Below are 283,866 nucleotides of genomic sequence, written 5' to 3'. Positions count from 1 at the left end.
AGTGCTGGGATTACAGGCGTGAGGCACCGCGCCCAGCCTCAGACAATTATACTTTATTTCCTTAGTTCATTCTCTCCCTTCCCAAGACAACTAGGAGATGAGGGCAGAGAAGTAATGAGAGCATGAACCTTCTAATCCTTTTACCCTCATCCTGACTCCCAGTTTCCTTATTGATAAAATAGAAGCCATCTGAAGAATATTTCTATGCACTTCCATAATGACATTTACCACCTGCCTATATCTATATCCTACTCTATCTTTTCTATTACTATGGATGAATTAACTGTGCTTCTAGCAAAGGACAATTCCTCTGCTAGAACCCATCTCTTCTCACCGACTTAAGGACATCACCACAGCAATTCTCCCCTTTTCCCTTCCTGCTTTAACAAAATTCCCTCTTTACTGGATCTTTCCCATCAAGTTACAAACATGTTTTTATTTCTATCATCTAATAAACAAAACGAAATGTTCTTGAGCCCACTTCTCTCTCTAGCTACTGCCCCATTTTCCTGTTGTTTACAGAAAAATTATTTCTTTCCTCCGACTATTTTGACCCATTGAAACACTCAATCCTCAACTTAACTGATCTATCAGCAACATTTGATATCGTCAATCCCTTCCTTTTAGAAACATGTCTTCAGTCATCTTCTCAGACAGCACACTCTTCTAATTTTCGTCCCACAGAGTGGTCATTCCTTAATTCCTTTGCTGGTTCATTCTCATCATCCCTACCTTTTAACACCAGATTGCTCCAGGGCTCAGTTCTTAAAGCGTTTCTCTTTTCTTTTTATTTTCATTCCAGTGATGAACTCATCTAGCCTCATGAATTTAAATACCATCTCCAGGACTATGATTTTCAGATTTTTATCTCTAGTCCCACTTAACCACTACACTCCATTCTTTATCCAGCTGCCTCAAGACTTCCACATTTGATTGTCTAATCAATAGCTCGTATTTAATTGGTCCAAACCTGACCTTCTAATCTTCCCCCAAATCTGTTTTTCCCACAGTAGTCCTCAGCTCAGTAAATTTCAACTCTATCATTCCAGTTACTCAGGCCAAAACTCTCTGAGTTCTCCTTTTTCTCAGCACCCCACATCCAGTCTGTCTGTCATCATATGCTCCTGGTTCTCCAATAACATGTACTCATAACCAGCTGCGTGACTGTCGCTACCCTTGTCCAGATCACCACCATCATCTCTCATCTAAATGATCACAATAGACTCCTAATCTGGTTGCCCTCATTTCTATTTTGCTCTTTTCGATCTATATTCAACACAGAGTGATCCTTTTAAAACTTCAGTCAGAGTATATTACTTCTTTGCTGAAACCCCACAGTGGCTTTTCATCTCACTCCTCATCGAAGTTATGATCGTATAAGGCATATAAGGCCTTCCACGATTTGACTTTCACTCTCCCATTGCTTCTCTTACTTCATTTTCTAATAATTTTTCCTATACTCTCTCAGCTCCAGCCACGCTGGCTTCCTTGCTGTTCTTTGAACATGATGAAGACACTCCTACCTCAGGGACTTTGCATGTGCTATTTCCATTCCCTGAAATGTTCTTCCAAATATTTATGTGATTCATCCCTCTACCTCTTTCAGGTCTTAATGAAAGATATGGTTGAAGCTAGAGATACAGACTTGGGAAGAATTTTTGTTTGGGTGGCAGCTGAAGCCATGGTATAGGTAAGATCTTGCAAGGAGTATATGTTTAATGAAAAGAAAAGATGATCACACACAGAGCCCTGGGCAATGCTACTGATGATAAGAATCCAAACAGAAGTAAAAAAAAAAATGATAGAGAGGGGAACAAAAAATTCCTAGTATCACAAAATTTAAGGAAGAAGAGAGTTACAAGAAAAAGGAAATGTGTAACTAATTCTACAGAAAACTTAAGTAACATATGAGTTTTGTGAGTAGGAAATCATCAGGGACCTTCCATTCACATGGTAGAGCTGAAGCCAGTAAACAATGAGTTGAGAAATGACTAGAAGAAATGGAAGTAGAGACTGAAAATGAAAACAATTATTTTGAGAGTTTGGTTTGGTACAGAAAGAGAAAAATCAGCTGTTAGCTAGGAGGTGAATATAAGTACATGAGAAGGAAGATTTTTGTTCATTTGTGATTCTTTTTGACTTTCAGGGTGAAAAAAACAGTTTGAATGTATTTACAGACTGAAAGATAGGAAGTACAAGAGGGAGAAGCAAAAGATTCAGGAGAGGAAAGGAATAATTCATGCAGCAAGGTTCTGCAAGGAGGCTTCAATACGCATTCAACAAATATTTATGGTGTGCCTACTACCACACGATGACGAATGTTGGCAAACAATAATGAGTGAATAAACATCAGGTGATTTGTAGCAGGATGAATGTGGGTGAGGTTAAGACCACAACTGTAGATTCTAGTCTAAAAACTGAAAGGAAACAAAAGGAAAAGGCTGATTAGAGGAAATTGAGAAACTTTGTATGTGATCGTCTCAATTTTCTTAGAAAAGCAAGGGACTGCAATCTGTTGAGCGTTAAGAGGATATAAGAAGCGGACTTAAGAAAGGTACAGTGTGTTAAAGTTTTGCAATAACAAAGGGAATAGGAGAGGCGGCTCATGAAAACAAAATAAAAAGAACTAACAGTTCTGACCATCTTAGTGCCATTAATTTGTAAAAGTTCCATTATTTACAATTTTGCGGGTTCTATCCAATAACACTCAGAATTCAAATACGGAATGATCTGTAAAGCTAGCAGGTAGTTAGTTGTTTGCAGGGCAGGTGAAAAAGTAAGATATACTACTGGAATATAGAGAAAATCCAGGTTTTCAACTTGAGTTTGTCCATTTCCAACTCTTCTTTCCTTTGCCTACTTCTAATACAGAGACAATAAAGGCTAAACACTGAATGTCCCAGCTCCCCTGCAGCTGCGTAAGCCTTGGGACACCCTTCCAGCCAGTGAAACAGAAAGAGAAGTCTGCAAATATGGCCTCTTCGCTTCTTCTTTCCTTCTGCCTAGGGCACCTAGAGAAGCAGCAGCCACTTGGCAGCAAGTAGGACAAAATCCACGTATGAAGTGATAGAGCAGAAACACAGAAAGCACTTGGATTCCTGACGGTACTGCTGAGCTGCTGCATTCGCTCTGGACTGCCCTACTTCAGACTTTACCACGTGGAGCAAATAAACTCTTATTTACGTAAGACATGGTTTTTGTGTTTTCTGGTGATTTGCAACCAAATGCATTCATAACTGAAATGGAGGTCCAGGCTAAGAGTGTCAGTCACAATGCTTTTGGTTGTTAAAAAACAAAAATTTTATAAAGTAGTATAAGAAAAAAAGCAGAGAAAGAATATATTGGCTTTATAGCTGGAAAGTCTAAAGGGTAGAACTGGCTTCAAGCCCAGCAGGATCTGTGGTTCAAATAATATTGTAAGAATGTTGTCTCTTTTCATCTCTCAGCTCTGCTTGCCTTTGCTTGACTTCATTCTCTTTAAAATATCTCCAGCAGTTCTAGTCTTACACCTTCCTTAGAAAACATAATCCCTTAGGCAGATTCCAACCTTTTCTTTCGCAATGTACACATCAATGCCCAGTAGGGATTGCTTGGTCAGCTTAGGTCAGGAGCCCACAGCTGTGTTAAGAATGGTTAGGTCATATGAGTAACAGCTTCACCAACATCACACGGAGTGGGAGAAAAGCAGTTCCCAAAAGACATAGGTATTCAACATACAGAAAAGCAATAGGTTGACCACAGTAAAAGAATTAAGTAAGGCCAGAAAGGAAGCAAATAAACTGGGAATAAATGAGTGGGTCATTGATAAGCCTTATCATTCGTATGGAGAAAAGACACAAGATATAGAAGGATATAAAGCTGTAGTCAAAGGTAGGATGCAGAGTCTAATATTTCAGAAGAGTGGAGGAGTTTTAGATAACTGGCGAGGTCTAGTGTATGGATGTATAGAAAAGAATGGTTTAAAAAAGATCAGCCAAAAAGATAAAGGTATAGATAAAAAATATCAGCACTAGATTTATATCTTTAAGGTCTTAAGCTAGTCAAACAATTATGGTGCCTGTATTAGTTATCTGTCGCTACGTAACAAATGACCCCAAAATTAAACAGCTTGAAAAAAGTGACATTTATTATCTTTCATAGTTGCCAAGCTTCAGAAATTCAGGAATGGCTTAGCTGGGTGGTTCTGGTTCAGGGTTTCTCATGAGGTTGCAGTCAAGATGCTGGCCAGCACTGCATCCATCTGAAGGCTGAAGGATCTACTTCCAAGCTCACTCACATGGCTGTTAGCAAGCCTCAGGGCCTCATTGGCTATTTGTCATGCCTGACCCCTATTGAGTCCAACAGGGATAGCACCATGTCCAGGAGGCCAAAGAAGAGACCCAGAACCGGCAAAGCAGACATAGGGTGTACTGAAGACGTACATATGGAGTGCCACAGGAATGACAGCCTGGACAGGAAAAATTGCTACTGTTTACAAAAGGCACGCAGTCTACATAGGAATTTTCACTCAGCAGTCTTCACCTAGCAACCTCCAGCTAGCTCAAAACAAAGAATCTCAGTTCCTTGTACAATCTGCACTCCAAGTAAGGGGCCAAGGGCTCAGATGTTCTTTGTATAGGTTGGTACAAAAAGAATTGCACCAACAATTACTTTCGCACCAACCTAATAACGGGTAAACTTCTGGGTTGGCCACCACTGGATTCCTTAGCTTGGAACTTTGAATCAACATTCTTCTTAGACCAAAAGGTCATCCTCAGGGATGCGTAAGTTATTGCTGTCAGATGCATCCACCATACACTATAGACCAGAGACGTCATTTTCTGGTGACGTGGGCCTCTCCATTAGCTCCCTGAGTTAATGACATGGCAGCTGGCTTCCCACAGAGAAAATGGGCATAAAGAGAGTAATCAAACCCCTGATTCTTTAAAACTAAACCTTGAAAGTGACACACCATCCCTTCTGTCATATGCTATTGGTCATATAGAGCAACTGTGGCATGATGTAGAAGGGGATTCCACAAAGATGTGAATACCAGGAAAAAGGGAGGTCATCTTGAAAGCTACCTACTCAGTACTTCACCCATATAGAATTCAAAATAAAGGCAAGGCTAAAGTGAACCCACGGTCTTGAACCTCAATAGGTACAAGAAATGAGGCCTTTCGAGGTGGCAATATGAAACAGAAAACTAGCCCACATAAAGATAGGACAATGTAATAGCTGCACTATCTGATAGATTAGGGGAAACAGTTATCCATCTGAATTGGGAGTTGACTAAGAAACTTGTCTGTCTGCCTGAGCTCTGAGTGGAAGAAACAAAAGTCTCCTCTAAGAATCTGAGAATTCAAAACCATGGCTCTCCATCTTCTACTGGGTTTAGGGTTCAAATTTATGCTACCCACATAGCCTTGGAATCCTCGAACCAAGAATTAACATGAACTTGGTCTTAATCTGTGATATCCCTCTAGGGCTTACTCAGAAGGGATAGGTCCAAAACCTACACCACTAGGGATTCTCGTAGGAAAAGAAAAACAAAAACTTGTGAAACATGAGCACACAAGAAAAAATCCAAAGCACACAAGAAAACAATTCATTATGAGAGAAAGCAAATTTAAAAAGGAAAACTAAAGCTCTCAAGCACTTAAAATAGTAGGTTGACAGTATGAACCAGAATATAAAATATTTATATTTAAAATTGCTAAAAACATAAAGAAAACAAAAAGCAACATTTTAGAAAACAATTTTTTTGTATATTAAGCATATAATTACTAAAATTAGAAACTCAATAAATACTTTGTCCTAATAGAGGAAATTCTGTCACATGCTACAAAATGGATGAACCTTGATACCATCATGCTGAGTGAAATAAGCAAATCACAAAAGGAAAAATACTGTATGATTCCACTTAAATAAAATATCTAGAGTAGTTAAAATCACAGAAACAGAAAGTAGAATGGTAGTTGCCAGGAACTGGGAAAGGGAGAAATGGGAAGTTGTTTGATAGATTCAGAGTTTCAATTTTTGCAAGATGAAAGAGTTGTGGTGATCTGTTACACAAGGATATGATTGTGGTTAACACTATTGAACTGTGCACTTCATGGCTAAGAGGGTAACTTTATATTACATATTTTTTAATTAAAAAAAAACCTCAGGAGGCACTGCCACCAAGATAGAGTTGACATATTTTTTGTATTCTTCCTACTAAGTAAAAAAAAAAAAAAAATCTCTAGACATTATATATCACTATATATATAATATGTATAATTATATATAATTTATATATACACAGAAGAAGAAAGGTGGGCCTAAGAAGACAGACAGGCTAGGGACCTGAGGACCAAAGGGATGACTAGGTGGTAAGTTTCCTGAGTTTTCTTCTTGCTTCATATACCCCAAACTTGAAGCTGAAGAAGCCAGCAACCCAAAAATGCCAGTGGAAATAGATAACTTACACCTTAAAATTACCTGCATATACGTGATATTTAAAGGCACAAGACTAAATGAGACCATCTACGTGTGAGCATAGACTGAAAAGGGAAGAGTTAACGCAGACTGCTGTCCCCAAATAGGATATGAAAAAGAAGTCTGACCAGGAGCGGTGACGAGATGGGGGAAGCCGCTATGTGCCGAGCAGCATGCTAAGACTGCATATACATCACCTCATGTCGGAAGCCCTGGCCAGAGCATTTAAGAAGAAAATAAAAGGCATCCAAATCAGAAAGAAGTCAAATTGTTCCTCTTTGCAGATGACATGGTTTTATTTAAAATAGCTACCAAAATTTTAAAACTAGGAATAAATTTAACCAAGGAGGTAAAAGGCCTCTACAAAGAAAACTGCAAAACACTGATGACTGCCCAGGGCCATGGCTCACACCTGTAATTACAGCACTTTGGGAGGCAGGGATGGGAGGATCAATTGAACCCAGGTGTTTGAGACTAGCCTGGGCAATATGGCAAAACCCCATCTCTACCGAAAAAGTACAAAAATTAGCTAAGTGTGTTGGTGCATGCTTGTAGTCTCAGCTACTCAGGAGGCTGTGGTTGGAGGATTGATTGAGCCTGGGAAGCCAAGCCTGCAATGAACTGAGATTGCACCACTGTACTCCAACCTGGGCAACAGAGCAAAACCCTGTCAAAAAAAAAAAATTGCTCAGTCGCCGCTGCCAGGTCGCGTACGGTGTTCTCTTGCTGCTCCGCTCCCCTGCTCCTCTGCTGGTCGCAATGGAAGAAGAAATTGCTGCGCTCGTCATCGACAATGGTTCCGGCATGTGCAAAGCTGGCTTTGCTGGGGACGACGCCCCCCGAGCCGTGTTTCCCTCCATTGTCGGGCGCCCTCGGCACCAGGGCGTGATGGTCGGCATGGGCCAGAAGGACTCCTACGTGGGCGACGAGGCCCAGAGCAAGCGCGGCATCCTGACCCTGAAGTACCCCATCGAGCACGGCATCGTCACCAATTGGGATGATATGGAGAAAATCTGGCACCACACTTTTTACAATGAGTTGCGTGTGGCCCCGGAGGAGCACCCCGTGCTGCTGACCGAGGCCCCCCTGAACCCCAAGGCCAACAGAGAGAAGATGACTCAGATCATGTTTGAGACCTTCAACACCCCAGCCATGTACGTGGCTATCCAGGCCGTGCTGTCCCTCTACGCCTCTGGGCGCACCACTGGTATTGTCATGGACTCTGGAGACGGGGTAACCCACACGGTGCCCATTTATGAGGGCTATGCCCTTCCACACGCTATCCTGCGTCTGGACCTGGCTGGCCGGGACCTGACCGACTACCTCATGAAGATCCTCACGGAGCGCGGCTACAGCTTCACCACCACGGCCCAGCGGGAGATCATACGCGACATCAAGGAGAAGCTGTGCTATGTCGCCCTGGACTTCGAGCAGGAGATGGCCACAGCTGCATCCTCCTCCTCTCTGGAGAAGAGCTATGAGCTGCCTGACGGCCAGGTCATCACCATTGGTAACGAGCGGTTCCGGTGTCCGGAGGCGCTGTTCCAGCCTTCTTTTCTTGGCATGGAATCTTGTGGCATCCATGAGACCACCTTCAACTCCATCATGAAGTGTGACGTGGACATCCGCAAAGACCTGTACGCCAACACTGTGCTGTCTGGCGGCACCACCATGTACCCAGGCATCGCCGACAGGATGCAGAAGGAGATCACTGCTCTTGCGCCCAGCACCATGAAGATCAAGATCATTGCACCCCCAGAGCGTAAGTACTCCATGTGGATCGGCGGCTCCATCCTGGCCTCACTGTCCACCTTCCAACAGATGTGGATTAGCAAGCAGGAGTACGATGAGTCTGGCCCCTCCATCGTCCACCGCAAATGCTTCTAAATGGACTGCGAGCAGATGCGTAGCATTTGCTGCATGGGTTAATTCGGAAGTATAAATTTGCCCCTGGCAAATGCATACACCTCATGCTAGCCTCATGAAACTGGAATAAGCCTTTGAAAAGAAATTGTCCTTGAAGCTTGTATCTGATATCAGCACTGGATTGTAGAACTTGTTGCTGATTTTGACCTTGTATTCAAGTTAATTGTTCCCCTTATTTGTTTAATACCCTGTACATATCAGATTTCAACTTTTAGTACATGTGGCTTGGTCACTTCGTGGCTGAGGTAAAAATGTGCTTGGGAGCAGACAAGTCTGCCTTGGTGAGTGCATGGCCAGCAGTCTCTTAGTTGAGCAGGGTATTCATGTGTCAGAGCTTAGTGTTCTGGGATTGCTCTAGAGGCTGGCAAGGGCTGCCAGTCTGTCAGGGTGGGAAAGTCCAAGCCATAGGACCCGGTTTCCTTTCTTACCTGATGTTTTCCTGCCAGAGCACCATGGGCTGTTACTTGCCTTGAGTTGGAAGCGGTTTTCATTTACACCTGTAAATGTATTCATCCTTTTAATTTATGTAAGGTTTTTTTTTTATTGTACACAATTGTCAAATCTTGAAAGAGATGACAACAAATTTCGAAAGAGATGACAACAAATTTCGGTTTTCTACTGTTATGTGAGAACATTAGGCCCCAGCAACACGTCATTGTGTGAAGAAAAATAAAAGTGCTGCCGTAAAAAAAAAAAAAAAAATTGAAGAAAATACAAACAAATGGAAAGACATCCTATGCTCATGTATCAGAAGAATTAACATTGTTAAAACAACTAGACTACCCAAAGCAATCTACAGATTCAATGCAATTCTTAACACAATACCAAGGACACTCTTCACAGAAACTTAAAAATCTCTTAAAGTTTATATGGAAGCACAAAAATCCTGAATAGCCAAAGCAATCCTGAGAAAGGGAGAGAAATGCAAAGCTGTAGTTATCATACTACCAGACTTCAAAATACACTACAAAGCTATAGAGAGCAAAACAGCATGGTGCTGTCATTTAAAAAAAAAGAGAGAGAGACATGGATCAATGGAACAAGATAAAGAGCCCAGAAATTAATCTGCATACCATAGTTAACTGAGTTTTTACAAAGCCTCCGAGAATACTCAATGGGTAAAGTACAGTCTCTTCAATAAATGGTGCTAGAAAGACTGGATATCCTTATGCAAAAGAATAAAATTAGAACCCCTTCTTTCAACCTATAAAAAATTAACTCAAAATGAATCAAAGACCTAAACGCAATACCTGAAACCATAAAACTGCTAGAAAAAAAATAGAGGAAATACTTACAGACATTGGTTTGAGAAAAGATTGTATGAATAAGACCTCAAAAGCACAGGCAACAAAAGCAAAACTTTAAAAATGGGATGATAATAAACTAAAAAGTTTCTTCACAGCAAAGGAAACAATCAACAGAGTGAAAAGACTATATAGAATGGGAAAAAATATTTGTAAACCATTCATCTGACAGGGGATTAATATCCAGAATATATAAGGCACTCAAACATCTCAACAGCAAAAATCCCTAAAATTTGAACAATTTGATTAAAATGGGCAAATGATTCAAACAGTCATTTCTTCAAAGAAGGCATACATATGACCAACAAATTGTGCGTGTGTGTGTGTGTGTGTGTGTGTGTGTGTGTGTTTGAAATGGAGTCTTTCAAACACACCAGGCTGAAGTGCAATGGTGCCATCTCGGCTCACTGCAACCTCCGCCTCCTGGGTTCAAGCCATTCTCCTGCCTCGGTCTCCCAAGTAGCTGAGACTACAGGCATGCACCACCACACCAGGCTAATTTTTGTATTTTTAGTAGAGACCAGTGTCACCATGTTGGCCAGGATGGTCTTCATGTCCTGACCTCATGATCTGCCCTTCTTGGCCTCCCAAAGTGCTGGGATTACAGACATGACACTACAGTGAGGTATCATCTCACTCCACTTAGCATAGCTATTATGAAAAAGACAAAAATAAATGCCGGTGAGGGTGTAGAGAAAGAGCAACTCTCATATACTGTTGGTGGGGATGCAAATTACTACAACCACTGTGGATAACAGTAGGGAGGCTCCTAAAGAACATACAAATAGAAAAGCCCAGGCACCGTGACTCATGCCTGAAATCCTAGCAATTTGGAAGGCAAAGGCAGGAGGATTGCTTGAGGACAGGAGTTTAAGACCAACCTGGGCAACAAAGCAAGACATTCTCTCTACAAAAAGCTTTTAAAAATTAGCTGGCACTGTAGCCCTCGCTACTTGGGAGGCTGAGATGGAAGGATTGCTTAAGCCCAGGAGTTCAAGGCTGTAGTGAGCTATGATCACACCGCTGCACTCCAGCTTGGGTAACAGAGTGAGATATCATTCCTAAAAATAAATAAATAAAACAAATAAAAGCTACAGATAGAACTGGCTTATAATCCTGAAATCCTCTACCAGTCATTTATCCAAAAGAAAGTAAATCAGTACATCAAAGAGACATTTGTGGCCCACGTTTATTGCAGCACTATTCGCAATAGCCAAGATATGAAATCAAACTAGGTATTCAATAACAGATAAGTGGATAGAGAAAATGTGGTATGTATACACAATGGAACATTATTCAGTCATAAAAAAGAATAAAGTCTTGTCATTCATAGCAAAATAGATAGAACTGCAGATCATTATTTTAAGTGAAATAAGCCAGGAACAGAAAGTTAAACACTACATGCTCTAATTCAGATGAGGAAGCTAAAAAAAGTTGATCTCATAGAAGTAAAAAGTAGAACAGAGGACACTAGAGGCCAGGAAGGGTAAGGCAAGGAAAGAAGAGGAGAGATTTGTTAAAGAAAGCACAGTTACAGCTAGACTAAATTCTAGTGTTCTATACCACAGTAGGATGACTACAGTTAACCATTATATATTATATAGTTTCAAATTGCTAGAATGAGGACGTTGAATGTTCCCAAAACAAATAAATTATAAATGTCTAAGATGATGGATATTCTAATTATCCTGATCTGTTCATTATGCATCACTATGTACCCTGTAAATATTTTTATTTATATTTTTAAAGTAACACATCATTATGAAAAAGAATTTGGGAAATATAGAAGAATATAAGAAGAAATTAAATCATATCATATATCAAAAAAATCACTTCATTTTATCCTCACAACAACTTTGTGGTCTAGATGCTATTATTATCTCCATTTTACAGCTGAAGAAATTGAGGCTTAGAAGCCAAGTTACTTGCCCAAATTTCCACAAGAGAAAGAGGTAGAGCTGGAATAAAATCCAGGTCTAAAAGCAAACATCACTCTTTCAGTCAGCACACACACCATAGAAAGAATTGGGTTTCCAAAGCCTATGTAATGGAAGTGTGTTTATAAGATGGTCTGGAGAAAGAGCCCAGGAAGCTGGAGACCATTACAATTAGAGAGCTTTGGGATAACTGTGGGCGTAAGGTAACAAGAGCTTAATCAGGAGAATAAAAATGGAGGGACAGAGCAAGCAAAGAAGCATTGACAAAACATTGAAACTGATTGCACATGGGAAATAAGAAGGTTGTTCAAAGATGAATCCAAAACTTCAGGCTTGGTGACTGTGGTGCAAAAATAGAAACTTGGTAGTCTGGATAGGAAGTTAGTTTGGGTGAATTTATGAGTTTGGTTATAAATAAGTTGAGAATGAGATGAAAACAGAACAGTAAGTGGAAAAGTGTAGCCAGAGGTATAATTTAAGCTTCCTGTTAATATTCAGACAACTCTGATAATTTAGGAAAGTGGTTACAGATGGCTTTCTAAAACTCAAATGTAAAAATTAGAGTAAAACTGCATGTATCCAGCATCCTTAGGGAACAAAATGATTTGCATTAATGCATTTTTTTAAGATAACTAAAGTTTACTTCTTCAAGTAACATCTTTTTGTTGTGAACCTTTTTATGAAACTATGTCTAGACTATTAACATCTCCCTTCTTAAATAGATGACAATAACTATTATTTCACCATTTCTTGATGAATTGTGTTTGTATTTTATTTGGTTGTTCCTATCAAGACAGCAATAGTTATTTCTTTTGTCATAGAGTCTCTTTTAATCCCAGTACTTTGTAGCCTGCTGTTTCCTTTCTTCTGTCTGAGGTCTGAGAATACAATAAAACCTGGATTCTATATGAATAAGTTGGTGTATTCTGAAAGACTACCCAAAGACCTCTCCTACAGGGTTTTAGGACAAAGGAATGGTGGTAGCCACCCGGGCAGATTAGCTCTTATTTGCTTACTGTTCCTCCTGGTCAAGGAATTTGAATGCCTAAAATTTCTGGAAGTCTGGGGCAATTTCTGCAGTAATTTTACAGGCACAACGTTTGGGACTGGCTTTTTGTACATATTGCCATGCCAGCCCTATTACCAAGGGAGGAATGGGGGCAACTGACTAGAACCACTCTTGTCCAATATCCAAATCAAATCATCAAACCTTATTTCTTAGGGTCATTCCTAGTCATTTAAACCATTTTTAATATTAAACATTTATACCAAATTTTTCTAAGTCTTCTAGCCTTCTGAGATCACCCTTTCCTTCAACACTTAAATAAAATACCTCCCACACCTTCCCATACCCAGTTGGAGACCTCCATCTATGAGGATTGCTGGATGGGTGGGAAGGAGGCAGTGCTTATATTCTGCCGGTAGCCTCTCATCCACATTCCTGCTCCCACAGAATTTCCAGTTTCTGTTGTCACCTCACCTTCTAGAACTGTGTTTCTCTCCATGCTGCTTCATCAGAAGTGTTGGATACAATGAATTCTAAATTCCTCTTCAAAAAATGAGTATGTCTGTATTTTCAGTTCTTTGTCCTCCATTTTAAAGCTTAACTTCCTTGTAGTTCAGTAAACAACCTTCTCCACCAGTTCTAATCAGTAGTTCACATCTGTTCCCCTAGTCCCCTGCTCTGTCCTGACTCATTTCAGTCACCTGCTCCAGTCACCTGCTCTGGCCACCTGTTTTGACATAGGTCACTCCTGGTTACCTGCTCTAACCTGTCTGTAACTGCCCTTCCCACCAAACTACCCACCCCACCACTCTGGCTTGTACCTCTGCTCTCCTTAAAATAGCCAGTTGGAATTAGTCTAGACTATGTGGTCTAACCCTACCAACAGGAGAATGACACAGCAGTAGGGGTGACCTCCACCAGGAATAAGTATCCCTTCCCCTCCTTTGTCCAGGTGTGTGCTCACCATTGTTCCATCTGTGAGCTGCACCCTTCTATAGAAGTAAATTGCCTTGCTGAGGAAATTTATATTCAAGTGCTACTTCTTTTGCAGCACTGAAAATTTACATATAACAAGAAGAATGGACCCAGCTGTCAAAGGAGCACCAATACAAGCCTATGTGTCTCTCCTACTTTCACCTGACAATTTGAGGATCAGGGCAGGACACTATAGCAGAGCACAGACTAGGAAACAGATTAAAAATGCCTGTAATCCCAGCACTTTAGGAGGCCGAGGCAGGTGGATCACCTGAGGTCAGGTATTCAAGACCAGCCTGGCCAACACGGTGAAACCTCATCTCTACTAAAATACAAAACTTAACTGGGCGTGGTAGCAGGTGCCTGTAATCCCAGCTACTGAGTAGGCTGAGGCAGGAGAATTGCTTGAATCCAGCAGGGAGAGTCTGCAGCGATCCAAGATAGTGCCGTTGCACTCCAGCCTGGGTAACAGAGTGAGAGTCCGTCTCAAAATAAAGAAATAATAAACAAATACAAAATAAAAGTTCTTTAAATCACTGTCCTTCCTTGGCCATCCCTGCACAGGAACTTTCTCTTTGGTTACCACTTTTCTCAGGCCCTAGAATGTACCCTTCCTGGGAGCCTGCTGTGTCTCACTCTTCTCCTCTCCAGGTTCTAGACCCCCACACCTAGTCACGTGAGTCAGTCGCTAAAATTTCAGGATTTCTGCAAGTTGGTTGTTAAGCATCCCATCATTAAAAACTAAATGCTGATATTTAAATAAATTATATATATTTTAAAAGGTAGCAAGTACTCAAATGCATCACTTCTTAATTATTTGCCTATCTTTTGCTATTCTGTGCTCTTAGGAAGATTTACATCTACTGTACTTACATAGAGGAAGCACTGTATAATATGCACATCCTTTCCTAACTCACTGGCTTGATGGAAATGCTGCCACAGCAATGGGCAAGTGCTACAAATCAGAGGTTTAGGGCGTTCTGTTTTGTTTGGTTGTTGTTATTGGAGAGGTGATTGTTCAGTGTTTACCAGCACAATATTCCCCCACTCCCCCAGGAAAAAACTGAAACACACCTGTAACTCCATTATACAGACCAATTTAAACTCTTTTTAGTCACAGTATCTCCCTTTTCAGCACGTGCTATGGGGCCTAGAGCTGAACCAAAGTGGCCTGTTGAGTCTGTCTAAACCCAAGAGGCTTCTACTTCTCAGATGAATTCTCAACAACCCTAAAATTGGAAACTGCTGCCGTGGTTCTTTTCAAATAATCCATTTACAAATCTTTGAATTTTTCTTCTGTTTTCTTCAAAAGCAAATACTGAACACAACACTCAGTGTTAAGATGCCTCCTGAGAAGTTGGGGTGAAAGAAGAGGGCAGACAAATGTGTTGCAGCTTTGGAAAAACTGAGTCTCCCTCAAAGAAGGGGGTTAGAAGGGTTAGAGTTAGAGTTGTTGTTGAAGAAAACCTCCAAAAACAAAGCTAGTGGAAACTCTCTATCTCCGTGAGGGGAACAATGAAAGTGAGAAGAGCACCCCTTCCATTGTTCATGAGTCATTTCCTGTTTTAATTCTTCCTGTTTGTCCTTGGTTTTTCCACAAGTAACTGTCAACTCCACCTTTCACTCCTACCTCCCCTCCTGGGCCATGATGACCACAGCCTGGTACTGGGTGATGACGCTGGTGGCCTGAAAGCGCTTTGAGGATAAAACTGTTAGGAAGCCAGAAATGACTTCTAAACCTACCAACTGGTCGGAACTGTTTTTTCCTTCTTTGATTTTTATTTCGCTTTCTTTCCTTCTTTTTTCCTTCGTTCCTCATGATCTTCCCCTTCCCTTTCTATCCTTTCTCTCTTTTGAGTGTTGCTTTCAGTGCTTTAAATGTTTCTTGATCAGGAAGTGCTACCACAACGACAGGAAGTCAGGTTTTGAGCACAAAATTTTGACACTGGTCCACCCGCGGCATGAGAAAAAGACAGAGAAGAGAAAGGAGCAAAAACGGTGTTCCTTTGAAAGTGGAACCCTAAAAATGAAACTTCTTAGCCTTGTTTACTCTTGTCCAAATAACTTCAGAGTAACTACCTCTAAGAACAATAGTAGCTAGCCTTGATGTGGCTGCTTTCTTCTGAAGTGTTCAAATAACTCGGAAGAGCAGGAACTTCTCCATGGGCAGCTCTGAGAGTCACCCTGGCCGCTTCTTGCTGGCTGGCCCTGTGCGCCTTGCTCCCGCCTCCTCTAGCAATCTCCCTGGCACAGTTTGATGGTCAGTAGCCAGCATCACTGTGATTGGTCAGCAACTGTGCTGGCCCAGTTGCTAAATTTAGTCAACTTTGGTTAAATTCAATAGTGTCTGTAAAAAAGCCTATCACAGAGGCTGCCTTGCATATAGTAGTGGGTGTTTAAACGTTTCTAGTTCTAACAAATTTTTCCTACCCACCCACCCCAAACCTCATTATCAACACAGTTCTGTTGGGAAGCACTTAGGGAAAAAAAATATTATTATTATTAATAATATGTGACACAGCTTACATAAAGGAAAATTGAGGTGCAGAGGTGAATAGACTAAGAACACAGTCGTGAGTCAGAGGTACCAGCGCTTAGGACTCCCCATGCCAACTTGGAGCATTAATCACAAGACTCAGGACTCTCTGGTAATCAATTAACAGTTTCAAAGTGGAACGAGCACAAACTTTGGAGTGAGAAAAGTCTGGGTTTAGATTTTTCTGCCACTTACTATCAGACCTTGAACAAATCACTTGACCTCTCTAAGCCTCAGTTTCCCCATGTGTAAGAGGGGCCCAATATACCTAAAAGATTAAGTGAGATAGTCCATGTGTAAAAGGAGTTTAAAATGAGATTCTTGTTTCATTTGAACCCAAGCTCCAAAAATCACAGTTAGCCTTGGTGTGGATGCTTTCAAACCAAAACAAAGCAGTAGATGCTAAGCTCTTCCCACGTTAGAAAGCTTCCCACTTTTTCAGGGATTGACAAAGGAGATGACCAAAAGCTGGCTTTGTGGCTCTTGGCACGTCACCCATATCAGGAGTTAAGGTTGAAGAGAAGGAGGAAGAGGATTTCTCAATAAAGAGTCATTGAAATGCTGTGCTACTCCTCTTTGTCCATGGGAAAGTGGGACTTTCCCTGCACCTCAAGCCAGTTGAATGAGCTTCAATAGGACCATAAGTGGGAGATCACTCAGAGTCACACGTGTCCTCTGGAGTTTGGCATATATAAGGAACGTGAAGAGAAGCTGTTGATAGATGTGCCTGGGGCCACACAGCAGAGAAAGAATGAGGACTGACCATCTGCAGATGGTAGGACAGGAATGCAGAAGTGTTTCCTAAGACCACACACAGACTTTCCAAGTTGGAATTGGCCGGGAGTGTATTTGAAAGCTCATTATAGAGCGATAACCATAACCAACTCTGGGAAACTCAGCCCCAGAACTTGAAGTGAAAACCAGCCAGTCACATAAGAAGCACCACCTACCTCACAGGAATTACAGTTAAAAGTTCCCAGCAGAGGAATCTTTGAAGAACCTAAAACATACCCCATGGGAAAACTAGCCAGCAACTATCCATCTGCTCCATGCCCAGTCGCAGAGGCACATAAAGTGCACTGAAGCCTCTATTCCATATCCTTTCCTCTATTCCACGGCTCCCATGGTCACTCCTGGCTCTAAATTCCTGATTCTGTTCAATTCGTTCAGATTACAGGTCATTTGGCCCCTGTGTGTGTTTCCTTATTTCATTACCACCTTAAATCTAGGCAAGGCCCAGGTTCCTTGCCATAATTTTCACCTAAACAGCCCCATTTACACAAGGCTGCTGCACGGATAGAACATTCTGGTTACACTGAATGTTTCTGAAAGAGGCATTGGTTTACACTGAAGCAACACAAGTTAGCAACTATTATTTTGTCTTCCCATCAAGAATTTCCACCTCTTTTCTTCTCATAAAAGACCCCCAGGCAAAACAGAGGCACATGACCTGTGTGGGATGATCATAGTGCCCTATCTCCCTGCAATTGACAAGGGATGGATGTGTAATCCAAGCAGGGACAATTATAGCACATCCTTGAAATTGTGATATGGATTATTAGAAAAAAAAGCTCTCTGTGGTTGCTGATCTGAGTCTGGCTGCAACCATGTCTCCTGCCACGTGGCACAGTCCCTTCTGTCATAGGAAAACGGGAGGTCAAGATAGAGAGACAGAGTCAAGCAGAGATGAGAAAGATAGGAAAAGAAAGGAGGGCGGGAGGGAGGAAGGGAAAGAAAGAGCGATTTGGCAGCGTTAATTCAAGTTTCTGTACAGTTTCTGCAGCTCTAGTTTCTATAATTCTTCCTTGGATGCCACAGACCATCCTGGAATCTTTCCAAACGCTGTGAGCCACTAAGATCCCTTTTTTGTATAAGCTTCTTGGAACGGGTTTATGTTACTTTCAAACACCAGAAATGTCAATAATACAGCAGAAAGTTTCCAGTTAAATGTTGGGTATCTCTAACCTTTAAAAGCCCCTTTTCCGCCAGGTGCAGTGGCTCATGCCTGTATGCCCAGCACTTTGGGAGACTGAGGTGGGTGGATTGCCTGAGGTTGGGAGTTCAAAACCAGCCTGGTATGGTGAAACTCCATCTCTACTAAAAACAAAAAATTACAAAAATTAGCCAGGCGTGGTGGCAGGCACCTGCAATCCCAGCTACTCAGGAAGCTGAGACAGGAGAATCTCTTGAACCCAGGAGGCAGAGGTTGCAGTGAGCTGAGATTGCGCGACTGCACTCCAGCCTGGGCAATAGAGCAAGACTTGGTCTAAAAAAAAAAAAAAAAAAAAAACCTTTTCCATTCTAGCCCCAGGGATTTTCACTCCATGTAGCTCTCTAGTTGTATACCCTCTTAAGGCTTTGCTCCTTGATCTTTCTCTTCCCCTTCCTTCTTCCCTTTCCTGTTCCCTCCTAGGATCAAAACCAAATTCCTTCCTTCCTTTGCTTATGCAGAATAATTCAGCCACTTTTTAAAAACTCTATTGGTTCCTGAAATCCATGGCCACATCTTTTGCCATGAGTGGTTTTTCAGGGTATTTTCCCAAAGACTGTTCAATACAAGAAAAAGTTTTGAGCATTTTGTTGGTTATTAGAGAAAAAATCCAGTCCATACAGTCTTTTTCTAACAAGTTCTTGGATGGTGGGTCAGGTAAATTACTTAAGTTTTCTCACCTATAAAGTTACATTTTCAAGTTAAAAAGTCTATACAGATGAGCTAACCCAAGCCCTTTAATAAGCTTAGAGAAGAAAAGTAGTTTGTCATGTACTAAAAAGAAGTTAGTAGTAATGTTGTGATTAGAATATTGGTCCTGAATTTTGCTCCACAGTCTCAAGACCCCAGAAAAAAGAACCATCCTTTATGACTTGACATTGCCATAATTTAGGTTGATTTCAGTTTATAAACTCAGGATTCAAAACAGACCTCCAAGCTTCAGTCCCTCAACTATAACATGGTAAAAAAAAAAAATAGATTGCCAGTTCTCCAACACTTTTAAATATGGAAACTTTTATTTAAGTGAAATATTATATTGATGGGAAATAAAAATAAAATAATGTTAATAATAAATGTGTTAGCCCAGATCCTCCAGGAAGCAGATGCCAGGGACTCACTGGGAGAGATGGCTACGAAGGAAAAAGGAGATGGAGATGCAGAAGGTAGGGAGACTCCTTAGATGTGATTAGATGTGATCCCTGGGAAAAAGCGAGGAAAGGAAGAAGGATTAAGTAAGAATAGTCTCAGTCTTCTGCACTGTTCTAAGATAGTTTCAGGCCAGGTGCAGTGACGCACGCCTGTAAGTAATCACAGCACTTTGGGAGGCCAAGACAGGAGGATCACTTGAGCTCAGGAGTTCCAGACCAGCCTGGGTTACATAGTGAGACCTTGTTTCTACTAAAATTCAAAACAATATTAGCAGGGCATGGTGGCACTTGCCTATAGTGCCAACTATTCAAGGGGTGCCTGGGCAGGGTGAGGGGGCAGGTGTGGCAATGCTGAGGTGAGAGGATTGCTTGAGCCTGGAAGGTCAAGGCTGTAGTGAACCCTAATCGTGCCACTGCACTCCGGCATGGGTGACAGAGACCCTGACTTAAACAAATAAAAGAAAAAGAATACCAGATGCAGTGGCTCATGCCTGTAATCCCAATACTTTGGGAGGCTGAGGTGGGGGGATCAAGAGGTCAGGAGCTCGAGATCGGACTGGCCAACTTGGTAAAATCCTGTCTCTACTAAAAATACAAAAATCAGCTGGGTGTGGTGGTGCTGGGCGTGGTGGTGTAATCCCAGCTACTCAGAAGGCTGAGACAGGAGAATTACTTGAACCCATAAGGTGGAGGTTGCAGTGAGCTGATATCGTGCCATTGCACTCCATCCTGGGTGACAGAACAAGACTCTGTCTCAGGAAAAAAAAAAAAAGAAAAAAGAAAAGTGTCAGCCAGGCTGATGGTGAGTCCTCAAGCCAAAGGCACCCATCAAAAGAGTCTACCTCTTGCAGGAAAAGGCCTGCATTTGCATCTGTACCATATTCAATCATTGTTTAGGAGCAGCCCGTTAAAAGTCTGGCTTCAGAGTCAGAGAACAGCTGCTGGAGCCGTCAATCAATCGAGCTGTCTACAACAAAAGTTCTGACGGGTACTTTCATGGCTATTTCCACTTAAAACTTCTCTTAATTTTTTTAAGTAGAAGGAGGGGAGGCAAAAAAATTGAAATAATAACCGAATATTTCAAATTTGATGAAACTATAAATTCTTATATTCAAAAAGCTCCCTAAATCCCAACTACAAGAAATTTAAGAAAAGTATGCCAAAATACATCATAATCAAATTTCTTAAAACTGGTAATAAAAACAAAAACTTATAAGCAGACAGAGAAAAAAGATAGAGTATGTACATAGGAAGAAAGGTAAAAATGAAAGCAGACTTCTTGGCCTGGCGCAGTGGCTTACACCTGTAATCCCAGCACTTTGGGAGGCTGAAGTGGGTGAATCACCTGAGGTCAGGAGTTCGAGCCCAGTTTGGGCAACATGGCAAAACCCATTTCTACTAAAAATACAAAGATTAGCCAGTTGTGGTGGCAGGCACTAGTAATCCCAGCTACTTGGGAGGCTTAGGCAGGCGAATCATTTGAACCAAGGAGATAGAGGTTGCAGTGAGCCGAGATCATGCCATTGCACACCAGCCTGGGCAACAAGAGCAAAACTCCATCTCTGGGGGAAAAAAACAAAAGCAAAAACAGACTTCTCAATGCAAGTGAGAAAACGCTGGAGCAGCATATTGAAAGCAAGGAAGGAAAACACACACACACACACACACACACACACACACACACAACCTGTCAACATAAAATCCTATGCTCAGTGAAAACAGCCTTAAAAAACAAAGGTAAAATAAAGACTTTTGCAGATATACAGAAACTGAAAGAATTCACCACAGTATATCAGCACTATAAGAAATGTTAGAGGAAGCCCTTCAGGAAGAATGAAAGTGATCACAAATGATTTTTGTCAGAGGAGATGGCACAACTACCACTGAGCCTTTTCCTTAAGCGTCTCCTTAGGTGCTCCCAATGGGGACGTCGAGATGTCTAAGGATGCCTAAAAACCACCTCAAGTTATCTCTAATGGTCTTTCCAGTTCTTGCCTTTTAAGATGACTTAATTCTGGATTGTGTATTTTCTCTTGAGCATTTTGCCTATAAGCAGAATGCACACCCATCCAATAACTAGTGTGAATGAGTTATGGTCTCGTGATGCAAAGAGTCAGTAATAATAACTTACCGAGATGATAGTTCAGAAATTGTCCTTTTTTCCAATGCTAGTGATATATATCAAGTATTGTTTTTATCATTTCAATCAGGGATGTGGCAGAGGAATTACAAAGGGGAAGACTTTGTGCTAGAACTCAGAGGCAGGCAAAACTGATAGGACGAATCAGGGCATGTAGTTGAAAGCATAGTTGACCATCTGGAAATTGAGGGCTAGGCCAGCTCTACAACTAGTTGTGCATGTCCGAGACCCTCTCTTTCCTCTGGACCTGTTTCTTCATATCAGGATGTTAGCTAAGTGACTCCAAAAACTCTTCCAGGTCTAACCACCAGTGATTCTACAAGTGTGACTGAATTCAAGCTAGTCTTATCCTGCCTCTGCCTACTTCACTCCTCTTCATCTGACTAGTTACCAGCAGGGAAATTCCTCCAACCCCAAAATAACCATTATTTTCATAATTCAACTATTAAAATGAATACATTTTAAGTTGCAAATTTCTTCAAAATGTGTAGGTTATATAATGTCATCGAAAAGGCAAAACTATAATGACAGAGGACTCATCACAGGTTGCCAGAGTTGCAGGTGGGGAGAGAGGCTGACTACAAATTAGTAGCACAGGGAATTTTTGAGGGTGATGAAACTGTTCTGTATCTTGATTGTGAGGGTGGTTACATGGCTATATGCATTTGCAAAAATCCATGAAACTATATACCACAAAGAATAAATTTTACTGGATGTAAATTTAAAGCTAACTAAACAAATAATTTTTAAAAATAGGGCAACAGCTTTGGTAGTGAATTACATCCATGTGTAAGTTTGCATCATTTTAATGTATTCTAGATAATTTTCCAGGTTTAAATTTAACTTCTTATTTGAATATCTAGCCTCTAAAAAATGTCTAAATTATTAGCATACACTTTAAACATATATGATGTATGCTTTAAAATAAATACATTCTTTTCAAAATATGGCAGTTATAGTCTTAAGAGACTTTCTAAAAACAGATTTATTGAGGCATAATTTAGATACCATGAAATTATAGGTGTGAAGTGTTCAGTTCAATGATATTTAGTAAATTTACGGAGTTGGGCAACCATCACCACAATGTTATATAAGAACATTCCACCATTCCAAAAAGATCCCTCATGCCCATTTTTAGTTTAATAGACTCGTAAACGTAGAAGAGCAGTCAATCTGCTAATACATTTGCTAACACAGAATCACGACATTTTTAGTGTTGGAAAGCTCTTAAGACCACCTTAAACTCCCTTCCCCTGTTGAAACGCATCTGTAACACGGCTGATGGGTAGTTACCCAGCCCAGCTAGACAACATTCAGTGATAAGTGACTGTCTTGTGTAACAGTCATTTCATCCTTGGCCAGATCTATTTATTACACAGTTACTCCTCACTTTGAAGCACTGAGGCTTTATATGAGTAATCCCCCATACTAACTGAGAACTACATTGGTATCCAAGAAAGGTGGCAGGCGATATTTAAAGGGAATTATTCTTGAGCATTTGAGGTTCAAATAGAAAGCTGATATAAGTAAAAGAAGCCTGCCAGCTTTAAAGCAGAAGCAAAGGCCAAGGGAATTGAGTACAACATTCAAAGATGGGCTGGCACCGATGGATGGCTATGGAGCATGTTCTGGCTAAGGGCAAAGAGCAACAGAGTAAAAAGTTAGGAGACACTAATGGGAGAGTCCAAGGGACTGCTTAAAACCATTCAGGGCAGCACTTTGGTATCAACCACGTCAAGAGGCCCTATCAGTAAAGTAGACCAAAATCACCAAAACTAAGATACTTACATTTTGGTATATAATTATCTTATTCTGACCGGGCATGGTGGTTTATACCTGTAATCCCAGTACTTTGGGAGGCTAAGGTGGGTGGATCACTTGTGGTCAGGAGTTGAAGACCAGCCTAGCCAACACGGTAAAACCCCATTTCTACTAAAAATACAAAACTTAGCTGGGCATGGTGGCACATGCCTGTAGTCCCAGCTACTCGGGAGGCTGAGGCATGAGGATCGCTTGAAGCTCAGTGGCGGAGGTTGAAGTGAGCCAAGATCGCGCCACTGCAATCCAGCCTGGGTGACAGAGTGAGAGGCTGTTTCAAAAACGTATCTTATTAAATGAATGTCATCACTTTTTACTAAGCTGGTAATAAATTGCATGATTGATCCTTGTGTGTTGCATTGGTTGAGTGAAAAGACAGAAGAAGTCATAATCCTGTAAACCACCAAGAAATGGAAGGACAAGCTGGACTCAGTGGCTCATGCCTATAATCCCAGCACTTTGAGAGGCTGAGGCAGGTGAGTCACTTGAGGTCAGGAGTTTGAGACCAGCCTAGTCAACATAGTGAAACCCTGTCTCTACTACAAATACAAAAATTAGCCGGGTATGGTAGCACGTGCCTGTAATCCCAGCTCCTTGAGAGGCCGAGGCAGGAAAATCACTTGAACCTGGGAGGCAGAGATTGCAGTGAGCTGAGATCGGGCCACTGAACTCCAGCCTGGGCAACAGAGCAAGATCTGTCAAAAAGAAAGAAAAAGAAATGCAAGGATAGCAAACATGCGAGGTGCCTGGAAAATTACAATCCAGAAACAAAATTACCAAGGCTGGATTCGTGGGCTTGTGAACTGCATCATCAATCAAGGTCCCACATTTGAGTTAATGATCTCCTCTTGCTGTTTTGAAATTCTAAATACTTTTTTTAACAGAGGACTCTCTTCATCTTGCAATAGGCAACAGATCTTGCTTTGATCTTGCAGTAGGCTCCACACATTAGGTAGCCTGTTTTGCAATCCATTCAAACCTGCAGGAAGAGCGCGGGGGCGACAGTAATAACTACGACTCATTTGCATAGCTTCTTAAGGTTTCAAAGTCCTTTCACACACGGCTTACTTGACTCTTACAGCCTGTCTACTAAGGAGGCAAAAATGACAAGGAATCGTTGTGTTTGTCCAGGGCCACAGAATCAGAATTTTAAAACAGATGTTATCAGTTGTCCGGTTCATCTTTCCTATCCCTCATTGTACAAATTAAAAAGCTCAGGTTGAGGGAAGTTAGAAGACTTGGCCAAGGTCACACACAAGTACACTATCAGGAAACAAGGCCTCTTGCATCTACTCCAGTATTCTTGCCATGGTCTCTAAAGAAGTTCTGGACTGTGAGATCCTTGAAGACTGGGATCATATCTTACCCGTTTTGGCAAGACTAGAGTGGATGCCTAGTGAATGTCTATACAGTTGTTTCCATTTTAAAAATGCTTTATTATTTGCATTTATGATATCTGATGTGATCTTCCCAACAAGTTTATAAAGCGAGGTAGCTATTGTGGTCCTCATTTGCTAGTGAAGGAAACAGGCTTAAAGAAGGAGGTTATCGTTTTAAGCTTCATAGTGACCCCAGGGGCAGACTGGATGGGTCTTCACCCTTTCTCTACTCATCAACTTCTCATCAACTAAGAGTCCTCTTTTCCATTTCCTCCTTATACATCAGCACTTGTTCCACCCAAAGAAGAAAGAAATCGAATATTTACTTAGTACTCATTCGAAATAGTCTCTGTAAGAGAAATTGGAGCTATGGAAATGGAAACCAAAAAATGTTTAGATACATATAGTCACAGGAAAGATAGCGACAGAGTCTCCTTTGACTTTTAAAAGTGAAAGAGATAGTGTAGGTCATGTAGCCCAGCAAATAAGAAAACTGAGAATAGGGTCACACACAAAATAGTTAGAGAAAGGATGGGGACCCCCTAGCTTCTGGGTTAGTCCACAACTTCTGCAGACACTACTCCTTTTGTTCACCATCCAAATCATTTGCTTAGTGACTTGAATTTTCTCCTTCTTCTCCCCAAGTATCAAAGCCTGAGAGTCAGCTATTTACAACAGTTACCAAACATGCAGCTCTGATTTGCATGACTTGGGACGAGGCCACCGATGGGGACACAGCATCCAAGGGGACTTACAGGTCATAAATGGGTAGTGTGACTAGAGCTCACTCAAGGAAGTTAAGAGATAATACTGATTCACTGTAATGTTTTCATGATACTACATCTGTAAAATTACCACGTAGAAACAATAAATGGAGAAGAAGAGAGAACAAGTACAGAAAGTTAATCATTCAATTGTTCTCAAATGTGAACAGGGGACAGTGATTACCCTACTGAAAAAAATCCATGGAAAACTGATATATAAAAAGATTGCAATGCATATCAGTAGGAAAACAATGGTTTTAAAAGATCGCAATGCATATCAGTAGAAAAACAATTAGAAGGAAATAAATCACCTGGAACAACTAGACCTTCTCCTGCTACCTGACACGGTACATAAAACTTAATTCTAGGCCGGGCACGGTGGCTCACGCCTATAATCCCAGCACTTTGGGAGGCAGAGGCGGGTGGATCACGAGGTCAAGAGATCGAGACCATCCTGGTCAACAAGGTGAAACCCCGTCTCTACTAAAGATACAAAAATTAGCTGAGCATGGTGGTGCGCGCCTGTAGTCCCAGCTACTCAGGAGGCTGAGGCAGGAGAATTGCTTGAACCCAGAAGGTGGAGGTTGCAGTGAGCCGAGATCATGCCATTGCACTCCAGTCTGGGTAACAACAGCGAAACTCTGTCTCAAAAAAAAAAACCTCAATTCTAAGAGTATGAAAGACCTCAATGTAAGAGACAAAAATATAAAAATTTTAAAACGCAATATAGGAGAATGTCTTCATGATCTTGGCATAGGAAAGGATTTCTTAAAGAAGACATAAAAAGCACTAATCATACCCATACATTAAATTTTTTAAAATCCTTTTACTTAAAGAAATCATAAAGAAAGTAAAAACCAAGCCACAACTGGGAGCAGATATTTACAACATATGTAACTGACAAAGGACTAATATCCAGAAACACGTAATGAATTCCTGTGAACACAACACAGAGAGAGAGAGAGAGAGAGAGAGAGAGATGAACAGCATTTCCCAAAGGGCAAAGAGGAAATCCAAATGATCCCTGAAGATGTAAAAAATTGTTCACCTTTTTTAATAATCAGGGAAATGTACATTAAAATCACAGTGAAGGATCACTACACACCCCTAGATGACAAACACATTAAAATCTAATAACACCAAGTGTAAGAGAGGACGTGGAGCGATGGAAACTTGGTACCTGCAGGGTGCAGGGTCATTTAGTGTAGGTGGTTTAGCTTTTACTTCCACTCAGTAAATCTACCCATAAATATGTACACTAGACTTGGAGACATTTCTGCCGTATAAACCTGGAGACACATGGAGGAATGTTCGCAGGAGTGTTGTGCTAATTAGCTAAAACCCAGAGACAACCAAAATGCTTTCCAACAGTGGAATAAATAAGTACACTGTGATTTATTCACAGAACAGAACATCGTATAACAACAATAAACACTATAAATGCATATCCATAGCTTAGCTCCCACTTATAAGTGAGAACATGCAGTATTTGGTTTTCTGTTCCTGAGTTACCTCGCTTAGGATAGTGGCTTCCAATTCCATCCAAGTTTTTACAAAGGGCATTACTTCGTTCTTTTTTATGGCTGAGTAGTATTGGGTGGTATATATATGAAAATATATATATATATATAGAGAGAGAGAGAGAGAGAGAGAGAGATGTCATTTTCTTTTTCCACCCTTTGGTCGATGAGCACTTGGGTTGATTTCCTATCTTTGCAATTGCGAATTGTGCCGCAGTAAACATGTGTGTAGGTGTCTTTTTAAATATGACTTCTTTCCTTCCTACTGGGTAGACACCTAGTAGTGGGATTGCTGGATCCAAGTGTAGATTTACTTTCAGTTGTTTAAAAAATCTCTAGATTTGATAAATGAATGCAATAAAGTCTTCACGCGACAAAAATCAATGTACACAGATCAATAACATTGCTGTACACCGACATGACCAATCTAGAAGAAATGGATAAATTAACTTCTTCCTGGTTTAGTCTTGGGAGTATCAACACTTACACCCTCCCAAGACTAAACCAGGAAGAAGTTGAATCCTTGAATAGACCAGTACAAGTTCTGAAACTGAGGCAGTAATTAATAGCCTGCCAACCAAAAAAAGCCTAGGACCAGATGGATTCATGGCCGAATTCTACCAGAAGCACAAAGAGGAGCTGGTACCATTCCTTCTGAAACTATTCCAAGAAATAGAAAAAGAGGGACTCCTCCCTAACTCACTTTAAGAGACCAGCATTATCCTGATACCAAAACCTGGCAAAGACACAACAAAAAAAGAAAATGTCAGGCCAATATCCCTAATGAACATTGAAGCAAAAATCCTCAATAAAATACTAGCAAACCAAATCCAGCAGCACATTCAAAAAGCTTGTCCATCATGATCAAGTCGGCTTCATCCCTGGGATGCAAGACTGGTTCAACATATGCAAATCAGTAAACGTAATCTATCACATAAACAGAACCAATGGCAAAAACCACATGATTATCTCAATAGATGCAGAAAACGCCTTTGATAAAATTCAGCACCCTTTCATGCTAAAAATTATCAATATACTAGTTATTGATGGAACATATGCCAAAATAATAAGAGCTATTTATGACAAACCAACAGTCAATATTATACTGAATGGACAAAAGCTGGAAGCATTCCCTTTAAAAACCAGCACAACACAAGGATGCCCTCTCTCACCACTCCTATTCATCACAGTATTGGAAGTTCTGACCAGGGCAATCGGGCAAGAGAAAGAAATAAAGAGTATTCAAAGAGGAAGAGATGCAAAACAAACCACAATGAGGTATCATCTCACACCAGTTAGAATGGCAATCATTAAAAAGTCAGTAAACAACAGATGCTGAAGAGGATGTGGAGAAATAGGAACACTTTTACACTGCTGGCGGGAGTGTAAATTAGTTCAACCATTGTGGAAGACAGTGTGGCAATTCCTAAGGATCTAGAACTAGAAATACCATTTGACTCAGCAATCCCATTACTGGGTATACATCCAAGGGATTACAAATCATTCTATTATAAAGACACATGCACACATATGTTTACTGAGGCACTGTGCACAATAGCAAAGACTTGGAACCAACCCAAATGCCTATCAATAATAGGCTGTATAAAGAAAATATGGCACATGTACACCATGGAATACTATGCAGACATAAAAAAGGATGAGTTCATGTTCTTTGCAGGAACATGGATAAAGCTGGAAACCATCATTCTCAGCAAACTGACACAAGAACAGAAAACCAAACACCACATGCTCTCACTCATAAGTGGCTGTTGAACAATGAGAACACATGGACAAAGGGAGGGGACCATCACACACTGGGGCCTGTCAGCGGTTGGGGGACTAGGGGAGGGATAGCAAGGGGTAGGGGCATAGGAGAGGGATAGCATTAGGAGAAATAACTAATATAGATGACAGGGTAATGGATGCAGCAAACCACCATGGCACATGTATACCTATGTAACAAACCTGCACGCTCAGCACATGTACCCTAGAACTTAAAGTATAATAATAATAATAATAATAGAAAAAAAATAAGTGGTGCTGGGAAAATTGGATTGCCCCATGTAGAAGAATGCAACTGCATCCCTATCTCTCACCATATACAAAAATTAGCTCAAGATGGATCAAAGACTTAAATCTAGAAGATAACCTAGGAAAAACTCTTCTTGACATTGACCTAGGTAAAGAATTTATGACAAAACCCCAAAAGCAAATGCAACAAAACAAAAATAAATAGATAAATGAGGCCTAATTAAACTAAAAATCTTCGGCACAGCAAAAGAAATAATCATCAGAGTAAACCTGCATATTAGGAGAAAACATTTGCAAACTATGCATCCAACAAAGGTCTAACATTCAGAATCTACAAGGAACTCAAACAAACCAGCAAGAAAAAGAATAATCCCATTAAACAGTGGGCAAATGACCCAAATAGACATTTGTCAAAAGAAGATATATAAATTGTTAACAAACATACAAAAAAAAAAAAAAAAAAAAAGCCCAACGTTGTTAATCATCAGGGAAATGCAAATTAAAACAGATTCTCGCTCTGTTGCCCAGGCTGGAGTGCAGTGGTGCAATTTCGGCTCACTGCCTCCCAGGTTCAAGCGATTCTCCTGCCTCAGCCTCCCGAGTAGCTAGGATTACAGGTGCCCACTATCACGCCTAGCTAATTTCTGTATTTTTTGGTAGAGACTGCATGTCACTATGCTGGCCAGGCTGGTCTCAAACTTCTGACCTCAAATGATCTACTCGCTTCAGCCTCCCAAAGTTCTGGGATTACAAGAGTGAACCACTGAGCCCAGCCAGGAATAGCCATTATTAAAAAGTCAAAAAACGATGGATGTTGAGGTGGATGTGGTGAAAAGGGAACACTTATTCCCTCCTGGTGGGAATGTAAATGAGTTCAACCACTATGGAAAACTATGGAGATTTATCAAAGAACTGAAAGGGGATCTACCATTCACTTTGGCAGTCTCACGACTGGTTACCTACCCAAAGGAAAAGGAAAAGAAGTCAGTATATCGAAAAGACACGTGGACACGTATGTTTATGGCAGCCCAATTCACAACTGCAAAGATATGGAACCAACCCAGGTGCCCATCAAGCAATGAGAGGATTTTTTAAATGTGAGATATATATATCTCTCACATTAAATATATATATCTCACATTAAAAATATAGTATTCCATATATATGGAATACTATATACAGAATATACATATGGAATACTGCTCAGCCATAAAAAAGAATGAAATAATGTCTTTTGCAGCAACTTGGAGCTGGAGGCCATTATTCTAAGTGACATAACATAGGAATGGAAAACCAAATACCACACGTCCTCACTTATAAGCTGTGAGTACGCAAAAGCATACAGAGTAGCCTAATGGACACTGGAGACTCAGAAGCAGGGAGGGTGAAGCAGGTGAGGAATAAAAAGCCACATATTAGGTATCACATACACTATTCAGGTGACAGGTGCACTAAATCCTCAGACTTCAGCACTGTACAATTCATCTATGTAACTAAAAACCACTTATACCCCAAAAAGTATTGAAATTAAAAATATATATTACTTTTAAAAGAAATTTTAAATAGGTGAATTTTTGTTCATCCCAATGTCTAAGGAAAAACAGAGACTAATAGCAAATGGATGCTTAAATGGGTGGTAAATGGGTGGGGGCAATATTTCCTTATTATAAGAGACATATATCTTAAACAGAGGCCTTATTAATAGCTTAACAGGATTAGACCCCTCTCAGTAAAGTTCAAACAAAATCTTTTTGGAATGAAACTTAATTTGAATCCATTAAGTAAGGGCTTCTTGAACTTCCAAATGAATTGCCCTTAATGCTTTGTAATAATTTAACACATTATCCATCACATGGGTGTCTCACCAGTGATGGCCATTAGTAACCAGACATCTCATGAACCTATTCATTCATATTCCATTTGAGAATAGTACTAGCCTTACATTTGTTATAACAGTCAGGCTCATTCTACTTATGGACAGAACATCTGGTCACTGTACTTTGAATGAATAAACTGGCATAACTCTTGGCTAGTTTTTAAGTTCCATTAGTGTTTTATTGCTCTCCTTTAATTCTGTAAGAAATTGAAGGCAGTGAAAACATTGATAAATCTTAAGGTTTTCAAATTTTATAGCCTGTTCCGTAAAGTGGGGTCCCTGATTACTATTAATAGACAAGGATACTGCAAACTGAGAGATAGTGTGTTTTAGAAATCACTTTCAGACCATCAATCAAATGAACCCTTACTCATGAACACGCTAGATGGGCATCCTACAAAGGTATAAAGGTATACACACTCACTAAAGAATGTGTAGGTGAGCAACACTTTGCTTTCATAATTCAATTCAAGTATTTACCAATGCCTCCCACAACGGTATTGTTGCCTTCCACAACAATACCGTTGAATAACTCTGGGCACATGGAGCAAATCAGCCATGCCTAATAATCCCTGTTATCCTTTCTTTGTTCACGTGTGCCATATGAGAGACTACACAAGTTTGCTGCTACCAAGAATCTATCTAATGAGCCCTAAAGTCTATAGGTGCAAAAAAAAAAAAGGCAAAACAAAAAAAAAATCATTCCAATAGTCTCCAAAAATTCTGAATATGAGTTCCAATTTTGAAGAGAAACATTTGATAGAATTCCCAGGGGAATATAGTCAATCGATAATGATCATAACAAAGATACTGAGCAAAATGTCCAGAGTTATTAACCAAAACAACCGTTTTATTATAACCACAACAAGGTAAGAAAATAACCTTGAGAAATATTTGTTCTTTCAGAAATAAGACACCCTTGTTTTTACAATCAATGAAATATCCAAAAGCATAAAACCAGAGTCAACTTAATTGTTAATTTTTTTTTAATGAGACAGTGTCTCCCTCTGTCACCCAGGCTGGAGTGCAGTGCTCTGATCTCAGCCAACTGTAGCCTTGAGCCCCGCCCCAGGCTCACGTGATCCTCCCACCTTAGCCTCCCAAGTAGCTGCGGCTACAGGCACTCGCCACCAGGCCAGGCTAATTTTTGCATTTTTTTTTTGTAGAGACAGGGTTTCATCACGTTGCCCAGGATGATCTCAAACTTCTGGGCTCAAATGATTTGCCTGCCTCAGCCTCCTAAAGTGGTGGGATTACAGGAATAAGCCACTACGCCTAGCCTTAAATGTTAATTTTGAGAAGAGGACCCACTCTGGCAGAGCAATGTTTTGCTAACTGAACAGAATACATGGAAACAACAACAACAAAAAGACTTTTTGTACCTCACAAGAGGCACAGACTCATAACTAAAGGCAAATTTTCACTTCTTTTCAGCTACTAGTCCTAGTGTGATTTTACATTGTTTGATAGTCAAAGCAGTATTTTAAATGACAATATTTATTTAAATCTTTAAAATTCTCATTTATAAAACATAATATTGGCCAGGTGCAGTGGCTCACACCTATAATCCCAGCACTTTGGGAAGCCAAGGCAGGCGGGGTCACGAGGTCAAGAAATCGAGACCATCCTGGCCAACATGGTGAAACCCGTCTCTACTAAAAAATACAAAAATTAGCTGGGTGTGGTGGCGCACACCTGTAGTCCCAGCTACTCGGGAGGCTGAGGCAGGAGAATTGCTTGAACCCAGGAGGTGGAGGTTGCAGTGAGCCGAAATCGCACCACTGCACTCCAACCTGGTGCCTGGTGACAGAGCAAGACTCTGTCTAAAAAAAAAAAAGCATACTATTATCAAGTATTTTATTTTAAATGTCTATAATGTATTGACTTTATTATCTTAATGTGATTAACTGCAGAAGAAATAGAAAAATATAGAGGTTAAAAACACATGAGCACTATGCGGTGGCTACATGCTATACATTTTACATCTTGATTTTAAGTTTTTAAAAAGTTGCCAAATATTTATTAATTCAATATTATAATAGACATTTATTGAGTATTAATTTAATATTTGATTACATTCAAAGTTCATTAAGAAACTTCTAAAATATATTTAAGTTAATATTCATATGCAATACACTAACTATTGAGAAATGGGATTGGGTGCAGTGGTTCACGCCTATAATCCCTTTGGGAGACTGAGGTGGGAGGATTGCTTGAGACCAGGAGTTCAAGACTAGTCTGGGCAATGTAGCAAGACCTTGTCTCTACAAAGAAAGAAAAAGAAAAAATTAGCTGGACTCCTGATTAAGCCCAGAAGTTGAGATTGCAGTGAATCAGAATCCTGCCACTGCACTCCAGTCCGGGCAACACAGTGAGACCTTGAAAAAAGAAAGAAAGAAAAAAGAAAGGAAGGAAGGGAGGGAGGGAGGGGAAAGAAAAAGAAAGAAGGAAAGAAAGAAAGACTTTTCAAGATGGCACTATAGGAGCAGCTCAGGATTGCAGCTACCAGTGAAAGCACAGAGGGTGAGTGGATGCCGTATTTCCAGATGGATCTTTATTGCCCACAGACCAGGAGATTCCCAGGTGGAGGAGCCCCATGGGTTGCCAGAGCAGCTGTTTTGGCCGGCGCGGCTGTTTTGGCTGGCGCAGCTGTTTCAGCCAGCACCACAGCGCAGTGGCTCTCCACACAAAATACACTGGTCTGGTTGCCTTGTTAAACTGGCAATTTGAGATCCAGGAAGGCAGATTAGCCCATTCATCTGATTAAACAGGACTGAAACATAAAGCAGCCCCGGAGATTCCCGGACAGCCACGTTGTTTCAGCCGGTGCAGTGGGTCGCCGCACGGGAAATCACACAGATCTCAGCGCCCTTTCAGCAGGTGACTGGAACACCTGGGAGAGAGTCAACCGTTCAACTTAAAAAAAAAAGGGCTCTGAGGCAGGGAGCCAGGTGATCAGGCTCAGCGGGTCCCACGCCCACAAAAACAAACAAACAACAATTGGAAATGCTCGGGGTTGAGAGTTTCACAGCAAGCACAGCTAAAACCAGGACAGCCCAGCTCTGTGAGGGAGTGGCGTCCACCATTACCGAGGCACTCCACCCTACAGAGGTAGTCTGACATTGCTGACACAGCCTGCCGTTGCCAAGGCAACCCGCCATTGCCGAGGCAACCTGTCATAACAGAGAGAGTCCGCCATTACAGAGGTGGGCCAACATTGCTGTGGCAGTTCTAACCATACCCATATAAACAGGACTGCAGGGAAATACACAGGGCAGCAGGGCGGAGCCAGCAGCAGGGCAGAACCCACAGAAGAGGCTCAGCAAAACCTCTACAGGCAGTGACTAGGCTGCCCCCTTGCTGTGCAGGACAGCCCGAAAAAAAAAAAAAAAGGCAGCAATGCAACGGATACCATAAATAAAGCCCTAAACCCATGGGACAGAGCACCTGGGGAGAAAAAGGGGGTTTATGAGTTCTGCTGCAGCAGACTTAAACGTACCTTCCTAGCAGCTCTGAATGAACAATGGAACTCACAGCTCAGCACTTGAGCTCCTATAAAGAACAGACTGGCTCCTCAAGCAGCTCCCTGACCCCCGTATAGCCAAAGAGTCACCTCACAAAGGACTGATCAGAATGACATTTGGCAGGCATCATTCTGGGACAAAGATAGCAGAAGAAGAATCTGGTAGCAGCCCTCACGGTTCTGCAGCTGCTACAGGAGTTCCCCAGGCAAGCAGGGCCTGGAGTGGACCTCAGCAGTCCTACAGCAGAGGGTCCAGTCTGTTAGAAGGTAAACTAAGAAACAGAAATAATTTCATCATCAACAATCAGGACATCCACTCAGAGACCCAATCTGAAAATCAGCAACTACACAGATGACAGGTAGATAAACCCAGATAGATGGGAAGAAACCAGTGCAAAAAGGAGGAAAACACCCGAAACCAGAACACCTCGCCTCCTACAAGGGATGACAACTTCTCACCAGCAAGGGAACAAAGCTGGATGGAGAATGAGTGTGATGAAATGATGGAATCAGAGTTTAGAAGGTGGATAATGAGAAACTTCTGTGAGCTAAAAGAACATGTTCTAAGTCAACGCAAAGAAACTAAGAACCTTGAAAAAAGATTTGATGAAATGTTAACAAGAATGGAAAACTTAGAGAGGAATATGAGTGAATTGATGGAGCTGAAAAACACAACATGAGAACTTCGCGAAGCATGCACAAGTTTCAACAACTGAATTGACCAAGCAGAAGAAAGGATATCAGAGGTCGAAGATCAACTCAACAAAATAAAAGGAGAAGGCAAGATTAGAGAAAAAAAGTGCAGAAAGGAATGAACAAAGTCTCCAAGAAATGTGGGACTATGTGAAGAGACCTAATCTACATTTGATAGGTGTACCTGAATGTGATGAAGAGAATGAATCCCAGCTGGAAAACACTCTTCAGGATATTATTCAGGAAAACTTCCCCAACATAGGAAGGCAGGCCAATATTCAAACCCAGGAAATACAGAGAACACCACAAAGATATTCCTCAAGAAGAGCAACCCCAAGGCACATAATCCTCAGATTCACCAGGGTTGAAATGAAGGAGAAAATGCTATGGGCAGCCAGAGAGAAAGGTCGGGTTACCCACAAAGGGAAGCCCATCAGACTCACAGCAGATCTCTCGGCAGAAACCCTACAAACCAAAAGAGAATAGGGGCCAATATTCAACATCCTTAAAAAAAAAGAACTTTCAACCCAGAATTTCATATCCAGCCAAACTGAGCTTCAGAAGTGAAGGAAAAATAAAATCCTTTGTGAACAAGCAAGTATTCAGAGATTTTGTCACCACCAGGCCTGCTTTACAAGAGCTCCTGAAAGAGGCACTACACATAGAAAGGAACAACCAGTACCAGCCACTCCAAAAACATACCAAATGCTAAAGAGCATCAACAAAATGAAGAATCTGCATCAACTAATGAGCAAAATAGCCAGCTAGAATCAAAACGGCAGTATCAAATTCACACATAAAAATATTAACCCTAAATGTAAATGGGCTAAATGCACCAATCAAAAGACACAGACTGGCAAATTGGATAAAAAGCCAAAACCCATTGGTGTGCTGTATCCAGGAAACCCATCTCACAAGCAAGGATACACAAAGGCTCAAAATAAAGGGATGGAGGAAGATTTACCAAGCAAATGGAGAGCAAAAAAAAGCAGGAGTTGCAATTCTCATCTCTGATAAAATAGACTTTAAAGCAACAAAGATCAAAAGAGACAAAGAAGGACATTACATAATGGTAAAAGGATCGATACAACAAGAAGAGCTAACGATCCTAAATATATATGGACCCAATACAGGAGCACCCAGATATATAAGGCAAGTTCTTAATGACTTACAAAGAGACTTAGACTCCCACACAATAATAGTGGGAGACTTTAACACTCCACTGTCAATATTAGACAGATCAACCAGACAGAAAATTAGCAAGGATATCCAGGACTTGAACTCAGACCTGGAACAAGCAAACCTGAGAGACATTTACAGAACTCTCCATCCCAAATCCACAGGACATACATTCTTCTCAGCACCTCATCACACCTACTCTAAAATTGACCACATAATTGGAAGTAAAGCACTCCTCAGCAAATGCAAAACAACTGAAATCATAACAAACAGTCTCTCAGACCACAGTGCAATCAAGTTAGAACTCAGAATTCAGAAACTAACTCAGAACTGCACAGCTTCATGGAAACTGAACAACTGGCTCTTGAATGTTGACTGGATAAACAATGAAATAAAGGCAGAAATAAAGAAGTTCTTCGAAACCAACAAGAATGAAGACACAACATACCAGAATCTCTGGGACACATTTAAAGCAGTCTCTAGAGGAAAATATATAGCAATAAGTACCCACATGAGAAGAATGGAGAGATCCAAAATTGACACCCTATCATCAAAATTGAAAGAGCTAGAGGAGCAAGATCAAAAAAACTCAAAACCTAGCAGAAGACAAGAAATAACTAAGATCAGAGCAGAACTGAAGGAGATAGAGACACAAAAAACCATTCAAAAAATCAATAAATCCAAGAGCTGGTTTTTTAAAAAGATCAACAAAATAGACCACTAGCCAGATTAATAAAAAAAAAGAGAGAGAATAACTAAATAGATGCAATAAAAATGATAAAGGGGAAATCACCACAGATTCCACAGAAATTCAAACCATCATCAGAGAATATTACAAACAACTCTATGCACATAAACTAGTAAACCTGGAAGAAATGTATAAATTCCGGGACACTTGTGTCCTCCCAAGCCTAGACCAGGAAGAAGTCGAAACTATGAATTGACCAATAACAAGATCTGAAGTTGAGGCAGGAATTAAGAGCCTACCACACAAAAAAAGCCCAGGTCCAGATGGGTTCACAGCCAAATTCTACCAGACACACAAAGAGGAACTGTTACCATTCCTCCTGAAACTATTCCAAATAATCCAAAAAGAGGGAATCCTTCCCAAATCATTTTACAAGACCAACATCATCCTGGTATCAAAACCTGGCAGAGACTCAACAAGAAAAGAAAACTTCAGGCCAATATCCATGATGAACAGAGACACAAAAATCTTCAATAAAATACTGGCAAGCCGATTGCAACAGCACATCAAAAAGCTTATCCACCATGATCAAGTAGGATTCATCCCGGGGCTGCAAGGCTGGTTCAACATACGCAAGGCTATAAACGTAATTCACCACATAAACAGAACCAAAAACAAAAAACACATGATTATCTCAATTGATGCAGAGAAGGCCTTTGACAAAATTCAACAGCCCTGTATGCTAAAAACCCTCAATAAACTCGGTATTGATGGAACATATCTCAAAATAATAAAAGCTATTTACGACAAATCAACAGCCATATCATACTGAATGGGCAAAAACTGGAAGCATTCCGTTTGAAATCTGGCACTAGACAAGGATGCCCTCTCTCACCACTCCTATTCAATATAGTACTGGAAGTTCTAGCCAGAACAATCAGGCAAGAAAAAGAAATAAAGGGTATTCAAATAGGAAAGGAGGAAGCCAAATCGTCTCTATTTTCAGATGACATGATAGTATAACTAGAAGACCCCATCGTCTCAGCCCAAAAACTCCTGAAACTGATAAGCAACTTCAGCAAAGTCTCAGGATACAAAATCAATGTGCAAAAATCACAAGCATTCCTATACACCAATAGCAGACTTAAAGAGAGCCAACTCAAGAACGAACTGCCATTCACAAGTGCTACAAAGAGAATAAAATACCTAGGAATACAACTAACAAGGAACATAAAGGACCTCTTCAAGGAGAACTACAAACCACTGCTCAACGAAATAAGAGAGGACACAAAAAGATGGAGAAATATTCCATGTTCATGGTTGGGAAGAATCAGTATCATGAAAATGGCCATACTGCCCAAAGTAATTTACAGATTCAGTGCTATCCCCATCAAGCTACCAACAACCTCCTTCACAGAACTGGAAAAAACCACCTTAAACTTCATATGGAACCAAAAGAGAGCCCGCATGGCCAAGTCAATTCTAAGCAAAAAGAACACAGCAGGAGGCATCACATTACTGGACTTCAAACTATACTACAAGGCTACAGTAATCAAAACAGCATGGTACTGGTACCAAAACAGAGATATAGACCAATGAACAGAACAGAGGCATTGGAGGCAACACAACATATCTACAACCATATAATCTTGGATAAACCTGACAAAAACAAGCAATGGGGAAAGGATTCCCTGTTTAATAAATGGTGTTGGGAAAACTGGCTAGCCATGTGCAGAAAGCAGAAACTGGACCCCTTTCTAATGCCTTACACCAAAATTAACTCCAGATGGATTAAAGACTTAAACATAAGACCCAGCACCATAAAAACCCTAGAAGAAAATCTAGGCAAAACCATTTAGGACATAGGAGTAGGCAAGGACTTCATGACCAAAACACCTAAAGCATTGGCAACAAAAGCCAAAATAGACAAATGGGACCTAACCAAACTCCACAGCTTCTGCACGGCAAAAGAAACAGTCACTAGAGTGAATCGGCAACCAACAGAATGGGAAGAGATTTTTGCAGTTTACCCATCTGACAAAGGGCTGATACCCAGAATTTACGAAGAACTCAAACAGATTTACAAGAAAAAAACAAACAAGCCCATTCAAAAATGGGCAAAGGATATGAACAGACACTTTACAAAAGAAGACATACATGAGGCCAACAAACATATGAAAAAATGCTCATAATCACTGGCCATTAGAGAAATGCAAATCAAAACTACATTGAGATACCACCTCACGCCAGTTAGAATGGTGATCATTAAAAAATCTGGAGACAGCAGATGCTGGAGAGGATGTGGAGAAACAGGAACACTTTTACACTGCTGGTGGGAGTGTAAATTAGTCCAACCATTGTGGAAGACAGTGTAACGATTGCTCCAGGACCTAGAAATAGAAATTCCATTTGACCCAGTAATCTCATTACTGGGTATATATCCAAAGGACTATAAATCGTTCTACTATAAGGACACATGCACACGAATGTTCATTGCAGCACTGTTTACAATAGCAAAGACCTGGAACCAACCCAAATGCCCATCGATTATAGACTGGACTGGGAAAATGTGGCACATATACACCATGGAATATTATGCAGCAATCAGAAACGATGAGTTCGTGTCCTTTGTAGGGACATGGATGAACCTGGAGAACATCATTCTCAGCAAACTGACACAAGAACAGAAAATGAAATACTGCATATTCTCACTCATAGGCGGGTGTTGAACAATGAGAACACATGGACACAGGGAGGAGAGCACTACACACTGGGGTCTGTTGGGGGGAATAAGGAGGGACAGTGGGGGGGGAGTTGGGGAGGGATAGCCTGGGGAGAAATGCCAGATGCAGGCGAAGGGAAGGAAGGCAGCAAATCACACTGCCACATGTGTACCTATGCAACTATCTTGCATGTTCTGCACATGTACCCCAAAACCTAAAATGTAATAAAAAAAAAAAGAAAGAAAGAGAGAGAAAGAAAGAAAGAAAAAAAAAGAAGAGAGAAAGAAAGGAGAAAGAAAAGAAAGAAGGAAAGAGAAAGAGAGAAAGAAAGGAAGGAAAAGAAAGGGTCAGAAAACAACAACGCCTTAAAACTGTGCACATATAGTATAAATGGATAAGCTCTGTAGGTCTATATAATGTGCAAAAATGACTAAGATTTCTATAAAAGGACCAGTTATACAGATATACCACTTATTTAAATTATAACTCAATGTAGTTGCATATATCTATGTTTATATTTACATATTTTTAAATAATGGTGATCATTATTTCACTTATAGGACAATTATTAATTAGATAGTTCTAGTTAACTATCTTAATTCAACTGAAATTCAGATAGTTCCACATAATTTAGTTTTTTGTTAAAACAGAAATACAAATTCTTGAATTAATTAATATGCCATTCTTGCATTTTTATTTCATGCTGTGGAAAAAACAGCAAAAAAGGTAGATGTAATTTAACTCTAAGTTCACAAAATAATTTATTACATGGTTTGTTTTTATTAGGAGTGTAAGTAAAATTTAATTAACATTTAGTTCTCTTATTATTCAAATTATTCTAAAACTTGATACAAAAGAGCTTCTTTCAGCCTTTTAAAATAATTAAACTGTAAAATTAAACTTATAATTCAAATTATAATAAATCTACCATTTTTACCTTTATACAAAACAAAGAAATTTAGGCCTGGAGTCTCTTGCATTTCTTTGTAATCAAACTTAGATTGATTTTTTTTTCCTCCTTGAAAGTCTTTGAGATCCCCCCAGAGGTTTGCAGTAAGCTGAGGTTCACTTGTGCTGACAGCCTTTCCCCATTTGAAAAGCAATTCCTGATTTGCTTCTGAGAACTGGTAGAAATTGAATGTCTGCCTCGGGACACCAAATTATCATGCAGCACAAACTGTCCATCATGAACTGGATGTTATCTGAACCACCAAATATAAAACTGAATTGCCTCGCAGGGATTCATTATAAAACAGAAACAGAATATACAAACTGGGTCTGAACAGGTCCAGAATATACAAGTATGCTCCCTAAGCAGGGAACTTTGTAATTCTGACTACTCTTCTACCTCTCCCTCACCCTACACTGATGGCCTCCTGGGGAATTCCCTATGAACAGTTAATGGGGGAAGAAAAAGCATGGGCCTGAATTTGCATGCTATGTCAGCCGATGAATGAGAATGGCCTCTCCACCACAAAGAACCTCACTCAGTGGAGGCTTCAAAGTCAGTAATTATATATTTTACTTAATATAGTGTCCTCCAGTTCCATCATGTTGTTGAAAATAACAGAATTCTCTTGCATATATGTATCACATTTTCTTTATGGGAAGAAGGGCATTCCTCTATTGATGGACATTTAGGTTGCTTCTATATCTTGGCTATTATAAATGCTGTAAACATGGGAATGCAGATATCTCTTCAATATACTGATTTCCTTTCTCGTGCGCATGTACTCAGCAGTGGGATTGTTGGATCATACGGTAGTTCTGTTTTTCAGTTATTTGAGGAACCTCCACACTGTCCTCCATAGTGGCTATACTAATTGACATTGCCACCAACAATGTACAAGCATTCCCCCTGCTCCACATCCTTGCCAGATTTCTCAGGAAATCTTTTGACAACTTCCAGGTTCTGGTTATTTTGACACTCAATTTTTGGACAGCAATTACTTGGATAGAGTTTGCTTATTGAAGAGAATGAGGAATCTCTTCCTAGTCAAAAAGATTTTGCGGCCCATCCTTTATTTCAAGGAAACCTTTCCTGACAGCCCCTACTTGGTCAGGTTCCTACTGTAAGATCCCATAGGCCCCTATACTCATCGTTACATTCATCACCTTTGAAATTAGGTGATCACTATCTGAGAACAAAGACTACATATGTATCATTCATTGCCATGCCACCAATACCAAGCACAGCTCCTGGCACATAGACGGTGCTCAGCAAATATTGGTTAAAGGAGAGAATGAGTGAGAAACACTGAACACTGATAAGACAGCTTCCAGCAACATTTAACTACAAGATCATTAAGATCTTGAAGTTTGTACAGTAACCACTACTTGGCCAAAGAAACTCGAGATGTTTCTAAATTATTGATATATGATGCTACCTACAATTATTGAAATATGATGTTCCCTTTGTAAATGGAAAATAATCTTGGGGCCCCAAAATTACTAAGCCAAAGGGAAAAGTCAAGCTGGAAACTTCTTAGGGCAAACCTGACCCCCATTCTATTCAAAGTCACCCCTCTGCTCACTGAGATAAATGCATATATGATTGCCTCCTTTGGAGAGGCTAATCAAAAATTCAAAAGAATACAACCATTTGTCTCCTATCTACCTGTGACCTGGAGGCCCCCTCCTTGCTTCGAGCTGTCCTGCCTTTGCTTCAAGTTGTCCTGCCTTTTCCAGACCAAACCAATGTTCATCTTACAATGTTGATTGATGTCTCATGTCTCCCTAAAATGTATATAACCAAATTATGTTCTCACCACCTTGGGCACACATACTCAGGACCTCCTGAGGCTATGTCATGGGTGTGCATCCTCAACCTTGGCAAAATAAACTTTCCAAATTAACTGAGACCTATCTTAGATATTCAGGGTTCACATTTTCATTCCATACCCATAGCAATTAATGCAAATATAGAAGTACATTAAGTCACCTTATCAGAAACTCTCTAAACATGGTAAAATTCACAAATTTCCTCTGTTATACTGGTCATTGATATGGTTTGGCTGTGTCCCCACACAAATCTCATCTTAAATTGTAGTTCCCATAATCCCTACATGTCACGGGAGTGACCAGGTGGAGATCATTGAATCATGGGGGTGGTTACCCTCATGCTGTTCTCATGATAGTGAGTTCTCACAATATCTGATGGTTTGATAAGGGGCTTCTCCCTTCACTTGGCACTCACTTCTCTCATTTGCCACCATGTAAAACATGCCTGTTTCACCTTCTGCCATGATTGTAATTTTCCTGAGGCTTCCCTAGTCACAAGGAATTGTGAGTCAATTAAACATTTTTATTTATAAATTATCCAATCTTGAGTATATCTTCATAGCAGCATGAAAACAAAGTAACACAGTAAATTGATACCACAGAGATTGGGTGCTGCTATAAGGATACCCAGTAATGTGGAAATGACTTTGGAACTGGGTGATAGGCAGAAGTTAAAACAGTTTGGGGGGCTCAGAAGAAAACAGGAAAATGTAGGAAAGTTTGGAACTTTGTAGAGACTTGAAGGGCTCAGAAGACAGGAAAATGTGGGAAAGGTTGGAACTTCCTAGAGACTTGGAGGGCTCAGAAGACAGGAAAATGTGGGAAAGGTTGGAACTTCCTGGAGACTTGTTGAATGGCTTTGACCAAAATGCTAATAGTGATATGGACAACAAAGTCCAGGCTGAGGTGGTCTCAAATGAAGATGAGGAACTTGAATGTCACTCTCGCTATGCAAAGAGACTAGCAGCATTTTGGCTCTCATTCTCTCTCCTGCTCCCATGTGAAGAAGGATGTTTGCTTCCCCTTTCACTAGAACTGTAAGTTTCCCGAGGCCTCGCCACCCATGAGAAACTGTGAGTCAACTAAAGCTAGTTTCAGGTATGTCTTCAAAGCAGCATGAGAATGGACTAATACAGTCGTGTCGGCATAAAATTTCTAGCTAAAGATAATTTATGTTGTGAACTGCGCCTGTGGCCTTTAGTGATAAGATCTCATCTGGGCTCTTTTTTGTGTCATTATGAACATCTCAGTGAATCAGTTACGTCGCCTACTGAACTGCTTTTGTATAAACTCCACACATAAGGCCATCTCACAACATATCATTTAAGATACTCATAAAATCACAACTTGATACAGGTGGTGCAATTTTATAACATGAGCAACAATGACTTTACCAAACTATTTATTACATTCACAAAATTTAGACCTCTTAACAATTTTGATCTCTTTTTATATATATACCTTAAGTTCTGGGGTACATGTGCAGATCTTGCAAGATTGTTACATAGGTATATACATTCCATGCTGCTTTGCTGCCTCCATCCCCCCATCACCTACATTAGGTACTTCTCCTAATGTTATCCCTCCCCAATCTCCCCATCCCCTGCTATCCCTCTGCTAGCTCCCCAGCCCCCAACAGATCCCAGTGTGTGATGATCCCCTCCCTGTGTCTATGTGTTCTCATTGAGTGAGAACATGTGGTGTTTGGTTTTCTGTTCCTGTGTCATTTTGCTGAGAATGATGGTTTCCAGATTCATCCATGTCCCTGCAAAGAACATGAGTTCATCCTTTTTTATGTCTGCATAGTATTCCATGGTGTATATGTGCCACATTTTCTTTATCTAGTCTATTATTGATGAGCATTTCAGTTGGTTCCAAGTCTTTGCTATTGTAAACAGTGCCACAATGAACATATGTGTGCATGTGTCTTTATAATAGAATGATTTATAATCCTTTGGGTATATGCCCAGTAATGGGATTGCTGGGTCAAATGGTATTTCCAGTTCTAGATCCTTGAGGAATTGCCACACTGTTTTCCACAGTAGTTGAACTAATTTATACTCCCACCAACAGTGTAAAAGCATTCCTGTTTCTCCGCATCTTCTCTAGCATCTTTTGTCTCCAGATTTTGTAATGATCGCCATTCTAACAGGTGTGAGATGGTATCTCAATGTGGTTTTGATCTGCATTCCTCTAATGACCAGTGATGATGAGCATTTTTTCATGTTTGTTGGCTGCATAAATTTCTTCTTTTGAAAAGTGTCTGTTCATATCATTTGCCCACTTTTTGATGAGGTTGTTTGTTTTTTTCTTTTAAATTTGTTTTAGTTCTTTATGGATTCTGGATATTAGCCCTTTGTCAGATGGATAGCTTGCAGAAACTTTTTCCCGTTCTCTTGGTTGGCAGTTCACTCTAATGATTGTTTCTTTTGCTGTGCAGAAGCTCTTAAGTTTAATTTGATCCCATTTGTCTGTTTTGGCTTTGTTGCCATTGCTTTTGGTGTTTTAATTATGAAGTCTTTGCCTATGCCTATGCCATGAATGGTTTTTGCCTAGGTTTTCTTCTAGGGTTTTTATGGTGTTAGGTCTTATGTTCAAATCTTTAATCCAGCTGGAGTTAATTTTTGTATAAGGTGTAAGGAAGGGGTCCAGTTTCAGCTTTCTGCACATGGCTACCCAGTTTTCTCACCACCATTTATTAAACAGGAAATTCTTTCCCCATTGCTTGTTTTTGTCAGGTTTATCAAAGATCAGATGGTTGTAGATGTGCAGTGTTACTTCCAAGGCCTCTGCTCTGTTCCATTGGTCTGTATCTTTGTTTTGGTACTAGTACCATGCTGTTTTGATAACTGTAGCCTTGTAGTATAATTTGAAGTCAGGTAGCATGATGCCTCCAGCTTTGTTCTTTTTGCTTAGGATTGACTTGGCTATATGGGCTTTTTTTTTTTTTTTGGTTCCATATGAAGTTTAAGGTGGTTTTTTCCAGTTCTGTGAAGGTCAATGGTAGCTTGATGGGAATAGTATTGAATCTATAAGTTACTTTGGGCAGTATGACCATTTTCATTATATTGATTCTTCCTAATCATGAGCATGGAATTTTTTCCATCTGTTTGTGTCCTTTCTTATTTCGTTGAGCAGTGATTTGTAGTTCTCCTTGAAGAGGTCCTTCACGTCCTTTGTTAGTTGTATTCCCAGGTATTTTATTCTCTTTGTAGCAATTGTGAATGGGAGTTTGCTCATGATTTGGCTCTCTGTTTGTTATTAGTGTATAGGAAAGCTTGTGATTTTCACACATTGATTTTGTATCCTGAGACTTTGCTGAAGTTGCTTATCATCTTAAGGAGATTTTGGGCTGAGACAATGGGGTCTTCTAAATATACAATCATGTAATCTGCAAATAGAGACAATTTGACTTCCTCTTTTCCTAATCAAAATACCCCTTATTTCTTTTTCTTGCCTGATTGCTCTGGCTAGAACTTCCAATACAATGCTGAATAGGAATGGCGGGAGAGGGTACCCTTGTCTAGTGCCAGTTTTCAAAGAGAATGCCTCCAGTTTTTGCCCATTCAGTATGATATTGGCTGTGGATTTGTTGTAAATAGCTTTTATTAAATTGAGATATGTTCCATCAATACCTAGTTTATTGAGAATTTTTAGCATAAAGGGCTGTTGAATTTTGTCAAAGGCCTTCTCTGCATCTGTTGAGATAACCATGTGTTTTTTGTCTTTGGTTCTGTTTATGTGATGAATTGCATTTATAGTTTACTGAATGACTACTGAATAAATAATGAAATGAAGGCAGAAATAAAGATGTTCTTTGAAACCAATGAGAATGAACACACAATGTACCAGAATCTCTGGGACATATTTAAAGCAGTGTCTAGAGAGAAATTTATAGCACTAAATATCCACATGAGAAGTGAGGAAAGATTTAAAATCAAAACCCGATGGTCACAATTAAAAGAATTGGAGAAGCAAGATCAAATTCAAAAGCTAGCAGAAGACAATTTTGATCTCTTGCATCAATTATCTTAGAGTTAAGTAAGGCATGTTTAGAACCTGGAATTGTCAGGGGTATATTAGGCTTCTTTTGGGCCTGGCTACTCAAAATAAGATCTGTAGAACAGCAGCAGCAGCATCTGGTGCTTTAGACTGTATTGTGTTCCCCCAGAATGCATATGTTGAAGCCTAACCCCTAATTTGATGTTATTTGGAGATTCGGCCTTTGGAAAGTAATTAGATTTAGATGAGGTTATGAGAATAGGGCCCTCATGATGAAATTAGTGCCCTTATAAGAAGAGACATGAGAAACCTGGCTCTCTTGCGCTCTCTCTCTCTCTCTCTGCCATGTGAGGACACAGCAAGAAGACAGCATCCTATAAGCCAGGAAGAGATCCCTCATTAGACCCCAACCATACTGGCACCCTGTTCTCAGACTACCACCCTCCAGAACTATGAGGAATACATTTCCGGATTTTAAGCCACTCTGTTTTGTTATGGCAGCCTGAGCTGACTAAGACACCTGGGCACCTGTTCGAAATAAGGAATCTCAGACCTTACCCCGGACCTGTTGAATCAGGATCTGTATTTCACAAGATCCTCAAGTGATTTGTACACTTGCTATACACACCACTAAAGTCTGAGAAATTCTATTTTGGGGACCTATTTCAAGACAGAGTAAAAAAAACCCATAAACATTTCAATTCCAGGAAAAAGGTTGCCCAGCGTCAAATTCTTCAATATACTCCAAACCAGAAGTACACAGTGTCATACCAGTCGCTGAAAATGCAATCTACAAGGTCTGCTTTCCCTGCTGATATGGTTTGGCTCTGTCTGATTTTTAACTGGATTCCATCTTTGAGGCCAGGTACTGTGTTAAGATATAAGCAAACCAACAGAAGCCAAGAAGTCCTTCAACAAGTGTTCTTTATTACAGTAAAAACTGCCCCAGCCAACGCCACCCTCCAATCACACATTTGTATGTCAAAGAGAACTAACATGAACATGAACTTAAAAGGAGAGAAAATCTTCACTAAGTTAAATCACATGTTTCCTGACTCATTTAAGTCTCCTCATGCAAATTTCTGATTGTCACAGTATGGGGGGGAACACCAGAGCTTCCACTTCCTCTTCAGTAGTCTTCCTCAGATTTCCAAGCTCCGTAGTGACACTGTTAGGGGATTCAAGGGAAAGAGCACACACTTGTGCTTCCCCCCCGAAACACAAGTACGTGTAATACTATCACTCATTATTAGAGTGGGGTCTAGAACTAGGTAAGGTTGTGCTTGGTGTCATCTTACTCAGGTTTCTAAACCAGACTATTTATTTATTTATTTATTTATTTATTGAGATAGAGTTTTGCTCTGTCACCTGGGCTGGAGTGCAGTGGCGCGATCTCAGCTCACTGTAGCCTCCACCTCCCAGGTTCAAGCAATTCTCATGCCTCAACCTCCAAAGTTGCTGGAATTACAGGCATGTGCTACCAAAATAATTTTTGTATTTTTAGTAGAGATAGGGTTTCACCACGTTGGCCAGGCTGGTCTCAAACTCCCGACGTCAAGTGTAAATAGACTTTTTAGAGTAGTTTTAGTTTCACAGAAAAATTGAGTGGAAGGTACAGGGATTTTTTTTTATAAATCCTCTGCCCCCACAGTTGCATGGGCGCTCCCATTATCAACATTCCACACCAGAGTGGTACATTTGTTACAATTAATCACCCAAAGCTCATAATTTACATCAGGCTTCACCCTGGTACTGTCTATCCTATGGGTTTGCAAAAATTTATAATGACAAGTACCCACATTTATAGCATTTATAGCACCGTACGCAGTAGTCCCACTGCCCCAAAAATCCTAAAAATCCACAGTTTTACTTTTAACCACATACTTACCCTAAGTGAAGCAGCAGCATGACCTACTTGTGCCCAAAAGCAAGAAGGGACAAGACTAAACCGAAGATCTCATACTTCTAATTTTTATAACTAGTCATTCCTCTTACAGAATACCAGAGTACAGATGGCTATTTCTGAGAAGTGGCATCAAAATAGTTTACATATCAGGCTCAATAATACACTCACACAGTGTTGGCTTCAGTACGCCTTTTGCAGATGGTATTTACCACCTCCAGAAAAAATAGTGTATTTCCTCAGATTGCCTACAAAATGCACAAAATGAAACTCCCAATTTATCTAGCAAAAGTCCCATGAGCTCCAAGGAAAGGGGGGCAATGTTTTATTTTCCTTTGTATCACAATGCCTATCACACAGCAAGTGTGCCCCCAAACCTTGATGAGAAGAGAGAAGCCAATGCCTTGCCCAGGTTTCCCAGCTCCAAACCAGTACCTTCTCCCACTATTCCACATACTTAAATCTGGCATTCACTGTTATGAGCAGCTAGGATATCATGTTTGCCCTGCCCTTTGTAACAAGGGAAATGGACCCCATTCTCAGCCTAAAAAGAAACTGGGGAGCTGGACAGGGGTGACTATTCTCCAGGATTTACTATGTAGGTGGTCCTTTATTATAAATACTAATGCAGTGGTTTTCCAAAGGCTGACTTGCCCCTACCCCAGCCTTCCTGGCAATTGGAAGAGAATTTCTATCATATGCTTAAAGTAACAAAAAAGCCAATGGTTACTTTAAGCAAGCTGACTTTCAGTCTTTAGAAGCCATTAAACTATCCCAAACAAAACAAAAAAAAAAATGAGTAACAAAAAAAAAATTAAATTAAAAAATAAAAAATGAATAACAAATCACTAAGACCTGGGTCTAAAGATCTTGATGTCTCCTCTTCCAGAGCCCCAGCCCCCAGCTCCCCGTTATGGCTGCATTTCAAAGGCAAAGGCTGAAAAAAAAAGTCATACATGGGCAGCATATGTGATCACATATAATCCCACGTAATGTCATGAAGTCCCAGGAATGATCCTGATAATCCACCAAGCTGAGTCTCTATCTTCAGGGCTATGTGAATTACTTCCATGGAAAACACATCCTTTCAGACAAAAGTTGCAAATACCTTTTGCCTCATGACAAACGGTCAGGATTATCACTTTTGCTTGCAGCAAACCTCTAGAGAAAATATGATTTTATCAGTCCAATATTGAGGTCTGGCTTTAAATCTAGGAACTCCTGAGCTGGTGTTAGAGGAGGAGGTCTCCGAGGTTAACTAGGCTCCTCAAGGGTCCACCAAGGTAAGCTCAGCAAGGGCAGGACCATATCCAACATCTTCACCAGTCAAAGCACTTTAGTATCAGGCTGGGAACATCATAGCCACTAAATAAAGACTAAACTTAAAAGGGGTTTATTATACTTGGCTATTCAGATCAAGAATAATTTCAGAGGCAGGCTAAGTAGAAATTTGGTCATAGAATAAGTCACCAGTTGACTCTAAGATGAACTGTAAACAGCAAGTAAAACTAGTCTGCAAGCCTGGTTACAAAAAGAACAAAGTCGTGAAAATGGGAGATGTGGTTTCAAGGGAAGTGTTTTCGTTTGTTTTCCCATGAGAAAGAGTTGAGTGCAATTTTAAAGGGAGAAGCGAGTATATGATCCCGTTCATGAGCCCCTATTGTACTGTTATTTATTAAATTCATTATTCATTCAATAAGTTTTTATTGAGCACCAACTACATGCGAGGAACTGGTTTCAATTACAGAAATACTTAGATGAACAAAACCTAATCTCAAGGTGAGTGTGTTCCCCCATCTGAGTCTTAAACAAACTTCCTAGATTTCCTGAAGAAGGAAATTCCCCAAGGGTTCGTCTGCGCTCTGCCTGAAAACATGCCATGAAGTCTTGCACTGGGTCACCCGGCCTGTCACCCCTGTAAACTGGGTCATCCTCCAGGATGGAGCCTCTCTTGCCTTTGCATCTCCAGAGCCTGGCAGAGTATAAGGCAGGTGAGAGGAGGAGGAAATCTAGTGAATAGGCCACCTCCACATAGGAATGCTTGTTTGTTTTTAACCTTAGAAGGCTGTTTACATGCTAAGCATCTTGCGAAAAGTCACAGAGAAGGTCAGGTCCAGGTAAGGCTGGGAGCAGGGCCCCGATCTCTTGAGGATGATTCTAGAGCCTGATGACATGCATTACAGTGACAACAGAGCAATGAACTCTACATATCTAGAACTAACACACACACTTCAGAAACTTGTCTCAATGAAATGTGATGAGCTGTCACCATGGACTGAAATCTCACCTATCCCCTGAAATTCCTATGGCACTTTCTGTTTTAGAAACCCACTCCTGCCCTAGAGGCCATCCAGCACAAGCTTACTCGGGAGGACGGACCTAGGAAGTAATCTTGCTTTTTTTATCCTGACAACTACACTGGGAAGGTGCTGAGTCCCCACATCCTTGTTTCTCTCTCTTTAGAATCAGGATTCGGAATAAGCAATTTCCTTTTTCATTTTCCAATTTCTCTCCAACATACCCTGAAGGCCTACAGAGCAATGACGAGCTCACACTGCCCCCTCCTGCCCATTCACTCTCTAGCAAGAAGTATATATTCATTCTTCCCTGGCCCTCTTTCGCTCCCATTCCTGTAAAAAAAAAAAAAAAAAAAAGAAAGAAAGAAAAGCAACAGAATGCCCCCACAAAAGTCAAATGTCTTTATTTTATATAAAAAAAATTTGTACAGTTTTAGTTCCTATGTTTAAGAAAAAAAACCCTAAAATTGCCATAATGTTTAGATCCACTGCAAACTGTAGAAACAAGCTTTTTATATATTAAAAAAAATTTACATTTTACAATTTTCTACATGCATGCACAAGGTCTCAGCTCTGTAACCCCCCCCAAAAACAGAAAAAAAAATCTAGATCCAACAGTGGAAAATTCTACATTTACAGTCTCACTTGGAAGGGACTCCAAAAGCCCCCTCCCTTTTGCGCACAGAAGAACAATACAACAATCACACACCAGGACTGCATCCATCAGCAGATACTGCCCCGTGGGAAGGGCAGAGGAGGGAGAAGACAGACAGATTGACAGACACCACAGAGGAGCAGGGGAGTTCACCTGGGACCAATGGAGGAGAAGCGAAGCACGAACCCTGGGAAAAAGACTGTCAGCTGAGAAAGTTCTGGAGAGCCCGATGTCTCACCACAGGTGTTGGATCAGGGTTTGCCATTGGGATACCGAGTGGAGATGGGGAAGAGAAAAAGTTAAGGGCTGAAATGGAAGGGGAATGGGATGAAAAGATGAGAGACAAGAGGGAAACGAATGAGAAAAAACAAAGAGAGCACGAAGACTAGTTTAGGAGAAAGGGACCAATGGGGACAGCGGCAGAGTGGCGAGGTAGGTGAAGGACTGAGGCACAGTGACCTGGTGTGGAGCGAGGGAGGGCAAGCATTCCGAGGTGGTGAAGAGGAAGGCCTGCTAGGCACGGTGGGGATGAGCGAGGGTGCCATGAGGCACACAAAAGAGACTGCTGGACAGGCCCAGCCAGAGCAGCCCTGTGGTGACAAGGGGGCAAGAGGTGGGCACATCCCACAGCAGGAGAATGAGCACATCCAGGGCATGGTGGGACAGACAGAGTGGGGAGACTGCTCAGGCGGACTGGGTCAGCTGCACGCCCCACGGCAGTTCACAGCATGGAGACGACTTCCCACAGAGGAGAAGCAGAGGACAAACACGCGGCCATACATTTGACGATTCATCCTGACATTTAAAAAACAATAATAATAATAATAATAATCAAAGAAGACGAAGATACCACAGTTCTGATGCAAAGGACCCAAATGCTACCATTCTCAGTCACAGCCCTTAGTGCTTAGAGAGAGAGTTGGAGGAAAAATTTCTTATTATTATTTAGAAAACGGGAATGAAAAAAATCACAGTGATTAAAAACACGGCAGGATCTTAAAATAAACACTCCCCAGCCCCTAACCTAACAGCAGCAACTAAGATCCCAAATCCTTTCCCTCACCCCAAACCCAACCTGCTCCTCAGACCACACCACACTCCATCCTGCCCACAAAGGCAATGACCCCAGTCACCATCCAGGCCCTGTTTTCCAGGATAGTGAGGTATTTATGTGACTCAGAAGGGACTCCTCTGACACCAGGTTTTTGAAGAGAAGAAAAGACAGACCTCCAGAACAGGACATATTTCACACAGGCCTAACCCATAACCCCGGCCCCAGCCAGAGGCCCTGCCTAAATGAGCTCCACAACCCACCCCTTTGGGAACAAAGTAGCATTTGCCGATGAGCCCCTCTCTAGCATGTGGTGGGTGAACAGGTAAACTTTTGCAGAAAGGACAGCAGGAGAAACCCCGATCACTAGGCTCCATCATTTCCAGGGCTGCCACTACACAGAGTCCCCGGGGATCTTATGCCAGGATGTGCTCTGCAAGGTAAGTAACAACGAGTCTTCCAGGGGAAAGAAGGGCCTATAAAGGGGCACTGACTTACTCGGAGGCCTGGCCCAGTCATTCCGGCCATCAGAACGGTCCTCCATGTGGATCCCGGCTGGATGTATATGGGTGCTCCCTAATTCTATTCTCTTGGCAACAATGTTTGGGTCAAAGGCTCTGATTTATATTGAAAATATTTATTAAAGGGCCAGCAAATTTGGCTCAAACTGAGATCTAAAATATCAAGAATTTGGATTTGGTGCAAAGACTATGGAAGCTAAAATAGGGTAAGGGGGGGAAGTACCTACAAAAGGCAGTAATCCTGGTCCCTCACCGCAATACAGAGGGAGCCCAGAGCCCAGAGAATCAGACAGGGAGAGAAGGAGCGGGGACACTGGAAGGCCAAGGAAAGGAGACCCCTGAGGCAAAGAACTGGACTTAAGGCAGGGGACGAGGAGGAGCTGCGGCTCTTCCCCAAGAGATGAGGCAACAGGTCTCTGGAGTTGAGAGAAGAGAGCAGGACGGGGGTGGCTGGTGACAAAAATAAAAACATTTGTCTAAGACCACAGGGGCTGGGTCAGGGTACAGGAGTCTACAGACCATCCTCCACTGGGAAGAGCGGGGACGAAGGCGAGGCTAGGGTCAGGGAGCAGGTCAGTGATGGGGTCCCTCCAAAACCTCAGGGATCTGTTCAGCCCTCCTCCCCAGGAGCTGCCTAGGAAAGACACACTGGAAGAAAGGTACCTTCCCTGGTGAAAGTGATCACAGCGGGTTTCCACCTGTTTGCCTATGGTCAAGTGACCATACAAATCAAAAACAGGAGGCGGAGATTTCTGGGAAAAGGATGGGATCCTTCTTTGCTTTCAATATGTGTGGAAGCAAATGCTCCTGGCAAGGAGATTCCTAACTGGAGCTGTGTGATAGGAGTATCCCTGGCTCACAAGCCAGAGTTTGTTGTGGCTGGGGTGAGGGACAGGAGGGCCAGCTGCTGCCCTGGAGGAGTTTGGCACTGTGGCTCTCTGGAGTCGTGTCCATGTGCCCCAGAGAAACCCTGTTAGGGTCACTGGAGAGAAATGCTACAAGAGCTTGGGTTTGTGAGTAGGAGCTCGGGAGGGGAAGGTCCAATCACAGGGCCCTGCACCCTTTCACGAGAGAGTGTAGTCTGGGGAAAGACTAGGGAAAGAAGAGGGAGAGAGGCACTGATTCCCGCAGGCCTAGAGTAATACAAAAGTTGTTGGGGGCTCCTTCCCAGGTGCTGTTGACAGCAGGATGGTCTCTCCAGGTTCACGTGGGTTAAAATAAGGAAGAGGCAAGGAGAGAAGGTGGGGGTAAGTTAATTCAAGTAAAAAAAAAAAACAAAAAACAAAAACAAGAGCAAGAAGAAGGGTGGCAGGAATGTGGCTGGGCCTGAGAACCAAGCCCCCCCACCCCCTCAGGAGCCCCCCAGAGTCTCCCACTCCCCCTGCTGTTGCACAGTCACACTGAGGTCTCAGACTGCAGCCTCATGACAAACTTGTGCGACTTGGGATCCACAAATTCCTCAGAGAGTTTGAAGAACGGGACCTTCTTGGTGCTGACCACCAGGCTAAAGTCCTGGCGTTTTAAGAGGAAGACAATGCCATCCTTGAGCCCGTTGGTCACCGGCTCCTCGCTCACCAGTGTCCACTGTTTGGCCAGCCAGCGTTCCTTGTGGTACTGGATGGTAGGCCCAGCCGCCAAGTATCGCTCCAAGAAGGCCTGAAGAGGAAAGAAGGGGCTGCATAAGAATCTCCGTCACCCACCCGCTATCCGTCAGCCTGTGGGCATAGTCTCCAAAAGCAACAGGGACATCCCTGAGCTCACTCTATGTATATGAACTAGAATGTCACAATGTTACAGTAGGAAGGGGCCTGAGATCATCTGCTTCAGACCCTCATTTTATAAACGAGGGCGCTGGAGTGCACGGGGGTGGGGTGTGCTCATCAGGTAGGACTCAACTTGGCTCCCAGGACCGCCACCTTCTGCTCTTCTCCCTGCACCAGGCTGTGACCTGGGCAAGCCCTCCCTCATTGTTCCTTCCTTCCCACACAGCTTGTATGATTTGTGCCAAGCAGGTCTGCACCAGGAGGGGGCCAGAGGTGTTAAAGTGTAACATCTTTAGTTACCTGTTCACTAAGGGTAGCTCAGGGAAAGCAATTCTAGGAAGCTGGCAACAGAGCTGGGGGTGGGCAATGGCTCAAAATGAGCACAGAGCCAAGACCAGCTAGTGGAGGTGAAGAGGGTAATGGGGGTAAAGATGGGCCTTTGGCTCTGGTAATTCCAGAGCCCTCATAGAGATGAGAACTAAGTCTCAGCCATCCCCAAAATGGTCCTGAAGACCCCCCTTCTCCTCATCCACCTAAGGACTTCACCCCACACAGATGGGGCAAATAGAATAGGAACGAGGGAGAGGATTACAAAAAGGAGGTGGAGAGGAGAGAGAAATGGGGTGGGCAGTGAGGAAGGAAGTGAGAGAATAAGGGAAAACAGGTGGGAGAGAAGAGCTGGGAAGGACGAAGGATGCTGGCAGCGGGGCAGGCCCACCTTGGGCGTCATGTCGTGCGTGATGCAGAATTCAAGGTGCTGCAGGATGCTCTCCATGGTGTGGTAGGGCTGCTGCTTGGTGGTCCGAAGGTACTTCTGCATGGCACGGGCCATGGATGCAAAGATGGCTTGGGCTGCCTCCCGGGGGTCCATCACCTCCCTGGGGTTCTTCTGCTCCTCTTCCTGCAGCCGCTTAATGTGAGTAAAGGCCTCCTCCACTGCCACTACAAGCCTAGGGGACAGGAGGGGTCTGGGCCAGATGCCCACCTCTCTTTTCCCTCACCCCTCCTGCTCCCCTAGCTCCAACACTCCAGCAGCCTGAATGAAGTCAGGCCTTTGTGCTCACCCAAAGCAATACAAAGCCAGAGCAATAGTACCTTTCTCCCTCTGGGAACAGGACACAGCCACAGAGCTCAGTGGGCCCAGCCCAGGGACTCAGAGGGCAAAGCTAGTGTCAAACCCAGAGAGACAACTAGGAACTATGCTATGGGAAAGACCAAGCATTCCATCAAACTGTAAGGAAAACTTCCTTCAATAAGACCCCCAAATCGTACTTCATTGAGTCAATAATTCATAGACGTGATTACATCAAAATGACAGATTTCTATTCAACCATGATAGCATGAACAACATTAACTGACATCTGATGAAGTTGGGGGAAATATACATATCTAGAACCCACAAGGGATTCATAGCTAGAACACGCAAAGAATGTGCTACAATTTCTGTCAAGAAGAAAAAGGTAGGAAACCTAGAGAAAATAGGGCAAGGAAGGTGAACAGAAAATTCACAAGAGGACTGAAAGGCTAAAAAATATACAAAGTAGTTACTGCTTAGCAATTAGAGAGATGCAAACGAAAATATTAATAAGATCCTACTTGGCCGGGCACGGTGGCTCACGCCTGTAATCCCAGCACTTTGGGAGGCCAAGGCGGGTGGATCACAAGGTCAAGAGATCGAGACCATCCTGGCCAACAAGGTGAAACCCCGTCTCTACTAAAAATACAAAAATTAGCTGCGTGTGGTGGCGCATGCCTGTAGTCCCAGCTACTCGGGAGTCTGAGGCAGGAGAATTGCTTGAACACGGGAGGCGGAGGTTGCAGTGAGCCGAGATCATGCCACTGCATTCCAGCCTGGCACCTGGCAACAGAGCGAGACTCTGTCTCAAAAAAAAAAAAAAAGATCCTACTTATCCATCAAAATGGAAAAAAGAAGATAACTATAATCCAAATATTGGATAGGATGTTGGGAGTATTCCATGAACTACCGTGCATCAAAAAGAGGCAACAAACTAGACATACAGACAATATGGATGAATCTCAAAAACACGGTGTTAAGGAGGAAGCAGGAAAAAGAGGTCTGTTTACATTAAAAGCATACAGATGGCCAGGCGTGGTGGCTCATGCCTGTAATCCCAGCACTTCAGGAGGGCGAGATGGGCAGATCACCTGAGGTTAGGAGTTCAAAACCAGTCTGGCCAACATGGTGAAACTCCACTTCTACTAAAAATGCAAAAAATTAGCCGGGCATGGTGGCGCGTGCCTGTAATCCCAGCTACTCAGGAGGCTGAGGCAGGAGAATTGCCTCAACTCAGGAGGCGGAGGTTGCAGTGAGCGGAGATCGTGCCATTGCACTCCAGCCTGGGTAACAAGAGCGAAACTCTGTCTCAAAAAAAAAAAAATGCAAAAATTAGCTGGGCATGATGGTACCCATCTGTAATCCCAGCTACTGGAGAGGTTGAGGCAGGAGAATCACTTGAACCCAGAAGGCGGAGGTTGCAGTGAGCTGAGATCGCGCCACTGCACTCCAGCCTGGGCAACAGAGCGAGGCTCTATCTCAACAAAATAAACAAAAAGCATACCGATACACACACCAACACCAACAAAGATGACTACACTAACGTTAACTTTGCACAAGGATACATATAGGTTTTAAGGAAATCAAACACACTCAACTGGATGCCTAAAATGTGGGGCTGGAGTGAAAGAAGAAACGGGAGGAAAAGAGAAACAGAATAAAGAACCACAAGGAACCCTATAATGACAACATGTTAGAAGCTGAAAAGAGCAACTAATGCAATTCTCTGCACTTCAAGTCCAAAAACCAAACCGAAACCCCCCTGGCCTAAGAGCAGGAGCAGCCTGAACTGACAGGAGGAAGAAAGTGAGGTCTGCAGCCTCATATGCAGGAACCCAGGAGACGGGGAACGTCAGTCATTTCAAACGGGACTCCGGGGACGCAGGTGTGGATCTGTGTATGTCTGGCATTTCTTTATTCTCTTGCTTCCCCTACATTTCTCAGTAAGTGCCTTTTGGAAAGATCCTTTTATCTCAGGTAACCAAAGGAGAAAGTTTGCTCCTGGTTACAAGCAAGGGAATGGGGAAAGAGTTCTCTATGTGCCAAAAATGGTGGTGGCAGCACAGAAGATTCAATGACCCTGGTCGGGGCACAAGGTAAAGGGGCAGGGGCATCGCTTGTTTCCTTTCCGTGAGGGCCATTTCCAAGACAACTAGAGATAGGCTGGAATGCTGCAGAAATGGAGTTGGTGATCCTTGTTCTACTACAGGGGATGCCAGCCTCCTATGAGAACAGGGTAAGGGCTACCTCTTGCCCTTGAAGCCTGGAGATTATGTGGAAGATGGGGCAGAGGGCAGGGGCATGGTCAAGTCCCGAGGCACTCTGCTCCTCCCTCAGGGAACTCCTGACAGACCGAGACGGGACCCAGCAGAGTCGGCATCAGGTAAGATTCTTCAGGGTTGACCTCAGCCACATGATAATATGAACAGGGAAAGGAAGAAGTGAGGACGGCATTTAAGAATTTACCAGCTGAGGTGGGTGGATCATGAGGTCAAGAGATTGAGACCATCCTGGTCAATATGGTGAAACCCCGTCTCTACTAAAAATACAAAAAATTAGCTGGGCATGGTGGCACGTGCCTGTAATCCCAGCTACCCGGGAGGCTGAGGCAGGAAAATTGCCTGAACCCAGGAGGCGGAGGTTGCAGTGAGCTGAGATCGCGCCATTGCACTCCAGCCTGGGTAACAAGAGCGAAACTCCGTCTCAAAAAAAAAAAAAAAAAAGAATTTACCAACATGTAGGCACTAGAACCTCATGTTTTGAAGGCAACAAAAGCAGCATCTGGTGAGTGCCCTCAAGATCTACTGGCAGGAAGGCTAGTCCAGCCTGAGTCCCTGCTGTTGCAGGTAAAGCTCACATCCCTTTGTTGGGTCCCTACCCCATGATGGTAGGCAGAATTCAAAGATACCTCCCACTCCTACCAGACTCCCATCCCTCATTAGACAACAATCTTAGTACGTTTTGCAAATGTAATTAATGTGCCAAGTCAGTGGCCTCCCAACAAGACTGTCCTGTTGGGCCTGATCTAACCTGAGCTCTTTAAAATCAGAGTTATCTCCAGCTGGTGGCAGAAGTCAGAGACCTGTTTCTGCTGGGAAAAAAAGTGCACTGCCATCATGTAAACTGCCTATGGGGCCATGTGACAAGGAACTGAATATCTCCCACAATAATGAGCTTCAAAGAGAAAGCATAGGCTCAGATGAGAGTCCTCTTGATTTCAGCCTCAGCCAGCCTGCACCTGACCCATGGAACTGGGAGATAATAAATGTGTGCTATTTCACAGCTGCTAAGTTTGTGTTAATCTGTTAGGGCAGCAATGGAAAACAAATACACACCCCCACTCATGTCATCGTTGCTCTATATTTCCAGCAGCTACAGAAGTTCCATAGTCTTCCTCTCCCAGTTCACCCCACAAGCACCTCTCCTCCTCACCTTCTCCCCCTGGGACCCACCTGGCCCTCCTCTTGCGCACCCTTCGCTCATGCTCCGCCTCCTCATAGTAGTACTCATTGTGACTGTTGTCCCGCCTCCGAGCTGCCGCTGCGATCACAGCCCGAGACTGGCCAGTGGAGTTGTTGGTGCTGTTTTCTGCACAGGAACAGGATAGAAGGGATGGTCACATCAGAGTGTGGCCTTTCTTCCCACTCCAGGAGCTCTGGAGACAGCAGCCTGGCATGTCCAGAAGAAGCTGTTCCCACCACCCAGCAACACCTCCCAGTCCCAACCCTCCTGGCCACCTCTGGGAGAGGCCACAGGAAAGCAACAGTGAAGGCACTGGGAGCGCAGGAGTCCTGCGGGTGTTCCTCCCCAGTGCGTGAGGTTCTGCAGCTCCGAGAGCCGAAAGGCTCAGACCAGGGCTGATGAGAGACACAGAGGAGCCAGATTGGGGACACGCCATAGCATAAAGCAACAGCAAGTAGGATGAGCAGCTGAGATCAGCCCCCTAGAGTCAAGGGAAGTGACTGAACAGAAGCGGCTGGAACATAGGCTAAGGAAAGGAAAAAGCAAGGGACAAAGAGAGAGGTGGTAACTTGGAGTCCTGCTTGGGAAGAGACAGGGAAGGGCAGAGGAGCAGGGCTGCTCACCCTCTCCGAGGGAATACACCTTGAAGCCAGACACTTTCTTGGCCAAGACGGACTTGGGCAGGTTGAGGAGGGCAGGGTTGTAGACAGGGAAGTCATGGTAATACTTCTCCAGGATCCACACTGCCACGCGCTGGATGCTGTGGGGGAGACGGCAGGAGGGGGCAGGAGAAGGGACAGACAAGGGGCACAGGGGAAGGGACACATTAGGGCAGGTTGGCGGGGCAGGAGAGGACGCAGGACAGGGACAAGTTGCTTCCAAGAAGGCTGGCTCCAGGCCTGAGGTCTACTTACCAGGCTCCCAAGCCTTTCCCAGGACTGGGCCTCCTAGTCCCTCCCTGCTGTGCCGAAGCCCAGCAGAGAAAGGGCATTGGGTCTGGGTCCCCAGCCATAGGTCCCCTCATTCCCATCCAGCATTCCCCCAAGATTCTCTACAGGACCCAGGACGTGCCGCTGATACTCTGCACGGCCTCAAGGGGTAGCTTGTGTACTGGGAGCTGAAGAATTCTCCTTATCTCTTTCTCTGGGGTTCCCTCCTCTGGCCAGGTCACTTCACAGGCCACTCTCTAAGTGCTCACAAGAAGCTGTGCCTCCCGGAAAGGACTAGAAAAGGGATTCCAAAAAGCCCCTGTTTGTGACCCCCCCCATATCTCTTCCCTTTGGTCCATCCCCCTCTAATATTCCCTACCTCTAAATGCCTGCTCATTCCCAACTCCTAACTCCCAGCTGATCTTGCCCCACCACTGTGAATCTGCCCATGAAGGAGCAAACGCTGGTGAAAACCTACTTGGTGCAAAGTACGCAACTCCCTCCCACATAGCCCACCAAGCCCATCACCTCCAGCCCACCATCACACCCTCCCACCCTAGCAGTCACTCCACTTCCTCCCCTGTCTTTTCCCTCCCAACCCTTCTCCAGCCGTGGGCTAGTACCTGAGGTGGCCAACGTTGTAGAAGCGGCTGGCGCCATCGGTGGAGCGCACGACCTTAAGCGTGAACTGAGGCTGGAGCTGGCGCAGCTCCAGCAGGACCACGGCCAGGTAGTGCACGAAAAGGAGGGCGTCCACCAGCGACACGGCGAACTGCACCACGCCCTGGTAGCTGCGCTCCCGGGCATCCAGGATGCGCACACCATAGAAGAGCCAGTAGGAGACCACGAGCAGGAAGACCAGCACCATGAGCAGGGCACGCAGCACAAAGACGCGGGGCAGCGAGGCCTTGGGCCGGCGGAAGAACAGAGCCCAGCTGCCCAGCAGCAGGATGAGCAGCTTGAAGGCCACGGAGATGAAGAGGCCCTCGCAGGCCGTCCCGCAGGGCTCCAGCTCCTCCCGCCACAGCAGTGGGGGCAGCAGCAGGAAGGCCAGCGGTGTGAGGAAAGAGAGCAGCGCCAGGGTGGCCCCCACCGCCACACCCAGGTGACGGGAGCAGTCCAGCGGGACACTGTCCTCCATGTCCTTGGCGATGCGTGTGAGGTCATCATGGGAGATGCTGTGCTCTGAGGTGCCCGTTACTACTGTCGTTGTTTCCCCCCAGTTGTCATCCTACAGGCAGAAGGGGGCCGGCCACACAATAAGGAGGAAAGGATAAGAAGAGGAAGAGGCAGGGAACAGGAGAGAGGGTGAGGGGAAAGGAGACAGAGAGGAACACATGAGAAAGGAGAAGGCAGAAAGAAGAGAGTAATCAACAAATATGCAACCATCGAAGTATGTACTGAGCTCCACTGCGTGTCAGTCTGGCTTCTGCAGATAGCCAAGTCCAAGACCCGAGCCCTTGGGGAGCTGGACACTGGTCAGTGAGCGAGGAAAAACCATGCATGCAGCAATGACCCTCAGAGCAGACAGCACAGCACATCTGGAGGAGCTGCTCAGGCAGTGTCTAGGATTCAAGGGCAAACTCGCCAAGCAAAGCAGGCAGGCTTCCAGAAACGGGGAGACCTGAGCTGATCCTTGGGGCAGGGAATAGGAAGAGGTTCCCAATCCCAGATGCACACATTAGAATAACTTAGGGAGGCTGGAAAATAATGGTAATTATTGGAGAGTGTGATCTGCTTTAAAAAAAAAAAAAGCTCCCCAGATGATTCTAGTGGTCATCCAAGATTGAGAATTGCTGAACCTAATTCTCTCTGAGGACTGGCTACTCAAAATGTGATCTATGGACTAACAGTGTGGCCGTCAACCGGAAGCTTGTCAGAAAGGCGGAACCTCAGGCCCACCGCACATTTACTGAATCAGAATCTGCATTTTAACAAGATCCACATGAATCACTCACACATTAACATTAATTCTAGAAGTCCTGTCTAAGTTCCTTCCAGCATGCCATGATTTCGGCAGAAGCTAGAGGAGGAGCCTTTGGGGCAGGAATGGCATGAACTGAGGCAGCCAAGCGCTGTGAGAGCAGAGGATCCACGTGCAGCGGCACAGCAAGGTGCACCCAGGAAGGTGAGGCAGAGAGCGGCCAGGCGGGGCTTGTGCAGGTCATGCTTGCAGTGCAGGGCTAAGCAATAAGCACCTATTCTCCAGGCACGGAGAGCCGCCGCAGGTTTCCAGCTAAGGTAGCAACCTGACCAAAGTGGCACAGAGAAGACCCCAGGGGGAAAGGGGTGAAGGTGAAGGACACTGTGCAGACTAAGGGCCACTCTGGGTCTCTGGGCTGCAAGGCCACCTCTGCAGAGCCATCTAAATGTCCACAGCACAGAGGCTGCCTGTCCCTGGAGGCAAGAAGGTGGCCAGGCCAAGGTCCCCAGGTGCCCCTGTAAGTGTGTTCTGTTCAAGCTGTTTCTCTGCAGTAGCCGGAGGCCATCCCACAGAGGAGTCACAAGACCACCCGTGGCCTTCAGCGCCCACACCCTTCACTCCTGGGACAGCCTGGGGATACGGAGTCACATCTTGACACCCAGGAAGTTCAGGCTACAGGACTGAGGCAGCCCGGCAGGACCAGTGATTAGGGAGGTTGAGGAACCTCCTCTCCACAGGATGGGTAATGGGTCTGATGTGAAGCTAGAAGGTGGATGCACTGACTGTTTTCAGCTCAAGGCCCTGGGTCTGCTCCCCACCCTCTGACCCCCAGACATACTGCCCACCCCCTCCAAGGACCAAGGGCTTGGATCTCCTCCCCAGTAACAGGTGAGCTGGCCACGTCTCAGGGTCACTTCAAGAACTCAGGAGGCCAGGCCAGGCCCCAGGGAGAAGGGATCGGGAGAGAGGGAAAAAGGACGTTTCCTTCAGGTATTGACCTGCTCCCAAGGCCCAGGAACTCCCAATGTCAGCCACAGAGCTTTCTTCTGAGGAAAAAGGATCTGGGAGTCTCCAGCCCCAAAGATGCTCCCAAGAGGAATGAGACTTGGGCAACCTCAGTGTCATCACCTCAAATCCTGCCTCTGCCCTATTCCAGGACCGTGCTCTGCCCACGGTCCTCCCTACCAGGTGAACACAGCAGGTGACGGGTTAGAACAGAAAACCTTCTCATCCCTGTCCTGGAGAACTCTCTCCCGGGGTCCCTGCTCCATCCCTCAGCCTCACCTCTTCTCCCTCCAGCTTTCTCCATTTACTCTTCCCATACACCTTCCCCAAGACCCAGGTAATGCCATTCTACAGGCTAACACCAGAGGGCACAGAGTGCCCACACCTCGAGGCTCCAGGAAAGGTCGGCTTTGCCCACATACACCTCAGGCCTAGCCACCATCACCGCTCTCCTGCTCCAGACTCCCAGCGGGCCTGACTGGCTGGCCGCAGCTCCAGAGACGCTGGGCAGCCCAGGTCACCCCTGACCCTCTGGAGATAAGGAGAGGCTGCTGTTTCCAGAGGGATCTCTATACTGAAATTCCTGAAGGTCCTACCTTAAGACACTAAACCAAGCTAAATATAACACAAGTCACACTCCCCAATCTGGCGGCTGTCTGAGACCAGGTTTCCAAGCCCTTCCCTGCTCCATGGAGCCTCCAGCTCCTCAGGAGCACCCTGAAAATGCCTGGTCTGGACCACCTCATCCCCAGTGCTCACCCGCTCATCCCCTCGTGTGGATTCATTGTCCAGCAGGGGCTCCCCAGGAGCCTGGATTGTCACCGACTTGTCCCCTCGACTCCCATCTCGACTCTTAGAGCGGTGTCGGTCCCGGCGGTCCCTGTGGCGGGAAGCCAGAAGAGGCACAGAAAGTCCAGTGCTGGACCAGGGTCTTCTGGGCAGCCACCCCACTCCGCCACCCCTGCACATGCCCACCTCTTAACGGCCCCCCGACCCTCCCTCTGCCACCCACATCACCCTACATGCCTGCCCACCTGTGCTTGCGGGAGCTGCGGGAGTGGCCCGACTTGTAGGAGTATCCCGAGTACTGGGACTCGGTGTCCATGGCGTCTGAACGCCGCGCCTTGTAGCGCTCCAGGGCCGCAGGCTGGGGCCTCTTGGGGGGCCCCACAGCCACCTCCTTCAGCACAGGCTTCTTCAGGCCAAGAGGCACTTTCAGGAAGTCAACTGTCACCCTGAGGGACTCTATTTTGCTGGACGGGTGGGCTTGTCTCGGAGAAAATCCAGCGACGCTCCTGGTGGGAGGAAGAAGCTGGTTAGAGGTGGCTCGAGCTCCCTATGGGATCAGGGCAGAGGAAGACAGTCCCCACACGACAGCCACAGGAGGCTCAGATGAGCCCCGCCATGGCCTAAGAATATCTCCACCCAGGCTCCTGCTGTCCACTGGGCCCAGTTCCTCCTGCCTGCTCTAGAAAGAGCCCTGTCGGGCTGTGCCAAGGACTCAGGTGTGGGAGGAAGATGGCCAGCAAAGGCTCCCAGGGCAGTAAGGCCCACCCAAAACGACCCAAACCTGAGCCCTCTGGAAGGGAGGGGCAGGACGTTGCTTCCCTATTCACAGCCAGGAAAACGGAGGTATGAAGAGGGCAGGCTCTGGCCAGGCCAACAGGTTACAACAGTGGAGACCTCAGAGAGCAGAAAGGAGCTGGCTTCTGTCCAGAGGCTATCCAAGACCTCTCCTCCACATGCCACACCTCCTCCCCTCACTCATACTTTCTGAGTGTGCCACAGTGGGCTGCTTCCCTTGGCACCATGTCCCCAGCATCTACTTCAAACACACCCAGAGTTACAGGTAAGATCAGGTTGGCAGCTTCCTTAAGAAGGAAGCGCGTGTGTGCATGTGTGTGTGTGTACAAGCACCCATACATATGCATACCCCCAGGTGGGGGAGAAGGGTGAAAACTGTGGATAATATGGTGGGAGGTGGGAGGAGAACACAAGTTTCTACTTGCCTAAGTTCTGAAATAGACAAGGCACAAGTTTATCTGCCTACTTGTTGGCTTATCTTTCAACCATACCTTCAGATTCTGCGGAAGAGAATGACCTCTCTCCTCTCTAACTCCCACCCAAATCCTGCTCTTTCTTCAGAGCCCAGTTCCACCCCTCACAGGAGCACCACCTACTCTACAACCCAATGTTATCTTCCCCTCTGAGCCAGACTCCACTAACAGTCCTCCCCAGGCACTGCGCCACCGACAGTCCTCCCCAGGCACTGAGCCACCGACAGTCCTCGCCAGGCACTGAGCCGCCGACAGTCCTCCCCAGGCACTGCGCCGCCGACAGTCCTCCCCAGGCACTGAGCCGCCGACAGTCCTCCCCAGGCACTGCGCCGCCGACAGTCCTCCCCAGGCACTGAGCCGCCGACAGTCCTCCCCAGGCACTGCGCCGCCGACAGTCCTCCCCAGGCACTGAGCCGCCGACAGTCCTCGCCAGGCACTGCGCCGCCGACAGTCCTCCCCAGGCACTGAGCCGCCGACAGTCCTCCCCAGGCACTGCGCCGCCGACAGTCCTCCCCAGGCACTGAGCCGCCGACAGTCCTCGCCAGGCACTGAGCCGCCGACAGTCCTCCCCAGGCACTGAGCCGCCGACAGTCCTCCCCAGGCACTGAGCCGCCGACAGTCCTCCCCAGGCACTGAGCCGCCGACAGTCCTCGCCAGGCACTGAGCCGCCGACAGTCCTCCCCAGGCACTGCGCCGCCGACAGTCCTCCCCAGGCACTGAGCCGCCGACAGTCCTCGCCAGGCACTGCGCCGCCGACAGTCCTCCCCAGGCACTGAGCCGCCGACAGTCCTCCCCAGGCACTGAGCCGCCGACAGTCCTCGCCAGGCACTGCGCCGCCGACAGTCCTCCCCAGGCACTGAGCCGCCGACAGTCCTCGCCAGGCACGGAGCCGCCGACAGTCCTCCCCAGGCACTGCGCCGCCGACAGTCCTCGCCAGGCACTGAGCACTTACTTGCTACTGTGAGTCATTATCTCACCAAATCTTGTTTGCGCACCTTCTATGCACCATGCATTCTCCTGGGTGTAAAGTGGTGTAACAGACCCTGAGTTCACAGTCTAGCAGGGAAGGGCCACACCAAACAAGCAAGCAGATAAATATAAATGACCAGTTGCAGACATGATGGAAGGGAGAACAGGAAACTCAGAGACACCACGTGGAGTAAGAGCTACTTTAAATTGAGCGGTTCTAGAAAGTGCCTGAGAAAATGACGCCTCAGCCCGGGCCTGAAGAAACAGGAATTAACTCCGCAAAGAGTGCAGGAAAAAGCCCATGGAGCGCAAGAATCCCATGTGCGAAGGCCAAAGGCAGCAAAGAGCTTGTTGTATTTAAAGAACCAAAAAAGGCCAGCAGGCCCAGAGTTGAGGAAGAGTGTGGGCACTAGAAGGTGGCTCTACAGAGACTGCCAGGGACCTGGTGAAGAGCCTGAGCTTTATTTTATTCTAAGGCCACAGGAAATCTTGGAAGGATTTTAGTTATGCAGATGTGGATTGAAAAGAGGGAAAAGCAGAAACAGGGAGAACAGTAAGGAGGCGACTGCAATGGTGCAGGCTTGACTAAAGGTAGAGCCACAGAAGAATGAGTAATAGCCACGTCTGAGACTTACATGGTGGTCAAATCAACAGGACCTAATGAGCGGGAAGGGAGTGTCAAGAATCCCTGGCCTGAGCGAGGCAGCAGATGGTAGCGCCATCAGTAGAATAGGGAAGACTGGGGAAGCAGCAGCCTTGTGAGGGAAGACAGTTCAGTTTCCAGCCTGCTAAGTTCATGGCCATGCGATAGTAGGCAGCCGGGTGTCAGAGGAGCCAGACTTGGAGGAGAGTCTGAGCTGTAGGTACTGGGGGTGTGAAAAGCCATGGGGATGGATGGGATCACCTAGGGAGAGGACTACATAAGGACATAAAGAACCCAATATGTACACACGTCCAGAGGAAAAGGAGCAGGCAAAGGGGATGAGAAGGCCAGAGGAGGAGGGCAGCCAGAACAGTGGGGTCTCAAGGCAGCCTGGAATTTAAGAGTGTTTTGAGGTCAGAATTAAGTCAAGCAGGTCCGATGCTGCTGAGAGGCTGATTACATTAAAAACTAAAATGGGGTCGGACACGGTGGCTCATGCCTGTAATCCCAGCACTTTGGGAGGCTGAGGTGGGTGGATCACAAGATCAGGAGTTCAAGACCAGCCTGGCCAAGATGGTGAAACCCTGTCTCTACTAAAAATACAAAAATTAGCCAGGTCTGGTGGCAGGCGCCTGTAATCCCTGCTACTTGGGAGGCTGAAGCAGAGAATTGATTGAACCTGGGAGGCAGAGGTTGGAGTGAGCAGAGATCACGCCACTGTACTCCAGCCTGGATGACAGAGCAAGACTTCATCTAAAAAAAAAGAACGGCCAGGCGCGGTGACTCACGCCTGTAATCCCAGCACTGTGGGAGGTCGAGGCACGAGGTCAAGAGATCAAGACCATCCTGGTCAACAAGGTTAAATCCAGTCTCTACTAAAAATACAAAAAATTAGCTGGGCATGGTGGTGCGTGCCTGTAATCCTAGCTACTCAGGAGGCTGAGGCAGGAGAATTGCCTGAACCCAGGAGGTGGAGGTTGCGGTGAGCCGAGATCACGCCATTGCACTCCAGCCTGGATAACAAGAGCGAAACTCCGTCCCAAAAAAAAAAGAACTAAAATGGATTTTGCTTTGTATAGTTACCTTTATTCCAACTACTCTAAAACATTAGTAATTTGAGAATAAGCAATATGATTGATACATATTTATATCCATCTCACCTCTCATGGGCGCAGAGCAAGGAACTGATAGCAACCTAGTAAAGGAACACAGCCATGCCTCGCTTAGCTACAGGGATACTCTCTGAGAACTGTGTCATTAGGCAACTGCATGCTGGGAACACCTGCACAAGCCTTGACGGTGTTGCCTACTACATACATATCCTATACGGTATAGCCTATTGCTCCCAGGCTACAAATCTGTACAGCATATTACTGTATTGAACACTGTAGCCAACTGTAACACACCAGTAAGTACCTGTGTATCTAAGCATAGAAAAAGTACAGCAAAAATACAATAGTATAATTTTATGGGACCACCGTCATATATGCAGTCCATCATTGACCAAAACAACCACGACTGTATGCCTCTCTGGCTCTCAGGGAAACTATGACTGTAGGGAGATGAAATCAATATGAAATCTATTCATTCATCCTCTTAACAGAGTTCTATAGAGGCAATTCTCCATAGGATTATATTTGTCAGTATCCCCATGTCAAAGCACATGTGTAATAAGGAAACACTTAGATGACAGAGACCTAATACCTTAACCCAACCATGAGCCTTTCCACAAACCTTTGCAACAAAAACGACCCTTATTTATCCCCCTACCTGAAAAGCACATGTTGGGTTCATCTACCGGCTCCCCTGAGGGCCTATTCTACTGGCATATTAGCCACATAGTTAGACATTTCACCTGCACTTCTCTCGATGTGGTTCCAGACTATTCTTTCTAGTCCTCCTCTTAAAAACTAAATTTTGTAAGGAGGCTCAAAGACAACAAGTGGGTCCCAGGGTGACCTGGTGGTAGAGAAGTGGGTGCAGAAGTAAACAACTGCCACAGACCAGCGTCTAGATGCACACACTGAATCCCAGGCTGTCCATCTCCTCATCCTCCTGAATACCCACCATCTGCCAAAGCCAACAGCCGGAAGAGCCAAGATCTGGGTTCGAAACCTAACTGTTCCGCAGACTAGCTGTGTGACCATGTGCCAGTTACTAACGCATCTGTGCTTATAGCCTGGTAAGCGCATTAGTAAAACAGGGAAGACGAATGCCTTTTTCGTGGGGTAGCTGTAAGGATCACGAAGGTGAAAGAAGTGTTTTTATAAATGGTTTCGTTAGTAATTAGTTAAGCAATTAATAAGTTTTAGCTCCAGGATCACTCATACTCCAGTCCCCAGACACTTCCTCTGAGACTAGGGAGGAGGTGGTATAAATAAACCCTGCTATTCGTACGACTAAATAAAGAAGTCTCACACACATTCGCGCACACGCGGACACACACACACACCAACCACAACCACCACTTCAAACACACCCAGGAGGTAAACTGATGCCACTGCCTTTCCCCTATAGATAAATTTCAAACCAGTCGAGGGTGCCCCCATCTTCCTCTCCTGCTACTTATTAAAGACTCAACATAAACCCTGCTCCCCTGGCCTGCCAACCCAAGTCAGAGTGCCCAAAAAGCACCAAAACACACTTCTCTCCTCCCTACCAAACACAGGGGCCAAAAATGAACCCAATTTCTCAGACCCTTGCCTGCTGTGTCTTCAAGTACCCCAGGGAACGAATCCAAGCACTGCTGCTGGGGGGCCTGGGAGGAGAAAGAGGAGGGAGTAAAGAGAAGGGAAGAGGTTCCCCTCATTTAATCAGTATCAGGAATCAGGAGTTTGGAGGGTCTCCCGGGTGGGCAGCGTTCCCAGGGAAGAGATGGGGGGAGGGGGTCACTGGATGAGATCAACAAGTGGAAACGTCAAGAGGGATGACGAGGCGGGGGGTGGGGGGGAGTCCGGACTCGGTGCAGGACAGGCAGCTGCCCCAGTCTGGGGAAGGGGGAGGCTGTTTTAAAGGAATGTGCCCCATTGCCTTTCACCTTGCCCCTCACTTCCCAAGACACAAATACATGCACTCAGCCCCCCGCTCAAACTAACCATGGATTATCTGGGGTTAAAAGGAGGCCAGGGAGGAGAGAGGGAGAGAAGACAGAGCCCGTTACAAAAAGGAGACCCTTTTCCCCTCCAAAGGCCTTTCAGAAATAAAATTAATGGAATGTGTCTCAGTATCATCCCAAGGGGATTGGGGGGAGCTTGTGGGGGGGGGAGGTGCAATGTGGGGGCTTTTGTCCTGGCTGCCCAGCTTCTCCCACATTGATCACCATGGCAACAAAAGCCCCCTGTTGCCTAGGTGATGGCAGCCTGGTCCTGGAACCCATACCCAGCATCCAAAGGGAGGGAGGTTATGGAGGTGGGGGCGATAGGGACAGAGGGGGAGAGAAGGAGGTTTCTCCTCTGGCGGCCCCAGCTTTTGTCTGAGCTCCAGGATCAGGTTTCTCAAGGAAACAATTGGAGGCCTCTGGAAAAAATACACTCAGAACCTGGCAACAGGCAGAGGGAGCAGAGCTCTAGAGTAGTGTGTGTGTGTGAGAGAGAGAGAGAGAGAGAGTGTGTGTGTGTGTGTGTGTGTGTGTGTAAGGGGGGTGGGTGTTGGCCAAAACACAGACCAGGACGGACCAACCCTTTCCTATTTCTCACTCAAAGGAGGCAGCCCAAGTGGACAAGGTGTTGAACACAGACGCCAGCACCCCCATGTGTGGCGCGTGCTGAGGACCGATGACCAGATGCAGGCGGCTGCAGGTGCCACCTCCTGCCACTGCTCTGGCCTGGGCCCACCCAGCAGCCCAGTCCCAGCTACTTTACACCTGGGGTGGGGTAATGAGACAGGGCACAGATGAAGAGGGGGCTGGGAGAAAGAGCTGGGACTCGGCCACGGGAGAAAAGGGGGGCGGGGACAGAGCACAAACACTCACCTAAAAAGGGCACCTTTTGTTTCTCCTCTCCACTGAGGACAGGGCTGGAAGCACCCGGCCAGCCGAGCTGCGGAGGGCACTTGGGTTTGTTTTTTAAAAGACTTCCAGCCAGATGGGAAGATGATGGGAAAGAGGACGAGAAACCTCAGGTTCTCCTCACAGGAGCAGAGATCTCTGATAGGACAATTTTCCTCTCCACAGTCAGGGACTAGGGAAGGGCCTGAGTACCACATCAGACCCCGCCTGAAGAGTCCTCTGTGGGCCCCCACCCACTAAAGGTCTCTGATTCCTACAGAGGAGCCTGGGTCTTACTGCATCTGCTCTACACCCGCTTCCCACTGCAGCCCGTGGGCAGGGGTGTACATGTAGGCAACCCCAGCCGCCTGGCTCCCTAATCGTTGCCAACCGTAGTGCCAAGATCCAAGGATATCAAGTTGGTTCCACTCAAAGTGCTGGACGGCCACCTTCGGCCGTGGAGGTGGCAAGAACTAAGCCCAGGGCCCAACCTCCCAGCTCAGGATCCCAGGAGCTAGCCGTCTATGCAGCCAGAGCATCCCGCCAAGGCCCATGGCCAGTGCAGGGCAGAGCAGAGGCTGGAGACAGCTGTCCCACTTCAGAGCCTTGCTTGGTTTTCCTCCTTGTCACACTCCTCTCCTGAGTTTCACAGATGTGCTTAACCCAGGCATCGCTGTCAGGCCCTGGTACAGGGCTGAAACTGACGAGTGTGGGTTGAAAATGCAGACACCCAACACCGCTTCCAAAGGGGAGAGGAAGGTACCGAACCTCTGACTATGCCCTTGTTATCCCCCCGATGCCCCTGACCCTTTCCCCTTCAGGGGGACACAGCCGACCGAACCATCCTCTTCTCAGCAGGTTTCAGCACCAAGCTGAAAGGGGCCTTAAAGGGACAACCCCAAATTTTACAGATAAAAAAGCGGGACCCAGAGAAAAACGGTGACTAGCCCATGGCCGGTACTTCCACAGCAGCCCACTTCCGGCCTCCTCTCCTTGTTGGAAAATCGTACTAACACTGACTCTGAGGGGTGCTCCTCCTGGAGTAGGACCAGGTTTCTCCAGGAGACTGCTCTGGATGCTGGTTCTTTGAGTAGCCACAACTTCGAGAAGACCACGACAGGAGAGATTTGCTGGCTCCGCCCTGCCCCCTTTTCTCACCAGAGACCCTCTACCTCCGAAAGCGGTGGTTCGCACACCCACCCTTCTGCCACTCCTAAGAAGCCTGATGTTCCTTCATCTCCATACGGCCTCGGGCTATGGGCGAGCCACCCATCGGAGAGGCTGGGCTTTCACTATCACCAAAAGGACTAAGGTACAGAGTGGGCAAGGACCAGCTCCAGCCCTGGACCAGAAATGGGATGGAGATTTTGTCACGCCCCTCATTCCTATACTGTGAAAAAGGGTGTCCTTGGGTGACAGTGCTGCTCAGGAGGCCAGAGAGAACAGCTGGATCTCAGTGGGCCGAGGGGTGGGAGGGGCAGACCAGGGAGCCCAGGAGCTGGCACCAGGTGCCCCACCCCCGCCCTGTTAAGCAGGCATTCTCCCAGGACAGCCCCAGACATGAGCTCACCATCTCATAGCCCCAGGGTGGGAGCAGGATTCTTCTCCTCTCTAGGCTGAGAGGCAGAGGAGGGGTGGGACCCTGACCATGCTTGGGTCATCCAGGCATCTAGGCTTCCAGAGCAGCTTCTCACCCGCAGACACCCCACACCGCCCCCCCCCCCACCGCCGTGCAGGGCGCGCCGCAGGGGAAGGACCCACAGACTGGGCTCCTGGCTGGGATACCTGAGCTTGCATTCTAATTCAAAAGCCGTTGGGGAAGCCAGAGCCAAGCCCCTCTCCACCCACTTCCTTAATTTCCTTTCGTCTAAGGCTGGGGGTGAGGCTGGGGACCTCTAAATCCACAGATGCACGGGAAACACCAACACACACACACACACACACACACACACACACTCTGTTCCCCCTCTGAAACCTGGAATTGCTCCTGCCTGCCCCACCCAGCTCCACCCACCCTGGCTAGGCAGGTTCTGTAGAGACCTGCTCTGCTGTCTCTCCAGCACCCCCACCCCCATCGCAGCTCCTAGAAGGTCCCTGCCCCCCGACACAGCACACAAAAGCACAACCGTGTGCACATACATGTCCCATAGCACCCCATTCTGTAGCCTTCCCCACACCCACTCCTAGTCAGTCTTAAAGAGAACACTGGGGGTGGAAAGGCTGCAGGAGAAGGGGTGAGTAATCCCCCTGGCATCTGTCCCAGGTAGGGGCCGGTAGGGAGACAGGACACTAAGCTGGTGGGAAGGTAACCGGGGCTTCTGGATGCTCCATTTAATTTTTACCAACGGGCAGGCCCCACAATTTCCACCACCAGGCTTTTAGCTGCTCCCTCCCTTGGCCTAGGCAGAGAACTGGCCCTTACCTGCCCACCAGATGAGCTGTGGAAGAACCAAGAAGGAAAGCAGGCAGCTTGAGGTGTCTTCAGAGAGAGGGTGGACCATGGGAGGTAGGTGAACTGTGCTGACCCATAAACCAGCTTCCTGTGCACTACAAAAACAAATGCCCCGCTTAGGCCAGGCATAGGGGCTCATGCCTGTAATCCCAGCACTTTGGGAGGCCGAGGCAGGTGGATCATGAGGTCAGGAGATCGAGACCATCCTGGCCAACATGGTGAAACCCCATCTCTACTAAAATATAAAATATTAGCTGAGAGCGGTGGCACATGCCTGTAGTCCCAGCTACTCAGGAGGCTGAGGCAGGGGAATAGCTTGAACCTAGGAGATCGGAGGTTGCAGTGAGCTGAGATCTCGCCACTGCACTCCAGCCTGGCGACAGAGCAAGACTCCTTCTCAAAAAAACAAAACAAAACAAAAAAACAAATGCCCCCCTCTTCACAGCCTGCTGCCAGAGGTAGGCCCCAACTGTCCCTGGCCCCAAAAGACCTTCAAAGCCTGCTCGCCCAGCCCCTGCCCTGGGGTGTAAAGAGGTGGAGAGCAGCTAGTTGGGAAGGGAAAGTTAGCCAACCTTGGGCTTGCTGTGGATGGGGAGAGCTGAGTTCTGAGGATGGAGTGTGGAGGAAGAACATATGGGGACACTGTCAGCGAAGGCTGGATTGTGGGAAAGCAGTAGAGTGGGCCTCAGGGTGTGAGATGCAATGTGACTGGGGGTGAGGGTGGCAGGGTTGGGTATCCCCATCCTGAGAGCCTCCTCTTGCCTCAGCCCAGGGCTGTGGACCTGGCAACTTGGCTGGTTCTTATCTAGAAAAGCAGAGCCAACTGAAAGGCCCAAGTACCCGCCAGCCTCCACCATCTTGACCACCGCCCCACCAGAGTCTCACTCTTTTCTGAGAATTCTCAACTCCCCCATCCCCTGTATCTGCCACCTCCATTCCTGAAGTAAAGCAGGAGACAAAAATGCATGTTTTTGTTCACACTCTGTTGTTTTTTAAGTGACTGCATTCACACCCCAGGCTCAGCACCTGTTCCTATCTAAACCCTATTTACCCTAAGAAACCATAGCCCCTGGGCCAGGCATAGTGGCTTATACCTGTAATCCCAGCACTTTGGGAGACCCAGGCAGGTGGCTCACCTGAGGTCAGGAGTTCAAGACCAGCCTGACCAACATGGTGAAACCCCGTCTCTACTAAAAATACAAAAACTTAGCTGGGCATGGTGGTGCGTGCCTGTAATCCCAGCTACTCGGGAGGCTGAGGCAGGAGAATTGCCTGATCCCAGGAGGCGGAGGTTTCGGTGCGCCGAGATCGCGCCACTGCACTCCAGCCTGGGTAACAAGAGCGAAACTCCGTCTCAAAAAAAAAAATACAAACTTAGCCAGGCATGGTGGCTCATGTCTGTAATCCCAGCTACTTGGGAGGCTGAGGCAGGCGAATCACTTGAACCAGGGAGGTAGAGGTTGTAGTGAGCCAAGATCGTGCCATTGCATCTAGCCTGGGCAACAAGCGAAACTCTGTCTCAAAAAAAAAAACAACAAAACAAAAACCCCCTTGCCAGATCCACACATAAACACACCCTCTCTCTCTGACAAGGCTGAAGGAGCCAAGAACACTCTGGTAAAACAGGAGTCTGAAGGACATTGTTAGGGGCTGTGAGAAAACCCTACAGACAATAAGGACCAGGCTCCTCCCAAGACCCCACGGGCCATGGTGGCCAGAGCCTACAGTCACTCCCTTCCCCCAGCCCCCACCCAAAATCATGGTCCAGCAAGGAGAAAGAGACCCGCCCCAGGAGAGGTTTCTGCTCAGATGCCAGCCCCGCCCGAGGCTCATGACACCAAGGTGCTCCTCCTGGAGATGAGCTTGTTCTCTGACTCCCACCTCGAGGGTAGGCTCCTCTACTCCTCAGGCTGACATTGGACTCATGTCTGCTTTTCAGAAAACACGGGGGAATTACTCAAGCTCAAGATTAAAGGCAATAATGAGCAATCAGACCTAACTGAAATGAGAGTAGGGGAAGGTGAAGAGACTTTGGGAAAAGGAAGAGTGTTTAAGTCACAGAGACCTGGCAGAGCCTTTTACGAGCTATGTAATCTCAGGGGGGCTGCTCCCCTTTTCCAAACCTCAGTTTTCTTAACTATAAAATGGAGATAAGAGTGCCTACTTCAGAAGTTTTCAGCAAAATAATGTATACAGAATATTACAGACTGGCACATAATAGATGCTCAAAAAAAGGTTCCCACCTTTTCTCCTTCAGTGGGTGCACAGCCAATCCCCCCCACTTCGGGCTCCCATAGCCTCACTGTAAGGAGAAAGACTCCAGAATAAGGTGGAACCATCTTTAGGTGCAGGGTTGGCCCTATTCGAAATTAGACCACATCCAGGTAATCCAGGTACTGCCTGAGAGAGCAACCAAAATGCCTCTTCCTCCTCTCTGCTGCTTTCTTCAGAGGCCCGTGGATCCCCCACCTTTCCTCCTCTCCTTCCTCCCTTACAGTGAGGGTTCCAATCACCTCCCATTCTCCTCTAGGCTCTAGGCCCAGCTGTGCGTGGAGTGGCAGGGGAAGGGGGTCCCAAGCCTCCTACTCTACCCAGCCCCCAGTTTCTTCCCACTCTCCCCTCTCCCTGCCCCACCCTGATTACCAGATATCCACAGCTCTGCTGATTCCAAGCCTGCTTCTCCCAAACCAGTTCCCAGCTGTCATGTCTGTAATTACCAACCTTGCCAGGGGCATCCGACAAAGCACAGCAAAACCTCATTTCCAAAGGCCCTACCATAGAGGCCCCTGCCTCCTACTCTGTACCAAGCAGGGTAGAAGCAAGGAATGCAAAAACTCTCCCTGGCCCACCGAATTTTATCCAGATCACGACAGAGAAGGTGAGAGAAGGCTGCCTCAGCCACATCACTGAGAGACAGGATAAAGAAGGGGTGGGCCGCCGCAGGGTACAGTGTCAGTCAGACTTACTCCCAGGCCTTCACCTCTGCTGCCAAAATCTCATCATGCACAGGGTTGCCCATCTGTAGAGGGTAAAAGGGGCAATTTCAGGTCAATTCAGAGAGAGGGGAAGCTGATGCCAAGTGAACAGAGAGATGGCTTCCCCCGGGGATGAGAGTTGATGCATACAGGAGGGAGCTGCCCAGGAAAGAGCAAGTTTTAAAAGCCCTCTCCGCAGCCCAGACCTGAGAAGAGGCAGCAATACCCTAGCCTCTCCTTTCCCCTGATACCTCCAACCCTACCAACCCCACAGGAAAAGCAGGAAAGGGATGATAAGCTTTGTTTTACAGACGGAGAAACTGAGGCCGAATCCCCACTTCACACTTCAAGGTGCAGGAACACCAAACACCCTGTGCACCTTTTGCTCACGCGCAGCCTCCACCAGCAGCGCCCTCCTCAGACCCTCACTGTTGGCCTCACTCATCCTTTAACCAGCTAGTTAGCCACACAGAGAAGAATACTCGGCTATAAAAGGGAATGAAGTACTAATACGTGCTACATGCTACCATGTGAATTAACCTGGAAAACGTTATGCTAAGTGAAGAAAGCCAGATTCAGAAGGTCACACCTTCTATGATTCCATTTGCATGAAATATCTAGAATAGGCACCTCCATAGAGACAGATGCAACCTGGTGGTTGCCAGGGGCTGGGATTAGGGGAAATGGGGAGCAACTGGCTTCGTGTGTATGGGCTTTCTTTCGGGACGGTGCAGATGTTTTGGGACTAGACAGAGGTGGTTGTTGCACAGCACTGTCAATGTACTAAATCCACTGTTCACTTTTAAATGGTTTATTTCCTATTATGTGAATTTCACCTTAATTTTTTTAAAATCCAGCTAAGGGGGCATCTCCTCCAGGAACCTTCCCTGGCACCTCAGGCCAGGGCCAAGTACCCTTCCTCTATGCTCCAGTGGCCTCCTGAACACACCTCCACACAGCACTCACTGGGCTTCAGTGAATCAACACGTTTTCACATGTCTCCCCTGGAAAAACGTCTTATTCCCCCCTCCATCCCCTGTGCTTCACACAGCGCTTGACAGACAGGAGAGAGTGCCTAATGTGGTTGGCCAGAGGAAGAACAGAACCAAAGCCTAGTCCTCCTGTCCCGACCCTGACCTGTCTCCCTTAACAGTCATCATCCCTGGCTGGGCGCGGTGGCTCACGCCTGTAATCCTAACACTTTGGGAGGCAGAGGCAGGTGGATCACAAGGTCAGGAGTTTGAGACCAGCCTGGCCAATGTGGTGAAACCCCGTCTCTACTAAAAATACAAAAATTAACGGCATGGTGGCAGGTACCTGTAATCCCAGCTACCTGGGAGGCTGAGGCAGGATAATTGCTTGAACCCAGGAGGTGGAGGTTGCAGTGAGGCGAGCTCATGCCAGTGCACTCCAGCCTGGGCAACAAAGTGAGACTCTGTCTCAAAAAAACAAACAAACAGACAATAATCATCCCTCAGAATCCAAACCATCCAGCTAACATTTACTACATGCCAGCCACTGTGCAACATGCTCTATTATTTCACTCAATCCACATAAACTCAAGAGATAGGGCCACCAGCTTTGTCTGATGTCACAGAATTAGAAAGTGGCAAAGCCAGAATTTAAAAGCAAACCAGGGAAGAAAGCTATTTGCGGGGGGGACCAGGTATTCCATGTGGAAGGGTTCAGTCTGGGCTTGGAGGATGTGCCTGGTAAGAGGCGCCTAAGAAGCTAGGGAAAGGGGCTTATTACTTGCTGAGATCTCACCACTGTTAAGCACTAATTCCAACCAACTCTGACTCCTTTCTCTGGCCTCACCATGTGAGGAACACTCAAGGGAAAGAGTAAGACTGGAGTCCCTAAAACTCAGAGGGAATCAGCAGATCTCTTCCTTTTCCCCACCAAAGCTTCTATTAGCCAGGTTCCCTCCCTGCTAACTGGAAGGACCTAGAAACCAGAGGAGCAGATAAGGCTGTCCTGCTCTAGGCCCAGGGAAGGGGGATCAGACCTAAAAGGATCAGGGGAAGAGGCAAACACACCAGAGAGGCCTGCCCCGGAAGAACTAAAGGAAACAGAAGCCAAGAGCAAGACAATGGGTGAGGAGGGGCCAACGTGGCCACTGACTCCCAATCTGGAAGTACTTTTAGAAATGGCATTTCCTATTATCTGACCGCAATTCCTCCTCTTTGGAAGACAGTCCCCACCAGTGTAATATATCATGAATGTGATGAGTGTACACAGAGCAAACAAGGTACCCCAGAGGGCCAGGGCACACCATCTTGGATGCAAGAACCTTGCTAGCCCTGGGAGCCCGATCAGACAGGTGTTGGGTTTGGGGGAATGATCCATTAAAAAAAAAAAGGATCTTTTCCTACTGTGCCCCGTTCCTGGTCCAAACATTCCCTAACCTCCCACTACTCTTATCTCCAGGCCTTAGGGAAGGTAGGGAGCCCTGGGGACTAAAGAGGGAACATTTCAACTACGCATGCCCATTAGAGGCTCTAACATTCCAACTGCAATTGCCCAGGGACCGTAATCGGCGTGTACAATCTCACCTCAGTTCTTAAAACTAGGTGCCTCAACCCAGGAATTGGCAGCAAAAAGACAACTGAAGAGTGTGCAATGGGGGAAGGCTAGTATCCTAAAGAAGGAGGTGAGCAAGCCCTTCCCTGCACCCCAAAAGAGAAAGGATGAGAGAAGACAGGGAAAGAAGGGAGCTGTGGCTTCTTGGTGGAGAGAGACATTCGCTTCCTGGATAGTCACTGACTTCCCACTACACTACGGTGATGATGAGTATAGCCTGAGATTAGCAGTATAGCCGGCGATGGGGACCTGCCTGTCTCCCCACACACAGACACTCAGCCCTGGCGCCACACCCACAGCTCCATCTCAGTCATGCTGCTCACCAGGGAAGAGGGAAACTATGTGATAAACCACACAGCCTCACTTGCAGAAACTCCTGAAAAACACCCTATGCCACCTTCTCAACCCCATGGACAGGGAACCCAAGCTGTTCCCCACCAGGTCTCACCCTTCCAGACATGCTTCCTCCTCTTGTTTCCATCCCACACCAAAATCCCAAGACTCCTCAGGAACTTTAGGATCTGGAGTCAGCGCAGAGTCAGAAGGCACTGAAACACCAAACTCTGAGCTGGCTTTCCAAGAGAACTGTGGCCTGAGGCTTTTAACTAAGGCTGGGAATCCAAGAACTTAGCTTCTCCAAGTGCTGGAACCCAGCCTAGGATGATGGGGGAGGAAGTTCCTCTTATTCTTCTCCCTGACCCTGCCAATCTTCCAAATTCCTCTAGGACTACAAGCAGACCCCTTGTTCCCTATTCCCCACAACACATGCCCTCTTCCTGAAAACCCCATCCCCCCAAAACAGGCACTTCATAAGACAACCCATTCCCTCCCACCCATAGGTCTGAGATATTTAAGGCACTACCCCGGAACCCAGGCCAGGCCATCCAAGAAGTCTCAAAATCCTCCAGACAGCCTTCCTTTTGGGATTTTTGCCAGGAAAATCTGCCTGCAGAGACAAGAGGTACCCCGACACACACTCAGAAGCACACATATCAGCTAAGGCAGGCACACACACACTGATACCTACCCAACAACACAGGTTTACATACAAGAGAGCACAGATTCACTCACACATTTTCCCAGGACACAGGTGCACACACACCTATCCACATACACTCCATTCTGCTCTTACACACCCACCTTCCTCAGTACCTACACACCTCTTTCCCATAAATCCCTCTCCCAGTACACACATAGACATACACACCTTCCCCTAAGTGTACATACAAACACATATCCAAACACACAGCCGATGCATGGCCAGCCTCTTCCTGGCTGCACACACACTCAAGCACAGAAACACACCTACACATCTAAGCCAGGGGCCCACCTGCAGGAACCTGCAGCGCGTCAAGGCGTGCACACACACCAAAACAAAGAATCATCCACACGATCCTCTACCAACGCTTCAAAACTCACTAACGCAGAGCCCACAGTCCCCTAAATGGGTAAATATGAGTGGGGAGAGGGATGCCACCGCCTGTCGCCTCGGCCCCTATACACAGTCTACCACCGCCAGCCCCATCCTCGAGCTGTACACACACCCTATCTACTCTGCGCAGCCCGCCCCCCTGACTCCACTCTACACCCTAAACTCATACCTGCCTCCGTCCCTCCCCACGGTCCTGAGGGGTGTACGCACCCCAAAACACCCTTGGCTTCCAATACCTCCAAACTCCGATCCTTCCACGCCTCTCCCCCCACCTCCAACACAAGCTCCCAGTCTCAGGCTTCAACCGGCTCCCCTGGGGATCATTAAGGCCCCTGCCCGGGCCCAGGAAAGTCCCCGGCTCTCCAGGCCTGGGCTCCGCCCCCTCTCCACGAGCCCCTTCCCCTCCCCAAAGTTGGGGGTACACTCCGCTGCGCCGTGGGGAAGCGGACCGGAAGGGGGTTGCCCGGAGCCCAGCCCCCCTCCCCCATAAGCCACCCTGCTCGCTCTGGGGTCGGGCACCCCCTGGCCCTTTGCATGATTTTCCTCCTTTTCCTCTCTTTCCTCCTTTTTTTCTCTCTCTTTCTTTCCTTTTTTTTTTTTTTTCAAACTTTGCCCGCGCCCCCGCGGCCCGGCACTCACCCGCCGCTGCGAACTGCAGGGTGGGCTCCGCGGCCGCCCCGTTGGGCCCGTCGCCTTTGTATCCGCAGCGCTCCGGGTCGCTCCGAACTCGGCGCTCCCGGACAGGCGGCGCGGGCGATGAGAGGTGTTGGGGGGGGCTCTTGAGTCTGGTCACCCCCGGCTCCGTCCCAGACCGCTGCCTCTTCCCCCTCAAGGCCCCGGGGGCTGGGGGCCAGGGGGGAATAGGGGCGCTCAGGCTCCCATGGCGGGACCAAGGATCAAGGAATCAGGGATCAGGAATCAGATCGGGAGCCGGCGGCGGAGGGGGGAGGGGGCGGTGGGGGAGGGGACGAGGGTGGGGGGTGCAGGGGGCGGGGGAGCGCGAGCTCCCGGGTGCCGCCTCCCGGCTGTTCCCTCAGCCGCCGCCCCTCCTACCGCCGCGTCCATTGTCTGCGGCCCCGCTCTTCCCGGAGTCGCCGCTCCCCCGGCCCTGCGCCTCCAGATGCCCGGCGGCCCTCTCCGGTCCTGGGAATCCGCGGCGGGGCTGCCACCCGGGTCCCGAACGGTGGACAGGGGAATGCCTCGATTCTTGGCCTTGGTCCAGCCCGCAGTCCCTTCTGGGGCTGTCTTTCGACCCCTCCTGTCGGAGACGAAGCCCCGCAGACCCCCGGGGCTGGCCATATTCTCTTCTTTGGGGCCACAGACCCGGCTACACGAAATCCAGAGGAATCTGGGACGTGGGAAGATTGATTTTTTTCCCCCTAGGGGTGCGAGAAGGGAGGGTCATTCTTGATTTTAATTAGTAGCGAGGGACGCACGCTTCTTCCCATGCATACGGGGATTTCCCTGACACCATCACCACCATATCCCCTCCTTCCAAAAATAATTTAATTACTTGAAGTTCTAGCTGCGAGCAGCGACCGCCCCAGTCAGTCTGGGACGCTCCCTCATTAACACGTTTTTCCTCCCCTCTGGTTTGAGTGTTGGGATTAATTACAAAGGGAACCCTGCCCTGGGGGAGAAGGGGAGGAGGAGACGCGGGCGCCTGGGAGTTTGGATGGCGGAGGAGAGGGGGCCTTCTCCCAGGAAACCTTCAAGAGGAAAAATGCCTTGGCCGGTTGGATCCCCAACCCCAGGCAGGCAGGCTCTCCATCCCAGGAGTTTCAGATACTTTCGAGCTGAAGGTGCCACACAGAGATTGTAGGGTCTCACAAAATACCCGACAGGTTTGGGGCATTGCTTCCTCCCAGCATGCCAAGAAACCAGTTAGAGTTGCTGTATATCTGACCCCACGAGAGTGACCTCGCACTGTAAAAGCCTGGGCTGTGGGAAGTCCATGCTCGCCCTGAAGTAAATGAAAGCAGCATTCAATGATCATCAGTGTTACTGCCGTGCAACCCTCCACTTAGAGTAGTATCACTTCAAAAGCATCTTCACATACTTCTTCCTAAGCAGGCCAAGGCCTTTTCAACATCTCAGCCTCCGTCAGTTTCCAGTCCTGGCACCTGCTCTCACCCTGTGATTTAGGAATCCCAGAGAAGGAGACTCCCAGCCTCTGTTCCTCACTTCTTTGGGAATTTTTGCTCCTCCCTGATGAAAATTTTTTTCCTGAGACCTAATCTCACCCCTTTTGATGGTTCATTCCAACCTGTCCAAAGATGAGGACAGAGCCACCTTTGCTGCGTTGTTCAAAGACGCAGAACAGTAAAACACACTTTCTTTCTCCTCTGCCCAAACTGCCTTTCCTCATCCCCTCCTCCAGTAGTATGGGCAAGCAAGTGACTCAGCACCAAGACACCATGAAAAATGCAGAATCATCATTTCAGGTACCCAAGTCCCTGCATGCGTCCAGGTAATCATTCACCTTGTGCCTATCATGTGCGGCACCTGGCTGCACTGGGGCTCCTGACAATGATCACGGTCAGGTGTATGAGAAAGTGGCAGGAGAGCTGGGGAAAGGTTAAGCAGAGAGGACATGGGTGTCCCCAGCCCTGCCCTAAAGTACACCCCAGTGCTGAGCAGCTAGTGTGTAATTTGACGCAGTGTCGGGCCTGCCATGGCACCGTCTGACTCCCAGGCAGATTTAGTGTGAGTTATGTTCACATGCTCCTAGCCTGTCTCACAGACCTCAAAGGGGCCCAAAGGACTGGAAAAAGTGGGGCCAGTTTACTGATAATTCCATAAACTGGCCCCACTGAAAGCTTGAAACCTAAGTCAGGATGTTAGCAGACGAGGATTCCGGGTTAACAGGCATCAGGCATCAGGCTGGAATATGCTTGGTCCCTCCTTTCTCCTCTCTCAGGATGAGGTTGGGGGCTGTCAGTTACATCTCTGCAATGAAAACACTGGATTACAGAGCTCAACAATAAATTTTATTGGTGTGGTCTGTCCCATTCAGTAATTCTCTTTACTTCCTTCTGCTTTCACCCCAGGATAGAATCTCATCTGGATTTCACATGTCAAGGCACTGAGTGAGGAAACAGAAACCCAACTACAAGGCTCATGTGCCCTTTGGTCTAAGAGACCTAGCTTAATTCTTTAGAAGGAAGGAGAGCACTTGAAATGACATTCAACTGTGATTTTCCCAAAGGGGCCAACCTACAATAACAGAGGGAGCCAGGAGCCTGAGGGACAATAGAATGGAACAGATTGGACTTTGTACAGCTCCTGTCCTTGAGGAAGGACATAGTCGAGTTTCTTAATTTCTTCAAGCCTCAATTCCTGTTTATATAAAAAGGATCTAATGAGGTAACAGAAGGAAAACCCTCCACATACCCACAGTTCCACAGTCAATCCCCAGTGGAGCTTCCCCTCTCTGTTCTGTGCCTACAACACTTCTCATTCTTTCAGGACCCTTGCTCGGGGGAAGAAGGTCTGTAGCTAAAAGCCAGAGCCCTCTGTTAAAGTCTTTCAACTCCTCACCAGCTCAGTAGGTGGAGGTGGGGGTGGGAGGGTCAGATCGGAGGTTTCCCAGGAGCCCTGGGAGTTGGGCTTTCCTGGCGAAGATTCCAGGAGCTCAAGAAGTAACAGTACACTCTCCCTGAGGGAAGGTCCATGCTATAGAGAAGCACCTACGTACTTCCTGTGTGGATGAAACTGTCCCGGGAGGTAAGGCCCAGACCACAGTAGCAAAGGTTTTCTGCTCTGATGAAAAGTAGGGCCTTTTCTTTTCTCTCTTTCTTTTTTCTTGAGGTGGATTTTTTTCTTGAGGTGCAATGATGTGAACTTGGCTCACTGCAACCTCCGCCTCCCAGGTTCAAGTGATTCTCCTGCCTCAGCCTCCCGAGTAGCTGCGATTATAAGGCATGTGCCACCATGCCTGGCTACTTTCTGTATTTATACTAGAGATGGGATTTCTCGAGGTTGGTCAGGCTCGTCTCAAACTCCCGACCTCAGGTGATCCTCCTGCCTAGCCTCCCAAAGTGCTGGGATTACAGGCATGAGCCACTGTGCCTGGCCAAGTAGGGCTTTTTTATAACGCTGCTCAAAGAAGGGAATCCTTGGCACCTTACTCACAGAAGCTTAACACACTAGTAGGATGGCTGTCAAAGCGTTTCCAGGTGAGCAGTTAGCAATTTCAGCCACCTCCCTCCCAGGTACAGGTGACTGCAGTAATGAACCCACATGCAGGGCCACAATCACCATCTTCTTCCAGCCCTGCTAATGAGCCTGGGGACAAGTTCATCTCCCAGAATAGTTAGAGATCTTTCCCAGCCCCCACCTTCCCAGAAAGGCTACTCTTGATGCTTACAAAAGGATTTCCAGACCCAGTCTATATTGTGAAATAGCTGGGTTTTGGGGGTGGAGGGTTACCCCCCTCACTTTTAGTAAAAAAAAAACATATAATAATAATAATAGCTCACACACACACACACACACACACAAACTTTGCTATGTCATAGGCTTGTGGTGAGGTGTCTCTCATGTAAGATCCTGATCTCTAAGAACAAGGACCATGGCTCATCATTTCTATATCTCTGGTACATAAAAGTCACTAAGTTAGCATTTGCTGCCTTCCCTTCTTGCTTCCTCCTTTTTCTCCCTTCCTCATCTGTGAAATCTTGACCACGCCCTATTCATCCAACCTTTATTAAGTGTGAGTTTCCTCAGATCCAGTCCCATTATCATGAATCTAAAATGTTACCTACAATTAAACCAGTGGTTGTGAACTTTGACTGCAGATTTTAATCACCTGGGAAGCTTTGACAACACATCAGTGCCCAGGACCATCCCAGACTAATTAATCCAGAAACATCTGAGGTGTGACCCAGCTATTGGCATTTTTTTTAAAGTTACCTCAGTGATTCTAATGTGAGAAGCACTGAACTAAACTCTTTCTGATTTCCTTCGTCCTTTTTGGAAGAATAAGGGCTCTCTACCTCCCTTGCCTAGGACTAGTCCCTGCCGGTGTGCACTGTATCCTGTCCTTTCCCACCTCCATCCATTATTCCCAGTCTCTCCTGTAACTAACTTTGACCTCTTCACTGATCTTCGCCCAGCAGACATAATAAAATGAAACATCTTCTTCCACTCAGCAGCCTCCTCGTGCTCTACCCTTCGCTTATTTTTCTTTCCCATCCAACCTTCTTAAATGAGTAGATTCTTCACCAGTGTCTCTCTTCACTCCTCAGCTCTTTGCACCTCAGCTGTCCTTTCAATGTGTGTGGGTTTTTCCGTTTGTTTTGTTTTTGAGACGGAGTCTTGCTCTGTCGCTGAGGCTAGAGAGTGCAATGGCATGATCTCGGCTCACCGCAACTTTCGCTGCCCAGGTTCAAGCGATTTTCCTGCCTCAACCTCCCTTGTAGTTGAGATTATAGGTGCCCACCACCATGCCCAGCTAATTTTTTGTATTTTTTTTAGTAGAGATGGGATTTCACCATGTTTTCCAGGCTAGTCTTGAACTCCTGACTTCAAGTGATCCGCCCGCCTCGGCCTTCCAAAGTGTTGGGATTACAGGCATGAACCACCGCATCCAGCCCTTCCAATGTGTTTTCTACTCTTGACTTCAAATACTGTTATTTCCCAGAATTCAGCCTTTGGTCCCCTTACTCCCCACTCCACATGCTTTTCCAAAGCAATGTCATTCACTCCTGTGGCTTCAGTCAGTGCTCACTTATGAATGCTGCTAAATCCAGGTCTATCTTGTGAGCATCAGACTCAAATTTCTAACTTCCTGTAATATATTTTAACTTGGATATTCCTTGGGTATCTTATATGTAACAGGTTTAAAAGGAATAAGATTATCTTCCTTCCACCGCTATCCCCTTGGCTTATTCAGACGTTTATCATTTCCAAACATGTCTCATTCCCTTCCAATCCATCTTCCTCCCTGTGCCAAGGTGATTTTCTTTTTTGAGACGGAGTATTGCTTTGTCACGCAGGCTGGAGTGCCGTGGCACGATCTCAGCTCACTGCAACCTCCGCCTCCTGGTTCAAACAATTCTCCTGTCTCAGTCTCCCAAGTACTAGTAGGGAGGTGCACGCCATCATGCCTGGCTAATTTTCATATTTTTAGTAAAGACGGAGTTTCACCATATTGGTCAGGTTGGTCTCAAACTCCTGACCTCAGGTGATCCACCTGCCTCGGCCTCCCAAAGTGCTAGGATTACAGGTGTGAGCCACCGCTCCCAGCGGCCAATGTGATTTTTATGAAAGGGAAATCAGCCTGTCACTCTCTTACCTAAAACAATCCATGGCTTCCCACTGTCTGCAAGATGAAGTGAAAACTTTTTGGCACCATATATAAGAACCTTCAGACTCCGGCTCGCTCCCCTTCTCCAGGCTTATCTCCTAGTGCTCCCTGTGCATTTAAAGCCCACACTTTCAAGACACATACATCCAAACGATACCCATCTACTCATTGTTCTGCCAACTTGCGGCTCTATTACTTCTCTGCCTTCTCACAAAGTTTCCTTTGCCTAAAATACCTTCCTCCTTCTTCCTGCCTGGAAAGTTATGTTCATCCTTCAAGACTCAAGTGTGGCCTCCTCTGCAACTCCTTACCAACTTTCCCAGGCAAAGCTAGATGACCCCACACCCGGTGAACCTCCTTTGTGCTCTCAAAGCTCTGCATACCTTTGTTTTAGTATCTATGACTCTATATGGTAATTTCTTAATAAGAATTGTATGGTAATTTCTCAATAATAGCATTTTGAGGTTGGAAGAGACTTTCTGAATTTTACAGATGAGGAAACAGGTGCAGAGTAGGTGCCTCGTGGCCCGAAATCAGACAGCTAATTAGTGGCAGCACCAGAACTATAACCCAGGTGTCCCGACTTACTGTTCAGCAGTCCGTCAACTGCACCACATTAACTGAGCATGGTTTCATCTGAAATGAAGATACAGGGTAGTGACTCCTAGCCTTTTGTGGACTTTTGAGACTTCGATGAAAGCGACAAGCTCTCCCCAGGAAAATGTACATATGTACACACAGAGCTTCACATCCATTCTCAACACATATAGAGGGCTATGTGTGGCATGGTTTAAAAGGAAAAGAATCCGGAAGTAGCAAAATCAGGAAGAAGGCTAACGAAATAGTTTAGAGGGCAGGGGAGGGGAAAGGAGTTGAGGCTGGCTCCAAGACTATGGGGATAAATAAGGATAGAAAAGAAAGTTCGTTGCCAGGCATGGTGACTGACGCCTGTAATCCCAGCACTTTGGGAGGCCGAGGCGGGTGGATCACCCAAGGTCAGAAGTTCGAAACCAGCCAGCCTGGCTAACATAGTAAAACCCTGTCTCTACTAAAAATACAAAATTAGCCAGATGTGGTAGTGCATGCCTATAATCCCAGCTACTTGGGAAGCTGAGGCAGGAGAATCACTTGAACCTGGGAGGCGGAGGTTGCAGTGAGCCAAGATTGCGCCATTGCTCTCCAGCCTGGGCAACAAGAGCAAAACTCTATTTAAAAAAAAAAAAGAGCCTGGCGCCGCGGCTCACGCCTGCAATCCCAACACTTTGGGAGGCCGAGGCGGGTGGATCACAAGGTCAAAAGATTGAGACCATCCTGGTCAACATGGTGAAACCCCCGTCTCTACTAAAAATACAAAAAATTAGCTGGGCACGGTGGCGCGTGCCTGTAATCCCAGCTACTCAGGAGGCTGAGGCAGGAGATCGCGCCATTGCACTCCAGACTGGGTAACGAGCGAAACTCCGTCTCAAAAAAAAAAAAAAAAAGAAAGAAACAAACAAAGCTCAAATTTGAAAGATGACCTGCAGGTGGAATGGATAGGGTTGAGGAACAAAGAGGCATTTAAAATGACTCAGAGGTTTCTGGTATGGATATTAAGGAAGATGGTGATGCCACACATAAAATTAGAGGCTACTGAGAGAGCAGGTTTAAAGGGTAGATAATACGCTGGGTTTGAGAGCTATCTCGGGTATCTGTGGGCTATCAGGGTAGGGACATCCACAGGAAGCTGTTAAGAACATAAGTGCTTCCCACATCTCTCCTGCCACTCTTTCTCAGGCCATCTGGACCATCTATTATTCTGTAGCCCAAACACATGCTTTACTGCCCCCAATCCCATTGTTCATCCTATTCCCTCTATATGGAGCACCTTCCTTGCCCCATCACTCATATCTAAAATATTTCAAGGTTCAATTCAAATATTTTCTTAAGTCGTTCCTGATATCATCAGTTTGACTTAATCTCTTTTCTTTAAAATCCCAAATATTTCTCCAAATCTCTCCCACCATATTCACCATTTTGTCTCTTTTTTTGGGGGGGGGGTGGACAGGGTCTTGCTCTGTTGCCCAGGCTGGAGTGCAGTGGAATGATCTCAGCTCACTGCAGCCTCAGCCTCCCCAGGCTCAGGTGGTCCTCCCACCTCAGCCTCCCGAGTAGTTGGGACCTGCCACCATGCCCAGCTAACTTTTGTATTTTTTGAAAGGTTTCGCCATGTTGCCCAGGCTGATCAACTCCTGACCTCAACTGATTCACTTGCCTTAGCCTCCCAAAGTGTTAGTATTACAGGTATGAACCACCATGACTGGCCATATTCACTATTTTGAATTTCAGTTATTTATGCTCCTGAGAAAGAGAGGCAAGAAGAAACAAAAGATAGATGGTACAAATAGATAACAAATAACAAGACAAAAATTTAAACCAGGTTATATCAATAATTCCATTAAATATAAATGGTTTAAATACTCCAATTAAAAGTCAGGCACAGTGGCTCATGCCTGTAATCCCAGCACTTTAGGAAGCCAAGGAGGACAGATCAGTTGAGATCGGGAGTTCAAGACCAGCCTGGCCAACATGGTGAAACTCTGTCTCTACTAAAAATACAAAAATTAGTCAGGCATAGTGGGGTGTACCTGTAATCCCAGCTACTCAGGACACTGAGCAGGAGACTCACTTGAACTTGGGAGGCGGAGGTTGCAGTAAGCCAAGATTGCACCACTGCACTCCAGCCTGAGTAACAGAGTAAGACTCTCTCATTATCTCTGCCTCTGTCTCTGTCTTCGTCTCTCTCTGTCTTCGTGTGTGTGTGTGTGTGTGTGTGTGTGTGTGTGTACCATGAAGCAAAAACCAATAGAACTAGAAGGAGAACTTGGCAAACTGACAATGATAATCAGTAATATCAATACCCATCCTTAATAATAGATAGAACAAACAGAAAATCAATAAAGATATAAAATATTTGATCAACGAGGTATTAACTAATTTGACTCAATTGGCTATAGAACATTCCCTCCAACCGCAGAATTTTTTCCAAGAACATTGCTCATGGATAATTTACCAAGATAGACCATATCTTAAGCCGTAAAATAAGGAGTGATCAATTTAAAAGGAATCAGATTATATAAAATATATTCCCTGACTATCATGGTATTAAATTAAATATCAGTGAGAGGGAGATATCTACAAAATCTCCAAATAAAATGCCAAAGACTAGAAAGCATGGAGGGGAAGGAAAGGATAAAGACAGGTTGCTTACGGTACAAACATACAGATAGAGAGAAGTAAGGTTTTGTTTTTTTTTTTTTTGAGACAGAGTTTCGCTCTTGTTACCCAGGCTGGAGTGCAATGGCACGATCTCGGCTCACCACAACCTCTGCCTTCTGGGTTCAGGCAATTCTCCTGCCTCAGCCTCCTGAGTAGCTGGGATTACAGGCACACGCCACCATGCGCAGCTAATTTTTTGTATTTTTAGTAGAGACGGGGTTTCACCATGTTGACCAGGATGGTCTCGATCTCTTGACCTCGTGATCCACCCACCTCGGCCTCCCAAAGTGCTGGATTACAGGCTTGAGCCACCGTGCCCGGCCCATGAGAAGAAGTACGTTCTAATGTTCGATAGCAGACTAGGGTGACTACACTTAGAAACAATATTATGCATATTTCAAAGTAACTAGAGAAGATGACTTGAAATGATACCAGAATTTGAAAATTATAAACACTCTTTACCGAGGTGATGGGGGCTAGAAATCTGACATCAAGGTGTTGGTAGGGCCATGGTTTCTCTGAATGATTAGGGGAGAGTCCTTCCTTGCTTCTTCCAGCTCCTGGTGTTTTCTGACAATCCACGGCATTCCTTGGTTTGTAAATTAATCACCCTGTTCTCTGCCTCTATTGTCATTTGGCTGGATTCTCTCTCTGGGAATCTGTACCATCTTTCCTCCCTGTGTGTCTATGTCCAAATTTCCCTCTTCTCAAAGGCAGAGGTTGCAGCGAGCTGAGATTGTGCCATTGCACTCCAGCCTGGTGACAGTGAGAGACTCCATCTCAGAAAAAAATTGACAATTTGGTCTAAACATCATACGGAAATGCCAAAGACCTAGAATAGCCAAAACAACTTTGAAAAAAAGAATACATTCAAAAAACTTATATTATAGAGTTCAAGGTTTATTATAAAGCTACAGTAATCAAGGCAGTATAGTATAGGCATCAAGACAGAGAAATAAATCCATTGAACACACTGAGAAATTCATCAACAGACTCACATACATATGGTCAACTGATTTTTCACAAAGGTACAAGAGCAATGCAGTAGAGAAAGGATAGTCTTTTCAATAAAGAACGGTTGAATACCTACATGCAAATTTTAAAAAAAGAACTTTAATTCATACTTCGCATTATACACAAAACGTAACTCAAAACTGATCATAAAACGAAATATAAAACCTAAAACTATAAAACTTCTGACAAAAACATGGAGAAAATCCTTGTGACTTTGGGTGAGACAAAGATTTCTAACACCAAGAACATGATCCATAGAAGAAGTAAAATGATAAATGGGACTTCACCAAAAATTAAAAACGTTCTCTTTCAAAAGACACTTTTTTTTTTTTTGAGACGGAGTTTTGCTCTTGTTACCCAGGCCGGAGTTCAATGGCACGATCTTGGCTCACCACAACCTCCGCCTCCTGGGTTCAGGCAATTCTCCTGCCTCAGCCTCCTGAGTAGCTGGGATTACAGGCACGCGCCACTCTGCCCAGCTAATTTTTTTGTATTTTTAGTAGAGACGGGGTTTCACCACATTGACCAGGATGGTCTCGATCTCTTGACCTCGTGATCCACCCGCCTCGGACTCCCAAAGTGCTGGGATTATAGGCTTGAGCCACCGCGCCTGGCCAAAAGTCACTTTTAAGAGGTGAAAACACAAGTAATGGATTAGAGGAAAACATTTGCAAATCACATATTTGATTTTCTAAAAACTTGTATTCAAATTACATAAGTAACTCTGAAAACCAAAGAAAGAAAAAGAATAATGCATAAAAGTATCACAAAGGGAGAAATAAAACTATTCTTTCAGTAAAGAAAAGATGGATTGTTCAATAAATTATACTGGGACAATTGGATAGCTATTTGAAAAAAGTAAAGTTGAATTCCTACCTCATTTCTTAATCTAATAACATGCAGATACATTAAAGTGTTAAAGGTAAAATACTACCCACAAAAAATTAATAATATCAATATGAAAAGAGAACAAACAAAAATTTTGGAGCAGGGAAAGCCAAGGCCCAAAATACGGAAGTCATGGAAGACAAGATTATATATTAGACTAAATGAAAATTTTCTGCATGTTTACAAACCTATGGATCCTGCAGTTTTGTAATTCTAGAGATCCTAGAATCAATTACAATTCCAAATAATCAAGCAGAAAATGGAAAAATAATAGCTATCACTTTACATCACTTTACCCAAGCAGCAAGAGTTACAATTTGGATAATATCAAGTGTTAGTAGCCGGGTGCGCTGGCTCATGCCTGTAATCCCAGCACTTTGGGAGGCCAAGACGTGTGGATCACCTGAGGTCAGGAGTTCGAAACCAGCCTGACCAACATGATGAAACCCTGTTTCTACTAAAAGTACAAAAATTAGCTGGGTGTGGTGGTGGGTACCTGTAATCCCAGCTACTTGGGAGGCAAAGGCAGGAGAATGGATTGAACCTGGGAGGCGGGGGTTGCAGTGAGCTGAGATCGTGCCATTGCACTCCAGCCTGGGTGACAAGAGCAAAAACTCTGTCTCAAAAAAGAATCAAGTGCTAGTCAAGTGGTAGGAAATGAAGAGCATCACGAGCTGCTGGTGTGAGTACTTTTTGTAGGGCGATTTAGAAGTGTCTAGTGAAATTGAATACCTGTGTAACCTAGGATCTAGTTTCAATACCTGGGAATATATTACAAAAATAATTCTGCAAAGGATATGTAAAATGACATATTCAAGGCTATTCATTGCAGCAAAAAATTAGGAAAAATATCTTCTATGATAAATACATTGTGAAATGTACATATAGTAAATGTAGATAAAAAGAATGAACTAAGTCACCATATGTTGTTTTAAATTCCAACTCATATATAAAAGCAGAATAGAATTTACTAACACAATGTTTGGTGAGAAGAAGCGAGGGAAGCAGAGTGAGATGTACACTACAATACTGTTCTGAAATGCAAAATATGCAAAATGTTCTAATGTATTGATCATGGATACATAAAGAAAGAGAAAAAGGAATGAAAGGTGGATTCAAAGACACGCACTAAATAAATGAGTAGACGCCTAATGGGGGGTGATAAGGAGAATTAGGTGGCTGTGCGTATGGTTCACACCTGTAATCCCAGCACTTTGGGAGGCTGAGGTGGGTGAATCACTTGAGGTCAGGAGTTCAAGACCAGCCTGGCCAACATGGTATAACCATGTCTCTAACTAAAAATTCAAAAATTGCCCAGCCATGGTGGCACACACCTATAATCTCAGCTGCCAGGGAGGTTGAGGCAGAAGACTCTCTTGAACCTGGAAGGCAGAGCTTGCAGTGAGCTGAGATGGCGCCACTGCACTCCAGCCTGGGTGACAGAGTGAGACTCCATCTAAAAAATAAATAAATAAAACTAAGGAATATAATTGATTATAGTAGTTCTGTCTTATAAAGAGTAAAGGCATTTTTGGCCAGATGCAGGGGCTCATGCCTGCCATCCATCCAATCATTTTGAAAGGCTGAGGTGGAAGGATTGCTTGAGGCCAGAAGTTCAAGACCAGCCTGGGCAACGAAGGAGACCTCATCTACACACACACACACACACACACATACTTAGCTGGGTGTGGTGGCTCTCATCTGTAGCTCCAGCTACTCAGGAGGCTGTAGCAGAAAAATCTCTTGAGCCCAGGAGTTTGAGACTGCAGTGAGCTAGAAGAGCACCACTGCATCCCAGCCTGGACAACAGAGTGAGATCCCATCTCTGAAAACAAATGGGGGAAAAAAAATTTATTTTACCTAAAAAAAAATTGTAATTTTTAAAAAACATATATTGCTTAAATTTTTAAAAGGATTAAAACAAATGTTAAATAGGCCCAGGATAGAAACAGAAAATTCACAGAAGAAATACAAATATCTAATAAGTACATGAAATTATCGTCCACCTAAAATAATAGGAAAATTCTAATTAAAGAAAAATGTGTTATTTCTTTTTGCCCATCAAACCGGCAAAAAAAAAAAAAAAAAAAAAAATGATGATATTCGTTGTTATAAAGGGTAGGGAGAGGCTGGACGCGGTGGTTCAAGCCTGTAATTCCAGTACTTTAGGAGGCCGAGGTGGGCAGATCACAAGGTCAGGACTTAGAGACCAGCCTGACCAACATGGTCTCTATTAAAAATACAAAAATTAGCTGGGCGTGGTGGCGCGCACCTGTAATCCCAGCTACTTGGGTGGCTGAGGCAGAAAAATGGCTTGAATCCAGGAGGCGGAGGGTTGCCATGAGCTGAGTTGTGCCATCGCACTGAGCAAAAGAGCGAGACTCCATCTCAAAAATAAATAAATAAATAACGGGTGGGGAGAAATGTAGACTCTTACATGTGATTGGAAATAGTGTGGATTGATAAAGCCTTACTGAAGGGCAATTGGAAGTATCTATCAAAATGTAAAATGTACATTCGCTTTAATCTAGCAGTTTTATTTCTAGGAATCTACCTTCAAAACATGCACATAAAGGCCGGGAGCAGTGGCTCAGGCCTGTAATCCCAGCACTTTGGGAGGCTAAGGTCAGGAATTTGAGACCAGCCTAGCCAACATGGTGAAACCACACCTCTGCTAAAAATACAAAAATTGGCTGGGTGTTGTGGTATGCTCCTGTAATCCCAGCTGCTTGGAAGACTGAGGCAGGAGAATCGCTTGAACCTGGGAGGTGGAGGTTTCAGTGAGCCGAGATCACAGCACTGCACTCCAGCCTGGGTGACAGAGTAAAACCTTGTCTCAAAAAAAAAAAAAAAAAAAGAATGCAGGCCAGGCGCAGTGGCTCACGCCTATAATCCCAGCACTTTGGAAGGCTGAGGCAGGTGGATCACGAGGTCAAGAGATCGAGACCATCCTGGTCAACCTGGTGAAACCCCATCTCCACTAAAAATACAAAAATTAGCTGGGCATGGTGGTGCATGCTTGTAATCCCAGCTACTAGGGAGGCTGAGGCGGGAGAATTGGCTGAACTCAGGAGGTGGAAGTTGTGGTGAGCCGAGATTGCGCCATTGAACTCCAGCCTGGGTAACAAGAGCGAAACTCCGTCTCAAAAAAAAAAAATGCTCACATAAATGCACAAATATAAGCATGGATGATGTGCACTGCAGCATTGTTAATAATGAAAGATTGAAGCCATCAGTGGGAGGAAAGCTCAATGAATTATATACATATATCCTATGCAGAAGTTTCAAAAGTAAAGTTAGGGCCGGGCGTGGTGGCAGCTCATTCCTGTAATCCCAGCACTTTGAGAGGCTGAGGCGGGTGTATCATGAGGTCAGGAGTTCAAGACCAGCCTGGGCAAGATGGTGAAACCCCATCTCTACTAAAATACAAAAATTAGCCAGGTGTGGTGGTGAGTGCCTCTAATCCCAGCTACTCAGGAAGCCGAGGCAGGAGAATCGTTTGAGCCCAGGAGGCGGAAGTTGCAGTGAGCCAAGATCGTGCCATTGCACTCCAACCTGGGTGACAGAGGGCAGGTGTCTAGGCACACATCCAGCCCAGGCATGATGGTATCCACCTGTAAACCCGGCTACTCAGGAGACTGAGGCACGAGAACTGCTTGAACCAAGGAGGCAAAGATTGCAGTAAACTGAGATTTGGGCACTGCACTCCAGCCTGGGTGACAGAGGGAGACTCTCTCAAAACAAAACAACAAAAAAAATGAACTAGTCTATAAGTGCAGATATAGAAAGGTGTTTATAATGTATCGTTAAAGGGAAATAAGTAGCAGCACATATTAAGCTAAAAAGAAACCTAACAGTACACGTACAATGTAATTTTAAATTCATGCACCTATATGTTTATATATATTTGTAAGCAGAAAAGTCTGGAAAGATCCAGACTAGTTAATGGAGTGAATAGGGATGACTGAGGGAGGGAGGTATGATTGTCACGCAGCGGTCGTACAGTTTTGAACACCACATACTGTGATACTTGAATTTGTTACAAGAGGCATATATTACCTTGGTAATTTTTAAAACATCTTTTAAAAATGAGTAGTCCTGTGGCTTCCAGTGAAGTGAAAAGATAAGGGACAGCTTCTGGAGAGAAATAACGTATAGGAACTTCATCTGAAACGTCAAATGGAGTGGAATAGACCCGTATTGTCGAGGTGGATGGTAAGTAACAAGCAGACGTTGAGATAACTCAGCAATTTGCACTGGGAGCTAAAGCGTTGCTTAATGCAGCCAGCGCTTACTGAGCTTTGTTATGCACTCACACTTGGCTAAGAGCTTTAATGATACCTCTAACTAGAAAACATGTTGAGAGGAGCCGAGCAGTGACTCAAGCCTGTAATCCCAGCACTTTGGGAGGCCAAGGTGGGTGGATCACTTGAGGTCAGGCATTTGAGACCAGCCTTGCCAACATGGCAAAACCCCACCTCTACTAAAAATACAAAAATTAGCCAGGCATCATGTTGTGCCCCTGTAATCCCAGCTACTTGGGAGGCTGAGGCACAAGAATTGCTTAAAAACGGGGAGGCAAAGATTGCAGTAAGCTGGGATTGGGTCACTGAGCTTCAGCCTGGGTGATAGAAGGAGACTCTGTCTCAAAACAGAAAAACAAACAGAGAAAACATGTTCAGAGACTTGAAGTAACTCACTCCAGGTCACACTGAAACTCATGTACTAGCAGATAGATGATTTCAGTAAAATTTAGTGTGGTGAGTGCCATAATAGAGATATGAATAGAAAGACCAGAGAGCACTCAAGGAGCCAGGCTGGGGCTATAGGAGAGACAAACCAAGTTTGGGCACTTTTCTGAAGGTGAGGACTTGTGCATTGTCTTTAAGGATGTATAGGAAGTATATTCATCCTTAGGTGAAGTACAGGAGGAGGAACCATGGGAGCAAAGGCACAGCGTGGGGAATAATAGACTGTGCCAGAGAGCTTTGAATGCCTTCAATTTGTTAGAGCAAAAAATACAAAGGACAGAATGACCGATGGGGCCGGGCAGACTGGCAGGTGCTGCGCTGTCAAGGGACTTTCATACCATGTTGAAGAACTTGAGTTTTATCCTGGAAATAATGGGGAATTATTAAAAGGATAGTATAGAAGTGTCCTGGTGGCCAGTTGCGGTGGCTCATGCCTGTAATCCCAGCACTTTGGGAGGCTGAGGCAGGTGGATCACGAGGTCAGGAGATCAAGACCATCCTGGCCAACATGGTGAAATCCTGTCTCTACTAAAATACAAAAAATTAGCTGGGTGTGGTGGTGCATGCCTGTAGTCCCAAATTCTCAGGAGTCTGAGGCAGGGAAATCAATTGCCTGAGATTCTATTTCAGAATCCAGAACAGTGCCTGCAGGCAGAGATTGCAGTGAGCCGAGATCTCACCACCGCACTCCAGTCTGGCAACAGAGCGAGACTCCGTCCCCCCCAAAAAAACCAAAAAACAAAAATTAGCTGGGCATGGTGGTGCACACCTATAATCTCAGTTACTCTGGAGGCTGAGGCAGGAGAATCACTTGAACCCAGAGGTGGAGGTTACAGTGAGCTGAGATCGTGTCACTGCACTCTAGCCTGGGTGACAGAGTGAGACTCCATCTTTAAAAAGAAAAAATGTTTTAAAAGTGATATTTCTAAAAGGTACATCTGATGATGGTGTTTACCCCACTAGAGAACATTCTTTGGTTTCCCATCGCTGTGTGGCAAAGCACACTCTCCCTAGCACACCAGACATGGCTTCTCCTGACCTTGCCCCTGTTTGCCTCTCCAGATCCAGACCATTCTCTTCACTCCCCTGTCCCACCAGCTCCTTGCACTTTATGTCCCAACAATACCACACTGCTTGTAGTGTGCCCTTGCTCACCAGGGCCTCTCAGGGCTCCATGCCTTCATACCTACAGTACCTTTACATCTTAGGTGGGGTTCCCTGAGAAGCGGATTCCTAAACTCTGAGACTGTATACAGGAGCGCGTCAAGAGGAGTGTTCTTGGGAACACCTGTGAGGTGTGAGGGAAGCTGCATTAAGCAGAGAGAGAAACTGAACAGGCGTCTGTCCAACCCATGAGGGCTCTCAAGTTGGGATAACTTTGTAACCCCACATCAACCAGATACTGCCTGCCCTAGGGAGAGAGCAGCACCTCAAGCAAGGTGGCTTTCTTCCTCCAAAGGCAATTTCTGAAGAGGGACTCAGCTGTGAGTCAACACTTCCACAGCTGGAGACGTGAGTGGCTTGTCCAGTGAAAGAGGAAATCTGTAAGGGGGGTCTTGGCAGCACACCACAGAATTCACTGTACACATCTCATAGTCTTCAAAACCCAGCTAGGATTTTATCGGCTGCCTTCCTCACCAACACCCTCTTTGAGGTCATCACTCGCTTCCTTGCACTATTATTCCTTGGGAAATTGATACGTTTACATGTCTGTCTCCCACACTCCCTTCCAAGTAGATGGTGGGGAAGGCCTGAGCCTATATTTCAGAATCAGAACAGTGTCTGGTACACATTGGCTATTCCATAAATGCATGTTGCACTGAATGAATCGGAATCAACCAATGAAAGAGGCAGCTACAAGCTTATAAACCAAGGAGACTGGAGTTTTGCCAGAAAGGATAAAAGGGAGGTAGACAGCGGAGATTCTCACCTGGGAACCACACTGGAGGCCCTTCTTGGAAAGCCTGAGAGTCTGAGGTTAGAGCAAATCAAGGCTCTGAGCTTGGGATGTCCAAAGAGGGGCAGGAGCCAGAAAAAAACCTGTGACCTATAAATAGCCATAGATTATAGCTCATGGAGCCGGGAGATAAAAGGTAAAACTTCAAGGGGAGAAAGGGCTTCTAGGAGAGAAGAAATTAGACAGCTTCCTATCCTTGCTCCGTACCTGGGAGCTGTCACTCAGACTCCTACATTAAAAAGAGCGCAAAAAAACAAGCAAACAGATATAGGTGTGTTCAAAAACCACAGAATTAGGTAACATCCCAGATACAGAACATGTAAAAAGCGCAGACACACAATAAATGAGACAGGCACAGACCAGAAAAAAATCAATCTGCAAATTGTAGACCATAATGTATGTAAATGAGGCCGGGCGAGGTGGCTCACACCTGTCATCCCAGCACTTTGGGAGGTGGAAGTGGGCGGATCACCGGAGGTCGGGAGTTGGAGACCAGCCTGACCAACATGGAGAAACCCCATCTCTACTAAAAATACGAAATTAGCTGGGCATGGTGGTGCATGCCTGTAATCCCAGCTACTCAGGAGGTTGAGGCAGGAGAACCACTTGAACCTGGGAGGCGGAGGTTACAGTGAGCAGAGATTGCACCACTGCACTCCAGCCTGGGCATCAAGAGCGAAACTCCTCAAAAAATAAACACCCCCCCCCCCCACACACACATATGTAAATGAACCACCTACGAATTCTAAATTCTATTTATCTGTGGTCAACCCTCAAGCCTCCTTCACCTTCCAGAAATCTCAAGTAGAGAATTCCAGATTGCAGAATTGTAATTCCTTAGTCCTTTGTCCCCAGTCGGGTCATTTTTTTCTCTTTTCCGGGTTCTCAGCAGCTCCTAGCTGGGGATAGGAAGAGGGAAAACATTTCTGCTAGTAGCCACCAGAGGGCAGTGTTCAACAAGCAATAACCAAATCGGACTTCCAACTTGCTGAAGGGAGGGAATGGAGGAGGGAACCAGAGAAGGGTCCTCAGACCAACACATTGCTCTGATCACACCCCTGACCCATTCTCCATTTTGTTTCTGCTTCTTCAGCCCCCTTCTCCTCAGCTGCAGTTTCTCCATTCTTCATTTAGTAGATTTCATACATTGCCTATTTGCTCAGAGAAGACTGAGCTCAGGATTTCCCCCTCAGGGCGAGGTATCCCCCATCGCCTCTTGTCCCTTTCCATTCTGTCCTGGTTCCCAAGTGGGTAAGGACTCCGGAGTTTTCATCTGGACCCCTGATCAATGCTCAGGAGCACACACGAGGGGCTTGATTCCAGGGACTGCTCTCAGGGCATGCATGCATTCTGCTGCGCAGCTGCTCTGGTACTAGTGGAGTTGGTTGTCAGGCCCCAACACTGCCCTTAGCCTGGCACCTTGTACCATGCACAAACTGTACGACAGCAAAGTTGCCCCTGCTACTTACTGCCCCTGAGACAGCGTCTAATGAGCATTTATGGTGCTGAACACCTTCACAAGGATCTCATTTAATCCTCATCAAACCCCGTGGGTCTTGCTGACTTTCCTGCCTTCTGTGAAAAAGCTGCCACTCAGGGAGGGCTTGCGTGAGGCGGGCTCTGGCTGCCGGGAGCGGGCTTCCTCCCCTCTAGCACGGTGTGGCTGCACTGCCGCCACTGCCTCCCTTCTTCCACTCCCTGCCAGCCTTACAGGAGCATCTCTGCTTCCTCCCTTCTCCCTGCGCTGACATCCCAGCGCTGAGCCTCTTTCTTCTGCCCATAATCCTCACCCAGTGAGAAATCAAAACCTCAGGAAAGAACACAAGAAAAAAGCAGAAAGATAAAGGAAGTGGGTGGTGGAAAGGGCTTTCCAGACAGAGGAAGGCGCAGCAAAGGCAAAGAAGGCAGGCCCTGCACTGGGGTGGAGAGGGAGGGAGGTGGTGGAGTGAGTGAGCGGAGCGCCCCTACACTGTGCCCGGACTTGGGAAGGGACACAGACAGGGCTGCAATTGTGTGGGGCACAAAGGAGCCATATGCCTGGCAGCCAATGACAATGCGTGTGTGTGGGGGGAGTGTATGCATGTGTGTATGTATGGGTGTGGGTGTGTGTATGCGTGTGTGGGTGTGTGTGTGCACGTGCGTGCATAGGTGTGTGTGATGTTTTAGGTGCCCCTCGCCAGCCCCTGGGCCTTGCCTTCTGCTCTGTCACTGGTGGTAGGGTTTGCTGAGTTACAAGGCAGATGGGGACATTGATGAAGACAGGATGGGAGGGTCAGGCACCTGTGGTCACTAGGGCTGGAAGAGGACATGGACAGCTGGGGTAGCTATGGCCATGCATGGGATACTTGGCAAGGGGCTACAGGAGGAAAGCAGGGGTGAGGTGCAATAGTCCCATCCTCCTGGGTCCCCCAAACTGCACCTCCTCCACCCCACCGCCCGCTAGTTGGGTTTAGAGGGATGTGGAATTAGGGACACAGAGCAGATCCTCTTCTAACAATCCCTTTTCTCCAGCCTCCCTATCTGCTAGCCCCAAAGCTTTCACTTTGCCCTCAGCCCAAGGACTTCCATCTCCCTGTCCTCTCCCTCCTCCCCCAGTGCCTGCTCCCCTGCTCCCTCCTCCTCCCACTCTCCGCCTCCTCCTGTCCTGCCCAGACGAGAAGAGCACGAAGAGCTAAGAGCGGCAGCGGCAGCGAGGCCAATTGATTATTTGAAGAAATTCGGAGCTAGCACTAGAACAGCTGCAGCTTCCCCCTCTTGCCACCCCCAGGCCCTCAGGGATCCCTGAGGGGAAGGGCCCCCTAACCCCTTCTGCTCTGCAGCCCAGGCAAAGAGACAAGAGAGGGAGGCAGGGCACCAGAGGACTGTGGCTGCTGAGCACAGACAGGAGCAAAGCTCTCAGCGCCAGGAATGGAAGACTTGGCTTCGAAACCCAGGCCATCGTCATGGGTGAGTCACATTACCTGTCTGGACAGTAGTTTACCTGCCCTTGAAGTAAAGTTGTTGAATTCCAAGATTTTTGTGTTCCCGTCCAACTCTCGCCCTTTGGAATCGTGAAATTCTCCCTGATCTGAGTTCAGCCCTCCCTTTTGCCAGGCTCTGGGCAGAGCACATTTTATTTAACTCACATGGGGAGGGGAAGATGTGAAGACTGACCTGTATGGAAGCTCCTCCCTAAGTCTAACTCAAGCCCCTCTTGCTGCTTATATCATTCTTTGTTCATCAAAGGTGAAGATCCATAGCTGGGCATGGCGGCTCATGCCTGTAATCCCAGCATTTTGGGGGGCCAAAGCGGGAGGATCACTTCAGGCCAGGAATTCAAGACTAGTCTGACCAGCATGGTGAAACCCCATCTCTACTAAAAATACAAAAATTAGCCGGGCTTGGTGGCAGGTGCCCATAGTTCCAGCTACTTGGGAGGCTGAGCCACGAGAATGGCTTGAATCGGGAGGTGGAGGCTGCAGTGAGCCAAGATCCCGCCACTGCACTCCAGCCTGGGCAACAGAGCAAGACTCTGTCTCAAAAAAAATAAAAAGAAAAAAGAAAACCCTCACAGACTGAAAGGTGTCTCTGCGTTTCCTGCCTGCTGTTTGCCTTCAGCCTTCTCGTATGACCTTAAGTTTGGAAAGGATCTTCTAATGAACCTAGCCAGTGTTCCACCTGAGGCGGGAACGTGCTCTGTGATTTCTCTGCATGTGGTTGATTCTCCAGCTTCTCTATGTGAGTTCTCCTCTTGAGGCAGTCAGTGCCGTTGCTGGACAGCTCCAGGTGCTGTAAAATTTTTCTTGCAATTAAAATTTGCTTTCATCTAAGTTCTACTCACTGGTTTGGTTCTGCCTCTTAGGGCCCCACAGAATATCCATTTTTTTTCTTCTTTCAACATTTAAAGATGGGTATCGTATTACCCCATAAGTCTACTCCTACCAAGACACACATCCTCCATTTTTCTTTCTTTTTTTTTTTTTTTCCGAGACAGAGTTTCGCTGTTGTTACCCAGACTGGAGTGCAATGGCACGATCTCAGCTCACCACAACCTCCACCTTCTGGGTTCAAGCAATTCTCCTGCCTCCGCCTCCCGAGTAGCTGGGACTACAGGTGCGCACCACTATGCCCAGCTAATTTTTGTATTTTTAGTAGAGACGGGGTTTCACCTTGTTGACCAGGATGGTCTCGATCTCTTGACCTCGTGATCCACCTGCATCGGCCTCCCAAAGTGCTGGGATTATAGGCGTGAGCCACCGCGCCCAGCCTATCCTCCGTTTTTCAACTATTCCTCCTAAAAAGTGGTCTCCAGACCTTCTGGTTTCTTTGCCACACAACCTTAAATCCTCTCTAGTTTATCGATGCACCTGTGAAAATATGGGTTCCAAAAAATGACCATCAGGCTGGGTCGTTTTAGGAGGCAGAGGGGAGTTGGCAGCAAATGGTACGAAGAACCTGAGTTTGGACCTTAGTTGTGCCCCCAATTAGCTGTGTGACCTTGGGTAAGACCCTGACCTTCTCTGAGCTTTAGTGTCCCCATCTATAACTTCTTTTGAGGGTCCCTTCAGAACTCTTATCCCTGTCCATATTCTTTCAGTCCCAGGCCTGCCATCTGTTTTTCTCAGTATCCTGAGGCTGGGGAACACAAAACAGGCCAAGAACTGCGATTGCGAAGAATTCTGTCCCAGCCTGGAGACAACAAAGGGGGAGGCAATGCCTCAGTTTCACACCATAGCTTTTCCCAGCAGCATGAACCCACAGACACATGTTTAACTTGGGTTCTCCTGGAATATTCAGCTCCTTCTCAGGCCACAGGGAGCAGGAGCCAAAGCACAACATCAGAGAAGTCGGGCTCACTAAAGGAGTGCCAAGATGGGGGTACCTCGCACCCAGATTTTGGTGGGGACATCTTGGACCTGTATGTTATGCTCTCCCCTGCACCTCTCTTCCCTGTGGCCTCTTCTTCTCTCTGTCTTCATTTGTTCCCCAAACTGAGTTCTCATGACCCCTTCAGAAGAGTCTAGAAAGTGTAGGACCCTCAACACCCACCCTACCATAACCTGCAGGCCACTTCTTAACCCAATGGAATGAACCACAACCATACCTGGTGCTAGAACGAGGTCACTTTAATTTCTCTTTCTGTATGAAATTGGGAATGAAACTGGAAGGAATCACACATGGACACAGGACACAGACCCCTGGGGCCTGCTCTTGGGAGTATCAGGAAGAAGCAAGGGTCACAGGGCAGGCCGGGGAGAGAAAAGAGGCAGATGGGACCGGGTGGGATTGTCTGGGGGTGGAGGCAGTAGAGGAAGGACATCCAGGAGCCCCAGAGCTGGGGGAGGAGCACTATTCCGGAGGGACAGGTGAATCTGGGGAAAAGATACGGTGTGGCAAGCAAAGGGCACGCTCACACATACCAGGAGCTGAAGACGAGGAAGAAAAGGGGAGAAGGAAGCAGGGAGGAAGCAAGAGAGACCCAGCTAGAGCTGCTGGGAGCCCCTCACTCTACCCCAAAGTGCACAACTCAGCAATAAATAGCAATATTTATAAATAAATAAATAAATAAGTAAGTAAGTAAGTAAATAAATAAATAGATGAATAAATAAATAAATATACTTGTAGAACTAAGAGTTTGGTTCGAGGGAGGAGGTTGCACAGAAATTCAGTGAGTTCATTTCTTCTACGCAGGTTCTAAGGCCCTTCATGCTACTGCCGACCCTGGGCTATGGTGTGCAGGTGGGGGATCAGCAATATGGAGTGGGAGCACAGAGTTGGGGGATCTCTTCCCTTGACAAAGGCAGTTCAAGGAAAGAGAAAAATATATATAATAAGTAGGTCCTAGGGCCAGGAGAACTGAGCATTCCCAGAGGGCAACAACTGGGCACGCTCCTTGCATCTGGGGGAGGAACACTGAGGCTGCTGCACGTTTCCAGGGTGGGCTGAGACGGAGGAAGTAGAAATGAGACGTGGCCCACTCGCTGCCTGGGCTGTGTGGGATGTCATCCCCTAATCCAGGATCTAGGTTTTCCGTTCTCTAGTGACACACAGGAAGGGAGAAGATTGGGACAGTAGGAGTCAGTGGGCAGGGAAGTGAGGGCAAATAGCTCAGAGAGGGCAAGGCACTCACTACCAAGTAAGATCTGAGGTCTGTATGTGCTAAGCCACAGGAACACGACGGACAGCCACAGGAAGAGCTTTTCCGTCATTCCCAGCGACTGAGATGCCCCTCACAGGAGTCCGGGCACCAACCCTGCTTCCCCAGGGCCCCATCCCTCTGCCAAGCACTGAGAGACTGAGATCTTGGAGAAAGAAGCCCACTCCCCACTCTAACCCCAACCTTCCTCCCTTGCAGTTCTGACAGCCCATCCCCACCAGGGGCAGGAGAAGGTAGAACTGATGGGATTACACAGCTGGGGTCTGCGGTCGCTGAAAATCTGGACATAGGGGTAGAAGGGGCAGCATTCCGTGAGAGAGCTTGGGGGCAGACTCCAAGGGCGGCGGACTTAGTAAAACCAGCAAGGATTCCATACCAACCACACTAGCGAACAATTCTGCACAGCTGGGCCCCAGCAATAAACCCGGGAAGGAACCCAGAATAGCCCTCGAGGTGCCTGGGTCAGTGAAAGAAAGATGCCCTCTCGACCAGCCGCTGGGCTCTCTGCCTGGGCCCAGGGCCTTTGGGACTCCATGCCAAGGTGTAAGGGCTCGGGGAGGAGGCGGCCATTCTAAGCAGTGAGCGGTGAGAAGGGCTCCAGAGAGGCCCGGGAAGGTGGGAGACAGGCCAAGCTCAGACGTCCAGCACGTGGTTCAGGTAGGAGATGTAGCAGATGGCAAGGCGCAGGATCTCAATCTTGGAGAGCTTCTTGTCGGGGGGCAGCGTGGGCAGCAGCTTGCGCAGCTCGGCAAAGGCCAGGTTGAAGGCTTCCACGCGGATGCGCTCCCGCGTGGCGTGGGCCGTGCGGTACTTGGCTGTGGCGCGGCGCCGGCGCCGGCGCTCCTCCCGGCTCAGATGCTGCAGGTCTTTCCGGCCAGGCTCTCCCGGCTCTGGGCCTCGGGTCTGGCCCCCTCCCGGACCCCCAGGCCCGGCCCCGTCAGGGCCCGCCCCGCCCCCACAGTCGCTGAAGCCCGACTCAGTCTCCGAGTGAGTGGGCGGCAGGTCCAGCTCCATGGTGTCTGAGTTGAGCATCATGATGGAAGCCTCCTGCCCGGTGAGATCAGGATCCCCTCCCCACCCCTCCCTCTGGGAGCTTGAAAGCTTGTTGTGGGAGGGGGAGGAAGGGCCTGGGGTCGCGGGGTCTGCCACTGAGCTTTAGAAGTCACTGCCACTTCAGGGTTCCATGGTCAGGGTTCCAGTCTGAAGCCTGAAAAAGAGAAGACAGAACTGGTAGCAGCAGAAGGAGGAGGAGAGGGAGCAGAGGGAGCAGCAGAGGGAGCAGCAGAGTGCACAGCTTAGAAATAGGAAAGGGTTTTGAGATGGGCTGGGAGAGTAAGGAACTGTGAGTGTGGGGAAGAACAGCAGAAACGGGTGGGGGCCGGGGGTGGGGAGAGGCCGGGAGACAGAGAGGCAGGTGGACAGGGTGAAAGAAGGGGAGGAGCAAAGGTAGCAAGAAGGGAAGAGAAAACGAGTAACAGAAGTGATGAGGACACACTAGGCAGGTTAAAACTGAGCAAAGGACTGAAGATCTAAACCATAAAACTCCTAGAAGAAAACATGGATGGAAAGCTTCATGACGTTGGACTCAGCAGTGACGTCTTGGATATGACACCAAAAGCACAGGCAACAAAAAGCAAAAGTAGAAAAAATGGACCATATCAGACATTTATTTATGACAGAACATAATCAATAGAGTGAAAAGGCAATCTATGGAATGGGAGAAAATATTTGCAAATTATACATCAGATAAGGGGTTGATATCCAGAACATATAAATAAATCCTATAACACAACAACAACACAAATCAAATAACCCAATTTAAAGATGGCCAAAGGAGGGATTGCGAGGGAGGCGAAAGATGAGAAATTACAGAATGGGTACCATGTACGGTGTTCAGGTAATGGACATCCTAGGAGCCCTGACTTGACAATTATGCAATCTATGCATGTAACAAAATTGCAGTTGTACCCCATACGTTTATATAAATAAAAATGTTTTAAAGGAAAAATATGGGCGAAGGACCAGAATACACATTTCTCCAAAGATGATATACAAATGATCAACAAGCGTATGAAAAAATGTTCAACATCACTAATCATTCAAGTGCAAATCAAAACCATGATGAAATATCACTTCATATCCATCAGGATGGCTATTACAAAAACACACCAAACCAAAAAATAAATAAATCTTGGCGAGGATGTGGAGAAATTGGAACCCTCATGCCTTATTGGGATTGCAAAGTGATGCAACCACTATGGAAAACACTATAAATTCTCCTCAAAAAATAAAAAAATTGAACTAGTGTATGCTCCAGGAATCCTACCTCTAGGTATATAGACAAACAAAGTAGGGTGTCAAAGAGATATTTGCACACTCGTGTTCATAGCAGCACTATCCACGATAGCCAAGAGGTAGAGGTAACCCAAATGGCCATCAATGGACCACAGATAAACAAAATGTAGTATATCCATACCGGGGAATATTATTCAGCCCTAAAAATGAAGTTCTGTCACATGCTACGGCATGAATGAACCTTGAGGATACGATGACAAGTGAAATAAACCAGTAACGACAACACAAATACTGTATAACTCCACTTACGTGAGGTATTTAAAGTCATCTAATTCGTAGAAACAGAAAGTAGAATGCTGGTTGCCGGGGGCTGGAGGGAGAGGGTAAAGGGGGGTTGTTTAGTGGGTATAGAATTTTACGTTCGCAAGATGAAAAAGTGCTGGATATCTGCTTCACAGCAATGTGAATATACCGAACACTACTGAAGTGTACATGTAAAAATGGTTAAGATTATAAATTTCATATTGTTTTTTTACCTAAATAAATAAATAAAAGGAGGAAAAAATCTGGGCAAGACAGCAGCCACAGCTCCAAGAGAAGTTAGCGATGACTCTTTCGCTTCCTAGTTGTGAGGGGAAAATACAAGCCTTGAGCATGTGGTCCCCTCCCTCTCAGGGCCCCTCTCCACCCTTGCCGCCTGGGGTGGAGGAGTGGATAAACACACAGATTGCCCATTGTAGAGTAGACTAGGACATATGGAGCTCTGCACAGCTGCCCCAGCTCTGCACAGCTCCCCTCCCAGTCCCCCAAACCTCCCCAGCAGAACGATTGTAGGTGTCAGATCCTGTCCACTAGAACCAGAGGAAGATATCTCTTCCCACCACCACCGCCCTGTGCATGACCAGCCCCTTCCTCCACCTCTGTCTTCAAAATTTCCAGCCCTTGCCATTCCCTGGCCCTTTTGGAGGCTCTGCAAGGAAGACTGGGGAAAGGAAACGTAAATTTCTTCCCCATACTCTCCCATAGCCCAAGGTAGGTTCAGACATGGCCAGCAGAGGAGGACACAGACAGATTTTTGGGGCTACCCTTATGGGACTTAGCTAAGGTTTGCTTGTCCTAGGACCAGAGGAGATCAGGGTGAGGCAGCACAAACATGGCCTGGGCAAAGCTGGGGAAAGGGATTTGCTTGGGTGGGGTGTTAAAGGGGAAGAGTGGGCCACTCACCATCAGCTCAACTTACTAATGATTAGAAACAGAAGCGCTGAGGTGCCTGCACAGTCATCATCCCCCTTTCTCCCCAGCCCTGGCTTTCCTGCTTGATAGATACTCTTACAGGGGTCAGGATCCTCCCCAGCTTTGCCCCACCCCACACCACACAGAAGGCAGGTTCAAGTCAAGCCAACGAACAGCTATGAAGCGCTGGAGGGATGCAAAGTCATCCACATCTGATGACAAGTACACACACAATCTTAACACGAAACAGAAGCTGGTGAGCGCTGAACATTCCATATTCTGGGGTTCAAAGGAAGTAAGGGGGGGATGGCAATAGTATGGGAGGCCCCCAAGTCAGTACCTCCCAGTACATGTTTAGTGCCTCCAACTCCCCACCCCAATTCTGGGATTGGAAGCAGGAGTTCAGCTTCGGGGTTCGCAGCACATTTATCACATTTATCACAGGCTACTTCTCTCTGCCTGGTCCCTGTGTTCCTTCATCCTTGATCACTTTGCCATGCCCTTCCTTCCCCTCTCTGTGCTTCCCAGCTGGACCCAGTCTCATCTCCACCTGGCCCCACTGTCCTCCCCAGTTCCAGTCCCAGCAGCAGCTTCTATTTACCCATAAAGTCCTCAGCCCCAAATCCACTTCTGGTCTCAAAGTTCTAGGGTCCAGGGAGCAGGGGAGCAGCAATTCCGAGCATCTAGGACAGAACTTCCCACCCCACTTCTGCCAGCCCTAACCCGACTGAGGATAGACAGGCACAAAGAGTCGAAGGGGAGGAGTGGAGAAGAGGGGCATGCAGAGATGAAGAGAGACACAGCACAGGAGAGAGAGAGAACTAGAGGGAGGCTCTAGGAAGGGGCTTGAGCCAGAGAATGGGAGGGACACGCCCATCCCTCCCCACCCGTGCTTTCCCCTTTACCTAGAAGGACCCTGTCAGGGCATCCAAGCCGGCAGGACAAGGGGCAGCATTGACAGCCCCAGTCTCCTCTGGGTGTTCAGGGCTCATCCGTCTGCAAAGTTAGTGACCAGCTTTCTAGAGCTCTCAGGGGCAGCGTGGCATAGCTGTATAGGCTCCAGGGTAGATAACAGGGGCACACATGGTGGGGGTGTAGGGCCCAGGTGGAGGTGGTGGGCTTGGCCAGGTACTGGGAACAGCCACACTCACACACACACCCACAGACACATACACACCTGAGCTGGCCCAGCCCTATGTATATATATGGAGATACACACACACACCCCCAGCTCTCCATTGGCTGGCCCAGGCCCACCCCCCCTCATCAATATTAAACAGCCAGGCCAGGCAGCCACTGGCAGAGGGATCTGGGAACCCCCCGGGAGCTGGGGGCGGGGGCTGGCCCTGGGGGGGGCAGGGAGTGGGGGAGCAGGGACATCTGTTCTCCATGCATATTTCATAAGCAAGAAATGGAGAGCTGGGGAAGGGGTGGGGCTGGGGAGAGAGCCAGGGTAGGACCACAGATGAACCCCCTCAGTCTCCCACACTAGAGGCAGCAGGGCAGAGGCTCCCAGCAAGCCATGGTTAAGTGCCATGGCCCCATCCTGAGTCTCAGCGTGACTTGAACAGCCCCTTCCCTGTGTCTTCTTTTTTTCTGGAAGACTCTTGAAAATATTAACGGGGAAACCAAGAAAAGAGCAAGCGGACAGCACTAAAATGCAGAAGAGGACCCTAGGGCCTTGGCCCTCAAGCTCTTACCCTTCATGAAGCTGGTACCCACTGCTTGCCAGTCTGTCCATAGCAACTGTTCAGGCCCCTACCCTCATCACCCTGGGACTCAATCACCCCCACACCCTCTTACCACATCCCCTGTCTATCTTCCTACCTAACCCATCACCAAGGGGAGGAGCAGGATCAGATTTGGAACACAGACCCCACAGGGAGTTTTTCTAGGCTGGCCAGCCCAACCTGCCCCACTGGGAATTAGCAGGCTTTTAGGAAAAAAGAGGTAAAGGCTAAAAGGGGAGGAGTGGAGGAGTGCCTAGACAGGAAGAACACTGGGAGAGGAGGGCCGGGCAGCCTACGCAGCTCTGAGTGTAGAGGGCATCAAATCAGCGATAAGAAAACCAGATACAAAATCACATGCAAATGGACACTGATTAAGTTCCCATCAATAGCTCAGCAGCCTCCGTGTGTGTGTGTGTGTGTGTGTGTGTGTGTGTGTGTGTGTGTTGCCTAGTGGCAGGAATGAGGAGGGGCAACACAGGGACCAGGGTGCATAGACAGGAAGTGCACAGAGGGTTCAGTATCTGAAGTTCTCTCCCTACTCAGCTGTTGGATGTCTTCACTGAGCCTTTGTGAGTCTCCAAATGAACCACAGCTAGAGAGGACTCCAGAGGTAGTGCGATACAGTGAAAAAGGCTCTGTCAGCTGTGCGACCTTGGACAAGAAACATCCTCTTGGGCCTTGACCTCTTTTTCTGTAAAATGGGGGTGATTATACCTGCTTCTTAGGTTGCCATGGAAATAAGGGAGATTATATATATATATATATATATATGTATATCAGGCCTAAATCTTAGTAGGAGCCCATCCCACCTTCAGGCTGGAGGGATTTGCCATTTCCCTGTTGCTGGTCAACCTTTTCTGGGCTTTCTCCAGGGGGAAACATTCCCCAAGGGGAGTCCCATAATTCCTCCCCAAGCTCCCCCACCTGCCCCCATCCCTGAGTCTGGGAGGTGCCAACTCCCACCTGGGCAGGCCCAGACAGGTGCCCAGGCGCCAGCAGATGGGCTGAGCTGGAGGGGAAAGGAGGCTTGAGGAGGGGGGCTGTGGCGGGGGCAGGGGATCAGGTGGCATCTCAGTTCTTGCATCATCATTGCCATGGTGCTGATTAAAAACCAATCTCCACCTAATGAGCCCCCAGCAACAACAATTCTACCTCCTCTACTCTCCTGCCCTCCACTTCATCCAAGAAACTGGGAGACCAAGAGACTCAGGAGAGAATGCCATGGGAGAGATGAGAGATACAGAAAGAAAAGGAGATGAACAGAGACAGGGGAAGCAGAGGGAAATGACGAGAAAGACACGGGAAGATACTGAGACTCAGAGAGAAAAAAATGAGAAAACAGTCATTGGGTAACAGACATGGGGAAGACATAGGGAAATCAGAAGACACAGTCTCACTGGGAGATCGAGACAGAGGAGGCAGAAAGATTTTTTTTAAAAAAAGGGAGAATGGAAACAGAATTGCCAGGTTGCCAAGGCTTTGTGGAAGACTTGGAGATCCAAGCTATGGGAGAGATAGAGACTTGAGGAGAGGCTTAAAAAGAGGATGCTGCGGCCAGGCTCAGTGGCTCACACCTGTTATCTCAGCACTTTGGGAGGCCAAGGCGGGTGAATCACCTAAGGTCAGGAGTTCGAGACCAGCCTGGCCAACATAGTGAAACCCCATCTCTACTAAAAATATAAAAATTAGCTGGGAGTGGTGGCACGTGCCTGTAATCCCAGCTTCTTGGGAGGCTGAGGCAGGAGAATCACTTGAACCCAAGAGGCAGAGGTTGCAATGAGCCAAAATCACACCATTACTCTCCAGCCTGCGTGACAATAGCAAGACTCCATCTTAAAAAAAAAAAATAGAGGAGGCTGCTAGGGAGACACAGACTTTGATGAATACAGATATGGAGGAAACACAGCTATTTAGAGACAGAGAAATACTGACACCATGAGACACAGTCCTGAGGGAGGTCCCAAGGCAGGGTGGGTCCACATAGGCATGAGGAAAGCAGAGAATAGACAGTTGGAAGGAAACAAAAAAATACCAGAGACAAAGAGACAAGGGGGGGAAAGGTGATAAACTGAAGGATGGAAATGAAGGACTATGACTGAAACAGGGATGCCAGAACCCAAAAAGTAAGACATTGAGGAAAACAAAAGCAGAGCCTGGAGAGACCCTCGAAGCAGAAAGGAACCTTGGAGGTGGCATAGAGAATGCAGGAAGGAGCCAAACTCCTGTTGTGGGGTTCCCCGCTTTCAGGCCCTTTTGCTCAGTTACTTAAACCCTGCACCCTCCATCCCTGAAGCACCCCCACTGAACCTGTCCCAGTTCAAGCTGAGGTTCCATAGGAGAGGAGGGTGAAAGGGGGACCGCTCTGGGGACCGCTCCTCCTCCTCTGCATCTGGCATCCCAGGATCCTGGACTCTGGGGCCCCCTGACCCAGTTTTCACTTAGGATTTCAGCTTTTGCTCCTTAGGGGAGTAGCTAAAAAAGAACACAGTTGTGACAGAGAGGACATAAAGGCACGAATTGGTGGGAAGAACTACCTCTACTAAATCTGGGGGCCGTTGGACGTGGGTCTAAGTCCTGGTGACCTTGGATAAGTCATGTAACCTTGACCGAGTCTTATTTTGTCAGAATAGTGGTGACACCCAGGTGAACTCATGCATGGGAAAGGGCTGGGTAAACTGGAAAGTGCACATCCCAACTTCCTATGGTGGTTTAAAGGTGGCAAGAAGTTCCATACACACATATATCTGAGGCATTATGATTATGGATGCTGGGGAGAGTTTTGAGGCAACGTACGTTGTCTGGCCTCAGGCCCCAGGGGAAGGGAGAACTCTCAGAGTTTTGTGGGGGTCTTTGCTACAAGGAGAGCAAAAAGAGCAAGGCCCAAGGATGAAGAGGATGATTATAGCTTTAGAGTTTGCTGTGATTTTACTTTATTTTTGTTGTTTAAAACTCTCCACTGGCTTTTATTTGAGATAATCCAGTAATGAGGCAACACCTGATACAATAGAATGAGGGTTCAGCTATTTTACATTTTATAGGCATTCAGTTTTTCAGATGTGATTCACAAATCTCTCCCCATAGCCTGAGAGGTCGATGGTTGGGGGAGGGGAGGGAGGTTGGTGTGTAAGGAAGACACAGGGGCCTGCGCCTTGTCCTTGAGGGTGGGGGGAGGGCCTGGAGGAGCTGGGAAGCGGTGGGTTTGGCAGGAGAGGGGGTGACATATGTGGGGAGCCCTGGGGACCCAACCAGGCAAGCGGCTGGCAGGGAGAGCAGACGGCATTAACCCTCACTGTGCCACACTGCCTGACCCTTCCCGGGAGTGGCCTGTGGCTAGGGTGTTATTTTGTAACAGTGGCAGTGTTTTGGGTTACAGGAGCAGAGCGTGCCCCTCCCGGGCAGAGCTGTTGTTTCCAGGAAGGGGCGGCTGGTCTTGGTCTTGGATGTCTTCCTTCGTCTTAGCTTCTCTCCCTGCGTTTTCCACATGGTCTCTGTCAGTCTGTCTTTCTCTGTCTCCACCTCTCTGTGCCTCTGGAAGGTGACAGCGGGTCTCCACTCTGGCTCACTACACAATCTGTCACTCTCTCTGCTGCCAGCCCGGCTGGAAGCCCCCCTTCTCAGCGCCCAGCCAAGGCCTCTCATCCCAGGCCCTCTAGGCCGCACTGCCTTTGTCTCCTAAGACGGCCTCCCCTTTCTTCTTTCCTCTCCGCTCACCTCTCCTCAGCTCATAGCCCATCTCCAATCTCATTATGGCCTCCAACCACTGGGCTCCCTCCAACCCCCCAACCTCTTCTCTTCCCTCCCCCATCCATCTGTCTTCCCTGAAGCTCTCTTCTTTGTGTCCACCCATCTGTCACCACCAGCTCTGGGCTTACTCCCCTCCTGGCCACGCCCGCCTGGCCTTTCTCCCCTAGGCTCTGTTCCCTCTCAGCACAGCTTCCAGCCTCCCTTTCCACCTTCAGCCCTTCCAGAAACCCCCTACTTCCTTCATTTCCTTTCGCTAGCTTATCCTTTTCTGGATGCCCTCTCATTTCATCTTTTTCTTTCTTTTCTCAGTTTCTCTAACTCCTTCTCAGTTCTGAGCTCGGGAGATAGCAGGGACTCTAGGGTCCTAGCCCCCAGACCCTGAGCATCCAACCAGCCTGAGCCAGAGGCTGTAACACTTACTCACAGTTGCATCATCTCAGACTAATGGCTTCTCCTTAGGCCTCCTGAGATGACCCCTCCACTCCTGCTCCAAGTTTCGCCTGGTTGGGGACAGGGGCAACAGCTGCCCTACTCCATAACAGGAGTGGGAGAGGTCTTCTAGCTTTGGAGTTTGAATTCAGGAAGGAATAAAAATCCAACCTGAGGCCCATTGGGACCCCAATCTTCCAGGGGTCTCTGCTTCCCAAGTTTAACTTCAATTCCTGCCAAGCTTTTACGGGGATTGGGATGGTGAGTGACAGGGTCTTTTCTATGGTGTTATGCCACAATCTCCCCATATTCCTGCTGTCCCTGGGTTAGAGGGCAATAGTGCCCCTCAGTCCTTTCTTCCTAGATTTGATTCTCCTGCTACATTTCAGAGTTCAGGAATTGATCAGCCTCTCAAATGTTCCCTGCTCCGAGTTTTCAGAAGACGGGGAGAAGGAAGAGACTTCAGCTCCAGCTCTCTCTTCAAAAAACAAGACTGACAGAGCCAGGGGGTACCTGAGAGCAGCCCCTTGTCTAACTCCACATTTTACAGAGGGAGGAAATGCCCCTTCCAAGGTCACAAAGAGCATTAGTGGCAGGTCAGAATCCTGGTTCTGAGCCCTTCCCACGACGTAAAGTTCCTCCATATTGGTCTCTCGTGGCTGAAACAAACCCTTCCTCCTCCGAACTTCTCAGTAGAACCTGTTTATAGCATTGATTTTGCGTGGGGCCTATGCTGCCTTGCCTGTTATTTATCATATGTCTCGCCCTGCCATCTAGACTCTGGGTCCTAAGTCTCCAAGGCAAGGTGCTCTATTTCTTCCCCTTTGTCCATGCTGGGGCACGGTGCCCTGCCCAGACCATGCTCAATAAATGCTTATTACTGCTGTGGCTGCCCCTGCAGATGTACAGAAGGTTCTAATCCCAGTTCTGTCTCTCATTTGCTATGTGACCTTGGGCAAACCACATCACTCCTCTGGGCTCGTTCCCTCTTCAATCAAGTGAGTTAAGACTGTGCAGATGATTTCTAAGGTCCCTTGAAGAAATAGAAGTCCTACTGAATAAGGGTGACACAGAGTGCAGAACACCACACATCCCAGGCTGGGCCTTTGAGAGCAGTGACCCAGAGGTGGGAAAGACAAAGATAGAAAACCCCTTTACTCAAATAAGCTGGGCAAGAAACACCAGCTGGTAGGAAAGTCTTCATCTTGAGGGACAAGGTATCAATAGGCAGAGGCAGGCTGGGTCCTGGGGCAGGAGTGGTCAGTTACTCAACTGTTGGCATGGGCTGGAAGGAAGAGAAGGTGCAGTGTCAGCTAGCAACCGGCAGGGGCAGGGAGGGAGGAAATCCCTCAGGGAGAGGAAAGGGGCTGGAAAATGATACATTTCAGAAGGCACAGGGTAAGCAAGGCCTAGATCAAGGGAGAGGCAGAGGCTAAGAACTGAGAACTACATGGCCCATTAGATACTGCCAACCAGTCACACATGTCTTCAGGACATAGGAGATACCTGGTAAGAAGCCAGAACCATGGTATTCTTAGCCAGAAAGGGAGGGTGTGCAAAAGCCCAATGCTATGGAGCCTGGCCTCTCCATGAGCCATGGAAAAAGCCAAGTTGGTTTGTTAGGAGGCTGGAAGTAAGGGAGCATGGAAGGCAGCAGACAAGCTTGTGTTCAGGATGCTTCCCTAGGCCGAGATTGAAGTGGTGACCGTCCTACATCTTGTAACTTCTTACTTACCCCTTGATCTCTTCATTCTGCACAACCCTGTTTCCCTGTTCAGCCCCCTCACTTGTACCCAGCCACTTCTCTGCTTCCTGAAGCTGCCAGCAGGATGAGAGAGTTTACTGCTCTGTCCGCTGGGAGACCTGTTGGCCGAGGGAGGTGTGGAGCCCGGCCCAGTCGATGGTGGCAGCTGTGCTAGACTCCCGCCAGCACCACACAGCCTCTCCAGCTCAAACTGGGAGGGTTGGGGTGGGGGAGAAGTAGCAGGGTATATTTCATCTCTCAGAAGCCCAAACATCCCTCTCTTTCCCTCAAGGGGCCTTGGAGAGAAACCTGGAGAAAAATCACCTCTTCTCAGCATGATTTGAAGAGGTAAATGGTCTAGTCAGGGAACTAAGAGGAGTGCTTGAGACCCTGTGAATATTGCCAGCCAGTCTCTTTCCATCACTGCTGGTATTCAGGCATGGGTCCGGGGCAGCCTCTTGGCCAGCAGTGGAGAAGGCTGGGTTTAGGCTTCTACTCCTGGTTCTCTTTCCCCCTCGGCTGACTTAGCCACTGCCCAGTCATTTAGCAGTGCTGTTATACTCCAGAATTTTGCCTCTGTGAAGACTCCGAGAATTTGAGCATCTCTACAGAGGTCAGGTTCGTTCTGTAAAGCAGTCCAAACTTGTTTTGGTCTACAAAGGGCCCACCATTAACAGAAAGCCCAAACTCCTTAGCAGCCCAGCCTCGCCTCCTGCTGATCCTTATGGCTCAGCACACTGAACTTACCATCTCCCAAACGTGACTCACGCCTATTCTTGATTCTGTGCTTCCACACCTGGTGAACGCTTTACATCATCACTTGAATGTCACCCCCTGATATGGTCCTGAATTGCTACCAGAGCACTTGGGATATATTGCGATTATTCCACTTATGACACTGGATTACATTTTACAGAGGGAGGAAATGTCTCTGTGTTTGTGAGAATGTAGTTGTGAGAATGTCTGTCTCTTCTCTCACCCCAACTGTGAGCTACTCAAGGGTTAGGGTTATATTCTCTTCATCTCTGTACCCCAGCCAGTGTCTCAGAGTGAATAAAGAAATGCCTGTTCATTACAAAGTGAGAAGAAACTATGTTAACATTGTTCTTACAAGAGGGGAACCAGGGCTCTCCAATTTGAAAGGACTTCAACTGTTTTTGACAGAGCCTTACTCCTCTGGAGCCCAAGACGATGTAAGACAACAGCATCAAAGATAACTTCATGACTTCCAGTCCAGGCTCACTGAACAAGGTGGCCTGGGAAGAATAAAGGTAGCAGTACAAGGTATGTGGGATCATCTATTTTAATGAAACTCATTATATATATATATTTACAAAAAAGAATAAAAGAAAAAGACAGAAACAAAAATAGATATTACAGCTTAATAAAAAGTACAACTGAGCACTGTGGGCTGGAGGTGGGATACCCACCCGCAGCACGCCCACCCTAATGTGCCATCTGAGGGCCTGAAGAAAGGACGGTGGGAAGGAGACAGCAGGCTCAGCCCAGAGATGCCCCTGTCATCCTCTTCAAGGGTTCCATGTCGTTTGATCCTGACATTCAACCTTTTATGTCCTTCCTTGTCAGGAAGGTGGCTGGGTTCAGGGGTGGGGGTGAGGAGCAGAAAGAGGCACAGGGCAGGATGGGAAAAGTAGAAGAAGGATCCTGAAGGGCAAATTAGGGTGGGTGACTAGGGAGTTAAACAGGAGCAAGAAGCTTCTATTTGTAATCCCCAATATCTGGCACGAGTAGGGAAGAGGAGGAAATGGAGGAGAGATGGGAAAGGCGAGCGGAGGAAGGGAGGCAACTTATTTATCTTTCCCAGTGTCTTTTGGATAGTTCCACTCTTTTATGTTAATCCCAGTCTGAGACAGGCCCAGGGAGGCTCCAGTGACAAATTAGTGGTTGTGTCCCAGTGGGACAGATGCTCTAGGAAGTGGACTGCTGAGCTGGCAGGAAAAGCTGGGGTCCTCTCAGTATGACACGGCTCCTGGCTCCCGGGGAGCAATGAAAAGGACATCAGCTTTGGCATTGATGCAGTAGGTGACGATGAGAGAGAAGATGAGGATGCCGAAGCCCACTATCAGGGTGATAAACTGCAGGGGAGGGAGGGCAAGAAAGGAGGAAGGCATTTTCAGAACTCAGTGCAGTTTTCTGGGTAACTGTTTGGGGTTGGGAGCCATGGGAATTCGGATGCTGGCTCTGAGCACCAAGAATGGAACAATCATGGGCACTATCTCTCCAGCCTACAGACTTTGTCTCCCCATTTGAAAAGAGAAGTAAAGTTCTTGCTTCTATCTTGTATTACTTAGATTCTGGGCATTTGTAAAGCAGGGCCCATGGCTTTGGTTCTCTTGTGGCACTTACATTACTGACTGATGACAAGAGCTCAGTACCTCACACTGACTCATCCCAGCTGTGCCAGACAGGGAATACCAGATGGGAGTGGAAACTGTGTAGGAGTTCTGGGATTCACAGGGGCTTTCCAGAATAAACACATCTTCACACTCTCTGTGAAGAAAGGCCTCCTGGTCGGGTGTGGCGGCTCACGCCTGTAAGCCCAGCACTTACTTTGGGAGGCTAAGGTGGGTGGATCACCTGAGGTCAGGAGTTTGAGACCAGCCTGACCAACACGGTGAAACCCATCTCTACTAAAAATAAAAAAAGTTAGCCAGGCATAGCGAAACATGTATGTAATCCCAGCTACTCGGAGACTGAGGCAAGAGAATTGCATGAACTGGGGAGGCGGAGGTTGCAGTGAGCCAAGATTGCGCCATTGCACTCCAGCTTGGGCAACAAGAGTAAAACTCTGTCTCACAAAAAAAAAAAAAAAAAAAAAAAAGGCCTCCTAAGGGAACATGCTGGCTGACCAGGGACAGATTTGCAGTAGGCTTTTGCTACAAACCTAGGGCAAATGGGAATTGGAAGGGGGCACATGAGACAAGAAACCAGATAAAGAAGTCAGACAGATCCCTGCCACCTCCCCTCCTGCCCCATCTCACCTCAAGCTCTTTGCTGGCAATGAGAAATATTCGGGCACGGATATCTTTCCAGCGGCTCTCAGTCCATGTAGAGTATTCAGTAGAGCTCCACTGACTCAGTTCAAAGGCAGGAGACAAGGCCCTGGCTAATCGTGCAGTGGAACGCACGCACCGGGGGAGTCGGTCCGTCTCATTGGAATTCAACGGGCCCTGGACCCATGAGTACTCATACAGCTGCACAGGAAGATGGGCCACAACACAGGGCTAGGGTGATCCGCTTCTCACTCGATCCCTTTACTCTCTATCAGTGCCATGCTCTAACCAAGTGAGCTAACTGCCTGCTGTCCCTGTACCCATCAGGTGGTCCATTTTCACCAAGCTCTTCAACACTCAATTTCTCGGGACTGCATCTCTCCATCTCTCCATCCCAATCCCCTGGATCCAACTGGGCCTAGAAGAACCTCCAACTTTCCCAAGAGAAAGGGGCCCCAGGGTAATTCCGACACCCACCACCACTCACATCCTTGTTTTCACTTGGGACTTTACTTGGATCCTGGCACTGCTCTCGGGTGAGGTTGACCACCGTGCCAGTCAAATTTGCCAAGGCATACTGTACAACGTAAGTGGTGTTGGTAGGGCTAGAGACAGCGATGTAATGTTGAAGAGGCCCGTCACCTGATCGCAGACCAAAGGGATGGGAAGATTTGGTGTGGGCGGTGGGTGAAACAGGAAAAGCCCAAGATTGGCAGCAGCCAGAAAGGAGGGCAAGGGAAAAGGATCCATCAAATATGAGAAGAGAGAAAGGAAAAAAGAGAGAAAAAAAGAAAAAAAATAAGAGTTAAACCAAAATGACTTTTTCTCTATCCCTTTCCTCAGCTAAAAGTCCCATTCCCACAGCAGATGCTTACCCAAGTAGGACCTTAGGTCCTGCCTTAGGATAGACTGGAACCACGAGTTGTTGGCTCTAATCAGAAACCCATAGAGCAGGCGGGTAACCTAGGATCGGAACAGTGAAACGAGAAAACCCTGTGACTTGAAGTGAGCCCAGGGAAAGAATTATCAGTGGAGACCCAGTCATAGGGCAGGAACCAGACTGGCTAGATAGACTGGAGTTGGGAGACAGTGGCTGGCCCATAAAATGCAGATAAGCCCCACCCAAAAGCTCTCTGGGGCATCAGGCATTCTCACTGGCATCAACAGGCATGTGGAATTCCAAGGTTTGGGACACTAGACAAGGGACATAAAGGATAGGGGCAGCTTGCCGTGTAAACAGACAGAAGGAGCCAGGGCCCATCTGCTTACCGTTTGGGGATCAGCCTGAACTGTGTCGCTGAAGTTGGTTCCTCCTGCAAGCTCATACAGAGCACGTCCCAGCACTGTGGCCACGTCCGCCAGGGCCTGTGGTAGGTGAGGAGGGGGCTGAATGGCCCACCTCTCCTATCCTCAAACGCTAGCATCTTCACTGTGTGCCCCAGGCTCCCACCCAGCCTGGTTCAGTGCTACCTTGGCAGTGTCTGTTACAAAGTTCAGGTCCTCTTCAGGGCTCAGCCATTCAGGATAGCTCACATTAATGTTCTCAGCAGTGTCGTAAATACTCTGGTAGTATCTGCCAGGAAAGCCAGCATGAGCCTTGGCTACATTTAGCCAGGGCTCTGCCCTTTTCCTCCCTCAAATGCCTCTTATGCAGGAACTCGGTATCTCATTTATCATCACCCAGAAAAAAGGGGTGAGAGAAAATCAGGATTCCATATTGAAGGTGTGGAGAACAGGGAGGTAGGAGTGAGGGTGAGGTGACTAGTGAAAATTAAAGCACTTTGGGAGGCCGAGGTGGGTGGATCACTAGGTCAAGAGATCGAGACCATCCTGGTCAACATGGTGAAACCCTGTCTCTACTAAAAATACAAAAAAATCAGCTGGGCATGGTGGCGCGTGCCTGTAATCCCAGCTACTCAGGAGGCTGAGGCAGGAGAATTGCCTGAACCCAAGAGGCGGAGGTTGTGGTGAGCCGAGATTGCGCCATTGCACTCCAGCCTGGGCAACAAGAGTGAAACTCCGTCTCAAAAAAAAAAAAAGAAAATTAAAGACTTTCCTGACAGACAAGTAGAAAAGGTGAATGAGCTCAGATCTTTAAGAACAGGAGAGACTCTTCTATATCACTGGGGCTGAAGACATGGGGGATGGTTAAGATGACTTTCAGAGAACTCTGCCATATATCATCAGATCAATTATATAACTGTTCCAATGAACACTTCTATTTAGGGTGCCTGGGAGCAGGGGGTGATTAGCAGGTCTTAGCATGAGGTCTGCTCATAGATACATAAGAATACATTGATAAAATCACCACGATGATCCTTATGGAGCCCCAAGGAGACAGATCTTAAAAGAGGGAATAACAGAGCTCCAGTCTTTACCATCAATAAATCCCTGTCCCACACAAAGTCAAGTCAGCCACATGATCAAATCAAAATGTGTTCAAATGAGGAATGCTCACTCATCCCAAAGTGATACAAAGAAAGCTTTGGAGAAGATGGCTGACTCTAAGTGCTAGGACTATCACTCCCCTAAATGAAGGGGAAAGTACTACTTGGGTGGGGCCAGAAACAGAGCTCAAGCATTTTTACTCCGAAACTCATTTGACCCCAGGGAAGCTTGGCAACGCAGCCTGAGTAAGAAGTCCCCTGTAACCCAAGGCTTCAGGTTAGAAGCAGTTTAAGGATAAACTGGAGGTGACTAACAGGGCCTTACTTTGTATATCTGGAGCCCCATCACCTATAGGAGACTCTTTTACTGTCACGCTGAACCATGGACACCTATCACCTGGCAAGAACATGGTACATTTCCTGGAGTATGAATACTGTTTCTGGCAGCTCTGAGGGGCTCCAGAGGACTGCTATCTCTACTCCAGCCAAAGAGCCCCCACCACCCTTCCCATGCTTGGTTTGAGATGATGCCCTCTGCTGGCAGCCCTGAGGAACTCAGGACCCTGGAGAGCTTGGGAGCAGTGGAACCCCTAACTGAGTATTGTGACAGGAAAGGATTAAGGGTGAGGATGAGTTTCTAAGATGAATATCCAGTCAAACAAATAATGGTTTCGGGCCCGATGTGAAAAGGCCACTGAGCAAAGACTAGAGATGGACTTGAGGTTTTGGAGGAGGTAGGGTGGGAAAGCGGACAGTGACCTTCCTCCCAGACTGCAGAACAGACTCTTCCAGAATGAAGAGGGTGCAGGGCCAAGTGATTCTTACTTGTTTTGGAAGGCACGAGAGTGGTCTGCCAGAACAACACCAGAGATGTTTCGAGCTCGAAGAAATCGCTGCAGGGAAGATGGTGGGAGAGGCTGGGACTGATTTGGCCTCCTGAGGATGACAGCAGGGACGCCAGCACCACTCTTCTCCAATGTGTCCAGGAGATCCTCCACCTGGGGGGAACGAGGCAGATTAACTGATGGGAGGCTGGGGGATGGGAAGCAGGAGGTCCCTTTTAGGCCTGAAATGCTCTATACTTCAAGTCCCCAGCTTGGGGAGCTACCCTATCTCTAATAGACTTTTATCCCTCAAGCCTTTTGGGACCAAGGTTCTCTGAATTTCCTGTAGCTTCCACCATTCGTTTTAGAGTTAGAAAACGGAGGCATAAAGAAGACGGCTTCTTTTTCATATTTATAGGTAAATTGTACTGTCTTGAAGACTCTGCTTTATCCTTGGTGGATGCTTCACTTATTATTTATTGTGTAGAACTGAAGGGGGCAAATAATAATAGAAAACTGTGTGCTGAATGCCAAGCAGATAACCAATTCTTTAAATGCTACAGGAATCCAGAGCAGGGATGATGCTGAAGGCTGGAATTGCAGAAAGAGGACCACCTGGAGAAAAGCAGACCTAACGGTGGACCTAGAGGGAAGGGAAGATTTTGAACAAGCAGTGAGGAAAGTGGAGGACAAAGTTAGGTAGGGACTGTGACACAGCCAGGACTTGGGCAGAGCAGCCTTGACAATTGGATCCATGGGGCAGCAAGGCAAGAAGGGAGCTAGTCACTCACCTATCCTTAATGGGCAGTGGTAGTCTGCTAGGCAACAAATGATCAAAGAAATACCCAGTCCAGGGAACCAATGGGATGCCACTGAGCTCCTGATTCTTCCCAGCAGCAACAACAGCTGTGGTGTTCATCCTTTGGCCAACACCCAATCCAATCCTGTCTCTTACCCTGTCTCACAGGCCCTGGGGGTTAGTGGAAACAGGGCAGGGGTTGGTGGAAACATGGCAGGGGTTGGGGTCTGGATTCTGAGCTGTAGGAACAGGAAATGAGGAGAGATGCTCAGGTTACCTGGCTCCGAACAGACTCATTTTTCTGAGACATGGGATCTGTGTGCATCCAAAGCTCTAGTGAAGGTCTTAAGGCCACCTGGGGGGAGGATGAAGAAACAACACTTAGAATCAGTTTCCTGTTCTGGCCCATACCTACGAGATAGAAGTCGAGGGAAAAGGCAGTGGTTTCTGCAGCTGAGACCACAGAACAATAAAGGAGGAAGCTGTAAGTAAAAAGGAAGGGTCAGGGTATATGCTGCATACCTGTCCCAGCTCCACAAATGAGTCAATGTTCTCTAACTGCACAGGAAACTTGCCCTTCTCCATATCGTAGACCATCCTTGAGCTGCCAATGTAGTCAAAAGTTTCCTGAGAGATGGAGGTAGGTGGGAGGGGAATAGAGATTCCAAAGGGTTAAGAAAGCCTTGAAGAAGGCTAGATCATCAAAGCTGTAGGCAGGAAGACTACTGTCTCAGTTCACCTCAACTGCTAGTCCGCTTACAGTCATGCGACTTCCTCTTCCTCTTGGTCCCACCTCCCAGCTGGGGTGATCCCTAATATGTACATATCACAAGATTTCTCAAGCCCAGAAATGGGGAAAGTAGTCTTAGTAAAGGCCTAAGACAAACATCAGCTATTATGTGTCTGCTTCTTAACTGTCCCCCACCTCCAGTGACTCAGCCACAGATGCTGTTCCCCAATTTTAGGGGTCAGAGTGAGAAGAGTCAGTAGCCTCAGGGCTCCTGGATGGAGACAGCAGTAAAGGAGTCCAGATAATTAAAGTAAAAGGCCACTCAATAGATCTTATCAGTGGGGGAAACAAGGGGCTGCTTACACACCAATTCAGGATGTAAAAGCTTCCTAAAATGGAGGAATCTAAAGGGGAGACGCATGTAGACACATCCAGAAGCTCTGTGCTGATTAACAACCTAGGTCAAGTACTGAGGTCTTCTCCAACCAGTAACTGCCCTCATCTTTACCATCCTCTTTCTTTCCTGCCATTGCGCCCCAGCCAAAAAGCCCTTACCCCTTGAAAGAAGACAAACATGACATTGCGGGGCAGGGTGGTCACATCAGGTGCCTTTTGCAAAGCTTCAGCTGCAGCCAGCTGGGTGACGAAGGAAGCCACCGTGCTTTCGGCCCCTGGGGCCACATTCCAGAAGAAGGAACGACTATCCAGCTAGGTACCAAAGAAGAAAAGTCAGGGGATATGTACTTTAAAACTGGCCCCAAACCTCCTTTCCTGCTCCAGTCAAGAGAATTTACCTGTCCTGCGGCAAGGCAGACAACCCAGGAGTCCCACAGCCCAGATTCCTCCCCATCTGATGCTTCCCAATTTAGCAACTTTGAAATCTGATACGCCAGAGAGGGGCCTGCCAGTTCTTTTTGTGCCAGCCCTGCCCATCCTGATCAGAAGCCAGTACTCACCCGGGTGGCAGCAACCACAATCCTGTCATCAGGCTTTAATGTCCCAGTTGTATTGATAGGCTTTAGCATGCTCCACACATTGTAATCAGACAGAGGGTCACAGACGATTTCTAAGCAGGACACAAACACTGAGATCAACAAGGCTAAGGGAGAGGGTAGCTATAAAGGCAACACTGAAAAACGTCTCCGACCAGTGCCCCATCGACTCTAAGTCATTTTCTCCACTTCCAACAGTCCCAGGTTGGCTTCTCTGCCACCATCCACTTTAGAGACAAGCTGCCTATGTTTTTCAGAATTGTTTCTAGTTCTCCCAAGCAGAGCTCCTTCATGGTGTCTACTCCTTTCCTATTACAGTCTCTACAACATTCCCTGGCCTGGTTCCACTTTCCCTCTGCCCTTCATTCCAATACCCTCACGGTTTGGATCTGCCCTACCTGGGTTGATGCTGAAGGTGCTTTGGATGGAGCTGCGTCGCATGCAGGTGGCAGTGCTGATGACAGCGTGCATGTGTGAGAAGAGCTGCATGGCACACAGCGGGAAGGTTGGTGCGGAGCCATTCTGACTCAGGTTGTGATCTTGGTAGCACTGAAAGGAGAGATGGACCCCATGGAGACAGCTAGCTGTGGAGGCCCTCCCTAACATCCCAGAAACAGGAGGGTCCAGTTCCATCCTTTTAGGATGGAGCCACACCCTTTTTGGGGACATCTGTCCCTGAGCTATGGTTACCCCGGTACAACCATAGGATCTATAAGGTCAAAGAGGAAAAACTCATCAAGAGGTACAAAGGGTTGCAGACTCTATGGTTTAGTTGAAGCAGATGAAATTATCCCACTCCAGATGGCCTGGCCCAGTTTGAAGCTTCAGCCACTGAAAAGATTCAGTGTGATCTGATACAGAGAGCACCAAACTAGAGCTAGGAAATCAGATATGACACAGCTTGGACATCAGCTCACCATGCAACTTTGTACAAATCTAACTACTCTGTGAATCAAAGTGGAAATACTAGACCAGAATTAGGGCACATTAGAGCTAAAAAGAACATCAGAAATCACTAAATTGAATCTCTCAACTGCTAGTCCAATGCTCTTTTTAAGATACTAGTGGCTCTTCACCTGGGCTGTGTATCTTGTTTCATATGATTCTTTCAGATATTCTTTATATTTTCTTCTAGTCTAAAAGGCTTTAATGCTGTGATATCAGGTAAGAGTGAAATGTGGGGAGAGAATGTGAGAAAAATCAATGTCTGGGTTCTCTTTGGAGTAACCGTCTTTCAGCAGGTGCACTAGCAGAATGAGCCTCCCTCTCAACAGGAGAGCCTAGAAAATCATCCCCTTTCTTCCTTTTCTTTTCTTTCCCTTCCTTCCCACCCTCCCTTCCCTCCCCTCCCCTCCACCCACCTGCCTGCCTGCCTGCCTTCCCTTCCCTCCTTCCCTCCCTCCCTCCCTCTCTCTTCTGTCTTTCTCTCTTTTGAGACAGGGTCTCGCACTGTCACCCAGGCTGGTGTGCAGTGGTGCCACCTCAGCTCACTAAAATCTCTGCCTCTTGGGCTCAAGCGATCCTCCTTTCTCAGCCGCCAGAGTCGCTGGAACTACATGTGCACACCACCACACCTGGCTAGAAAAATAATCTTCGGCCGGGCGCGGTGGCTCAAGCCTGTAATCCCAGCACTTTGGGAGGCCGAGGCGGATGGATCACGAGGTCAACAGATCGAGACCATCTTGGTCAACATGGTGAAACCCCGTCTCTACTAAAATTACAAAAAATTAGCTGGGCACGGTGGTGCGTGCCTGTAATCCCAGCTGCTCGGGAAGCTGAGGCAGGAGAATTGCCTGAACCCAGGAGGCGGAGATTGCGGTGAGCCGAGATTGCGCCATTGCACTCCAGCCTGGGTAGCAAAAGCGAAACTCCGTCTCAAAAAAAAAAAAAAAAAAAACCAAGAAAAATAATCTTCTTTCTAACTGGAATTACTAGGAGCTGGCATAGTCATTACCTGCTTGATGACCTTGGTTTCATTTTCATCTTCAAGAAGAAAGATGGGGAAACTAAAGTCTTCATAAGCCAAACCATTGCCCAGTAAGTTCCACTGTACTGCTTTGCAGTGAGCAAACTCTGGCCCATAGGAGTTGGAGTAAACACCTGAAGGGAAGGATGGGGGATTGGGAGACTTGTTACTGGGACACCAAATACTCAGGAACCAGGTGTGCGAGGAAGGTTAGGATATCTTAGAGCTGGGACTAAAGGTTCAAAAGGAGGTGGTGACTCAAAAAAGCAGGCGTGAAGTCTATCACCATCCACACTAAAATACAGAGGCAATGGTAACAGGGAGTCTTAGGCTGTCAGTTTAGGGATGTGAACATGTGACAAAAAGGGACGATGCCAGGTAAGGCAAAGGAAGGGGAAGCAGGAGAGGGAAGAGATGAGCAGCAAGACAAATAAACACTACCTCCTGTTAGCAAGTCAGCTACTGACACTACACACAGACACAGACACACACACACACACACACATCCCTCACAAAGACCTAAGACCAAAGCAACAATGAGCCTTAGGTGACAGCAAGCTCCCCTGACCCTTTGGGACACTTACCAAACCCATCGTTTGGGCACTGCACACTAGGAGAGAAGCCTACAGCAGGACTGGGCTTGGTCAAGGACACTGCAAGACCAGCAATTCGACTGGTTCTCCCCTTCAGCCTCTCCATTAAATCCCTGGAATATGAAAGGAATTCCATGAAGGAACTCAGGAAGGTATCAGACAGCCTGACATCTTGCCCTCCAGGATGGAAACAAATGGGGAACTAGGGGACCTAGACTGTTTCCCTAGTTCTTATTATTCCCTTTCAGTCACTAACTTCTGAGTTTGGACTATGGTCTGTTCTAAAAGTAGAGCTCTGGTGAGTAAGGACCCCAGGGAGGAAAAAGGGGGGTGCCCAGAATTACTCAGAAACAAGGTAGATGAAACTAAGCCCTGAGCTCAAGATCATTTTTGACAGTACAACTTTCCTTCTGAAGACCATCCCACCCTCGCCCCTGACCAGACCAGGGCAGCCAAGGGACGTTTTAATAAGTGGGAAGACTGTTCACTGAACTTTGCCCTCTCTGGATGTTTTCCCAGCAGATACGTCTAGTTCTTACCTGGTAAAAAGCTTGCTCTCCAGCAGAAGCATGTAAGGGGGGTTGGGGCCATCAGTCAATACCCACTGCAGGTCCTCTTCTTTCTCTACAACGTGGATAACCCCTGTGTCTCCACTAATTGAAGCTGCCAGGACAGAATGAGTCAAATTAAAGCTCCCATGGTTGACAATTCTGACTTTGCCTCACTGATTCTGCGTATCTTTTTTCCTTAAAGATGTCACAACATATTCGGGGGAATACAGGCACCCCTAGATTTGAACTGAAAAGCTGTTGCCCCGGCTCCATCTGAAGGTTATCAGGAGGAAATGGAATATAAAAGAGCACAAGAGGACTCATTATATGCCAGAAAGTTTCTGTGAACCTCATTTTCTTGCTCTCTGCCCTCAACCTTATTTAGCCATATACATAAGATAGACACCAAAGTTTTCAAACCTCTATTTTCCCCAGAAAATGCCACCAAATCCCTAGCTCAGAGATACTCTAAATCTATAGCTCGGGGTTTTAGCTTTGAATCTTCCTTTGAAAAACGCATGCGTAGATGCCCTTGGGCCTCAGGACCCTTCCTCAATTGTTAATCCTTTTGCCCTTTGTGGGAATGACTTACTTGCTTCTGGCCGGTTTTAGATGAGGTTAATCAAGAACTCTGAGGTCTCTAAAACAGAGCTTCCCAACTGATAGGCCTTGAATGGATTAGAGATGTGCTGACATTGGTTGTCCTCATTCCTGGAAACCCAGGGTTTCCAAAGTCACCTGCAGCCAGGGGTATACATATCATTTACCCCAGGATGCCCTGAAAATATCACCCATTTCTCTATGTGCCAGGATGCCATATAAATAACATTTTCTATGTGTCTCATACATGATAAAGATTGGGAAGCACTGTATTAGAGGACGGATGACCCAGAGTCCAGAATACTTTGAATTCTATGTAATTCAAGGCATTAGGTAACACCCCTTAAGTCCCTAGTCATCTGTATAGGGATATCCTAGGATCTCCCTGTGCGTCTTCTCCCGACAGAAAACTGGATGTGTTAATTCATAGATTATTTTAGACCAGTAGTTCTCAGCCCTGGCTGTGTATCAGAATCACTTTAGAGTTTTAAATGCCCGCCACGGCCTCCCAGAGTGCTGGGATTACAGGAGTGAGCCACCACGCCTGGTCCTTGCCATAGCATTTAAAATATGGGAAAAGGAACAGGTAGTGTGGCAACTAAAAAATATATAACTTCGGCCAGGTGCGGTGGCTCATGCCTATAATCCCAGTACTTTGGGAGGCTGAAGTGGGTGGATCACTTGAGGTCAGGAGTTCGAGACCAGCCTGACCAACATAGTGAAACCCCGTCTACTAAAAATACAAAAATTAGCCAGGTGTGATGGCATGCGCTGCCAGGTACTTGGGAGGCTGAGGCAGGAGAATTGCTTGAACCTGGGAGGTGGAGGCTGCAGTGAGCTGAGATCATGCCACTGCACTCCATCCTGGGTGACGCTGTGAGACTCTGTCACAAAAAAACAAAACAAAACAAAACAAAGAACTTCAACTCCAGGGAGGACAGGAAGAAGACAAATTATGATCTGGACTGAAAAAAACCTGGATTCAAATCTGGGTTCCAACTAGTGACAGTGTAGTCTTAAGTAACTTGCTTATTTTCTCTGGGCCTTCAACGAGGAGATTTTCTACCTCTATTCATCTCATACTGTGGGGACAGATGAAAGAAGGAAGAAAGGAAAGGAGGAGGGAGGTAGGGAAAAGAAACCTATTTATAGCTCCCTTTGAGAGCTTTAAAGGGTCCCAGAGAAGCAGAGCATTATAATCAGAAATCAAATCTGGGTATCACTTTTTCTCCTTAGTTTTATCCTGTTAGCTACCCTAATTAAAAAGGGCGTAGCCTGCTCAGGAAAGACAGATATGATGAAGTAAGACTTAGAAATAAGTAGGTTGAAAAGAAAACAAGAGCTTAATGAGGAAGTGGCCAGAGTCCAGCCCCTCCCCTCTTGTTTCTCAGTTCTGGCACTTGGCTTTACCTCTAGAGGCTTTGCTTCCCACAGAGCTGTTTTAAGAACATAAAGCAGAATGAGTCATTCCCGAAGGAGTTTTCTTAGGGCCCAGTTACAAGAGGATGGGGTTCTGGCCTTTTGTACTTACAGTGAGGTTCCAGCAAGACCAGCAGTCTGATCTCAGCCCACCCTGGACCTAGTTCTCTTCTACCTACAAACCAGTTCAGAAACTAAGTCCAGGGGGCTGGGCACGGTGGCTCACACTTGTAATCCTGGCACTTTGAGAGGCCAAAGCGGGTGGGTCACGAGGTCAGGAGTTCGAGACTGCCCTGGCCAACATGGTGAAACCCCATCTCTACGAAAGATACAAAAAATTAGCCAGGCGTGGTAGTGCGCACCTGTAACCCCAGCTACTCAGGATGCTGAGGCAGGAGAATCGCTCGAACCCAGGAGGCAGAGGTTGCAGTGAGCTAATATTGCACCACTGTACTCCAGCCTAAGCGACATGGCAAGACTCCATCTCAAAAAAAAAAAGAGAGAGAGAAAAAGAGAAAGAAAGAAATCAACTCCAACAAAAACTTTATTTGGGGCTGTTTGGAACCAGTGCTTTGCATAGCAGGGACATGGAATAATTATACTATAGCTCAGGGAAAGATGGCTAAAAAAGCAGTAACTGCTACTATGAGCAAGTCCTTTACTTCTCAGTGTCTCAGTTTTCCCTTACCAAAGTGGAAGAAGGTTTCAGGAAATTATACAGCACTTCTGAGACCACACTATTTACTTAGCACCATCCATAAACATCTATTAAGAGGTTATTTGACTTTCAGCTTTATGCAAGTATTCCAACCACTATTCCAGGCGTAAACTGAAATTCAGAGGTGATCAATTTGAAGATGAAGAAGCCAACATCAGGCCCCGTTTCCTGCTTATCTGCAAAACTACATTCTGACAGAGCCACTGTCCACGGGAAACAAAATCTGAAGCCAGCAGGGTTAGCCTTTAGATGACTACTTTTCCTGCCCTATGGTTCTCATAGTTTTTAGAGCCACAGTGTCATGGCACCCTCTTTTGGAACACACTTACAAAGCATAAAAATAAATGGTCTGTCAGCTGAATTTAAGGAAAAAAAAGTTTTAAAAAAAGATAAATAGAACGCTTCACTAATTCCTCTTGCAATTATTTGGCATTTTCTTTTTCTCTTTCTTTTTTTTTTTTTGAGACAGTGTCTTACTCTGTCACCCAAGTGGCACAATCTTGGCTCATTGCAATCACTGCCTCCTGGGCTCAAGCGATTCTCCTGCCTCCGCCCCCCAAGAAGCTGGGACTACGCAGGCACTCTACTGCAGCTGGCTACTTGTTGTATTTTTAGTGGAAACAAGGGGGTTTCACCATACTGGGCAGGCTGGTCTTGAACTCCTGACCTCAAGTGATCCATCGCCTTGGCCTCCCAAAGTGCTAGGATTACAGGCATGAGCCATTGCACCCAGCTTATTTGGCATTTTCAGTACTTTCTCTTCAAATAGTTCATTGCCTTTAAGAAGCCCATTTTGGTTCCAAAAAGTTCAGAGTGCAAGTAATCACTAGCTACCATAGAATATAAGACTTTTTCCTCCTTAAAAAATAGCATAATAGGGTGGTTAAGAGTCCCGACTTGGCCAAGCATGGTGGCTCATGCCTGTAATCCCAGCACTTTGGGTGGCCAAGGTGGGTGGATCATTTGAGGTCAGGAATTCAAGACCATCCTGGCCAACATGGTAAAACCCAATCTCCACTAAAAACACAAAAATTAGCTGGGTGTGGTGGTAGGTGCATGTAATCCCAGCTACTTGGGAGGCTAAGGCAGGAGAATCATTTGAATCTGGAAGGCAGAGGTCGCAGTGAACTGAGATCGCACCATTGCACTCCAGCATGGGGGACAAGAGTGAAACTCCGTCTCAAAAAAAAAAAAAGCTGGTGGTCCCAGCTTCGTGCTTGGGCCACCAGGTCCTGGCTTCATCACTTATTACCAGTATGATCTTGGGAAAGTTACTTGACGTAAGTCTTAGTTTCATCATTTGCAAAGTGACAATAACAGTCAGACCTACTTTATGGGGTTGTGGTGGGGGTTACATGAGATACACATGTAAAAAGTTTGGTATGCAGTATTTACTAAATGTTAGATCTTATTAATTACCTTGCCTAGCTTGACAGGTGGTTCTCTATCACTGCCTACTCACACAGTCCAATTTGAGTGTCAAAACTCCTAAGCAGGACACGGATGTTACTTAGTATCTAGGGCACAGACAAATATCAATGTCCACAAACATGAGTCCCGGTCTCAACTCACACTGGCAGCCAATCTGATGAGTGGCGTTAAGCAGGCGAACACAGGGAGCTGTTTTATTTAAGGGGATATATATCTTCCTCTCCACTGAGTTTCCCCTGCACAAACCTGATTGGAAGATAAAAAGTGTTAGAAAAAATTGAGAGACACAGGTACTAGCTTCTATCACGTCATTAGCCAGATGTATGTCTTGAGTAAATCATTCAATATCATACTTTCCAAAATGAGACTAATGTCGATTCTTCTTACTTTTGGGAAAATTATTGTAACAGATATATGCTCTACATGGCACCCAGCTATGTGTCTCAAGGGTTATTACAAAGTCCACGTAGTGCCATTGACAGTGACACTAAAAGAGAAAACTTGGTCAAAGCAAAGATGTTTGACGTTATAGTTGCCAGATTCTGGTTGCATGGTTGATAACACTTCTGCTTGTATATCCTGTATGTGTATTACTAATCGGTTAATACAAAGGTGCTGGGCTAAGAAAACTTTCTGAGACATTTTTCCAAGAGTGTGAACAGAATTGGGAGAAACCTTATGACATACACCTGTCAGTTAATTTAACATCAGTAGGTCATTTGTTTGCCCACAGTGTGGGGCAGCTATAGTTTCTGCTTTGAGGATCTTTAAAAACAGTGTGAATTTGGGAAGCATAGTCATAGTTTTATACAGGCATTTTGCATTTTTAGGGCGTGACCCACCAGAAAGCCATATATTAGTAAATAAACGCACATAAACAAACATTTAAGAATATTATAAATGCCAAAAGTTCCTTGAATCTTTACTTCACGGTCTTGACAGTTAAGAGTAGCCATATTCTACCTTACTTTCACTTTACTGATTAAAAAAAAAAAGACAAGGCAGAGGGACACAGATTTACGGTGTAATCAGTAGAGGAAGAAATAAGGAATCTACCTTTTAAGCGCCGCACAGCAGTCACAGAACAAGACTGCTTTCATCTCAAAAAGTCTAAACGAGGGGAAGAAAGCTAACTTTCACACCTGTTCCTTTCGACTGTAGGTCGGGTGGCTGGGGGAAAACAAGGAATCTGGACAAAGTGGGAGAGGGTCGGGCTGGAAGTCCAGGAAGAGGCCTGGAAAAGGGCGTGAAGCGACATAACGTGCTGTAGGGAAGAAGGGACCTTCAGGTCCAGGCAAAGGGGGAACTTCTGTCGTGGGAACCAAAGAAGAAGAGAATTTACAGGGTCTGGGGACAGAGGGGCAGCGGGAACCAGAAGGGAGACAGTGGCGCTCGCGGCGGGGCCGATCCGGAGAATTCCCCTTAGAGAACGGAGCCCACGGGCGGGGAGGCCTCACCTGCTAGTAGGACGCAGAAAGACAGAAGGCGAAGGAGACCCCGACTTCCCGGGTCAGCCCCAGAGACACCCACTGCCGTGGCCATCTTGCCTCTCAGCTGAGCGGAAGCCCCCGTTCGGCTCCTGTAGGGTAGCGGCCTCTCTAGGCTACCACTGACACCGTCTCTGTGGTCCGGAGCCCCAGAGACCGGATATTCGCGTTTCCAAGAGCTTCCGGAAACCGTAGCAGAGGGTCGCTGACGTGGAGGCGACCGAAGGGCAGCAGGGTGTGTCTGGGTTCGGATTAAGACATCGGAGTCGGAGACCTGAGAGATGCTAACCAAATTCGAGACCAAGAGCGCGCGGGTCAAAGGTAGCGGAGAAGAAAAGGGGGAACATGGAGGCTGGATGTCAGGGGCGGCGCTGACACAGGGAAAGAGAAAATGGGTAGACATGCTGGGTGAATTGGGCCCATCCGACGGACCCGGAGGAAGACGGAGGGTGGCAGAGAGGTTAGGCCTGTCGAGCGGTTCTCCAGTCCTCTCTTCTTTGGTGTGTCCTTGGGCTTCGATTTACCTAAAACTTGGCTCCCACACTGCAGGGGATTCCTTAAGCCCCCTCCCTATTACTTCTTCTCTCTGTCTTGGCTTTGCTCCCGACTTGTATTTTTCTGCTCCAAAGGCTCTGTGACCTGTTGGCTTTTTAATGACTGTGTTACATGGAGTGGCCCTGGGGATTGAGTTTCGATCTCTGTTACTCGTACCCCAGTCAGTAGCTTTTCTGGAGACGAGTGGTGGCTACCTCACTTAAGGAGGCCTTGGCTGCACCATCTCAACGTCAGTGCCTCCATTCGGCTTTATTTCCCACCTGGAAATAGTACCTTGAGGCTTATAAACCCAGTAAAGTCCCAACTTAATAGGGTTGCCAGATAAAATGCAGGATGCCAAGTTAAATTTGAATTTCAGGGAAACAATGAATAGTTTTTTAGTCTGTCATTGTTTACCAGAAGTTCAGATTTATCTGGGCATCTCGTATTTTTATTTGCTAAGTATGGCAACTCTAGAGCTCGAGTATGGGTCGTTGTGGGTGGAGGGCAAATGACTTCGAGATAGCAGTATTAGCCTCAGAGTGTTAGAATGGGAAAAGCAAAGAAGTAAGGTCTCCTGATACCTGGAAAAAATAGGTTAGAATATTTAGTAAGATGCAGCATAACAAAGTGGTTGGGAACTTGGTCTTTGAAATCAGATGGGCTTGCTTTGGAATCCTGAGACATCCACAAACAAGTTGTATGACTTGAGTGACTTATTTAAGGTCTCTAAGTCTCTATTTCCTCATCTGTAAAATAGTCTTTTATAGAGAGAATTAAAATGAGAAAGTATGGAATGTATTTATTATGGTGCCTGGTGTAGACTCAGTAGCTCAAAAACTGGAGGCTGTCATGAATGTGTCAATATATTCTGAGCAATTTCTGCGTCTCTTGGGAAACTTGATCTTGAAAGGTGGGTACCACTAAGAATTTCTGAGGCCTGGATAGTTGATATTGGTCTTTGTAATCTTTCCGTTTTCTTTCCTGCTCCTAATTTCTTGCCGGGCACGAGACAAGGAAAAACAAAGATGTCATATTTGAGGGCAAACATCCATTGTTGAGTGTACCTATATATCATAATGAAAAAAAGAAAAAGGAACAACCTAATGGAAAAATAGACTATTTAGAAGAAAAACTGTAAATGTTCAATAAATAATGAAAACAGTCCCACCTCACTAGTAATGAAAGAAATGCAAAAAAAAAAAAGTGAGGTTACTTTTTTGGGGGGAGGGTCTTAGATTTATAAAACAGACAAAACAACAAATAACTGATACTATCCTGTGTTTAAAATGGGCACCTCCATAAACTTAAGGAGACTGCATATTGACACAGTGTTTTTACATTTAAACTACATGTACTAAAATGTTCAGTGCACATCTTCCATTCCTGAGCAATTTCACTTACAGGTCTTTAGCCTAGAGCAATAATAATGCAAATAGGCTAGATTATGTGTAGAATTATCTTCAGTAGGCTCTTCTGATAGCCAAAAATTGGGGGGGAAAAGTTCAATGCTGTTAGAATAAATGTAGTACGTTTGTCCATTGTAGTTAAAAAGAGTGAGGTTGTGTTTATATGTACTTTAAAGAGATCCGCATTATATAGTTAAGTGAGAAAGAAGTTTGCAGAACAACATCATAATGTGATCTCCACTTTCATTAAATACTAAGGCCTTTGTTTATGAGTAACTGCATTACAAATCTGAAAGCATATGCTCCAAACCGTTAGTAGTTGTTACCCCTGGGGACTTCCATTTCCAGTCATGATAGAAGAACAAGGACCAGATTTACCTTCCCACCTTAACTATATAACTGAACAAAATGTATGAAAGAAAGGTTCATACATTCCCTACAGACATTGGGCAACAGGCAGTGCAGGAAAATGATTCTTGAGAGAAGGGAAATAAACAAGGGGAGTCCTATGATTGTCTTAGATTACTGCGTAGAAAGTTTTCAGGCTTCAATAAAGAGGGGAATCCCTTGGTCTTTTTATTTTTTTAATGATATATTGGTACACTAGGTCTTTTGAGGAGACAAAAGTTTAGAGTGTGGGGAAGCAAAGATGGCTAGATTTTGCTGGGCAAAATACCGGAGTAGAGGGGTCTGCCCAGAGAGAGCACTGGAGATCTGCAGGATGTCCTCTCAGGTCTTTGTCTGAGTACTGATCTGCATATGAGAAAACTATTCAAAACCTGAAAAAGAACCACTGGCAAGGAGAAGGCAGAGCAATCCCCAGAGCTCACACGGGTCTGGGACTAGTTTTGGTTCCTACTGACCAGAATGGAAAGACTTCCTAAAATTACAGGGCTTTGAATAGATACCTCAGATGGGTATTGCTTTAACAGTGGTTCCAGATTAGGCCTAGAATAAAGGCTGCTGTAGCCCCCCTGTAATAAAACCTAAAAGTGAGCCTTGAAATGATTAACTGATTCCAGTTAACTTAATTGCATCCTAGAGCAAAGCCCAACAATATTTAAAGGAACATAACAAAAACCTAGCACCAAACAGAAAATTCATGATGTCTGGCATCCAGTAAAAAATCATCAGGCATGTTGAATGAATGAATGAACGAACCTAGGATTAACCTTGCTCTTTCTTTGTCTTACCAGAATTGACAGAAGATGACATCGTGGGCTTAGTTAGCTTATTGTATCATTTTCTGTTTTTTTCAGGGCTCAGCTTTCACCCCAAAAGACCTTGGATCCTGACTAGTTTACATAATGGGGTCATCCAGTTATGGGACTATCGGATGTGTACTCTCATTGACAAGTTTGATGAACATGATGGTAAGCTATTTCTAGGAGGAAGTTAAGAGTATAAGTATTTATCATATCCTGGGGTATTTTAAGCCTTGTTTAACATGTATTCCTCTATGATTAAAGAATGTGGAAGTGACAGAACTGAAAAATCCTGTATAGGAATCACCTTAGAGATTAGAAAGGATAGCTTTCTCTAACACACATTGCCTTCCTTTTCTACCAGGTCCAGTGCGAGGCATTGACTTCCATAAGCAGCAGCCACTGTTCGTCTCCGGAGGAGATGACTATAAGATTAAGGTACAGAGGGTCTGTCATGACTGAGAATAAAGGACAGAGGATGTGGGAAGGTTTGGGAATTATGGAAGGGACTGAAAGACGGGAAAGTTCATTCATATAGAGCTCAGGCTTTTGAAAACATTATCCAGAGAACTTACCGAGCAAACATATTGAATGGTTACTGTGTACTAGACACTGTTTTCTTTTTTTGGAATTCAAAAATAAATAAGAAATAGTATCTGTTTTCAAGGAGCTTTTCTTCTAATAGAGGAGATAAACATATATCCAAGTAATAGCATGTATAGTTTGATGAGTGATAAAATAGAGAGATATTCAAAGTGAAATAGGAAAGAACAGTCCAGGTGCAAAGACAAAAGGCATGGCACAGCTAGATACAGGGCAACTCTTTCTAGTTTTGTATGGAGAAAACCTGGAGAAATGATACGAGACGGGGCAGAAGATGAGAGTGGCCAGATCATGGAGTACCTGTTTGCAGTGCTCAGGAGTTTAGATGTTATCATGCAGATAAGAAGGAGCCATTTAAGGAACTTAAATACAGGAGTGATATCAGATGTATATGTTTTTAAAACGATTACTTGGTGGTAATTAAAGAAAAGATAGGATGATTTGGGCAAGACTGGAGGAAAAGATACCAGTTAGAAAACCTGGGCTTAGGTAGTAGCATTTGAAATGGAGAGAAGGAGATGGATGCGAGAATTTAAGGAAATGAATCAATAAGTCTGTTGGACGATGTTGGAGGGCGAATAAGGAGAAATAAATGAGATGAGTGTCAGGCTTCTAGTTTAGGTCACTGGGTAAAGGGGTGTCATTAACTAGGGAAGGAAAACCAGGAGGGGTTAGTTTTCTGGAATGGAAGAGAATGGGTAATGAATTCCATCTTGTCTCTGATGAGTGTGAGGGACCTATGGGACAGTGTAGTTGAGGTGTCTGTCCTAGAAATATATTTGGGAGTTGGCATGATGAAGGGAAGAGCCAAAGGAGAAGCAGTAGAAGATACTGCTCAAGGAGTAGGTTGAATAAGGAGACAAACCATTATTTAAGAGAGAGAGGAAGTACTGTTACTATGGGAAACAGTGATTTGAGGGGTTGGAGATGAACCAAGAGGGAGAAGAAGCCTCTTGGATGTCAAAGAAGAGAATTTTGGGAAGGAGAAAGCATTTAGAATAAGATGAAGACTGAGAAATAACCTTTGAATCGCTTAATTTGGAAGGCATTAGTGTGAAAGCAGACAGAATGTAGGCAATTCTTTGAAGATGACTGACTGTGATAATGGCAAAAGTTAGGGCTAGAGACTAGCAACCTGTAAAGATAAAGCAGGATTTCCTCTGTTTACTCCTTTAGCTGTCTTCATTAAGTCTATGTATCAAACCAAACCAATGAAATTTACTTCATAAAAAGGTAGTCTTTTTCATAAGCTACCTCAAGAAGTTATATACTGTGGCTATACTGCAGAACTTAGGTGACAGGAGTGAAGTGTGTGACAGCTGCCTGCAGAGAAAAGAGCTATTAGAATGATAGGAAGGATATTTCTTTCTGTTTTCTAGTTTTTAGGCACTGCATTCTGGGGCAGTCACAACTCAAACCACCCGATAGATCTCAAAAGCCCATAAGGACATCACCTTGTTATGATATTTTAGTATTTGTTATTTATAGTGATGAACATTGAGTATCAAGAGCAGTTAACTTGGGTTTCTTGTAATCTGTTTAAAAAGGAAAATGGGGTATTATTAAAAAAAAGTTTTCCCAAAATAACTAACATTTTGGAAAAGAAATTATCTTCCACTTTTGAAATGTCCAGAATAGGCAAATCTATAGAAACAGAAGTAGATTAGTGATTGTCTAGGGTTGGAGGGGTTGGGAGGAAATGAAGAGTGATGGCTAATGGGTATGAGTTTCTTAAGGGAGTGAATAAAAATGTTCTAAAACTGATGATTGCACAATTGTGAATATGGAAAAATCTATTGAATTGTATACTTTAGATGAGTAAATTGTATGGTATTTGAGCTGTATCTCAATAAAGCTGTTAGTAAAACAAAGGGCTTCTTTATTAGCTGGTAGGTGTGTAGTGCTACCATTCGGTGGTTTTAATTTCTGTTTCTCTGATGACTAATAAACTTGAACTTTTTTTCATAAAAGGGGGGATTATCTAGAAAAGTCATAATCTGTGGACCATCATATTGCTTGATATATCCAGATAAATGTAACATTAATATAATCCTCATTTACAAAGGGTAAGACAGGGAGCCCAGCAAATGGTCAGAGTATTGGTCTGAAACCCCTTTAAGTCTTCAAGGATTTACAGTTGGAGTTTGACATAGGCCATTAAAGGAGTGAAGACATTTTGAAGCCAGAAATGTCAAAGTTTAAAACACTGAACTCCATAAGGGGAAAGAAGTCAGTTAAAGAGTAGTGTTTATGGTATGATCTAATTTTTGTGTGAAACTCCACTGTGTACATGTATATTTACATGTAGCTGACTGAATAGAGGTAAGGTCTGGGAAGAATTTGACTTTCCGTGTTCTCGTTGCCATGCGTAACGCTTACTGAGCACTTCCCTCGAATCAGGCCCTGAGTTGGGTGGTAAGGGTATAGTGTTGAGCACGATGGACATGAACCCTGCCTTTAAGGAACTCGGCATTCTTGTTTGAAAGATCATACTTTTGGATTTTCTGAATTTGTTAGAAGAAATAATATTTTTATGCTTTACTAAAGAAAAGTTAAAAATTAGAGTAGTAACAAGCTGGCCCAGATTGACTATAAACAAATATTAAAAAGAAATTAAAAAAAATTAAAATTAAAAATGTATCTGGTCTCTTATTTTTGTACTTTCTAGGGGATTTTCTGAATGAGGAAGATAAGCTATTTTATATTTATGATCCTGGTTTTCTTGTCTTCAGTTGTGTCCATTGATGCCTAGCACTTTGGTAGTTAACTCAGCTTCACATCTGAATATGATATTGTCTCTCTGCTTAGCTCAGCCTTACTGAGCAATGTAGTATTTTCCATGTAATAAGTTAAAGTCTGTTTGCTTGACAGGTAAGTACAGACCACAAATGTATGGGCATCATTTGCTGTCAAGTTAGGAGTCTAAGATGCTGATGCCCTACTATTATTGTTTCCCTTAGAGTCATGGTATCTATCTGTCCTACTTTTTTGGGGGGGCTCGGAGGGGCACTGAGTCTTGCTCTGTCACCCAAGCTGGAGTGCAGTGGTATAATCCCTGCTCACTGCAACCTCTGCCACCCAGGTTCAAGTGATCCTGTTGCCTCAGCTTCCCAAGTAGCTGGGATCATGCCTGGCTAATTTTTTTTTTTTTTTTTTGGGGGGTTGCAGTCTCACTCTGTTGCCCAAGCTTGAGTGCAATGGCACTATCTCGGCTCATTGCAATCTCCACTTCCTGGGTTCAAGCAAATTCTCCTGCCTCAGCCTCCTGAGTAGCTGGGACTACAGACACACACCACCATATACCGGCTAATTTTTTTATTTTTAGTAGATATGGGGTTTCACTATGTTGGTCAGGCTGGTCTTGAACTCCTGACCTTGTGATCCACCCACCTCAGCGTCCAAAAGTGCTGGGATTACAGGCATGAGCCATCATGACCAGCCTTCCCTACTTTTTAAAAGTGTTGGGTAAAGCACTTAAGGGGTCTGTATTGAAGCCGAGAGCACAATTAGGCAATAGGAAAAAGAGTTTTAAATCAAACCCTGGATAAATTTCTCCTGTTACTAAATACAGATGGTTTCTTCCCAAATAAATAAAAACTTTTCAATATTATCTTTAGCTTTTCCCTAATCCTACCCCAACCGCACGTTGTTTATCTGACCTGTATTTTCATTCTTGTTCTTTTTCCCTCAGATCTTAAACAAGGCTTCCTACCAAGGTTCCTACCTATTTAGAAAGCCAAAATACAAATATATTTATAAACCCATATATATATTTCTGTAAATATATTAAGCCTCTGAAAGGCTCAGTAACTTTATATATCTGTTTCTTAGTTTGATTTCTGTCTTTGCAGGTTTGGAATTACAAGCTTCGGCGCTGTCTTTTCACATTGCTTGGGCACTTAGATTATATTCGCACCACATTTTTTCATCATGTAAGTAGCCACGGTGGTGCTAGTTTTGGAGTATTCTTAATTTCCCCATAGTAATCTTTATTTGATCCTTGAGAACCCATGTTTTGATAACAGAGTTATGTTTTTGGAGTGGCTCTTTTAGGATCTGTGTAGTATTGACCTTTCTGCTTTGTTTCTTTTTTCTTTGAGACAGAGTCTCACTCTGTTGCCCAGGCTGGTGTGCAGTGGTACAATCTCAGCTCACTGCAACCTTTGCCGCCCAGGTTCAGGCAATTCTCCTGCCTCAGCCTCCCAAGTAGCTGGGTTTATAGGTGTCTGCCACCACGCCTGGCTAATTTTTGTAGTTTTAGTAGAGACGGGTTTCACCATCTTGGCCAGGCTGGTCTTGAACTCCTGACCTCGTGATCTACCCCACCCTAAGTCTCCCAAAGTGCTGGGATTACAGGTGTGAGCCACCACACCCGGCCTCTGCTTTGTTTCTTTCTGCAAAAGGAAGCACTTGAGATTATACTGAATTTAATTTTAGTGGATGCAATAGTTTCTATGGGAAGTCATTGTTTCTGTGTAAGGAAAAGTAGGGATTTGATTTCAGGTCTGCTGTACCAGAAAACAAAAGTTTGCAGGCTAATTTCATGTAGGGTATTATTAGTAAGTAGTGAGTGTGTTTGGATGAAGGTCAAACTAAGATTTTGATGCGCCAGCAAATGTTTCCAAGTATTAACACTCTTGCCCCTCTATCCTACGATTTTTGGGGCTGGTGCAGGCTGTTCCCTTAGCCAGACTTACCAGGTATCATAATAAATTTAGATAGTGAGATACAAATTACAGACTCTCAACCTCTGAGTCCAGTCGCAACCGGGCAGGATCTCCCTATAATTTTGTGCTATTAGCATTAAGTTGCACTATTCTTTGATTGCCAATAAGTTAAGTCTCTTGAATTAAGTTAGAAAGAATATGATAAAATAAACAATAATTTACTGGTTGACTCTATTTTTTTTTTTTAATTAAAAAATTTTAGGATAGGAGAGAATGAGAATTAGGAAATTACAACTTAAACATTTGAGAATGATAACCACTCAGTAAGGTAATCTATTAGGAGTTATTTGTCATTGCTTAAAGGACTTCCTGAAGACCCTTGCCCTAGAACAAGTTGCCGTCTACCTGGAAGGTTATGAAAAACCTTATTTTTTTTATTTTACCAGCTCAATAAATATGTGTGTGCCTTGTACTTGCTAAGCTTTGTGCTAAATACTGAAGGTAGAGATACCGTCTATTCCAGTGTTTAACGCAAAGCTTAGCAAGTGTAGTAAGAAGGAAGTGTAGGTAAGAAATACTTTCTTTCCTCGGCCATCTTATAGACTCCAAAACGGCTAAATTGTCTTTACATGTTACTTTCTGCCTTGGTTGCTGAGACTTGGGAATTTTTTGAAACTGAACAGAAAGAAGTCAGACAATAAAATAATATTCCCATCCTAGAGTTAAGGACAGAAGAGCCTTTCACAGGGTCTTAATTTACATTATTAACTACACACATACACACATATACAGAAGTAAATGTAAATGTATATTTTACTGTCTGCCTCTGAGAATCTATTGTGCCTCTGACTGGCGTCCATTCTTAAGTCTTACAGGTGAAAGTGCCCAAGCAGAGAAAAGCTGTTAGGGGAGTGGAGAAAAGGAGACAGCTAACCTGATAGCAGAAGCAGCAGCCCCTTGCTAATGTAGCTGAGCCATTAAGCAATAGAATTCTTTAGAGAAAAATGATTACAAGAGCCTGATAGAATGAATTTGTTTAATGTTTAAAGCATTTGTCTGGAATATCTTTCAGGAATATCCCTGGATTCTGAGTGCCTCAGATGATCAGACCATCCGAGTGTGGAACTGGCAATCTAGAACCTGTGTTTGGTAAAGCAGGAGGCAGAGGGCTCAAAAAGAGTCTTCATTTTTCCGAGTTTTTCATAATCAGCTTCTCTTAGAACAACCGTCTCCCTTCCCAAATGGCCTGTGTCTGCTGATTAATTACTTACTGTATTTATAAATTGCTTTTAAGTGCAAAATAATCAGTATAGAGACAATCCCATATATGAATCTGGATCTTCCAATAATTTCTTACCAGGAAGAGAAATTATATAGCCTTTTAGAACACAAACTTTTAGCTGGTTTTCAGTAATTTTCCCATAAAACCTGAGTCATGTTCTAAACCTTTGTTTTGTGTTTGGGGCTGGAGCTTTACGTAGAACTTTCCACGAAGAAGTAGAGACCATTTAAAGTGATGGCCTTGGCCTGGCGTGATGGCTCACGCCTGTAATCCCAGCACTTTGGGAGGCTGAGGCAGACAAATCACCTGAAGTCAGGAGTTCGAGACGAGCCTGGCCAAAATGGTGAAACCCCATCTCTACTAAAAATACAAAAATTAGCCGGACGCGGTGGTGTGCGCCTGTAGTCCCAACTACTAGGGAGGCTGAGGCTGGAGAATCGCTTAAACCTGGGAGGTGGAAGTTTCTGTGACCTGAGATCGCATCACTGTATTCTAGACTGGGCAACAGAGCGAAACTCCATCTCAAAAAATAAAATGAATAAATAAAGTGATGGCCTTTTAGAGAGATACCCTACTAAAAACTCACAGATAATTTACTGTATGGATTACTGACATTCCATTTGTTTTGATATTTTTAAATCTTTTTGAGAGGAGAACTATACAATCTCAGTTCTCCTGAAATTAGTAATATTTAAATACCAAAGCATTAGAGGCAAGAAGAGAACTATTGTTAAACTAGCTGACTGGGTTTGTTATTATTAGTTCAGAATTGGGAGGATGACCTACCTTTGTCTCCATAAAAGTATAATTGGATAAGCATTTATTGAATATGGAGAAAGGTATTTTAGGAATCTGTTGACTTCCACCTCTAATTTGGTATTGTCTTTTTTTTTCTTGCAGTGTGTTAACAGGGCACAACCATTATGTAATGTGTGCTCAGTTCCACCCGTCAGAAGACTTGGTTGTATCAGCCAGCCTGGACCAGACTGTGCGCGTTTGGGATATTTCTGGTGAGCTGCCCAAGTTCAGGGGACTACCTAGTCATGTCTGGTGCAAAACTGCAATTGCTTAAAACAGTGAGGAGAGTTGGCTTAGAACTGGAAAATTTAGAATATTCTGTTTTATAATAGCATCTTTGTTTCTGAGGGTGTTGAATCTGCTTTGATGGTTCTTCATATTGGAAGTCTTCTCTAAGAAAAGGTAACTCTAGAAAATTCATTTGATTTGAAGAAATCTTAACTTTCTGTTTAGATCAGCTTCTGGTTAAAATCGGTATACTGTTGGGACATTTGATTAAGAATCAGGCTTTCCACTACAATAAGAAAAAAATACATCTATGACAAAAAGAAATTTTGATAATAGATTAATACTGGGAAACAGGACTCTTGGACCCTGTGGTTTTATTTAAAAATAGTAAAATCTCTCTACTAGATTTCTTCTAGTGCAGGGAGCATGGTTGGGTTCTAGGAGCTGGTGATTTTTATGTCCAGAATACCTTTTTTTTTTTTTTTTTTTTTTTTTTTTGAGATGGAGTCTCACTCTGTCGCCCAGGCTAAAGTGCAGTGGCACGATTGGCTCATTATAACCTCTCCCTCCCAGGTTCAAGCGATTCTTGTGCCTTGGCCTCCTGAGTAACTAGGATTACAGGTGTGCACCACCACACACAGCTAATTTGTATATTTTCAGTAGAGACAGGGTTTCACCATGTTGGCCAGGCTGGTCTCAAACTCCTGACCGCAAGTGATTCACCCACCTTGGCTTCCCAAAGGGCTGGGATTACAGGCATGAGCCACTGCCTGGCCCAGAATACCTTTTAATAGACAGATTTAGGACTAGCATTTAAATAATTTGTAGGTTATGGATAGTTGGGATAATTCCTCCTTTTACAGTTTACATATCTTGATTTTGAGACAAGGATTTAAATGTTTAGTCTTATTTAGAGGAGATCTCAGAAAGTGCTGCCTAGAGAATTTAAATGCAGAAAATGGACTGTACCTGTGATGCTGGTGGAAGCGCTTTGTGTTGGAATAGGGAAATCAAACACTAAATGTTGTAGTTCTCTGACCAATTAGTATTTGTTGTTTGTTTCTTTTTCTTTTTTTTTTTAATTTTCTTTTCTTGAGACAGTCTCATTCTGTCACCTGGGCTGGAGTGCAGTGGCACGATCTCAGCATACAACCTCTGCCTCCTGCATTCAAGTGATTCTCATGTCTCTGCCTCTCGTGTAGTTGGGATTACAGGCATGTGCCACCATGCCCAGCTAATTTTATATTTTTATTAGAGACAGCGTTTCACCATGTTGGCCAGGCTGACCTTGAACTCCTGACCTTAGGTGATCCGCCTACCCCTGCCTCGAAAAGTGCTGAGACTACAGGCATGAGCCACCACCCCAGACTGTTGTTTCTTTCTGTTCATTTCCTTTGAAATTCTTGGAGATTTGAGTTCTCTGAAATGTCAGTGACTGGACTACAAAACATTCATCGTTGTACAAAAGGAAGGCCCCCTCATAGATCTTTGTCTGGTTCTTTGTAATAAAGGAGTCATCCTCTGTGTTGTACAGCTGAGGTGATAACTGTTCCCAACTCCTCTGTGGCCTGGGGGCTGGGGCAATACTGGCACTTGTTCTTATAGACCGTTAATGAGCAACAACCTGAAAATAGGATTCTGGGATACGGCATTTTAAATGTTGCAGTAGCGGTTGTTTAGGTTAATGTCGCATAGAAACAAGGGGAGATGGGGACAGTGGTAGAGTTGAATCTCTAGATCATGCTGTCTTTGTGGTTTTCAAAGGTTTAGAATGAAAGGGAGTAGTGTAAACAAGACCTACTTGAGATAAGGCAGTTTTGCTCTCTTTCCGTAGGGCTTTGCCATTGCAGTTTTTCATCAGACTGACAAGGTTTTTTGAAGTACACTCAGTTGTGACCAGCCATGCCAACAGGAGGAGCTAGACACAGGCACTATGAACCTGTGTCCTCTCCTTACTGCCAGTACCAGGGAGCTTTGCATCTGCTCTCCCAGTAACCTCACAGTGGCTTTCCATGGTTTCTCACTGTGCACACATTCAAAGCACTCTCTCTGTCTCAGGATATAGGACCCTGATGGGGTTGGATCCCAATTCATGCTGTTCCAGCTAATCAGGGGCAATTTTTTTTTTTTTTTAAGACAGAATCTCACCTTCACCCAGACTGGAGTGTAGTGGTATGATCTCGGCTCACTGCAACCTCTACTTCCTGGGTTCAAACAATTTTCCTGCCTCAGCCTCCCAAGTAGCTGGACTACAAGCACATGCCACCACAACCAGCTAATTTTTTTGGTTTTTAGTAAAGACGGGGTTTCACCATGTTGGCCAGGCTAGTCTCAAACTCATGACCTCAAGTGATCCGGCTGCCTCTGTCTCACAAAGCGCTGGGATTACAAGCATGAGCCACTGCCTCCAGCCAGCAATTATTTAGAATAGCCTTTGTCAACCTGGATTCTGTGAGAGAATTAAGTGCTATAGAAAGTACTTTCAGTGACTGTTTTCATAGTTCTTCTAAGAATGGTATACAGCTAATGCTATTCTAGATCATAGAGAATTTGTTACATACCTAAACTGATGCTTTCAGGCATTAAGACTTAATTCTTTTCCAGAACACCGGATTGAGAAGGACTGTGCTCCAAGAGTAATGTTTGTGCCACCTGATGCCAGCTGAGCATGTTCCCTGTGGTCTAGCTAAGCAGTTTGGGGGCAATCAGGTGGTTGGACTCTTGGTGATTATGAAATGCCCAAAGCACGAAATACTTTGCCTTTTGCAGACAGAGAACATTTTTACATCAAAATTAAGGGCCCTAGATCAGAGAAGAGAGGGAGAGAGTGTGACCCCATGGGGTTTATACTTGCTCTTGAATGTGTAAAGTGCATGGATTACTATATAATAACCTTGCAATTGCTGTACTTTATTTATGTGATAGGGAGAATTTTGTGCTAACTTGCTGTACTAATGTTAATGCTCTCTTTACCATTTCTAAGTGTTCTTTACCCACAACTTTTGACTTCCAGTAACCCCTTAACCAGAGTGGAAGGAGATACTTTGGTATTTAACAAAGTATGAGAAGTTTTTGGGTTAGACTTTCATACTTTCCTTCTCTAGAAATCAGCATATTCTTTTCAGCAGAGTTCTTTTTTACTATTGGGTTCAAATAAGTCTGAAAACAGGAAGAGGAATTCGCCTTCTAATCTGTTAAAGACCAGTGCTAATATTTCCGAAACGGAGAAGCCAGTTCTGAGTAAGAGTATGAATACCCCCAAATTTAGAGGACTAGTTCTAATTTTTTTTTACTATCTTTTTTTGAACTGGACACTCTTTGAGTTAGATAAGCAATCAGAGAATACGGAGAATAGAGTTTTTAAAGGAAAACCTATTTCTTGATACCTCTCCCATGAGAATTGAGCCCTGCAGGGATTAGCTTAACCTGAATCTTTTGTCTTGGCCTGGCATAAACTATTTGTTTAAAAGGGAATATATTAACAAGCCTATATATAAAAGGTTACCTTTTTAGCTTGAGCTTCCAAGTAAACTGACAGTTAAATTATTTTAATATGCTTATACCTTTGCATGTCAAGCCCATGTAATTCAAGCTCAGTCTTTGAAATGCCTACTAAAAAAGTGTTAATTTGCTGCCAAATCCTGTTATCATCCCTCTCTTTTTACTGCTTTCCCTGGTCCGCACTGGGAGGTGTGCATCAAACTGGTCCATTCTGAGAGTGTCCTCTCTTCCCTCTGGATTTGGGTAGCTGCTGTAGAAATTTTCCATCTGTCGTTCAGTCCTAGTGAGTGGCTTGTTGAAGGCTGAAATATTTCTTCTCTAAGTATCTTTTCACTGCCTGTCACCATTCATCTGTCTGTTTTTGCCCTTCCCCTTTTCCTGGATCATTACACGCAAATACAACAAAGCCTTCCATTCTGTCATACAGCTTTCATTTTAATGTGTTTGTTGAAGCTTATTGGAGGTGAAGTTTCTCACAGCTGTCTATCTTTGTATTTTCCTTTGAATCTGTTTCATATACCAGACTCATTAGAAAAAGTGGACAGATCTTATTAAAGGGACAAGTGAAATAAGTGAAAGGAGGCATCCCAGCGATAAAGTATTTATGAACCTTTGGGAGAGTATATTGTAAAGCATCAGCTTGATTTCCCTCTACCTATTGGCTAAATGCTCATCTTGGACAGAGGACAAGATAATTAAAATTGTTGTGGCCTTCTAAGCTCTTGCTTCTTCAGTGTCAACATGTAGATGCCAATATAACAGAAGAGATACATTATAATTTTAAAACAATGAATATAAATATAATTAAACCTAAATTTTTATATTTTCCTACAGATGGCAGAGTTTAGGCTTAAAATGACCTAGGTTTTCTTCTCTTTTCTTTTCTTTTTGACACGGAGTTTTGCTGTTTTGCCAGGCTGGAGTGAAATGGTGCAATCTCAACTCACTGCAACCTCCACCCCTTGGGTTCAAGCAATTCCCCTGCCTCAGCCTCCCGAGTAGTTGGGATTACAGGCGTGTGCCACCCTGCCTAATTTTTTTTCTTTTTTTTTGAGACAGAGTCTTGCTCTATCACCCAGACTGGAGTGCAGTGGCACTATCTTGGCTCACTGCAACCTCTGCCTCCCGGGTTCAAGCTATTCTCCTGCCTAGCTTCCTGAGTAGCTGGGATTATAGGTGCCTGCCACCATGCCCAGCTAATTTTTGTATTTTTTTTTTTTTTTTTGAGACGGAGTTTCTCTGTTGTTACCCAGACTGGAGTGCAATGGCACGATCTCGGCTCACCGCAACCTCCGCCTTCTGGGTTCAAGCAATTCTCCTGCCTCAGCCTCCTAAGTAGCTGGTACTATAGGCACACACCACCATGCCCAGCTAATTTTTGTATTTTTAGTAGAGATGGGGTTTCACCTTGTTGACCAGGATGGTCTCGATCTCTTGACCTCGTGATCCACCTGCCTCGGCCTCCCAAAGTGCTGGGATTATAGGTGTGAGCCACCGTACCCGGCCAATTTTTGTATTTTTAGTAGAGATGAGGTTTCACCATGTTGGCCAGACTGGTCTTGAACTCCTGACCTCGTGAGCCACCGTGCCTGGCCTAATTTTTGTATTTTTAGTACAAACAGCGTTTTGCCATGTTGGCCAGGCTGATCTTGAACTCTTGACCTCAGGTGATCCACCCACCTTGGCCTCCTAAAGTGTTGGGATTACAGGCATGAGCCAATGAAAGTTTTTATTTTCCATTATACATAACTATTTTAAAAAATTATAAGGGCTAGGTAATTTCATCTTTAACTTTCCCCCTAAAATACTTCAAAAGATAGGATTTTAGTCTCAATTCTTTTTTCTCATCTACAGACTGTTTTTTACCTGCTTGCTTATTCCAAAGTGTTGTTATCAAAATCCAGTCATGTAACATATGCTTTGAAAACCACAAAGTACTTTCCGAATGTAAGACAATAGTAGTGTTATCATAATTTTTGTTCTGACTATAACACAAATAGTCCAGTTTTGTTTTTTTTTTTTGAGATGGAGTTTGTCTCTTGTTACCCAGGCTGGAGTGCAATGGCGCGATCTCGGCTCACAGCAACCTCCGCCTCCTGGGTTCAGGCAATTCTCCTGCCTCAGCCTCCCGAGTAGCTGGTATTGCAGGCACGTGCCACCATGCCCAGCTAATTTTTTGTATTTTTAGTAGAGACGGGGTTTCACCATGATGACCAGGATGGTCTCGATCTCTTGACTTCATGATCCACCCGCCTCGGCCTCCCAAAGTGCTGGGGTTACAGGCTTGAGCCACTGCGCCTGGCCAGATAGTCCGGTTTTAAAGATGGATGTAGTTGAGCCATATATGTGGGTCGTCTACAAATAAGACTCTTATTATTCTGGTGCCTTTTTTCATTGTTTTTAAGTTACAGGCGAATTTTTCCCAGTGAACTTAGCCTCCAAAGTTTTAATGGCAAAGTCCAAGTATTCACATCTGTAATCAGCCTTTTAAACAATAACTTTAAAAGACATGACGGTTTTAATTATCTTGTTCCTTGTCCAAGAGTCAAGCAGTAGGCATGAGTACACTTTTTTACATGGCTTGTGGTTTTACATTATCTTCTATCAAATAGCTATTTTGTACTTAATAGATACAACCCATTTGGAACTTCCCCCATAAGTTGTCTAAAGGCTTCAAGTTGAGAAACACTGAGCTGTGGCGTCTTCAAATGGCTTTTCTTTTTTGAGATAGCGTCCAGTGTCACCCAGGCTGGAGTGCAGTGGCGCCATCATGCAGCCTCGACTTCCTGGACTCAAGCCATCCTCCTGTCTCTCAGCCTCCCAAGTAGCTGGGACTGCAGGCGTGTATCACTGCACCCAGCTAGTTTTTGTATCTTTTGGAGAGACAGGGTTTTGCCATGTTGCTCAGGCTGGTCTTAAACTCCTGGGCTCAAGCGATCCACCTGCTTTGACTTCCCAAACAGGTGCGAGCCACAACACCCGCCTCGTATGGCTTTCCTTTCAAATTTTTTGAGGCTAGTCCGAAGATAGTGAGTTATCTCATTTGATTATTCACAATCAGTTACAGATTGAACTCCTCGTTCCACTCTTTTCCCCATTCTTACTACTGCACTTGACTAGTCTTTAAAAAAAAAGAAAAAAAATCTGAAATGATGGGGAAAAGTTGCTGTAAATTATATGAAGTTGAGAGTAGAAATGGAATGTTTACCATTCGGGGCCACATTTCAAGAACACTGAAGAGTAGAAAGTCGGGCACTAACTGAGGCAGACACCTCTTGAGGTAAGATTTGTTGAAGAAGAGGTTAAAGTGTGCCAGAAACTTGGGTTGGCCTCCTCTAGAAAGAAATTCCTGTAATGGATCTGTTTAAGGGTTAAGGGAGCAGAAGAGAAGAGAGTGAATATACTTAAATATTTTAGACATTTTTAGAAATAGAAATTCTTGAGTCTCTTTCTTTAGTTTTTTCCCTTTCTTTTTCTCTTCTTTGACCGTAATTTCTGTGTTTCTGATACTGTACTGTTTTAGATAACATTATGTTTATGTCTTTCATCCCACTCTCTATCGCTCCAAAGGTCTAAGGAAAAAAAACCTGTCCCCTGGTGCTGTGGAATCGGATGTGAGAGGAATAACTGGGGTTGATCTGTTTGGAACTACAGATGCAGTGGTGAAACATGTACTGGAGGTACTTATCTTTACAGCCAGGGGCTGGATATGGGCTGTCATCTTGGGAAAATCACAATATGCTGCTCATTTATTCATTCCTTCAACAAATATTTACAGAGAGCTTAAGTGTCAGGTACCGTGTGAGGTACTAGAAATCAAATTGTGAGTGAACCAACAGAGAAATGAAGCTTATGTGCCACCTGAGAGAGTCTTATTACTTTATAAACCCAGTGGGGAAAGGAAGAAAGCCAGGCACAGACTTCATCACCATCCCAAAGCAGAGCACATTCTCAAGCTTTCTGTAAGGCAGAGTGGCTTGATTCATTGATTTGCTTTGAATAATGGCTATAAAGATGTTTTAGAAGAACTACTCTTTCTACAGGGTCATGATCGTGGAGTAAATTGGGCTGCCTTCCACCCCACCATGCCCCTTATTGTATCTGGGGCAGATGACCGTCAAGTGAAGATCTGGCGCATGAATGGTAAGTGAGCAGGTTACATTATCACCATATCTAAGAAATTGACTGCCAACCAGCAAGGTAAAGTAGCCAGGTCTTCTGAACTCTGACCTATTTTCCTACTTAGGTGATTAATGCTAATCCTAGGAACATAGAAATTGCCCCTTTTCCTTTTTTCCCCCTGCTTTTTTAAAAATCGAGGTGAAATATACAAGTGAAATATATCATCTTTACTATTGTTATGTGTACAGTTAAGTGGTAATAAACATATTTATATTGTTTTTCTCTATTTCTTCCTTCACCTTCCTTCCCATTTTACTCTCTATCTTAATAATATCCACTTTTTAGCTTCCACATATGAGTGAAAACATGCATTATTTGTCTGTTTGTTCTTGCCTTCACTTAATATAATGCCCTCCAGTTCTATTTTGCTGCAAGTAACAGGATTTCATTCTTTTTTATGGCTGATAATATTCCATTGTGCGTGTGTGTGTAATTTTCATTACACACATGAAATTTTCTTTATTCATTCATCCCTTGGTGAGCACTTAAGTTGATTCCGTATTGGCTACTGTGAATAGTGCTGCAGTAAACATGGGAATTCAGATACTGCTTTGATATATTGATTTCCTTTATTTGGATATATACCCAGTAGTGGAATTGCTGGATCATATGGTAGTTATATTTTTAGTTTGTTGTTTTTGTTTCTTTGAGATGGAATTTTTGCTTTTGTTGACCAGGCTGGAGTGCAATGGCACAATCTCGGCTCACGGCAACCTCCACCTTCCTGGTTCAAGCGATTCTCCTGCCTCAGCCTCCAGGTAGCTGGCATTACAGGTGCCCGCCACCATGCCTAGCTAATTTTTGTATTTTAGTAGAGACAAGGTTTCTCCATGTTGGTCAGGTTGGTCTGGAACTCCCAACCTCAGGTGATCTGCCCACCTCGGCCTCCCAAAGTGCTGGGATTACAGGCGTGAACCACTGCACGCAGCCTCTATTTTTAGTTTTTTGAGGAACCTCCATACTTTTCTCCATTGTGACAGTACTAATTTACATTCCCACCAACAGTGTAGGAGGGTTCCCCTTTCTCCATATCCTTTCCAGCACCTGTTATTGCCTGTCTTTGATACAAGCCATTTTGCCTGTGGTGAAATGATATCTCATTGTGGATTTGATTTGCATGTCTTTTTTTTCTATGTATATGTTTATATATTTCAGCCTCTATGTTAAGGACCCATTGATTTGCACTTCTCTGATAATTAGTTATGAGCATTTTGCCCAGACCAATGCCCTGGGGCATTTCCCTAATGTTTTCTTCCAGTAGTTTCATAGTTTCCGGTATTAGATTTAAGTCTTGAATCCTTTTTGATTTGATTGTTGTGTGTGGTGAGAGATAGGAGTTACATTCTTTTGCATGTAGTTACCCAGTTTTCCCAATACTTTAGTGAACAGACTGTCCTTTCGCCATTGTATGTTCTTGGCACCTTGTTAAACATGAGTTGGCTATCTGGGTCCTCTATTCTGTTTCTATGCCAGTACCACACTATTTTGGTTACTCTAACTTTGTACTAAATTTTGAAGTTAGGTAGTGTGATGTCTCCAGCTTTGTTTCTTTTGCTCTGAATTGCTTTGGCTATTGGGGGTCTTTTGTGGTGCCATATAAATTTTAGGATTTCTTTTTCTGTTTCTGTGAAGAATGTTCTTGATATTTTGATGGGGATTACAATAAATCTGTAAATTACTTTGGGTAGTAATTTACCCTGTCATTTTTACAGTGTTCTTTCAACTCACAAGCATGGAATATCTTTCCATTTTGGGGAATCCTCTTCAATTTCTTTCATCAGAGTTTTATAGTTTTCCTTGTATGGCTCGTTCACGTCTTTGGTTAGAGTGATTCTTGGGCATTTCAAATTTTTTTGTAGTTTGTAGTTACTGTAAATGGGATTTGTTTCTTGATTTTTTTTCAGATTGTTCACTGTTGGCATATTTAAATGCTACTGATTTTTGAGACAGGGTCTCGCTCTGTCACCCAGGCTGGAGTACACTTTCTGGATTTTGGCTCACTGCAACCTCCCTCCCCTTCCCAGGTTCAACCGATTCTTATACTTCAGCTTCCCAAGTAGCTAGGACTACAGGTGTGTATCATCACACCTGGCTAATTTTTGTATTTTTAGTAGAGATGGGGTTTTGCCATGTTGGCCAGGGTGGTCTCAAACTCTTGATCTCAAATAATCTGCCTGCCTCGGCCTCCCAAAGTGCTGGGATTACAGGTATGAGCCACTGCACCTGGCTGTGCTACTGATTTTTGTATGTTGATTTTGTATCCTGAGTTTGAGTGAATTTATCATTTTTTAACAGTTTTTTGGTTGAGTCTTACGTTTTTCTAAGTATACGATAATGTCATCTGTGAACAAGGGTAATTTTTCCAATTTGGTTACCCTTTATTTGTTTCTCATACCTACTTCATCTGGCCAGGACTTCTAGTATTATGTTGAATAAAAGTGAGAAAAGTGGGTATTCTTGCCTTCTCATCCATAGAGAAAAGGTCTTCAATTTTTTCCCATTCGGTATAAGGTTAGTTGGAGGTTTATCATATATGGTCTTTATTATTTTGGTGTATGCTCTTTCTGTACCCATATTGATCATAGCTTTTATTATAAAGGGATGTTGGATTTTATCTAATGTTTTTTCAGCATCTATTGAACTATTATATGGTTTTTGTTTTTGACTGTTAATAGGATGTTTCATGTTAATTGATTTATATTGTTGAACCATTCTTTCGTCTCTTAAGTTAATCCCACTTGATCTTAGTGAATGATCTTTTCAGTATGCCACTGAATTTGGTTTGCTAGTATTTTGTTGAGGATTTTTGCATCTATGTTCTTTACCAGTGATAATTGGCTTGTAGTTTTCTTTTTTTGTGGTGTCCTTGTCTGGTTTTGATATCAGAGTAAAGCTGGCCTCATAGAATGAGTCTGAAACTGTACCCTCTTCTTCCTTTTTAAATTTTTTAAATTTTTGTTGAGACGAGGTCTAACTCTGTTGCCCAGGCTGGAGTGCAGTGGCACAATCTTGGCTCACTGCAACCTCCCTACTCCCCCACTACCTGGTTCAAGTGATTCTCCTGCCTCAGCCTCCTGAGCAGGTGCCTGCCACTGCACCCAGCTAATTTTTATATTTTAGTAGAGATAGGGTTTCACCATCTTGTCCAGGCAAGTTTTCAACTCTTGACCTCATGATCCACCCACCTCAGCCTCCCAAGGTGCTGGGATTATAGGCATGAGCCACCTTGCCCGGCCCCCCTTTTTTTTTTTTTTTTTTAAGTGTTTGAATAGGATTGGCATTAATTCTTTAAATGTTTGGTAGAATTCATCAGTAAAGCAGTCAGGTCCTGGGCTTTCCTTTTATTAAGGCTTTGATCTAGGCACTGGTTATTGGTTTATAGAGGTTTTTCTATTTTATCATGGTTCAGTGTGTTTTTTTGTTTTTGTTTTTGTTTGTTTTTTTTTTTTTTTTGAGGTGGAAACTCACTTGGTTGCCCAGGCTGGAGTGCAGCAGGGTGATCTCAGCTCACTGCAGCCTCGACCTCCTGGATTCAAACAATTCTCCTGCCTCAGCCTCCTGAGTAGCTGGGACTATAGGCTGTGCCACCATACCCAGCTAATTTTTGTGTTTTTAGTAGAGATGGGATTTTGCCATATTGGCCAGGCTGGTCTTGAACTCCTGACCTCAAGTGATCCACCTGTCTTGGCCTACCAAAGTGCTGGGATCACAGGTGTGAGCCATCATGCCTGGCCTCATGGTTCAGTCTTTATAGGTTGTATGTGTCCGGGAGTTTATCCATTTCTTGTACATTTTCCAATATGTTGGCATGTCATTCTTGTAATGGTTTCTTTTTTTTTTTTTTTGAGACAAAGTTTCGCTCTTGTTACCCAGGCTGGAGTGCAATGGCGCGATCTCGGCTCACCGCAACCTCCGCCTCCTGGGTTCCAGCAATTCTCCTGCCTCAGCCTCCTGAGTAGCTGGGATTACAGGCACGCCACCATGCCCAGCTAATTTTTTGTATTTTTAGTAGAGACAGGGTTTCACCATGTTGACCAGGATGGTCTCGATCTCTTGAACTCGTGATCCACCCGCCTCAGCCTCCCAAAATGCTGAGCATTTTGGGAGCATCCCAGCATTTTGGGAGGCTGAGGCGGGTGGATCACGAGTTCAAGAGATCGAGACCATCCTGGTCAACATGGTGAAACCCCGTCTTACGTTTCTTTGTATTTCCGAGGTCTCAGTTGTGTTTCCTTCCTTGTTTTTATTTTATCTATTTGGATCTTCTCTCCTTTTTCCTTGCTTGGTCTAGTTAACAGTTTGTTGATATTATCTTTTAAAAAGAAGTGTTTCATTTCATTGATAGTCTGCATTTTTTTAGTCTCAATTTTTATTTCTACTCTGATCTTTATTATTGCTTTTCTTCTACTAATTTGGGGTTTGGCTTGTTCTTGATTTTCTCAGTTCTTGAGGTGCATCACTAGATTGTTCATTTGGAGTCTTCCTTTTTTTTTTTTGACATAGGTGTTTTTTTTACTAACTTCATTCTTAGTACTGTTTTCCTCACATCCCACAAATTTTGATACATTGTATTGACATTTTTATTTGTTTCAGGCAATTCTCAAATTTCCTTCTTCATTTCTTCATTGAGCCATTGGTCTTTCAGGAACATGTTGATTAGTTTATATGTGTTTATATTTTCTGAGATTCATCTTGTTATTGATTTCTAGTTTTATTCTATTGCATTCAAAAAGGATACTTAATGTAATGTCTATTTTTTTATAATTTTTTCAAACTTGTTTTGTGGCCTAAAGTATAGCATATTCTGGAGAATATTCCATGTGCTGATGAATAGAATACATATTCTGTAGCCATTGGGTGAAATGTTCAGTAAATTTCAATTAGGCCTATTAGATCTAGTGTGTAGTTGAAGTCCCCTGTTGCTTTGTTGATTTTCTGTCTTGGTGACCTGTTTGTTTTTGAGAGTGGGGTATTACCTCTTATTATTATATTGTAGTCAGTATATCTCCTTTTGGATCTGTATTTGCTTTATATACTTGGGAGCTTTGGTGTTGGGTACACAGATATTTATAATTATTATTTCCTCTTGCTGAATTGACCCCTTCATCATTATATAGTGACCTTCTTTGTCTCTTTTATAATCTTATGTTTGCTAGTCTGGTTTATCTGATATAAGTATAGCTAACCCTGCTCTTTTTTGGTTTCTAGTTTCATAGAATATCTTCCACCCCTTCACTTTCAGTCTGTATGTGTCTGTGTAGGTGAAATGGGTTTCTAGAGGCCAGCATATAGTTAGGTCTTCTCTCCTTATCCATTTAGCCACTCTAGGCATTTTTCTTTTCTCTTCTTTTCTTTTCTTTTTTGAGACAAGAGTCTCACTCTGTCACCAGGCTGGAGTGCAGTGGCACCACCTCAGCTCACTGGAACTTCTGCCTCCTATGCTCAAGCAATTCTTCTGCCTCAGCCTTCCAAGTAGCTGGAACTGCAGGCGCACACCACCACGCACAGCTAATTTTTCTATTTTTATTTTATTTGTTTATTTGTTTTGAGACGGAGTCTCGCTTTGTGGCTAGGCTAGAGTGCAGTGGCATGATCTTGGCTCACTGCAACCTCTGCTTCCTGGGTGCAAGTGTTTCTCCTGCCTCAGCCTCCTGAGCAGCTGGGACTACAGGTGCGTGCCACCATGCCTAGCTAATTTTTTGTATTTTTAGTGAAGATGGGGTTTCACCATGTTGGCCAGGATTGTCTCGATCTCTTGATCTCATCATCCGCCTGCCTTGGCCTCCCAAAGTGCTGGGATTACAGGTGTGAGCCACCATGTCTGGCAGTTTTTCTATTTTAGTAGAGATGGGGTTTCACCATGTTGGCCAGGATGGTCTCAATCTCTTGGCCTCATTATCTGCCTGCCTTGGCTTCCAAAGTGCTGGAATTACAGGTGTGAACCCCTATGCCCAGCCCTATGGCTTTTGATTGAAGAATTGAGAGCATTTACATTCAGTGATATTATTGATAAGCAAGGACTTATTATTGCTGTTTTTTGCTTGTTTTCTATTTTTTTTTTTCTTTTTTCTCTTTTTTTTTTCCTTTTAAGTTGGAGTTTTGCTCTTGTTACCCAGGCTGGAGTGCAATGGCACGATCTTGGCTCACTGCAACCTCTGCCTCCTGAGTTCAAGCAATTCTCCTACCTCAGTCTCCCAAGTAGCTGGGACTACAGGCGTGTGCCACCATGCCCAGCTAATTTTTTGTATTTTTAGTAGAGATGGGGTTTCACCTTGTTGACCAGGATGGTCTCGATCTCTTGACTTTGTGATCCACCTGCCTCGGCCTCCCAAAGTGCTAGGATTATAGGCATGAGCCACTGCGCCCAGCCCCTTTTCTTTTTTTTTCAAGACTCCTCTCTTCCCTTTCTTACTGTCTTCTTTTGTGGTTAAGTGATTTTCTTTGCTAATCTGCCTTAATTTGATGCTTTTTATTTTTACTGAGTATATTGTAGGTTTTTGTGCTGTGATTACAATGAGATTCACAAGAAATATCTTATAGATTGAATAAGTTACTTTAAAGAGATAACAGCTTATCTTAGATCACAAACACAAGAACAGAAATAAAGGCAAAAGTACACTTAAAAATTACATATTTTAACTCCATTTCTGCCCCCGCCTTTTTGACTATCTCTTAACAGGTTGCTACTGCTATTACTGTTTTTGATAGATTTGTCTTTTGGGCTTCATAATAAGTTATAAGTGGATTACACACCGTTATAGTAATAGAATATTCTGGTTTTGTCTGTGAGCTTAATTTTACATGTTTGGTTTTATATCTCATTAGTATTTTTTTTATTTCAGATCAAAGAACTTTTAGCACTTACTGTAAGATGGGTCTGGTGGTGATAAATTCTCTCACCTTTTTTTTGTCTGATTTTTCCCTCTTCTTGATCCAGTCTGCTGCTCAGAGCCTCTAATGAGCTCTTCATTTCAGCAAATGTATTTCTGTTTCAAGATTTCCGTTTAATTTATTTTCATTGTTTCAATCTCTTTGTTAAACTTCTCTGGTAATTTCTGAATTGCTTTTCAGCCATATCTTGAAGATCACTGAGTTTCCTCTAAACTACTAGTTTGAGTTATTGGTGAAAGAGATCACAAATTGCTGGCACTTTAGGGTCAGTCATTGTATTTTTGCTTTGTCCTCGTGGGGAGGTTATGGTTCCCTGTTTGCTGTTGTTTCTTTTGGGTATACACCTGTGTCTTTGTGTTGAAAGATTAGTTACTTATTCCAGTTTTCTCTGTTTGACTTGCTTTTTTATTTTTTTGAGACAGAGTTTTTGCTCTTGTTGCCCAGGCTGGAGTACAATGGCGTGATCTCTCACCACAACTTCCGCCTCCCAGGTTCAAGCAATTCTGCCTCAGCCTCCCAAGTAGCTAGGATTATAGGCATGTGCCACCATGCCCGGCTTCTTTTGTAGTTTTAGTAGACACAGGGTTTCTTCATGTTGGTCAGGCTGGTCTCGAGCTCCTGACCTCAGGTGATCGACCTGCCTCAACCTCCCAAAGTACTTACAGGTGTGAGCCGCTGCGCCCAGCCAGGTTTTTATTGGAAATGCTTGCTTAGCACATCTTTACTGCTAGGTCACTTCCTCCTTTTTGACTTTAGGTGACACCTTAAACCCAGGTTCACCTTGGCTTTAGTAAATGACCAGAGCATTATCTGTGCTGAATGGAGGAGGTCCCAAAGGGATTATCCCAGCAGTGTATCAAGGCCGGCAAGAGGTTCGTGTACGGGGGAACTGTGGAACATACTTCCTGCAGTAGAATGCTGCTGAGCAGCCACTCTGATTTGGCATCTCCTTTGGCTAAGTAACAAAGCAGAGTTTCTAGGGCTGGGTATGATAGTCCTGCCTCCCTACTTTCTCTCTGCCTGTCCTCAGGGATATTTCCCCTTTCAGGTAATGCCTTTCATGCTGCCTCCCGTGGGTTAAGTCAAGGTTAGGTCTCCTGCCAGGGCACCCAGGATGATGGGTAAGGTAGTTGACCACCTTGGTCTCACTTTTTCCAGTGTAGAAACCATGAGTTGTGGGGAGGGGCATTAAAGATGTGGAAGTCCGATTCTGTTACCAGCTGCTCAGAATTTTTTCATCTCTCTGTGGCCCCAGGAACTGTGTCATTCTCATATTTGAGTTCCGGGTTGTTGCTGATAAAAATCTCAGCCCTGTATATTTGTTTTGGGTTTTCTATGGAAGGGAGTGAAGCCGGCTTGCTGCTATACCGCTGTTTTGGAACTGAAAGTATTCCTCCTTTCCCTTTTTTCCTGTGGTGTTACCCTTATTTCAAGGAGTATGAATAGAATTCATCCATTCATTTGACAGTTATTTTATTGAGTACCTCCTTTTTACTGGACTTTGTTCAAGACTCTGCAGATAGTGATGACTAAAACAGATAAGGCCCCTGTCCTAAGGAGCTCATATTTGTTCTAAAATGGCAACTCCTGAAGTGGCAGGTCCCTGAAAAAAAGAAAAAATAACAAAAATTAAAAGGGCAATTAGGACAGTTGTTATCAGGACAAATACAACAGGATAAAGGAATGGAGAATGAAGAAAAAGAGTTGTTTGATTTTTTTTTTTGAGGCAGGGCCTTGCTCTGTTGCCCAGCCCGGAATTCAGTGGTGCAATTACAGGCTCACTGCAGTCTTGACCTCCTGGGGCTGGTGCAATCCTCCCCCTCAGCCTCCTGAGTAGCTGGGACTGCAAACGTGCACTACCACACCCAGCTAATTCTTGTATTTTTTGTAGAGATGGGGTTTTATCATGTTGCCCAAGCTGATCTCGAACTTCTAGACTCAAGTGATCCCCCTACCTTAGCCTCCCAAAGAACTGGCATTACAGGCATGAGCAGCCACAGTACCTGGCCAAGTGAAGAGGTGTTAAAATCAATAAGAAGGTCAGAATGAAAGAACCAAGACGTGTAAAGACTAAGAGACTTAAATGAAGAAGATTGTCATATTAGAAAGAAGTTGCTAATTTAGCATTCTTTAATAGTACTTAATTCTTAATTAAGAGGATGTTGTATCTCCAAATCCCAAAGTTATAGTAGTAGGGAATTATGATGATCTAATTCTTTTTGTCCTTCAGAATCAAAGGCATGGGAGGTTGATACCTGCCGGGGCCATTACAACAATGTATCTTGTGCCGTCTTCCACCCTCGCCAAGAGTTGATCCTCAGCAATTCTGAGGACAAGAGTATTCGAGTCTGGGATATGTCTAAGCGGTATAGTAGTCATCAATGTTGTGTGAACTTTCTCTTACTGTCTCTTTTAAAATTAGATTGGAATACTTCTTTATGTCTCTCATCATCTTCAGCATGTAGACAAATCATAAATTATGAAAATAATTTGAAGAGACCTAGAGATCAGTCAGCATTTACAAATTTTCTATCAAATAGAAATCTTCATGTGTATTATTTTTTGCATCTAAATTTAAACATGTTTTCTTCTTCTCCCTTTCCCCAATTCTGTAGCTAGAGAAGTAAGAAATACAGAATGAAAGCCATAAAATTATGCTGGGGAAATTGATATATTGTAATAATATGGTCAGTTTTGAAGTCTCTTCTTTTTGTTCCTTGGTAGAATTTATCATGACTACTGTTCCTTAGGATATGTTGTTTATACTCCCTGATTTAAACTTGAATCAGCTGGCTGGCTTACCATTTAATATTCTTGTGTAGGATGGGCTGAAGATTCCTAGGAAATTGATATTTTTCTTTTTGTGTGCCTTTTCTAGGACTGGGGTTCAGACTTTCCGCAGAGACCATGATCGTTTCTGGGTCCTAGCTGCTCATCCTAACCTTAACCTCTTTGCAGCAGGTAAGGGCCATTTTCTCTCTTTTTTTATTTGCTTCAATTCAAAGTTTGTAAGACTTAAAAGTGATTCTCTATTAGCTTTGTCTCTAGCAAATGTATACTAGGATGACAAGAAGGACTCTCAGAACCATTGAGTTGAAGCATTTCTCCTTTTTCTCCCTCCATTTTATGTGTATATAAAATGATATGTGGTAAAAATGCTTCAAAGAAAAATTAAGAGTAAGGGAGCGCTTTCTGCCATCTTTCCGCGCTGCCACAATGGTGCTCATGAATGTCCTGGCTGATGCTCTCAAGAGCATCAACAATGCCGAAAAGAGAGGCAGATGCCAGGTGCTTATTAGGCCGGGCTCCAAAGTCATCGTCCGGTTTCTCACTGTGATGTTGAAGCGTGGTTACATTGGCGGATTGGAAATCATGGGTGATCACAGAGCTGGGAAAATTGTTGTGAACCTCACAGGCAGTCTAAACAAGTGTGGAGTGATCAGCCCCAGATTTGATGTGCAACTGAAAGACCTAGAAAAATGGCAGAATAATCTGCTTCCGTCCTGCCAGTTTGGTTTCATTGTACTGACAACCTCAGCTGGCATCATGGACCATGAAGAAGCAAGACAAAAACACAAGAGCGAAAATCCTGGGATTCGTTTTCTAGGGATGTAATACATATATTTACAAATAAAATGCCTCATGGAAAAAAAAAGGGTAAGGGAAATAGAGATGGATGAGTGGGGGGACTGCTGCTTTATGTTGGGTGTTCAGAAAAGTGAAAGGGTATGAGGTCATGGGAATAGCAAATGCAAGGACTGTGATGTGAGAGGTGCTTAGCATGTCACCATCACATGCTAAGGAACATCAGAGAGGCCATTTGGAGCACAGTGAGTAAGGGACTAAGAAATAGGTGAGGTCAGCCAGATTGCGTATTGTCTTCTATGCCATGGTTAGAACTTAAGATTTTACTCTGAATAAATGGAAAGCCTTTGGAAGGTTTTGGGCAGGAAAGTGACATGATCTGGTTTATATTTGGAGAGCAGACAGGAGGAGGACAAGAGTGGAAAGGATTCTCTAAGGGATGATGATGCTAGTAGGGAAAGAGCAAAACATTTAAAAAAAAAATCACAAAGGGTTTTTAAACGAACATTCATTTTTTTCAGCAAATACTATTGATACTTTTTTATATGCTAGAGACTGGGGAAAGACGGAAATTATAATTTCTGCTTTCAGGGAATTCATGTTATAATGTGGGTGATAGACCTAAATGGTTACAGTGCAGGATGATAAGTACTAGAATGGAGGTTTGTGCAAAGCATTAGAGAACACAGAAAAGGTCAGTGTGAATAGTGCCACTAAGTATGGCAGTGTGACTAGTATTAGGAAGGGATTCACAGAGAATTATTTAAATAAAGATTCCAAGAATTGTGAGAATTTAGGCAAATAAGGAGTACACTGAGGTGTCTTGTCTTTGTTTTTATTAATAGTATACAGATATAATCCTTATCCTTATGTATCTCCAATTTCCAGGTTTTTTTCTTGCCTACAGCTTATTCTTTCTTCTCTTCTACCTGACCCCTAGGCCATGATGGTGGTATGATTGTGTTTAAGCTGGAACGGGAACGGCCAGCCTATGCTGTTCATGGCAATATGCTACACTATGTCAAGGACCGATTCTTACGTCAGCTGGATTTCAACAGCTCCAAAGATGTTGCTGTGATGCAGCTGCGGAGGTAGATCAGACTTGTTTCTTTCCTCCAAACCCTCTTATCTGTCACCCTGATACAACTCTCACAAACAAGACTCTTCTTTTAAATTATATTTTTTATTTCATATTCTGTCACAGATGGAATCCCCATTAGATGAGCCTGCTCAGTTTAAACCCAATGAGTGAGGTAGGCAAGGAAGTGGTCATGAATAGAATGATAATTCCCTTATTGAGAATGCTAGTGGATGGGAAATTATTCTGCCACAATTTGCTAGGTCTCTTGCAAACCAGAGGAAGTTTCTTGATAGAGAATGGCCCAAAGTGGTAATAGAACATTTTGCCTTTATTTGGCATTTCTTTTCTTTAACTCTCCACTGCTTTCCAGCAAAAAGCGCACAGCTCTAAACCAGAGTGTATGTCCCTGCAAACTCTTAATTCTGAAGATATGATAACCTCTGGGATGCCTGGCAAAAGGAACTGTCCTTTTGAAAAGCCAGCTGCATCAGCATGCTGAAACATTCATGGTGGCAAACTTTGGCATGAGGTTTTGATAACCACCCTCTAGCATCACTACAATAAAAGAAAAAATGGGTTTATATGAGCACTCCAAGGGACAGGAGAAACCAGCCAGAGGCAAATCATATCATGTTACTGTGTGGTGTCCACTGTAATTATGTGTAGGAATTTGTATCCTAGCAGACCCAGTCCCACTGACTAGTGAGCACTAATTCTACCTTCTGTTGCTTACTTTTTAAAACTACTATGGCTTACTTTTAAAAACTGTTCAAAGCTGAGTTAGGGAAGTTCCCAAGCCTTAACAAAAGGAAGAGAATACAGTATCTATTCATTTTCATTCCTGATTATAAAAGTGATGAGTATGTAATATAAAGATTGGATAAGTAGGTGTGGGGGTGATTCCTTTCTTCCTTCTATTCTTACGCCTCTTCCCTGTTTTCTCCTTTTTCTATATATATCTCTAGTGGTTCAAAGTTTCCAGTATTCAATATGTCATACAATCCAGCAGAAAATGCAGTCCTGCTTTGTACCGTAAGTAACCTGTGGAGTCCTCCTAGGTTCTCCTCATTTTCCATAGGTTTCTTTTTTTTTTTTTTTTTTTTTTTTTTTTGCTCTTCTGGTAGGGCAGTGATGTCCTGAGAACATAGGTTTCTTTCTTATGCCCTTAGGGAATCTTTAATGGCTTCTTAGAAGCTATTTAATGGTCATTTTGTGAGAGCTGACACAGTGATCACTTAGAGACTCAAATCAGGTAGGTTTCAGTTGTCATAAACATTGAGCATTTGTGAACTGCCTATCTTTCATGAAGCTGAACTTAATGGAGCATCAGGATGAATGGAGCATCAGGACCCAGATCACTAGAAATAATTTGAGAGAATGTTTAGACTCTTTACATCCTATGGAAAGAAAATGGTTACCTTGATCCCTTCCTCTGAGTGAAAATAGAAGAACTTGGCCAGGGCGCGGTGGCTCAAGCCTGTAATCCCAGCACTTTCGGAGGCCGAGGCGGGTGGATCACGAGGTCAAGAGATTGAGACCATCCTGGTCAACATGGTGAAACCCCGTCTCTACTAAAAATACAAAAAATTAGCTGGGCGTGGTGGCACATGCCTGTAATCCCAGCTACTCAGGAGGCTGAGGCAAGAGAATTGCCTGAACTCAGGAGGTGGAGGTTGTGGTGAGCCGAGATTGTGCCACTGCACTCCAGCCTGGGTAGCAAGAGCGAAACTCCGTCTCAAAAAAAAAACAGAAAATAGAAGAACTGTGATTTTGAGAAGGAGTTCGTTTCATCATCAAAGAGTCCTCTCTGTTTCTTGTAACAGAATTTGGGGGAAAAAAAAGGAAATGACATTCTAATTTTAGTACCCTGGTGGCCAAGTTAAAAGGATTGAAGTTGTATGTCTTTCCTCATATAACTATATTATCCAATCTGTTCTTCTTTAATACTTAGCAGTCCATATTCTGACAGTTTTCTCTGGTTTTTTCTTTTTCTTCTTTTTCCAATAAATAGTTGTATTCCTATAGTGTCTTTTCTTTGATGTCTTTTTTTTTCTTTCCAGCAGTTGAGTACTCAGTTGATGGGTACTCAGGGTGGGGCGCCAGAATATCAGGGTCCTAGACTGTTTATTTATGGATTAGAGAGCAATTCTTACTTTCATTCAAATAATACCTGCATCTTTGGAAGAAAAAGAAAATAAAGTGACATCAGTGTCTAGTTGTTTGGCAAAGAGCCCTATAATTCTTAGATGTAGAAACAGTCAAATAAATGCCCTCTGGGTGAAGAGTAAGAAAAGTATGGTTTCAGATTGCAGTCTGTGCATTGGGTCTGTTTTCTCTGTCAGAGTAAACTGGAAAACTGGTGTCTTGGGTCCTTCTCACTAACATTTTAATTTCCCCTTTTCCTCTACAGAGAGCCAGCAATTTGGAGAATAGTACCTATGACCTGTACACCATCCCTAAGGATGCTGACTCCCAGAATCCTGATGGTAGGTATTCTTTTTGTCTACCCCACTCTGCTTCCAGCTCTCTTCACCCACATCATCTCTCCTCTTCAAGTTTTTCACATTCCATCCCCAAGCCATGGCCACATCACTCATGTCTGTTGGCAGGTGCTGCTGACAATTGCATCAGAGGCGACCATGGTGTGAAATATTCATGTTCCTCCACCATTTTATTACCCCAGCTAGATATATATATTTTATAATTTGGTTATTAGAAACTCTCCATTTTCTCTTTCAGCACAGCATGTTATCCTAGTTTATTGTCAGTTGATATGACTTTCACCCTGGTAGTTTCATTTATTTAAAAATGTGGTTCCAATCTTACAATGTCTCACCCAGGGACTAGGGATTTATACTCCCCCATCCATATCCAGATTCGATCTGCTTCCTTTTGCATGTCAAAAAGATGAGGCTGCTAACAGCCCCACACCCCACCTGGGATCCCAGGATCCAGCTGAGACTCCTGCCTGCCTCTTCCATCACCACCATCCCTTGTTGCTGTCCTTGTGACTAGAACTTGCTGACAAAACATTCTCGGAATGGATTTGATTATTGTCTAGGCGCCTTTCCGTGCACTTCCTCCAGCAGGTTTATGGCTAGTACCAGGTCAAAGATTTATTCTGCAGATCCTTACTCTTACCAGCATACTTTCATAGTTTAGATGCCATCAGCAGATTCCTGAGAAATAATTTGTTAGCTCTTTTTCTTTTGTGGGTGCCTCTGGGTTATCATTGTTGCTAATCGATTTCCTCTCTTTTAAATGTGTTAATAGTGAGAGAAAGAAAACATATTTGTATTTGGTATTTATAAGTCAAATTCTTCCTTATAAGTCAGTTAAGCCATTTCTGACTAAATCTTATGATTTGGTACCTCTCAACTCAGCCCTTTGCTTTTTTTCCCCATCTATGTTTACAATTAATAGAATTTAAAATATTTTGTTTTATTACCACTTTTATTTTCTGTACTTCATTTTTTGAGAAAGGTGGGCAACAGAGATGGGCTTGAATGTTGCAGTTTCCTGGCCCCTGGAAAATGGGAGTGTTGGCTTTGATAATAATTAGTTTTGTAAATTGCCTACCATTCCAGATGCCAGGGGCGAGACTGGCCAGTATGTTTTGTCCAGTCTTCTGCTGGTGTCATACGTAAATGAGTATTTTGATGCACCCTTCTATTTATCCTTCTACAAGTTTCCCAGATAATGGAGTGTCCATTTCAAAATTCTAATAAGCCACTGAACTGAGGAACATTTTGTAACTCTCTTCAGGGTGATAAGAATGTTCAGTTGACATTTACAGAGCAACAGCTTTGTTCTAAATACTGCCCAGCACCAAGCTCTCTTGTCAAGATTGAGTTGGGAGTGCTCTGCCCCACCCTGCCCTACTAGGAAGTCTACATTTGCATGTTAAAAGCAGCCGAGCAGCTGCATCCTGGGGAGGGGGTCCTATGACACAGGCTCGCTTTGCCGCAGCTTGGCCAGGGAGGCTCTGCTCGTTAGCTTGATGTAGCGTGCTGTCTCCCAAGATGGGCGGCCCTTCTGCCAGTACATGATGTTGGCTGAAATGCAGCCACTTGGCCTAGAGAAAAGAGCCTTGGCAGAAGTGGTGGTTGTTTGGAGGGGACTGGTGGGGAAAAGTCACTCAACAATAGCCCCAGGTTATGGCTGAATTCGTTAGGAAGGAGCTCAACTGGCAAAGCCAAGATGGCATCCAGCAAGACTGGCAGCTCCGTGGCATCCGACTATGTCACCTGCCAGTGACTCACCACATGCTCCCACCCTTTGGTTTTGTTCTTCTCAGCCCCTGAAGGGAAACGATCCTCAGGCCTGACAGCCGTTTGGGTCGCTCGAAATCGATTTGCTGTCCTAGATCGGATGCATTCGGTGAGTTAAGACTAAAAGCAGAAACTAATTTGAGGGTGTGGTGGCAATGGCCTGTGTATTGCAGAATAAAGACCACTGTTTTTTCTGCTCTCCCCTAGGCAGCCATGATTCTCATGCATTGGCTATACTTTTGTCTCTAGCCCTACATACACTAAGCCCTCTTGGGGGAAAGGGATTAAAACTGATTTGATTGTGTTGATGATCGCTGTGGCTCTGGGTTTAAGAATGAAGCTAAAGTCACTCTTGCCTATAGGAGCCCAGAATGCATCAAATCTGAAGTGAGTGGGCTGGATGAGGAGATCTCCCTCCTTGTTCTGCTGCCTCCATTGTTACTTGAAATATAATAGGTCCAGCACAAGATAAAGCACTCTGAAGAAAATATTTAACGAAATGTAAGCATTTTCTCTCTCTGGTGATTGAGGAATTCAGACTTTAGTTGGACTTCTCAGGATGTTTCAGTTGGAGGAGAAAAAGCGATGCATTTAGGCCCTTAGAGAAGATCTTGGTTGAAGTGCTCTATCTGCAGTGGTCATTGACATGGACAGGACAAAAAATACTTAGTTTATTGAAGCTAAGGAAAAATTGCTGAGAGACTTCATCAGTTGCCATCGTCATCTATACAGACTTATTCTCTTAACTTCATCTTTAATACTTATTGCAGCTTCTGATCAAGAATCTGAAGAATGAGATCACTAAAAAGGTACAGGTGCCCAACTGTGATGAGATCTTCTATGCTGGCACAGGCAACCTCCTGCTTCGAGATGCGGACTCTATCACGCTCTTTGACGTACAGCAGAAGCGGTAACATATCAGGTGCCCCTAAGCAGACAGCCATGTAGTTGGGGAGAGTGGACAGCTTTAGTGGGAACCTTCTTTCCCCCAGTGAGTTTGTCTGTGGCTTGGCCACTTTGTGTGCTCCAAGACTCTTTCTACTAACTTTTTCCCTTCTGTGATCATTCTCCATCCTGCATGTCCACTCTAGCATTACAGCAAGAGTCTTTATTATTTATCTGTTTTTCCAGCACTTACCTGAACAAAGAGTGTTCTTAGGGCTTAGGATGAGAGAGAGACAGATTATAATAACATAAAGGAGCTTACAGTCCAGTGGTGAAACAGACATACACAGATTCCCTAATAATACAAGAAAATGAGGGACCAGGAGTTGAGGAAGGGAAAAGTGCACAATGTCAGCCAAAATGTTTAAGTCACTGAGTTACTATGTAGGAATTACATTAACTATTTTATGTAATTAGTATTACATTAAGAAATTGGGGCTTCTATTAATTAGAGGGTGCAACTGATGTAGATCATAGCTTGAGGCAAGGGAAGTAGATCCATTCACATTTGTACATCTCTCTCTATCTCAGGACTCTGGCATCTGTGAAGATTTCCAAAGTGAAATATGTTATCTGGTCAGCAGACATGTCACATGTAGCGCTACTAGCCAAACATGGTGAGTCTTCATTATATCCACCCTGATTTAGAGACCAGTCCCTCCTACCCCCATCCCTGCCAGTATACGGCACTTACCCTATCCAACAGAACACTCATGCCCTTTGCCTCTTACAGCCATTGTGATCTGTAACCGAAAACTGGATGCTTTATGTAACATTCATGAGAACATTCGTGTCAAGAGTGGGGCCTGGGATGAGAGTGGGGTGTTTATCTATACCACAAGCAACCACATCAAATATGCTGTCACCACTGGGTAAGTGAATTATCTGGGAATACAGAATGGGAGAAGGCTGCTTCCTGAAATCACTGTCCTATCTTGAAATATAACTGAAGTTCTTCATAGACTTTCTCCATGGAAAAGCCTTACCTGGCGTATATTGCTAGGGGCATCAGAACATTCTTTTTTCAACTTTTTTAAAATTGAGAAATCTAAAACAAATGTAGACAATTACATTCAAAAATGTATAGAGTAACAAATAAGTTATGTAGCAAACATCAGCATAACTACCACCCAAGTCAAGAAATAAAACAGTTCTGGCACCCCAGAAGCCCTTTGCCATGTGGTCCTTATTGATCACAACCCTCCCTGTTTCCACCAAAAATAACATTCTAGTTTTTACAATAATTTCTTCCTTGCTTTTCTTTGTAATTTTACTGCCCTGTGTTTCTTAATATGATTTAGTTTTGCCTGGTTTTGCCTTCATATAAATGAAATCATACTGAATATATTATTTCATATTTTGCTTAATATTTTGTTTGTAAGATTCATCCATCTTATAGCCTCAATGTATTTATTTTCATTTTTGTATAATTATATGATTATAATTATAAACCACAGTTTGTCAGTTCTACTCTTTTAAAGAATATTTGAGTAAATTCTACTTTTTGGCTAGTATGAACAATGCTCTTAAACATCCTTTTACATGTTTTCTGGTGTACATGTACATACATTTCTCTAGAGTGTATAGAATTGCTAGGCCACAGAGTATGCATATCTTCACATTTATTAGGCAATATGAAATTGCCTTTTTTTTTTTTTGAGCGGAGTCTCTCTTTGTTGCCCAGGCTGGAGTGCAGTGGAGCAATCTCAGCTCACTGCAACCTCTGCCTCCCAGGTTCAAGCAATTCTCCTGCCTCAGCCTCCAGAGTAGCTGGGATTATAGGCCTGCGCCACCATGCCCAGCTAATTTTTGTATTTTTAGTAGAGGTGGGGCTTCACCATGTTAGCCAAGCTGGTCTTGAACTCCTGACCTCAGGTTATGTGCCCACCTCAGCCTCCCAAAGTGCTGGGATTATAGGCGTCGGCCACGTTGCCTGGCCCTTCACATAAGTTTTTTAATTAACTTGTGAAATTCCACACAAAAGTGTTTGTGATTTCATTTGGAATTGCATTGAATCTGTACATCGCTTTGGGGGATAACTGCCATCTTTACAGTCCTTACAGTGTTCAATTTCCTAATCTGTGAACTTGGTATAGCAGCTCTTTATTCGTTTAGGTCTATTGAAACATCCTTCAATAAAGTTTCATAGTTTTCTCTATAGAGATCTTGCATTTCTTTAGTTAGATTTATTAGATACTTGACGGTTTTAAAATTCTGTTTGTAGATGGATAATATCCATTTAAAATTTTAATTTTCTAATTTTGTTGATATTTAGAAACCATTCAATTTAAAAACAATAAAACCAATTTAAGGCCGGGCGCAGTGGCTCACGCCTGTAATCCCAGCACTTTGGGAAGCTGAGGTGGGTGGATCATGAGGTCAAGAGATCAAGACCATCCTGGTCAACATGGTGAAACCCCGTCTCTACTAAAAATACAAAAATTAGCTGGGCATGGTGACACGTGCCTGTAATCCCAGCTACGCAGGAGGCTGAGGCAGGAGAATTGCCTGAACCCAGGAGGCGGAGGTTGCGGTGAGCCGAGATCGCGCCATTGCACTCCAGCCTGGGTAACAAGAGCAAAACTCCGTCTCAAAATTAAAAAAAAAAAAAAAAGAATTTTGTAAGCTTGCAGTAGATTTTTTTAATGGATATCCCTTCTCTATGAAGAAATTTTGCTATTTCTTTTTGCTAAGAGGTTTTTATCTTGAATGGATGTTGAATTTAATTAATGTATTTCTATTTATTTATTAATTTAATTTATTTATTTTTGGGAGAGAGTCTCACTCTGTCGTCCATTGTGTAGTGGCACAATCTTGGCTTACTGCAACACCTGCCTCCTGGGCTCAAGTTATCCTCCCAACTCAGCCTCCCAAGCAGCTGGGACTACAGGCATGTGTAACCATGCCCAGCTAATTTTTGTATTTTTTGTAGCGATGGGGTTTCACCATGTTTCCCAGGCTGGTCTCGAACTCCTGGGCTCAAGCGGTCAGCCTGCCTTGGCCTCCCAGAGTACTGGGATTACAACCACCATTATGAGCCACCACAACTGGCCCAAATGTTGAATTTTACTGGGTATCTTTTCTGCATATACGGGTTGACTGTCCCTTACCTGACATGCTAGAAACCAGAAGTATTTTATCTTTCTGATTTTTTTCTAATTTTGAAATATTTGCGTTACTGATTGAGCATCTACATCCAAAAATCTGAAATGCAAACTGTTCCGACGAGCAGTTCCTTTGAATGTCATTTCAGTGCTCAGTTTTGGATCTTGGAGCATTTCAGATTTCCTGTTTGGGATGCTCAACCTGCATTGAGGTAGTCATACAGTTTTTCTCCTTTCATTGATTAATGTCGTAGATTCAAATATTTATTATTTATTTATTTTGAGACAGAGTCTCACTCCAGGCTGGAGTGTAGTGGCATAATCTCAGTTCACTGCAAGCTCCAGGTTCAAGCAATTCTTGTGCCTCAGTCTCCCAACTAGGTGGGATTACAGGCATAAGCCACTACACCTGGCTAAGTTTTTAAATTTTTTAGTAGAGATGGGATTTCGCCATGTTGGTCAGGTTGGTCTGTAACTCTTGAGGTCAGGTGATCTGCCTGCCTCAGCCTCCCAAAGTGCTGGGATTACAGGCTTGAGCCAATGTGCCTGGCCGATTTTTTATAAATCTTAAATCAACGTTATAATCCTGATATAAACCTACCTTGGTCTTGATATTTTTACCCTTTTTAATATTGCTATTTTAGGTTGCTAATATTTTGCTTATGATTTTCACATATTTATAAGTGAGAGTACCTATAATTTTCCCCTTTTTTTCTGTCCTTGTTAGGTTTTAGTATCAAGGTTGTGTGAATTTCATAAAGCAAGCAAAATAATGTATCTTTTTCTGTTCTCTCAATGAGTTTGCATAAGATGGAAATTAATTCTTCCTTAAATGTTGGTTAGAATTTGCCCTTGAAGTCATACGGACATAGGACTTTCTCGATGGGAGGATTTTAAAAATCTGATTCAATTTCTTAAGCTATTATAGGACTATAGATGTTTCCTATTTCTTTTTGAATTAACTTTGGCAAATTTTATTTTTTAGGGGTTTGATCCTTCTATTTTTTTATTTTTATTTTTTGAGTTGGAGTCTCACTCTGTTAGCCAGGCTGAAATGTAGTGGTACAATCTCTGCTCACTGCAACCTCTGCCTCCCAGGCTCAAGTGATTCTCCTGCTTAAGCCTCCCGAGTAGCTGGGATTACAGATATGCACCACCACGCCCAGCTAATTTTTGTATTTTGAGTAGAGACAGGGTTTCACCATGTTGGCCAGACTAGTCTTGAACTCCTGGCCTCATGTGATCTGCCTGCCTTGGCCTCCCAAAGTGCTGGGATTGCAGGTGTGAGCTACCATGCCCAGCCAGTTTGATCCTTTTAAAAAGTTACATCTTTATTCTGCAAGATCTGTAGTGATTCTTCTTTTTCATTCCTATTATTTTTTTCTTTTAATTACCCTCATGAGAGGCTTATCAGTTTTATTCAACGTTTGCCTTTATTGAACTTCTCTATAGTATTTTTGTTTTCTACTATTGGCTTTATTATTTTCTTCTAAGTACTTTGTTCTTTACTGTTTAAAAAGAACAGTAAAATTTTTGAGATGAGTGCTCATTTTTAGTCTCTCCTAATATAAGCACATAAAACCCAATACTTTTCAATATTTCTTCTAATACAGTCTGTAAATTATCTGTCAAGTGTTGCATTAGCTATATTGACAAACTTCAATTTGTAATCTATTATCATTCAGTTCAAAATGCTTTCTATTTTCTATTATTTCTTTGTCACAACTCCGCATTTCTACCTCTGTTCTACTTTCAATTATAATTTATAAAGAAGTTACCTGTCCATAGTCACCTACTGATTGTGTATCAGAACTTAACATTTAACTTTTAGGTCTGATTCCTATAACCATTGTCTGTTACTCATCTTCTAGAATAATAGCATATAAAGAAAGATCATGCCATCTGCCCCACCATAGAAAGAATATGATAAGTTTGGCGTTTTGTTCTGCTGTCTTTTGAATCACTTCCCATCTATATCATTGTTAAAATGGCACTTGACAAAAGACTGTTTCCTAGGTTTGTTCCATTTCGTCACAGGATGGATTCTCCCTCTCACTTACTGAAAGTTGTGCCCTCTACCCTCTGTTCTTAGGGACCACGGGATCATTCGAACTCTGGATTTACCCATCTATGTCACACGGGTGAAGGGTAACAATGTATACTGCCTAGACAGGGAGTGTCGTCCCCGCGTACTCACCATTGATCCCACTGAATTCAAATTCAAGCTGGCCCTGATCAACAGAAAATATGATGAGGTATGAAGTGAGGTTGCAAACTAGAGTATTAACAGAGGCAGCATTCTTTTTTTTTTTTTCCTGTAAGTGATGTCTACCTCTTGCCTGACTCCACCCTAACTGTCTAGGTACTGCACATGGTGAGGAATGCCAAACTAGTAGGCCAGTCTATTATTGCTTATCTCCAGAAGAAGGGCTATCCTGAGGTGGCACTGCATTTTGTCAAGGACGAGAAAACTCGCTTTAGTCTGGCACTGGAGTGTGGAAACATTGAGGTGAGAGGAATATGATCATCAGCCCCATATTGTCTTAGAAGTGAGAGGGTTAGAGTGGCATTGGAAGGACATTATTCTGGGCTTGCTTCTTTAGCCAGAATAATGAAATTTGGGATTTTTTTAGTTGTTACATGGAGCTATGTTCCTGTTGCTCTTCGCCCCATCTCTACTTTTTCCTGCCTCTCCGCCACAGCATTTCTGTTTTTGTCAGCCTCAATTAGTCTGAATTCAGTAACTTCTAGGATAAAAGCAAGATGGCATGGAATTTGAAAATCTTATTATTTCATTGACACTTGGTCTTGTTGACTGGCTACTTAGATGAAAGAGTACCTAATAAGCGTTGGGGACTACAGTGAATAGACATTGTTTTTAAAGGGGAAAAGGGCTTAGGAAAACTTTTTTTCTAGTTCTGAACTTCTTCCTAGTATTATGTCTTCTGTCTTTGCTAAAGCCCCAAGGATCTTCAAACCTGGCAGGTAGGAAGTAAGGTATACCGCTAAGCAAGAACTGGCTCTATGGAATGAGAAACTGCTGGGTGGTTTCGTAAAAGTAAATTCCTAAGGAGGAGGATGTGTGATGTGATTCTTTCTATCCCTGTATCCAAAGAGGTCTTATGTGATCACTGGATTTTCAATAGAATTAGACAAAAAGCTAGGAGTAATTGAAAGTATAGGACGTTCTTTGGGAAATTCATATAGAGGCAGATGCTTTGCAGAGTCCCTGGTTTTGAATCACAGTGCCTTCAACCCATTAACATGATCCTGGGGATTCTTTAGATTGCTCTGGAAGCAGCCAAAGCACTGGATGACAAGAACTGCTGGGAAAAGCTGGGAGAAGTGGCCCTGCTGCAGGGGAACCACCAGATTGTGGAAATGTGCTATCAACGTACCAAAAACTTTGACAAACTTTCCTTCCTGTATCTTATCACTGGCAACTTAGAAAAACTTCGCAAGATGATGAAGATTGGTGAGGCTTTCAAACTAAGGATGAGAAGATGGGTTCTTGTGGGGAGGAGGAAGGTGAATAGAGGAGAAAGACAACTTAAGAAAAAATACCTAAATTGATGTCTCTCACTTACTTGGTGCAGCTGAGATCAGAAAGGACATGAGTGGCCACTACCAGAATGCCCTATACCTGGGTGATGTGTCAGAGCGTGTGCGGATCCTAAAGAACTGTGGGCAGAGTAAGTATCCAGGACTTGGCAGCTTTTTCAGGGTCTGAGGAAGTGTTTTTCTCTTCATGTTGAGTTAATTTGTATATAGTGGTGAGGGATTTTTCTTTATTGTGCATTTTTTTAGGAGAGACAACATGCTCCTACGGTGCTTAGAAGATTTTCTTCAAGGGGTCCAAAGTGGCTCCGGCCAGATGTCGTGGCGCTTGCGAAGGCGAGGTCATGAGTTCAAGGCTAACCTGAGCAACCTTACAAGCTCACACTGATTGGCAAAAAAAAAAAAAAAAAAAAAAATTTAGAAGATTTTCTTCAAAGCCAAAGGGCGGTGTAGCCAGAATATTCAGTCTGGCCACACACCCTTAGGAAAAATAGTTATTCATGCGGAAGATAGGAGGTTTTAAAAGGCCTAGAGCAAACACCCTATAAAATGCACTTGGGTGGATGCCATTAGAATTTTGTTCTTTATTTTCAGTTTGGAGGTTTCACTCATTTATTAATGTATATATTCAAGGGATATTTTTTGATGAACCCACTATATGCCAAGCATTATATTAGCATTTGAGATACATTAGGGAACAAGCAAGGTGAAAGGTGTGGTTTGGACCAGGGCACTATTAGTGGAGGGATGAGCATGGTCATATTCAGGACATATTTTGAAGGTGGAAACAACATGATTTATTGCAGTAACTAGATTTGAGATGTGACAGAGAGGAGTCAAAGATATCCAAGGTTCTCAACACTGATGGATAGTTCTCAGAGATAAGCAACTGCATTACCTCTCTATTGCTGTGTAACAAATTACTCCCAAATTTAGTAGTTTAATACAACAAACCTTTATCATTTCACAGCTTGTGGCATGGCTTAGCTAGGTGCCTCTGGCTTAGGGTCTCTCATGAGCCTACAGTCAAAGTGTTGGCCAGGACTGCAGGCATCTCAAGACTCAACCAAGGAGAAAATCCACTTCTGCACTTACTCAGTGGCCATTGGCAGCCCTTGTGTCCTGCTCCCTGTTATTTAAGAGACATCAATTTCTTTTCATGTTGACTTCTCCGTAGGAATTTGTAATGTGGTAGCTAGTTTCCCTTACAGCAAGTGAGCAAAAGAGAGCATCCCGAGATAGAAGCCACAGTCTTTGTAACCAGATCTAGGAATTAACATCCCATCACATCTGCCATGTTTCATCCATTAGAAGCTGGTTAATAAATCCAGCCCACACTTAAGAGGAAGGTATGCAACAACTTGAATACCAGGATTCAGGGATCGCTGCAGGGGCCATCTCAGAGGCTGCTTACCACAGCGACATGCATTTGGAAATGTACCTATACCACAAAGTCTGTTTTCTCTACAGAGTCCCTGGCCTATCTCACAGCTGCTACCCATGGCTTAGATGAAGAAGCTGAGAGCCTAAAGGAGACATTTGACCCAGAGAAGGAGACAGTAAGTCTTTATTTACATGATTGTCTCTTAACACAGTATCAACTCTGAGATCTTAGAACAGCTTAAAATTATGATTATCACTCTCCCACCTGGTTACTAGGAGAGACAGAGAAACAAATGAGATCAAAGGAGGTTGCATAACTTTCCTTATATGACTTCCAAGTGGTGTTTGTTTTTAGCCTGTTTTCTTCTATTCAGATCCCAGACATTGACCCTAATGCCAAGCTGCTCCAGCCTCCTGCACCTATCATGCCACTGGATACCAACTGGCCTTTGTTAACCGTATCCAAAGGGTTCTTTGAAGGCACCATTGCCAGCAAAGGTAACTACCTACTTCTCCCGTAGCACTTCTGTTGTTTGTTTTGTGGAGAATACCATCAGCATTTAGTTTCATCTCTCCTTTTTTTCTGCATGAAGCCTAATGGAGCATTGAAATGCCAGTTATGGTACAGTCTTAAAAACTTAAAATTGCATTTCAAGGTCATTAAAGAAAATTTGGAAAATATGGAGAAAAAACAGGATGCCTCTAGTACCACCAGTAACTTTGGTTAATATTTTGGTGTATTTTTAGGTTTTACTATATATGTAGTCATGTTCTTTGTTCAGGGTTTTACCATTCATGACCATACGATCTTAAGGTACTAACTCAGCTACGTGGAATTCCAGTATGTGGGTATAGGCAGATGTGTGCTACCACCCTCCACCACTTCCACCCTTAACCTCCTCCTGTTTTCTTGGTCTGTTAGTTGATTTCACCTAAGTTAGAGCCTAAACAGACTCTTGAGCATTTTGTGCTGAACCCCACCCTTTCCACCACCTCCTCTAGCTACCCTATGCATGATGCCCTGTACATACTGTAGTGGTGGTAGCTTAGTAAAGCTCTCAGGAAGAAACTCAAGAGTTGTGAGCCAAAGACTGCTAAGTACAAATTATTTAAGAGCCAGTTTTTGGGAGCAGGAAGGCCAGTTCCTTCCATCTGTCTTCTGCCCTCTGTGAAACCTACTGCAAGTCAGTATAACATATATACCACAAAAATAAATAATACACAAACAATAAGTAGGCGGAAGCTTGACACCTGTTTTTGAAAGGATTTAACCTGCCTGCAGAAAAGGCCCTGTCTCCGACTTGCTGGACTGTAACCAGTTCTGTTCTGTTCCTTCCCTCTGTAGGGAAGGGAGGAGCACTGGCTGCTGACATTGACATTGACACTGTTGGTACAGAGGGCTGGGGAGAAGATGCAGAGCTGCAGTTGGATGAAGGTAAAAGTGCTGTTTTAAGACTGTTCTGGGGCGATGGACACCTTGGATTGGGACTGGGTTGTGGGTAGCCCTGCAGACTTCCAAGCCATGAAACCAACTAGGACTGATTTTACTTCCTTTGGCTAAGCTTATGCCACAGCCCAAATCTGTTTTGAGCCTGAATTTTCCTTACAGATGGGTTTGTGGAGGCTACAGAAGGTTTGGGGGATGATGCTCTTGGCAAGGGACAAGAAGAAGGAGGTGGCTGGGATGTAGAAGAAGATTTGGAGCTCCCTCCTGAGCTGGTATGTGGAATTTGTACCTTTAGAAGGTTCTCTCCATATCTCCCTATGGAAGCCAAAGGCCTTATTTGTCTCCCACCGCTATCCTGAGGTCTCCAGAAGCGAAGAGGACTAGACGCTCCTAATCTGATGCTTATCTCCCATTTGAAAGAAGGAAGATGGCTGGGCACTCTGGCTCATGCATGTAATCCAGCACTTTGGGAGGCTAAGGCAGGGTGATTGCTTGAGCTCAGGACTTCAAGACCAGCTTGGGCAACATAGCAAGACCCTGTCTCTATTTTAAAAAAATGGAAGAAGAAGGAAGAATGAGAGAGTCAAAGTTAGTGGCCTGTCATTTCCATCTGTCCTGTATGCTCAAAAAGAGGGGATGTAGAACTTACCTCGAATCTGATGCTTAGCTCCTATTTGAAAGAAAGAAGAATGAGGTAATCAGGGTTGTGGCAGCAGCAGCTTAGGAAAAGGCAGCAAGCTGTTTTATCTGAATTGGAGTTTTCAATATGTCATTTTGTCACTGGTGAGGAGCTCCTATTTTGGCAGCCTTCTCCCACAACTATCACCCTTCCTCACTGGAGGCAGGGAACAAGGTAAATGGTTGTGTTCTAGATTCAACAGAATAAGTGCTTGAATGGCTTAAAATGTTAATTTGCCCAGGCACGGTAGCTCACACCTGTAATCCTAGCACTTTGGGAGGTCGAGCCTGGCAGATCGCTTGAGCTTGGGACTTGGAGACCAGCTTGGGTAACACAGCAAAACCCCATCTCTACAAAAAAATACAAAAATTAGCTGGGTGTGGTGATTCATGCCTGTGGTTCCAGCTACTCGCAAGGCTGAGGTTGGGGGATTGTTTGAGCATGGGAGTCAGAGGTTGTAGTGTGCCAAGTTCATGCCTCTGCACTCCAGCCTAGGTGACAGAGTGTGACCGTGTTTCTAAAAAAAAAAATTTACCCAATTTTTGTTCTTCCCCTAGGATATATCCCCTGGGGCAGCTGGTGGGGCTGAAGATGGTTTCTTTGTGCCCCCAACCAAGGGAACAAGTCCAACTCAGGTAAGCAGGAAGAAACCCTGCAGGGATGAATGACTAATACTTGATTAGTGTATAACAGGTGTTGGCTACTTTTCTGCTGTAGTTATGGAGGAGAATAGAAAAGGGATAAAGTTTTACTTGGCTTGGGTTTTTTATTTCTCTTTAGATCTGGTGTAATAACTCTCAGCTTCCAGTTGATCACATCCTGGCAGGCTCTTTTGAAACAGCCATGCGGGTAAGTAACCTTAGCTTTTCCTCTTGAGTGTGCGTAGCCCAGGGTCCCAGGGAAATGGCTGACTCATTTTAACCAAGTGAAATAATCCTACCCATGAGGGAAGAGGTGTGTATTTATCATGAAAGCTCTTGGTCTTGTTTAAGTACACTTGCCTTCCTGTTTCCTGCCTTCCACTTGGCCTAGTAATCTCTTAGGGCAGATCCTTCAGTCGTCTTCGCCCATTTAGAGCTTACTTTCTGGCTCACAGCAGTGAGATAAGTACCCCCTCCCGAGCAGGGGTCAGTTTAGAACACTAAGCTAGTATTGTTATAATAACAACAATAATGATAACACTGCAATAACTGCTAATGTTTATTTAATGTTCACTGTGTGCTAGGCACTATCCTAAGTAATAGGTATTATTAAATGAAGTATGTCTTACAATTAAATGTATTTTACTGGTGAGAAAACTTGAACAGAGAAGTTAATTACCTTGCCCAAGGAAAAGTAAGTCGGTTTTTTTTTTTCCCCCAAAAGAGATTAGCATCTGAGAAAAGTAGGGTTTTATGCAGCAGAGCCAAAATGCTTGTTTCTTTCCTTCTTTTCTAGCTTCTTCATGACCAAGTAGGGGTAATCCAGTTTGGCCCCTACAAGCAACTGTTCCTACAGACATATGCCCGAGGCCGTACAACCTATCAGGCTCTGCCCTGCCTACCCTCCATGTATGGCTATCCTAATCGCAACTGGTAAGGCCCCTTGCTCTTTGCTTTCATCCGTTCCAAGTTGTGGTCGTTATTTCAGATGGTTGCCTCAGTGACACAGTCAGAATTCTCTCAGAGTTAGGGTTTCCCAGTAGAAAAAGATCTTTGGGCTGAGTGTGGTGGCTCACACCTGTAATTCCAGCAGTTTGGGAGGCCGAGGCGGGCAGATCAGCTGAGGTTGGGAGTTCGAGACCAGTCTGTCCAACATGGAGAAACCCCGTCTCTACTAAAAATTTTAAAAAAATAAAAATTAGCGAGGTGTGGTGGCATGTGCCTGTAATCCCAGCTACTCGGGAGGCTGAGGCAGGAGAATCACTTGAACCCGGGAGGCGGAGGTTGTGATGAGCCAAGATTGTGCCACTGCACTCCAGCCTGGGCAACAAGAGCAAAACTCTGTCTCAAAAAAAAGAAGAAGTCTGTTACTCTATGGGGCTTGGTTTACACCTGCTGTCATCCTCTTCCCCAGCTACTTTGACAGAAGACAGAGGGTAGCTGAAAGGATGTTTGCCAGAAAAGGAAGTTGGGTCCTAGGTGGCTACTGACTGTCCTGTCTTCTTCCTACTTTTCCCTTTCCAGGAAGGATGCAGGGCTGAAGAATGGTGTACCAGCTGTGGGCCTGAAGCTTAATGACCTCATCCAACGGTTGCAGCTGTGCTACCAGCTCACCACAGTGGGCAAATTTGAGGAGGCTGTGGAAAAATTCCGTTCCATCCTTCTCAGTGTGCCACTTCTTGTTGTGGACAATAAACAAGAGATTGCAGAGGTAGGAGGGTCTAGCCGCTGTCCCAGTCCTGGGTACTCCCACATTCTTGTCTCTGTATCTTGACCTTCTGCCCCCTCTACAGGCCCAGCAGCTCATCACCATTTGCCGGGAGTACATTGTGGGTTTGTCCATGGAGATAGAAAGGAAGAAGCTGCCCAAAGAGACTCTAGAACAGCAGAAGCGCATCTGTGAGGTAAGATTTATAGGACTCGGGCCGGGCGTGGTGGCTCACGCCTATAAATAATCCCAGCACTTTGGGAAGTCAAGGTGGGTGGATCATGAGGTCAAGAGATTGAGACCATCCTGGTCAACGTGGTGAAACCCCATCTCTACCAAAAATACAAAAATTAGCTGGGCATGGTGGCACGCACCTATAGTCCCAGCTACTCAGGAGGCTGAGGCAGGAGAATTGCGTGAACCCAGGAGGCGGAGGTTGCGGTTGCGGTGAGCCGAGATTGCACCATTGTACTCCAGCCTGGGTAACAAGTGAAACTCTGTCTCAAAATTAAAAAAAAAGATTTATAGGACTCTGAGCACAACAGAGACATCCGTCCTTTTACCTTTCATTAGGTTTGAATTCTTTAATTGCAAATCCAGATCTGACTGGGGAGGAGAAATTTGGGCCCTAAATTTCTATGAGGGGAGGATACATTTCTTCACCCTACTTCGTCATCTCACCAGTCCTCCATACCTAGGAGGTAGAAGACCTCTCTGCTTTATAGCCCATCCTGTGTTGTGTTTTTTATGCATGTGTCACAGCTTAGAAATGACCTCTACCAGGTGTAGCATCAGCCTGGCATGTGTTCCTCTTTCTGTCCACCAGATGGCAGCCTATTTCACCCACTCAAACCTGCAGCCTGTGCACATGATCCTCGTGCTGCGTACAGCCCTCAACCTCTTCTTCAAGCTCAAGAACTTCAAGACAGCTGCCACCTTTGCTCGGCGCCTGCTGGAACTCGGGCCCAAGCCTGAGGTGGCACAGCAGGTAGATGGAACCCCTTCAGTGACCATAGGGAAGCCAGATCAGCTCTTACATGGAGGGAGCAGACCAAGGTCCTTGCCTCTGAAACAAAGCAGTAAATAACAACATTCAACAAAAAGAGCAACAGAATGCTACCCTCTGGTTACTTCCTGACCTGGTGCTCCCTTTGTTCCTGGAAAATTAATTAATAGTTTATTATTGAGACATGGCTCTCATGTAAGAGTGCCCTACAACCTAGAACAGCCCCAGTGTAGCTGAAAGTAACCCCCAGCCCTGTCATTAAGCTCCAGATAACCCATCACAACCACCACAAGCCTTCACATACACATCCTATTACTTGTGTGCTCCAGATGTATTATTTTTGGGTGATGGAAGTCTGTTTTAACCCTTTCTAGGACCTGACTCCGATAATCTCCAGAGTTGATGAAGGAATGTGGGTCTAGATTATGGAGCCACTTTTGTATTGAGAAGGGGAAAGTTCAATACAATAGGAATAGTGATTTTTAACCCTTCACATACATCCAGTACAGAGCTTGGGACCTCTTGTTGTATCTGTACTAGGTGAAAAGTACATCAGTGGAACTAACAAACCGTGGTGATGGGATCCCTTGACATGTTTGTCTGGAGCTTTCTGTCCTTCTAAATAAAATACTTCCTCCCCCTAGACCCGAAAAATTCTGTCTGCCTGTGAGAAGAATCCTACAGATGCCTACCAGCTCAATTATGACATGCACAACCCCTTTGACATCTGTGCTGCATCGTATCGGCCCATCTACCGTGGAAAGCCAGTGGAGAAGTGTCCACTCAGTGGGGCCTGCTATTCCCCTGAGTTCAAAGGTCAAATCTGCAGGGTCACCACAGTAAGTACCATCCTCAAATGTATCTAGGATATTGAGGGAAGGGGAAAGAGAAAGAAACATGCTGGTCCTTTTTTTCCTCTTGTGTTTGTCCCCAGCTCCCTGAGGCAGTGACACTGGAGAAAGCTAGAGCTTCTCTCACTGCTCTTCGCCAATCAGTGACAAATACTCCAATACCTGTCTACTATGCTCATTGAGGGGTATGGGGAATAAGTTTTCTAAGGATTCTCAATCTTACAATTTCTAACTTGTTTCTCGGTTTGCTCTTCTACAGGTGACAGAGATTGGCAAAGATGTGATTGGTTTAAGAATCAGTCCTCTACAGTTTCGCTAAGGCCCCCTTTCTGTGCATGGATCAGTCACCATATGTTACCCCTAGAGAATGTCTCTATATCCTCCTTCTAATAGCCCCCTCCCACTGCAGCTACTCTTCGGATTTGGGTCTCTCTACCCTAAAACCTAGTATCCTTTACTCCTTTTCTATGGAAAATCTAAATGTCTAAACTTGATTTTTTGAGGTCTTCTCAACTTGACTACAGTTGTGCCCACAATTGGCCTTGCCTTTCCAACTTAAATCTTTCAAGGAACAAATGAAAACTCCGGGCTGGGTGCAGTGACTCATGCCTATAATCCTAGCACTTTGGGAGACTGAGGCAGGCAGATCATCTGAGGCCTGGCCAACATGGTGAAACCCTGTCTCTAATAAAAATACAAAAATTAGCCTGACTTGGTGGTGTGTACCTGTAGTCCCAGCTCCTTGGGAGGCTGAGGCATGAGAATCACTTGAACCTAGGAGGTGGAAGTTGCAGTGAGCTGAGATCATACCATTTAACTCCAGCCTGGGTGACAGAGCAAGACTCTGTCTCAAAAAAAAAAAAAAAAGAAAGAAAGAAACTCTGTGATAGATATTTGTTTAGTAAATCCCTTCAGTGTTTATCCCTCCTCTCCATATAGGAGCTTTCTTTCCTGTCAGCTAGAAAGGAGCAGGATATAATAACTAAGATACCATTTTTGATTAGGCCACACCAACTCAGTCACGTTCCATTTCCCTTAAACATTTAAATTCCCAGGCAGGTACCCTCTGTGTACTCAGAAATTTAAGGTCTGAGAAGAAGTTACCGTTTTCCAAAATGCACACTGCTGGTTATTGATTTGTTCTTTACAGCTATTCTTCTCATATTCTGTTTCTCATCTAAATAAATCTCTACGAGAGCTGCTTGACTTGCCATTTATTTCCTGGACACTCTCACGTTCTTGTTCACCCCATGCAGGTACCCCACCAAAATGCCTATCTTCCTTCTAATAATAATCTTTAATTACAAAAGTAATAAACATCCACTACTGGAAAAAGAAAAGCTAGCCGAGCATGATGGCAGGTACCTGTAATCCCAGCTACTCGGGAGGCCGAGGCAGAGAATTGCTTGAACCCAGGAGGCAGAGGTTGCAGTGAGCTGAGATCGCACCACTGCACTCCAGCCTGGGCAACAGAGTGAGACTCCATCTCAAAAAAAAGAAAAAAAGCACATATTTTTCATAGGATATATATGAGAATCTAAACCACTGTGAAAATAATAGAAAGCAAGTAGCTCCCCTGTTCTGTTTTTGATTGCAGCCTTTTATCTCTTGCTAATTATAGCAGTATTTACTGAGCACCTGCCATGTGTCTGTCACTGTTCTACGTATTTTACATGGAATACACAGATAAAGAATAGTACATTATATTACAATGATTACATTGACAATACAATATTTTGCTTGTTATGCTAAAAATAATTGGGTAGAGTGATGTACTGTGTCTTTGATTAAAATACGTACTTTTTTGCATTTAAAATTCATGTTTTCAATAAATAATAAATGCATATAGCTCAAAAATCAGTAAATATAAAAAGCTGTTCTGTGACAAATCTTTCCACCCTTTCATCAGCCACCCAGTTCCTATCACCTTGCCCAAAACAAGTAACCATTGTTACCAGCTTTCTTATATCTTTCCAGAAATTTTTTATGTATATACAAGTAGATCTGACTATGCCATTCTCTGTCCCCCTTTATACACAAATGAAAGCATACTATTTAACCTTTTTTTTTTTTTTTTTTTGAGACGGAGTTTCGCTCTTGTTACCCAGGCTGGAGTGCAATGGCGCGATCTCGGCTCACCACAACCTCCGCCTCCTGGATTCAGGCAATTCTCCTGCCTCAGCCTCCTGAGTAGCTGGGATTACAGGCATGCGCCACCATGCCCAGCTAATTATTATTTTTTTTTTTTGTATTTTTAGTAGAGACGGGGTTTCACCATGTTGACCAGGATGGTCTCAATCTCTTGACCTCGTGATCCACCCGCCTCGGCCTCCCAAAGAGCTGGGATTACAGGTGTGAGCCACCGCGCCCAGCCACAATTTTTTACCTTTGTTCTTTTCATTTAACATTTTCTGTATTTTCTCGTATCAGTATATTCAGGAGCTTCGCTTTGGTTTTTACTTCTCTTCGTCGTACACATTGTATTTTTTTTAGCTTTATCTTAAGAGTTGCTTTTTTAAACAGCATTCCCTAAACTAAGGCTGTCTTTTCAAAAATGTACATACTATGATGACACTTTCTCAGGTTACAAACATTATTACTATAAACACAGGCAAGTTGGTGATACATTTTGACAAAATTTTTTTGTAAGTTTACAAATTAAATTACAAAATTAATTTTACACACAAAAACATATTGCTAACTGAGGGATATGGAAAAACTGGACAGTTCCTGCCTCTTGATTCTTACATAATCAGGGAAACAAGATGGATATATGTGAAATAATTGTGAATTCCAGGCAAGTATTAAAGTTGTTCAATAAACTGGGGAGAGCCATTAAATTCTTAAGAAAGAGTGATATGAAAGTGCTATGAAATACTGCTATATAGCAGTATTCACTACACATTAGAAAGGCAGAAGGAGCAGTCAGGTCAGTAAATACGGAGATGAGATGTTAGGAATATTAGTAGTAAAAATAAAGCAGAAACAAATTTAAGAAATAATGCAAAGAAAGAAGCATGCTTGTTTTTTACTCCATTTTAATTAATGTTTGTTTATTTATTTATTTTTGAGACGGAGTTTCACTCTTGTTACCCAGGCTGGAGTGCAATGGCGCGATCTTGGCTCACAGCAACCTCCGCCTCCTGGGTTCAGGCAATTCTCCGGCCTCAGCCTCCTGAGTAGCTGGGATTACAGGCACGCATCACCGTGCCCAGCTAATTTTTTGTATTTTTAGTAAAGACAGGGTTTCACCATGTTGACCAGGATGGTCTCAATCTCTTGGCCTCGTGATCCACCCACCTCGGCCTCCCAAAGTGCTAGGATTACAGGCTTGGGCCACCGCGCCCGGCCAATTAATGTTTTTTAATTAACATGCTTGTATTACATTAATAAAGTCAATTGAGTAGTGGCTTACACCTATAATCTCAGTACTTTCGGGGGGTCACGCTGGGCGTATCACTTGAGTTCAGGAGTTCAAGACCAACCTGACCAACATGGCTGAAACCCCATCTCTACTAAAATACAAAACTTAGCTGGGTGTGGTAGCACGAGCCTGTAGTCCCAGCTACTCCGGTGCCTGAGACAGGAGAATCACTTGCGAAGAGGCTACAGTGAGCCAAAATTGCACCACTGCACTCCAGCCTGGGCAACAATGAAACTTTCAGAAAATAAAGCCAATAGAGATGCCTGTTGATAGACACTTTTTTTTGTTTTGTTTTGTTTTGTTTTTTAGTGCTTGTTATAGCTATAGCCATATTGGAGACAGCATTGAAGCAGTTTGAAGTTGAATGAGAAAGTTAGCCTGGAATAAATTGTTTCAGGTGTTGGGGAAAAAGGTTCATCAGGAAAGGATTTGATGACAGAAGTTTAGAATTGTAAAGGACTTAGAAGGTGATTTAATGGCAGAATTGGGGCTGGAATTTAGGTTTTGTAACTTTCAGCCAAATATGTTTTTATCCCAAAACACACTATTTGTGGTTGGAGGAAAACCAGTTTTACACAGATACTGTTTGACAAGTCTGTGCCCTGTCTGTGAAGGACAAAGTGCCTGATCTGGTGCTTGAAGCAGTACTTAAACGTGTGTTTAGGAAGCTAAGAATGAAAATGATGAGGTGACTTATTTTTTTCATTTAAAATTATTACCTTGTATCACACTTAGCGTGTGTATATCTCATCATGCCTCCAGCTCACCCCCACTTAGCTACCTTACAGCTGAGGCTGGTCCTGATTTATCCCCCTGTACTTGATGTGCCCAGCACAAGACCTTAACAGTAGGTGGTCTCTAAGTGCCAAAACAGATTTGTATGTGAAACAGTTGGTACATTCTGACAAATCTGAATAGAACAATTCCAAAGGAGGAAACGGAAATCTAGAGTTACCTCTGTCTGAGCATCCCCTTGTTCACTCAGTTGGAGGTTGGGTTCTGGGTGGAGAAAAGGAGACAGGTCAGAGAAAGGAAGTCTATTACAACTACATTTGAATTGCCCTCCTGCTCAGTCCAAGGTCTCTTTCTAACATTGAGTTCTAAGTTCCTGGCCCTGTGTCCTTTAATCAAACAGTTCTAATAGAAAATAGGAAATGAGAGGTGCCACTAGATTGGGCAGACAAATATGCCTGATATTTACACTGGGAGAGCAGAGTGGCCAGCGAGTGCCTACTAAGTTTTAAGCCCTAGCCTAGGAACTGGGCTTTGCAGCAGTGAAGACAACAAACGAAAAATCTTTGCATTCATGGTGCTTAAATTCTGCCGAGTAGGGAGCGGAGAATAAACAAGTACAGTAGATAGTATGTCAGATAGTGTTCAATGTTAGCAAGAAAAGGAATGGGAATGGCCAAGGAAAGCGTTTCAGAGAAGATAACATTTGAGTGAAATAATGAAGTGAGGCCGGGCGCGGTGGCTCACGCCTGTAAATCCCAGCACTTTGCAAAGCTGAGGTGGGCGGATCGCATGAGGTCAGGAGTTCGAGACCAGCCTGGCCAATAAGCTTGCCCAACATAGTGAAACTCTTATCTCTACCAAAAATACAAAAATTTGCCGGACGTGGTGCCGCATGCCTGTAATCCCAGCTAATTGGGAGGCAAAGGCAGGAAAATAGCTTGAACCTGGGAGGCTGAGGCTACAATGAGCCGAGATGGCGACAGACCGAGATTCCATTTCAAAAAAATAAGTGAGAGAAAGTGGCATGTTACGTACCATAACTGTCTTCTCAATTATATATGTATAGATTGTAGGCAGTTTGTCCCGTCTGGCCTAGTCACACAGCTCAGGAAAAAATAATGAAAGAGCTTCGCCAGGTAATTTGGGACTCCGGGCCTCTAAAACCAGGCAGAAAATAACAGTATCTTATCCCTAATTCCATGGTTCTCAGGCGAAAGGGGGAAAATACCCAAAACACAGTAAGTGAAGCTTCCTGGCCCTTTAAAAATGGCGGTTCCGCACTGGCCAACAATACCATTGGTTGCTCGAGGCAGAAGAGGGCGGGAGCGAAGGGGTGGGGGGCGTGGCTGCGCCGAAGGGGTCCCGCCTCCTACGGCAAGTCGGAGGTAGCAAGATGGCGGCCGCTGAGGAAGACTGTGGTGTCGGGGCCGAAACGGACAGGGAATTGGAGGAGCTTCTGGAAAGTAAGAGCTCATAGTGGGAAGGACCCGAAGGGGGCAGGTGTGAGGACCCATTCAGAAGGTTAAGTTAACCTGAGATATTAGGGAAGGGGCAGGAGAGGCTCTCCAAAGGCTAGATGGGGGCGGAGAGTGACCGCGAGCCCCCCAAAAATCTCTGGGTCATCCTGCCCTACCTCCGCGACTGGAGCTGGGGAGCTCAACCAGGGGTCCCTCAGTGGTCTAGATTGTGGATCTTAACGGAGGATGGTGTTTCACGATACCTCTCCAAACTCCTCTTTCTTTAGGTTACTAAGTTTTTAAAGTCCAACTTCCCTCCCTTCAGCAGCGGCAGCAGCATTGGGTAGCGAACCACATATTCTCTGATTGCTTACATTAACTCCCAGCAAGCTTGTGGCCCGTCCTTCTGTGTCTCATCCTGTCTTCCTTAGCACCAAAGACACTTTTCTCCTCGTAGTCTTTTTTTCTCTCTCGCTAGGCCCCTTACAGTTACTTCATCTTGTCAGTAGCTCAAGCGGACTCCTTTCCCTTATTTTCAGAAACTGAGGATAAGGTGATTTCAGGGGAAAGCAGTTCACCCTCCTGAAAGACGGTGGTGGTTTTCTTAGCATTATTCTCCACTCCCCTGTTGGTTTCCTGCCCAGAGTGGGGCCAGTGCCCTCTCCCTAGGCCTGGCATGCAGAGTGGTGGTGAGGACACAGGCTTTTCAGGGCAGAGGTGAATTTGTAATCTCTAGTTCAGTCACAGAAATGTGGGCAGACAGAAAAATAAACTGAAACTCTGAGGAGTGCCAGATGACTGTGTGAATTAGTGTATGGTTATCTGCAGAGATCAGGCCAAAGGGAGCTCTAGGAGGTTGTGGGGGAGCACTCGACTGGAGAATAAGAGAAGAGAGTTTAATGCCTTCACATGGAGTGCAGTATGTAGTCCCTCAGTCTGTGCTGATACCAGTACCAACAGGAAGCTGGGTGGGATCTTGTGCTTTCTCACCAAGTTATTCCTTTTAGAGCTCCAGACTGAGTTCAGAGGGATGAGGACATATGTGTTCTCTACTCCTGCTGGGTATTCGTATGGGATTTTTAGGGATTCATTAGGGTGTGGCAAGGGAGACACTATAAATGGAGATGTGTCTGCAGAACTTTTTAATCCTCTCCCAACTCTGAGATGGACACTTGTTTGCCTTAAGGGATTTCTTTGCCTTTGCTCACAGTAAATTACATAATCCAGAGGGAAGTAGGTGACTCGTTGGGGTGGTTCGGGGAGGTGGGGGAATTTGAAAAATCATATTCCTAATGCTTTGTCCAGAAACCACCCACCTTTGCTTGCATCCTTATCTATCATCAACACACACACCATGTCTCTTGTCTCTGAAGGTGCTCTTGATGATTTCGATAAAGCCAAACCCTCCCCAGCACCCCCTTCTACCACCACAGCCCCTGATGCTTCGGGGCCCCAGAAGAGATCGCCAGGAGACACTGCCAAAGTATAAATTCTACCCCAATTAAGGGATGGGGAGGGGATGGGGATGCAGCTCTGAGCAGATGTTGGGCAGGCCCCTATGGGCCAGAGGGGAATGGGGGAGGGTAAGTTGGCCTCACATTGGTGAGTGCTGTTGCCAGCCTCAGCCCTTGTGAAATAAGGACTTGAAGTTGAGCAGAGGACTCTCAAGAGACTTCCTTGAAAAAAGAGGAGGTTTAAATGGTTGGATTAGTATGCCATCTCATACCTTCCTTCAATGGCTAGATGCCTTTTTTGCTGTCCTCATTAGGAGCAGTAGTTAGGAATGTCCAGTGGAAGTGGGCAGGAGGGAGGTGCTACATTTCCCAGAGCCACTGCCTGTGGCTTCTGTCAGAGGCCAGATGCAGTGTAGTCCTAAGTAAGAGACACATTTCAGCCACCCTTCCCCTGCAGGATGCCCTCTTCGCTTCCCAAGAGAAGTTTTTCCAGGAACTATTCGACAGTGAACTGGCTTCCCAAGCCACTGCAGAGTTCGAGAAAGCAATGAAGGAGTTGGCTGAGGAAGAGCCCCATCTGGTGGAGCAGTTCCAAAAGCTCTCAGAGGCTGCAGGGAGAGTGGGTGAGGAGACCCCAGATAAACAGAAACATCTGAACAGACTCTTAAGTCTTTGTTGCTTGAAAACACCAGAAATCTTAGTAAAGTTGATAGCAATCATGACGTCACAATCATGGGATGAGGAAATGCAATGGGAGAAGGGATGGGAACCCCTCTTCATGAAGAGGTGTGAGATAGGTTGGAAAGTAATAGCAAAGATTATTCAAAACTGACCGTTTGAAAGGTCCCGGTGTTATGGTGGGTGCCATCATGGAGAATAAACTGAAACAGAGTTCGTGTATTAAATAGATGTATGAAAAGACTATGAAGATAACCATAGCATTTTCAAGATGTGGAGTGATCATGATTCACTAGTAAATGCTTCATATCCAAGCAGTTAACCAGTTCAGTCTAGGCAAGAAAACAATTAAACTCCTAAATGACCTTGGCTTTTTTTTTTAATCTTTCCTAGGCAGTGATATGACCTCCCAGCAAGAATTTACTTCTTGCCTAAAGGAGACACTAAGTGGATTAGCCAAAAATGCTACTGACCTTCAGGTGAGGAGAAAGTAGTAGGGCCCACAAGGGGTCCACTCCCAGATACCTCTCCAGCAGAGTCTCAAAAGACAGGTGCTTTGAGTATCATCCCAAATCTGTTCCTGTCTAATTGTTTTGTTACAGGCAAGTTTAGATAGTTTATCTTTCCCACCTGACAGAGTGGTGAGCATCCCAAGAAGGTACTGTACTTGCTCACCTCTTACTTGTCTTATCTAGAACTCAGGCATGTCAGAAGAAGAGCTGACCAAGGCCATGGAGGGGCTGGGCATGGACGAAGGGGATGCGGAAGGGAACATCCTCCCCATCATGCAGAGTATTATGCAGAACCTACTCTCCAAGGATGTGTTGTACCCATCACTGAAGGAGATCACAGAAAAGGTTTGTGAACTTCCATTTCTGCTTTTTCTCTTCATTCTCCATCACATCAACTCCTGTGGGCTACTTTTGTCTACAAAGAGCCTGCAGAAAGAGTAACTTGAGTGCAGTTTTTTTTCTTCTTTATTTATTTGAGGTGGGGAGAATTGCAGAGTGGGGAAGAGTTGTGTCTCTGAGAGAATAAAGCTGTCACCTGGGTGGGTGGATCATGAGGTCAAGATATTGAGACCATCCTGGTCAACATGGTGAAACCCCGTCTCTACTGAAAATACAAAAATTAGCTGGGCATGGTGGCGCATGCCTGTAGTCCCAGCTACTCGGGAAGCTGAGGCAGGAGAATTGCTTGAACCCAGGAGGCAGAGGTTGTGGTGAGCTGAGATTGCGCCATTGCACTCCAGCCTGGGTAACAAGAGCGAAACTCTGTCTCAAAAAACACGGAGAATAAAACTGTTACACTGTATGTTGGGTATAAGGAGTATAATGTTTGGGGTATAAAAGGAAATTCTTCAGCTCTAGTTTTCTATAAACTGGTTCAAGACTGGGGTTGTTGTCTAATCAGTCTTGCATTTCTGACTTCATTTCTCCAGCAAGAATTCAGTCAGGCATGTTGGCTCATGCTTGTAATCCCAGCACTTTGGGAGGCCGAGGCGGGTGGATCACTTGAGTGAGGTCAGGAGTTTGAGACCAGCCTGGCCAACATGGTGAAATCCTGTCTCTACTAAAAATACCAAAATGAGCCGGGTGTAGTGGCTCACACCTGTGATTGCAGCTACTTGGGCGGCGGCAGGAGAATCACTTGAACCTGGGAGGCAGAGGTTGCAGTGAGCTGAGATTGTGCCACTATACTCCAGCCTGGGTGTCAGAGCAAGACTCTGTCTCAAAATGAAAAAGAATTAACTGAGGATTTACTTACTGGCTTTGTGATGTGAACAGTGTAAGAGTAGTTTAAATGATGGTCCCTGCCGTAAAAGAGCTTATAGTTTTGTGTGGTTGTATTGTTTTGTTTTGTTTCGTTCCAGCTGGAACACAGTGGCATGATCTTGGCTCACCACAGCTTCCCCATCCCAGGCTCAAGTGATCCTCCCACCTCAGCCTCCTGATTGTGGGACTACAGGTGTGCGACACTGTGCTTGGCCAATGTTTTAAATTTTTTTTGTAGAGATGAGCTCTCACTATATTGCTCAGGCTGGTATCAAACTCTTGAGCTCAAGTGATCCTCCCACCTCAGCCTCCCAAAGTGCTGGGATTACAGATGTATTTTACTGGAGAGACAAAATACAGGAATAGAAGCTTTTCAGTGACACAGGGAAATGTGGTTAAGTATGTAATGAATAGTACAGACCACAGGTCAGCAGACCAAGACCTGGGTGGGCCAAATCCAACTCACTTGCAGATAATGGTTTTTATATTTTTAAAACCATTTGAAAAAAACTACAAAGCAAATATGCAACAGCGAAGCATGTTGGCTCACTCCTATAGTCCCAGCACTTTGGAAGGCCAAGGTGGACAGATTGCTTGAGCCAGGAGTTCAAGGCCAGCTTGAGCAACATGATGAAACCCTATCTCTACAAAATACAAAAAAATTATCCAGGCATAGTGGTACACTCTTATAGACCCAGCTACTTGGGGAGGCTGAGGTGGGAGGATCACTTGAGCCCAGGGAGATAAAGGCTGCAGTGAGTGGTGTTCATGCCATCATACTCCAGCCTGGGTGACAGAGTAAAACTCTTTCTCAAAAAAGAAAAAATACAAACACAACAGAGACCATATATGGCCCTCAAAGCCTAAAATATTCACTGTCTGGCCCTTTACAAAAGTTTACCAATCTCTGGTGACCATAAATGCTAACATGGCCAGGTGATCTGGCTGGAGGCAGTGCCACTTTTCATGGTGAACTTATTTAGCTTTTCCTTTTCTTACATCCCTTTCCCTTTCACATTTTAATCACATTGTTCTGATTATCCATCCATATCCATTTTCACTTAATTATTTTCCATCCATTCTCTCTTTTCTTAGTATCCAGAATGGTTGCAGAGTCATCGGGAATCTCTACCTCCAGAGCAGTTTGAAAAATACCAGGAGCAGCACAGTGTCATGTGCAAAATATGTGAGCAGTTCGAGGCAGAGACACCCACAGACAGTGAGACCACTCAAAAGGCTCGTTTTGAGATGGTGCTGGATCTTATGCAGCAGGTGAGGCCTCTCGCTGTCTGCCCACTGGTGCTGTCCACTTAGGTGTTCAGTGGAGGAGGTATCTGGGAAGGATGCAATACTGCTAGACCTAGGTGGAGGAGGGATCTTCTCTGGTGACCTCTCTCAGAAGAAACAGATCATTCATTAGATTCCTCTTCTGGGATCCTCTGTTTTCTGGACTTTTCTCTGTTTCATGTTCCATTTTCCTTATTTTCCAGCTACAGGATTTGGGCCATCCTCCAAAAGAGCTGGCTGGAGAGATGGTGAGTATGCCTTCTTTTTCTCGATTTTAATCTGAGTCCCCAATTTCCAGAATTCTTTAACCTCTCCTGATTCTACCTAAGTTGATAATTGTGGCTACTGGGGATGGATCTTCAGAAGGTCTATCCTAAAAAATGAGCAATTGTCTGAGTCCCTTCATCTCTTCTCCAGCCTCCTGGCCTCAACTTTGACCTAGATGCCCTCAATCTTTCGGGCCCACCAGGTGCCAGTGGCGAACAGTGTCTGATCATGTGAAACACAACACGTTTTCCTCTCTGAGTCCCAGCCATGGGGAACATCTGGAGTCAGCAGAACCAGTGGGACCTGAGGCAGGAGTGTCATCTGCGGGAGAAGTCTGCCCGCTGCCCTCTGTCATCCCATTCAAGATTGTGCCATACCAGCTGAGGTTTTTCCTCTGTCTCTCTAGGAGTAGGGTCTGTTTCACAGGCCATTTCTGTGACCCCTACTCCATTGTGGTTTCTGCCACTATCAAAGGTCCAGCTACCTGCCAGGTGAAGGAAGGCATCCTTTTTAGGGCATGCACTTTCTTTCCTTACTCAAAATAATGTTATATGTGGCCGCACTGATGTTCACCTTTATGCCCAGGGTCTTTGTGCCTTGTCTCTACTCCCTCTCTTGGATCTGGGGAGGAGGGACAGAGTCCTGTGACTCTGTATTTCTATATTTCTCTTGGGAGATTTTGGAAATGGGGAGAAAGAGCCTGGGCTGGGGTTACAGGTCTGTCATTATGTTCTGTTGCCTTTAGACAGACCATTCTGAATTCTCTAAAGGGAAAGGGCTTTTGCATCTAATCACAGTAGAGTTGAAAGAGAAGCCTTAGGATTCTCCTCTCTCCAGGTGCTGAGCCCTCACCTCCCTGTTTCAGCCTGAGAACTCAAATTGTTACCCTGCTTCTTCCTACAATGCTATATGATATAGGTGAACCCAGCCCCTGACCTTCCTCTATCCCTTGCCCATCCTCCCTCTTACCTCCTCTCTTTTTTAAACACCTGTTTATCCCAACCTTTTTGAGCTCAAGCTGTGATAAAGAAGGGCCCATTCTATTTTCCCCTCATCTAGTCCATCTACCATTCTCAGTGACTCCCCCTCTTCCTGGCAGACACAAACCCAGTGTCAGGTCTGGGAAATGAATGGCTCTTCTTCCCCAGATACATTCTGACTTATTTGAGATACATGATTCTCTTAGAATCCTGTCCCTTAGTTCAGGAAAGTAGCTTGGAAAAGGAGTAGAGATATAGCTTGGGTCCCTTTTCCTGCAAGGCCTCATGGGGCAGAATCTAATAAATATTCTGAGTGAGGAGCGTGGCCTGTTTTTCATTCAGGTCTTTTTCTGATCTTCCTTAGCTTCTGTAAGTTGCAGAGTGAGGAGTATTAGGAGACTAGTTCTACATAATATTGTAATGCTGGGTTCCATCACCACCCACCTGCAACTCAGTCTGCACCTCAGTTGGCCAAGGAGACTGGAGAATTTTCCTCATGTTCCCCTGAGTATTTCAATCTAGAAAGTCCTTCAATTGGTGTTATATTTTATATTTCACATTATTATTATTGATGTTAATAATATATTATGTTTTCTAAATTATTTTTCTTTGAGCTGATCTGACTTTTTTTCTGTGACTCCCAGTGGGTCTATGGACCTTGGCTGACATATGTTGGTAGATACCCTGGTCAGTGTAGTTGGGTGTCCTGGTTCACTCAGAAGATAGGTATCAGCAGAGCAAATTCACATTCATTATGAGCCACTTTGAGCTCCTGACATGTCACTTGCCCCTAGGTTAAAACTTTTCACCACTTGAAGATTTTACATGTTCTATGTTCTTAAGGCCTCAGGCTACTTGGGATTTCTCAACTCCTGTACCTTATCAGAGCATGGAAGAGCCTAGATCTGAATGTGAAACTTCTCTGTTCTGCATGAGATGGGGAAAGTACAGGTAGACTTGTGATATAGTCATGGGACCTGAGTGTCAATATTTTCTCCTTAAAGCTCCAGCCAAAGACTAGACAAGGATAGAGGCGGGAGGGAAGAACAAAAGAGCCCTTCCCTATGAACCTCCTGTCCTGCCAGTTTTCTTTACAGATTCTCACTTCTGCTAGCCTGGTCAGGGCTTACTCCAGGAATCTAAATAGATGCCCTAGCCCACTTTAGCTTTATTCCCAAGGTACTCACTTTTATTTTTATTGATTGAATGTGAGCGAGTTGACCTCGGGTCACACTTTGTTCCAAAAACACTGTTGGAATTGTTCCGGTACTTGTGGTGGAGGTATGGTACTCTAGGGCAGTCTTTCTCAAACTACATGTGGTAAAGGACCAGGTTTTTTGTTTTCCAACCCTTCAGTTACCAATATGCATTCCTGTTGCCCATGACAGGTGTGGAGTTCACACAGTGCTGGCCACCAGGCAAGTTTGACAGCACCCAAACTGGCCAGACTCTGTTCTGAAGGTTAAGTCCATGGATCATGTACTTGGATATCACAGCAATATTAAAGTGCTAAAAAGTTTTTAAACACTCTCAATTTCTAATTCATGTCACAGACTGGTTTAAAAAAAAAAGTGTTCACAGACCAGCACAGGTCTGCAAATCACCTTTGAGTAGCACTGTTCTGGGGCCCTCAGTCTCTCTAAAGATCCTAGCCAAACTGATACCTGTCTGTACCTCTTGTTCTCTCTTATTTGAGAGTTTCACTTCCAGAGAACTTGTTCTTCAGCAAGAATGCGTCGCTAGTAAGGACATCTCTAGCATTTCTCTAACCTTCCTTTTCTGCTGCTTAAAAATAATGATTACAAAGCATAGGTTTAAGCTGTATATGAAACATATTTATGCAGCTCTCAAACTTTAAAGGAGTTGCTCTTTTGTTCTAAAATTAAATGTGTTAGATAACAAATTTGTGATTGTATAGGTGGCTCTATGAATTAAGAATTGAATTCATACAGTCCTTGTGATAATTGGGACATTTTCCTGTGACTCTGGAAGATCTTGTCAAAGCCCCATGAGGCTATAATATGATGTTAAGATGGTTTTGGGGAGCTAGGACAAAACACTGGCCCATATTGAATGAAGTGGAGATGGCAGACCTGTAGTCCCAGCTATTTGGGAAGTTTTTGTGAAAAAAGGACCAAAAGACTTAGAGGAAGTGGGCGTGCAAGAATGAATGTCATATAACACTGGTAAACCTACCAGCTGAGTGTATACCCCAGAAAGACCTGGGAATTATTTTTTAATAAAGGCAATAGGAAAGGTAGTGATGAAGGGTTACCAACATCTTTGAGAAATTTAGAAGTAGCTATAAATTGAAGCTGATAGAAGATGTAAAAGCTCTGTAGATTGAAGCTGATAGGAGATGTAAAAGAAACTGGTTTCCTAGTAGCAGTGGGGGAATGATAGGATCCTGACATGCTTAACTCTCACAAGCAAGGTGAGTAAATTTCCTTAAGGGTAGCAAAGTCAAAGTGGAGATGGCTAACGGAATGTGGGTGGTCCTAGGAGCAGTATAGATGGGTAAGCTAGGAGAGTATTGCCTTACATGTGAGAGATCAAGAATGGTTGGACAGAAGGCTGAAGTCAGAAACTTCAGTGAAAAGTCCCAATTTCTTGTCCAGTTTCTAAGCCTGTGATAGTTCTTAGACTTATAAACTATCAATGGAAAGAGCCATTTATCAGTTAATCATTGAGCGGAAAAGCACTGATCATCCTCTGTTCTCACACCAGAAAGAGCAACACAGAAGGCTTCTATAATCACTTGTGTGGAATTCCCTCCCCACAGCAAGCAAGCAGTTCTGTAGTGGATAGCAGCTAGATTTACTTTAATTCTGACACTGTCTACCTGGAGACAATGTCAGATCCCACAGGTTGAGCAATCAGTCACCTAGACTGTCTCCCCCAACTTCTGATGTTGATTGCAATTCCTGGATTATTTTGCCTGTGCTGTAAATCAGGGTTCCTACAGCCCCTCCTTGGGTTTGATTAATTTGTTAGAGTGGCCCACAAAACTTGGGGGAAACGCTTTCTTATATATTTCAGTTTATTTAAAGGATATTACAATGAATATAGATAAAAAGATGGCCAGATGCAGTGGCTCATGCCTGTAATGCCAGCACTTTGGGAAGCTGAGGTGGGTGGATCACCTGAGGTCAGGAGTTCGAGACCAGCCCGGCCAACATATAGTGACACCCCATCTCTATTAAAAAAATACAAAAATTAGCTGGGCATGGTGGTACACGCCTGTAGTCCCAGCTACATCGGAAGTTGAGGCAGGAGAATCGCTTGAACTGGGGAGGCAGAGGTTGCAGTAAGCTGAGAATTGTGTCACTGCACTCCAGCCTAAGCAACCGACAGAGCAATACTCCATCTCAAAATATATATATATGAAAAGATGTATAAGGCAAGGTTGCAGAGCTTCCATGCTCTCTCTGAGCATACCACCATCTAGGACAGTGGTCCCCAACATTCTTGGCACCCGGGACCAGTTTCATAGAAGACAAGTTTCCCACACATGGTTGTGGGTGGATGGTTTTGGATGAAACTGTTCCACCTCAGATCATCAGGCATTAGCTAGATTCTCTTAAGGGGCACTCAACCTAGATCCCTCACATGTGCAGTTCACAATAGGGCTTGCACTCCCCTGAGAATCTAATGCCACTGCTGATCCGACAGTAGGTGGAGCTCAGGCAGGAATGCTGGCCCACCCACCACTCACCTCCTGCCAAGAGGCCCAGTTCCTAACAAGCCACATACTGGTACCGGTTTTTGGCCCAGGTGTTGGGGACCCCTCTAGGAACCTTCATGTATTTTACTATTTTGGAAGCTCTCTGGATCTTGACTTTTGGGGCTTTTGTGGAGGCTTTATACGTAGGCATGATGGTTGAGCCACTGGCCACTGGTGATTAATTTAAAATTCAGCCCCCCGTCCTCCCTAGAGGTTTGGGGGTGGGGTTGAAAGTCCAGCCCTCTAATACTGCTTTGGTCTTTTTGTTGACCAGCCCCCATCCTGAAGCTAGGGGATGTCAACAGTCAGTTAACTCATTGGAATAAAATAAGACATCACTTTGGAGATTTTTTTTTTAGGGGGTTTCACCATATTGGCCAGGATGGTCTAGATCTCTTGACCTCGTGATCTGCCTGCCTCGGCCTCCCAAAGTGCTGGGATTACAGGCGTGAGCCACTGCACCCGGCCCACTTTGGAGATTTTAAGGATTTTAGAAGTTATATTCCAGGAAAAGGGGTTGAAGACCAAATATATATTTTACAATATCACAACCAAACACTGAGGAAAGAATATGCAGATGCTTTTGAGTTGGGAAACAGGGTTACAGGGTCTGAGTTGGTATTGATACCTGGGAACCCAAAATACCACCACATTATCTTTCCCTCCCAACATCGCACCCTGCTCTCACAGTGCGTCCAAAAACCCACATTATGATCATTTCCCCCATTTCCAAATGTATAATCAGAATGAACACGTTTCACAGTTTTGGCAGAAAGGCCATGCTCCTGAAACTGCACCTCACACCTCTGCCAAGATAGTAAACAAAAAATACTGTATTTGGGCTGGGCACGGTGGCTCACGCCTGTAATCCCAGCACTTTGGGAGGCCGAGGCGGGTGGATCACGAGGTCAACAGATCGAGACCATCTTGGTCAACATGGTGAAACCCCGTCTCTACTAAAAATACAAAAATTAGCTGGGCATGGTGGCGTGTGCCTGTAGTCCCCGCTACTCGGGAGGCTGAGGCCGGAGAATTGCTTGAACCCAGGTGGCGGAGGTTGCAGTGAGCAGAGCTCGTACCTTTGTACTCCAGCCTGGGTAACGAGCGAAATTCCGTCTTAAAAAACAAAACAAAACTGTATTCTGGGGAAAATAGCAGAGATTAGTTCAACCCTTAGAGACTGAAAGGCTATAGGGGTGTTGTCTCCATTATAGTCACATTCAGTTTCAGCTGTTTCTCCCATGCAAAAACTAGATGGCCTATGATGAATAACATGGAGTACTACAAACTTAAGCAAGTAGTCCCAAGTGCATTGCTGTGTTGGATATGCTTTCTTTACTGGACAAAGTAACAGCCTCTCATATAGATATGTAGCTGCTAATCTAGCACAGGGATCAGCAGACAACAGCCCGCAGGCCAAATCTGGCTTATGACCTGTTTTTGCAAATAAAGTTTTATTAACATGCAACCATCATTATTTACATATTGTCTGTCGATGCTTTTGTGCTGCAATGGCAGAACATAGTAGTTGCAACACAGACCATATGGCCTGCAAAATTTAAAATATTTACTATCAGGCTGGGCATGGTGGCTCACACCTGTAATCCCAGCACTTTGGGAGGCTAAGGCAGGTGGATCACCTGAGGTCAGGAGTTCGAGACCAGCCTGGCCAACATGGTGAAACCCTGTCTCTATTAAAAATACAAAAATCCCAGCACTTTGGGAGGCCGAGGCGGGTGGATCACGAGGTCAAGAGATCGAGACCATTCTGGTCAATATGGTGAAACCCCGTCTCTACTAAAAATACCAAAAAATTAGCTGGGCATGGTGGTGTGTGCCTGTAATCCCAGCTACTCAGGACGCTGAGGCAGGAGAATTGCCTGAACCCAGGAGGCGGAAGTTGCAGTGAGCTGAGATTGCGCCATTGCACTCCAGCCTGGGTTAACAAAAGCGAAACTCCGTCTCAAAAAAAAATACAAAAATTAGTTGGGTGTGGTGGCGCGTGTCTGTAGTCCCAGCTACTTGGGAGGCTGAGGCAGGAGAATCACTCGAACCTGGGAGGTAGAGGTTGCAGTGAGCTGAGATCATGCCATTGCACTCCACCCTAGGTGACAGAGTGAGACTCCGTCTCAAAAAAAAAAAAAACAAATCAGTTATACTATTCAGGTATTAAGGATATGTTAATCAGACCAGACAACCAAGCAGTGTCAAGTACTCTGGATTCCTTGGTTAGACATATACACTACACTCAAGGTGGTGGGAGATAAATGCTGCAAAGATGCAGCGGCCTGCGACATCGGTAAAGTATTTAGTTCAGTGGTCTAGAGCATTTTGGAACATCCCCTCTAAAGTACAGGTTATTGCAGGCCTCTTACAGTTTTTGAGGCAACATATTCTGTACTTGGGAATTTAAGAAACAGCTCTGCAACAGGTCAAGGGCCAAATGACCTGGAAAATTCCATGGTACTAGAGGTATCTGGTAGGAAAAGATGCTCTGTGGATTCTTTGGTGACACTTAGTAGGAGGGAGGGTTCCAGCCCAGACCTCTGGGATTCTGGAGTAAGATGATGGCATTTTTAGCAGCAAAAGTTTTACAATTTGAGATGCATTTTCTGGCTTGCTGTTAGGCCCTGGAAGAGACTCAGTGCCTGACCACGAGATATAAAGTGACTGTATGACCAGTTGCCCGTATAACCAGCTGGTTATCATTAGATCCTCCAAATCATAGGGTTGGGTGTATATGCAGCAGCAATTCATCTTACAATGGAAATGGTACATTTGGGAAGAAGCCCAAGCAAACTTAGTGGCACAAGTAAGTTAAATTGAACAAGAGGTCCCAGCACCCCCATGTCATTTTCCTCTGTCACACTGATACCTTTTTCTTAGCTCGTACCTCTGGCCATACAAAAATTCCTTCAACCACCTGACAAAGGAGGAAAAAAGTCTAGGCCTGGTTTATGCCTGGTAGATTGCCTTGTTATGTTGGGGCAAGCCAGATGGACTACAGCCTCTCAGTGAGCCCTACTCAGGGGTGGTCCTGAAAGACGATGATGAAGGAAATCTTAATGTATAGGGCTTCAGGCAATGTACTTGATCATTTCCTTTGGGGGGAAAAAAGTGGCTGGAGATAAAGATATACAAGAACTCATAGTCAGTGGGTTTGTTGGTCAGGGGCCCAGAAACAAGATTTTAAAATGAGTGACAAGGTTGAATGAAGAGCATTTGGATGGGTCAGTGAGAGTGGAGCCTATTACTAAAGCATTGTCAGCAAAGGACTAAGTAACCAGATGGACAGGATGATTTTATCAGGACTACCTCATCTATCCCAGTGCTTGCACAGTGTACTCATGAGTAAAATCACCATGGTGGCAGAGATGGAGCCTACTCATGGCCTGTTAACATGGACTCCTTTCACCCAAAGCTGACCAGCTACTGCTGTTGCTGAGTGTTCAATCTGTCAGCAACAGAGACCAATGCTGAGCCCCCAGTTCAATACTACTCAAAGAGAACAACCAGACACTTGATGGTCAGTTGATTACACTGAACCTTTTCCATTTTGGAAAAGGCAAAAGTTTATCCTGACCTGGGAGGCAGAGGTTGCAGTGAGCTGAGATTGCACCACTGCACCCCAGCCTGGGCAACAGAACAAGACTCCGTCTCAAAAAAAAAAAAAAAAAAAGAACTTATAAAATTCCTCCCCCTTTCTTCAAGGTAAGACGTGTGCCATTCATATTCCAGTGTTCCTAGTGGAGACTAAATGTATCATCTGAATCTGAATCTTTTTGCTAACCTTACCCCCTGCCCTATATTGCTTCCCTCACTTTATTACAGGTTTTACTTGAGAGCACTACCTCAATAAAAGTTTTGTCCAGAATCACTTTCTCAGGCTCTGCTTTTAGAGAATCCAACCTAAGACAGGTTAATAGTGGTGCCAACTAAGAGATATCAAGAAATCAGAACACTTTGGGTTTGACAGAAGGTAGAACAAAAGTGAGTTCAGTTTTGGAATGCCAAGGGGCCATTGGCTGGAATAGATGGGGACTTTGTCAGCTTAATAAAAGTGCACTTAGGAGTAACCTATAGCTAACATCATACTTAATGGTGAAAGACTGGATACTTTTCCTACAGTATCAGGAAAACAAGGATATTCACTCTTGCCACTTCAAGTCAACATTGTGCTGAAGGTTCTAGGCAGAGCAATTAGGCAAGAGAAAGCAAGACAGGGCATCCAGATTGGAAAGGAAGAGTAGAACTATATTCACAGATGGCATTATCTTGCATATAAAAAGTCCTCCAGCCTGGACAACACAGTGAGACCCCATCTCTGCAAAAAATTGTAAGTCTGGGTACAGTGGCTCATGCCTGTAATCCCAGCACTTAGGCCAAAGTGGGAGGATCACTTGAGCCCAGGAGTTCATAATTAGCCTGGACAACATAGTGGGACTTTGTCTCTACATAAAACAAATTTTTAAAAATTACCCAGGTGTGTTCCCAGCTATTTGGGAGGCTGAGGTGGGATGATCATGTGAGTCCAGGAAGTCAAGACTGCAGTGAGCCAAGATCACACCCCTGTACTCCAGCCTGGGCGATAAAGTGAAACCCTGTCCTAAAAAAAGAAAGAAAAAAGACAGTGTGGGACTGGCAGAAGAATCAATATAGAGATCAGTGGAATAGAATTAAGAGTACAGGCCGGGCGCGGTGGCTCACACCTGTAATCCCAGCCCTTTGGGAGGCCGAGGCGGGTGGATCACGAGGTCAACAGATCGAGACCATCTTGGTCAACATGGTGAAACCCCGTCTCTACTAAAAATACAAAAATTAGCTGGGCATGGTGGAGTGTGCCTGTAATCCCAGCTACTTGGGAGACCGAGGCAGGAGAATTGCCTGAACCCAGAAGGCAGAGGTTGCGGTGAGCCAAGATCGTGCCATTGCACTCCAGCCTGGGTAAACAAGAGCGAAACTCCGTCTCAGAAAAAAAAAAAAAAAAAAAGAATTAAGAGTACAGAAATAAACTCATGCCTTTTTTTTTGAGGCGAAGTTTCGCTCTTGTTACCCAGGCTGGAGTGCAATGGGCACGATCACGGCTCACTGCAACCTCCGCCTCCTGGGCTCAAGCAATTCTCCTGCCTCAGCCTCCCGAGTAGCTGGGACTACAGGCACGCACCACCATGCCCAGCTAATTTTTGTATTTTTAGTAGAGACAGGTTTCACCTTGTTGACTAGGATGGTCTCGATCTCTTGACCTCGTGATCCACCCGCCTCAGCCTTCCAAAGTGCTGGGATTACAGGCTTGAGCCACAGAGCCTGCCAATAAACTCATATCTATAGTCAATTGATTTTTGACAAGGGTGCCAAGACCATCCCACATGGAAATAATAGTTTTTCAACAAATGGTGCTGGGACAACTGCATAGCCACATGCAAAGGAGTGAAGTTCAATTTTCACACTATTTACAAAAGATAAAATCGATGAATGGCCTAAAAGTAAGAACGTAAACTAAAGTTCTTAGAAGACAACACAGGAGTAGAACCTTTAGGACTTTGGGTATTGCAAAGGATCCTTAGATATGACACCAAAAGCATGAGCAACAACAAAAATATAAGTTGGAGCACATCAAAATTTAAAAGTTTTGGGCCTCAAGGGACATCATCATGAAAGACAACACACAGAAGGGGAGAAAATATTTGCAAATCATATATCTGATAAGAGATTCGTATCTAGAATATATACTCAATAGTAAAGACAATCTGGGCCAGGTGTGGTTTTTCTTTGGGAGGCTGAGGTGCGTGGATCACCTGAGGTCAGGATTTTGAGAACTGGCTGACCAACGTGGTGAAACCCTGTCTCTACTAAAAATGCAAAAATCAGCTGGGCGTGGTGGTGGGCGCCTGTAATCTCAGCTATTGTGTAGGCTGAGGCAGGAGAATCACTTGAACCCGGGAGGCAGAGGTTGCAGTAAGCCAAGATTGCACCATTGCTCTCAAGCCTGGGCAACAAGAGAGAAACTCCATTTCAAAAAAAGAGAGAGAGATAGAGCGACAATTTGGGCTGGGTGTGGTGGCTCGAATCTGTATTCCCAGCACTACTTTAGGATGCCAAGGCAGGAGGATCACTTGAGCTCAGGAGTTCAAGAATAGCCTGGACAACAAAGAGACCTCATCTCTTTTTTTTTTTCTTTTCTTTTCTTTTTTTTTTTTTTTGAGACGGAGTTTCACTCTTGTTACCCAGGCTGGAGCGCAGCACTCTTGTTAGTCGGCTCATTGCAACCTCCGCCTTCTGGGTTCAAGCAATTCTCCTGCCTCAGCCTCTCAAGTAGCTGGGACTACAGGCGTGCGCCACCATGCCCAGCCAATTTTTTTGTATTTTTAGTAGAGACAGGGTTTCACCATGTTGACCAGTATGGTCTCGATCTCTTGACCTCGTCATCCACCTGCCTCGGCCTCCCAAAGTGCTGGGATTATAGGCGTGAGCCACCGCCCCCAGCCGAGACCTCATCTCTTAAAAAAAAAAAACAAAATTAGCTGGGCATGGTGGCATGTGCCTATGGTCTCAGCTACATGGGAGTCTGAGGCAGGAGGATTACTTGAGCCCAGGAGGTCAGGGTTGCAATAAACTGTGTTCATGACACAGCAAGACCTGTGTTAAAAGAAAAAAAAAAAGATAATCTGTTGGGCATGGTGGCATGTGCTTATAGTCCTGCCTACTCAGGAGGCTAATGCAGGAGGATCCCTTGAGGCCAGGAGTTCAAGGCTGAAGTGTACTATGATCATGCCTGTGAATAGCCTCTGCACTCCAACCTGGGCAACATAGTGAGATGTATTTCCTTGAAAAATTGTTTTTTGGCTGGGTGTGGTGGCTCACAGCTGTAATCCCAGAACTTTAGGAGGCCAAAGTGGGCAGATATCCTGATGTCAGGAGTTTCAGACCAGCCTGGCCAACATGGCAAAACCCAGTCCCTAGAAAAATTAGTGGGGCGTGGTGGTGCATCAACCTCTACATCACTTTCACAGAATACATCCTGAATCCTGCCACTTTCATTGCAACACTAGTCCTGCAGGTCTTTTGCAGTAGCTTCCTAACTGGTCTTTTGGCTTCTATTTGGCTTCCCTACAGGGAGTTCTCAATCAATCAACCAGAGTGAACCTCTTCAATTATAAATCAGATCATGTCACTCTTACTCAACACTCTCCATGGCTTCCAGGCATTCTTAGGATAAAATTCAAAGTCCTTTCTTTGGTTCATAAATCCGTAAGTGATCTGGCTCCTATCTTGTTTCTCCAAACTAATTTCATTTCCTATCTGTTCTTTTGCCACAGTGGCTTCCTTGTCAGGCACAGTCAAGCTGTAAGGAATTTACCTTGTTGTTTCTTCTGCTTGAAATGTTCTTTCCCAAGTTTGTATAGCTTACTGTCTCACTTCAAACCTTATTCAGATGTCACCTCAGCAGAGGGGCCTTCCCTGAACCCCCTGTGTAAAAGAGCACACCCATCCAGGTAACCCATTTTTATTCTGCTTTATTTTCCTTTACAGTACTCCTCATAACTTTAGATTTTATCTGTGCATCTCTCTCCTCTTCCTATGCTCCCAAACCTTGCACTAAGTTCCATGAATGCAAGAATCCTATCTTCACTGTTGCAGCCCCAACACATAGAACAGGGCCTCCCAGAGCAGGAAATCAATAAATAGTTGTTGACTGAATAAATAAAAGAATGAATAGGATGGTAGGGCATTAAATAGCTACTTTGTGCTGTAACCCTCTTCTAGGTGTTGAGATTACAAAGATGGTAAAAACATAGTCCTTACCTTCAATAATTTATATTCTGGTAGTGTAGCTGGATTACAAATATGTAATTTTAGATTAAATGTTATAGGGAAAAAATGTTATGAAAAAAACAGTGCAGAGTAAAGGGATGGAGGATAATGGGATGGGTTCCATTTTAGTTAGAATAGTCAAGAGCTGCCTGTCTTAGGAAGTAGGATTTCAACAGACACCTCAAGTCTAGTAAAGATCTAGTAGATGGACATTCCAAGAAAAGAAGAAAAAAAAACTCTAGGGCTGGGACATGCTTTGTTTGGAGGGACAGTAAGGCCAGTGAGGCTAGAGCAGGGCTAGTCAGTGTGGGAGGAGATGAATCTGATAAATGGGCTGGTGCCAGATCATATAGGGCCCTTCTTAGAGGCAATTGATTTTTTGATGGGCTTTAAGGCTATCATACTTTTGACTTTTACTACGTGATGGGAAGCTATTGGAGGTTTTGAGCAGCAAGGAGACTGGGAAAATACATGGCCTTATTTATTTATTTATTTTAAAGATGGAGTCTCTACCACCCAGGCTGCAGTGCAGTGGTGTGATCTTGGCTCACTGCAACCTCTGCCTCCCGGGTTCAAGCGATTCTCCTGCCTCAGCCTCCCAAGTAGCTGGGATTACAGAAGACTGCCACCATGCCCGGCTAAATTTTTTTTTAAATGTATTTTTAGTAGAGACGGGGTTTTACCACGTTGGCCAGGATGGTTTCCAACTCCTGACCTCAAGTGATCCGCCCACCTCAGCCTCCCTAAGTCCTAGGATTACAGGCATGGGCCACCGCGCCGGGCCAGAACTTACAGGGTTTTTGTTTTGTTTTGTTTTGTTTTTTTGAGAGGGAATTTCGCTCCTGTTGCCCAGACTGGAGTGCAATCGCGCGATCTTGGCTCAACGCAACATCCGCCTCCTGGGTTCAAGCGATTCTCCTGCCTTACTCAGCCTCCCAAGTCGAAGGGATTACGGTAGCCCACCACCATGCCCAGCTATTTTTTGTTATTTTTTAGTATAGACGGGGTTTCACCACGTTGGTCTCGAACTCCTGACCTCAGGTGATCCACGCGCCTCGGCCTCTCAAAGTGTTGGGATTATAGACCTGAGCCACCGCGCCCAGCCCAGACCTTACATTTTTAAAAGTCACTCTGCCTTGTGTTTAACTGTAATGGCAATAATGGAAGTAAACCAGGTAAGTGTCTATTGCCTGTAATATATAAGTAGTGGTCGGGGAGGTGAAAAAGGGTCAGATTTTTGCAACCCAGCCTTCTGGTAAAAAAAAAAAAAAAAAAATTCCCCAGCCTCGCAGCTGGGAGTAATCCTCTGCACGGTTCCTGTAGGTGTCATAATGAAACGAGTACAAAAGTCACCCCGCATCACCCGGCCCACTCTTGGAAACCTTTACCACACCACGTCTCTTCAGAAAAGAGCCTCTGGAATAGCCTAGTTACACCTCAAGCTACTGAGCCCCTTCTTTAAAAATACGTAAATGGAGACTCCCAGGGGAAAATGGGCCTCGATAGTATAGAAACCACTTAAGGAAACAAAATCCTGAAAGGAAACGGATATTCAGAAGAAATCCTTTTGCCAATCATTGCTCGTTCCCAGTGTTCAAACACGGCAAAACTGGCCATCATCCAGGAAATGGCCTGCCAATCCCTTGGACATTTAGTTTATTTCTATCCCAACTCTGGGAAGCCCCTAACTCGTATTTGTTCTGCGTATCACATGAGAAGCGAGCTCCAAGAAACCACAAAAACAACTTTGCCTCTTCGGTAACGCGCACGCGTCCCTCGCTCTGTTTGCCGTTGGCCTTAAACCCCGCCCCTTGTGCGTCCTTCGAGGAGGGTTGAGAGCTCCGAGCTCGCGCGACCACTCTTCCCTCAGTCTTCTGGAGCACATCGTCGCAAACGGGGCCGGAAAGCGTGGCAGCGCAGGCGCAAGCGCAGAGAGCGGAGGCGGCGGTGGTGGCGGCCGCTGGCCAGTGTAAGATGGCGGCGGCGTCGGTGGTGGCAGTGGTCGGGGCGGCTGGGCCTGGAACAGTCGGAGCAGCCGCTAACAGAAGGATGACCCAAGACGGGAAGCGGGCTGCTGAGCCTCGCCGATTCCCGTGCTTGTAACTGCCCCAGCCGGACACCCCCTCTTGACCTACCCGGTCTGTGTCTCGTTCCCGCTCGGCCTGCCCCCCCAGCTCTTCAGCCGGTTTCCCCTAAGGATGGGCCTGACCCCTTCCCCAAGCTCCTAGCGCTCAGGTCTTTTCCTTCCGCTGACCCGAAGTCATCGCCGGGAGTACTGGTTGTCCTTTCCTCAGGTCAGCCCTGGAGTTGCCCCCAAGAGCCAGCCCCACAGTTCACAGGGACGTCTTGCTTCGTTGGGTGACTCATTTGTGCGCTCCTATTTCTCCCCTTAGATTGAGGGACACGGTTTGCTCTGCGTCTCCCCGTCACCTCAGGGCCACCGCGCAGTGTGTCCCCCTCCCCCATCCTAAGTTCTCAGGCCCAGCACCTTGTACGGAAGGCCGAGGTCCAAGAATCCCGGAGTCGGTTGTTGTCTTATGGTCTCGTACCCTTTGTAATATAATTCTCTTAGTTTACCTCCTCTAACTCCCAAATCTTTTAGGATATCGTAGAACGGTCCCATTTGGTCCCTGTTAGTTGGAAAGCATCTGGTGGCTTGAATTTCTGACTCATGATTGTTACTGGAGTCTCTGTAAACAAACCGGCACTAGCGCTATCACATTCTCTCCGGGATTTCCCCCTTCTGCTCTGTGGCTTCTTGTTGAAAGGTTGTTTGGTTATGGTTTAGCGTTGAAAAGATTCAGATTATCCTTTTAAATGACTTTACGTTTTAGTGGAGCTGGGAGATTACTTGCCTGGCTTCTAATCTTCATGGTGGCTCATTTTATTTCCATATGTGTGTGGGTTCTTAGTTCAGTAATTAGAATTAAGTTATTCTGCTTTTAAATAGTTTTGAGAAGGTCTAAAAATATTAAAGTGTATCATAAATATTTTTATTATGTTTAGTAGAAGACACACCTTTGCCATGTAAACTTTAACTTTTCTCAGTCCTTCAGTGAATCTGCAGACCTATTTTCTCAGGAGCTCAGCCTGGCCTTACTTCAGTGATAAAAGGAGGAAAGGTGAGTGGGAGTTGGAGGAATTAAAATTCTTGAGTTCAAGACAGACTGCCCTGATGTTCACCTGCTGACCACGAAAGTCATAAACTTCCTAGCAGTTTCCCAAAGAGTTTGGGTGTTGTTCTTGGCTTTGTTCCAACTCTGGTTAAATTACTTTTACAAGTTTAAATGTCTGTGGGCTTCTTGTCTTTCTGTCCTAAACTATCGCTGTATATCTTCAGATGACTTAAGCCTAGAAGTGAATGTGTGCCCCCCCCCATGTCTTTTCTTCTTTGTATTTTGTCTTTGTGTCGATCGTGTTTCTTACACGGTTAAAAACTGGGACTTAGTTTGCCTGAATTCTGTTCAGTCTGTTGTCAAATCAAGTCTCTTCTCTCCTCACAGCTTTGGATTGTCATCCCTTGGCATTTAGAGGTGAATATTTAGCTGCTTGTGACTTAAAAGCTGGGGAGTGTTGAGTGATGCTGCCTTTAGTTGGTGTCTGAGTCCAGTCTATTTCAGAATTCCGACTTTTTAGAATATAGTAGGACATTTTTTGTAAAAGTGGCTGCTCTTTCTCTTGTAGCTGGTCTGAAGAATTCTTGGTTAGCAGAAGAAACATCCTGGGTATTCAGCAGCATGGGCTGGTGCCAAAAAGGGAGTCAGAACATACTTACAAATGCAGTTTTTGTAAGGCTTTAGGTTTCTCGTGGCAGAGAATAGAGGTTCACGGCATGTGACAGAAAAGCTAAGTGGCTAGAAGGTAAGCCTGGCCGATTCCATCTATATAATTTGTAGTAGGAAAAGATTGAGAGTGACATTGGTGAGTTTTATTCCATCTGATGACTGAATTAGAAAATGCTCATTATGGACTGGAATAAAATTATTAGTGATGGTGTGCATGTGTATCAGTAAGATATAAAGAGAAAAGTACAGTCTTTAGAGATTGGACAGACTTTATTTTAATTCAGGGTTTGAATACTAATGTTTCTTAACTATGTGACCTTGAGCAAGTTACTTAAACTTCTCTGAATCTTAATTTCCTCAACTCTAAAAGTATGATAATACCACTTACCTCCCAGGGTCATTGTTAATATTATAGGGAATCTATTTAAAGCTCTTAGTAATCTAAGAGCACGTGATGCACACTCAAAAAATATTTTGTTTTCTTTGCACATCATTGATATAGCTTTGAATAAGTTATACATTAATTGATACTTCTTTACATTTTGCTTGAGAACACATTTTTCTGGTGAATTTTCCAAACTGAATTTTAGTTGTTCAGCTTAGACGTGTCCTTTGTTAAGTGCCCACCTAGAGTTGTCTTCTGAACACAACATTCCCCTGGTGAGGGTTCATAAGAGGACAGAGAGAATATTAGATGTTGGTGTATGTATATTTTAAAATGTATTCTTAAACATCAGTAAGTTTTTTATTCATTGCTTCCTTCTTGGTCTCTCTATTAGCACACCTGATCAGAGTTGGCAGTGTTGTAATTCTTTCCCTTTGTGCTGCAGTGTTCCCTCTACTGCAACTACTCTAGACTTTCCTTTTTTTTTGCCGTGAAGGGAATACATTTTTTCCTTGTTGGGCTGTACAGTGATCCTCATCAACAAATTATCAAAGAACTATCTGAGGAAAAGGTCTCATTTCTTTTTAAAGTGAATCAGGGGTAGAGAGTTAGGAATGAAGAGTTCTTTTTTTTCACCTCCACAGCTGGACCATCTTAATAATATGATAGCACAGGTGAAGAGTTTTAAACCTTTTGTTGACTTCTTTCACATCTTTTTGGCAAGGGCACATGAAAATTAAGTACTGATAATATCACAGTGAAAGCAGCCATGTCATTCCGACCAGTGATCATTTTAGGTTTGATTAACTTTTCATTACCATCATCCAGGGTCGAAATTCTCCATTGTAAAGTAAGGACTCTCCAGGGTGGTGGTGAGGTGGGCTGAGATTGCATTTGTATCATTTGTGTTTTTATGAACTCTGAAGATCCACGTCAGGTGAGGGGAAGGGTAGGAGGAGAAAAGGAAATACGTTGAAAAAGGGATAATTTTGACTGTTTATTTCCTTATGTGCTAGGTAAGAATCCCCAGGTCACATCTGTGTATATAGTAAATCAGTATTTCTAGTCTTTGGACCACACTCTAAATTTTTTATCCTTCTGAAGTTTTATTATGTTTTATTTTTGTAGAGATAGGGTCTTACTTTGTTGCCCAGGCTGGTCTCGAACTCCCGGGCTCAAGTGATCCTCCCACCTCAGCTGAGTAGCTGGGACCACAGGCATACCATACCTAGCTAATTTTTTTTTTTTTAAATTAGAGATGAGGTCTCACTTTGTTGCCCATCTGGTCTCAAGTGATCCTCCCATCTTGGCCTCCCAAAGTGCTGGAATTACAGACATAGCCACAGCACCCAACTTGAAGATATTTTTATATTTCCAGGATTTTAGGTGTTTACTTAAGAATTGTGACATCTTATTAGGTAGTATTTCCTAGGATGGCTGGAGTGGGAGGCTAAGAATGCTTTTGACCTTTTAGTTCCTACCACCAACCTTTTAGTTAAAGTGCAATCTGTTTATTTTTGAAACAGGGTCTTTGTCACCTAGGCTAGTGCAGTGGTGCCATTATGGCTCACTGCAACCTTGTCCTCATGGGCTTAGGTGATCCTCCCACCTCAGCCTCTTGAGTAGCTGGAACTATAGGTGCATGCCACCACAGCTGGCTAATTTTTGTTAAGATGAGGTTTTGCCATATTGCCCAGGCTAGTCTCAAACCCCTAGGCTCAAACAGTCCTCCGGCCTCAGCCTTTCAAAGTGCTGAGATTACAGGTGTGAGCCACTGCACCCTGTTAAAGTGCAGTCAATTAAATGTATAGGAATCTGCCAGGCCGAGTGCAGTGGCTCATGTCATAATCCCAGCCCTTTTGGGAGGCCAAGGTGGGAGGATCATTTGAGCATAGTTATTCAAGACCAGACTAGGCAGTATAGTGAGACTTTGTCTCTACAAAAATTAAAAAAAAATTAGCCAGGCATGGGGCATGTACTTGTAGTCCCAGCTCCTTGGGAGGCTGAAGTGGGAGGATTGTTTTGAGTCCAGGAGGTAGAGGCTTCAGTGAGCTGAGATTGTGCCACTGCATTTTAGTAATGGTAACAGAGCGAGACCTGGTCTCAAAAAAAAAAAAAAAAAAAAAACAACAGAATCAGTCCCAGTGCCATGGTCCTTAGTGTTGAATAGGACCAACCTAAGACAGAAGCTTGTCTTCAGAGAGCTGAAAGAAAGCAGCCTTTTTATTGACAGTTTAAAACAATACTGGCATTTTAAAAGCAAACAGACTCTAGTAGAAGACATTGTATAGGAGCGCACCCTGTTGCAAAAGACTGGGATCTTGACTTTCATGCTCTAAGTCTTGTATTCTGTCAGGTGAGCTATAGGCTTTTAAAATCATAAAGTGCCTATTAAACTGCTTCCAGTAGATAGATTCATTACTCCATTGTTTCGACTGTAAAAAAGTTATTCTAAACGTGTCTAGGAAATATCCAGATTATAAAAGAGAAATAGCAGTGTCCAAACAGGACTTTTTATTGCATAACATTGGTGTTAGAGTTAGTTTTTAAGTCTCTGAGATTGAATTAGCTTTTTTTTTTTTTTTAAAGCAGATTATCAGTGAACTAAGATAATCTGTTGTTTATCCTCACCCATTTGGAACATAGGCAACTCAATTCAATCAGCAATAGGCATGGAGTAGTAAATGACTTTGTATATCTTCATTTTGGAGCCAAAAATTGAGTTTTAGATTAGCTTTATAGTAATACTAAAAACTTCATCTTTTATTTTCACAAATATACCCAAGAAACTCCATTGCTGTTAAAATTAGTCAAAAAGGAGGATGCTTGCTCTTTATTGATTTAATCATTCTGTCCTTAGAGTAAGTAGAAAGTCTTTGAAAGCTTTTCAAAAATTAGTAAGTGATGAATTTTATGAATTGTCACTTCTTTGTGGCAGTCCTTTATCTCTGCCTCTACAGGACATAATTTCTGGGCCAGAAGCCAGATTTCTCAAGTACCACCTAACCCCAGGAATGTGTTACGATAGAGATAAATTAATGAACGGAGGCTGCTTTGAGGTTGCCAATAGGGCATCGGGGAGTAATTAATATGACAAGGATGGAATCTTATTAATGAAATGTATTAATAGTATGTCTAATGGATTGGGTTATTGCAAAAATTTTCATCACTGTATCTGAGATTAGATATTTGTTGTTTATCTTCTGAAGATACTGTTTAAGGAGGTCAGTCCAAGTTCTAAAGTGACGCATACATATTTGCCTCACATGCCATTTTTTTCTTCCTTTTTTTTTCTTAGCCTTCTGGAAAGCTACTATAGGGTTTACCTTTAATGGTAGCCAAGTGACTGTATTCCTCTGGTGTACTTTAATCATTGCCACATTACCAGGTATGTTTTGTTAACCTTACTTAGGATCCAACATTGGACCCTTTCTTCTAAACCTAACCTGTAGGAGGGCACTTCTTGATGTTTTAAGCCTCTCTTTATTGCTTTATTTGAAGCATCAACATTCCATCTTAAATCCTTTCTGGCAATTAAGAAAAAATTGAAATATAAATGGTAAAAACTAGTAATGGCAATAGACTTCTGATGTGTAAAGGTAAATTGAGATGGAAAGTAGATTTCCCTTAGCTTTAGTTAAATTGAGATAAACGGGCTTGTATGTTTTTATAGTGAGTTCCCTTTGTGAGGTACAGTGGTGTGTACCTGTAATCCCAGCTACTCGGGGGTTGAGTTGGAAGGACTGCTTGAGCCCGGGAGTTTCCGGCCAGCCTGGGCAATATAGTAAGACCTTGCTCTTAAAAAAAAAAAAAGTTTCTTAGTTCTACTGCTGGAAATGAGCACTTAATGGTTAGATTACATTCCTAACATACTCTGAAATACTGTTGTTAGAATTAAAGCCAGAGGCCAGATACAGAGGCTCTAACGCCTGTAATCTCAGCATTTTGGGAGGCTGAGGCAGGCAAGTCACCTGAGGTCAAGAGTTTAAGACCAACCTGGCCAACATGCCAAAATACCATCTTTACTAAAAATACAAAAATTAGCAGGCTGAGGTGGCATGCACCTGTAGTCCCAGCTACCTGGGAGGCAGAAGTTGCAGTGAGCTGAGATCATGCCACTGCACTCCAGCCTGGGTGACAGAGTGAGGCCCTGTCTGAAAAACAACAACAACAAAAAAAAACAATTGAAGCCAGTAAAGTATAAACACTGGGCGTTTGGTGTTACCAATAGGGAGAGCAGAAGGCCTTAATCCAAAGAAGGAACAAAGTTCCTTATTCATAGTTATCCATGGTGATTGCTTTACAGTCCTCCAATTTTGCGTATCCTCAGAACCTTCAAGAGGGAGAAGAGGCCAAGTATGGTGGTTCATATCTATAATCCCAGCACTTGGGGTAGGCTAGGTTAGGTAGAAGATCACTTGAACCCAGGAGTTTGAGACCACACTGGGCAAGATAGTGAGACTCTGTCTCTACAATAATAAGAGTAAAAAATATTATTTTGAAAATTAAATAAAAAGAGGGAAAAAAAATTAGGGAGGCTTTTATTGTAGGTTCCTGGGTAGATTGCCTTACTCCAGTTCATAAAACATGAATACTTGAAAGAAGGTTTTTTTTTTTGAGATGGAGTTTCGCTGTTGTTACCCAGGCTGGAGTGCAATGGCACAATCTCAGCTCACCGCAACCTCCGCCTCCTGGGTTCAGGCAATTCTCCTGCCTCAGCCTCCCGAGTAGCTGGGATTACAGGCACACACCACCAGGCCCAGCTGATTTTTCTTATATATTTAGTAGAGACAGGGTTTCACCATGTTGACCTGGATGGTCTCGATCTCTTGACCTTGTGGTCCACCCGCCTCGGCCTCCCAAAGTGCTGGTATTAACAGCGCTCTCTGAATTCTTTAAAACACCAGAGAGAATGGGTAAGAAGATTTCATAGACTTGGAACTGTATCCTATATTGTGTACAATGTTTGGAGAATCATTGCTGAGTGGTAAAGAAGTCCAGGCTTTTCTAGGAAATGTAGTCTGGTATAGCGATGTGAAACTAGAAAAATAATATAAGTTGCCTACTATGTATGAACAGGCTCTTAGCATACATTATATTTAATCCTCTAAATTCCTGCATGGTGGTGGTATTATCTCATTTTACAAAAGAAAAATTCAAAAGTAGATGGTAGAGATAGAATTCAAACTCAGATCTGTTTGACAACAAAGCCCTTTTCTTTCTTTTATAATATAGGCTGTCTTTAAAAACAGGGCTTTTCAAAGCCAAGTGATGAAGCAAATGAGCTGAAAGGTAGAATTAAATATTTCTTATAAACATATATACAAAATATTCAGATGACAATAGGAATAAAAACATTTTTTCATTGTTTACACATAGTATGCTGTATTGGTAGGCTAATGAGTTTTTTTTAAGGAAATAATTTTCCTTTTTTTTTTTTCTGAGACAGAGTTCCGCTCTTTTGCTCAGACTGGAGTTCAGTGGCACGATCTTGGCGCGTTGCAACCTCTACCTTGCATTTTCAAGTGATTCTCCTGTCTCAGCCTCCCGAGTAGCTGGGATTACAGGTGCCTGCCATCACACCTGGCTAATTTTTGTATTTTTAGTAGAGATGGGGTTTCACCATGTTGGACAGGCTGGTCTCAAACTCCTGAACTTGTGATCCACCTGCCTCGGACACCCAAAGTGCTTGGAGTACAGGTCTGAGCCACCGTGCCTGGCCCAGGAAATAATTTTTATAGAGTTGAGAGAGCTGAAGCCTAGCGTTTTATGATTCTTGACTAGAGAGAAAATCAGCATTCCACTCAATCTCTGAGATAGTTCCAGGGGAAAAGCTGTTTTGACTTCTACAGCCTTTTGACAGTGTACAGTTTTCTGTATTTTTTGGAAGCATGGACTATCCTCATAATCTTCTTGGTTTTTTGTTTGTTTTTCTGAGGGTCTTGCTCTGTCACCTAGGCTGGAGTACAGTGACCCCATCACGACTTACTGCAGTCTCAACCTCTGGGGCTCAAGTGATTCTCCCACCTCAGCCTCCCAAGCAGCTTGTATTACAGGTGTGTACCACCACACCCTGCCAATTCTGGAGTATGATGGCATGATCTCGGTTCACTGCATCCTCCCCCTCCCGGATTCAAGTGATTCTTCTGTCTCAGACTCCCAAGTAGCTGGGATCACAGGAGTGTGCCACCATACCTGGCTAATTTTTGTGTTTTTAGTAGAGACAGTGTTTCACCATGTTAGCCAGGCTTGTCTCGAACTCCTGACCTCAGGTGATCCACCCGCCTCAGCCTGCCAAAGTGTTAGAATTACAGGCGTCAGCCACCATGCCCAGCCTAATTTAAAAATTTTTTTTAGAGAGAGTGTCTCCCTATGTTGCTCAGGTTGGTGTCAAACTCCTGGGCTCAAGCGATCCTCTAGCCTGTGTCAAGTGCTGGGATTACAGGCATGAGCCACTGTGCTTAGCTTATTCTCATCTTGAAACCTTTTTATTCTTGACTCCCAGGGGTTTACTTTTGATTATTTGTTCTTAATTTTTCTCTCTGCTCTCCTTTCTCTTTAAGGGTGGGTATTCCTCAAGATTCCTTCCTTGAACTTACTCTCCCAGAGCCTTCTTAGGTACCTAATTGTTTTAGTGAGGTATTATTTACAGGGTGTTTCATTTTGAAGTTTCTCTGAACAGATAATTCACAAGTCTGTATCTCTGGCCCTACTTTTAAGTTCTAAACTTAGATTTGTTTATCACTACCTTCCTAACATGTTGGCTTGGATTTTAAGCATATTCAAAATAATCTCTTATCCCACCTGCCAGCTTCTCATTTGAGTCACTTGATTTTCTCTGGGCACCAGACTAAGAACTTGTCTTTTCTGACTCTTTCAGCTTTGTAACTGCTTATCTACCTTTACAACAATTCTCATGTTGATCCCTTTTGAATTCCCTTTGCCATAAACCCAAGACAGCCTCTCATTACTTCTTATCTTGGCAACTATAATAGCTTTTAAACTTGTTTCTCCTTCCTTTTCCTTCATTTCAGTCCATCTTACTATCTTTGAAAAAATTATTTTCCTGATGCCTGATGCCCCCCAACAACTAGGTTTTTACTATACTTCTTAACTAATCAACTATACCTTGCCATCTAGCCAAACTAGACTACCCATATATATTTCTTGAACATGTCAGGTTTTTAACCTCCATGTCTTTTCTCACTCTGGTCCTGTGGAATGTCTTTCTTTCTTAATTCTATCTGTTGAAATCCTGCTTGTCTTTTAAAGCCCATCTTAAAAGCTAATTTTCCATGGAAGTGTTTCCTTTTTCCCTGAAGCTAACTACATCTTTTCCTCTGGTTAACCATGACAGCATTCTATTTATCTTTTTAAAAAATGATACTTACTGATACTTGTATCTCTTGTATCATGGTTATATACTCATTTTTTCTAATTGATTAGTTGGTTACAAAAGGGATTGTGACTGCCTTGTTTATATTTGTAGCTTCTATATTGCCTGGTATATTGTTGTGTATCAGCATGTTTGCTTATAGATAGGCCACTGGGTGGTGCCAGAGGCTTGTAATTTGTATAAAAATGAGTAGCCTAGACTCCGAGCTAGAGAGTCTGTGGCCAGAGCCTCTCTGAAGTTGGATTGTTTGTACTGTCAGATCTTCAGCACAGTAGGAATACATATTAATTTTCCTGTTCCTCTTTCTACTCATCTGTCCAGCCCACCAGAGGAGACAGTGTCATGTTCGATCCCTCCAAGTACTTAATAGAAAGTAGCCCAGAACTGAAGTTCTACCCACCATAAATGTGCTTTATATAATGAGTTTCAGCCTCTTTGGGGTCATCCTTTGAGTTTCAGTGCCTAAGTTTCTCTGAATAATAAACACTGTACGGCCAGGTGCAGTGGCTTATACTTGTAATCCCAGCATTTTGAGAGGCCGAGGCAGTTGATTGCTCGAATCCAGGAGTTCTAGACCAGCCTGGGCAACATGTCTCCCACCATTGTCTCACAAAAAAATATAAAAAATTTAGCTGAGTGTGGTGGTGTGCACCTGTAGTCCAAGCTACTAGAGGAACTGAGGTGTGAGCATCACTTGAGCCTGGGAGGTCAAAGCTGTAGTGGGCATTACTGCATTCCAGCCTATACAACAGTGAGACCCTGTCTTAAAAAAAAGAAGAAAAAAGAAAAAAAAAAAACAAAACGTAAAAACACTATGCTATTAGAGTGTGGCAGGCAGTAGGAGTCAGGAAAGTAGTCTTGGAGAAATAAGTGTTTCTTGTGAAGGAGAAATATTAAGGAACGGGAAATGAAGTTAAAATGAGCCATTTCAGCTTGGAAACAAAAATTGGAGGTGGAGAAAGTAAAACTAGTTGATACCAGATGGACTGTGGGACCTAGAAAAGCAAATTTGTACTTTGGATGGAGATCAACCCTGAACAGCTGCTCATTTATGAGTGGTATGGGACATCTGTCCTCCCAAAAGAAACTTGGAACTATGTGGCTCTCTGTCTTACTAATAATTGAATTATCTTCTCATCACCTTTGAGTTTCAGAGGAAATTCTAAAACCTTGTCTCTTTTAAATATGGGTGTTTATGTAGGAGAGTTGGGCATTTGAGTAGCAGAATGAGACAGGCACTGGCTTGAGAGAATGCTGGGATTATATAAATCATGAGATTTGACAGACTGAGTTCAGGTCTTAGTAAAAGGATCAAGGACAATAATAATATTTACATGTTGATGTTTCAATCGAGCTCAAGGTTAGGTAGTTATCAGACCGGTGTTCATAGACCCTACACACCAAAGAATTTAAAATGAACTTCAGAGAAATTTAAAAAATAAAAAGCATAAGCATGCAAATTAATAGTACAACCACAAGAACTACTTTGAACTACTTTACGTTACTGCTATTCTTAGTTATCACCAAGACAGTAGGGTTGTAGACTCTTGATGTATTTAGGATTTGTTTTGCCGTTAATGTGGTGGCTGATAAATCACACAGGCAGTCTTGGTTGCAGCAAAAATCCTTGCAGCACTTTCATTTTCAAGTGAGAAGTCTGGACCGTATGTTCATTTGCTGTGATATGTTGACCATTTTAGTAAACTTCCATTACTCACAGCCTTGAGAATTTAGTGTTTTTAATGGTATTGTGTCATTTAACAATTTGCATGATTTTTCCCTCACACTTCTCTCATCCTTTTTTTTTGTTTTGTTTTTTGAGATGAAGTTTTGCTCTTGTTACCCAGGCTGGAGTGCAGTGGCACGATCTTGGCTCACTGCAGCCTCTGCCTTCTGGGTTCAAGCAATTCTGCCTCAGCCTCCCAAGTAACTGGGATTACAGGCATGTGCCACCACACCTGGCTAAATTTTCTTCGTATTTTTAGTAGAGACAGGGTTTCTGCATGTTGGTTAGGCTGGTCTTGAACTCCCGACCTCAGATTCCGTCTGCCTCAGCCTCCCAAAGTACTGGGATTGCAGGTGTGAGGCACCACGCCTGGCCCTCATTCTCTCTTTTTAGGCCATGTTTATTCAAGTATAATTTATATACAGTAAAATTTATCTTTTTTTTTTTTTTTTTTTTTGAGATGGAGTCTCACTCTGTCACCAGGCAGGAATGCGGTGTTGTGATCACGGCTTACTGCAGCCTCCACCTCCCGGGGTCAAGTTATTTTCCTGCCTCAGCCTCCTGAGTAGCTGGGACTACAGGTGCCAGCCACCACATCCTGCTAATTTTTATATTTTTAGTCGAGATGGGGTTTCACCATGTTGGCCAGGATGGTCTCGATCTCCTGTCCTCGTGATCTGCCTGCCTCAGCCTCTTAAATTGCTGGGATTACAGGTGTGAGCCGCCGTACCTGGGAAATGTATCCTTTTTTAGGTTGGCCTATTCTTTTAATTCTGACAAAGGCATAGTTATGCCCATGATTAGAGCATAGAACATTTCCATTATTCCAGAAAGTTTTCTCATGCCCGTTGTAGTCAGTTTCATGCACCTACCCCCTGGCAATCCCTGATCTCTCTATTCCTATAGTTTGATCTTTTCCAGAAAGTGTTATAAGTGGAATCATATATTGTATAGCTGTTTAAGTCTGAATTCTTGGACTTACTGTAACATACTTGAGATTTATCCATGTTGTTGCTTGTATCAGTAGTTAATTCCTTTTTATTGCTCCTGTTGTGCCCGATTTGTTTATGACCCAGATGAAAAATGTTTGTTTCCAGTTTTTTTTATGAATTTAAGTAAAACTACTAAGACATTCACTGACAGGGTATTTTTAATTTTGTGGACATTTTCCTTTTCATTTTTTATTTTGAGACGGAGTTTCGCTCTTGTTGCCCAGGCTGAAGTACAGTGGTGTGATCTCAGCTGATTGCAACCTCCACCTCCCAGGTTCAAGCGATTCCCTTGCCTCAGCTTCTCGAGTAGCTGGGATTTTAGGGCTGTGCCATCACACCTGGCTAATTTTGTATTTGTAGTAGAGATGGGGTTTCTCCATGTTGGTCAGGCTGGTCTTGAACTCCTGACTTCAGATGATCCACCCACCTTGGCCTCCCAAAGTGCTGGGATTACATGCATGAGCCACCTCGCCTAGCCTTCCTTTTTATTTTATTTATTTATTTATTTATTTTTAAAGATGGGGTCTTGCTGTGTTACCCAGGCTGGTTTAATTCCTGGGCTCAAGCGATCCTCCTGCCTCAGCCTCCCAAATTGCTGGGATAACAGATCTGAGCCACCACACCTAGCCTCTTTTTTTGTTGTGTAAATTCCTGAAGCTGAAGTGGGATTCCTGAGTTGTGTAAGTGTATATTTAACTTTATAAGAAACTGCCAAAGTGCTTTTTTCAAAATGACTATACTGTTTTGCATTTCTTTTTTTTTTTTTTTTTTTTTTGAGACAGAGTTGCTCTTGTTACCCAGGCTGGAGTGCAATGGCGTAATCTCGGCTCACCGCAACCTCCGCCTCCTGGGTTCAGGCAATTCTCCTGCCTCAGCCTCCTGAGTAGCTGGGATTACAGGCACGCGCCACCATGCCCAGCTATGCCCAGCTAATTTTTTGTATTTTTAGTAGAGACGAGGTTTCACCATGTTGACCAGGATGGTCTCGGTCTCTTGACCTCGTGATCCACCTGCCTCGGCCTCCCAAAGTGCTGGGATTACAGGCTTGAGCCACAGCGCCCAGCCCTGTTTTGCACTTCTAGTAACAGTGTATAAGAATTTTAGTTGCTCTACTTCTTGTTAGTACTTAATAAAGTAAATTTTTATTATTTAAACAATTTTTAACCATTCTAATAGATATTTAGTGGATTCTCATTGTGGTTTTAATTTATATTTCCCTAATTATTAATAATGCTGAGGATCTTTTTAACGGGTTGATTTCAAGGGGTCATTATTTCAAGGGGTACTTTTTTTGTTAGTTTTTGAGACGGAGTTTCTCTCTGTTGCCCAGGCTGCTGTGCAGTGGTGTGATCATGGCTCACTTGCAACCTCTGCCTCCTAGGCTCAAGAGATCTTCCTGCCTCAGCCGCCTGACCGTGCCCAGTTCATTTTGTATTTTAATAGCGACAGGATTTTACCATGTTGGTCAGGCTGGCCTCGAATTCCTGACCTCAGGTGATCCACCCATCTCCCAAAGTGCTGGGATTAGAGGCGTGAGCCACCCCACCTGGCCTCTTTTTTTTTTTTTTTTAAGATGGTGTTACTGTCTTGCCCAGGTTGGAGTGCAGAAAGTAGGGGGATCATAGCTCACCGCAGCTGATCCTGGGATTATAGATGTGAGCCACCACTTGTGGCTTGTGATTATTATTTAGTTGTGACAGTTGTAAAATATATTCTGGTTATTGTCCTTTGTCAAATATTTGTTTTGTAGATATTTTCTTCCAGTCTATAGCTTATCTTTGCCTTATTGTAACAGTGTCTCTTGGAGATATTTTAATTTTTTTTTTTTTTTAAGACGGAGTCCCTCTGTCGCTCAGGCTGGATGGAGTGTATAGTGGTGCTATCTTGGCTCACTGCAACCTCCACCTCCTGGGTTCAAGCAATTCTCCTGCCTCAGCTTGCCCAGTAGCAGGGACTACAGGCGTGTGCCACCAAGCCCAGCTAATTTTTGTATTTTTAGTAGAGACGGGGCTTTGCCTTCTTGGCCAGGCTGATCTCGAACTCCTGACCTCAGGTGATCCACCTGCGTTGGCCTCCCAAAGTGCTGGGATTATAGGTATAAGCCACCTCACTCAGCGAGATTTTAATTTTGATGATCTAACTAATTAACTTTTGTGTGTGATTTTTATGTCCGATCCTAAGAAAGTGTTGCCTAATCCAAGGTCACGGAAGAGATTATTTTCTTTGTTTTCTTTTGGAAGTTATATTGTTTTAAGTTATATTTAGGTTTGTGATTCATTTTGAGTTCTTTTGTATGTTGTACAATGTATGAATTGAGGTTCTTTTTTTTTTTTTTTCCTTTTGGCAGTTGACTGTTCAGTTATTCTGGTACAAGTTGAGCATCCCAAATTCAAAAATTGGAAATCTAAAATGCTTTGAAATCTGAAACTTTTTGAATGCCAACTTGGTGCTCAAAGGGAATATTTGTTGGAGCATTTTAGATTTTGAATTTTCCGATTTTGGATGCTCAACTTTGAAACACTTGCAGTTCCAAGCATTTTGGATAAGAAGATATTCTCAACAAGGGATACGTAGTCTTGTACAGATCCTTCCTCATATGAGGGGAAAAGAGCAAGAGGTTTTATACAAGAGACACTTGATACCTCTTTTACAAAATACTCTTATCCAGTGTATTAAAGTCTCAGGCTGGTTTTTGTTAATGTTTTGTCATGTAATTGGTTAAAAATGTAAGGCTTTGTTCTTACTAAGACAAGAAAAATCTAGGTTACTGGAATTTCTTAGTGAAATTAAAATGGCATCTGGGTCTTTTTTCCTCATCCTCCAATGGGTTACTCTTTAACCTTCAGTTTGGCAGGGGTTATAGTTATTTTTAGAGTACAGACAGTGGAGCTAATCTAATTAAACTCCTCTAACTACCTGGGGCAGTGAGCTCATCAGCTTTTCCAAGCTCAGCAAGATTAGATTTGGACTACATTTTACATGAAAGTTGATCAAAGTAAAAATAGTGGATTTGTTGGAAATATAACACGGTGAAGAATGAAGAAAACAGTCTGGATTTGGGTCTAATATGGTCTCTGCAGACCTCAATTTGTAAAAGAAGTTTGTATTCTTCAGTGACGGAAATTTTTTTTTTTTTTTTTAATATGGAGTTTCACTGTGTCACCCAGGCTGAGGTGCAGTGGCACAATCTCAGCTCACTGCAACCTCTGGCTCCCAGTTTCAAGCAATTCTCCTGCCTCAGCCTCCCAAGTAGCTAGGAATACAGGGGCCTGCCACTACATCCAACTAATGTTTCATATTTTTAGCAGAGACAGGATTTCACCATGTTGGCCAAGCTGGTCTCAAACTCCCGACCTGGTGATTCCCCCACCTTGGCCTCCCAAAGTGCTGGGATTACAGGCGTGAACCACCGAGCCTAGCCGATTTTTAACTTTTGTTTTTGCAGACTGTCTTGGCTGGAGAGAAGTGGTATAATCACAGCTCACTGTAGCCTCAACTTCTGTGGCTCATGTGATCCTTCCACCTCAGCGCTTCCCCAAGTAGCTGGGACTACAGGCATATGCCACCATTCCTGACTGATTTTTTTAAATTTTTTGTAGAGACAGGGGTCTTCTTATGTTGCCTGGGCTGGTCTCCAACTTCTGCTTCGGCCTCCCAATGTGCTGGGATTACAGGCATGAGTTGCCATACCTGACTGGAAAAGATTCTTCAGTGGCTCCTGTACTTGACACCTAGAGCATAGCATCTCTGCCTTCTTCATTGGTTGATTGAGATGGCGGTCTCACGGTTCTGCCCAGGCTGGTCTTGAATTTCTGAGTTCCAGCAGTCCTTCCTTAGCCTTCTGAGTAGCTGTGATTACAGGTGCATGCTACACCTTTGAACATCAGGTTCATGCTCAGAGTTTTCACTGTTAGAGGTTAATAAGCAGTTTGGAGACCACTGCTCTACAGTATCCTTCTGCAGAAGTTTTGACATTTAATTCTACTTACTTTTATCATCTGTGCACCTGTAGTTTCTAGAGCAATTATGAGTCAAAAGTTCAGGCAGTCCGGGCTCCTGTAGGAGTTGATATTTGGTTTTGAGAGAGATTCTCTGGAGCTGCTTTTTAACTCTGTGGGAGGGGATAAGAGTGGGGTAAAACCTATGGTAAAGAGTTTTGATTATGGAGGTGGGAAAATATCAGATCTGTTTATGTTACACTGGTTTGCTTATTACCTTAATTTTTAACCTTAACAAAGTGTGCATTTTTCCCACTTGATAAGACTTTTGCAATTAATAAAATTTTAAACCGTAGATGGAGAAGACATGCTCTTTTGCTAAAGAATATAAACAAAGACTGTTGAGAGGGAGAAACAAATGCTGTGTGAGGAATGCTATACAAAACTCTCTACCTCCAAAAGGAGGAAAACAAAATGCACTGCAAACAGCTCTTCACTGTTTTTGTTTACGTTGCTTCATGTATCTGTTTTTTGTTGGCATTGTCTTTCATCATCACCCTTCCAGGTGCCCTTTCCTCAAATTCAGTCAGCTTCAGCACCACTCTTGTAGTATTTCTACTCCCACCTTGGCCTATTGTGAACAGTCTTTGGCCCACTGTCTCTTGACAGAGGATACTTTTAATAAAACAGCTTAGATTTCTGTAGAGGGTAGTGGGGGTAAGGATAAGGATGAGGCTGCTTCTGGAATAATTGTTATAGGAATGAAAGGGCTGTTGAAAGATTAGAGGCCAGTGTGCCTGGATACAAGGACTGGGGTCATAATTATACTTTGTCTTTTACCAGTGCCTTTTGTCTAAGTCACTGAAAGGGCCTAACAAAATTCTGATCTGAATAATATTCTTTGCTTTTTGGAATTTACTGGAGGTGGCAGTGAGGCCCTGAAAAAAATAAGAATGTTTTCTAGTGGCATAAAAGGAAATAAGTTAGATACCCTGATTCCTTGTTAAGAAAAGATGAGTCTGGTTAAATTTTGTAGATTTAGGTGAAACAATGTTTGTCATTAAATGAAATGGGATGAGATGATTTAATGGAAATGTCCCACTTTTCTTCCCCACCTTTGTCTTTGTGCTTAGAGACAGACTGTTAGTCCTAAGAGAAACGAAACAAGGTTCTTTCCTAGGGATAGGGTGTTCCTGATTCCTAGTTCCAGCTCTTCTTATAATCCTAAGTAGCTGTTGTGCCTTTTTAAGTTTGAAGTTAGTCATCTGAGTGAACAGAAAGCTCCCGCTCTTCCCCCAAGAGTTTGATTTCTTCTGTTGATTATGTGTAAAATTATATTCAGAATCTGACCCATCTCTTTATGTTGTGATAACAAGTATTTTACGGAGTTTGAGGACACATATGTCATTTATTTACGTTGGAAGATTCTTGCCTAGAGGGCAGTGCTGAAGTTAGCTTTATGTATTGAGTTGAGACTCTTTGCATGCAGTACCTGTCACTTGATATGTGCCTGCTGTTCCAGGTTTTATTTTAGATCCCACTTTCCCATCTCAAAAATCACTGCTAGTTACTCAGTGAAGGAAATAAAGAGATGGTACTTACCCTCCCCCAAAATATGTCATTATATGGAATTTAAACATAGGGAAGAAAAAATTCTGGTGTGCTTTTCACAAGCTGAGAAGCCCCTGTTAAGCACGCATACACAAATCAGTTTTATAAAAGTGATAAAACCTTGTACATTGTTAAATCTCCTTGTCCCTATTTTCTTTCCCAGGTGGTTTCCTAATTGTTTTGGTTTCTTCCTCCCCAAACCCAGGCTGGCTACAGCAAACATCATTCAAGATGTCCAGCAAAGGGAGCAGCACAGATGGCAGAACAGACTTAGCTAATGGTAAGGGGCCAAAATGAAGGTGAAGCTATTTTTACTATCAGCTGAGGTTCTACTCCTCCCTGCAAGAGAGAGTGGAGGCCTGGATTCTATTGGAGGGAAGGAAACTTTCCTGTGTTGTTTTGACTATAGGAAACTACACAGGAAACACCTTGGACTGTATTGTACTTCTGCTTCTTCTCATTTTATCTGATCATTTTCAAAAGATCAATAACAGAGCTGTACTTCTAAGAGGTTGAGTGGTTTGGAGTTCTGTAAGGCTATAAGGATGGGCAGAACCTAGGAAATGCTGTTAATAAAGGAGAAGAATAAGATCCAATGGGTGGTAGGAACAGGGGAATTTTAGGGAAGACGGCAGGCAATGGCTTGAGCCCAGGAGTTTGAGACTAGCCTAGACAACATAGTGAGACCCCATCTCTTAATAATAATAATAATAATAATAATAATAAAGCAATTACATAAGGGATGAAGTTACAACCCAACTAGGAGTGGGACTTCTTTCCTCTCCTTCTTTCCTTCCCTTAGTTCCCCTCCGTTCTTTCCATTTCTCTCTTTCCTTCCTTCCTTTCCCTCCTTCCTCTTTTCTGGACGAGTGCTGCCAAGTGTCAAATCACTGATTTTAGGGCAGATTTGAAGGCAGAATATAAAAATTCTAATAGAGTGTAACTAACACCTGGGTTATTTAACCAATGCTTCACCTCTGAGACAACTTTTAAATTAGAAAAGCTGCCTTCAAATGGATATAGCTGGGCAGCAGAGTCCAGCATTTGTTAGCAACTTGAAGGTCAGGATAACAGGCTAAATTCTAGTTGATGTGATTGAAGGAAGGATAGGTGAGATTTTCAATCTGCTTTTTTATTGCTTCACATGTTCTTATCACTGCCATTTATTCATCTTTTGTTTGTTTGTTTGTTTTGTTTTTTGAGATGGAGTCTTGCTCTGTCACCAGGCTGGAGCGAAGTGGTGCGATCTCGGCTCACTACACCCTCCGACTCCCAGGTTCAGGTGATCCTCCTGCCTCAGCCTCCCAAGCAGCTGGGACTACAGGCACGCACCACTACGCCCAGCTAATTTTTTATGTTTTTAATAGAGACGGGGTTTCACCACGTTGGCCAGGATGGTCTTAATCTCTTGACCTAGTGATCAGCCCGCCTCAGCCTCCCAAGCTGCTGGGATTACAGGTGTGAGCCACCTCACTGGCCTATTCCTCTTTTGTAAAGGAAAGTGGTTCATATTTTTCACTGGGTTTAGCTGAAAGGCACAGGGTTCTAGAGGAGTTGAAGTATACTATTGATTTGGAGCTTCACCATTAGCCAGGTCAGGGATTGGCAAACTATAACTTGCAAGCCAAATCCAGTCTGTCACTCATTTATTAGAACACAGTCATGCCTGTTTGTTTATGTAGTGTTTATGAGTTGCTTTTGTTCTGCATAACGGAGTTGAGAGGTTGTGGTGGAGCTCCGTATGTTCTGAAAAGTTTAAAAGTTTTACTGTCTGGCCCTTTACTGAAAAAATTTGCAAACACCTACACTAGGTCTTGGTGATTTACTGTTGGGGCCTTCTTGATTAGCTTGTGATGCACTCTGGCCTTTATGTTAATATGGTAAAGCCTTCAAAATTGTCAATATTTGTTACTTGTAATTTTAACAATAAATGCTAGATGTTTTGGTGTTCTATTTTTTTCTTTTCTACAGAACTGTTAGGTGTGGTATTTCAGTCACTGCTTACCACTCCCAAGCTCAAGCCCAGTTGCATTTCAAAAAACTGTAACTGCTAAACTTTCGTAGCATATATAACAGACTCAGCAAATGTTTGGTTCATGGGTTCAAATTTCTGTACTTTTTTCTTTTTCTTCCAGCCCCTAGCGCAATTATTTTATAGTATGCTTTTTAGTCGAGGCCTTTTTTTTTTTTTTTTTAATATATATATATTTTTTTTATTGCATTTTAGGTTTTGGGGTACATGAGCAGAGCATGCAAGACAGTTGCGTAGGTACACACATGGCAGTGTGTTTTGCTTCCTTTCTCCCCTTCACCCACATTTGGCATTTCTCCCCAGGTTATCCCTCCCTGTTATTTTCTTTAAAAAAAAAAAAAAGACTGTTTTATTTATGTCTCCCAGCCTTCTATTACTGCTTGAATCAAAGCACTTGTATTGTTGATCTTTTTTTCAGTTTTGGGTTTTGCCTAAGAGTTCATTGAAAAGATTTGCATTGCTTCAGAGATCTCTACAAATTACTATTTTAATCCACAGAACTAGGCAGTAAGGTGCTCCACCTTTGAATTCTTAAACATCATTATGGTACTGGAGTTGAATAGCTCATACTGGAGCATGCCTTTGCTGACAGCTTTTACTTCTGGAAGGATAAAATTTATAGCCATCTGAGGAAAGGAGGCCCTTGAGCAGCATTTAAAATCTTTATTCTCCCCTTTTTTTCTTCACACCTTGACTTAGATTGGAAGTTGTGGTTGTATTGGCTCTAGAACATTGCTCAAGTGCTCACTGGAATTGACTTGGCTATCGTGAGATAAGAAAATGCAGTATGTAGTTATAGGAGATAGGATCGATGAAAGTGATTTTTATCAATTCTTTTGCTTTTGTTGAAGTACTTTGTGTGCGGATTTGATCTTAATCCTTTCAGTTTCTTGTCTTTTGTGAGATTTTTCCTCAGAGGGTACTCTTTTTAATCATTTGTAATGAAAATACTTTGACCAGAGTTCATTTTTTGGTCTTCTGATTTGGTGATTTCTTAGACTAAGGTGGGAAGTCCTTCTGATCACTATCCTGTTTTCTTATTTTTCCCTCTCATCTACCCATTCCTCACTAACTTGCAGGAAGCCTGTCTAGCAGTCCAGAGGAGATGTCTGGAACTGAAGAGGGGAGGGAGACATCCTCAGGCATTGAAGTGGAGGCCTCAGACCTGAGTTTGAGTTTGACTGGGGATGATGGTGGCCCCAACCGCACCAGCACAGAAAGTCGAGGCACAGACACAGAGAGCTCAGGTGAAGATAAGGACTCTGACAGCATGGAGGACACTGGTCATTACTCCATTAATGAAGAAAATCGAGTCCATGACCGCTCAGAGGAAGAGGAAGAGGAGGAAGAGGAAGAAGAAGAGCAGCCTCGGCGCCGTGTACAGCGCAAGCGGGCTAACCGTGACCAGGACTCATCAGATGATGAGCGGGCTCTAGAGGACTGGGTGTCCTCAGAAACATCAGCTCTACCCCGACCTCGCTGGCAAGCCCTCCCTGCCCTTCGGGAGCGGGAGCTGGGTTCAAGTGCCCGCTTTGTCTACGAGGCCTGTGGGGCAAGAGTCTTTGTGCAGCGTTTCCGCCTGCAGCATGGGCTTGAGGGCCATACTGGTTGTGTCAATACCCTGCACTTTAACCAGCGCGGCACCTGGCTGGCCAGTGGCAGCGATGACCTGAAGGTGGTGGTGTGGGATTGGGTGCGGCGGCAGCCAGTACTGGACTTTGAGAGTGGCCACAAAAGTAATGTGTTCCAGGTGAGGCAAGGGAGCATAATAGCAACTGAGAGGATCAGGCATGAGTTAGACAAATCTGAACTGCTGCATAGAGTGGGATCTGGTAGTGAGTTGTTGTAGGAATTAAGTATTGGGACTTGGCCCTACTTTGGCTCCCATAATGACCTAAATACACTGAAAGACTCTTGGCAACCATAATATTCCTTGAGCATATGGACTGTTGGAAACCTCATAGGTGCATGCAGCTTATTAAATGTGTGCTGATAGGAAGCAGTATAGTATAAGCACAGGCTCTTGAACCAAACTGCCTGAGTTCAAAGTCTAGCCCTCTGCTTACTAGCTCTGTGATCTTGGGCAAGTTTTACTTTTGTCTTCAGTTTATCTGTAAAGTGGGACTAATAACATAGGATTATGAGGATTAAATAACAATAGAAGCTAAGCATTTAGAACTGTGGCTGGTACTTAATAAACATTAGCTAATATTGTTATTATTCTGTAAAGATTTTTCTCCTCAGCCCCATCTACTGTATTGGTACCAGCCATTTATCCTAAGAGTGTTTTGTATTCTTCCCTGATGTCCCGCCTATTTTCCTTTTTCTTTGTGGCAAATTTATATTTGCTTTCTGAATCCAGGTAGATTTTCCTCCTCTATCCCTTTTCTCCCCTGCTAGGTACAGTCCTAGTTCACCTGAGCTCTTACCATGTACCAGTTTAATCTTCCAGAGCCAACTGAAATGCTCTCTTACATCAGAGGAATTTTTTTCTCTCCCTTTCCTTTAACTCCTGGAAGAAATTGAGCTTAGCCAACTGTACAAGAGTAGGAAAGCTAAGTTTCCAGCTGTCATGTAAGAAAAGGGGGTAAGCTGAGGTCATCATCATATTTTTCATGCTCGGGTTTACCTCTCTAATTTCTTTTGTGTGTCCTTTTTTTCATTCTTAATACCTTAGGCCAAGTTTCTTCCTAATAGTGGTGATTCCACTCTGGCCATGTGTGCCCGTGACGGGCAGGTTCGGGTAGCAGAACTGTCTGCCACACAGTGTTGCAAGAATACAAAACGTGTGGCCCAGCACAAGGGAGCGTCTCACAAGGTAAGTAAGACCTCGTTCCGAAGTTTGTGCGATCCATTCTCTGTGGTTCTCAGCCAAGGTTCTCCCTTATCTCTGCCCATTGTGTCACCTTTGTTGTGGTTACATGCTTCACCTCTGTCAGTACTTAAGATTTGTAGTTAAGAAAGGAGCAAAAGGCCGGGCGTGGTGGTTCACACCTGTAATCCCAGCACTTTGGGAGGCCGAGGCAGGTGGATCACGAGGTCAACAGATCGAGACCATCCTGGTCAACATGGTGAAACCCCGACTCTACTAAAAATACAAAAAATTAGCTGGGCACTGGGCATGGTGGCCCGTGCCTGTAGTCCCAGCTACTCAGGGGGCTGAGGCAGGAGAATTGCCTGAACCCAGGAAGCGGAGGTTGCGGTGAGCCGAGATCGCGCCATTGCACTCCAGCCTGGGTAACAAGAGCGAAACTTCGTCTCAAAAAAAAAAAAAAAAAGGAAAGGAGCAAAAAGCAGCCACCCTAAACTCCTAGGAAGGCAAGTATTTGAAAGGTCCCTAGATCATGCACTTACAGTATTTGGCCCCTAAGCTAAGCCATAGTTGGTTTGGAGATCTTTGAAGTCTCCTATGCCCTCTAAACCTTTTATACTTATTCTGTTTTTGTTTTTGTTTTTTTTTTTTGTTTTTTTTGTTTTTTAGAGTATTTCAACAGTTTCAAGGTGCTAGTGGTTGATTCTTAATGTGTGAGAGCTTCAGCTTTCCAACTTAAACTCTCAGTTCACAAATAGCACTGTTTCTGAAAGCCCTATTTAAAGCTGGGAATATAGGCCAAATAATCATGGTGGCAGCTAGTGAGGAGTTAAGAGCTGCCTAGTCTTAAGGTAGGCATGGTGTTCTTTTGTGCCGTGAAGAGAGGATGGTACTCTCTTCTTAGAAACACTAAGCAAAGAGTAGGTGGACCTGGAGTATACTTTTCTAGCCAAGGTGGCTCAGGATATGTCAAAATTACCCATTTCATTGATTCTTAAGTCTACCCCCAACCCATTAGATAACTAATTTTTGTAACTAAGATGTAAGGAATGAAGTTGGGCACCATTTCTCTCTGCACCTAAGGATATGGAATTGATTTTGAGAATGGGTGTGGTAGTTTATGCCTGTAATCCCAGTGCTTTGGGAGGCTAAGGTGGGAGGATTGCTCGAGGCCAGGAATTTGAGACCTGCGTTGGCAATATAGCAAGACCCCATCTGTTAAAAAAAAAAAAAAAAAAAAAAAAGTAGGCTGGGCGCAGTGGCTCAAGCCTGTAATCCCAGCACTTTGGGAGGCCAAGGCGGGTGGATCATGAGGTCAAGAGATCAAGACCATCCTGGTCAACATGGTGAAACCCTGTCTCTACTAAAAATACAAAAAATTAGCTGGGCATGGTGGCACGTGCCTGTAATCCCAGCTACTCAGGAGGCTGAGGCAGGAGAATTGCCTGAAACCAGGAGGCGGAGGTTGCAGTGAGCCGAGATCACGCCATTGCACTCCAGCCTGGGTAACAAGAGCGAAACTCCGTCTCAAAAAAAAGTGAGAAAATCAGCCAGGTGTAGTGCCTTGTGCCTGTCCCAGCTACTTGGGAGGCTGAGGTGGGAGGATCACTTAAGCCCATAAGGTTGAGGCTTCAGTGAGCCATGATCACTCCACTGCACTTCAGCCTGGGTGACAAAGTGAGACCCTGGCTGGAAAAAAAAAATGATCTCTAATGGCTGATGTTTTTCTTTGCTGTCTCTGTTCATATCCCTTGGGGACTTAGTTAAAATAGCAAGTTACCTGTCCTTTGATATGTACATAATAAACAAAGCTATAAATAATTTACATAGAACAAGTAAGTGGCTTAAACTGTCTCCTTTCCTGGGATTTTATGACAAAAAGGTAGACATTTCTCTTATTGGGACATTTTAAGTGTAGCCCTTGCTAAAGTTATAGGAATGAACTAGATGACCTCTAATTCTAATATCTGGGAATCTCATGTTTTTCCTTTTTTTTCTTCAGTTGGCTCTGGAACCAGATTCTCCCTGTACGTTCTTATCTGCAGGTGAAGATGCAGTTGTTTTCACCATTGACCTGAGACAAGACCGCCCAGCTTCGTAAGTGTAGTAGTAACATGTTTACAAAACTGTATCTCTTAGCCTTGAACATATTCCATGTGTCTTGGTAATGCCTAACTCTGGTTCATCAGAACAGTACCTTTGTGCCTATAGTAAGAGGTAGTTTAATGTTAAGGAGAATTCCCTACTTTGTCTCTTCCACAGCAGTGAGATACTATTTGGTCTACCTTCATTTCTCAGTTTAGTTATTACATGTGGCCTTTAATAATTTGATGATATTCTGCTCTTTATTCACTTGGATATCATTCATTTTACCCACAGAAAGCACATTATTTCACAAACTCATGTAGAGATATGGCCCTGTAAATTTTAAATTTAGTTACTTATAGAAACATAGAAACAAATCATCAATTTTGGACAAAAATATTGGTAGCTGTAGTTGTGTTCTGTTTTATCACAGTTCATTTGTATGTAAATTTGAGACTCATAGGTAAATGTTATCCCTTTTTAACTGTGTGATATCATAGTAAAAATACAGCATCTTGTTTGGATCCAGGGAGACCTCGGTCAAATCTCAACTAAGGCACTACTAGTTATGACTTAGGTAACCTTCTGAACTTCAGTTTTTTCAGTCTTGCTGTGGGCATACTTTTTCCCTCCCTCCTGTGTTCCTTCTCTTGGGGTTTCTATGAGGACTTATATATGTAAATATATATATGTTTATATCAATTTCAGCCATGGTGTTAGACATTATGCTGAGGCATCGAATATATATATAACGCCATGGCTGAAATTGATTAAGATGTAGCTAATAATTACAATTATTTTAGTTTTAGTTTTTCATTTTTGTTGCTTTTTTTTTTTTGAGATGGAGTTTTGCTCTTATCACCCAGGCTAGAGTGCAATGGCACGATCTAGGCTCACTGCAACCTCTGCCTCCCGGGTTCAAGTGATTCTCCTGCCTCAACCTCCCAAGTAGTTGGGATTACAGGCATGCACCACCATGCCCAGCTAATATTTTCTATTTTTAGTAAAGGTGAGGTTTCACCATGTTGGCCAGGCTGGTCTTGAACTCCTGACCTCAGGTGATTCACCTGCCTCCGCCTCCCAACGTACTGGGATTACAGGATTTGATGTAATCTAACTTCGTAGCTTTGTAGTTAGATAATTGTCTAACTTTGTAGTTCTCTAACTTTGAGGAAAACATTTAATCTTTTGGACTGCGTGATATTTGTTCTTTCCAGTTCTAAAGTTCCAGGGTTCTGTGATGATAATGGAAGATTAGCAAGTTTTTTATAGGACAGGGGAAGAGCAAAAAAGCAAAAAATGATAAGTTTATTTAATCTGCTGTGTTAGAGAGTTGTGAAACAGAATGAGTTCCTACCTTATGGATCAGGTTCACAGGGAAACTAATGTTAGGCCACCAGGAATTGGGAATCTGGTTCAAGTAATGAAGAGAGTGAATGACTTTGGCAGATTATTGAATTTAGAATAAAATTACATAGGTAGAAAATCTGGCTGAGAGTTAACCATGAATCTGAACATACACAATGATAGGTGGAATAGAATCTAAAGAGGGAAACAAGGAGAAAATGAAGATTAGAAGGAGGCCCAAATCTAGATTTGAGTAGACAGTGAGTCTTTAAAGTTTCTGTTGTAAGGGTTAAAGTAGTGTTACAGGCTGGAATGGGGTGAAAGGCTGAAAATTTGACTAACATCTTAGGAAACTAACATCTTAGGAAAAGAGTTTGATTTGAATCTATGGATGGAATATTCCTTCAGCCAGTGGAAGCCAGTTTGAGGTATTCTTCAAAGAAATCTTTTGGTCTAATCTGTAATTATTTTTCCCTTTTTGCTGGGACATACTTGCTCATTAATTTTAAGGCAAAATTGGTGAATTTGTTTCATGTGGTTTCCTCTAATGTGAACATTTTTTCCTCCTTTTCCCATCATAATCATTTTTATAGGACCTCTGCATGTCCCCTGCAGAGCTCAAGGTACTCTGCATTTACCCATCAGGAGAGTTTGTTTTATGGGATTACGTTGTGAGGCATAGAAAGATTGAGCTCTTTGTCAGGATTACATAACTGTAGAGCCAGTACTTCATAATCTATTCCTTAGTTTCTTCATTATTATTCCTTAGTTTCTATTCCTTAGTTGCTTCCACCTGGTAACTTTAGCATTTGTTAGACCCTGTCCTTCTGAAATTTCAAATTGCTGAGGAAATGAGATAGTCCTGTGGGAAGGAGTAGCATCAGCTCATACTCTCTTTCCCTATCTAAAACTCATATTAGAGTGGTCTCTTAGTTTTGTCCCTGAAGCTGTCATTCTTTTGATATGTTTCCTGCCTTGTGTTTTTGAGGTGTACGTGTGTTGGGGGATGGAGGTTTCCCCTAATGATATTCATAATCAGTGACCTTTGTATTATTTTATTTTATTTTTAATTTCAAAATAAATAGAGATGGGATCTGTGTTGCTTAGGCTGGTCTCAAACTCCTAGGCTCAGACAGTCCTCCCACCTGAGCCTCCCAAAGTGCTGGGATTATAGGCATGAGGCACTGCACCTGGTCTTCTGTATTCATTCATTCATTCTTTTTTTTTTTTTGAGACAGAGTTTCACTCTTGTTACCCAAGCTGGAGTGCAATGGCGTGATCTTGGCTCACTGCAACCTCTGCCCCCCAGGTTGAAGCAATTCTGTCTCAGCCTCCCAAGTAGCCGGGATTACAGGCAGGCGTACACCACCAAAGCCTGGCTAATTTTTTTGTATTTTTAGTAGAAACAGGGTTTCACCATCTTAGCCAGGGTGGTCTCAAACTCCTGGCCTCAGGTGATCCACCCTCCTCGGCCTCCCAAAGTACTGGGATTATAGGGGTGAGCCACTGCGCCTGGCCTGTATTCATTTAATGAAAAGCTGCAGAGATATTAAGTAAAAAAATCTCCACTTTGCCAAAACAGTTCTAAACTGAAGTGACTTTGATTATGCAGAAAGGATGCTAAAATCATTTCTTTACAAAGAAACTTGTTGTTATGGTTATATTTCTTTCTGTTCCCATAGCATCAGAAATAAATAAAACCTTAGACTTAAAAGCTAAAGCCAAGCCTCTTCCTATAGTTTCTTGAAGTCTTGTAAATTTACCAATCTTCATTATGTCCTATTTGACTGGTTGAATGCTTAGATCTGAGAAGAATATTCATCATGCCATTCTTAACCTGGAACAAGTTGTGGCTGTTTAACCAGATTTTTCTGGATTTCTTCAGTGAAAATTTATTAGTTTTCAGTGTGCATATTTTAAGCTGGGTTTTTAATTTTTTTACTTTTTGAGACAGGGTCTCATTCTGTCATCTAAGCTGAAGTACAGTGGCAAGATCACGGCTCACTGCAGCCTCAATCTCCTGGGCTCAAGCAATCCTCACACCTCCTCCTCCTGAGCAGCTGGGACCACAGGTGCATGCTACCATGCCCAGCTAATTTTTTATTTTTTATAATAATTTTTTATAGAGATGGGGTCTTGCTATGTTGCCCAGGGTGGTCTTGAACTGCTGGCCTTAAAGTGCTGGGATTATAGGCATGAGCCACTGTGCCTGGCTTAAGTTGGGTTTTAAGTGACTTTTTTTTTTTTTTTTTTCTGAGACAGAGTCTTTTTCTGTTATGCAGGCTGGAATACAGTGGCGTGATCTCTGCTCACTGCAACTTCTACCTCTCAGGCTCAAGTGATTCTCCTGCCTCAGCTTCTGGAGTAGCTGGGATTATAGGCACATGCCGCCACACATGGCTAATTTTTGTATTTTCAGTAGAGATGGGGTCTCACCATGTTGGGCAGGCTAGTCTCAAACTCCTATCCTCAAGTGACCTGCCCTCCTTGGCCTCCCAAAGTATTGAGATTACAAGGATGAGCCACCATGCCTGGCCTTAAGTGGCATTTTAATGGAATCTGAAAAATAGACTCTGACCTTAAGGTCTTTTTTTAGCCTACTCTTTCTGTGATTCTTCCTCCACTTCTCTGCTTGTTCCCAGGTGATCGGGAAGATATATTTATACATAAAGGGTAGGAAGGTATGGGTAGTGTTGTCTGAGTAATGACTGGCTGTTACTGTGTTGGACTCCAGCTAAACTGAGGCTTCCTGAAGAGTGGTACATTCATAATACCTTTAGCTAACGCTACTTTTTTTTTTGAGATGGAGTCTTGCTCTGTAGCCCAGGTTGGAGTGCAGTGGCGCTATCTCTGCTCACTACAACCTCCGCCTCCCGTGTCCTGGTTCAAGCAATTCTCCTACGTCAGCCTCCCAAGTAGCTGGGATTACAGACACGAGCCACCATGCCCAGCTAATTTTTGTATTTTTCTTTTTTTAGTAGAGACATGGTTTTACCATGTTGGTCAGTCTGTTCTTAAACTCCTGACCTCGTGATCCGCCTGCTGCAGCCTCCCAAAGTGCTGGAATTACAGGCTTTAGCCACTGCGCCCGGCCTACCTTATGCTTTTTAAGGAACACTGGAAAGTGACTTCACTACATGTTTTTTTTCCTCAATCCCCAAAGTCACGTAATAAATGTATGCACTTTTTTCCTGTTAAAACAACACTTCTTTCTTTCCAAATGAGAGTCTCTTTGGTTTCTTATTAGCCATGTTACTCTCTTGGCTCTCCCTTGCCATGACCATCTGGATCTTTTGGAGGAAATAACTTTCTGTGCTTTTTACTCTTAAAGGAAACTGGTGGTGACAAAAGAGAAAGAGAAGAAAGTGGGGCTGTATACAATCTATGTGAATCCTGCCAATACCCACCAGTTTGCAGTCGGCGGACGAGATCAGTTTGTAAGGTGAGTTTGTGGCTCTTTTGTGTCTTTTACAGTTTATAAAACTGATGGGTTGTGTATAACCAGATGCTCCTTTATGGAGAGTTATGAATTTTCTAGGAATCCATTAACTATTATCTTGAATTTTTTACCATTTTCCAAAAATCTTATGTGCCTTTTGAGATATTCTGTTCTCTAATTAACAGTCTCTGAGGTGTGGCTTTACATATTTTAGAGATTATCCAGTTTTAAAGAAGTTAGATGATGGTCAGGTGCAGTGGCTCACACCTGTAATCTCAGCACTTTGGGAGGCAGTGGCGGCGAGATCATGAGGTCAGGAGTTTAAGACCAGCGTGGCCAATATAGTGAAACGCCATCTCTACTAAAAATACAGAAATTAATGCACATGGTGGTACATGCCTGTAGTCCCAGCTACTCAGGAGGCTGAGGCAAGAGGATCACTTGAGCTCAGGAGGCAGAGGTTGCAGTGAGCCAAGATTGTGCCACTGCACTCCAGCCTGAATGACAGAGCAAGACTCTCAAAAAAAAAAAAAACAACAAAACAAAACAAAAGAAGTTAGGTAAATTGACCAAGTTCTTCACATAGCAGCTAAGGCATAAATTTAGGTTTACCAGCAAGTGCTGTATTAGTAAATAATCTTCACCATTTTCATACATAACTTCACCATTTTCATACATAACTAAACATGCACTAGAAATTTTAAATACTGGTTTTCAATTCAGAAATAGTTTGACTTGGGAGCATTTAGTGTGAACTGAGGGTTTCTTGGCTTTCACTGTCCTGAGCCACCACTTTTTATCCATAGTGATATCTTTGTTACTGTGAACACCTTTTGTTAACACTGCTTCTTGAGGAACATGACCTAAGGGAAACAGACACCGTGGATTCAAGCTTCATATGTATTACGTAATTTCCTCTGACCCTTAGTAATAAGCTGTATTCATCCCTATCCTGTTGGCCTTATTTTAACAATGTTTCTTTGGGATCATCATTTTGAAAGGAGGAGAGAGGGACAAGATCACTAAAAAAATGAGTGACTTTTTGCTTTCCTAATGGTAAGTGAAAAGCATCATCTTCCTTTTGAAATGAGAGCACGTTTTGTGGCTGTATTTCCAGATGCGTTTTATTAAGAAGAATCATGGGGAATAGGATAAATTTTTAGAAAATACATGAGAGATGACTTTACATTGTTCAAGAATCCTTGACAAAACCTTGTTTCTTTCTTCTTCCTCTATTCCCATGCCTTCAAAATCCATTTCCTCTAGTCACCAACAGTCCTCAAATATGTCGCAATAGATTTTTTCTTTTTAGATAAGAAGCTGGTGATCAAAAAGGCTTGTAGTTGTACAAATGTTCAGTTGCTACCTCCTCCAAGTTGAACATTCACTGAAATTTCTAACTGGGAGTTCCTACTTAGAGTTCCAAATTACTTGAAAAGTCTGTCTCTAGCGAATTCTACCACTAGGACCAAGATGTTTGGAGGGGAATGTAGGAGTTTGCAGTATTGAGAAATGTTCATGTTTTATCCCAAAGCTGATACTTTCCCAGGGTTAGAGTATGGCTTAGAATTTTAGCATTTCAACACAAGGAGAAATCAAATCTGTCTCTTACCAGCCTCATATCCTCTACTGGCTATTTACTTGGCAGAAGTTATGTAAAAAAAAAAAAGTTGTGGTTTTTTTTGTTTTGTTTTTGAGACAGAGTCTCACTTTGTTGCCCAGGCTGGAGTGTACTGGCTCCATCGCAGGTCACTGCAACCTCTGCCTCCCGGGTTCAAGCAATTCTCGTGCTTCAGCTTCCCAAGTAGCTGGGATTACAGGCATATGCCACCGTGCCTGGCTATTTCTGTATTTTTAGTAGAGATGGGGTTTTGCCATGTTGGCCAAGCTGGTCCCAAATTCCTGTCTTAAGTGATCCGCCTGCCTCAGCCTCCCAAAGTGCTGGGATTACAGTTGTAAGCCACTGTGCTTGGCTACTTGAAGATTTTGAGGCCCACTGATCCAACGTGAGCAGGTAGCCCTTTCAGCACTCCAGCTCTTCTCTGACATTAGGTAACACTCAACTTCTCTGGCACCTCTTCTGTTCAGCCAACTGAATGTTTTAAGGTTTCTCCTTTCGTATTCTTTGAAAGAACCTGAACAGCTCACCTTCTGGTATAAATTTGAAAACATTTGTGCTGAATATTTTATATCATAACACCATTAACTTTCACTCCTAGCCTAAAGGAATTACTTCAAGGGAATACAGAGAAATAGCTTACTTATCTTCAAGGCTTTGCATCATTAATACTGAATTTTAGTTTAGAGTTACTAAGTATTTAAGGGAAGCTCTGGGGGGACATGCTTTTTGGCCTGTGGCCCCCCCAAAAAAAAAGTAGGCAAGTGGAGGAGGTATATGTGTGAGTCCCTACTACACCAACTAAGCTAAGCTAATACCTGCTTTGCTTAGTTTTAAGAATTTATAGGAGTTTTTAAAAAAAGGAGAATATATCAGACGAATCCTTTAGTGGTAGATTTGGCAGTGTGATTGGCCGACATGAAAATTTATTGTTAAAGGATTAGATATAGGCACTGATTTATGAAGCATAGTCAGTAAATCATCTCTTTACTCCCCGGTTTTTTGTTTTTGGTTTTTTTGGAGTTTTTTTTTTTTTTGAGATGGAGTTTCACTCTTGTTGCCCAGGCTGGAGTGCAATGGCATGATCTTGGCTCACCAGAACCTCCGCCTCCTGGGTTCAAGCAATTCTCCCATGTCAGCCTCCTGAGTAACTGGGATTACGGGCATCCGCCACCATGCCTGGCTAATTTTGTATTTTTTACTAGAGACAGGTTTTCTCCATGTTGGCCAGGCTGGTCTTGAACTCCCGACCTCAGGTGATCTGCCCACCTCAGCCTCCCAAAGTGCTGGGATTACAGGCGTGAGCCACCGTGCCTGGCCACTCCCCAGTTTTTAAGCCAAAATCAGCAACACTGAGAGAACATTAGATTAAAGGCTGGTACAAAAGAGAGACTTAGGTTAACAAGTTAGTGGGTGCCTGAAGGCATATGGGAAGAAATGTGGTAAAGGTGTGGAGAGGATGCTAAAACTATTCCTTACATGACTTAAAATTAGGGGGCTTGGTATGGTGGCTCATGACTATAAATCCTCCTTTGGGAGGCTAAAGCTGGAGGATAGCTTGAGGCAAGGAGTTCAAGACCAACCTAGGCAATAGAGCAAGACCATGTCTACCAAAAGAAAATTTAAGAAAAAATTTTAGGCTGGGCGTAGTGGCTCATTCCTTTAATCCCAGCACTTTGCGAGGCTGAGGCAGGCGGATCATGAGGTCAGGAGTTTGAAACCAGCCTGGCCAATATGGTGGAACCCCATCTCTACTAAAAATAAAAAATTAGCCAGGCATGGTGGTGCACGCCTGTAGTTCCAGCTACTTGGGAGGCTGAGGCAGAAGAATCGCTTGAACCCGGGAGGCAGACCTCGCAGTGAGCCAAGATCGCGCCACTGCATTCCAGCCTGGGCAACAATGAGACTTTGTCTCAAAAAATAATAATAATTTTTAATAAATTAAATTAAATACCACCACGTGTGGTGGTATGCTCCTGTAGTCCCAACTATTTGGGAGGCAGAAGGAGGAGGATCTCTTGAGCCAGGAGTTTGAGGCTGCAGTGACCTGTGATTGCACCACTGCACTCCATCCTGGATGACAGAGTCTCAAAGAAAACAAATAAGTAGGCTGGGCGCGGTGGTTTACGCCTGTAATCTCAGCACTTCGGGAGGCCGATGTGGGCAGATCAAGAGATCGAGACCATCCTGGCCAACATGGTGAAACCCCATCTCTACTAAAAATACAAAAATTAGCTGGGTGTGGTGGCACACGCCTGTGGTCCCAGCTACTTGGGTGGCTGAGGCAGAAGAATCACTTGAACCCAGGAGGCGGAGGTTGCAGAGCCGAGATTGCACCACAGCACTCCAGCCTGGGTAGCAAGAGCAAAACTCTGTCTCAAAAAAAAGGAAAAGAAAATAAATAAATAAAAATAAAGTAAAATATAAACTGTCAAGGCCTGTTATATGTTCAGAAAATAGTGGGAAAGTTTGTATTAATTTTTCTATGACTACTGTCCATCACAGGGCTTGACAAACTATACTGCTTGTTTTTATAAATAAAGTTTTATTGGAACACAGCCATGCCTTCCTTTACATGTTGTTTGTAACCACTTTAATGCTACAATAGTAGAATTCAATAGTTATAATAGAGATTAAATGATTTGCCGGTTTACCAGCTTAAAACATTTACTATTTTGTCCTTTAAGAAAAAGTTTGCCAAACCTGTTCTAGCATCATATGTAGAATATAATAGATTATTAATAAATAGTTGGGGTGTAGTGACTCAGGTCTGTAATCCCAGCACTTTGGGAGGCTGAGGCAAGAGGATCTCTTGAGGCCAGGAGTTTCAGGCCACACTAGGCAGATGCTGTCTCCACAGAAAGTAAAAATAGTAGCCCAGCATGGTGGTGTGCACCTGGAGTCCCAGCTACCTGGGAGGTTGAGGTGGGAGGGTAATTTGAGCCCGTGAGGTGAAGGCTTAAGTCATCAGTAATCTAACTGCCAAAGCCAATAAGATACTTTTCAAGTCTCTTTCTCTACTCCTGACATTGTTTATTACTCCTTCCCTGAAACACCTTCTCTCCTTGATGACGTCCAGCCACTCCTCAGTGTTGTCCCATGGGTTTATCTTCCTTTGTCCACCCATTAAATGCTGATGTTCTCTAGTAGCTCAGTGTTCAGCTCTCATCTTAATTTATACTAGAGAATTTTAACTTGAAGTACAAGTATCATGCGAACCTCCAGGAAGGGTGTTTATATGCATTTTTCTGAGGAAAAGGTACTATAGTTTTCATTACATTCTGAAAGAGGCCAGAGATTCTAAAGGGGGAAGGGAAAATCCTCTCTCTCTTCCACTGGGGATCTAATTCCATTACCAATGCTTTAACTACCACCTATACATGGATATATGACTTACATCTGTCTCCAAACCACACTTTTTCTGAGCTCTAGACTTAAGCCTACTTGACAAATGTATACAATTAACTGATGACTTCAGCCAGAGAAGTCTCAGTGGTGAGCTGAGGACCAAAACCAGATTAGGACGGGCTGAGAAGTGAATAGGAAGTAAGGAAGTGGAAGCATTGAATGTTGATCATTGTTTTCAGTAGTATGATTGTAAGGGGAAGGAGAAAAAAGTAATAGTAGGAAAGGACAGTTAGTAGAAGGATTTTTAGAAAGTGGCCAGATGGTGATGAGAAAGAGGTTGAAAAATGAGCTGGCCATCAAACAAGGTCCCTGGAAGGATGAAATGAAGAATATTTGTTGAGAGATAGGCTCTGAGATTGGAGGAGACTGGGTGAGGACAGATACTGGATCTGTCTTGTACATCACTGTATTTCTAGCACCTAGCATAATATTTGATGCAAAATATGTGTGTCATAAATATTTGAATTTAAAGCTTGCCTTAGAGGAAGGAACGTGAAGGTAGTGTGCTTGATAAGAATGAGGTAAGGAGAGGGAGTCTTGAGGATATGGGTGGTAGTTTGTAATAATTATTGTGGTATATGAGAGGGAGAACAGGCCAAGTAAGATTTCAAGGAGGGATTACAGACCCACTGACTTACCTTAAGTTTGGTTGCTGCCAGTGAGTAACCCTTTTCAGTAGGTAACATACACATAAAAAGCTCTATACTAATGTTTTGGTGAAAATTAGCAGTATGTGATTTAAAACTTGAGAGAGATAAACCACTTAAAACTGACAGAATTGAGGATTGCCACTTAAAATGGGAAATACATCGATGAAGGATTTAGGGTTTGATGCTGGGTATAGTGCCTCACACCTGTAATCTTAGCACTTTGGGAGGCCAAGGCAGGCGGATCCCTTGGGGCCAGGAGTTCAAGACCAGTCTGGCCAACATGGTGAAACCCTGTCTCTACTAAAAATACAAAAATTACGCAGGCGTGGTGATGTGTGCCCATAGTCCCAGCTACTCAGGAGGCTGAGGAGGGGAATCGCTTAAACCTACAAGTCAGAGGTTGCAGTGAGCTTGGGTGACAGAACGAGGTGGAGGTTGCAGTGAGCCTGGGTGACAGAGTGAGACCCTGTCTCAAAAAAAAAAAGAGAGAGATTTAGGGTTTGGAAATGGATTGAGAAAGGAACGGCCTTTAAGCAAGAGCATGAACCAGAAGCTTGGTTTGGAAAATGTTAATCTGCATGCAGCTGGCAGTTTCCTGCCACTACATCAAATTGCAGTCCTTTAAGGGATTCGTTTTTAAATTTTGAAATTTTCATTGCTTTTCCAACTACAGGATTTATGACCAGAGGAAAATTGATGAGAATGAGAACAATGGAGTACTCAAGAAGTTCTGCCCTCATCACCTGGTAAGATTCATGAAGGGCCAGTTGCTCCAGGCTTCCCTGGCTCGACCCCAAGGCTGCACTTGAACTTGGGGGTATGGTGGGAAGAGCTTGGACTTTCAAGTCAGTCATCTGGATTTGTATCCTGGCTTTACCACTTACCAGCTTTGTGATTTTGGCAGTCATTTCACTTCTGATAGTCTCAGTTTTTAATCAACAAAATAGAAATAAAAATAACTGCCTTGCACCTTGATGGTGAGGCCTACTGAGACAGTGTACAAAAAGTGACTAGCACACAGATGACAAGCAAGAGAAAGCCCCAAGATGCTACCCCCTGAGGTGGTCATGTTTCATCAGTTGTACTCTTGTCTCTGTCTTTCTCAAATCTCTGGGAGAAGGTATAGGGGACTTTGAAGGAAAAGCTGTTTCCTGAAGATGGTATAACAAATGGGGGGGTGGGGCATCAGTCAGTATCTGCTCCTTATTGCAGGTGAACAGTGAGTCCAAAGCAAACATCACCTGTCTTGTGTACAGCCACGACGGCACAGGTACGTGAGCAGGGCCCAGCTCCTAGGCTGGCATGCCCCCTCTGTCTAGGGAGCTGCTGAGCCAGTGAGGCATGTGCCCTCCAGTGCTCACCACTGTGCTATAGCTCCAAGTGGAGCAGCTGGGGAGTAACTGCTGATGGTGAGCACATAGCGGGAGGATACAGCAGATGACCCTTGGAGATGCCAGGTACCATTTGCAGAATGCTGCAGATGATACTTGGCAGGGCCTGTCCTGAAGCCCAGGTTACTTGCCTGAGCAAGTTCTTATGCCTTTGACTCATCCTGAGTGAATGGGTATGATCTTTTTGAGCATTCTGCTGCCCCTGGGTTGGCAGTGTGTTCCTAGTCTACCCTGTACAGTCTGACTTGCCTGGTGTTACAAATAAGTAAGATGGGTGCTATACCTGGGTATTTGGAGGGGGCACTACTGGCAAGAAGCCCCAACCCAACCCCAATTCCTGGTCCCTGCTTTTCAGCCTTTGCCTTCACTGCTGTGTTCTTGTTCTTGGCAGAGCTCCTGGCCAGTTACAATGATGAAGACATTTACCTCTTCAACTCCTCTCACAGTGATGGGGCCCAGTATGTTAAGAGATATAAGGGCCACAGAAATAATGCCACAGGTGAGACTGTCTTCCTAGGTTTCTGTGGCCCAAGTCTATTGGCTTTGGAGAACCACAGTGTCTTACTCAGGTTATACAAATAGAAACTACCTAAGGAGTAGGCTGCCTGTGTTGCCATGGGCACTGAGCGATTATCGTGAACTGGGCTGGAGTTTCCATGTTTTCTCTGCTATGCTAGAGGAGAAAGCTCTCAAGAGCATCTCTTGACACTGCAATAATGTTTACTTCTAATTGGTTTGTACATAAGGAAATAAGACTAACTGTTTTTTAGATTTCAGGTAACTTCAAAATAAGTATAAATGCCTTGTCAGGGAGTCAGGGAAAGCCCTCTTTAGTCAGTGGTCCTGACTTGCTTAAATAGGGAGTGACCTTGTACCTTTAGGAGGAAGGAGTAAATGATTCTTTTAGATGAGGCAGAAGAGGAGGAATGGTGGTAGTACCTAGCCCAAGATTGGCCTGTTTTGTTCCATGTCTATGGTTCCCAAACTTTGGGGCACATTGAAATCCCCTGATGTATTTTGTTTTGTTTTGTGTTTTTGAGACAGTCTCACTCTGATGTCCAGGCTGGAGTGCAGTGATGCCATCATGACTCCCTGTAGCCTCGACCTCCCAGGCAACTGCAGCCTCAACCTCCTGGGTTCAGGTGATCCTTGCCTCCTGAGTAGCTGGTACTGCAGGCATAGGCCACTACCCCTGGCTAATTTTTGTATTTTTTTTGGAGACGGTGTTTCACCATGTTGCCCAGCCTGATCTCCAACTCCTGGGCTCAAGTGATCTGCCTGCCTTGACTTCCCAGAGTGCTGGACATGAGTCACCAAGCATAACAGTCTGGCCTTAACCCCATATATTCTGATTTAATAGGTATGGGGTACAACATGGGCATTGAGATTTTTTTTAAACTGCCCATATGATTCTGATGTTCAGAAAAGCTGAGGAATCACTACTCTGTTATTACCACTCCTAACAGATACCTGTCATGATTTTGTCTTGGAGATAGCAGTTAGAGATTAGTTTTATTTATTTATTTTTTCCTGAGCTGGTAGGGAGGGAGGGAAAAATCTATTCTTGGATCTCAGCACAAGGCACATACAGGAAGGGTGCCAGTTTCATGGTCAATATCGTACTGACCATAGTAGTTGGAACTCTTGGTTTCTTGTACTGATTCTGGTGAGTAGAGCCCTGGTAATGGTGACAAGCACAGATCACTTACTTCTTAGAGGCAGTTGTGGCATATACCTTCATCAGTCTCAGATCAACTGATGACCCCAAAAACATTGACAAGGTACCAATGAGGTCCACATATCAAAGATAATCCTAGGGCATAAGAGTGCTGCCTAAGAGTAGGCAGAGCTGGGACGATTCAGGGTGGGACAGGTAAGGCATTAGGGGGGCCTGTGGTTGCTTGATAGGGTATAAGCTTAGTGAGACTGAGACTGCTGCTAAAGGACTGCAGGTTCCTCCGCCCTAAGGAGCTCTTTGGGAGAATATAAATCATCTCTGGGACTGGTATGATTCTTATAACTGTCCATTAAACATGCATAATCTCGATTTGTTTTGTGAAAATGAAAGTAATTCTTCAGCCCTCAGCTGATTTAGAGTTAGTGAATAACTGAATTCCCTTTGAGATGAGTATATGTAGGCCTGATGCCAACCCTCATGTGGTTTGTTCCTTCGTTTATCATTTCAGTAAAAGGCGTCAATTTCTATGGCCCCAAGAGTGAGTTTGTGGTGAGCGGTAGTGACTGTGGGCACATCTTTCTCTGGGAGAAATCATCCTGCCAGATTATTCAGTTCATGGAGGGGGACAAGGGAGGCGTGGTGAGTATGGTGTGCTGAGCTGGCTGGCTCCCTAGTCTCTCCGGGCATTAAGGTAGGTTTTAGCAGGGGCACTGAATTCTCACTGTGACTACCTGATACCATGTTTTAGAGATCCAGCCAGCTAAATTAAAAGGCTGGATAGCCTGGGGTGCTGAGTTTTTGATGGAGTATTTTCTTCCTTCTCCTATCTTCAGTCCCTATAAAGCATAGTGTACTGAGAGAAGAAAGGGATCTTAGGGAAGAACCTCTGTCCTGAGTGATGTAACTTATCTCTAGGCATGCACCTTTTCAAGTGAAAAAGCATTAGCTTTCAGGGCACACCCTCCTACACTATGCTAAAGATTTCTCCATCTCTCTTCCCTTAACTAAGTAGTGATCTTGGCTGGATCTTAGGTCAGCAGATAAAAGCTATAAAGAGCGTTTTTTATACAGTTGAGAAAATCAGAATATGGTTTATATATTAGCTAACATGGTACTCAGTATTAAATGTATTTGATGTGATTACTTATGTAGGAGAATATCCTTGTACTTAGGAGATACATGTTGAAGTATTTAGGGGTGAAGTGTCATGCTCACATTCAAACCGACCTACACACATAATGTGTACATGTAAGGAGAAAGCAAATGTGGCAGTTTTTAGTGCTGAGCAGCCTGCTTGCTGTATAACCAAGATCATATCATAGTCTGCCTGTCCTTTGAGTTTTGCAGACCTCTGTGAAGTTAGGGCAAAAAGGAAGAGTGAGAATCGAGTTAGCGAATGAAGAGTGATCAGCTCTTAAGATGTATCTGGTTAACCTTATCTTTTTTTTTTTTTTCTTTCATTTTTGAGACCTAGAATTAGGAAAGAGTTCAATTGCTTTCTAAGGTTTTTGGACCACGGGAGATGGGAAAAAGACAGTTTGGAAGACTAAATTATACTGATCAAAATAGTCTGATTACCCAAGGCCTCTAGGTAATGACTGAAACAGCTTGGTCTTTCTTCCTTTTTATTCCTTCTTACCTGTGGGGAACTTCAAAGAGCCTAGCCATCTCTTGATGAGGCTTATTCAGAGAGTGGTTTTAGAATTTAGGATGGTTCCTTGCAATCAGGATCCCATTCCTTATGTTTTTTCTTGCCCTGGTACAAGGGTATTTCAAATTTTCTTCTTGTTTCCTCTAAATTTTTGGGACCTGAGACCTCCATAGATCTAGGGCTTTTGTGGTTTGAATACAAATGGAGAGGAGTCTAGAAGTTCAAGGTGTGTCTCACTCTTCCCTGCTTCATTTCCTACTCTTCCGTAGGTCCCCTGTGTCATCCGCAGTGAACAAACCCAAAACCCTTGAGTCTTAATGGGAATTATGCAATAGGCATTTAGAGAAAGGAAGTCAGAAGGGGCCAATTTTTTTCTTGACATAAACTATTGTCTTGTATTCTGTTCTAAAGAGATGCAGAGCTGAATGCCTTCTCCCAGGCCAGCATTTGTCCATTCTCCAAAAGCATTCTGCAAGCCAGTTTGCTTTTAGCTCAGCCAGTGCCAGTGTTTGATGATTAACCCATTTGCCGAGGTGGGGAAGGCCTCTACTTGGGATGGGTGGGCTCCAGGCCTAAGTTTTAGTGGTCCTAGGAGTGAGTGATTAGAACAGGAGATACAGAGAGTACCCCTGAAGCAAATTTCCTTACATATTGTTGTCTCTGTGTAAGCTGAATGATTCATGTGGTCTTTCGCTTGGCTCCCTCTGTTTTTTTGTCCTAACTTTCCAGCAGTGGGGATCACCAGGCACTAGGCTCAGTGTAGTAGACTCAGCAGTTCTATATCATGGAAATTGTAAATGTAGAGTAGCATGTTAGAACCAGAAAAGATCTTAGAAGTTATTTTCTACCTTTCTCAGGTCTCCTGACTCTGATTTGAGGATCTTTTCTTTGTTCCCATTCAGCTTCACAGGGACAGGGTCGGGGGTGGTATCAGAGGACAACCCCTTAGTCTCCCAAGAGCACTTTGATGCTTGATCCCATTCTCTACATTCCTCCAGCCCAGTCATCTAAGGCCAGAGCTCTTTTCTCTGCTCAGGCATTATTGACAGGATAAGTCCTGGCATTCAGACAGGTCTGGTGAAGTGACCAGGTACTCTGGCCCAGAAGTTCTCTATCGACTCCCCTACAGGCTCCAATTCAGGTACTGTATGTCATTCTCTTGTTCCTCTTGCCATTGGCTTTTTCCTTAGCCTTAAGTTCCAAGGAATTGTTCCCCTGTGCTTTTTTATTTTGCTGACTTATTCAAGCAGGGCTAGCTCAGAGTTCAGGTTTGTAACAAGGACTTACTAGGAGATGGATGAAAAAGTTCAGGTTTATATGTGTAAATTGTCCATTACTGTAGATACATACACTAGTCCAAGCATTAGAGTTTAACTGCACTGCCTAAAAAAGCCCAAAGATAAACTTCACAATAAGCTGATAATGTGGAATGCAAGGAGGAGATAAAGAATTGGGTTTCTGTTTTATTCATAGGCTCAGTCTTAGCTTCAGTCTTTTCTGAGCATTTGTTTATTTGTAAGATGGAAGTCAAAGAAAGTGGGAAGTCTTTAGGTCAGCCCTATTTTCCATGCCTGACCTTGACCTCTTCTCAGATGTTCTTAGTTGGTCCAGAGAGAACTAAAAGAAGTTGTTTTCTTGGACTATAGGGCAGCTGCAAGGTGGGGTGCCTTTCATACGTGTTCCTTTTTCACTAAAAGACTCAAAATGCTTTAGCAGCTAGATCTGGGACTAACTCTTTGAATGGGGTAGGAACTTCCCTGCCCTTCCCTTAGGGGGAAGCTCATGTTTCCAAGTCAGACAGCAGGGGGCATGGATGCCTTTCAGACAGAAGGAAGCTGCCTAAGCTAGAAGGCCTGCCTGCTGTAGTTTATTTCTTTTGCCTTGTTCAGTGAATTTAGCCAGAGGTGGCTGAGATTGAGGCTGTGGAAGCCCCAAGAAGCTTCCTTAATGTGCTGCCTCATAGCTGAGCTTATAGGGCCAGTAGTAGGATGTTGTCCCCTGGGATATGCAAGGTTATCTCAAGCAGACATGAGCCTCCATCACTCCCACCACTCCTTGCAACTCAGCCTCCTCTTCTCAGCCTGTGCCTTCATCCAGTGCTAGTAAACAGTGCCAAATGAATATAGTTGTTCTCCGACTCTTCTCTGGGGGTTCATTGGCAGCTGCTGCTTTCTTCATTTTTTAAAATTTGTTTGCCACTTGGTAAAAGCCACTGAGATGGTTTTTTTCTAGCCTTGGGCAAGTTGGAGCTTTGAAATCTGGAGTGAATAAGGTCATCTGGATCTCACTGTCTTCTTATGAAGCCAGCACTAAGCTTGGGCAGTCACTCACCCACCCCTAGGTCCATATCTGGGAATGAAGCCACCCCTGACCTATACATAGAAAATGATTGATGTGCCTGGTCTTATACCCAGTCTCTGTTTGGTTTCTCTACCCCCAGTGCCCTTTGGCTTAGGCTCAGGATGGGTGGGCCTCCCTTCCCCAGCAGCTGCCCTAGCAGCTGCCTCAGACCTGATCAAGGGCAGTTGTTTGTTTCAAGGTGAGTAGTGGTTTTTAGACCCTGCTCCCACACACTGCTAAGTCTGTGTTTTCCTTTCTTCCTGACCAGGTAAACTGTCTTGAGCCCCACCCTCACCTGCCTGTGTTGGCAACCAGTGGCCTAGACCATGATGTGAAGATATGGGCACCCACAGCTGAAGCTTCCACTGAGCTGACAGGGTTAAAAGATGTAAGTGGCTGACTGCAGAAGTTATTTTCTTTCTGCTTATTCACATACTGTTGATTCATTGTCATAGGAAGGAATAATTTGCTGCCCAGTTCTTTAAAGGCACTACTCTAACACCCTCCCCTACATTCCTGTAATTTCCTCTGTAGGAATAGTCCTGCTCCAGGGGGCAGCTGTGAAGTGGCACTAATTTGTAATAGGATGGGGATGAGGAGCATCTTCAAGAATTATTTTGTGTTAAAGCCTGCCACCTTCACAGAGGCTGAACCTAGGGCATTGTTTCTTAATCTAATGTAGCTCCATTTCAACTTAATGGGGAGCTTTTATTGGGATAGAACATCAGCTTTCTTGATGAGGTCCCCGGTCCATCTTCATTGCTGCCCCCGTTCCCAACCCTTTTGGGTTCCAGGTGATTAAGAAGAACAAGCGGGATCGGGATGAAGAGAGCTTGCACCACACTGACCTGTTTGATAGTCACATGCTGTGGTTCCTCATGCATCACCTGAGACAGAGACGCCACCACCGGGTAAGCGGGGGTTGGAAGTGACCTCCCAAGAGCAGTGACCCTCTCAAGAGGCCTAAAAAGTTCCAGAGTAGTGAGTTTAAGGAGGAATCTGGTGATCTTGGTCGGATTTCCTATCCATTGTCCTCTATCCCCATCAGATCCCTGATACAGCCTTGGAAGAAGCATCAGCAGAAAAGGGTGGTATCTACTCTTGTCCATTGCTGCCATCCATGTGTAATGCTATCTTCATAAAGGCAAAGGCTGGAGTGTGGAGGAAGGAACTGAGAAGAAATAAGTCTCAGTGTGACCCTTCTATTTTTCTTCTTAAGACAAAAGAGGCCTAGGTCAGGAGTTAGCAAACTAGCAGTTGGCCTGCTGCTCATTTTTGTAAATAATAGTTTCATTGGGTTGCAGCCACACCTATTCTGTGTATCATCTGTGGTTGCCTTCATGCTACAATGGCACAGTTGAAGAGTTGCCATAAAGACCATATAGACCACAAGTCTAAAATATTTACTATCTGGCCCTTTAAGAAAATTTCTGCTGATCTCTTGCCTAAAGCATCTAAATTCTAGCTAAGACCTAACAGGCTAGTCCTTGTTCCTTCCACGGAAGTTACTAACGAGCCTTTCCCATCCCACAGCGCTGGCGAGAACCTGGGGTTGGGGCCACAGACGCAGACTCTGATGAGTCTCCCAGCTCCTCAGACACATCGGACGAGGAGGAGGGCCCTGACCGAGTGCAGTGCATGCCATCTTGAGGCCTCATACCTAGGTGGGGCGGGCTGGGGCTGCCAACCCGATCCTGCCTGGGCAGCCCTTTCCTGTCCCAGGCCCTACATTCAGCAGAAACGCACTTTGGACTTTTTGCTTTAGATAAAAGAAAGACGTCCCAGGAGAAAGGACAAACCAGAGGAGTGAACCAACACAGAATACCCAGGAATGGGAGTGGAGCCCTGGTATGGGCCTTCATGGAGAAGTGCATAGGACTCAGCAGAAATGGCCTCTCCCCAAAGCCTCTTTTTGAGAGGAGAGGGAAGCCTATTTTGTTAACTGGTTTGGGATAGGGAATGGGGTTTCTTTTTCTTTAATCTCCCTTGTTTCTTGGGCAGGGGGGTGGGGGGAACAACTGGCTATTCAGTACCAAGGGGCCAGAGTGGAGGGTAGGAGTGCCACTCTCTCTTTGGTTTAGGTTTTTGACCTTTTCTTGTTTTTTTTTTTTTTTTTTTTTTTTTAAATCTATGACAGTTGGGTTTTTTCCCCCCCTCAGCAACCCCATCCCAGGATCCTATTTTTCTGGGAAGTCCTTAAAGCCCCTAACCATCCCACACTCTTCACTTTCCCTTCCACCTCATTCATTCTCTGTACTTATCACAGTGTTTTGCACTTGATTACATATCCGTCACTCTCTTCTCTTCATCCGTCACCTCTTAAATAGGTCAGGTGAAGGAGATTGGGGAGAGGTGGGAGGAGGGGCAGAATCAAAGGAAGAATAGGAAGGATGTTACCTCTTCTGTTATTTTTTTAAAAAATATTGTTTGTTGGCAGCAATCTCCCTGTCCCTATCACTGTTAGAGGCCTAATTTTATATCTATAAATATATTAAAAAGCAAGTCAAACTTGGATGTATCAAGGTAAAATTATTGTCAAAGTTTAAATACCTATATATTCTCTATGAATACAATAAAGGGACTTAAAGGACGAGTGAACAAGAGTAATGGTGTGGAGGTGACACCTGGAGTCACTTTACCTCTGTGTATGGTCATTAGAGATTGGAACTTACCCTTTAGGTTTTAGGAGGCTCGAGAATGAAAGGATCCTCATTTCTGCCCTTCCTGGTTCCCTGCCTTGGTGTGGGGGGTTGGGAAAAACAGGAAATTCCTCTCAGCTTTTTGCTTCAGATCTCCTACCTCTCCTTAAGTCTTGTGGCGGGGTTCCAAGGATGGCTCTTCTAACCAACTTGACTAAACTACTTTAGGGTGGTGTCACCACTGCAGACTGTTGTGGTACTGTGTGACAGAAGACATGTACATACACACCACACACGGGTACACACACACTCTGTCTCACCTTTTGCTGCTTGATTCTTTAAGCCATCCAAATTCATGCCAGTTCCCTTCTTTACAGAAGAGTGAAGGCAAAGACTTCCTGGGTTTGACTTATACCTTGTCCACCTCTTGATATTTTAGGATTGAGGAACAAGTCATTAATCTAAGGACTGATTGCAGTGGCTGGAGCTTGGGCTCTTGTCTTAATCACTGGTCACTGAGTCTGAAAAGTCCCAGCTGAATTCTTGCCCTGAAATGCTTTTGCTGCTGTTTTTTTGCCCCTAGTTTCCATAAGATCCAATCACGAATTCTGTATCCTGGGACAGTCAGATTCTACTAAATTAGGCCAGCAAAGAGGGGAGAAGAATGAGAGAATGGTATTCCCAGACTTCTTCCTCTTGCCCCTTTTCCCAGCAGCTCTCAGACCAGATGTTGGCTGCTGTACTGACTCCCTGAGGTAGGGAATGTGTGGAGATTGAGTAGTCTGTGTTCCTATTGCTGGTGGGGTGATAGGGTGGGCTAAAAACCGTGCACTCTGGAATTGTATTTTCTCCCAGTAAAGCTTTTCCTCCCCCCAACTGCTGCTCTGTGTGGTATGTGGTCCATTTATTCACAATGGATGGTTTTTGCTCCTACTAATGTAGGTACCCAACCTTCCCCTCTCATTCTGCACACGATAGTGTCAGGGAGTCCATTTTGGGAGCCCCATATTTCCAGTGCTTGGGCTCCAATTGGAGACTGCAGGAAGTAGGATATGCTCCATTTAGCTCAGTGATACTCATGAGACTGGGTGGGGTGAGGGTATACACTTGGGGTATTTTCCCAGCCCTTCTTCTGGGCTGCATTGAGGAATATGGACATAAATACTGCTCCCCCTCCCTTCCCGGTGATTCAAAGGCTCCAAAATCGTGGTCACTCAGAAATTGTAAAATCAGTTAGTTACAGTACAATCAATTACCTTTATTCCGGGTTAGAACAAGGTCGTGCACACTGCAGACAGAAGAGCACAAGATAGGGGCAATCTCACAGCAATATAAGGAGTGGGTGGGCACGTTAGTCGTTTAAGATTATTTTGCCTTACAGAGAAACTACTAGACTCTGCTGAAAATAACCCTGTCTCTCTCCTCCCATTTCCTCCATAAGAAAGGCTCATTCTCTCTCTCACTCTATGTAACATACCCCAAATGGAAGGATGGTTCATGTTCATTCCCTCCATCCCAATTCTGCAATTATCTCTTCTTAAGGGAGAAGCTAGACAGGGAAAGAGAGACTTGGGAAGGTCCTTTAAGGCAAAACCGTGGAGTCCTAGAGGTGTGTGTGTTAAGGCAGGTGTCTGCAGCAGTGGCCAGAGGGGCAGGGCAGGCTAGGCTGGGCTAGGAGTTAAGAGTACTGTCTAACCAGTCTGGCTTCTTCCTTCTCCCAGCAGCCAGCCCTCCCCTCCCATTAAAGTTTTACTCCCACATCCTAAAAGCTCCTAACTTCAATTTTCTCTAAATAGTCTGAGACTGCATGTGAATTTAATGTTTTTTGAAAAAGCTTGCTTTCTTTTTTGTTTGGACTGTGTAGCAATTTCAATCTGCCACTCCCTTCACTGTGGCATTCCCCTCCCACCCCCGCTCTGGCCTAGACAATAAGTTAATGCTAGACACCACAAAAAGGGCAGACATGGCAGTGCAGTTTTAATATACATATATGTAGAATATATATGTACACACAGTTAGCACGGTCAGGGTGGGGAGGGCATCTTAGGGGTAGGCAGGAAGCTGGGGTCATTCACTGTTCTGTAGTGATTGGCTAGGAGGTGTTCACAAGCCCAGGGGCCAGGATATCTAGTAAAGAAGGGTTTCCTAAATCCCTTCCTGGATTGAATTGGGGTGAGGATCGGTGCAAAGGAAAACGCTGCAGTTAACTTCTTTCTGGCTTGGGATGTTCTCCACCAAGGAGCGAGGGAAGGTTGCCTGCAATAACCAAGTTGGGACCCTATTGGATGGTGGGGTCAGGATTCGGGTTAAAACCTAAGGATCTCATTCCTCAACCTCCCTAGGTTTAGAGTGCAACAGTCTAAGTAGGAACAACTGAGTGGAAAAGGGGGCTCCCCTCTCTCTGCCCTAATCCCCATCTCAGGCTCAGTGGTACATGTTCCCAGTACAGTCTCTCCAAAGTACAGGTGGCTAATGCTAGCTGCTCCATGGGGTTTAATCTTAGGGGCCAGGAAAGGATCCTGGCTCATGCCTATACTAGGCCCATGAGAGGCAGAAAGGGACCGGCTGGCACTCAAGCCCTCCCACCTGAGGAACAACAGGAAACAGCTAGTCCAGCACAGGAGTACAAACATGGAAGGCTGACTTTTCTTTGCCCCTCCCAGGTGGAGGTTGAGCGGCCTCTTCGCCTTCCCTCCCCACTGCTTTTCCTTGGATCCACCTACCTCTCCCATACCTTACCCCCATGTTAGCTCCTCAGTGTAGGAAAATGCAGCTCCTTTCTGCTTCCACACTTTAAAGATATGAGGGGAGAATGGAGGAAAGGGAAGTAGGAGGAATGTGCTGATTTCTATTTGCATAGAAATAGCCCCCACCTCCTCCTAGAGTGGGGGAACTCAGCCCCCTCCCCTTGCCCCTGACTCCCATCCCCTCAAGAGGAGGAACTAGATGAGCTAGACATATAGACAGACAGCCAGAGCGTGCGCACACGCACACACACGCGCACAGTAAGGGGGTTAGGACCAGGTTAGTAAGTGGGTAGATGGGGGGGTGGCCCTTGCCCCCTCCTTTGGAGGATGGGGGGAAGGGAGTGGTCTGATGAAGGTCCAACCTTCCTCTTCTTCCTCCCCCTTGCTCAGGCCTTCTTCGGTGGGGGAGCCAATTTGATGATCTCTTCCTCAGAGGGCTGCCGGATAATGTCTGGGGGCAGAAAGGGATGTGTCCAGGGACAGCAGTGTGGGAAATGGCCAAGCAGGCCCATTGGGCATCAGCCTCCTCTCCCAAAACTCAAGTGCTCCAAGAACAGTCAACGGGAGGGGGCAGAGGTGCAGCTACATAAAGGAATGGCCTCTTACCTTTGTACTTCTTGGCACTGGGGATACGGGTTAGCTTGGTGTCCAGCTCATCCTCCTCAGAGATCTTCAGCACACGAGTTCTATAGTCAACCACCATAGTGAGTAGGTCAGGACGGCGGGAGATCTCAAAGATGTGCTCAATGTAGGAGAGGTTGTCTGGAGGAAGGCAGGAGACAGGGTCAGAGCTAGGCTGCAGAGGTCAGCTTCCCCTACTCCCCCAGACTGGTGACCTGGAACAAAGCTGAGTTGCTGACATTGGTTATGGGAGGACACAACATTGGAAGAGGGGCTACTAATCCAGGAAAAGAAAGTTAAGGTACCCAAACAATATGGAGGACCATTCCCAGGAAGGGCAGATAATTGGTCAGTGAAGTTTCTAGATTATGGTTAGAATGGGGGATTTAGCTTAGATACTGGCTCCCATATGTTGTGGGGAGGGGACAAAAGAAAAACTGACATCCAGATACCCCCCCAAAACCCCCTTCCTCTTCCACTTTCCGTCCAAGTAAGGATCAGAATTTGCTGACAGCACATGTAGGACCAGCAGGGTAGAATCTCTAGGCAGCCCAGGAGAGATTCTGGGTCTGGTGAGAAAGGTTATTCCAAATGAGAGAAGGTATGGACACCACCAGAAGGATGATGTCCATGGTTTGGCCAGTCCCAAGAGATTACAGATGCCCTTACATCTTCTTCCCTGGCTCCTCCCCGCTGACTGTTGCCATAGTCTAAATGTAATATGTCCTCCTTTATACTTCCTCCCTGCTAGCCACACAGCAGTCAGAATAGTCTATCTGAAGGGCCCTGAGTTCACTCACCTTACCTATCCAATACCCAGGCTCTCTACAACACAGTCTTACCTTACCTTCTCAGCCATTTCTAAACACCCTACATCCCAGTCAGGCCAAGCAGAACTGCTTGCATTTCCAAACACACTAGATACTCTGTGACAGTGTTCCTCTGCCTGGCATGTCCTCCTTTGCATCCTGCCTTAGAAATCCCACTAACCTTTTAGGGCCATCTTAAACAGCAATTCTTCCCTAAAGCCTCCAGCGGTGTGGGATTACTCTAATCCACAGGCCCCACTCCCCAAGCAGTAGCCTCTCAAAGTGGATAACTTGTAGTTTCATTTTAAATTTTACCAGATTTTAAAAAGTGCTTAAGTCCTGGCACGGTGGCTCACTCCTATAATCCCAGCACTTTGGGAGGCTGAGGTGGGTGGATCACAAGGTCAGGAGATCAAGACCAGCCTGACCAACATGGTTTAGTCTCTACTTTTGTATTTTTAGTCTCTACTAAAAATACAAAAATCAGCCAGGTGTGGTGGTGTGTGCCTATAATCCCAGCTACTCAGGAGGCTGAGGCAGGAGAATTGCTTGAACCCAGGAGGCAGAGGTTGCAGTGAGCTGAGATCATGCCATTGCACTCCAACCTGGACAGAGTGAGACTCGTCTCAAAAAAATAATACAAAATTTTAAAAAATAAAGTGCTGCTTGTGAAAATGCTGAAAAAAACAAACAAAAAATAAATTTTAAAAAATAAACAGTGCTTAACAAAGGTTAATATTGCTACTACCAGGTTAGATTACACTTCCCAGTTCTCCCCTCATTCAGGTATTCTTCCATTTTTATTGTCTAGAATTCTTCCCAATTTTGCTCACTTAAAATTTTACCATTTAAAAAAAAATTTTTTTTTTTTTACCATTTTTAGATTGTTTTTATGTTCTGTTGTGTATGAAATAATAGCAGAGGAGTATCTGAATAACATTTTTTACTGATGAGGGGCACAATGGATAGTGTCTAAGGCCCCCATACTCTTAGAGCACCTCTCTTCTGCCTTGCTACAGAGGGGTACGCATTATACACATAACAGCTTTAAGCTCATCTCTATTTGCTGAATGAACTGAGCCTGAAAGACTGATGACAGGACCCCTGTGCTCCCCTCCCGCACCTTTGTCGAGCTTGTTGTGGCTCTCCAAGAAGCTAAACCAGGCACTGCCAGTAGTAATCTCCTCACTCTTTTCGCTGGGGATGTCCTCCTTGCAGGCCGACTTGAGCTGTTCTAGATCTTCAAGGGTGATGTTGTTGGTCAGGTCTTGTAGGAGGGTCCCGTACTCAGCCATGACTGGGGTTGGGAGGCGACAAAGGGATAGGAGTTGAGCTTAAGGTATGCAGTCTGGTTTACTCATTGGCACTACCCTCCTACTCCCAACTCTGCCCTACCAGGTATGTGCCTGTAACATGGAGGCTGGAGGTGGCTAGGGCTGGAGGGAGAAAAGGAAGACCTAGGGGAGGTGGTGGGGGTAGACAGGAAGTTGGAGCCAGGCTAGGGCCCAGAGTGACAAGTCATACCTCCTTTCCCCCACCATCTTTTTCTTCTGTTTTCCCCCTCTAACAGTAACCCTGGCAACAGTTCCCCTGACTGAGGAGGCGGTTACCATAGCAACCTGCTCCCGACTTTCTCATCGGCTCTCTCCAAGTCCTCCCCCCCACCCCACCCCACCCCCCACAAGAATCGCCCCACCCACCTCAAACCCCTCCCCATGTCAGGAAAAAAAACTCCAAAACAGTCAGGGTGAGGCTTGCTGTGGCAGTGAGAAGCTGAGAAGGAGGTGGAGGGCTTGGCAGGTGCTCACGTGTTCTAGCTTTCCATTCTGCCTCAGAGGGAAGGGGGTCCCTCACTTCAACTCCCCACCATTCCACTAATGACTCATTTTGGATGGATGCCTATTTGCTTGGTCTGATGGTTCCTTGGCCCCTCCATGCTAGCCTTGTATTCAGTCATTAGGGCTCGAGGTGGGGGAAGCAATCAACACCCCCACCTTTGTGGAGCCCATTTTCTCCCTCGATAGTTACCAGGCCCCCACTCAACTCTCTCTCCTACCCTTTGTGCTGTGCCTGCAGCCCCCGTGCCCAAGAATACCAAGCGGCTGGCTCTGGCGCCCTGCCCAGTTCCCAGACTGGCTGGGTGGTGGGGGAGGGGACTTTAGATGCGGCTTTGGGAGAGTGGCAAAAGGGGACTGCCCCACTTCTTGCATCAACATCCTACTGGGGCTACCTTCAGCATGGTCTGATGAGATCAGCAAGGCCAGATCTCACCTAGGCCTTCATCCCATCCCTCTTTCATGATTCTTAGGTGAGAAGTAGGGAACATTCAAGGCCTTCCTTCCACTAAGCTAGGAACTGTGGCTAAGACAGAAGAAAGGTCAGACGTTTGAATGAGCTTTCTGGATTTGATAAAATGTGACACTAGTGGTGAGCTCAAAAATGGAACTGATTTCCACAATGAGTATCTATTCTAGTCAGAAAAGTAAAGCACTTTTTAGAAAGTAAATTGTAAACACTCTATATGCAACTAGACCAATGGGTGGGCAAGCAGCAAGATGACCTTGTCCATGACTGAGGCTGCCCGCAAATCACCCAGCATTAGGCTGGGAATGTGGCAGATCAAAGTGGCCTGGGTGACACACATTTTCCTTCCTTCTTGCTCTACTGAAGGGGAACTGAAATGGATATGGCCATCACAGAATAAGAGATGCGGACCCATAAGTCCCCATTCCCAGCCCCCTACTTAGACCAGAATAAACAAGCCTCCCTTGGTGGCAGGCACCGTGACACAAACAGACAATAAGCCAGACAGCAGGCCACCATGACCCCCGCAAGAAACAGGCGGTCATAGGCATGCTCAGTTGCACACCCAGGTGCAACCAGACAGAAGGGCCCAGCAGTGGCCCTGCCAGGCAGGGCCAGGAACAATGCTCTCTGACTGTCAGCACCAGGAACTGTCTCTGCCTTGAAATCTAGGTCACAGCAGCAGGCTCGAGCCCAACCCCCATCACTCCACTGATAATCCAAGGACAGAAGGAGGGGGATACGGGTGAGAGGAATGATGAGGAGAGGACTAGAGATGGAGATAAGAAGAGCGGGGGGCGTGAGTAGAGCTGGAAGGGAAAGTGCAGCAGGAGACAAGAAGACCCTGCCCCAGTGGAGGAAACTCTGGGCTAAGCCCTCAGCTGGAAAGGGGGGCACGATTTGGGGTTACACCACCCTGCTTTCACATGAAAGAGTTTGTAAATACGACAAATCCTGTGAGAGGAAAGAGTGTGTGCGTTGTGTGTGTGTGTGTGTGTGTGTGTGTGTGTGTGTTGGGAGGAGTTAAGATTTAGGGCTTTGAATCTAAAACAGATCTACAGAGGAGGTAGGCGGGAAGAGATTAATGTGTGTAACATACTCACCCACAAAGACTTGGGGGCAGTGGGTAGGAGCTTTCTAAGAGAGTGAAAGATACAAGGAGGCCCCTAAAAGAAATGGGGGTGGGAATGTTAAAGTGGTAGAGGAGAAATGTGTGTGTGCTGGGATCCTAGGGATGCTAATCCCTGGGTTGTGGGCACAGCTCTGTGGAGGAGGCAGTGGCTGGCTATCCGGGTGTGTTTGGATGTTCTGGTAATGGAGGTGTATGTGCCAGCATTGGATATGTGGCTGTGGGTGCACTGGCTGTGTGTGTGTGTGTGTGTGTGTGTGTGTCTAAACTAGCCAAGGGCACATGTAAGAAGGCATATAACCACAGGTTCACATCCAGAGGGGTGAGGGGAGCCTACAGAATGGAGGAAGAGAGCTGGAGTTGGGAGACAGAGACTAAGGCTGCAAATGAGGCATGGGGGGCGAGGAAGAGGAGAGCACATGGTCCACAACTATAGAAGGCTGTAGCCTCAGCTCATCTGTTACTATAGCAACCTCAGTTCTCGGTCCCCTCAACCCAAGTCATTAGGACAATAACATCACTAGATGGGAGGGGCGTGGGGAATGGTGAGTAAGAAGGGACAGAAATGATAGGAATAAGGCCCCCTAAGGGTACAAGGAAAGGCAGCCCCACTGCCTCCCTTCTTGGAGAGATCTATTTGCGTAGGCCTGAGTATGGCAGAAGAAGCATGGGCAGTGTTGTTTGGGGGAACTGCTCTCAGGTCTCACTGATCAACTACTGTCCCTGGCTGGTCTGCCCATGGTGGGGCTTGGCAGAGCTTGTTTCCTCATCCTCCATGTCACCTTCCTCACCAGAGATTCAGATTTCCTTAGGGCCTGTGGAGAAATCTGCTTTCTGGGATCTGAAAAATCCTCCCGATCTTTGGAGCAGTGCAGAGAACTGCTCAGTGATCATCAGGCAGCCTGGGCGGAGACCATTCGTGGGACAGGATACGAGGGCAGGAATCAGGAACTGGAGCCCCGGCTGCCAGGAAGTCAGTCCTCTTCCCTCCCAGCTTTCTGTGCTCGGCTCACCGCTTCCTCACACCTTCCTTCCTTCCTGCCTCCCTCTCCTTCCAAGCTGGCCCCCGGCACAACCCTGACAAAGGTCAAACCAACTGAGGATGCTGGGGAAGAGGGGCAGGAGGTAAGGATCATCATATACTGACCTTTTAGGGTGGGGCAGGTGGGAGCTCCATGGGCACTGGGGTAAGAAGAGCTGGGCCCTGCCAGTGCTTTGAGAAGCCTGGCAATTGGGATAACCACCTGTGGAGGAGGCGGCAGCACGAAAAGAATTTCTGTGCCTTTTGACAATAGGTGGTGGTAGATTATCCCTTCTCTCTAATGTTTGGTTCCAAATCCTCTGTGAATTTGAGAAGGAAGCCTGAAGATTAGGAGTTGCACCCCTCCCTCCTCCACATCTGTTGCAGCTGCCTCAGGCTGAGGGGAGGGGCCATCCCACCCCTCAGCTAGAGGTCCCTGTATTGGGCAGGAGGGGACTTCCAGGCACTCAAGTCTGTCAGTCTTTTGCCTGAAGCTGGAAGTAATCACGAGAGGCAGAGGGGTTGGAAGGGAGAGAGTAGGGGTTCAGCTTTCCTATTTTAAATTATACCTGGGCCCCAAATTAAAGCAGTCCTATAGTTTATTTTCTTTAATATCATACTTAATTGATTTATTCTTTAAGCTTTTATCCAGCTTTACTGGGGGGCTGTCTTTATTCCTGTAACAAGGAAATTGGGGGTTCTCAGGCTCGAGGGTCAGCCTGGAAGTGAGGAGAGGCAGGACCCCTGGGCTCCCAAATGTTCACTTCAGTCCAAGAAGGAACATGGATTACCTGTGGGCATGGGGACAGGGATTAGCCTTCAGCCCTTAGTCTAGAGAAGAGCCAGACCCAGGATGGGGCATCAGGAGGAAGGGAATGGGGCCTATGACTCTCCCAGCCCACCTCTCTCTCCGCTCTTCTGCTCTGGCCCTCCCTGCCTCTATTTCCGTTTCTCTCCATCTCCCTTCATCATCCATATCCTTTCCCCCTAATCCTTCAGTCTCTCTATTCCTCCTTTCCTTTCTATAGGCTTTTACCCCTTCTAGCATGTCCTACTCACCTATCCAACTTAGCAGTAGCCATGAATATGTAGGACTTCTGAGATCTGTGCTTTCCCATCTGAATACTCAGAGCTACAATTAGGAAGGGGTGAGCATCCCTGCTACACAAAACACAAGTTTGGTGGGAGTGGCCTGGAGATTCAGTGGTTGGCTGCCTACCAGCTGGTGAAGATATCCATCGTGACACTGCGCATGAGGATCTGTGAGGGTCCGTGTGAGTGAGGCGCTGTGATTCCGTGACCCTCTTCATACATGATAATACATGCATACACGACAGGCACGGAAGTGAGGAAGTAGGCGACCAGGGAAGCCTGCAGCCTGGGGCATCACTGGCAATTTCCCCAATGGAGTATTTAACTACAAAGGGAAGCGCAATTAAAGCTAATCGCTCTGACAGCCTGGGGCCCAGACACACAAACCTCTTTCCCTAACTCCCAGTGGTTCCCCCCACCTTCACCCTCCCTAATGTGTTTAGTCCATTCTCCAGCACTCTTTGCACTTCTCTGACCATCTCCGTCTCTCACTTCCTCCCTCTCCCTGGTTCCCTGACTATCTCTGGACCTCTCTGGAGATGTCTGTCTGCTTCTCACACACATTCCTCTCATTCTCTCTGACTTGGGCTCCATTCTTGGCTGACTCATACTCATTTTCCTCTCCATTTCTTCCACCCCCTCCTCCTCCATCCCTTGGCCACTCTTACCCAGAAACTAGCCACTCCCAGCACCCTAAACCCTAACTGGACCCAGGAAGAGAGGCCACCAGAAGCCCCTACTCTCATTAGCCCCCAAAATCCTGTCTCCTTGTTTTAGAGGAATGATACTAAGATTTTCTCCTATCTTTCCCCACTGTTTTTAAAGAGGAACAATCTGCAGCCAGGGGCTGGGAAAAGCTGTCAGAAAATCAGGATGGACTTGGGGACAGTGGCCCTTTCTGTCCACTCAGCTGTCCTGCTGGACTGATGACTTGGAACCCGCAGTTCAGAAGACTCCTCGTGGGATGCCCCACCCCACAGAGTGGGGGTGTGGTGGGTGGCCGGATGCGTAGTGCAGGGACGTTTGTGATTTGAAGTGTGCTAGACGATGTGTATAAGTCACATGGCTGTGTGTCACTGTGTGTGCTGGCGTGCCTTATAGGTGTGCGTGTTTCCTTGTCAGTTTTGACACGGATTCTATGAAATTAATAAGGGTTTTTCCGTTAGATACATCACTCCTCTACACCCCCAGCTCCTCCTTCCCTCTGGACAAGCTTTCCGCCAAGCCCACCTCTACCCCAGCTGCAGCGGGCCGGGGGTGAGGGCACACGGTACCAGCCGTCCGCGGAACCGAGACAGGGCTGGGCCGAGAGACCGCCAGGGAGGCGAGTCCGAAGCCAGGGCGGGGAGGGAGGGGCGGGCGCCGGCCTGGCCGAGCCGGCTGGGCGGGAAGCAGGCTGCATCCTAATCCCCAGGCCCCGGTCCGACTCCCGAGCCGCAGCTCAGCGTGGCCGGGCTGGCCGGAGCCACGCCGCCTCCAGCACACGCTCGGCGCTCGGGACGCACCGACCACGGGACGGACCCCGTGGGGCCTGACTGACACAGGCGGACCCGTCCGGGGTCCCCGCGCTCCCCGTCCGGCCCCCGGTGTCCCGGGTCGTCGCCCCTCCAAGCCGAGACCTCCACATCTGCCCCTTCCCGCAACACGTCTCCTCCCCGCCCCTCTCACCGCCTCTGGAGCTGAGCGCTCAGGGCGCGGGCACTCCTGAGTCCCCGGTTCCCGAGCAGCGTCCGGAACCTCCTCTTCGGCTCCCGCCGCCGCCGCCGCCGCCGCCGCTTCAGCCGCCGCCGCCGCCGCCTCTTCCGCCCGCGGAGCCCGAGCCCGAGCCCAGCGCCGCTCACTCCACCCGGCTGGCCGGTGATGTCAGAGCCGGGGAGGGGCGGGGGGCGGGGAATGGCGTGGGGGGGGGGAGGGGGGAGGCAGGAGGGGGCGGGGGACCGAGGGGCTGGGGTTCTGGAAGACTCCTAGGATGGGGACAGAATTGGGCGGAGGGCTGGAGCACAGGCGGACTCTTCCCCCTGAACTGCGAAGCAATCCTCATATTTAATTCCTTCCCAGCAGGGCACCCTACTCCCCTTTTGACCTTTGGATGACCACGGTGGCTAGGACCCCTGGGAAGCACAGAATAAGTTCAGTTAAGGGGTTTGGAAAGCCTTTGGGGACTGGATTCTCTTAGTTGCCGGCTTTGGTATTTGTAAAAACTTCTTTCCTTGCCTTAAGGGTCAGGGGCGCCGTGGTAAATGACTGATCAGACTTATCCACGTTGGGAGTGAAGGTAGGGGGGTCCGGGCCACATAGGGACTTGAGGAGCCCTGGATCTTCTCTTTCCAGGGTGATGCCTGCAGGGCCTCTTGTGTTCCTCTCACCTTTCCCAAACATGCCCCACTCCTGCCTTCCCCCTACCATGATGTAATTTTATTTTCTGGGGAGAAAAAGAGCAGCAGTGAGCTCAGCATGCAAATATAGACAACTTGCAGAGCCACACTTAGCTCCGTCTCCTAGTTCTGCCCCTCTGCCCAGGCCCACTGTGGCAGCTCTCACTTCCCCTCTACCCCAGGGACTTTCCTCCCCCAGACTCTCAGCCAGATTGAAAGAGGAAAGGGAGAATTGGAGAAGCATCTGTTTTCACCCTCATCTCTAGCCTAAGGGGTTCTGCCTCAGCTCTGGGCAGGGTTTGGCCCTGGAAATAATTCTGTCCCGGGGTGGGTCTTTCCTGCCAAGAACTCCAGCAGGCCCAGGTTGGGGGATCCTCTCAGTGTTTGTGCCACTTACAGGATCACCCCATCTCGCCTTAGTTTCAACCTGGTGGAGACTCCTCCAGAAACCTCCGATGAGCCCCTCCTTTCTCTGGTCCACACCACTCCTAGAAGAGGCTCAAGTTCCTGCTGCTGTGGGCTTCACAGCCTTTCTCTGCCGTTTCCTCTCCCTAGCATTCCCTGGCACACCGTAATCATTTGCCTTTGTATATATCGTGTTTGCTCAAAAGCTATTTCCTTGTAGTTTCTAAGTGAAAGGCTCGGGTCTGGAGACAACAAGACACTGGGCCTTGGGTGTGTGCTAGCTCCACCCCTTCCTTGGACAAGTTATACCTGAAGCCTTAGCGTCCTCGCTGGTCAGATGAGGGTGCCAGTGCCTATTTCTGAGGGTTCTTCCAAGATTCAGAAATACTTAAGTCTCTAGGGACTGGCACAGATGGGTGCTTAAAAAATAGGAGCCATTATTTAGACCAGGGCCTTCCACTGACCTATGCTAGAGAGCCAACAATATTATTGTAATACTAGCTTAGCGCCCATACTACTTATTAAACATTGATAAATAGGTACAGTTGGAATGAATACAGTTTCTACTTTCTACACTCCTGCCACCTTCTCTAGGAACACTTCCTGGACTTGTCTGTGGAGAGTGAAAATACATCAATCTCAGAGCTCGTCTTTCCATACTTAGAAATCTTCTAAGTCTCCCAGCAACAACTTTACACCTGATCCATGAAAAATATAATGTTGGCCGGGCACGGAGGGCACACGCCTGTATTCCCAGCACTTTGGGAGGCTGAGGTAGGTGGATCACCTGAGGTCAGAAGTTCAAGACCACCCTGACCAACACGGTGAAACCCCGTCTCTACTAAAACTACAAAAAATGTTAGCCAGCATGGTAGCAGGAGCCTGTAGACCCAGCTACTCGGGAGGCTGAGACAAGAGAATCACTTGAGCTCAGGAGGCGGAGGCTGCGTTGAGCCGAGATCGCTCCACTGCATTCCAGCCTGGGCGACAAAGTGAGACTCCATCTCAAAAAAAAGAAAGAAAGAAAAATATAATATGTATTATTTATGGGCTTGTTTAGCTATTTGGCCCTCCCGTACCACACCCCTGAAACTCCTTTTTGCTTACCCCAGCCTGGGCCTATACTGGAGAGACTGTGGGTCCTTCTTGCCAAGACCTGCAGCAGGCCCAGGTCTGGGAGACACCCATTGTATACAGTATCTCTTCTCCATTCCCATGACCACCACCTCTCCCAACATCACGCTAATTTTTCTAACAGTCACTGATTATGAGTTGGGCCACTTGCCTCTGGCATCTCCATCACCTCCCCATCCTGCCTATCACCACTGGATTAAATTTTGCCCTGCCTCCTCAGCTCTAGGAATTTGATTCAAACAGCTCTACAACCCAGCTCCATTATGCTTACCCAACTGAGTGGCCACGACTTGAATTTCTCTTCTGGTCCGTCTGGTCTCTGTGCCCCCAATACGACAAACACATCCTGCCAGAGCTTGCTGTTTCCACTGACTAAGATGTCTCCTCCTCAGCTCCTCTGTCTCCAACCAAATCCCATTCTTCAATTTAAGGCCTAGTAAAGGCTTACTTCCTTTGTGAAGTCCTCAAGTCCATTCTGTTCTTTCCTTTGTTCTTCCTTTAAAAAGCATTTATTGGGTGCGGTGGCTCACGCCTATAATCCCAGCACTTTGGGAGGCCGAGGCGCGTGGATCACAAGGTCAAGAGATCGAGACCATCCTGGTCAACATGGTGAAATCCCGTCTCTACTAAAACTACAAAACTTAGCTGGGCATGGTGGCGCAGCCTGTAGTCCCAGCTACTCAGGAGGCTGAGGCAGGAGAATTGCCTGAACCCAGGAGGCGGAGGTTGCGGTGAGCCGAGATCGAACCATTGCACTCCAGCCTGGGTAACAAGAGTGAAACTCCGTCTCAAAAAAAAAAAAAAAAATTTATTGGAGACAACTTTTGAGTGTCAGACCCTGTACACACAAAGAAAAAGCTTGGGTTCCTGCCTTCAAGGGGCTCACAGTTGAGTGGGGAAGACAGACGTGTAAGTGAAGAACAATAACAGACTGGTCTGAGGACTGGAATGGAAACGCATTGGGAACTCGGAAGAGATCATCGCTGAAGGGACCACCTCTGGGAAGGCCTCACCAAGGAAGGATAATCGGAGCTCAGTCTTAATGTTCAAATAAGAGCTGCAGGGAGGGTGCCATCCAGCAGCACATAATCACTTAATTACATATTGCTTTGTATTTTTCTGCGATTGTTTGGTGGGCTTGTCTTGACTTCTTGGTGAGGCTAATCAGCTCAAGAGCAGGGACAGGCCTGGCACTCTCTGTTCTCCCAGAGCCTAACAGCAGCCCTGGACAAACACCATGTGTTCAGAAAAGGCTTGTTGACTTGAAGAGATAAATAATCCAGGCTTCTCTGGGAAAGCTGCCTGAAGGAACCCCAGCCCCCCCCAATCAGAGTCCCCCAGCTCATCCCTGGCAAGGCACCCACATCTAAATCCCCCCCCCCCGTCAGAGGCCACCTCCTCCTGCCATAGGGGTGAGACTTCATCAACATACACTTGTTCATGCTGCCCCAGATGTCTTTATTGAGGCCTCTCATTTGACCCAAATACATTAACAAGTGATTGCTGAGATACAGTCCCAAGCTAAGTATCCTCTCTTCCTTCTGGCCAGGGACACAGGATTAGAAAGAGTGAGGGAGGGCTGTGCATAGACGGAGGGAACAGAACAGAGATAGGGCCCGTATATATGGCTAAAGGAGAATCACAAGAAAGAGTATGCGGAGCGATGGAACAGACACATAATAGATGAAAGTAAGTTATGGGATAAGAAACAGAAGTCAGATGAGAGAGAGCTGGGCTGGTGTCTAGGGAAAAGTAGCTCCTTTCCTCATCAATGGAGGGGGATCAGGGTCTCAGCAACCAGTGCATAGACCTCAGTTAGCTCAATGGCAGAGAATAACCTAGTGTCCCTGGAGGAACTCAGGGAAGGACAAGGGAAGGCAGGAGAGAGCAAAAAACATCAGTGGGGCTGAAAGATGGTTGCTGCAGCAACTAGTCATCGTCGTCGTCGTCGTCATCGTCATCGTCGTCATCGTCCTCTGTGTTGATCTCACCCTCTAGCACATCCTCCAGCCAGTCCTCCAGCTCCTCAGCAGAAGGCAAGTCCTCCTCGTCGTCCATTTCCATCCATATGCTATCCGCCTAGGAGATGGCGCAGGCAGGGGATGGAAGGTAAGTCCCGCCCAGGTCTTTGGATCCGTCCTCCCACTCACTGGACTCTGTACATCCTTCCCTCCTTCCTCAGTCCCTTCCTTTCATCTACCAGTGGCCAGGGAGACTGTCCAGGTGAAGGTATGTGTTCGAATCGTGACAGGTGAGGCTGGGAAGAAAAGCTGGATTGCAAAATAGACCTTCTCCCTTCAGTCTGTCTTCCCTGCTCTTGCCACACTGAACTTCCCTGTCATGCCTTTGCTGCAAAACCACTGGTAGCTCTTCATGGCCTGAGAATAAAGTCAGCAACTCTTCAGCATTCAGGATGTGTCTTTCTTTCCTTAATTTTTTTCTAAAAGAGACAGGGTCTCACTCTTTTGCCCGGGCTGGAGTGCAGAGGTGCAGTCGTGGATCACTGCAGGCTTGAACACCTGGGCTCAGTGATCCTTCCCCCTTGGCCTCCCAAAATGCTGGAATGACAGGCCTGAGCCACCACCCCTGGCCCCAGGGCTTTTCACAACCTGCTTTTCTAGTATCGTTCTCAGTGATCTCTAGACTCTCAGCCATAAGAATCTACCTGCCTTTTCCTGAACCTAATATTCGTTTTCCTTCTTTTGACCTTTTGATCTTGCTCTTTCCTCAGTTTGGAACTGACTTCCCTGAATCATCACTAGTTGAAATCCTATACGTTGGGCGTGGTGGCTCACGCCTGTAATCCCAGCACTTCGGGAGGCCGAGGCAGGCAGATCCCCTGAAGTCGGGAGTTCGAGACCAGCCTGACCAACATGGAGAAACCCCGTCTCTACTAAAAAATGCAAAATTAGCCGGCACAGTGGCACATGCCTGTAGTTCCAGCTATTCGGGAGGCTGAGGCAGGAGAATGGCTTGAACCCAGGAGGCGAAGGTTGCAGTGAGCCAAGATCGTGCCATTGCACTCCAGCCTGGGCAACAAGAGCCAAACTCTTGTCTAAAAAAAAAAAAAAAAAGAAAGAAAGAAATTCTATACACATAATCTCCATTTGGAATGTCACTTTCTTGAACTTTTCTCTGATTCTGTCTAGCAGAAATCAGTGTGATTCCTGTGTCTTATTTTATTTGTATCTTTATTATAAAGTTTATCACACCTGCCTTTGTAGTTAATGGAATACCTGCATCTCCAATTAGTCTGAAAATTCTATGAAAGCAGAGACTGTGGCTCATTCTGTTCAACTTAGTAGTTTTATTTTATTTTATTTTTTTAATTGAGACAGAGTTTCGCTCTTGTTACCCAGGCTGGAGTGCAATGGCACGATCTCGGCTCACCGCAATCTCCACCTCCTGGGTTCAGGCAATTCTCCTGCCTCAGCCTCCTGAGTAGCTGGGATTACAGGCACGCACCACCGTGCCCAGCTAATTTTTTGTATTTTTAGTAGAGACGGAGTTTCACCATGTTGACCAGGATGGTCTCGATCTTTTGACCTCGTGATCCACCCGCCTCGGCCTCCCAAAGTGCTGGGACTACAGGCGTGAGCCACCGTGCCCGGCCTTGTTGTTTTTGTTTTGAGACAGAGTCTTACTCTGTCGCCCAGGCTGGAGTGCAATGGCACAATCTTGGCTCACTGCAACCTCTGCCTCCCGGGTTCAAGCAATTCTCCTCCCTCAGCCTCCTAAGTAGCTGCAATCACAGGTGCCTGTCACCACGTCCGGCTAATTTTTTGTTTGTTTGAGATGGAGTTTCGCTGTTGTTGCCCAGACTGGAATGCAATGGCACGATCTCGGCTCACTGCAACCTCCACCTTCTGGGTTCAAGCAATTCTCCTGCCTCAGCCTCCCGAGTAGCTGGGACTACAGGCCCACACCACCATGCCCAGGTAATTTTTGTATTTTTAGTAGAGACAGGGTTTCACCTTGTTGACCAGGATGGTCTCGATCTTTTGACCTTGTGATCCACCTGCCTCGGCCTCCCAAAGTGCTGGGATTATAGGTGTGAGCCACCGCGCCCCGCCTAATTTTTGTATTTTTAATAGATACAGGGTTTCACCATGTTGGCCAGGCTGGTCTTGAACTCCTGACCTCATGATCTGCCCACCTCGGCCTCCCAAAGTACTGGGATTACAGGTGTGAGCTACCGCACCTGGCGTAACTTAGCAGTTCTGAAGCACCTACTGTGTGTGTATGAGAAGACTTCTGCCCTGAACGAGCTCAAAAGTCTACTGAAAAAGACATAATATAGCCATTTAAATGTCATCTTCTCAATGGTCAATGAGCCCTGGAGTGCCAGGGAGGGAGTGAGTCTAAATGGGAGATCTGGAAAGACTTCACAGAGGAGAAAGGGTTTGAACTGGGCCTTGAAGGATGAGCCACTGATTCCAACATGTGGGACAGGGCCATATTCCAATCATAAGTCTCTGCCTCCATTCAGCCACTAGACCAGGCGTGTCTGTGTCCTGTGGGAAGGGCCCAACTCCTAATTAGCAGAGAGGAGGAGAGCTAGCTCGGCTAGGAAGCGGGGGGTGGGGGTGGGGGGTCAACCAGGGATGGGGACAGGAAACTCACATCAGTAACATTGACGACTCCTATCTGTGGGGCTGACAAGTCGATGTCAAACGTCTTCTCCCAGTATGGGACGAGCTGTAGAGAGATGCAAATATGGCAACTTAGCGGATGCTAGGAACACGTGAATTCAGGAGGATGAGTATGAGGGCCAGCCCAGGGATGGAGAGGGGACAGCGTGAAATGGCAGTGGATGGGGACAGGCCCAGCTGTGAGGGCACCAAGACAATGGGTAGAACTCAGCATCAAAAGAGGAGAAATCCTGAAGGGAGAGCATCGGGAGGGTCAGCCAGCCGCAGTGTCCCCTCTTTTCTGAGGAAGACTGGATTGGAAACCCTGTTCTCATCCTGGATCAAATCCCCGTGTTCAAGGTCAAGTCCCTTCTCTCTGGCCCTCAGATCTTACTTTTCTGAAACAAGGCAGGTATACCTGGTAAGTACCAGTGTTTCTTGCATTTCTCTTTGTTCTTTCAGTTACTCATTCAACAATAAGTGCTAGGTGTTGGGAATTTAGCTGAGAACAAAACCGTCTCTGGAAACATGGAATCTCTGTGCTATGATTCTATGATTGAGTGTGTATACCCACGTGTGAAGGGCTGTTGTGCTTCAGAACACTGGTTTTCCTTAGGAGTGAGCTCTGGTACCGGAGCTACCCATCCAGCCTCTGATCCAGGAATCGTGTGTGAGGTCCTGTCCTGTTTCCCCTTGCTCAGGATGCCCTCCATGCCCACAGTGCCCTTGAGCACACAACACACCTCCCAGGGTCCCCCAGCTAGGCAGTGGGGATAGGCACTCTGAAACAAAGCCCTCACTAAGAAGGTGCCACAGTCCGAGGCCCCACCTTGGGATAGCAGTACCTGAGCTGTGTCTCTTACCAGGGGGAAGTCATCAGGGTCAATCCAGATGATACTAAGATCAGGGTTTTCAGTGTTTTCTTGGGCCACCGCCTTGAGAGTCTCTAAGAACTCGAAGCCATCTTGGAGGGAACACCAGTGCGAAGTGTGAGGTGTGTGGAGAGGAAAGGGACCCAGATGAAACAGGAGTATGCAGCTACCTTCCTGCTCCCCGGCTCCACTTGCCTACCCCTAGGCTGCTTGCAAACTCCCAGGAAAGCCTCCAAGTGAGGCCTATGCTCCAATAAACACACCCACCTTCCCCGCCTTCCCTCCTGTCCAACCCAGTCTTCCTCCCTCACCGGGATCAGCTTCCTCTGCGAAGGCCACAATGTGGATTCCATCCATATCATCCTCCTGTCGGGGTAAGAGGGAGAACAGGGTTTTGGAGAAGACCTTAGTACACTCCCTGAAGTTGGAGAGCCCAGAACAGATCCTAGATGTTCACTGAACCTTAACTGTGTGGAAATCCAGTTTTGGGACCAGATATATTCTTGTGAGGGTGATCTTTTCCCAAGGGACACTCCCTTTCAGCTCCAAGGCCCCACACTTCCTCTGATAATTCCTTTATCCCCAGGCTCGAGGCTCCTCCCTTGTCATCTTCACTTATGTCTGTCTCCCATTTCCTCACACACTCTTCAGAGTAGAAAATCTCCCACTGCTGAGCCGGGTGGGGTGGCCCCCGCCTATAATCCCAGCACTTTGGGAAGCCAAGGCGAGCGGGTCACGAGGCCAGGAGTTCAAGACCAGCCTGGCCAACAAGGTGAAACCCGTCTCTACTAAAAATACGAAAAAAAGTAGCCGGGCATGGTGGCAAGCCAGGTGTGGTGGCACATGCCTGTAATCCCAGCTACTCAGAAAGCTGGGGCAGGAGAATTGCTTGAACCTGGGAGGAGGTTGCAGCGAGCTGAGATCATACCGTTGTACTCCAGCCTGGGAGACAGCGAGACTCTGTCTCAAGGAGAAAAGAAAAGAAAAGAAAAAACCTCCCACTGCTGCTAGTGCACTGTTTTTACCTTTTTTTTTTTTTTTTTGAGACAGAGTTTTACTCTTGTTGCCCAGTCTGGAGTGCAATGATGCCATCTCAGCTCACCACAACCTCTGCCTCCCAGGTTCAAGCGATTCTCCTGCCTCAGCCTCTCAAGTAGCTTGGATTACAGGCATGTGCCACCACACCTGGCTAATTTTTTTTTGTATTTTTAGTAGAGATGGGGTTTCTCCATGTTTATCAGGCTGGTCTTGAGAACTCCCAACCTCAGGTAATCCGCTCGCCTTGGCCTCCCAAAGTGCTGAGATTACAGACATGAGCCACCACGCCAGGCTGTGTACTGTTTTTTCTACCAATTGGCCTGAGGAACAGCAGGGTGGGATTTTTCTAGGACTTGAGTCTTCTGGCACCTATGCTTCCCTGAAGGCCCTGGCAGGGGACACTCACCCAGGTCTCATACATACTCTCAGGCTTCAGTTTTCTCAGGGTTGATCTAGAAGAGAGACAGAGTGTCATTAACTCAGTGGGTTAGAAGGACGCACCCTCCAGAGGGTCCCGTAGCAGAGGCTGCCTCTAGGTCAGGCCCAGGGCACAGACAGCCTGTAGCCTAGAACAAAGCCATCTGGCAAGGCCTCCACTCTGGGCACCAGGCCCAGCTCATTGCATGGTTAAAGTGGTGGGAAAATGGAGGGTGGGCAAAGGGACTGGAGAGAGACTCTGGGGAGAAAGGCAAGAACTGGTTATCAGGGTCTTCATTCATTATGTATTCGTGCATTCACTCATTCACTATGACTGAGTGCCCAACACATCCTAAGCACTGCGCAGGGGGCTGGGTGGAGCTGAACCAGGCATGCGTGTTCCTGCCTGGACGAAGGGAGCTGGTAGTATGGGAGAGAGCAAGTACTGTTTCTGCTGGCGATTGGGTATTTCCGGTTGTGGACTGCTACGAAGGAAGGGAATTAGCTGTGAGTGCAGGGCAGGGGTATTCAACCTCAGCACTATTGCCATTTGGGGCCAGATAATTCTTCGTGGTAGGGGGCTGTCCTGCGCACTCCGGAAGGTTTCGCAGTACCCCTGGCCTCTCTCCACTAGATACTAGTAGCACTTCGCACAACCAAAAATGTGTCTAGGCATTGCCAAACATCCTCTGGAGGGCAAAATCCTATGCCCACCTTGCCACGCCTTCCGGCCTCGTAGAGAAGCACTGGTGTAGGGTATTACATTAGAAAGAACACTTGGGCTGGGCATAGTGGTTCATTTGGGAGGCTGAGGTGGGTGGGTCACTTGAGGTCAGTTTGAGACCAGCCTGGGCAATATGGTGAAATCCCATCTCTACTAAAAATACAAAAATTAGCCAGGTGTGGTGCATGCCTGTAATTCTAGCTACTTGGGAGGCTGAGGCAGGAGAATTGCTTGAACCTGGGAGGCGGAGGCTGCAGTGAGCCAAGATGGTGCCACTGTACTCCAGCCTGGGCGATGGAGTGAGTGGGGGATTTTCAATCTCGGAAAAAAGAAAAGAACGAACAAACATGGGGCGCATCAGCGTCAAAGTCCCAGCTCTGACACTTACTACCTGTAGAACCTTCCGCTGTGGTTGTGCAAAGCCTTAATACAGTAACACAGATGGAAAGCACCTTGCAGTTCCTGGCAGACCACAGGCAGTCAGCACTCATTTGTTGAGAGAGATTACTTAAGTCACACTCAACCTCACATTGAATTATGCACATTTATGGAGGACCTTCGCTGTGTAGGGCTCACGGCTAAGTACTCGGGTGTAAAATATTGTGCAAAATTATCAGAGTATCAGAGAGCACTGGTGCCCAGAGTGCATTCCTCTCCAGGCGAGACTGGCGCCCCCAGCCCATCTCACACAGCGTGTTCCAGCCTGAGGAGGAGCCAACCCCGCTCAGAGGGCTGCCCTTGGCCCCCACCTCCTGTGCTCCTCCACGAAACTGACAATCTCCTCTTCGCTATTGGGCTTGTCTGGGATGGTCACAGGCTCTTCCATGAAGGCCTCATAGAAATCAATCTCGTTCAGCTTCAGGGTCAGCTTCTTTGCCACCTTTGGGAGAGGGGGTAGGAGGGGAGCGGAATAGGAGACACAGGGTCATGTCGAGAAGCAGTATTACCAGGGAACGAACATGAAGAAGGGAGTCAGAAGGCTGGGATCCTTGTCACTGCCATGTGACACCTGACAAGTGTCTTAACTTCTCTGGGGTTGGGTTTAACATGAGACAGCTGTCAGACCATCTAAAGCCCCTCTTCAGCTCTAAATCTATGGAGTGGGAGGAGCTGGGATGGGGTGGTGAGTGCCAGTGCATAGGAAGGGCCTAGGTCTGCCATCGATTCTGGGAGGGGAAGCTGGAGGACAGCTTCAGGATGCGAGGGACACCCAATACAGCCTCGGGGAGGAGAACCTTGCTGTCGAAGGTGGCGAAGAAGGGGATGTAGGGATGAAACTCCTCAGCCGCATCCTCGAAGGCTTTGTAATCTGAGGGGGGGAATGCAGAGTCAGTCTCTGGGGAAACCAGGGGCTGCCGGGGAATCATCCCACACTACAGTCCCCATTCTTTCCAGGCAGGGTTCATTTTGAGACCCACCCCCTCTAGTCCTCCAAGAGTGAGGGGAAGGTGAAATACTGGAGGTACTTGTCTGGGAACCCTCAGAGTACAGGGAGGTCAGAGCTGTTGATGGTGCTGAGCACAGCTGGGGGAAGAGGTGGGAAGTGAGGAGGTAGAGGCTGAAACACGGGAAAGATGGGGATCCAGGGAGGGTCACAGTGGAGTCTGAGGGTTACCCACGCTCTGAGTCTTTGCTCTTGAAGTAGCCAATGAGTTTGATCTCATCCTCAATATTCTCAAATGCCTGGAGCTCTCTTTCACCTTCAATCAATTCCACAGGGTCCTCTAGGACCTGAAAGAGGAGGACATTACAGGAAGAGAGTTTCTATCCTTGAGTAGAACCAGAAAGGGACCTAGGGAAAAGATGGCTAGGGAACTGGAGGAGGGGACTAGATGTTGACAGTGTGTATGTGTAGGGGGTTGTGTGTGGGTGTGTGTGCGTGTGTGGTGTGTGTTGTCCATGTGTGGTGCGTGTGAATGTGATTGTGTGTGTGTGGTATGTATATGATGTGTGTGTGATGCATATGGGTGTATGTGTGTGGTGTGCATGAGGTGCATATGTGTAGTGTGTGGGTACGTAGATGACGTGTGGCCTATTGTGTGCATGTGCGTGCATGTGTGTGGTGTGTGTGCAGGTGGTGTGTGTGCATGTTGTGTTATGTGTGCAGGGTCAGGTTGGGGTTGGTAGGAAATAGGGGGCAGGCAGCGGAGTCTTCAAGGAAAACTGTCCGGTCAAGGGGAGTCCGTACATCAAGCAGAAACTCCACGAGGGTGTCAGCAGAAAACTCGCCATCATACTCAATGACTTCATCTCCCTTGAACACGTACACGCTGTCCACTTCAGTTAGGCCTAGGGAGTGAGCTGGGGGTGAGGCACGATCCCAGGCTTCCCACAGATCCAAGGTCCAAATCCTAGGCCACAGCCCGTGTGATAATCCCCTGGGCCCCCTCATGGGCCCGTGGCCCCACCCACCTCCTCTGACCCCGAGGCTGATGGGCCTAATGGGTCTGTCCCTGGATTTAGCCCACGAGGCTAGACTGGCCCCACGACTCTTTAAGGAGAAGCTGGAGGATCAGAGAGGGTAGGTAGGGTGAGGGGAGGGAATAGAAAGGTGTCGATTCTAGCAGTATTTCTCCCCTTCTCTGATTACCACGACTAGAGATGAGTACTCATGCCCCTCTGAGGGCCGTAGTAGCTGGTTCCCAGTCAAGCTCTTTAATTGCTATTACTGACCAGATGACTTCATTATTACTGACCACCCCTCCCCCATCTATGTCCAGAATCCCGTCTCAACCCTGTGCTTCCCCCTGGTGGCTGGCTGCTGTAACAACCATGGCTCTGGAGGGGAGGGGTTGGAAGCGGAGTTTGCAGAGGTCTGGCCAGCCCAGCCTGTGGGGGATTCCCCTTCCCTCCAGCACCTAGTCATGTTTCTTAGGTAAGTATAAAGAAGGCCTCCCCACATCTTTCTGGGATTTGAGCATGGGACTTGATAAGGAATAGAGAGGGAGAGTCTCCCAGCCATAACCCTCCCAACCTCATATTTTCTCACCCCCTCTTTTAGAATAGACATAGATCTGAGGGGTTCCCAAGCCCCTCAGACCCCAAGGCCGGCCTGACAGGTCCTCCATCCAGTCTCAATGCCACCTTCCTCTCCCTTGCCCTCCCCTCTCTTACCTAGTTTCTTGGCCACAGCTGCGTCCTTCTCAGAGTCTACCAGCCCGAAGCCAACGCCCTTGTCTTCTAGGACTTGGGCTGCTAACTAGAGGGAAGGATTAGGATTACAATTAGCCCCCCTGGAATTTTTTTTTTTTTTTTTTCTTGAGACAGAGTTTTGCTCTTATTACCCAGGCTGGAGTGCAATGGCGCGATCTCGGCTCACTGCAACCTCCGCATCCTGGGTTCAAGCAATTCTCCTGCCTCAGCCTCCGGAGTAGCTGGGACTACAGGTACACGCCACCATGCCCAGATAATTTTTTGTATTTTTAGTAGAGACGAGGTTTCACCATGTTGACCAGGATGGTCTCGATCTCTTGACCTCATGATCCACCCGCCTTGGCCTCCCAAAGTGCTGGGATTATAGGCGTGAGCCACCGTGCCCAGCCCAACCCCTGGAATTTTTATCCCCTGTTCTCCCTCTCATGCTTTCAAGTTGGGTCAGTTGAGGTGCAGGAGATATGAGCTGACCTTGACCCTTTGCTAAGATCCAGAATATCCCCCAAATTCCCTACAACCACACAGTTCTGTTTTTGGCTCAACTTTTAGTTAATAAATGTGGATTGCTCATTCGCAGTGTGCTTATTATTTGAACTTGAAGACACTGCACTCCATACGTCCCAGTGCCTGGGAGGTGCTGAGGAGTCTGGCTTCAGAGTGACTGAGGTCCCCTTCTCTCCTTCAGGGCTGAGCTCTGCATTCCATTCTGGTCAAAGGCCAAGCTCAGTGTGGGGTTGATCTTGGAAGTCCCTGAGATTCCTCAGAGTCACTACCAATGGGAAGAATGTTGGAGGGTGGGAGGGTGGTGGTGGGTCTGGCCATGTTGCTGGGGAGTGGGGAAGGCCAGAGAACTGAGAGAAAAGGTCACTATTTGTCACCCCCAGAGGGAGAGAGACTGACAGTGACTGGACAGCTCTTCCCATCAGGGCCGAACTTTCACCTTTCACTGTCTACTCCAGTCTGTCCTTAGGCTGTGGACAGTCACACCTGGAGTCCCTGCCCCCATAAGCCTTCCAGCATAGTGCTCAACCCTGATTCTCTCTGCTGTGGGCACAGCTTGCAGCTTTACCCCCACTCAGCACCGACTCATGCACTGATTCTCAGAGGGGCGGGGAAGGGAGGTGGTTAGCAGGTGGATGGCCAGGGATACTGAGCACTCAGGATAAAAATACTCAGCTCATTAATCAGATGGCAGGTTCTAGCACGCAGCGGGGTGCACAGAATGAGAGGCTGTGGTTCTGGTGTCTCACCCTGAAATGCTCCATGCTCTGGACAAGCTGGGGCCTATCGGCATGCCAAGCCAGAGAAGGGACCACAGGAGCTTGGACAAGAAAACTCACATATCCCAGCTCCTAAAGGGGTGTGTGTGACCACGTCTCCCAGTCATTCCCAAACATAGGATCTCTTTTCTTTTCTCATGATAACTCCTTTCTCCTTTGGGCCTGTAGTCAGTTTGGAGGTGAGAGGACTTTTCCCACAAAGAGAAGATTGGGGGAGACATTCTGATACTTCTTGCAACCATCAGAATTTTCCAGTGAGGGCATCCAGCTTGATCCAACAGAGACAAATGGGGAATTAGGGAGGGGAGGAGAGGGAGGGGACTGGGAGGCCAATGGGAGGCATGGTCTCTGGGAGATATTTAAACATGGCGTGCAAGTATCATAACCTTTACATTTATACTCAATTTGGATCTCGTTGGGGTGCAGCCCCCAGAGGCATGTGAAGGGGACACGTTCTGGCTAAGTAGATGGGTGAGGCAGGGGAGTGCAATGTACGCTGCTGTTCTCCCCCGGCCCTCTAGGTACCTCCCTTCTTTTCCCCCACTGTTCCAGCCAAACAGAAGTCAAATGCTACCAGCCTCCTACATCAGGGAGGGGAGCTCTTCCTGCCGCACCCCGTTGAAAGGATTACCTAACGATGTCAGTTATTCTTGGTTCCTGAGTCTCTTTCTCATTTGATAAAAGCCACATGCCACTTGCACCCTGTTGGTCAAGACAGGGGTCCTGCCACACTGCCCCTCACCCCCAGATCCCATCCTCAAAGCGCTACACGGGTGTAGGATAAGGCGTCCCAGAAAGGGGCGAGGCATGCTCGGCAGGCCTGCAGTGCCCCCAACTCACCTCCAGGATCAGCTCCTCCATCTCAAATTGTCTTTGCGAGGCCTTGTCATCCTCGGGGGGCTCATGGTAGAGGAGGGCCAGCACCTCATACTTCTTGAACACATTCTTGTAGTTCTTTGCATTGACATTGATCACACGGTCCACACCATCGTACTCAGGGAAGTCCAGCCCTTCCTCCCCCTGCACCCCTGACTTGGGCGTCCCTAGCACCAGCAGCAACAGCAGTGCCAGCCGCAGACCCGGCACAGCTCTGGCCCCCATCCTGTCTGTAGCACTCAGGGAGGTAGTGGGAGCTGGGTCGGCTCTCCTGGTCCAGAAGAGGTTAGCTGGGGTAGGGAGGGGCCCCTGGGTCCCAGATTCTGAGTTAGGGGCTCGAGTGTGGGGGGGGGTTGGGGAATGGCCCAGAGCGGTGGACAGAGGACAGTGCTGGGTCCTGGAGAAACTGCCGATGGAGCCAAGGGAAAAAGGGTCAGGCGGAGGAATAGGAGCAGGGGGCGGGGAGGGAACCGGAGCTGCCCCCTGAAATTGGCACCCCTCAGTCCCCACCTGGTCCTGTCTAAATACGTCTCTGTGGTTGGCAGGAGAGATGGATAACCTTCTGAGGCCAGGACAGCTCCATGCGGGCTGGAATCCTCCCACCTCCTACGCTTCTCCACCAGGCTCCCAGGGGCTCCTTCCCTCCCCCTCCTCCAGTGTCCAGGGCACCTCAGCCCTGGTCCCCATGCTGGCCTAAGAGCTCATCGCCATATTAAGAAAGGAAAAGGAGCGATGCCGGAGCTAAAAATAAGAGCAGATGAGTCGGAGGTAAATGAAGCTGGGGCTGGGGGAGGGGAGGTATAAGGGTAATTGGTGAGGGCTGAGGGTAGGGCAAGGGTAATTGGAAGTTAATGCAGTGGAGAGGAGCTAACTGGGTCAGAGGCTAAACTGATAATAAGGGCAAAAGGGGGACATATGTGGTATTGGCTCTCTGTCCTACAGCCTGGGAATCTTCTGTAGGGGAAGTCTGATTCTGATTCTTTGATCCTAGGTAAAAGAGTGGGGCAATAAAAGTGTAAGCCAGGCTGCAGGAAAGAGACCCCCTGCACTTTTTTTAAAGAACCAGGACCAAGGATGAGGTCATTCTCTGAATAAAAGATGGAGCTGCATCCAAGACTGGCGACCTGGCTCAGCTCCAGCCAGTTTCCTTTGCCTCACTCAACATTCCTAACTTGGGAATGCAGGGAAGGACGGGGCTGCCCAGATACTGTCCTGTAGAGATGTGGGCTTGGGGTTTCTCTGCCCATAAAGCCCAGAGCAAGAAGGGGCCTGTCGTTTGGTTGCCACCTGTGTGTGCACTCCCTACCCTGATCCAATGGGCCTGGGTTTTCTGGGGCACAGTGGGAAGGCAGGATTTCCCAGGCTGCATGCTTTCAAGGAGAGTGAATAGCTACTATTTATTCCCACGTCTTTGACAAGACAAAGAGAACCAGGTATAAACACTGAGCAAAAAAAAAAAAAAAAAAAAATTAACATTAGGTAAACACGAAGAGGGAAACACTGTGCCCTGAACCAAGGCTGTGGATTAATTCCGTGCACCCAAAATCCAAAGCAGAGTTGGGCGGGGAGGGGCTTAAACTTCTGGATCCAGCTTGTGGGTGAGGACAGAGTAGTGAGTTCAACTCTGGACATGTAGGAAGGAAAGGCCCTCTTCATGGCCCTCCAGGGTTCTTATGCTCAGGTAAACTGAGGCATAAGGGAGACCATGGAGGGTTAGATCAACATCACACGCTGCCACCCCACCCTGAGAAATGTCTGATTCTAGAGGGACAGTGTCGTGTTTTGTTTTTGTTTTTGCATCCAGGCAGGGCCATAAAATTATCTTAGCAGAATAACTTTTCCACATGTCCTAGACCTTCCACAGCTAAACAAGGAAGGCCACAGAAAATCTCAGAAACATGGCAGGAGTGAGGCCAAGAGAAACAGCTGTCGCTGCAGCAGGAGAGGTCGGAGCTGGCCTAGGCACAGCACGTTAGAGCTGAAGAGACCTCAGAAAGTATCCTGGTCTCCCTGAAGAGTGACTAACGTGGGAAAGCTCCACGTCCAGAGTGAAGACGGCCATGTGAGACGGGGAGGCCTGCCTGGAAGCAGATGACCTGGGTGACATCCAGCCCCGATTTGTCACTTCTGTATTCCAAGGGAGGGAGACACATTGGGACAGAGATGCTGGAACATAAAACTTGCTCCATCTTGAATCTGACTTTTTGTACCCCGAAGAGTGTGAGATGGGATGCTGGTGGCTGAGCCTGCTCCATCTCCGGGTCCTTTCCTGCAGCTACTGGACATTGCCATCCATCCCGTTCCCTCTCGTTGCCCTCTCTGGCTCCAGTCCTACCTTTCCCCTTTCTGGCAACCACCTCCACTGCTCTCTCTCTTGATGCTTTGCTCTCTCTACTTTTTTTTTTTTTTTTTGAGACGGAGTTTCGCTCTTGTTAACCCAGGCTGGAGTGCAATGGCGCGATCTCGGCTCACCGCAACCTCCACCTCCTGGGTTCAGGCAATTCTCCTGCCTCAGCTTCCTGAGAAGCTGGGATTACAGGCACGAGCCACCATGCCCAGCTAATTTATTTGTATTTTTAGTAGAGACGGGGTTTCACCATATTAACCAGGATGGTCTCAATCTCTTGACCTCGTGATCCACCCGCCTCGGCCTCCCAAAGTGCTGGGATTACAGGCGTGAGCCACGGCGCTCGGCTGCTCTCTCTACTTTCTACTCAATTTCCTTCCCTTCAGGCCCTTGGACTTAAGAAGCCTCAGCCACTGGTATCAAATGACCGTGAGTTGGGACCTCTGTATTTTTAACCCACAAGACACCCGAAGCTCCTGCTACTGAAACCTGAGGAGCTGGCCCCTCTGTGCTCCCGCTTCCCACCTCACTCACATACACCCTGGTCCATTGATCTTCCAGGGTCTGGTTCAGCCATGTCAGCAACTGGGGAAGGACCCCAGGCTGATATAGCACTGTCCCTAGGGCACCTTGTGCTGGAGGAGGGAGGGGAAGAGGGAGAGCGACCTCTGCGGAGGGGCCTGATGTAGGGAAAACAGCTGGCTATACTCACGACGGCCTTCTCCTCGATAGCCTGTGGCCTCTCATCCTCCAGACCCACCTGGGGTCCTTCCCCATCACTATCCTATTTTTTTGTTTTTGTGTATTTTTGGCCCCATCCTCATTGAAAGAATGATCTGAAAGTGATTAAGGGTACATGTTCTGAAAACTGGCAGAACTTGGTTCCTTCTTGGGTAAAACGGAATGGGTGGTAGGGACACATGTTTGTGACTCAATGGTGTATATAAAGCCCTCGTCCCAGTGTTAGGTGCACGTGCAGACACCTAGTGCACGTGTTTTGCTTTGGGTAGTAGCTGATGGTTTTCCCCTGGCTTTCTTTAGCATTTCTCTCCCACCCTGTAACTTTTAGGCTCAGCCAATGCTCTACTCCGAAAGAGGCCTGAGAATGAACTGACCCACAGGGCACAGTGGAGGGGTTCACAGAGCCAAAGTGAATGAGCGGGTGAAGGGGAAGGAAGAAACGCGGAGATGAAGGTGGGCAGGAGGGAGAGGGCCCCCAGGACTTTCTGCTCATCTGAGAAGGCACCTGGGACCAGGCACAGAGGCCGGCTCTTGGGACAGTCCATCACCCCATGCAGAGCAGGGGAGGCTGTCTCACCTACAGCAAAGGCCACAGGGATTCAGAAAGTCTTATTACAGCCTCTATCTTGAGGCTACACCAGAAAAAACAGCCTAATAAGGGTTGGGATGGGGCTGAGGAGCCCTGATGACAGCGGGCAGAGGGCAGGGACCACCAGTCTGCCTGGAGTCTGTCCCTCCTACCTGTCCCTTTCTCAGATGAGGGACACCGCTCAGCACATGGCCGTTCCCAAGTCATTTAACCTCTCGCTTTTCACTGATGCAATCAGGTCTCTTCTAGTACCACACTGCTGTGGTCTGCAAGCTGCTCTCAGGAACTGCCAGGTGGGGTCAGATGAGTCCACCCCCTGCCCCCTATGCAGACGCTGTGGACCCTCTCCTGTGTGAGGCTCAGCGGCTCCTCTCTCCCCTACCTTCCATTTCTCTGATCTCAACTGGACT

At 45.1% G+C, this 283,866-nt stretch overlaps 8 protein-coding genes, 1 long non-coding RNA gene and 1 pseudogene across 53 annotated transcripts; 4 read left to right on the top strand and 6 right to left on the bottom strand.

The window, feature by feature from the left end:
• The first annotated feature begins 7,145 nt into the window (after window positions 1-7,145).
• Window positions 7,146-9,087, top strand: LOC100406907 (actin, cytoplasmic 2 pseudogene; annotated as a pseudogene). The gene has a single exon (XR_013529459.1). The product of XR_013529459.1 is annotated as an actin, cytoplasmic 2 pseudogene (transcript).
• A 41,890-nt stretch (window positions 9,088-50,977) lies between these two features.
• On the bottom strand, window positions 50,978-81,017 carry VANGL2 (VANGL planar cell polarity protein 2). Of its 2 annotated transcripts, XM_035279289.3 has the most exons (9): window positions 80,719-81,017; window positions 73,060-73,184; window positions 64,018-64,278; window positions 63,743-63,863; window positions 60,678-61,285; window positions 59,749-59,885; window positions 59,116-59,251; window positions 55,307-55,538; window positions 50,978-54,481 (listed from the first exon to the last, which is right to left on the bottom strand). In XM_035279289.3, the coding sequence occupies exons 3-9, from the start codon at window positions 64,086-64,088 to the stop codon at window positions 54,221-54,223; spliced, it is 1,566 nt and encodes a 521-aa protein (XP_035135180.3). In that variant the 5' UTR covers window positions 64,089-64,278; window positions 73,060-73,184; window positions 80,719-81,017; the 3' UTR covers window positions 50,978-54,220. The 2 variants fall into 2 exon arrangements, with proteins under 2 accessions (XP_035135180.3, XP_002760218.3); XM_002760172.6 differs by lacking the exon at window positions 73,060-73,184.
• A 22,321-nt stretch (window positions 81,018-103,338) lies between these two features.
• Window positions 103,339-109,093, bottom strand: NHLH1 (nescient helix-loop-helix 1). Of its 2 annotated transcripts, XM_017966401.4 has the most exons (3): window positions 108,824-109,093; window positions 106,995-107,055; window positions 103,339-105,597 (listed from the first exon to the last, which is right to left on the bottom strand). In XM_017966401.4, the coding sequence occupies exon 3, from the start codon at window positions 105,423-105,425 to the stop codon at window positions 105,024-105,026; it is 402 nt and encodes a 133-aa protein (XP_017821890.1). In that variant the 5' UTR covers window positions 105,426-105,597; window positions 106,995-107,055; window positions 108,824-109,093; the 3' UTR covers window positions 103,339-105,023. The 2 variants fall into 2 exon arrangements, with proteins under 2 accessions (XP_017821890.1, XP_008982982.1); XM_008984734.5 differs by lacking the exon at window positions 106,995-107,055.
• A 7,759-nt stretch (window positions 109,094-116,852) lies between these two features.
• NCSTN (nicastrin) lies at window positions 116,853-133,141 on the bottom strand. Of its 5 annotated transcripts, none has more exons than XM_078356086.1 (18): window positions 133,047-133,141; window positions 131,578-131,835; window positions 128,014-128,159; window positions 127,410-127,533; window positions 126,862-126,983; window positions 126,266-126,411; window positions 124,710-124,860; window positions 124,276-124,385; window positions 123,875-124,027; window positions 123,112-123,216; window positions 122,867-122,944; window positions 121,792-121,964; window positions 120,050-120,152; window positions 119,849-119,944; window positions 119,455-119,542; window positions 119,067-119,221; window positions 118,568-118,780; window positions 116,853-117,661 (listed from the first exon to the last, which is right to left on the bottom strand). In XM_078356086.1, the coding sequence occupies exons 4-18, from the start codon at window positions 127,439-127,441 to the stop codon at window positions 117,539-117,541; spliced, it is 1,848 nt and encodes a 615-aa protein (XP_078212212.1). In that variant the 5' UTR covers window positions 127,442-127,533; window positions 128,014-128,159; window positions 131,578-131,835; window positions 133,047-133,141; the 3' UTR covers window positions 116,853-117,538. The 5 variants fall into 5 exon arrangements, with proteins under 5 accessions (XP_078212212.1, XP_035136160.1, XP_078212210.1 ...); XM_035280269.3 differs by having other exon boundaries at window positions 131,731-131,835; XM_078356084.1 differs by lacking the exon at window positions 128,014-128,159.
• A 120-nt stretch (window positions 133,142-133,261) lies between these two features.
• COPA (coat protein complex I subunit alpha) lies at window positions 133,262-183,836 on the top strand. 2 transcript variants are annotated; one of them, XM_035280267.3, is made up of 33 exons: window positions 133,262-133,397; window positions 136,279-136,392; window positions 136,589-136,662; window positions 140,679-140,759; window positions 142,567-142,643; window positions 143,677-143,786; window positions 150,874-150,983; window positions 151,347-151,446; window positions 160,607-160,742; window positions 161,255-161,337; window positions 162,902-163,052; window positions 164,008-164,074; window positions 165,453-165,528; window positions 167,340-167,422; window positions 168,084-168,223; window positions 168,790-168,875; window positions 168,992-169,130; window positions 173,455-173,617; window positions 173,725-173,871; window positions 174,648-174,837; window positions 174,959-175,054; window positions 176,391-176,479; window positions 176,678-176,801; window positions 177,649-177,738; window positions 177,913-178,022; window positions 178,987-179,064; window positions 179,210-179,278; window positions 179,867-180,003; window positions 180,595-180,781; window positions 180,864-180,974; window positions 181,605-181,766; window positions 182,429-182,623; window positions 182,895-183,836. In XM_035280267.3, exons 1-33 carry the CDS (start codon window positions 133,358-133,360, stop codon window positions 182,952-182,954), a joined length of 3,675 nt encoding a protein of 1,224 aa, XP_035136158.1. In that variant the 5' UTR covers window positions 133,262-133,357; the 3' UTR covers window positions 182,955-183,836. The 2 variants fall into 2 exon arrangements, with proteins under 2 accessions (XP_035136158.1, XP_035136157.1); XM_035280266.3 differs by having other exon boundaries at window positions 168,965-169,130.
• Window positions 181,720-188,031, bottom strand: LOC128930119 (uncharacterized). The gene is made up of 3 exons (XR_008477775.2): window positions 187,830-188,031; window positions 187,015-187,058; window positions 181,720-181,844 (listed from the first exon to the last, which is right to left on the bottom strand). It is a non-coding gene; the product is annotated as an uncharacterized LOC128930119 (long non-coding RNA).
• PEX19 (peroxisomal biogenesis factor 19) lies at window positions 187,979-196,217 on the top strand. Of its 3 annotated transcripts, none has more exons than XM_008984732.4 (8): window positions 188,176-188,257; window positions 189,625-189,734; window positions 190,163-190,328; window positions 190,777-190,862; window positions 191,079-191,240; window positions 193,254-193,430; window positions 193,649-193,693; window positions 193,915-196,217. In XM_008984732.4, exons 1-8 carry the CDS (start codon window positions 188,188-188,190, stop codon window positions 193,936-193,938), a joined length of 840 nt encoding a protein of 279 aa, XP_008982980.1. In that variant the 5' UTR covers window positions 188,176-188,187; the 3' UTR covers window positions 193,939-196,217. The 3 variants fall into 3 exon arrangements, with proteins under 3 accessions (XP_008982978.3, XP_008982980.1, XP_008982979.1); XM_008984731.3 differs by having other exon boundaries at window positions 193,863-196,217; XM_008984730.4 differs by lacking the exon at window positions 189,625-189,734 and having other exon boundaries at window positions 187,979-188,257; window positions 193,863-196,217.
• Window positions 196,218-208,096: 11,879 nt separating this feature from the next.
• On the top strand, window positions 208,097-254,027 carry DCAF8 (DDB1 and CUL4 associated factor 8). 29 transcript variants are annotated; one of them, XM_078356101.1, is made up of 17 exons: window positions 208,159-208,522; window positions 209,277-209,350; window positions 226,267-226,341; window positions 227,265-227,343; window positions 227,429-227,519; window positions 229,173-229,843; window positions 230,771-230,911; window positions 232,908-233,002; window positions 237,669-237,779; window positions 244,126-244,198; window positions 244,665-244,722; window positions 245,235-245,342; window positions 247,030-247,160; window positions 250,781-250,900; window positions 251,307-251,423; window positions 252,046-252,176; window positions 252,278-254,027. In XM_078356101.1, the coding sequence occupies exons 6-16, from the start codon at window positions 229,199-229,201 to the stop codon at window positions 252,160-252,162; spliced, it is 1,716 nt and encodes a 571-aa protein (XP_078212227.1). In that variant the 5' UTR covers window positions 208,159-208,522; window positions 209,277-209,350; window positions 226,267-226,341; window positions 227,265-227,343; window positions 227,429-227,519; window positions 229,173-229,198; the 3' UTR covers window positions 252,163-252,176; window positions 252,278-254,027. The 29 variants fall into 29 exon arrangements, 28 of the variants coding, with proteins under 28 accessions (XP_078212226.1, XP_078212218.1, XP_035136150.1 ...); XM_078356098.1 differs by having other exon boundaries at window positions 208,159-208,366; window positions 252,046-254,027; XM_078356089.1 differs by lacking the exons at window positions 227,265-227,343; window positions 227,429-227,519 and adding exons at window positions 213,697-213,786; window positions 216,337-216,454 and having other exon boundaries at window positions 208,159-208,366; window positions 252,046-254,027.
• Window positions 254,028-254,388: 361 nt separating this feature from the next.
• PEA15 (proliferation and apoptosis adaptor protein 15) lies at window positions 254,389-264,691 on the bottom strand. 7 transcript variants are annotated; one of them, XM_078356104.1, is made up of 6 exons: window positions 264,543-264,691; window positions 262,842-263,199; window positions 261,909-262,102; window positions 258,452-258,625; window positions 256,505-256,660; window positions 254,389-256,349 (listed from the first exon to the last, which is right to left on the bottom strand). In XM_078356104.1, the coding sequence occupies exons 4-6, from the start codon at window positions 258,621-258,623 to the stop codon at window positions 256,285-256,287; spliced, it is 393 nt and encodes a 130-aa protein (XP_078212230.1). In that variant the 5' UTR covers window positions 258,624-258,625; window positions 261,909-262,102; window positions 262,842-263,199; window positions 264,543-264,691; the 3' UTR covers window positions 254,389-256,284. The 7 variants fall into 7 exon arrangements, with proteins under 7 accessions (XP_078212230.1, XP_078212229.1, XP_078212232.1 ...); XM_078356103.1 differs by having other exon boundaries at window positions 263,002-263,199; XM_078356106.1 differs by having other exon boundaries at window positions 258,518-258,625; window positions 263,002-263,199.
• A 3,534-nt stretch (window positions 264,692-268,225) lies between these two features.
• CASQ1 (calsequestrin 1) lies at window positions 268,226-280,199 on the bottom strand. Its single transcript, XM_008984712.6, has 11 exons — window positions 279,744-280,199; window positions 277,585-277,669; window positions 276,659-276,759; window positions 276,090-276,201; window positions 275,706-275,779; window positions 275,220-275,350; window positions 273,736-273,781; window positions 272,603-272,657; window positions 272,283-272,383; window positions 271,412-271,486; window positions 268,226-268,867 (listed from the first exon to the last, which is right to left on the bottom strand). Exons 1-11 carry the CDS (start codon window positions 280,002-280,004, stop codon window positions 268,718-268,720), a joined length of 1,191 nt encoding a protein of 396 aa, XP_008982960.1. The 5' UTR covers window positions 280,005-280,199; the 3' UTR covers window positions 268,226-268,717.
• Between the last annotated feature and the right edge of the window lie 3,667 nt (window positions 280,200-283,866).

This window comes from Callithrix jacchus, chromosome 18, assembly GCF_049354715.1.
Source record: "Callithrix jacchus isolate 240 chromosome 18, calJac240_pri, whole genome shotgun sequence".
In the NCBI taxonomy this organism is placed as follows: domain Eukaryota; kingdom Metazoa; phylum Chordata; class Mammalia; order Primates; family Cebidae; genus Callithrix; species Callithrix jacchus.
This window is presented reverse-complemented; position numbering and strand designations above follow the sequence as displayed.

What these genes read in the sequence shown, in the direction of transcription:
- VANGL2 (XM_035279289.3), bottom strand. Translation starts at nt 64,088, where the DNA reads ATGGACACCGAGTCCCAGTACTCGGGATACTCCTACAAGTCGGGCCAC. An exon ending in TACAACGTTGGCCACCTCAG is followed by an intron (nt 59,886 to 60,677) that starts GTACTAGCCCAC and finishes TCTCCCCCACAG; the next exon opens with CATCCAGCGCGTGGCAGTGT. An exon ending in CGCACGACATGACGCCCAAG is followed by an intron (nt 54,482 to 55,306) that starts GTGGGCCTGCCC and finishes TTTCCTCTTCAG; the next exon opens with GCCTTCTTGGAGCGATACTT.
- NHLH1 (XM_017966401.4), bottom strand. Translation starts at nt 105,425, where the DNA reads ATGATGCTCAACTCAGACACCATGGAGCTGGACCTGCCGCCCACTCAC.
- NCSTN (XM_002760170.5), bottom strand. Translation starts at nt 133,131, where the DNA reads ATGGCCACGGCAGTGGGTGTCTCTGGGGCTGACCCGGGAAGTCGGGGT. An exon ending in GAGAGCAAGCTTTTTACCAG is followed by an intron (nt 126,984 to 127,409) that starts GTAAGAACTAGA and finishes TTCATATTCCAG; the next exon opens with GGATTTAATGGAGAGGCTGA. An exon ending in TTGCCAGCAAAGAGCTTGAG is followed by an intron (nt 117,662 to 118,567) that starts GTGAGATGGGGC and finishes CCTCCCCTGCAG; the next exon opens with TTTATCACCCTGATAGTGGG.
- COPA (XM_035280266.3), top strand. Translation starts at nt 133,358, where the DNA reads ATGCTAACCAAATTCGAGACCAAGAGCGCGCGGGTCAAAG. An exon ending in TGGAGTGTGGAAACATTGAG is followed by an intron (nt 173,872 to 174,647) that starts GTGAGAGGAATA and finishes GGGATTCTTTAG; the next exon opens with ATTGCTCTGGAAGCAGCCAA. An exon ending in AGGGAACAAGTCCAACTCAG is followed by an intron (nt 179,065 to 179,209) that starts GTAAGCAGGAAG and finishes ATTTCTCTTTAG; the next exon opens with ATCTGGTGTAATAACTCTCA.
- PEX19 (XM_008984730.4), top strand. Translation starts at nt 187,994, where the DNA reads ATGGTTCTCAGGCGAAAGGGGGAAAATACCCAAAACACAGTAAGTGAA. An exon ending in ATTGGAGGAGCTTCTGGAAA is followed by an intron (nt 188,258 to 190,162) that starts GTAAGAGCTCAT and finishes CTTCCCCTGCAG; the next exon opens with GATGCCCTCTTCGCTTCCCA. An exon ending in TGAAGGAGATCACAGAAAAG is followed by an intron (nt 191,241 to 193,253) that starts GTTTGTGAACTT and finishes CTCTTTTCTTAG; the next exon opens with TATCCAGAATGGTTGCAGAG.
- DCAF8 (XM_078356096.1), top strand. Translation starts at nt 226,293, where the DNA reads ATGTCCAGCAAAGGGAGCAGCACAGATGGCAGAACAGACTTAGCTAAT. An exon ending in GTACAGCCACGACGGCACAG is followed by an intron (nt 244,723 to 245,234) that starts GTACGTGAGCAG and finishes TGTTCTTGGCAG; the next exon opens with AGCTCCTGGCCAGTTACAAT. An exon ending in AGCTGACAGGGTTAAAAGAT is followed by an intron (nt 250,901 to 251,306) that starts GTAAGTGGCTGA and finishes TTTGGGTTCCAG; the next exon opens with GTGATTAAGAAGAACAAGCG.
- PEA15 (XM_035280262.3), bottom strand. Translation starts at nt 263,110, where the DNA reads ATGCATGTATTATCATGTATGAAGAGGGTCACGGAATCACAGCGCCTC. An exon ending in ATGGATATCTTCACCAGCTG is followed by an intron (nt 258,626 to 263,001) that starts GTAGGCAGCCAA and finishes TCCCAACCCCAG; the next exon opens with TCATGGCTGAGTACGGGACC. An exon ending in CCACAACAAGCTCGACAAAG is followed by an intron (nt 256,661 to 258,451) that starts GTGCGGGAGGGG and finishes GCCTTCCTCCAG; the next exon opens with ACAACCTCTCCTACATTGAG.
- CASQ1 (XM_008984712.6), bottom strand. Translation starts at nt 280,004, where the DNA reads ATGGGGGCCAGAGCTGTGCCGGGTCTGCGGCTGGCACTGCTGTTGCTG. An exon ending in TCGTGGAGTTTCTGCTTGAT is followed by an intron (nt 276,202 to 276,658) that starts GTACGGACTCCC and finishes CTCCTCTTTCAG; the next exon opens with GTCCTAGAGGACCCTGTGGA. An exon ending in TTCGTGGAGGAGCACAGGAG is followed by an intron (nt 273,782 to 275,219) that starts GTGGGGGCCAAG and finishes TCTCTCTTCTAG; the next exon opens with ATCAACCCTGAGAAAACTGA.